Source organism: Trichosurus vulpecula, chromosome 4, assembly GCF_011100635.1.
Source record: "Trichosurus vulpecula isolate mTriVul1 chromosome 4, mTriVul1.pri, whole genome shotgun sequence".
Classification (NCBI taxonomy): Eukaryota; Metazoa; Chordata; class Mammalia; order Diprotodontia; family Phalangeridae; genus Trichosurus; species Trichosurus vulpecula.
This window is the reverse complement of record NC_050576.1, coordinates 208280633-208568990: the sequence shown is the minus strand read 5'-3', so window position 1 is coordinate 208568990 and position 288358 is coordinate 208280633. Positions and strand designations below refer to the sequence as shown.

The following is a 288358-nucleotide window of genomic DNA, read 5'->3' as shown; positions in this document are numbered from 1 at the left end:
CTTCAAATTCTAATTTTAATGATAATTTTTTCTGTAAGGTTTTGGATCTCTTTTTCCAAATGATTGACTTTCTTTTCATAATTTTATTGATTTTCTTGCATTAATCTTATTTTTTCCCTAATGTTTCCTCAACTTCTCTTATTTGATTTTTAAAGTCCTTTTTAAGCTTTTCTATGAATTCTTTTGAGCTTGTGACCATTTTACATTTTTCTTTGAAGTAGAAGTAGCTGTTTTGATTTTACTGTCTTCTTCTAAGTTTGAACCCAAATCTTCTCAATCACCATTGTAACTATCTATGGTAAGATTCTTTCTCTTTTTGCTTATTCATTTTTAGTGGTTTATTTCTTAGCTGTTAATTTTATGTTAGAGCTGGTCTCTAGCCCTGAGGTGTAGGGGATAATATCACAGGCTCCAGATTTTTCACATTGTTTTTTTCTGAGCTTTGTCTGGGAGCCTGACCTCAGGTACTACCTCAGCCCCTGAGTTGTGACCAGGACCCCCAGCAATTCTGCCATCTCAAATACTTAAACTCCCTGTAGTTCTTCTTACATCTGCAAGCTTCAGCTTACCCCTCTGCCCTGGAATCAAAAACAGGGACTCTGCTATCCTGTGAGTGACTACAGCTATCAGAGACCCACCCTTTTGCAACCACACTTATCAGCATATGCTTACTTCTCCATGTCCATAGCTACAACCTGGGATCACATCTGGTCATGCACCTGGGTCCTTTTTCCAGCACCAGTCAGCAGGAAGTCCTACAATCTTCCCGTAATCATCTATCGTACCTCAACACTGTCTCTGACATAAAAGTTCCTGAAGCTGAGTGCGCTACTACACAACTACCCCCAGGACTTGTTGTTTGTTGATTCATTGGTATCTGCTCCAGGTATTTGTACTTCAATTAAGCCGGATGACCACCCCAGGAGGTGTCAGGTCTTTCCTAAGGTCATCTCAACTTGTCTTAGGCTGCACAACTGCTTTACCCTAACTTTTAATTATTTACTTTAAGGCATTATTTTAAATTGTTTGTGGGGGAATTTGGGAGAGTCAAGTAATTTACTGCCTTGTTCTGCCATCTTCCCACAATTCTCAGTTTTAGAAATCTTGTGGTTATTATAAGAATGTCCTTCAGGGACTTCTGGGAGCCAAGATGGCAGAGCAAGCAGTAAATCACTTTAGCTCTTCCATATTCACCTCTAAACAACCATAAAATAGTGCCCCAGGACAAATCCTGGAATATTAGGGACAGCAGAAAGACAAAGAGCCAGTGGAAATACAATATGGAGTGGCCTTTTAGCTCAGGAGACTCAGAGGATTGGCAAGACAAGCCTGTCTCACTAGGGCAAAAGGGGAGAACTGTCCAGGACAGGAAGTATTCCAGCAAGCCAGCAACAAGCCCTACCTCAGCAAGCTATCAAAAGATCCTGAGCCCCAGTGTGATGGAACAGGCGAATGCCAACACCAGGACCTCCAACATGCCTTAGCACAGCTGGTGAGCAGCTATGACTCCAGCAGACTCCAGCTTCAAGAATCACCATGTACTTCAGCACAGCCCAGGGTGGACAAGTGTCCTCTAGCACAGGACGTCTGTGTGCTTCAGCAAAGCTCTGGGCAAAAGCATAGGCCAGGGAAAACAGGGATCCTCCAGGGACCAGAGCTCCATGTGGTCAGTGTATCCCCAGGGAAACACAGAAAAACACCACCGGGCCTTACCACATGCCAAACACCATCACTAGGATCCAGTACCTGATAAGCTTCCAGACCCCTACAGCCCCTAGCAGTACATCACCTCCTACCACATCCCCTCAACACAGAATCAAGCACAAGGGAATTACCCCATGGGCATCAGGGTAAAATCGGTATAGCACTAGGTAAACAGCCAAGACCTATAGACACTGGCACAAAAAGCCTGAGACAGAACCCCTTCCACCCTTGGAGCAGAGATCAAATTTAAAAGAAAGGGACAAAGTAAAAAAAGGATGAGAAAACACAACAAAAGGAATCTAATCATAATAAAGTTATTATGGTGACAGAGAAGACCAAGACAAACTCAGAAAAGGACAACAATGTCAAAACACCTATGGGCAAAACCCCAAAGAAAAATTAAAAGTGGTCTTCAGCCCAGAAAGAATTTATGGAAGAGAACAAAAAGGAGCTAAAACTCATACAAGAGATGGCGAAGAAAAATTGGGAAAAGAAATGAGAGTGACACAAGAGAATTATGAGAAAAGAATTAGCAGCTTGGAAAATTGCTTCAAAATTAGAATTGGCCAAATGGAGGAAAAGGAGGTACAAAACTCCACTGAAGAAAATGACTCCTTAAAGAGTACAATTGGCAAATAGGAAATAAAGTACAAAAGCTAATTGAAGAAAACACCTTAAAAGTTAGAAATGGGCAAGTGGAAGCTAATGACTCTATAAGACATAATGAATGAATCAAACAAAATCAGAAGAACGAAAAAATGGAAGAAAATGTAAAATACCTCCTTTGGAAAACAACTGACCTGGAAAATAGATCCAGGAAAGCCATAATCAAAGGGAGGACCTTGACAGCATCTTTCAAGATATTATCAAGGAAAAGTGCTCTGATGTCCTGGAACTAGAGGGCAAAATAGGCATTGAAAGAATCCACCAATCACTTCAGGAAAGAGATCCTAAAATAAAAACTCCAAGGAATATTATAGCCAAATTTCAGAACTATATGTCAAGGAAAAAATACTACAAGTGGCCAGAGAGAAGCAATTCAAATATCAGGGAGTCACAATGAGGATTACACAGGACTTGGCTGCTGCAACATTAAAGCATTGGAGATCATGGAACATGATATTCTGGAAGACAAAGGAGCTAGGAATACAACCAAGAATCACTTACCCGGCAAAATTAAGCATACTATATCAAGGAAAAAATGGCCGTTCAATGAAAAAGAGGGATTTCAAGCTTTCATAAGAAGAAGATCAGAATGAAGCCAAAAATTTGACCTCTAATATCAAGACCCAAGAGAAGCATAAACAGGTAAAAAGGGAAAAGAAAACATAAGGGATTCAATAGAGCTAAACTGTTTACATCCCTGCATGGGAAGATGATACTTTCAATTTTTAAAAATTGTATCACTAGTAGTATAGCTAGAAGGAATATACATAGACAGAAGGTATGGCTATAAGATGAATTTGAATGAATGACATTTAAACAATTTAAGGGTGAGAAAGAGGAGTACAATGGGTACAGAAAGAAGGGAGAGGTAGAATGTGGTAGATTATTTCATATGAAGAGGTATTAAAGACCTATTACAGTAGAAAGGAAGATGGGAGACTGGGTAATAAGCATTGCTTGAACCTTACTCTCATCAGTATTGGCTCAAAGAGGGAATAATATACACAATCAGTTGAATATAGAAATCTATCTTGCTTGCCAGGGAAGTAGGAGGGGAGGAGATCAAATAAAGGGGTGTGGAGACTGACAGGAGGGAGGGCAGATCAAAGGCAGGTGGTAGATAGAAGCAAAACACTGGTGAGGAGGGGAAGGGTGAAAGGAGAGAAAGGAAGAACAGGAAGAAGAACAGGATGGAGGGAAATACATAGTTAGTAATAATAACTATAAACATGAATGGTATGATTTCTCCCATAAAATGGAACCAGATAGCAGAGTGGACCAAAAAACAACACAAATCCTACAATATGTTCTTTACAAGAAATACACTTGAAGCAGAGAGACACACACAGAGTGAAGGTAAGGTACTAGAGCAGGATCTATTATGCTTCAGGTCAAGTAAAAAAAAAAGCAGAGGTAGTCATCTTCGTCTCAGACAAAGTAAAAGCAAAAATAGACTTAATTAAAAGAGATAAGAAAGAAAACTACATCTTGCTAAAAGGTACCATAGACAATGAAGTAATACCAATACTAAACTTATTTGCAACAAATGGGATAGCATCCAAATCCTGTGAGTCACAGGAAAAAATAGACAGCAAAACTATACTAATGGGGGACCTTAATTGTCCCCTCTCAGAACTCGATAAATCAAACCAAAAAGCAAACAATAAAGAAACTAAGGAGGGAAATAGAGTATTAGAAAAGTTAGATATGACAGACCTTTGGAGAAAACTGAATGGGAACAGAAAGGAATATACCTTTTTTCTCAGCAGCACATGGCATCTACATGAAAACTGACCGTGGAATAGGGCATAAAAACTTCAAAATCAAATGCAAAAAGGCAGAAATAGTAAATGTATTCTTTTGGATCATAATGCAATAAAAATTACATTCTACAAAGGGCAGTGGAAAGATAGATTAAAAATTAATTGGAAACTAAATAATCTAATCCTAAGAATGAATGGGTCAAAGAACAAATCATAGAAACAATAATTTCATTAAAGAGAATGACAACAATGAGACAACCTACCAAAATTTATGGGATGCAGCTAAAGCAGTACTTATGGGAAAATTTATTTCTCTAAATTCTTATATCCATCAACAGAGTGGAAACAAACCAGATCGATGAAATGGGCATGCAACTAATAAAACTAGAAAAAGAACACACTAACTATCCCCAATTGAGCTTCAAATTGGAAATCCTGAAAATTAAAAGTGAGAAAATAAGATTGAAAATAAATTTAAAAAACCACTGTTGAGTTATTAAATAAATTTGGGAGCTGGTTTTATGAAAAGACTATTAAGATAGTTAAGCCATTGGTTGATTTGATTTTAAAAATGTAGTAGAAAACCAAATACCCGGTATCAAAAATAAAATGGGTGAAATCACCACCAATGAAGAAGAAAGTAAAGCAATTATTAGGAAATATTTTGCCCAATTATAGGCCAATAAATCTGACAATCTGAGCAAAATTGATGAATGTTTATGGAAATGTAAATTACCTAGTTTAACAAATAAGGAAATAAAATACCTAAACAACACCATCTTAGAAAAAGAAATTGATCCAGCCATTAATGAACTCCCCAGGAAAAAATCCCCAGGGCCAGATGGGTTCACAAGTGAATTCTACCAAACACTTAAAGAACAATTAATTCTGATACTATATAAACTATTTGGAAAAAAAGATGAAGGAGTCCTACCAAACTCTTTTTATGACAAATATGGTGTTGATACGTAAGTCAGGAAGAGCTCAAACAGAGAAAGATATAGGCCAATTTTCCTAATGAATATCAATGAAAAAAATGTTGAACAAAATACTATCACAAGGATTATACACTATGACCAAGTGGGATTTATACCAAGAATGCAGGGTTGGTTCAATATTAGGAAAAGTATAAACATAATTGACCATATCAATAACAAAACCAACAGAAATCATATGATTATTTCAATACAAGCTGAAAAAGCATCCATTCCTATTAAAAACACTAGCAAGCTTAGGAATAAAGGGAGTGTTCCTTAATATGATAAGCAGTATCGATCTAAAACTGTCCGCAGGCATTATCTGTAATGGTGATAAGCTAGAAGCCTTTCCAACAAGATCAGGGGTGAAATAAGGATGCCCATTATCACTGCTTTTATTCAATACAGTACTGGAAATGTTAGCTATAACAATAAGAAAAAGAAATTAAAGGTATTAGAATGGGCAATGAGGAAACAAAACTATCACTATTTGCAGATGACATGATGATATACTTAAAGAACCTAGAGCATCAACTAAAAAATTATTTGAAATCATTAACAACTTTAGCAGGTTGCAGGATATAAAATAAACCCACATAGCATTTCTTCATACGACCAATAAAGCCTAGCAGTAAGAGATAAAAAGAGAAATTACATTTAAAATAACTGCAAACAATACAAAACACTAAGAAATCTGCCTTCCAAGACAAACCCAGGAACTATATGAATGCGATTACAAAATTTTAAACACAAATTAAGTCAGAGCTAAACAATTGGAAAAACATCAATTGCTTATAGGTATGCCAAGCCAACATAATAAAAATGACAGTTCTGCCCAAACTGGTTTACCTGTTCAGTGCCATACCAATCAAACTACCAAAAATTATTTATAGAGCTAGAAAAAATAACAACAAATTCATCTGGAAGAACAAAAGATCAAGAATATCAAGGTTATTAATGAAAAAAAAGATTCAAAGGAAGGTGGGCCTAGCAATCCCAGACCTCAAGCTATATTATAAAGCAGTAATCAAAACTGTCTGGTACTGGCTAAGAAATAGAGTGGTAGACTGGTGGAATAGATTAGGGACACAAGACATAGTAGTCAATGACCATAGTAACTTGGTGTTTGATAAACCCAAAGACCCCAGCTTTTGGGATAAGAACTCACTATTTGACAAAAGCTGCTGGGAAAACTGGGAAACAGGAGTACACAAACTAGGTATACATCAACATCTTATACTGTGTACCAAAATAAGGTCAAAATGGGTACATGATTTAGACATAAAGGGTGACACCATGTAACAACAATGTTGCTGGCAGCTGCTGTGGGGGTGTAAGACCCAATAAGACCAGCAACAAGAACACACAGAAGGGTTGACAACACAGGTTCTTTGATCTGCTTTTCTAAGGAAAGCAACTTTAAGGGGTTTACAATCTCACTTTAATCAAACGTGCATATAACATTCACTTAGTTCAGGAGGAAAAGTCAGCACCCTGAATTTCAGAGCAAATACAAATAGAAATTACCAACAGAAAATATTACAGATCAAATAACACAAACCAGTAGACAAGCTTCTAGCTTTCTGTCCAACATCTCAGTACAGAGTTACCAGGGAAGCATCAACATCTGGGTTTTCAAGCTGGGGAGCCCTTAACAACAGCTGCCCAGAGTTTTGTCTAGTCAAATCACAAGACACTCTTCCAGTGAGTGAGAGCCGCAAACCAAATGCTAACCTCTGAGTTTCTATTCCCTTCTTAGGGCCTGAAGCTTCACACCTAATCAGCAAAAGGGTGTGAGTCTGCAGCTTAGAACCTAGCAAGACTTAATCAAAGGCACTTGATTACTTTAGCATTCTAAAAGAGAAAACAATGAAAAAAAAGTTGCACCCTAATTACTGTTACACACCATAAGCAAATTAGAGGAGCAAGAAATAGTCCACCTGTTGGATCTACGAGGAGAGGAAGAGTTCATGACCAAACAAGAGATAGAGAGCATTACAAAATGTAAGATATTTAATTTTGTTTATATTAAATTAAAAAGCTTTTGTGCAAACAAAACCAATGCAATCAAGATTAGAAGGAAAGCAGAAAGCTGGGAAACAATCTTTGCAACAAACGTCTCTGATAAAGTTATCATTTTTCAAATATACAGAGAACTGAGTCAAATTTATAAGAATACAAGCCATTACCCAATTGATAAATGGTCAAAGGATATGAGTAGGCCGTTTTTAGATGAAGAAATCAAAGTTATCTATAGGCATATGAAGGAGTGCTCTAAATCACATTTGATTAGAGAAATGCAAATTAAAACAGCCCTGAGATATCACCTCACAACTATGAGATTGGCTAATGTGACAAAAAAATTAAAATGATAAATGTTAAAGAGGATGTGGGAAAATTGGGTCACTAATGCATTGCTGGTGGAGTTGTGAGTTGATCTAATCATTTTGGAGAGCAATTTGGAACTATACCAAACTGTCATCCAGCAATACCTTTGATCCAGCAATACCACTACTAGGTCTGTATCCCAAAGAGATCATAAAAATGGGAAAGAACCTACATGTGCAAAAACATGTATAGTAGCCCTTTTTGTGGTGGCAAAATATTGGAAATTGGGGAGATGTCCATCATTTGGGGAATGGCTGAACAAGTTGTGGTATATGAATGTTATGGAATACTATTGTGCTTTAAGAAATGATGAGCAGGCAGATTTCAGACAATCCTGGAAAGATTTGTACTAAATGAGCAGAACCAGAAAACATTGTACACAGTATCAGCAACATTGTGTGACGGTCAATTATGAATGAGTCAGCTCTTCTCAGCAGCATGGTGATCCAAAACAAGTACAAAGGAAAATGCTATCCATATACAAATCTGAATGCAGATCAAAACATTTTTTCACTTACTTTGTTCTTTCATGTGTTTTTAAATCTGTTTCTTTTTTCACAACTGTGACTAATAAGGAAATATTTTTACATGATAGCACATGTATAAACTATATGAAACTGCCCACCATTTTCAGAAGGGGGGAGAGGAGGGAGAGAGGGAGAAAATTTGCAACTCAAAATCTTATAAAAATGAATGCTAAAATATTTCTTGACATGTAACTGGGGAAAAATAAAATACCATTAAAAAAGAATGTCCTGGAACTTTCTGTAGTTATCACAGAAACATCTTATAACATCCTGGAACATTCTGTAGTGATTACAAGAACAGACAACAAGAAATATGGGACATTTTGGTCCTCCCCCATTACCTCAATTTCTCACAATTTTCTTAACATCTTAATTTCCCCATAATAATTTGATTTACAGCAAAGCAAGGCCCAGCTCATAAAATGAAGGATAATCACAAAATGAATAGAACCAAATAAAATGGAATTAATCTTGACATTTTTTTATTTGATTTGCATTTTGGTTTTTGAACTTATTGTCCAGCTGTAATTGCTGTCTTCAAAGTGGCAGTATTCCCTTCACTTACAAACCTAAGTCTTTTCTCACTCATCATTCTTCTTACCTAACAAGTAACTGGATCCAGAGGACTTTGGAGGAGAAAGTGAAGCTGGTGACCTTGCACAGCCCTCTCTCACACAAATCCAAGTTGACTGTAAGTCATGTCATCATTTCCCTGATGTCATGGTCCTCTTCGAAAACGAAGGACAAACACAACAACAACAATCTTCTTACCCTCTCTATAACATTTGACACTGTTGACCATTTTCTTCTGTGTACCTTTTCCTCTGGGGAAGCTAGGTAGCACAATAGATAGAGTATTGGGCCTGCTGTTGGGAAGATTCATCTTCGTGAGTTCAAATCTGTTTTCAGATACTAGTTCTGTGACCCAGAGCAAGTCACTGAACCCTGTTTGCCTTAGTTTTCAATCTGTAAAATGAGCTGGATAAGGAAATGGCAAACCACTCCAATATCTTTGCCTGGAAAATCACAAATGGGGTCATAAAGAGTTGACCACAACTGAAAAACAACTGAGCAGCAAGACTCTCTCCTTTCTGGATTTTCACGATACTGTTTCTTTTCATTTGCCTTCTATTTGTCTTACAGCTACTTCACCATTTCTTCTGCTAGAGCTTCATTTATGTCACCCAGGGGGCTATTACAGGTTCTCTTCTTAGTTTTCTCTATACTTTCACAATTTGTGATCTTATCAGCTCCAATAACTTCAGTTATAGTCTCTAGACAGATGATTCCAGATACATTTATCCAGGTCTAGGTTCTCTTCAATGCCAGTTTTATCACCAAATGCCATGTGGACATCTCAAAGTATATATCCTGTAGACATCACTAATTTAACATACACAAAATAGGACTCACTATATTTTTTAAATTAACTCCTTTTCTAGACCTATTGCTGTCTAAAATACCACCATCCTTCCAGTCACTGAGGTTTTTCACCTCACATCATCCTGATCCCTCTCTCACTCTCCCATGCCAAATTAGCTGTCAACTCTCATATATTCATTTCTTTTTCAAAATCTCCCAGATATATTACCCTCTTATCACTGACATAGCCACCACTATAATTCAGTCCCTCCTTGCCTCTTGGGAATTCTCTCCCCAATCTCACCTTTCCTACACAGACATGAAAAGGTGATTTTCCTAAAATGTAGGTTTGGCAATATCACTTCCTAATTAAATAAAAAGAACTTGACTATAAAAAAATTATTATGATGGCAGGGAAGATCAAGAGAGGAACTCAGAAGAAAACAGCATTGTGAAAAGTGCTACAAGCAAAGCCTCAAAGAAAAATGCTAATTAGACTCAAGGCCAACACGAATTCCTGGAAGCATTAAAGAAAGATAGAAGTGATAGAGGAAAAACTGGGGAAAGGATGAGAGTGATGCAAAAAAATTACAAAAAGAGAATTAACAGTTTGGTAAAAGAGACACAAAAAATACCTTAAAAAACACAATTGATGTAGGCTCATCTATAAACTCTTTTACTTATTACTTAAAGCAAGCACTTCTCAAGCCTATCTTTTCAGAATTTTGCCTCAGTTTTGTTGTTTGCCTCAGTTTCCTCCTGTGTAAAGCGGGGAGAATAATAGCACTTACCTCCCAGGGTTGTTGCAAAAATCAAATGAGAAAATAAAGCACTTAGCACAGTATCTGGCACATAGTATGCACTTAATAAAAGTTTATTGACTGACATACATAAAGTGCTTTTCAAACGCTAAAGCACTATGCAAATGCTATCTATCTGCCTGTCTCTTTATCTATCTACGTATTGTCTCTATCATTAGTATTTTCATCTTTTCAAGAAGGCCTTTTACTGTCCCTTGAGCTGTTAATTCCTTTTCCTATATAAATATCTTCCATATATTATGTATTTATTTTCCATGGTGCTACATACATGTGTATGTATGTACATATACATACGCACATACATACACACATGCACACACACACATATATGAGAGAGAGAGTGAGAGATAGAGAGAGACAGAGAGACACACACACACACACACACACACACACACACACAGAGAGAAAGAGAGAGAGAGAGAGAGAGAGTCTGCCCCATTATATAAAAGCTTCTTGAGGGCATGGACGATTTTTACTTATTATTATATAACCAGGGCTTAGCACAATGTCTACTATACAGTTAGTGATTATTAATGAATTTTAAAACTTTTTTGATATGTTGGTTGGTTTTGCTAAATTTCTTTTTCTTATTTAATGTAAAGGATGACTTTTTGGGAAGGTATGGAGGTGGAGAGATATGACATAAAATGTAGCTGATATAAAAAAAGATATCAATAAAAACTTTTAACAGTATTTGTTAAGCACCTACCATGATATTTCTCTATGAAAATAAAAAAGCAGTCTTTGCTTCAGTGAGCTGAGTATTTAGTATTACTGAGTATTCATCATATAAGCTTCTTTTTCCCAGGAAATATGGTGATACTTTGTTTCTTCTTCCCAAGACACTTCAATATTCTACATCGCAGTATGTACCCTATTGTTACATTGTATTTTCAATGATCCTAAGAACCTAGTTGATTTTCTATTCTTCTTTAGTTTTTCCTTGATGAATTCTTTCTCTCTTCTAGCTACCTTTTCCTTCATCTTTTGGGTGGTACAAGCTCTTAAAGGTTGGGTTCCATTTGGATGGGGAGGGTTGTCACCTCCCACGTTGGCCTCCTAGGAAATCTCAGAATTGGCTTCTGGAAACAGCCATTTTATTCCTTTCTTTTCTCTCAGGGGAACTGAACTGCCTAGGTCCTATTATATGATTATTTCTCATGGCTCAAACTGTACTATATAGAAATATATGAAATATACATGGAAAGACATGAAATACATGAAAATATGTAAAAATGTATGAAATATATGAAAAACTTCAACTGAAAAATTAAGAAATAAGTATTTCTTTGTCTAAAGTCCCTTCTAAACTTATGCCTTTAGCAAAGTATGCAAAGGGAATGTGGCCTTTTCCTTTTTCAAGATTATAAATGTTACTTCAAATTTTCTTAAGGTTGAGGAATGACTAGACTATGCCAGTTTGGACACTTCTGTCTCTAAGCTGGAAATACTTGGATTTAAAATAATATTAAATTAATTTTAATTTTAAAATTCTGGCATCCTTGTGCCTAAAATGCAGAGTAAAGTACTCACCTTTTTTCCTTTGGCACACCATAAAGCAAGAAAAACTGATGAGAGGATTAAATGTACTTTTGCCACCACCAGAAAAAAAAGACTCCCCTTACCTTTCTTGCCTTGCTGCTGTTGGAAAAAGCTTCAGAATCTCTTCATGGAGATGTCTCACTTGTCCAGGTTCTTTCACTTTTATTTCCAGTAAATAATCTTTGCCAAACTTGCTTTTCAAATGTTGAATGGAACCAATGCATCTGGAGTAGGGGAAATTGGAGAAGATGTGTGTATGAGACACACACACACACATACATACATAAAGACAGAGAGAGAGAGAGAGAGAGAGAGAGAGAGAGAGAGAGAGAGAGAGAGAGAGAGAGAGAGGGAGAGAGAGAGAGAGAGAGAGAGAGAGAGAGAGAGAGAGAGAGAGACAGACAGAGACAGAGAGGACAGAGAGACAGAGACAGAGACAGAAGGAAAGACACACACACAGAGACAGAGAGAAGCAGAAAGAGAGACAGAAAGATTCAGAAAGACACACAGACAAGAGACAGAGAGAAAGACAGAGAGACAAGAAGAAACAAACAGAGACAGAGAGACAGATACAGAGGGACCAAAAGAGAGAGAGAGAGAGAGAGAGAGAGAGAGAGAGAGAGAGAGAGAGAGAGAGAGAGAGGGAGAAGCTTAAGAAAATAGTATATTTGCTATCTAACCTATGGCTGTTATTCTTTGTTCTGTGAATGGTGGAGATGAGTCTGCATTGTTATACCAGGGAAATAGATGTGCTCATCACGAGATGAGCAAAGTGGCAGAAGACTCTTATTTTGTTATACCTTTGTTTATAAAATTAGGACCCACATTCACCCACCGTAGCTGTCCTGATACCATGATAGCCACTCGGTCACACACAGCTTCAGCTTCTGCCATGTAATGTGTAGTCAGGATAGCACCACTATCCTTCTTCTTAAAGACTGCTCGAATAGCCCGCCTATAGTGAAGTCAAGAAAATGCATGCAATTAGAAGAAGCACACTAATGTTTCCATAAAACTTGACAAAAGAAATTGGAATGGTCACAGGGAAAATATGTATTTAGACAATTCAGGTCTGATAAAGGGAAGAATATTGCTGGAGAGGAGAAATGGTCGGATAGCAAGGAGCCAAGAAGGATATATATGCATGAATTGAAGGAGTTGGATGGAACAAAAAAAATAGTGAATGAGGGTATTTTCTCTGGGAAGAAGGCAGAAATTGAGGTTAAAAAAGAAATATTGAATTAATAAAAAATAAACTTATAAGATGGAAGACTGGGCAAAAAGCCCACAACAAAATCTTTGGAAATTTATTGGGGCCTTGGACAGATTATTTATTGGACTATTTATTTTTGAATGATACCTAGGTCAGAAATGTCAGGGAAACCTTTGGTGCTAAATATGTTTCCATAGAGCAGGCCAATTAGAATGAACTAGGAAACAGAGCTTTTTTAATGCTTAATTTTCATAGGGTCAACCAGAAGTTTAAATTCTAAACAGGCTTTGTTTGGCATTGAGTTTTCTTATAATTCTCACCATATCTGTTGCTGCCCTTCTGGATCCATTCCAGTTGATGGTTCATCCAGAAGTATGACAGTTGGATTTTCCAGGATACTCAGAGCAAAGCACAACTAACATGCAGAGAAACATAATTAGTCACTATCCTCACCATGACAGTGCTTAAAAGAATGCCAAGCACATTAAATACCTTTCGAGTTATGCCTGTTGGTAAATCCTTGACTGGAACCTTCATGTATTCTTGAAGTTTGAGAGCATCCTTTAATCTAATAGAAAATACATTGATTGGAGAAATGCCAATTGAAGCAACTCCGAGGTTCTACCTCACACCCCTCAGATTAGCCAGGAAGACAAAAAGTGAAAATTTGTCCCGAAGCAATATCTACCTAAGTGAACCTAAGACAAGGATATAAAGTCATACTTTCCTATACTTAATAGTAATTTCTATTTTTTTGAAAAAAGAGAAGTTTTGTGCTACTTAATTTTGCATACCCAAGGAAAGTCCCTCTCTTGTTACAACTCTATCCCAGGAGTGGGGAACCTGTGGCCTCGAGGCCACCTCTACTCTCGGTCCCTTTGGGTCCACACTTGAGGACCTAGAGGACCACACGAGGCCTCAAGGCGGCAGCCTCTCCAACTCTGCTCTAGCCTGTCTCCTCCTCCTCTGGAAAATTGGTGCAGTTTCCCTTCTTACTATACCGTGAAATGGTGACCACAGCATCTTCTTTCTTTAGCCCCTTCACTGCAGCATAGACCTCCAGATGTTCTCTCACTGTAAGGTTTGGCCATACTGAATTCTCCTGAGCACAGTACCCAAGGATATTTATCATTTCATCTCTTTGTTGACTCGTTGTTTTGCTTCCCTTCAGAACCACCTACACAAAATATCCACATTCAAATTCAGCATGCAGTTTTAAAGCACATATATTTCAACAATATTCCATTATCAGCTTGGGGACAGTTCATATGCCTGTTGTCCCAGGATCACTCTAGGTAAGTTCAGAGACACTCATCACTAGTCCAGCCACAGAAGTTGAATTTTCTGCCATAATAATTCTCTCATGTGTTCTATTAAATTGTAGTGATCTTGAGATCTGTATCAATGGAGAGAATGCCTATCCCAGAGACATTATAGATCGTTAAAGTACTGAAGTATTTCATAATGTATTAAAAATAACCAATATGCTAACTGCAAAAAGGAATTCTGAAATAACTTAGCTATAAAGAATAGCTAACTGGATGAACACACGAATACTGGTTTCTGCAAAGAGTAAACTTATAAAAAGTTTGTTCTCTCTCAGTGCCACCCCCAAGTCAAGGTGGGGGATCCCCAGGCTTGTCTTCAGTCCTTTCATATGAACTTTTTGGCCCAGTCTCCAAGTAATTAGATTAATGCCCCTTAGCATCTCAATATTCAGCTATTTGCAACATCTCTAATGGTTGGAATAACTTTTCTTCCTTAGGTAAACATTTTGTCATGAAACTCCTCAAAAATCTCTAATTGCCTTCTGATTAAAATCCATTCTCCTCTAATTGCTCATCAAGGCGTTCCCATGGTATCACTTTCTCCCTTTTTCTGACTTTCTCCAAGCCCAACATTATTCTTCTTCCTGTATTCCATTCAAAAGTAAAAACTGGTTTATCCTGGTCCCTTATTAGCTCTCATGCTTTGTTGTCCTTGCTTGTTCTGTCCCTTAGGCTTGGAAGGACTTTCTTTCCCTTCCTTATCTGTTGACTTCCTAACAAACTTTCTAAATCTAATATCTTCTCCATGGAGTCTCCATTTTTACCCTCTGTTGATAATGACCTTGACTTTTCAGAACTCCTGTAGCACATTTGGGGGTAGGGGTGGGTAACTAATCCTTTTATCACTGTAATATTGTGGATTACAATTGTCTGCATTTGTACTTACCTCCCTTGGAGACTCTAAATTCCATTAAAGTAGGGATCAACTTATTGATTTAAACTTCATATATGTCCCAGTGCTTTGCAAATAGTAAGTTTTATATATATATATATATATATATATATATATGTGTGTGTGTGTGTGTGTGTGTGTGTGTGTGCATGTATACATATATGTATATGTATATATATATATGTATATATATATATATATTTATTATTGTTGAAATGCCTGGCCTCTGACCCCTAAATGTCCTGAATCTCCACGTCTGGGCAACCCTGCTGGCTTTCAATATCATATACCAAAACATTTCATTTTGGAGGTTATTGCAATAGCTTCCTAATTAGTCTCCCTGTCTCTACCCTTTCCAGTTCAACCTACACACCACTTTTAATTTGGTATTCCTAAAGTGAGGGTATGATTATGTCACTCTACTCTTCAAGAAACTTCTGCGGTTCCCTATTTTCTCTAAGATAAAAATGCAACCTCCTCTTTTTGGCATTTAAAGCCCTTTGCATTCTGATTCTGATCTTTTCTTCAAGCTGAGTTCGCATTGCTCCTCCTTAGGCACCTTGTATTCCAGTCAAATAGGCTTGTTAGTGGTTCCTTACATAAATCTCTTGGAATCCCTAGTTCTTTTGTCACTTCCTACATGAGGCCTTCCCTTCCTTGTTCCCTTAGTTGTTAATGCTTTTCTCTTAAACCATCCCACCACCCATGGCCTTTACTTATTTAAAATATGTATATATGAGATATATTTTACATTTACTTATCAGTGTACGTGTAGTTTTGTCTCTGTGGAATATAAGCTCCTTGAGGGCAGGGACTGTCTCATTTTTGTCCTACCATCCCCATCGTATATGGCTTGCACATAACACAGTAGATGAATGATAAATTCTTGTTGGATTAAACTTAGAAACTGACACTTATCTCATGTTGTTGTTCAGTCAGTTCAGGGGTGTCTGACTCTTTGTGACCTCATTTGGGGTTTTCTTGGCAAAGATACTGGAGTGGTTTGCCATTTCTTTTTCCAGCTCATTTTATAGATGAGGAAACTGAGGCAAACAGGGTGAAGTGACTTGTCCTGGGTCACACAGCTAGTAAATGTCTGAGACCAGATCTGAATTCAGGAAGATAGATCTTCCTGACTCTAGGCCTGGCACTCTCTCCACTGTACTACCCAGCTGCTCCAGCATATCTCAGTAACATGTTTTTAATTATAACTTGTGTCAAAAGTAAATGTGAAGAGGACCTGAGTTCAAATCTGGCCTCAGACACTTGACACACTACTAGCTGTGTGACTTTGGGCAAGTCACTTAATCCCAAATACCCTGCCTTCCCCCCTCCAAAAAAAAGGAAATGTAAAAAAGTAGATCTGAGAGGGGAGAAAGGATGACAGAACAAATTTATGAGGATTGATATGAACAAAGGCAGAAAATAAACATACAGAGAAATGCTTCTCACAACATCACTTTTCTCGTACTCTTTCTTCTGTCCCTTTTCCTTAGTGAATGTTCTGAACTTTTGCCTCCAATATTCTGGTACTTGGCTTCTGATACAAGCTGTTCCATTTCATTGTTTGAGTCAGTGACTCCTACTGCTGAAACTCCGTGACTCTGTTGGACTTGCCTTTGATGACTGATTTTTGGATCTCCTGCCCTCTCTGCCCCCAGAACCCCCAGTATCACCTATCCTGTCTCTACCTGAATTGGTATCTTGAATCTCAGACTCGAGCTAGACCTTAGCTAATGGGAAAGGGTCTCATATCCTGTCCCCTCGTACTGACTCTCCTCTAGTATGGACTAGTCCCATCTGAGCCTTGGTTCTGACAACTAGATTCACTCAGGCAGAAGGCCGCCAATCCCCTATATGTATTGACTTAATATAAGTTTTTTTTGAAAGGCAAAGACTATCTCACTTTTATATTTATCATGCTGGGCATAGTCCCTTGCATAAAGCAAGAGCTTAATTAATTCTTTTTCATTAGTTCATTCTAACCTCTAGGAAGGCCATGACCTGCCAAGATCACACATGTGAGGCCTAGGACTCAAGTTCTCTGCCTCCAAATTCATTGTTCTTTCTGTTGCATCATCCTTTTTTTCTTTCTTTTTTTAAAACTATCACTACTACTTTTATATAGCGCTAATTATGTGCTGGTTGTTGTTATTGCTTCTCAGTTGTGTCCGACTCTCTGTGACCCCATTAGGACTTTTCTTGGCAAAGATACTGCAGTGGTTTGCCATTTCCTTCTCCAGCTCATTTTGCAGGTGAGGAAACTGAGGCTAACAGGGTGAAGTGACTTGACCAGGGTCACCGAGCTAGTAAGTGTCTGAGGCCAGATTTGAAGTTGTAAAAATGAGTTTTCTTGAGTCCAGGCCCTGTGCTAAATGCTTTACAATTGTAATCTCATTTGATCCGCATAACTACCTCGGGACACAGGTGCTATTGCTAGCCCTATTTTGCAGGTGAGGCAAATGAAGATTCAGTAATTTGACCAGGGTCACACGGCTAAGTGTTTGAGGCTAGATTTAAACTCGGTTCTTTCTGACTCCAGGCACAGAGATCTATCAGTGGATAGCTCCCACCTTCCCTGAAGGTTCACTCCCCTCTTTTCTGAAAATATTTGATACTCTTCTTGTCTTATGCCATTTTGTATCATCAGCCCCTAAGACAGTGTTATGCACACATCAGGCATTTAATTGTGTTCTATGGTGATATTATTGGGGGCAATTCACATTTCCTTTTACTGAGTATGTCTTCATGGCTACTAATGCAGATGTATGCCCATCTTTCTCTTCCTCCACTAAAGAAGTTTGTGAAAAAGTGTCACAACCACTTATTATAAACTGAAGTTTGAACTAGTAAAGAACCTAAAGATTGCCATTACTACTTTATTTCTGGTGTCTTCAACCAAAAGATTTCCCTTCTTTTTCTCTCACCTTCCCTGCAGTTGGTCTTGTCTCTCCAGTTATCATCCTAATACATGTACTTTTGCCAGCACCATTGTGTCCTAGCAGTCCCAGAATCTCACCTGGAAGAAAAAGTGAATGATAATCAGTGAAGGTACTTCCTGACTTTCTGTACCCTATATTCTTATGTGAGGATGGCACCTTTACTCTTGTGAATAAAATCCCAAGATAACTTGTTTTGCAGCTTGGTGTTTGATAGAAGGCCAGAAGCAGGTATGTACTGAGTACAGGGAGTGTCCATATCAACACCAGGGCATTAAATAGGCTATGGGGCTATGGGGATTTTAGCTCAGAAACTCTTTGACTACTGAACCAACAGAGTAGGGGGCTGGGTTTGCCATGGTCCCAGATTAATCATGGTGATATGTTGGCTCCTGGGTTATTGCAATCAAGTGTCCAGAAGCTTAGGTGGAAATCCTGCCTCTGTCACTGAAAAGTGAAATTCCTCCTGATCTAACAGTCATTTGTCTAAAAGCCTTTTTGAAAAAGTGACACAAGCCTAGTCAATTCTCCATGAATAAGGTACCTGGGTCATAAGAATTTCCATGCTGCTTGGAAGTCCTATATTAGGTCCCTCTATAGAAAGTTTATGGGCTTGTAGTTAAGTTGGAGAATGACCAAAAAGATGGCAGGTTAGTCATTTCTCCAGATCACTTTAACCCTTTGAATCCACACTCCAAAAAAAGGAACTATGCATAAGCTTTAGAACAATTACAGTTGAATCTACAGAACAAAGAAGAATGTGAATGGAGACCTTTTTTAACGCAGAAAGAGATGTTTCTTGTAGCCAGTTTCTTCTTTCTCTTTGAAAAACAACTTTTCTTCTTGCCTTCATATTCTTTTCGCAGACAGCTGACAATAATAACGGATTTCTGGAAAAGAAACTAGAACTTGATTTTCCTCATAGTGCCTTAGTTGGATGCTGTGTTCTCTCTGGCTCTCAACTCTATCCTTGTCCCAAGCCATTGAACAAATTAGGTCACATTGAGGGCAATGCTTAACTGACATAATTGAGGGTACTGTTCCAGCTTGTGTTCATAGATGGAAAATTCATTTTTTCCATGCATGAATGTACAATGGAATTAAAGAATGTTTTCTATGATTTTGCTTTTCTCTACACAGAATAAAGAATTTGGTTAAAGGAGGCCTTATGGCAGCTAATGTTAAAAAGAGGCCAAATCTGCAGACCTAACACCTGTTCAACATTCCTTACAACATCCAAGGCCTTTGACTCACCAGGGCTTTTAGGGATTTTTAAAATCATTTCTCTGCTGAAAGAAAATTTTCCTCAAGTTGAAAAATAAAACACTGTATTCTTCTTATTTAGCTTCATAGTTCAAGAATAAATTAAAGATTGTTTACTTGAGAGTTGACTCAATCTTTTAAGCATTTGAGTAAACATCTATACATAAAGTTTCACCTCATCCAGGTTAGAAGCAGTCAGTGCTCTTGCAGCTCTAGTTCTTTCTGCCTGAACATCTTCATCTTCCTCTTCTGGTTCTTCAGGGTTGGGACCGCCATCGCAATTTGTTGGGGAAATTCTACAAATGACAAAAATAATGCCTTAAATATTGATTTCCAAATACAATTGATGCCAAAAATTGGTATTCTCTACTAATTTTTACTTTTGTTACTAAGGAGATTGGACTATCTTCCCTTCTGTCTGCCTTAGGTCTTCAACTGTAATATGACGATAATAACTACACCTTCCAAGGTTGTCTTGAGGATACAATTAGATAGATTTGTAAAGTGCTTAACAAAGTATAATAAACACTTAATAAATGCTTGTTCCCTTTCTCCCACTATGTTTTTTTCCTCTTTGGAGTCAGCTTTGACTATTCTCTCTCATATCCCCGTAGTAGAAATTTAGATTTGAAGATCTTTCCAACCCATTAACAGGCCATGTGACCTGCTCACAGGAAGTCTAAGTCACATGTGGTGGGAGGAAACTCTGACAGGAAAAGGAAGTTATGTCACAGGAAATGCTGAGAGAGAGAGAGAGAGAGAGAGAGAGAGAGAGAGAGAGAGAGAGAGAAAGAAAGAGAGAGAGAAATCACTTATTGCAGCTGATGGCTGCTAATGGCTGCCATCGTGATGGTTAGAACTGAACAGACTGACTTAGCTGTACTGTGGGTTTGTTTTGGGGAAGATCCCAGCAGTGGGTCAGAGAGGTTTTGGGATGGCAAGGCTCCGTGTTGTGATATTGTGTATTGAATGTTTTACTGCTCTGATAGATTGGATAAATGGCTTGTGGGATATGGTTCTCTGGTGTCTGAATGAATGGTTTACTTCTTCTATCTTCTATGTGGAGAGTCTCATATACTTTGTGATACAGAACCACATGGGCATTTTGACAATTATCATCTACATTGTTATTTTGCCTTACTGATACAGTCCCCTAGATCTAATCTATCACTGAATGTTTTCATTTCTTTCTCTCAAATATCTCTCAGATTTTTCTATTTCAATTTCACCGCCATTATGACCTCATGCACAGTCATGCAACAGACTTCTACTTGGTCTCCTTTACATCCATTCATTTATTCCCCATTCCATTCTACCACCTTGAAAACCACCAACACTCTAATCTTATCAAAATTTAACTTGCTTAAAAACTAAGGATCACACTTCACAATCTACTATGTTCATATTTATTTTTGTTTCTTTGTTTTTGGCAGGGCAATTGGGGTTAAGTGACTTGCCTAAGGTCACACAGCTAGTACATGTGTCAAGTGTCTGAGGTTGGATTTGAACTCAGGTCCTTCTGACTCCAGGGCCTGTGCTCTACTCACTGCACCACCTAGCTGCCCCCCAACTATCTATTCCCTGAATGCAACCTCATTCTCCACTATTCCATTAACACAGATCTCTATTCCAATCAGATTGGTCTTGTTACTATCATGTGCATATCATTTCTATTTCTTTGCCTTTGCTAGTGTTGTGTCCTCCTACAAACTGACTTTCCTCATTTCTTCATATTGAAATCCTACACATTCTTCAAAGCCTAGCTAAAATCCTTACCTCAGTCATTCAATTCAATGAGAATTTATTAAATGCCTGCTATGTGCCAGGCATTATGCTAAGTCTTAGGGGTAAAAAGACAGAAATGGAATGATTGCTGTCTTCAAGGAGGTTACTTTTTCCTGGAGGGACAAAGCATGGACATGTGTAAATACATAAACACAATGGATATTGAGCTCCTTGAGAAGAGGGACTGTCTTTCACTTTTCCTTCTATCTACAGTGCTTGGCATAGTACTTGGCACACTGAGTGCTTACTAAATGTGCATTGACTGATTGTTTTAAGGGAAACTAGGGATTCTATTAAGTAGAGGTGAGGAGGGAATGCATTCCAGATATAAGGGCCCCTATATTCAAAAGCCCAGAGGCCAGAAATGGGGACATGTTAAACAAGAAGCAGAGAGTTAACTGGTTTAACTAGAATGGAGATTGTAGGTAAGATGAAATAAGAAGGAAAAGGCATGTGGGAGCCAGATTGTGGGTGGTTTAAATGCCAAGCTGAAGGTTTTGTATCAACTTAGAGGAAGTAGGGAGTGATTAAATATTTTTGAAAAGGGGAGTCATACAGACAGATTTGTGTTTTTAGAAATATGTGTTTGGCAGCTTTTATGGAGGATGAATTGCAGAGTGGAGTGACTGGGAGTAGGAAGACCATTCAGGAGGCTATTTCAGTAGTATAGATGAGAAGTAGGTAGAATGTGAATTAGGATAGACATTGTATGAGTAGAGAAAATGGGAGAGATGTAAGAGATGTTGTGGAAGTAAAATTAACAAGATGGCAATTGATTAGATATGTATAAGAAGGAGAGGGAAGAGTTAATGATAATGCCAGGATTGTAAATGTGAATGAAAAGGAAGATGGCATTGATACCAAGGGGAGCACTTAATATTTTCTAATTCCTTCAAATGTATGAGATTTGTTTTCCTAACCACAATACAGCCTCCCTGAGAGCAGAGATGCTACTTTATATTTTTTCGTATCACTTTATTAACAAATAAATTTCTTACGAATTTTCTCTTGTCCAGGGGCAGCGAGGTGGCACAGCGAATAGAGCACCGGCTCTGGACTCAGGAGGACCTGAGGTCAAGTCCAGCCTCGGACACTTGACACACTTACTAGTTGTGTGACCTTGGGCAAGTCACTTAACCCCAATTGCCCTACCTTCCCCCCTCCAAAAAACCAAAAACCAAATTTTCTCTTGTCCAATAGACCTGTTTGAAAAAGTAATACGAGCTTAGTCAGTTCTCTTTGAATAAGGAATAAGAAATAAGAAAACCTCACTGACCAGTGACAATTATTATTGTTGTTCAGTCCATTTAGTTGTGTCTGACTTTTTGACCCTATTTGGGGTTTTCTTGGCAAAGAGACCGGAAAGGTTTGTCATTTCCTTCTCCAGCCCATTTTACAGATCAAGAAACTGAAGCAAACATAGTTAAGTGATTTTCTCAGGTTTGCATAGCTAGTGAGTGTCTGAGGCTGGATTGAACTTAGGTCTTCCTGACTCCAGGCCCAGCTCTCTGTCTACTGTGCAACCTAGATGTATCCTTAAACATTTAGTAGGGAGTCACCTACTACAGTCCTTTAGGTAATATGGTAGACCAGATGCGTTGCAACTATCCACTGGGTGCATTGCCATCTGACCTATCATTACACTCTAAGAATTGCTGGACTTTACTGTCTGATCTTTCATTGCACCCTAAGGTGCAATAGACCTTCCTATACCCCCTGCAGATGAACTTACTTTTATGTGTTGCTTCCCTTAATTATAACGTAAGCTCCTTGAAAGCAGGGACTGTTTCTCTTTTGTAATTTTATTCTCAGGGCTGAGCACAATGCTTGAGAAATTTAATAAGTGTTTTTCCATTACATTCAAATCTGTTCCATTGAATTTATAAATTAAATACTAAATTCTGTTTTCCCCCTTGCTAACCTGAACAGAGGATCCTTTCTCACGGATTGCTTTCCATATTTCATTTCCAGACATCGTAGAACAAAAAGCAAAATGATACAATGAAGGTAAGGCTAAGGAGAAAGACAAACACAGTAACAATATAGTAGAAATTACTTCCATATTTACCTTAACACAATTACTGTTATTCCTTTACTGAGACAAAATAGAAAAAAAACAACCTTCTAATAAATTTGGGTGGCAATACGTGCAATACAAAATTCAGCCCAGATGTTCTATTTAAAAGACTAGTGAGAACAGGAGGATAAAGTTGATAACTATTACCTCATTTTTCTCAACAGCTGCACAATTCTCAAAGATTTGGATTCCAATTTAGAGCTATGAAATCTTTACAAAAAATTGTTCCAGGTTTTATAATTATCATATCGGATTAATATCACCAAGGAACAATCACCAATCAGTGGCACCAGAAGAAAAGACAAATATCATAGCAGATCAAAGACTTCTGAAGATTTTCTTCTAAAATAATTCTAATTTCATCATTCAAGACTTACAAATGGAGTGACATATATGCAAATACCCACATTCCCAAACATGAATCCATGTGCACCAAGGCTAAAATTATGCCTTTGTAAAACTTTATAGATCAGGTCAGTTAAAATGAGACCAAATGTATAATATAGCAAATGTTGCCACCCTTAATACACACGTATCCAAATGGAAAAGTCTTCTTACTATGAGAATCACGAAGAGTATGTTTTCATTGATTTCATATATTCCATTCTCCATATTAGACTTTTGGAAATACATATAGTTGACCTGCCAAAGGAAAGCCATGGTTAAATTTATTTGTCTACATCATGAATTTTATGTAAATAAATGCATAATGCAAACAATGAACATCACAGTTCAGTTCCCTCCTTATGTGTCATGGTGTAGATGTTCCTTGAGCATAGAGAGAAAAAAACTATTATAGACTTTACTCCTATTTTCACAGCTTATACTTGACTCTCAGGAACCCTGCTTTTTATTGTGGTTTTGACTGTCAGAGATTCACAAAATTGCAAAGGAAGGTAGGTTTGTTGTTAGCATGCCCAAATACCCCTCTCGGTTCCCATTTCCTTCCTTGGTGCCACCCTCCTTTTTCCAGACAGGCAGAAATCCATCCTTCTCTTCCCTATCTATACTTGAGCAGAAGAAAGAACCTAACTTCTTTCCACTAGGGTTATGAATGTCAAATAAATCCATGAATAATTGTGAATAAATTAAGGGCTAATTGAAATACGTCTCTTCCAAAGACACCTGCATATTAAGAAAAATCATAAGTCTCAATATAAATAAATATATTTCATTTTGTTGAATTTCATACATAAATAAATAAACTAGTAGGAGAGGATATATTTCTGGGCAGGGGATACTTCCTGGTGTCATTAAAATCACACCAGATACTTAGTTAGCTACTTACTCTGCCCAGGAACTTGCATTCCCTATCCATGACCCTTTTTTGTGTCATTTCATGTCACCCCTTTGGCAGTCTGGGGAAACCTATGGACCCTTTCTTCTCAGAAAGTATTTAAATGTATAAAATAAAATATATAAGATTATAAAAGAAAACAATATTATTCACATACAGTCATTGAAATAAATTTTTTAAAACAGTTTACAGACTCCAAGTTAAGAGCCATTACCTTAGAGAGTCTGTTATTGGTGTAATTCTATATACCTGCTCTACCAGTGCAGCAATGCAGTGTAATTCTTTCCCCCAACCAGAAAAAAGCAATGGAATCCTTCCTTCTATTGGTTTATGAACTTAATCTCTTGAAATAAAGTAAAAGAATTGGGCTCTGACCCTAGTCAGTTAGTCAAAAACCATTTGTTAATCTCTTACCATGTACCAGGCACTGTGCTAAGCACTGGACTCTCCTAATTTCACCTGATTTTAAAATCCAGTCAGAGCTGAGCAGCACTAGTCTGAGGTTACATTTTGCAGTGCTTTTCACTGAGGCACAAAGCTTTTATTCAAATAGCCACATGTGCAGTGACACTGTGTGATGTAACCACTGCTTACCTCCGAAATCAACATTGTACATCCAAACAAGGTGAAGAAGGGGATGAATGCAGTACAGTAAAGCATGGCATATAGTCCCGAGTTACTTGTTTGAATGAAGACAAACATGAACATGGAAGTCTGTAGGAAAAGTTCACAGAGATGTGAGCAGAACAGTCACTTTCGATATTTTAATTTTCCTACTTTAAGTATTTCTTCTTCATATGGTCCAATTTTTAGTTCACATACCATGTTGTGCTGAGTATTGCCTCAGTTTGGAAGGTTTTTAATACCTTCCAACATCTAGCTCCCACCGGTCCAGATTTATTTCACTAATATATAATGCTGAGCTTGGGGTACAAAAAGTAGGCTAGTGTAACTGCATTATATATTAAACCTCCTTGCCTTCATGCAGGCTCTACCTTCTCTCTACGGTCTCTATATTCTTACAGTAATGGGAGGTTAAATGACGAAGCCCGAATATTCATGGCTTTAGGACAGCTCTATAAAGTATTCTATGCTGCCTCTCAAAATATTTATAGCAGAGTAGGGCACTGGCCCTGAAGTCAGGAGGACCTGAGTTCAAATCTGACCTCAGACACTTGACACATTACTAGCTGTGTGACCTTGGGCAAGTCACTCAACCCCAATTGCCCTGCCAAAAAAAATATTTATAGCAGAACTCTTTTTGGTACCAAAGGGCTGTAAATTATATATATGTGTATATATATATATATATATATATATATACATACATATATATATATATATATATGTACACACACACACACACACATATATATATAAATTGCAAAATGATCAGGCAAATTTTGGCACACAAATGTAATATTCTATTATATTACGGTGCTGTAAGAAGCAGTGACCAGCACAGAACAGAGAAGCACAGAAAGACCTGTTAAGGGGAATTTTTTATTCCTTTCTATTAATATTATTATTCAGGGCTCTGGGCCATTCTTCCCACAACTTTTGGTTAACTAAAAGCCTGTATTCTGTTAATATTAACCTGATCTGACCAAAATCTGACTCTTGGAATGATAATGAAGGGAAGACTGACATTCCTTTGGTAAAAGTTAAAGAAGAGGCTCGGATTCCATCTAGCTCAGTAGATTGAATTCGGCGCACTTGTGAAAACAGGCATCAAAAGGGTGGGATTTCTTAAGACAGCCCATTATGGTGAATCCCTAATAAACTTTGTCTTTTCCCTTGGCTAAGAAGGCTTGAGTCAAATTCTTTCAGCAGGACCCGGCGTGTCAGTATTTTGGGGTCATGAGCACCCCTAGAAACCTATGGTTCCCTACCATATTCATTTTGATTAAACCTTTTCATTTTTGGTTCCCTGACCGGGAATACTGCTAATCTCAAGTTCTTCTCCAGCAAAGACTGAAGGTATGTGGGCCTCCCCCTCTCCCAATCCCCTTCTCATTCTCCAAGCATTTTGGAGGTGCTTTTCGGGCCTGACCTCAGCAGGTCCCAGTAGGTCAGACAGCTAGGAGGCTATCTTGTTGTACTCAACCTGACACTCTCAGGTGGTTCTCGGTCCAGTGGCTATATTGGAAGCCATGGACCTAGGCACGGCTTCTGAAGCGTGGAGGACATGGACAGATGCCCCATCCAGAAGCATATGCCAGATTATTTCAATTCACTTCGCTGGAAGCTCCAGCAGGTACGTTCTTATGGGGTTTATTGTCTTGTTTTATTTTGTTTGTCTCTCTACACTTACTCCTAACTTCTCCTTTACTATGGAGGAAGAGACTTCCAGCCCAAATGCCTGAAATGGCTCAATCCTTTTTAATTCCCAAAAGTTCGCTTTTAAAAGGTTATAGGATGTTTGTAGCTAGAGCTGCCCCACAAAGGGGCAATGGGGGTGAACAGGACATTTTGGATGACCCCCTTCTTATGGCCCACAGGGCTTCGGCCCCTCCCCCCTTGGCGACCCCTGCTCAGGTCCCAGCCAAGGGTCTTGTTGAGATGCCTCCCTCTGTGGCCCCTTTCCCTGAAAGGACCCCTACTCAGGTTTTGGCCTCATGGTCCGCCTCTACTGCAGGCCCTGAAATATCTATCACCATGCGCCCTACCCCCAAGGCAATCCCTACTCAGGTTCCAGCCTCGGGCCCTGCCCTGATGGCAATATCTCCTCCCCTAGCCCCTGTCTTTGAGGTGGCACCCACTTGGGTCTCTGGGGTATCTTCCCCTCTGACCTCTACCCCTCCTCAGGTATCAACTGATTTTCTCCCTTGTCAGCCTGATCCCCTGGCCTTGCAGTCTAATCTAGTTCAACCAGCACTGCCCAGCCCCTCCCTCACAAGAAGTGGGACTTCCTATATCCCTCCCTGAGCCTCCGTCTCCACAGCTCCTTCAAGGCTTTTTCCCCTGAGGGAAATGCCTGCCTCCTCTACAGGGACAATCAAGGTACATGTTCCAGTCTCCATTTCAGAGATCATTCAGGTTAAAGAGAAGCTGGAGAGATACTCAGAAGACTCCACTAAGTTTACTGAGGGTTTTAGGGATCTGTCCCTACAATTTGAGTTTTCTTGGGGTGAATTGCACATCCCCTTCTCTATCTGTTGTACCACTGAGGAGAAGAGGAAGATCTGGGAAGAAGCCCAAAAATTTGGGGATTGTTTGGCTAGCAATAACCCCATAAAATACCCCCCAGGAACAACTGATGTTCCCACCAGTGACCCAGGATGGAATTATCAAAAGAGTGAGGATAGAGAAAAGAGAGACCATATGGTAGTTTGCCTATTAGAAGGCCTAAGAACAGCATTTCAAAAGTAGATAAATTTTCAAAAAATTAGGGAAATTACTCAGGGAGAAAAGGAAAACCCTGCCCTTTTCCAAAACCGGCTAGTAGAAGCTATTAAGAAATATACAAATTTGGATCCTGATTCCGTTGAAGGGGCAGCAATCCTTAGCATGTATTTCATTAATCAGTCTGCCCCAGATATTAGAAGGAAACTACAGAAATTGGCAATGAGACCCTAAACACCTCAGGCCCAATTACTGGACTTGGCCTTTGGAGCATATAACAATGGAGACCTGGTTGCAGCAGAGGAAAGAAAATGCAGGGAAAGGGCTAGAGAGAGAGAACATACCCTATTCTTGGCTGCTGCCATGGCCAGGAAAAGACCCAAGGAGTGCCCTTCCAGGGGAATCCCTTGGAGGAAGTCCGGTAGTGTGGGCTGTGGGGAAACCTGCTTTCGATGCCACAAGGAGGGTCACTGGTCCAAAGAGTGCCCCTCTAGGGTGCCCCCCTGGAGGAAGCCTACAGGATCCACACCTCCAGGACAGTGTCCAGCATGTAACCAGGAGGGACATTGGAGGAAGGATTGTCCCTGAGGTTGAAAAAGTGGTAGAGCCTCCTCTCAGTACCCTCTCCTCCAGTATTTTCAAGACTCAAAAGGAGGGGAAAGCCTGGGGCTTGGCAGTGCTCCCACTTTCTCTACTTCTCTTGCAGAGCCCTAGGTGAAATCGAGGCTGAAGGTAAGGTTACCCCCTTTATCTCAGCTATGTTCTCTTGTTTTAACTAATTGCTCTGGCCCTACATGCCCCTCGACCCATCGGGTCATAGGCATTAAGGATCTGTTGTTTGAACACTCCTTCCGTACACTCTCCTCAGGCCGTCCCCCCTTGTTGGGAAGGGACCTGATGGTGAAATTGGGGAGCCAATTTTCTCTAGTTAAACCTCCCAACTCCCTTTTCCCTCTGTTTACCAGACCTCCCCATGTTTCCTCAGAGGTGTGGGAGAGGGTTGAGCCAATTGTTTGGGATCAGGGAATTCCTGGGCAAGCTACTTCTGCCACCCCAGTCATAGTTCCCCTCCATCGCCTTCAATATCCAGTTAAGCCCAAGGCTTGGGCGGGACTGCAACCATTAATTGCCACACAAGGTCCTGACTCACTCTCTCTAGAGTGGGGCCCCTACCAAGCAAAAGCTTTTGAGATTTTGAAAACTAAAGTCCCACCACTCCAGCATTAGCTTTACCTAATTTAGAAAAACCTTTCACTCAGTATGTTGATGAAAGGAGAGGACAGGCTTTGGGAATCCTAATCCAGTCCTTAGGACCTGACCCCAAGCCACTTGCCCTTTTTCCTAGAACAATTAGATTCTCTGGCTGCTACAGCCATTCCAATTGAGGAAGCTTCTAAAACCTCTAGCAGACCAGCCCTTAGAAGCTCTGACTCCCCAGAGCATCCTAGAAGCAGATGGCCACCAGTGCCTAGCTAACCACAGGCTCACCAAATATCAAACCTTGCTCTTAGATACCCCCGACCTAATTTGGATGTGCTACACACTCATGAACCCCGAAGCAGTGTGGTACACAGAACAAGTGATTAGGGGATCTAGGTACGAAATAGTCATCTTTAATAACCTCCAGGGATATTGTCCTTTCTCTATACTCCTATACTGTCTGTTTGGTTGTTTGCTTAACCTCTTTGCCAGATTTGTCTCCTGCAGGCTCCAAGCCATCAAGTTCCAGATGATTATTCAGACTATGTCCCCCTCGAACTGGACCCATCCAGACAGGGACAGCTCTACACTGCTTCCCAGCAGGAAGCAATTTCAGAAGCTGAGACCTTCATTCCTGACCCCAAAAGAATTTGGGTCCCATTTGTTTGAGGCGGGAATGATGAGGGCACAGTCTCTGGGAACCCCCTTGAACCTGGAGTACAGTCTCTGGGAGCCCCCTTGAAATCTCCTTGAGTCTTCCAACTGGATCTGGCCTTCTCCTAAGGCCATGGGCTTTGCATTATCATTGGGCCCAAGTCTCTGCCTAGCCTAGACCTCTATTGTCCAGCTGTTTCCCCACACTGAATCCTGATCAAAATATCTATACCCTAGCTCTGCTCCCCTAGCCATCTATTATCTGTCATCTCCATGTAGCCTTCAGCTATTTCCCACCGTGGAGTCTGACCCCATCTCAGTCCCATCAAGCTCCTCCTCAGATTCTTCCTCAAGTCCCTCCCTAAACCCCTCCTCTAGTCACCCCAGACCACCCCTCAATCCCTCCCACAATCTTTGTGTATGTAATCTCCATCTTGCCTCCATGAAGGTGCTCAGATTCAATCTAGCTCAGTATGAATCTGGCTTGCTTGTGAAAACAGGTGTCACAAAGGGTGGGATTTCTTAAGACAACCCATTATGGTGAATCCCTAATAAACTTTGTCTTTTCCCTTGACTGAGAAAAAAAAAGTTAAAGGAGAGTTTGAGCTCCTCAAAATGATTTAGTTATTTGTTAGCTCCCTAGCTAACTATATAAGGAAGGTTGTCCTTGGTGCTGCTGTTCATAGTTTTCTTGGGGACATGTAAATCCCTTCCCTCAATCAGCCTACTTGTGAACCCTCTAAATGAAGTTTAATCTGTAACCTGACTTAATTTACCTATAAAGTCTGCTTAACTTACATAAACTATGTTTATGTAAGAGATTATGACTGTTTAACTTAGGTTGTTCAACTTTTGTGACATTGAAGGAGCATGGGATTATAAATCTGTCTTTTTTAAACTTTTATGGCCTATAAGGAAGGTACAAGATTGCAATATGTAGAAGAATTATTTCTCTGTCACTCTGATGTAATTTTATGTATAAGAAGCCTAATCAACTGTCATCATTACTAAGGTAGTTTGAAAGAAAGTTTGGGGCTGAGTTGTGTACAATGAGGAGATTCTAAAAAATAAAATTGGGTAGGAAAAGGTAAAAAGGGAGTAATTATATTATAAAAATGAGGCATGAAAGGAAGATCTAATACAGAGGAATCAGGTGGGGTGGAGGACTGGCATTGTTGGAAACTTACTCTCATCTGTGTTGAAATAACGCGTGCATCTGGAAGGATGTAGAAGTCTTCTGAACATGTAGAGAAGTGAGAAAACTGGGGGACAGGGTTAGAGAAGGGACTTTTAGAGGGATGTGTAGGTTGAAATTAGGGAGTGGGGTGGGAGGATGGAGAGAGAAGATAAGATAACAGGGATAGGGTAAAAAGAGAGACTGAGAAAGAAAATAGTAAAATAAGATGGAGGGAAATTCACAAATAGTAATTATAACTTTGAATATGAATGGGATGTTTATAGCAGCTCTCTTTGTGATGGCAAAGAATTGGAAATTGCAAGGATCCCCATGAATTGGGAAATGGCCAAACAAGTTGTGGTGTATGATTGTGATGGAACACTGCTGTGCTCCATGATCTTAGATGATGAGCTCAATGGTCTCAGAAAGACATGGAAAGACTTGCACGAAATTATGAAGAGCAAAGTGAGCAGAACCAAGAGAATATTATATACAGTAACAGCAATATTATTTTAAAGATGACTTTGAGCAATTAAGCCATTTTGACTGTTATAAATACACAAATTAAAAATAAAGGACATATGAAGATGCACGCTATCTGCATCCAGAGAAAGAATTGATAAATAGAAGCATGTATAGAACAATTTTACATACTCTATGTGTGTGTATTTGTGTGTGTGTGTGTGTGTGTGTGTGTAATTGTAGCCATCTCTAGGGCAGGGGGAGGGGAGGGAAGAATAAAAAGAAAAAAATCTGTTTGGGGGGAATAGCAAGTTGTAAATGGTAGATTTGTAGTTTTATGTGGAATTAACTTTTTTTTAAATTGTACTGTCTTGTTTTGTTCTGTGAATTGAAAATAAAGAAGAAACATATGGGACCAGAAAAGTTATATATACAATGACTAAAACAATGTAAATGGAATCAACCAGATAAGAGAAACTGGATGCTTTGAAATTAAACCGGCCAAACTTGTTCCCAAAGATGTAACATGAGAAGACACTTCCCTCTGCTTCTTTTCAGAGGTAGGAGATCATGAGTGTGAACATTGCATATAATGTCAGACTTGCTTTCACATGCTAGTTAGTTTTATGAATATTTTTACTTCCTCTTTTAAAACTTTTATTATGAGAAATTAATCTCTTGGAAAGGAAGAGGAAGAATACAGTGGGCAATTTAGGTGACATAAAAACAAAAGATATTAATAAAATTTATTTTTGAAAAAAATTGATAATGTTAGGGAGAGTACTTACATTTAAGTGATATGATCAGAAGCCAAATTACAAAATTATATGTGAGAGAGATGAGAAGTTGGAGCAAGGAGAGTAGGCAGTATTTTAGGGAGTTTAACAGTGAAACAGAGGGAGATTTAGGAAGAGGACTTGAGTGGATGTTTAAGGTTGTGATTTTTTTTAAGGATAGGCAAATGTAGGCCTCTATGTATAGAAAGCAGGGAAGGAGTCACTAGATTATCTTGGTTGGAAAGTCTAATCTAGATTAAAAATCACTTAATTAGTAATTAATAATTTTATTTCATAAAATTGAACACTACTGATACTTTTGATATTTGACAATATTTTTAGAACACAAATATTCACTATACATATATACTTACAATAAAGAAGAAAGTAGACCAGATGCCACTATTTTTTCTTCCTTTCTTAGAAAAGAATGAAATCACATATGTGAGGAAAACACTTGAGCCTGCATAACCAATGATACAGATGATCTGAAAGCAAGGGAAATTGCCATTGGATTCAGATACTTTCGAAGAAACCATCAAATTTTCACAATTTCAGTTATAAAATATAATAAATATATAATTTATATAAATTTATTTATGAACATATAGATTATATATTATATAAATATAATAAATAAATTAAAAATATAATAAAAATTCACAAATTCACTTATGCATAAGAATTTTTGGATGTTCTTTGACTTATGAAACTGTTACAGAATAATATAAAAATACTATTTCTCTTCAATTCTGGTTAAGTCAGCAAACATTCATTGAGCATACTATGTCCCAGTCCCTGAATATAAACAGGATACAAGCAGAAAGAGAGAGAGAGACAGTCTCTGCCCTTAAGGAGCTTATATTCTGATGGGAGAAGACAATCCACACACGCAAACGGAGCTGAAAAGTAGGAAGGGGAAGCAATGGGAGAGAAGAAGATAGCCTTCATGGGACATCGCAGAGGAAAGTACAGTCAAGAGTGGAGCCTGGAGAGGAATGAAGACGTCCCTCACCTGGGCTGTTTCCTTAAAATGGAGGTAAAATTCCATACTTTCTAATACAATTCTCTTAAGTTCCTTCTTTTTAACTCACCTGAATAAATAGGATTCCAGTGTCCACTGTATGGATGCCAGAGTTTAGAATGTATACAATTGAATATATTACAAGAAGAATCATGAAGTTTAAAGGAATATCTACTAGCGCCTGCCCGCACCAGTATGCTGAAGGGGAAAGGCCTGAAATCCTTAGCAGGGCTTGAGCTTTTATCTAATTAAAAGAAAAATAAAAATAAAAGAGGGATAAAGTAAAGTTGAAATTCAAGATTTTTTTAATGAAGCAACAAAGAAAGCTGAGAATGCATACACTTTACAAATATCACAAAGAATAAGGTAAATTATCAAGTTCAAATCAAGGAAAGTAAAATTGTCCTGACAGGTACTATCACTAGGATTTAATAGGATGGAACTCACATTAGGAATATTTCTTTGGAAGGATATTTCCTGTTCAAAGGGGACAGAAAAAAACCAAAAAAGATAGAGAAGCATTATATATGCACAATGATGCTGAGGGAGAAGTGAAAAAATTGTGGATTTTGAAGTTGTTTTTTTCAATCATGACCCTATTTGGGGATTTTTGTGGCAAAGATACTGGAGTAGTTTGCTAGTTTCTTCTCCAGTCCATTTTACAGATGAGGAAACTGAGGCAAACAGGGTTAAGTGATTTGCTCACGGTCATACAACTAGTAAGTGTCTGAAGCCAGATTTGAACTCTGGATTGAGTATTCTTGACCCCAAGCCTGATACTCTATCCACTGTGGTGCCACCTGGCAGCCTGGGATTAATCAAACTTAAGTTCGAAATCCAATCCAAACCAGATGTATGACCCTGAGCAAGTCACTTAACCTCTATATGCCTCAGTTTCCTTTACAAAATGAGGAGATTAGACTCAATGGCCTATCAAGTCCCTTTCAGTTCTAAATCTATGATACTATGCCCCTGACAATTTCCAAAAAGGAGCAATTGGTTGTTGAAGTTAAAATCATGAAAATCTTGTGGAAACTGACCACTCTACCTTTAAACTAATTAAGATAAAGGGTAAGCTGAGGTAGTTTGATGTAAATCTTAGATTTTAGAAGAGCATATTTCAAAGGACTCAGAGAAAGCACAGGGAGAATCTTGAGACTTAAAATTTTGCAAGCAAAGTTGTCTTTAAAGGGATAAAAAGTTTTTAAGAATGAAATCTTGATGATACAAATGTAAGCTATTCCTATGGAGGAGAGTTGTTTAAAGAGATTAATGTACATCGATGGTTTATTCATTGCCCGACTAAGATTTTTAAAAATCTTGAACCATGGAAGCAAGTGACAAAGAGTGAATTAAAAAGAATTGTATGGTATGGTAAATAGTGTTAGGATTAAAAGCCAAAAAGGACCTCAGAAGTCATGTAGTCCCCCTTCCTTTTTTAAATAGAAAACTGAGACCTAAAATGGTTAAATGGCTTTACCCTAACTCATACAAGGGGAGAATGGCAGAACTAGGATTCAAAACCAGGTGCTTCTGACTTCAGATGTATGTCATTCCCTGCTTGTGTGACTTGGACCATCCCAGGTTCTAAAACTAAAAATGAAATACTGCTGTCAGTGAAAGCTAAGAAGAACATGAACAGACAGCACTCATATTATATGTACATAAGATGGTAGGCATATGGGTCAGTTGTGAGTGTTGGTTTCTTTTACTGACCCCAAGCTGCCCATGAGAGCAAAGGCTTGCCTTTTCAATCCTAGTATTCTCTTAGTGTTGCCGTATAGCAACAAGACATCAAACACAACTACCTTTGAGGAACTAAAAATAATTATGACACAAAAGGTAATAGGGTGGTCAATGTTAAATCTGAGTTGGTTGCAATGTATAAATAAGGAAGAACTCTGAAGAATGCAAGTAAAAAACATCACCAAGCAAATGTATGGTAGAGAATCTGGGGTGATCACGTGGCAAGAATGGATGACAAGAGGACAGCCAGAGTGCTCCACTGGTATACAAGCAATGTCAGGAGAAAGTAAGGAAGACCATTAGCAAGTTGGGTGGACTCCTTATGGTAAGCTTTGGGGAAGATTTGGACAAGAGTCACATCAAATGGGCTGGCATAAGTTGTAATATATATCACTGGAGAGAATTCTTGAACCAATAGGTGGATAGAACACTGTCCCTGAAGTGAGGAAGACCTCAAATCTGACCTCCGATACTTATTAGCTGCATGATACTGGGCAAGTCATAACCCTGTCTGCCTCAGTTTCCTCATCTGTAAAATGAATTGGAGAAGGAAATACAAACAACTTCTGTATCTTTGCCAAGAAAATCCCAAATGGGGTCATGAAGAGTCATATACAACTGAAAATAAAATATATAATTCATGAACTCATAAAATCAGTGATATGAATTTTTAAAAACCACACATAATTATATATGTATATATAGTTTGAATATATTATTGTTCTTATCAAAACTGAAATAATTAAATTTTCTAAACTGACAAAATTCAACCAAATTTATTTCAGGTAAACAACAAAAAATGTAGATAAAGAAAAGATATTCCCTTTAAGTATGTTTCATATTTTTCATATCTTTGTGAATGTGTTTTATGTATAGATATCTATAAACTCAACTGTGTCTCTGGTCCTTAAGACTTAAAAATGAGGAGAATTCATCCATCTTTGTATTTATGACTCCAGTTAAGTTTCCGTAAATTTCGTCATATCTGATTTAATTCTTCAATAAAATTTTTGGGCTTTGAAAACAGTGTAGTGGAAAGAGCAGTGGACCTAGAGTCCAGACTCTGGGTTTGAATGCCAGTTTGGCACTAGCTAGCTATGTGACCTGGGGCAAACCATCTCCTAACGTATAAAGTGTAAATAATAATGCCTGTGTTTCCTACCTTCTGAGGTTGCTCCTTTGTGATACTGAATAGTGCCAGAGTCTTTTTAATGACAATAGTTGACTAAGCTCAGTATTTTTTCCCAATTCATGCCAATTTTTTCATTAGCATCTCTTCATCTTTATCAGTTTTTGACATTGTCCTGTCAATAATAATGCATTTACTTGAAGGATTATCTGATTTTTTTGGATCGTGCTTAAGGTAGGAATTTTTTTTTCCTTTATCCTACTAAGTTTTTCCACTCCTTGGCCTTCTCATTAGTGAATTTGTTCACTTAGAAGTTGTCTGTTAATATATGTATTACTTTGGTACCTGTCTGGCTGTCATCTCCCTCCAGACTGATATCTATCATGATTAATTACTTTGCATCTCTCTTCTGCATCAAAACAACATGATGCACAACGAACTCTCTCACTTGTTTCAAGCAATATTAAGCACCTACTAGGGAAGAAATATACATAGGAACCTAATTAAATGATATTGATGGAAACATTTAAACACTATTCAAGGGGAAATCATATATCTGTATATATCTGTATATATGTATATATATATATGTATATATATATATTCCACCTTCAATTACTAAAGTAAATTAATTTCAGTGACTTTTTCTTACTTTGTAATCAATGATGCTGTTCATTGCAAAATAAGGAGAAAGACTGGTTGTTGCCAATATCAAGAATACATGTGCCTCTGCATTACTCATTGAGATGGGCTCAACTTCCTGAAAGAAAAAAGAGTAAATGCTGTCAGCCAAAGCAGTATAAAAAGTAAAATAGAAAATTATGAACAGAGATAATGCAAAGTTTCTGCAGTTTGTGAAGTACTGAAGCTAAAAGTGTTAATGGGATCTTTCATCTTTCAAGCTCTGGCAGGTCCAACTAAGCTGGAAAGTCTTTGCATGTAGGGTCACACATTGTTTGGACCTAGTTTCAAAGAGATTCACTAATAGGTTGCCTGAAAGGTGATAAACTTTTCAGGCATAGCTCCTTTTTAAGACTTGTTACTAGTTACAGGGAGGTTATAATCTGGGTTATTAGAGAGCATAACCACTACACACCACACATGCTGTTTCAGTTGTGTCTGACTGTGACCTCATTTGGGGTTTTCTTGGCAAAGATACTGGAGTGGCTTGCCATTTCCTTCTCCAGGTCATTTTACAGATGAAGAAACTGAGGCAAGCAGGGTGAAGTGATCACACAACTAGTAAGTGTCTGAAGCCAGATTTGAACTCACAAAGATGAGTCTTCCTGACTCCAAACCCGGTGCTCAACAACTGATTCTTAGAGTATTGAAATATTCTGGATTAGTGGGAGCATAGGAATGAGATCAGGAGGTTACACCTAAAGCTGGAAGAGACCTTAGGCATTAGTTCAAATCTTGCCTCAGACACTTGCTTTGTGACCCTGGCCAAGTTACTTAACCCTGTTTGCCTCAGTTTCTTCATCTGTAAAATGAGCTGGAGAAGGGAATGGCAAACCACTCCAGTATCTTCGCCAAGGAAATCCCGGATAAGGTTATGAAGAGTTATACATGACTGAAAATGACAAGAATTCCCATCCCCTCATTTTACAGTTAAGGAAACCGAGGTTTATCAAGGTTAAGTCATTTGCCCAGCCTTATGCAGTAACAAATGGCAGAGCTGAGATTTGAACCGAGTTCCCACAACTCCAAGTCGTCCTATTTCTTTGAGAAGATAAATGATGTAGTGGAAAATACAATTGCAAGCAACATGTTTCAGGGGAAAGAGTACCATCTCTGGAGTCAGAAAACATGGGTTCTAATATCATCTCTGATGCTTAAACTCTGTGTGATCTTGGACAAATCATTTAACTTCCCTGAGTTTTACTTTCATTATTTGTGATAGCTTCTGAGGTTCCTTCTAACTCTGGATCCAGTGGAGAAGCAAAGGTAAAATAACTTGTTGATTATGTTTTGGGGGAGATTCCTGTTCAGGTAACTGTTGGATTGCATAACCTCTGAGATTGCTTCCACCTCAAAAATTCTGTGATTCTGTGACATTGGATTGTTTGTGAATTTAAGCAACTCATTAAAGATCTCTGTGCCTCAGTTCCCTTAAAGTAAAATGAGATGAATAAACTAGATGATCTCTGAAGTTCTTTCTACTTATAAATCATCTGCTCTTAGGGTTCTTAGTCAGTGAACGTCAGTTTCTTACTTGTGAATTGAGGCAAGACCAGATGGTCTCTATGTGGTCTCTAGGGTTAAAATTCTTCAGTGAAGAATATATATTATAAGTCATTAATAGAAGATTTCATATAACATATTCAGTATGCTTTATTTAATGAGGTAGAAAAGTAAAACATCTTTCAGAAAACTTTCCATTAATAAAAATAATAAAAATGATTTTGGCATAAAAAGTGGCATGGTTCAGTTTTCTGGGAAACTTACTCACTCAAAGTATTCATTCACTAACTTAATGATAATTGAGATATTGTCATACTTACAAAAGGAAATATACTTTTCTCAGTGTAAATTTGCTTGGAGGAGTTCAACATTATAAGTAGTCCATTACTAACAATATTCATGAGGACAGGAAAGCAGTTCAGTCTCTTGGTGTTACATACAAGAGAAAACCTATAATCCTTAAAAACAAAACAAGTGTGAGCTCAGTCATCAAGAAGTCAATATGTGTTCAAATGTAAAATATGAAAAAGTGCTTAAATTATTAAGAATAAGGTCTAAACTGTAAGGTATGTCTAATTTTAGCATTTGCCACATTTTGTGATTTTTATCTAGTAAATGCAAGAAATCAGAATTTTGGAATAAAGAGTCAATATTGCTACTAGCCATTTAACTGAATTTTGGCTGTGGCTGTATATATTTGTCACTTAAATGGACTTTAGTGTCAACGTCTCCTAGAAAACAACAGAACTGAAGTTTTTCTCATGAAAAATGAACCTAAGATTCAAAAGAAAGCAAAATTGGGCCTCAAAATGAGATAATACCACCTTTTATCCCAATTTCCAAAGGATAGAAAATAGTTTTATTTTTTCTGGGTAGAAAATGAAAAAGTAAATCAATATTTGCCAATTCCTTTATTTTCAAGGTAAGATTTTTTGGTAACAAATTCTCATGAATAATTATCTCTTATTTTCTTGTTTAGAGGTTTAAACATTTTGACCTTAAATACAACATAATCAGCAAAATAAGCCCATGGGGTTGAAGAGTAAACACAAAGTTCTCATTTTTTTGTGTCAACAAATCATAAATATCTCCTCTCATGATAAAATTTCATTAATTTCAATGATACTGTGATATTGTCATTTTCCTTGAGAACAAATTATAGTGGTAGGTATGGAAATAGCTTGAATACATAATTTGACTTTTCTTTTCCTGTTAGAATGGACATTTGGTTTGAAGTGTTCTATAATTAGAGACTTTCTATGGGAAGCTATAAAATATAAATCATTTTGGCTCTTGAGAGATCTAATTTACATATATCACATTTTAAAAATATTGATAGGATGTTCTAAGCCAGAGTTGAGCGAACTCTACTTAGCAGGCCAAATCTGGGCAGTGAGTTCAAAATGTTTTTTTTTTCTCATTTTTAAAATAGGCTCATATAATTAAAAATATGAAAACCATTTTTATCTTATAAACCAGTACAAAAATAGATAGTGGGTTGAATTGATCTTTGGATTGTAGTGTGTCAACCCATTTTAGAAAATTAGTTTTTGAAAATTGAGTGAGAATAAGGTTCTTAAGTTCTATTAAGTCAGAAGTAATGCCTCTCCTAGTGTAAACTTGATTTATCTTACTATTACGTATTTTTCATTTTTGAGAAATCATGGTTTTAATCTAGTTTTACTCAAAAAGATTGGGGGGGGGGTTGAGGGAGCAGCAGGTAATTCTTATACCTCACTCTCATCAGAACTGATTCAAAGAGAAAAGAATATATCTATATCCATACACATATACACACACATAGCTTGGCATGGAAATCTATTTTACCCCACGAAGAAATAGGAAGGGAAGGGAATAGGAGAAAGGGAGGAGGTGAAAGTGATGAAAAAAGGGAAGGTGGACTAAGTAAGGCAATGATCAGAAGCAATATCCTGTATGTAATCCAAAAGAGAGACACAGCCCAGCTCTGTCTCATACATAGTATTTTATTTATTCGCCATTATTATGAGTTGATCTTGGGAGGTGATTAATTTTCACAAAAGGAGTTTTGGAATTTAGCCAAAAGAAATACATATTTTGTAGTGTTCTAGTATTTTCCCTCATGGATATTTCTTTTTTATTCAAGGAGAAAGAGTTTAACCATTAAAAATGGAGCGTGTGGTTTATTACACAGACTGTCCCATGATTTACATTAGACAATGTAGAGGCATTTATTCACATCGTATATCAAAAGTGAATTTTGAAGTTTTCTAATGAATGCTATGATTTTCAGATGTCAAGGATTTATAATCTTGCTATTATGGAATCTCTCTCTCTCAATTAAGGTGGATCACAAACTGTCTACGACAGTGGGTAAGTCTCAGAGAGTTCCATGAGACTTAGGTTTACTTTTGTATCTACGTAATTAAAAAGTGTCAGAGGCAGGATTTGAATCCATTTCTTCCTAGCCCTCCTTACATTACATTTTATTGTCATTCATGATTTCATCTCATTAGAATGAGGGCAGGGATTATTTTTAATCACTAGCATTTAGCACAATACCTGGCACACAGTAATGCTTAATGATAATAGTACATATTTATAGATCTCCAGGTGGAGCAGTGGATGGGTTCTGGGACTGTGTCTAGAGTCAGAAAGACCTGAGTTTAAATATGGCCTCAGATATTTAGTAGCTATGTGACCTTGGAAAAGTCACTTAACCCTATTTGCCTCAGTTTCCTCATCTGTAAAATGAGCCGGAGAAGGAAATAGCAAACCACTGAAATATCTTTCACAGAAAACCCCTAAATGATGTCATAAAGAGTCATACATGACTGAAAGGACTGAACAGCAAGGAATTTATGTAGCACTTTGATGTCTGCAAAGCATTTTGCAAATATTGTCTCATTTGAGTCTCACAACAACCCTGGGAGACAGCTACTATTATTATCCTTATTTTACAGATTAAGAAACTGAGGCAGGCAGTGATTAAATGACTTGCTCAGGGTCATATAGCTAATAAGTGTTTGAGGTAAGTTTTGAACTCAGTCAAATCTTCCTGACTCTAAGTCTGTCAACTATCTGCCTCATTAGTAAATGCTTGTTGATTGACTTTCATGTTCATATATAACACTAATACCAAAACTATAAGAGCATCATCTTTCATTTTGTTAGGAGTTTGGATAATGAAGTTTTCCCATAAAATTTTAAAAAGTATTTAATTTAGGGGAAATTTGATATATTTGTCCGCAGAGTCCAGATTGTGAAGAATTTTATAATTGACTCCAAAACAAGATAGTAGATCTTTCTAACTACAAGCACAAGTAAACTAGTGAGAATAACATTTTCTCTATCTTATTAGACAGAATAATATAAACAACACTTTGGTAAAAAGCTGGGAATAGAGACCAACCTACCTCCTTTTTGCCTGATACGATTATAGCTCCATTGTAGGCAAGGTCAGATGTTCCATTTCTTTTTTCAAAGTCATCTACTTCCGAAGCTATATTCTGGTGCTTCAGAGAATTTATAAAATCTTCAATGTTTGATCCTAATAAACATTTAAGAAGAAGACACCAAGAAATCATTAAAGTGTTGGGTTTTTTAAACTCTCAAATTTAGACATCCTATATTGTATTACGTTCCATTTATATTTATGATAGCAAAAACGACAGTGCAAATCTGCAAAAAGATTTGGCTAAAATGGCATGAGGTAGGTTTCTTGAATCAGGCAATTTTTTTAATTCAAGTTTTGGTGACATGAAAAATAATTTATTATCAACATTGCAGGCTTCTTTATTATGATTTTTTTCTGCTTAATAGTATTTTATTTTTTCCAACTACATGTAAAGATAGTTTTCAACTTCCTTTTTTTATAAATTTTAAGTTCCAAATTTTTCTCCCTTCTTCCCTTCCTCCCTCCCCAAGACAGCAAGCAATATGATATAGGTTATACATATATAGTCATGTTAAACATATTTCCACATTAGTCATGTTGTGAAAGAAGAAGCAGAATAAAAGGGAAAATCCATGAGAAAGAAAAAACAAAAACGTTAAAATAGTATGCTTTGATCTTCATTCAGACTCTATAGTTCTTTTTCAGCATATGTCTTTTGACATCATGAGTCTTTTGGAATTTTCTTAGATCATTATATATTATTATTTTTAAAAGAGATTTTCTATCCAAGTAATTCATGGAATTAAAATTATATATTAAAAAACCCTTGTGATCCACTCACTTTTCTAGTAGTGAAACTCAAACTTTCAGTTGTCTACCTATCTGCTCTTTCTTCCCAACTTGCAATTTCAGCATTTAGTATCTGTCAAAATTATCTTTTCCATTTATTTTTATAATATGAGATCATTTAACATATGTTCTGTTCTGTGGAAGCTTTGTTGAACACTTTAATCCTTTGTAATCCTTTTAATTAATTAATTAATCCTTTTAATCCTTGTCATCCTCTGCTTGGGACATATCCTCTCAGAAATCACCACAGAGACATCATTCCTTATACCCTCCTCCAACAAGGTGCTTTTTAGGTTTCTGACAAAGGTTACGGCTTGTTTTCTAGGGACCATTGATAGGCTCTCAGGGGCCCAATTATTCCATTTGAGAATTTTAGGAAAGCCATAGCATGTTGGGCCCATGATAGCAAATTTGTAGAGACATGGATGAGAATCAAGCAACGTGGACAATCATGTATGGTTTATGATCTGCATTATAGGAGGGAAAACTCATGTAAATTAGGTAAGTGGTGTCCAGAGTAGATTCCCTGTATAAGATAATCCACATGGGCATGGGAAGAAAATATTAGACTTCATATATTTATTTTTTAAAATTTAAAATAGGAAGAAATTAGACTTTATGACTAGGAGCAAAGTGGATGTCCACCAAATGGGAAATAACTAAATAAATTGTAGCATATGAACGTCATGTCATATTTCCGTGCTGTTAATAAACATTTGTTAAACACCTACTATGTGTCAGGCCCTGTGCTAAGCACTGCAGATACAAAAAAAATGCAAAAGACGGTCCCTGTTTTCAAGAAGCTCACAGTCTAAAGGGGGAGACAATATGCAAATGCTATATACAAACAAATTATTTATAGAACAAATTGGAAATCAATAGAAGTCAAGGCAGTGAAATTAAGGGAGATTGGGAAAAGCTTCTTGGAGAAGATGGGATTTTATTTTGGAACTTGAAAGAAGCCAGGGATGTCAGGAGGTGGGAATGAGGAGGGAGGACATTCCAGGCATGGGGGACAGTCAGTGAAAACAGAAATGATGAATACAGAAAAGCACAAGGCGACGTGATCTGATTCAAAATGAAGTAAGCAGAACCAGGAAAAAAACACATACCATATACAATGCAAACAATAACAACAAGGCCAATGGAAAGAAAAACAACCACAATAAAAGAATCAAAATTGAACGTTGTGGAATTATAACGACCAAGCTTGGCCCCAAAGCAGATATGATAAATCACTTCTTTGCGGTGGTAGACTATGGTTCTGGAATACTGCATATAATGTTAGAACTTTTTTATGTTTGGCTGGTTTTTATGAACTTTTTTCTCTCTTTTTTATTCTTTATTATAAAGGATAACTCTCTGGGAAGGGAGGAGGTGTGGGATATATGGGAAATGTAGGTGATATAAAAATCAATAAAATTTTAGAAAGAGATATTAAGGTTTATAGATGTTTGGTATGCAGGTTAACACCAGTACACTTACTAAATCTGAATGTAAGATGGTTGGTCATGTGTCTACATGGATATGTTGACAATGATTATCTCATTTATTCATTTGCAATGTATCATGAAATATTTACATTTATGTCTGCACAGTGAAATGGCTTCATAGATTTTATTGTCTAATGTTAAATAAACTAATTCTCACAAAGTCAATGAGAGACTTCGAAAGTTTCCTGCAAAGAAACTATGGGTCAAAGATAATGCTAATTGTGGGAGTATAAGCAAACAAGAAGATAGTAGGACTGGCATTTCTCCCACTCCCAGTATGAGCTCTTTGCCAGTCACATTACGAGATAAATACAGTGATTTGACCAAAAAAAATTGAAATCATCAAGATTAGTTGAAAAATGGATTGACATCTCTATCACTAATAATGAACCGCTCCCTCCAGTGTACATTGTACCTTGAGATAATAGCAAATGATAGCAGGAAGTTATGTTTAGTGAGACATTTAAAAACCCAGTTTTTAAGGCCAAAGTATTTTGTGTCTCCTACAGAAACTTTCGTACCTGTTCATTAACATTTGGAAACTAAATTCTCAAACTTGTTTTAAAAATGTTCTGTATGAAAAGGTTATGTGGGTTTTGAACCTGTTGTTAAATATATAACATATATGTATGTGTATTATGTATGTGTATATAACAGTTAGGTGGCACAATGGATAGAATGCTGGACTTGGAGCCAGAAATACCCGAATTCAAATCCTGCCTCATACTTACAGGGTCACTTGGTGTGACCCTGGGCAAATCACATAACCTCTATAAGCCTTGGTTTCCTCATCTGGAAAATGAGGGTAATAATAACACCTACCTCATAGGATTGTTATTCTGAGTTCACATCAGATAACACATAAAAAGTGCTTTGCAAGCTTTACTGTACTATATAAATGATAACTATTAGTACTACTACCACTACTATTACCACCAGTACAATTTGTTCTATTTCTGCTCCTGCAGCTGCTACTACTACTACTATTACTACTACTTCTTCTACTACTATTACTACTACTACTTCCATTACTACTACTACCGCTACTTCTACTACTACTACTGTTACTACTACTTCTACTACTACTATTACTACTACTTCTACTACTACCATTACTACTACTACTTCTATTGCTACTGCTACTTCTACTACTACTACTTCTTCTACTACTGCTATTACCACTACTTCTACTACTACTATTACTACTACTACTTCCATTACTACTACTACTACTACTACTTCTACTACTACTACTTCTACTACTACTACTTCTACTACTACTATTACTACTACTTTTACTACTACTATTACTACTACTACTACTATTACTTCTACTACTTCTATTGCTACTACTACTTCTACTACTACTACTTCTTCTACTACTACTATTACTACTAGTACTTCTACTAGTACTACTATTCCTACTACTACTACTTCTACTACTATTGTGGATAGTTCACAAAAACAAATGATTGATATCAGGGAAGATTAAAAAATTGCAAGCTAAATGTCAATTTAGCTTTTGAATATTTGGTGAATGAGATTGGGATATGAGTATTATGATTAATAAGTTCAACTCAGCAGTGTATATCTTCCATTTGGACTTAAGTCTCTTTGTAAGGTGACTTTTTTAGTGATGACAACCAAATTGATTGACAAACACTCCCTATGTGCCCTGAACTATGCTGAGCAGTAGGTATAAAATGAAAAAGTAAAAACAATTCTTGCTTTGAAGGAGTGTGCATTCTAAAAGAGGCACATGTATACATAAACCAGTATAAACAAGATAAATATGGGTTAAATGGAAGATAGCTTAAAAAAGAAGCTGTGGGAATTGAGAAAGACCTCCTGGAGGAGATGATGCTTGAGCTGAGTTTTAAAAGAAGCCAGTATTTATAAAGGGAGATGGCAGGAGGGAGACCATCCTAGGCCTTGCATTCAACCAGTGGACAAGCACAGAATCAGAAAATGAAGTGTCATATGTATGGAACAGCAAGTAACAGAAGAGTTTATATTGGGCCCTAGATTTTTTTTTCTATTACAAAGAGCCATTGGAGTTTATCGAGTTGAGATGGATAGGGAGTAACATGATCAAATCTGCACTCTTTGGAAAATTACATTAGCGACTATGGTGAAGAGAGATTGGACGGGGAAGACACAAGGCTAGGAGTCCAATTAGGAGGTTAAAGCAATAGTTCAGGGATGGATGACAAACCAGGTGAAGAAATGAATTGAAGTTAGAGCTAGACCTTTCACTGGCTATATCACAAAGTGTTAACCTACGATTAAAAAAGAATAAAGCATATTCAATAACACTATCACTACATATCACCTTATTTCACTAATCATTGATCAAGACTTTTATACCACTAATAAAAATTTTAAAATCAAAATATTATTTAGTTCCCATTTTTATCCTATTTAATTTATGTTTTGGGTATTTATAACGCAGGTATTTGTATAACAGTGTATGTGTATAGTTCAAATAAGTGTATATAATTAATATATGAATAAAGTAGTATTAATTTTTAATTTGCACAAATATATTGGCATGTTAGTACAGTAGTATATGGGTACATAATAATAATAATAACATTTATATAGAGCCTACTGTGTGCCTGACCCTGTGCCAAGCACTTGACAATTACCATCTCATTTAGTCCTCACAACAACCCAGGTATGTAGGTGCTATTATTATTCTCATTTTACAGATGAGGAAACTGAGGCAGACAGAGTGACTTGCCCAGGGTCACATATACAGACTTTATCTATATTTCACAAATTTAGTGTTATACTAATATTTTATGTATATTCTAAAGCACAAAAGAGGGGGAACAGTATGACATGAAGGTGAAATAAATCATGTTAATTTTTAAATTTTGTATATTAACAGTATAAAAAGCTTTCTCAATTAAATGTAACTATAGGGGAAACACCATGGTGTAGTAGATAGAGAGATGGCTTCCAAGACAGAGAGATTTGGGGTCAAGTCTCACCTCTGACATATACTGACTTTATGATCTTGGATGAATTACTTAACTTCTTGGTGCTCTGAGGTTACAAATCAAAGAAAAGGTGCACACTTTCATGAGTAGAGGAAATTTTCTCATCAGGAGTTCCTGATGCCAGTGAAATCAAATGTCCTATTTCCATACCCTGGGGGTATAGGAATTTTTAAGTGTGTATAACTACATGCATTTGATTGAAATGGCATGTAATTAACAGCATTTAGACACCATTAGATTAGATAATAAATCTACTGGAATACTGGGGAATTGGAAAAAATGTTTCTAAAACTAAAAATGATTCACTTAAAATGTTAATGTAAGTTCTTCACCTGTGTTGTTGATAATTAACAGGCTGCTGAGAGGACTTTGTGGTTGCTGTCCAGGAGAGAGGAAATACATTTGAGGAGAAAATCTCCAAGGAACAGGATGATAAAATGTTTGAATCAGTATATTCTCAAGAACAATGGGTATCAAAGTAACCGCCAATAACAAAAATCTAGAAAGAAGAAAACATCACACATGAGTATAAATTCAGTTTTGCTTTGTCCCTGTAAAGAAAAAAAATGTGTCAAGGGCAGTCTATGCCTGAATACTACAGCACATTTCTCCAAAGAATTATTAAATGCTTGACAAAGTGTTTTAACAGTCTGTCCACAAGGCAGGCTTGGGATTTTATCTGAATAACACAGATTATTTATCTGCATAACTTAGACTCACTCAAATAATTTAGTACTTTAAGGATATCGAGCTAAGTCAAAATTTGGTCATGGGGACACACACACACACACACACACACGCACACACACATGCACGCACAATTAACATTATCCAAAGAAAATAATGATAGGAATGACAAAAAATCTTTGGACTAATTTGAAGTTATTTACACACAGTGGGTGCCAAATTAATTGAGAGTATAAAAGCCTACTTGAAATCATAATACATATGAATTGAAACACTTTTTTGCTTCCAGATATATGTCAAATGTAGAGATGCGGGAGAAATTAGGAATTAAAAGAATCTTAGGGGCAGGGGACATATATTCATTTAGAATACCCCAAAATGGTCTTGGGTTAGTTACAACCAACATAGTGTCGTTTGTAAACAGACACATTTGGAAAGGACTTCATCATGACTAAGGAAATCCTCAGATTGGACCTTGAATTGGGCCTTATCATTTCTTGATTTATCATTCTTACAATTTCTGAACTTCTTGATCTTCTGGAAAAAAATTGGCACATATAAGCTGTAATTATTTTCATAATAACACATTGGGGAGCAATTGATTATCATTAGTACTACAATACGGGATGATCATGTCCCACGGCATGTTGTTCCTTGTTGCCATTAAACTCAATAAAACCAAATCCTTCAGCTCCTTTATTTGTTTCTTTACAAAGGAGAACCTTTGAGCCACTTTTCCTTTAATTGAAACTTCTTCCTGTCTTCTGTTTTTGTTTATAGAGAGATATCAAGATTATGCAACTTAGTTCTTCTGGTGGTATGTTTATTAATTGGTCTCTGGACAAGGATTTCATAATTGTTGGTACCAAGAACAGCTAAATTCGGGTTTGTAAGTAGTCTAAAGATTGTGATTTTTGGCACCAACTATCTCCTTTCCTACCATTTTGCGACTGTCACCACAGAAGAGAGAGGGAGCTCTATAGGACTGAGACATTTTTTTCTTTTTTTCATGGCAGAAGTATTGGTCACCATTCAACTAGCCTACTGCTGAGGAGCATATCTGTGCTTTGCTAGCTGATCCTCAGAAAGCAGAGATAATCTGTTGCCAGGACCAGACTTGAAGCCTTTTTAAACACGGCAAAAGCTGCTAGAGTTTATGCTGAGCTGGTATAGACTTCAAGAATCCAGGGTCACCATGATGAGGCTTCAGAGTAGGACTTAATGGAGAAAAAAAATTTTAGAGAGCAAAAATATATATTTGTGTCTTAAATAAATCAGAAGGATTCTGATACTCACAATGACAGAACAGCTTTCCCATCATGCTTTAATTTTAAGAAGCGAACCCTTCCAATTGCACAAATTTGTTGTCTCCAGAGAGCCATGCCACCGACAGTCTCCATCTTCTCTCCAGGAAGAGAAGGGAAAGTTTGATCTGGTTCAACAAAGTTTTCAAAATGTCTGGTGACTTCTGTTTGCTCTCGCCCAGGACTGCCAACATCTGCAGGTATGTTGAGAAAAGGACAACAAAAAATAAATTCCTTATAAATAAAATAGGATTCAAAATGTAACAGTTTCCTTTTTAGGGATATCTGAAAAAGAGTCCTCAGATATTCTACTTGTGGTGTCAACTCAAATCACAAAAGAAACAAATTAAGACAATGATTATTTTAATTAAATACAATAATCATACTTAACTATTTTCAAAGTATGGACTTAGGTAGGGAAGAAACAAAAAAAAAGATAAATACAGTCTCTGTCTTCAGGGAGTTTATACTCTAGTAGAGAAGTTGAGATGTACATAAAAGCTTACAATGCCTTTAAAATATTTTTATTATTTCACAAATTATATATGGGTATGAATTACAAGGGCAGCTAGGTGGCACAGTGAATAGAGCACCAGCCTTGGAGTCAGGAAGACCTGAGTTCAAATCCAGCCTCAAACACTTACTTAGCTGTATGACCCTGGGCAAGTCACTTAACCCTCTTTGCTTCAATTTTCTCATCTGTAAAATGAGTTTCTCCAGTTTCTTTCCCAAGAAAACTCCAAATAGGGTCATAAAGAGTTAGTACTGAAGTGTCTAAAACAATAAATTACAAATGAAGATATTGAATCCCCTTAGCAGAATGTAATCATCTTGAGGGAAGTGGCTGGTTTGTTTCTGTCTGTGTAATATTGGTCATAGAAAGTATACTCAGATATTCTCTTTCTGCTTCCAGGTAACTGTTATAAGTGACAGTATTTTAGCATGCTGGAACGAACTGACTTTTTCAATTATGTGGCTAATTCTAAAGGTTCCGTTGTTATCCCTACCCTGTGAAAGTGGCAGAGGAACAGAGTGCTGGTTTTGCTAAAATAAAGGACAATTTCATATTACTGAAACTTCCAGTGAGGGATGGAAGCTATACTGGCCCTTCCCTATCTGGCATCATGGCAACTACTCTCTCATGAAAATTTTCTATCAGAAGTTTTACCAGGACCATCATTCTCCACCCAGAATAAGGGGATCATCTGAAATCTCATCATCCTGCTGATTGAGTTAGTTTTTATATTCAACACCTTCTCAACTTCCTCAGCCTCTTCTCCCCTCTGATTGAAGAGCTAAAGAGTGGTGCACTAAACTCCAGCCAAAGCCTTCTTTTATGTCCTTCAGTCATTTTTCAGTCATGTCCAACTCTACAAGACCCCATTTGGGGTTTTCTTGGCAAAGATATTAGAGAGGTTTGTCATTTACTTCTCCAGCTCATTTTGCATTAGAGGAAACAGAGGTATCGTAACAATTTAGATCTGAAGATCTTTCCAACCCATTAATAGGCCATGTCACCTACTTATATCACAGGAAGACTGAGTCACATATGGTGGAAGGAGCTTCCTGACAGGGAAAAGAAGTTATATCACAGGAAATGGAGAGAGAGAGAGAGAGAGAGAGAGAGAGAGAGAGAGAGAGAGAGAGGGAGAGAGAGAGAGAGAGGGAGAGAGAGAGAGAGAGAGGGAGAGAGAGAGAGACAGAGAGAGAGACAGAGAGAGAGACAGAGAGAGAGAGAGAGACCAGTTATTGCTGCTCATGGCTGCTCATGGCTGCCATCGTGATGGTTAGAACTGAACAGACTGACTTAGCTGTACTGTGAGTTTGTTTTGGGGAAGACTGAGCAGGGGGTCAGAGAGGTTTTGCGATGGCGAGGCTCCATGTTGTGATATTATGTATGGAATGTTTTACTGCTCTGATGGCTTGTGGGATATGGTTCTCTGGTGTCTGAATAAATGGTTTACTTTTTCTACCTTCTATGTGGAGAGTCTTGTATACTTTGAGATACAGAACCACAGAGGCATTTTGACAATTATCATCTAACTTGTTATTATAACCTTACTGATACAAGAGGTAAACAGGGTTAAGTGACTTGCCCAGGGTCACACAGCTAAGTGTTTGAGGTGAGGTTTGAAGCCCAACACTCTATCCACTGAGCCACCCAGATTTCTATACAGAATACTGAAATCTGAATTTTCAGGTAATTTTCAACATTTCATCAATAGCTCTTGCTTGCTTTTGATTCCATGGAACATCATGCCCCTGTGCCAAGTAACTCTGCCCATTCCCTGCCCCACTAACTTGTGTGTCGACTTCCTTTATTAGATTTTAAGTGACTTGAGGGCAGAAACTTTCTTTTTCTTATTTGTATCACCAGTGTTTGGCATAGTGCTTGGCATGTGGTAGGTGCTTCATGTAATTTAAATACTTAATAAATACTTGAATTGAGTGCTTCTAGGACAAATGGAAGGAGGCAGCTAGGTGGCACCGTCGATAGAGCGCTAGGACTGGAGTCCAGAAGATTGATCTTCCTGAGTTTGAATCTGGCCTCAGACACTAGCTGTGTGACCCTGGTTAAATCACTTAACCCTGTTTGCCTCAGTTGACTCATCTATAAAATGAGCTGGAGAAATGAATGGCAAATCACTCTAGTATCTTTGCCAAGAAAACTCCAAATGAGGTCACAAAGAGTTGGACAGGACTGGAAAATGACTGAACAACACCAAAAGATCGGGAAGAGTCTGTATTTAACTTAGAAGAATCAGTTTCTTGAACATTTCATATTTACCTTTGTATATTATGTGGCTCCTTGCATAATGCCTTAGTACACAGTACTTGCATAATAAAGAGTCATCAAGAAAGAAAGTCGTGTATGTTTGTTGTCTCCACTGCCTTCCCCCTTACTCACACCTCCAATGTTTATAACACTTCTTATTTCAACACTCAGTTGAAAAACTGTTCTTTCCAAGGCCACCATTGATTTCTTATTTGCTAACTGCAATGTCCTTTTCTCAGTTTTCATCTTTCTTGATTTCTCTGAATAATTTTATACTGTTGACCATCTCTTCATCCTATATACTCTTTCTTCCTCCTTTTCTAAAACCATGAAATTACCCTTTCTTGCTTCTCCTCTGACTTGACTGGACATTCCTTGGATTCCTTTTTTGGGCCATTACCCATGTCCCAGGCCTTTCCTATTGGTTACCTTAGCTTCTGTCCTAGACTCTCTTTTTTCCGTCTCTAAAATTTTGATCTTGGTGATCTCATCAGCTCCCATGGGTTCAACTATTACCTCTATGTGGACGATTCCTAGTATTTTTCCTAAACTCCAATCATACATCACCAGCTGATTACTGGACATTTCTACCTGGATCTCTCATGGACATATCAAACTGAACATGTCCAAAATAGAACTCATATTTTCCTCAAAACTCATCCCTCTTCCCAACCTCCTTATTTCTGTCAGGATCACCACCAACCTTTCAGTGATCTGTATTCAATTCCAGAGTTATCCTTGACTTTTTACATCCCTTTCCTCTACATATCTAGTTGACAAGCCTTGGTTCTGCTTCCTTAACTTGTGTCACATCCAGTCCTTTCTCTTGGTTTCCATATCACCATTTTAATTTAGTTCCTTATCATCTCTTACCTAGACTATTGCAATAAGCCCCCTATTAGTCTTCTTGCCTCCAGTCCCAGTCTCTAGCCCATCTTCCATACAGCTGTTAAATTGAAATTTCTAAAGGGCAGTTCTGGCCAGGTCAGTTTCCTTTTCAGGAACCTGTTTGGTATTTAGCACATTTCACAATATGGGTCCTGTCTTAATTCAAGACTTCTTGAATAATAGTCCCATTCATTCACTATACGTTCTAAGCAAACTGCCCTCCTTTCTGTTTCTCATACATGACTTACTAACGCCTGCCTCCATGCTTTTTTCACAAGCTATTTCCCATGCCTGATATGCATACCTTCCCCATCTTCATCTCTTAGAATACTTAGTTTCCTTTAACATTTAGTTTATGAACCGTCTCCTATGAGAAGTCTTTCTTGAGCCCCACAGTTAGTACAACACTGGTGCAGTTAGTACAACACTAGTTAGTATAATTCTAGTCAGCTAGGTGGCATATTGGACTTGGAGTCAGAAAGATCAGAGTTCAGATATTTCCTCAGACACTATTTGTGTGTCCCTGGGCAAGACACAACTATTTCTACCTGATTTCCTCATCTGTAAAATGGGGATGACAATAGCATCGATCTCACAGGGTGCTATGAGGATCAACTGAGATACCATACATAAAATGCTTTGCAAACCTTAAAGCCCTATGTAAATGCTAGTTACTTTATAGGTGCTTTGTATATATTTTGAATTTACTTATCTGTATACATGTCGGTCTGTAATGGGATGTAAACTCCTTTAGAGTATGAACTGCTTTGTCTTTTTTAAAATTTTATTCATTTTATTTTAAACTCAAGAAATAAAACAAGCATTTCCATAACAGTAGAATAGAAAAAGATGATTGTACATAAAACTACAAATCCATTATGTATAACTTGCTATTCCTTTTAAATATATAATAAAGTTATCATGTAACTTCCTTTTCCCCCCTTTTCACCCTCCCCACCTTTGCCCTAGAGATGGCTACCATTACACGTACACACACACACACACACTCATGTGTATGTGTATGTATATATATATATATATATGTATATATATATGTGCATATACCATTCTATACTTTTAATTAGTTCTTTCTCTGGATGCAGATAGTGTCTGACTTCATATGTCCTTTGTAGTTAATTTGGGTATTTGTAATAGTCAAAATGACTTAGTCACTCAAAGCTGTTCTTAAAACACTATTGGTGTTACTACATACAATGTTGTCTTGGTTCTGCTCATTTTGCTCTTCATTATTTCATGCAAATCTATCCATGTTTTTCTAAGTCTTTTCATCCACATAACCTAGCATAGGGTTTGACTGTTAAATGATCAAATGATAAATTGAATAGGTTAGCACTGAGTGAGGATGCAGAATTTTATATACATATATATACACATATACATACATACATATACATATGTATATATACATATGTGTATATACATATATCCCCAAGTAGGTCCCCTGTTGGTCTGCCCTGGCAGTGACAACTAAAATGACAGTATGAGAGTCATCCTTTTGGGCTATAATGTTGTCTACTATTAAAAATATAAGTACTTTATGGAAAAACACAGTAACAGATATTGAATGAATAAAGAAATGTTAAGCATTTTTTGACCACTTACCACGTGCCAGTCACTACACTAAGTATCGGGGATGCAAATGTGAGAAAGTAATACAGTTCCTGCTCTCAAGAAACTTTCATTCTAAAGGGTGAAGACATACGTGAAAGGGGGATTATGAGGAGGGAGCACGCAGAGCGACAGTTTGGAGATGGTCAAGAAATCAAGAAGCCTAGTTCCAGGCAAAAATAAAGAGAAAGCTCACTTATTGAGTACAATTCACTTTTTGGACTACTTTCTGGTGGGAGGGAGATGAGGAATATGGCTAGATTGTAGGTGACATTGTTTTAAAACAGCCAGGAAATGACATGGAGGCCTGGAACTGGGCAAGATAAGGCAAAAGCTCGCCTCTCAGAGCTGTCAGGGGCAGAGTGTAGGTTCCAGTAGGAGGTGAATGGCTGGAGGACAGGCAATATGGTTGCAAAATGGCCAGGAAGTATTAACTATTAATGCCTTAGTTTGAATCAGATAAATATGTTCTCTGAATATTATAATTGGCTAGATAAAATGTTATTGGGCAGGGGAAAGGTGGCCAGGTGAAGCATGGGGAAGTAGATACATAGCTTTGGGTCTTGGATTGGAACCCTTGAAAGTCAGGGCAACTGAATATACTTTTACAAACATCATGTGATAGATAGTTCCCCTATTAATTTTCAATGCTTGTGACATTTTTTACCTGCTTCATCAGTTGCTGTTTTTCCTTCTAGTTTCAAGAATACCTCAGTCAGAGTTGTCATGGAAACACCATAATTCATAATGCCTTGGTCAGTACAATTATCGAGATCATTGTAAAGGTCTAAAGAATGGCCAAAAACATGTTAAAACCATAAAAACTTTTGTGAATCTGGGAGTAAATATATTTATCAATAAAAATAGGCATTTTGGATGAATATTTTTGCATAGAAAAAACTCCCCCCAAATAATGCATTAGATCTAAAATATTTTTATATATTCAAAGTATACAAAACACTAATTGAAAGCATTTTACAAGAGATTCTTTAATAAGAAATAGAAAACCTTTAAATATATTACTTCCAAATATTAATAGCATCTCAACAGTTAATTTTTTCTGCTGCTTTTGGCCTACATTCTCTCATTGGTTCAGGGCAACCTTCGAAGAATCTCAGACTTGCAAAGGGTCTCAGAGGTTACATGCTTCAAACCAGCAAGAATTCATTTTATGGTACAATCTCCAATTCAAGTCTGCTTGGAGTAAGGAACTCACTACCTTTTAAGGCTATGCAGCCTACTTTTGGAGTGCTCTCATAATTAGCAAGTTTTTCCATGCATGAAACCAAAAATCTGTATTTCTGAAACTTTTACTCATTACTTATAGTTTTCACCCTCTAGAAATTTTCACAAGTTCAATCCTTCTTTCTCATAATAGTGCTTCAAATTCCTTAGTATGCTTATCACATACCTCCTTCTGAGTGTTCTCTTCTCCAAAGTAAAAAATCTTTAGTTTCTTCAATTTATCCTTATATACTTAACAGTTTTAAGTCCCCTAACCATTATGATTACCTTTCTCAAGGCATACTTAAAGCTGCCAATGTCTTTTCAAATAGTAATCTTTCCTCCTTATTCAAACCAATTGGCCCCAAAATTTATTTTCTCATTTTGGTATTATTTCTAGATTCTGCTTTTAATTACCCCTATTATGTTACCTGGAAATAAAGCTGTTCTTTCCAAGGGTAATGTGTATACAAGTTTTGATTCACTTTCAGCAGTTAATTTGGCATCAGGAATGTGATGTTTAATGAGTGACGTTATTCTCTCTATGTCACAAGATTCATTTCTGTGCAAACTGAAATATGATAAAGAAAAAATGAGTATAACTTATTTGTTATTGTCTCTATCACCACCACTATCACCTTAGAAAAATGTAAATGTTTATTGTGTTCATGACATTTTACCAGGCTTTTTAGAAGATTAAAATTGTAAACAAAATGAAATCCCAGGCTTTGAGAAATGTATCATTTGGGGTAGGGGGGAAGGAGACTAGGCATGATCATGTGGAAGAACTAGAGTAATAATTTATAGGTTTCATTATATAACTGTCATCCAATAAGTTTTTATATAATTGTAGAATCCTAATACTGGAAGGGACATCCAGGTCATCTTTTCCAATCCCTATCACCTTAATAATAGTTTTCTTTTTCCTTTTGTCATCCTGAATTTCTGTCCCTTTGTCCTGACAAAATTATTTATCCAGTGTTCCAAACCTGACCTTAGAATTTCTAAAGAAATATAAGGCTACTGTTTGTGGATAGCTATGAATTTCTTCTAAGTAACTCCAATTACAATAAATTCCTACACATCCTTTAAAGCCCATCTCAATGGCTATTTCTCCCAATCAGACTCCTCTGGAGCCCCTTTCTGTAATAGAACATTGTCAATTTTTGTAGTGTATAGAGATTCAGAGGTGGCCCAGTGTATAGAGCGGAAGCCCTGGAGGCAATAGGATATAACTAAAAATCCAGCTTCGGACATTTATTAACTGTGTAATTCTGATCAAGTCACTTAACTTATTTTTGCCTCAGTTTCCTCAAGTGTAAAATGGTGGTATAATAACACCTATTCCCGTGGTTGTTGTAAGGATCAAATGAAATAATATTTGTGATATACTTAGCGTGTTTGGCACATAGTAGATACTTTAAAATACTTATTTTCTCCCTTCCTCCCTCCCTCCATCCATTCCTTCCTTCCTTCCCTCTGTCCCTCCCTCCCTCCTTCCTTCCTTCCTTCCTTCCTTCCCTCCTTATGTGCCATAAATGCAACTTAGACAATGACTTCATGAGAGTACTGATTGGAATCCCTATGGTCCTTATTTCTCCAGGCTAGTGCAGTGGTCTGAGCACAGGAGGCACCCAATAAATATTCGTTGAACATAATGAATTCATGAAAATGTGTGTGTGTGTGTGGGAGGAAAGTTCTTGTTTCATTCAACAGGCTTCTAAGCAAGTGACAAGCAGAAATGATTCTATGGTACCCACATATCGTTGGCCCATTTTAACTTCCTGTATGTAAATAGCCCAGTTAACCATTAATTATTCATGGAACATACTACTTCTTCAAATGAAGGTAAGATGGGGCTTCCTCACTTGAGTGGCAGGTTAATTTTCCTAAAAGAACACTGAGATTCTACATTCAGCTATGTAATCCTGAGCAAATCATTTAACTTCCCTTAACCTTAGTCTCTTCGTCTATGACATGGGGTAAATGATAACATCTACTTCACAAAGTTGTCATGAGGAACAAATGAGATTTTATATACATATATATATATATACACATATTTATGCATATGTATGTATATATATATAAATGTAAAATGTTCTTTACAAACCTTAAAGCAGTATATAAATGAGAGCAACTATTGTTATTGTAGGGAAGGAATCCTCCACTTACTTAAAAATCAAAACAAAAGGCAAAAGTTGTTTTCAAGTTGAGAGTTTAGGGAAGAAAGAATTTTTCTAAACTGTTATATAGATGCCCTTGGACTATAAGGAAAGCTGAACACCACCGAATAGACACTTTCAAAGTGTGTTACAAGAGAAGACTTTTGAGAATCTCTTGGACAGCCAGGAGATCAAATCAATCAATACTTAAAGAAATTAATTCAGGCTATTTGCGGGAAGGTCAAATACTAAAGCGGAAGCTTAAATACTTGAGTCACATAGTTAGAAGATGGGACTCATTGGAAAAGACCCTGAAGTTGAGAAAGATTGAAAGCAAAAGGAAAATGGGACAGTAGAGGATGAGATGGGTAGATAGTGTCATAGAAATAATGAACATGAACTTAGACAAACTTCAAGAATTAATGGAGGATAGAAGGGCCTGCCATGCTGTGGTCCATGGGGCCACAAAGAGTTAGACACAGCTAAAGGACTGAACAACAACACAAATGTCTCTCTCTTGAATCTCTTCTAGTAGATTTACTATTCACTGATGATGGTCATCCCAGAATGTAATAGCATCAAAAATAATGGAACTTAATAAATACTTAACAGGAGAGAAATCATGACACAAATGACATGGAATACAAATAGTAAAGAGATTTTTGTAGAAGATTGCAACTATATATCGCCTATGCAACTTCGGATTAAACCATAAGTGATTATTTCATTAGCAGCAGGGGGCTGGTTCCAGGAAGTATAATGATTGGGAAGGTGGAGGTTGTGAAATAGCAGCATTTTTTCAGCAAGAAAAGGAATAGAAATTATTGTTCTGTGTGTCCTGGAAATGGTGGCTATAACAGCTGTTCATCCCTAAATAAGTTATTTCTGTATTATGTTGCAAAACCATCCTAAATATCTACACTAAATATCACAACTTGAGATTTCATGCCCCTTTTAGCAACTATGGCCCAAGAAACCTCTGCAGAACTTGGGAATCCAGAAATAAATGGGACCCATGGGAAGAGTGAACTTAAAGAGCACATTTTGGGGTGTGACATCAGAAAGGGACATTCTAAAATGCAAAAAATCTGTCTTATACCATTAGGTATTGGTGATGAAGTGGTTTTAAAAGGTTATAATCACAGATACGAAGAGATTGTCTAAGTTTCATATTCAGAATTTGACCATATTCTCAAACAGGTGATATTGAACAGGTATTGACTAGCATTTTGCTTGTTGTTCAGTCACATTTCATTCATATCAGAATCTTCATGACAACATTTGGGATTTTCTTGGCAAAGATATGGGAGTGCTTTACCATCTCCTCGTCCAGTCCATTTCACAGATGAGGAACTGAGGCAAACACATTAAGTGACTTGCTCAGGATCACACAACTAGTCTGAGGCTGGATTTTAACTCATGAAGAAGAATATTCCTGATCCCAGGACCAGCACTCTATTCACTGTGCCATGTAGCTGCCCAAGGTATAGGCACAGAGGTATGTTGGATTTCATAATAAAGGAATTGTTAATCCTACAAAAATGCTCAACCCAGAACTATTTTCACTTTTCTTAACAAAAAACAGGAGAATTTTTATGAGAAGGCAATGTTATAAAAGATACCACCTATGACCTTTTTTTTTAATAATTTATTTTTACTTATTTTATTTTAAATATTCTCTCCCTAACAGTCATGGCAAGAAATGTTTTGTGGGGACCAGAGTCCCTTCATAATGCTGACCTCAAATTGTTGGTAATGCCAGCTACTCTTTGCCTATTATGGATACATCCTTCAAGAATTCATCTAAAGCTTCCTTGTATCTTGTAGTAGGCTTAGTGTCCCTCTTGTTTACATAAGTAGGAATGAGGAAATACCTCTATGGCTGCAGCACAGATAGAAAAGAGACACATAATCTCTAGTCAAAAAATTGCATATTCTCACAGAAAGTCTCCTTTTTAATGAAAAACTAAAAATTGCATTGACGATTGATCCAGTGCCCCACAGAGTGCCATGTCATTTTCTATTGGGTGAGGCAAATAGGAGAAATTGTGAAGGAAGGTTTTTTTGCTCTTTTGACCTGACATGCTCTTTACCATTCTCATGGTCTGCTGCTATTGTGACCTAGGACCAAGAGGGATCCATCAGAGATAAAGAGACACCTGGGGAGCCATGTCTATTGACTCCACATTTGGCAATGACTGATATTAAATCTGGCTTCTCATCAGGGATCGTTAATTTCTAATACCTTCTTATCTCTTGATTACTATAGTAAAGCTTTAATTCTTGCTATTGTAGTTCAAGAATGGTCATTTGAGGTGAATACAGAATGTGAGTCCCCTCAGGACTAATTCAGACTTTATTTGGATTTTCTTATCAGTAATGAGTTCCATATGTGTGGTTTCTGCTGGGTAGAATTGTGAATATACTTTTTTTTCTTAAAATTATATGCTTCAAACTTCAAGGAGTATTCTCTATGTTAGTCACATTTCTTAAATACCTAAAAGTATTGAAACAACAAATCTTTAAACTTCCTCAAGTTGTAGTACCTTAAGTGATAGCCAATCCCCCATTTTTTCTTTAGAAACAAAGAAGAGCCTGCACACTTCAGTCTCCCACTGGATATAAAGACTTTCCAATCTGAGCAAAAAGAAGCAATGATAAAGTAGGTTACGAAGTTGTTTCTTCAGTTAGAAATGTTAAGTGTGAATGTAGGTAGGTTGAAGAACAAGGTGGACTTTATGAGACTGTCTATAAGTGGTTGCTCTGTGGTCTCATTGTATTGAATATACCACTTACAGTTAAAATGCAAGATTTAATCTGAAGCACAATAAATTTGATGCATTCTAAAGCTAGTCACAACTTCTAGGTTATTTTTGTGTTATCCAGAACTTTTTGGGGGGGAGATCCATATACAGGTGGAGGGCAAGGTATCAAACTGAATACTTTGGAAATAGCTGATTTTTCAATAGGATGTCATTGTTATATGACGTAGAGTTTTCAAATTGACTGCTCTGATAAAAAGAAAAAAATATAAAGCTTTTTTTTTTCTAATGTTGCTTGCCAAGAGAATTCACAATAAATGAACAAACCTTCAGATTAAATTCACTGATGTAGTCACCAGTATACCTTTGGAAATAAAAGTGCTACCATAATGCAGACACTTAACATATGGAAAAAAGGCTCTCATATCCTCTATCACTGTGTTTCCCAGTGTAGACATGGCCCTAGATAAGATCCGTGCTTCCCTGATTCCCCAAATTCTTGACGATAGTAAGGAGAAGAAACTGAGTGTCACCAGCAAGAAGATCAGCCTCATCCATAAACTGGGTACTGAAGAGGATCACACGGTTTTCTTTGTGCTCCTTTAAGAGGTGCCACACTTGATGCCTTGAAAAAGGATCCAATCCAGCAGTTGGTTCATCCAACAACAAAACCTACAGAGGATGAAAGCAAATAAAAAGACCTTCTGATTAAAAGTCAGGCTCTTTTGGAAAGCAGCATAAAAATCTTAAAATGTGAGTGTGTGTGTGTGTGTGTGTGTGTGTGTGTGTGTGTATGTGTTTGTATGTGTGTGAATATACACATAATAGGATTGGAGAAAAACTCTAAAAAGATTGCATTGCATTTACTAGTAGACTTCTTCCTACATTTTTCTAATCACAAAGGAAGAACATGAATTTGTTTCATCGATAGTTTAATTTTCTTTGGTCTGAAACCCTAAAATTCAATCCCACTTACCTGAGGATCACCTAAAATGGCAATACCAAAGGTCAGCTTCCTTTTCTGTCCACCGCTTAGGTTTGCAGCAAAAGTGTCTTGAATACCTTTCATTTCCAACTCCAGACAAACTCTTTGCACCTAACCAAGAGAGAAGAGCAAGTTCAAAAAACTGAAAATCCTTTAGATTAAACTCTTTCTTTTCACTATCCTTTAAATGCAGATAAATTTATTTCAGGTGCTCCCTGCCTAAAGTTTATCAGTTGACTCTGACATAGATAATTGAACAGAAATAGTTAGATTTTCGTGATGAATAATTTAAATTTTCTCTTTATCTATCCTAAAATGTTTACCTACCTCTTGTTCCACCAGTTTTGAAGGAACCCCTTTGATTTTAGCATATAGCCTGAGGTTCTCTCTCACAGTAAGGAAATCAATATGTACATTAAATTGTGGGCAAACACCAGTGATCCTCCTGATTTCTTCTAAGTCCCACGTTTCAGTGAGGTTGTTACTATAGATGCTAGCAAACCCTACAAAAGACATTTAAACAATTAAATTTGTAAGTATTGTGCTAACTTCTAGGTTTTGTACAGTTGGGAAAAAATTACTGTATTTATAAACACATAATAGGCATAACAGGCTTTATTTTATAGATAATGAATTACAAAACTTGTCAGTTGAGAGATCCACAATATTCTTAACATGGCACAAAAAGTCAGAACTAGAAGATCATCAGGTGCAGGGAACCTGCAGCTTCAAGGCCACATGTGGCCTTGATTGAAAAGGGTCCTTGGGTGAGACATTTTGACTGAGTCCAAGTTTTACAGAACAAATCCTTTTATTGAGGGGATGTGTTCTGTGAAGTTTGGATTCAGTCAAAGGGCCACACTTGAGGACTGTAATGGTAATGTAAATTTGAAGATCTTCCCATCCAATAATAGGCCTACGTGTCCTGCTTACATCCCAGGGAGCCTAAAATCACATGTAGTAGGAAGAGCTTGCTGAATGAGTAGAACAGGGAAGGGTGGAACAGGAAATGCTCAGAGCAGTTAGAGCAGAGGGAGTGAGCAGATGCAGGCAAGGAGTCAGCTAGGATTTGTAAGTGTTTGTGGGAAGGCCCCAGCAGGGGGAAAAGCTATGGAATGGAGCTGCTCTCTGTAGTGATAGTGTGTTTTAACTTCTTTTTTGCTTGGATGGATTGGTTTTGGGAATTGGTTGTCTGGTGTCTGAATAAATGTTTTGCTTCTTCTGTCTTCTATATGGAGAGTCTGTTATATTTTTTGATACAGAACCAAGTCAGCATATCCATAGCAACTGTTGTGAATATTGCCTTGGTGATACAAGAACCTAGAGGGCCACATGTGGCCTTGAGGCTGCAGGTTCCCCACCCCCGATTCTAGTTCAATTCCTTCATTTGAAATATGAAGTCTCTCTGAGAGGTTAAGTGACTTGCTTATTGTAACCTCCTCTTTCAATCATTCTCTCTGTCTATCTGTCTATCTGTCTTTCTCTCGCTCTTCTGTCTCTGTCTCTTGGTCCCTCCTTCCCCCTCTCTCTGTCTCTCTTTCTTCCTGTCTCTTTCTCTCTCCTTTCTCTACCCCCTTTCTTGTTCAATCTCTATTTATGAATTTCCCTCTCTATTTTTAAAAATATGCCTAGGTCTCCCCCCAAATTAGAATGCTTTCTTTTTCTGTTCTCTCTATGCTCTCTCAGTGCTATGATCTATTCCCATTAGTTTAATTCTCATGCCTAGGTAGATGGCTCTCATATCTCCTACCAACTTCCTGCTGCACATTTCCACTTAGAGGTCCCATTGTTATACCAAAACCAATATGTAAAGATCTTTCTCCCAAAGCCCTCGCCTCTTTCAAATTCCTTTATTCCTGTCAAGGTTACTGCCATCCTTTCAGTCACCCAGGTCCAAAACCAGAGTTTTCTGTGACTGTTCTCCCTTCCTTGCTCTCCATAGCAAATCAAATTGTCAACTGCCACAACATCTCTGACAATTGTTGCCTTCTCTCCGCTCATGCTGCAAGCACTCTACTTCAGGTCTTCCTCACTTCTCACTGAGACTATTGCAACCTGTTATTCCCCTACTTGCTCTCCTTCCTTGTAATCTCCACCTTCACTAAGCCATCTTTAGCAGAGGGATCAAAATAATCTTTCTAAGCCATATTTGACTATGTGAGTTCAGCAACAATGTTACTAGCAGCTTCCGTGGAGTTGTAAGGCCAATAACACCAGCACACAGGGCTACTAGCACAGGTTTTTTGATCTGCTTTTCTAAGGAAAGCAACTTTAAGGGGTTTACAATCTCACTTTAATTAAACATACATATATCATTTACTTAGTTCAGGGAGAAAAATTAGCACCCTGAACTTCAGAGAAAGCGCAAACAGAAATTACAAGGAGAAATTATATAAACAGAGCAAATAACACAAATCAGCAGACAGGGCTTCTGTCTGTCCATAGCAATACATACATAGTTATCAACATCTGGGTTTTCAAAGCCAGGGGGCTCCTTAACGGCTACCCAGAGTCTTGTCTGGCCAAATCATACTAATGCTCTTCCAATGAGTGAGCCCCCAAGCAAAATGTTAACCTCAGAGTATATATGCAGTTCTTCAGGGTCAGCCCACAGAAGGTGTCACAACTATGTGACTCAAACTCATGTGATTTAGGCTTTCTTGTGACTTAAGCAGATCATCAAAGACTCTTGAATCAATCAAAGACTCTTGATTCAAATGAAAGCAAGACTCAATCAAAGGCACTTGATTACCTGAGTGCTGAGAAGCACTCCAAAAAAAAAATAGTGAAAAGTCCCACTTTGCTTGCCATTGCAGTCAGTACTTGCTAAACACCTACTTATTCCTTTTATGATGAAATTCAAATTTTTCACCCTGGAAGTTAAAGCCCTCCACAATTTTATCTTCCTGACATTTCATATTGTGCCCCTTTGCCCACTTAAAGAAGTTCCAACTAAACTTACTAAGTTGTTATTCTTTGAATTGGGCTTTCCAGTTCCCACCGCCATACCTTTGCACAGGTGATCCCTCATATCTGGAATGCACTCATCTCTGCTTAATATTTTTAGCTTACTCCATGATTCAGCTCCACTTTCAATGTGAAGCCAATTCTAATAGTCAGATTTCAGGAAATCAAAGTTTCCTTCCAGCTCTAATTCTTTGATCTTATGAACTGTCTCAACTACACTTTCCACCAAATCACTGATGCTCTCTGCTCAGCCAAACCTCAGCTAACTACGGGGTATGAACTAGGCCGGAAATATTCCCTGTTGCAGTCTCTATGATACTTGAATGTTCAATTTGAATTAAATGCAATTTAATAGGATTTAGATACACAAAGGACTTTGATGATCATTTAGCCCAACATTCTCATTTTCCAAATAAGGAAACTGAAGCTCATATAGATTCAGTCTCTTGTCCAAGTTTACTTGGGCAACACACCTAGATGATGCCAGAGATGGGATGAGAATTCTGATGCCTTGACTCTTAGTCAAAGGCTCTTTCTACTCAATACTGCTTCTTTACATATTGGAAATTAATAATTTTTCCATGTCTCTTGATCTGTTTATCAATCATCTTGTGGTTCAGAAATTTATCACTCACCATCTGTTGGGGCAGATAATCCACTAAGAATATTTATTAGTGTTGATTTCCCAGCTCCACTGTGACCAAGTATTGCTGTGATCTGGCCCTCATAGATATCCAATTGCAAACCTAAGATCAAAATAAAAATTATTTTCTTTTAATAGCTAAAATTTACATAGTGTTTATTATATGCCAGGTACTGGCACTTAATATTTATTATTTCATTTAATTCTTACAGCAACCTTGGGAGGAAGGTGCTATTATTATGCCCGTATTTTCCAGATAGGAAAACTGAGGTAAACAGAGATTAAGTGTTAGCCCAGAGTCACTTAGTAAGTGTTTGAGACTGACTTTGAACTCATCTTCTTAATTCCAAGTGGAGCACTTTATCCACTGCATCACAAATTGGTAGACCAAAATGTTGACATAAGGATTATATCATATTGAGGCAGATGATTGAAAAAATTTGGAATGAGATGATTCCAGGTTGTTTGGTGCTCAGATCTAACAGTGTGTGATTCAATGATATTTTCATAGTTCTAGAACCATAGGTAAAAAGCATATATCAAAAAAATCTAATTTTCTTCTAATGTATTTCAAAAGAATGTCACACAAATCTTTTATGTTTGACATGCTAATGAGAAGTTATTTGTTGAAGAGAGTTACCTACTTCCACCACTTCTACCTAACACAGTTTTAGAAATGGTAGATGTGAGAACACAACTTAGAAAATAAATTAGTATCATAAAAGGCAAATCTGCATTTCCAGATGTGATGAAATCTGGAATATTTAAGAGGACTCGATCAAAAAACTGAAGTAGTCAATTACTTATATTTTTTAATAAATCAAAGTATAAAATTGACATCAATTACTTTAACTTACAATACAGCAAAGTAAAAGACTATAGTTTAAAACAGTAAGATGCTTTTTGATAAAGTAAAATGGTTTTAAAAGTAAATGATAAAGTATATAAAAGACAAAGTAAAAAATACTTGAAACTCCAAAGAAAAAACAAAAGAAATGCCAAATGAAACTCAGAAAAAGTTGATAAAATGAGAAATATCATTTGCAATCATTACTAAAAATATTACTTCTGTGCACATTAACCTATCAAAAACATATACAAAAGAACAAAATATTTTCAAAAGAATCAAAAGTTTTACTAATGGGAGAGATAGTCACTGTACAACAAGAGATCTATAGATGATCAAAAAATGTGAATAATCCCAAAATCAATTTATTAATTTAATACGGTAACAGTTTTTATTTATCAGAGCTCTCAATGAAGAATTAAAGTATATAAACACCAGGTTATAAAAATTAGGACACATGATGGAGAATGTCTGCAAAAAAGAAAGAGTCTCTGAAAGAAAGAATGATAAATTTCAAACTCAAATATACAGAAGTAGAAGACAATTTGGCAAGGGAAAAAAACCTGAAAAGAGCAAATGAATGCTCTTTTATAGGTTGAATATAGGTCAAATTGACTGACCTTGAAGACAGAAGAAAAAAGATAAATTAAAGATCACGGATCTCCCAGAAGAACAAGCTCAATTAAAAAACATAGTAGACTGTATTAATAACAAGGACAACAAAAAAAATCCCTAAGATGATATCAACAGATGCAGAAGAAGCCTTTGACAAGATGTAGCACCCATTCTTGTTTAAATCACACACACACATGCACACACACAAAAACACGAGGTGAGAATTATGTATAATAGGGGTAGACATATTAAGAGCAAGGGCTAATCAAAATTGTCCATATTGACAATCTTATTTAATATAGTTCTAGCAATGCTATCTATAGCAATAAGATTAAAAAAAAAAGAAACTGAGGGATTAAGAACAGATGAAGAGTGATATGGTGATTTATTTAGAGAATGAATTATCATAGTGTACTGACCAAAAATTAATTGAAATAATATCAGCCAAGTGGCAGGATGTAAAATAAGTCCACATAAGTCATCATTTCTTCACATTACTAACAAAGCCAGCAACAAGAGATAGAGAAATTCCATTTAAAGTGACTATGGACCAATTGATAAATGGTTAAAAGATATGAACAGCAGTTTTCCAAAGAAGAAATCAAAGCTATCAATAGTCATATGAAAAATGTTCTAAAATGATATTTTTCTTGCTTTTTTGTAACATTACTAATACAGAAATGTTTTGTGTTATTTCACACTTTACTTGGTATCACATTGCTTGCCTCTTCAATGGGTAGGGGAGGGGCTAGAGGGAAGAAGAGAATTAGGAATTTAATTTTTTTAATTGAATGCTAAAAACAAATTTAAAAAGTAAAATGTGGAATGTACAAAATACTTCAGAATATAACTACAAAGACACACTATATGAATACAGCAATAAAACACTTTTATATAAAGACAGACCTAAATAATTGGAGAAATATGAACTTCTCGTTTGCAAGAGGAGCCAGTGTAATAAAATGACAATGTTAACTAAATTGATATACTTATTCAGTGCTATATTAATCAAGTTACCAAAGGATTACTTTATAAAACTAGGAAAAAAATAATGAAATTCATCTGGAGGTGCAAAATGTCAAGAATCTCAAGGGGAACAATGAAAAATAAAGCAGGGGTAGAGAAGGGGGGGACCTACCAGTACCAGAACTAAAGCAGTATTCATGAAAATGATTTGGTACTGCTTAGAAAATAGAGGTCAATCAGTGGAACAGATTAGGTATGCAACATAACAGAAGAAAACAAAGTAGCCTAGTCTTTGAAAAACTCCAAAGATCCCAGCTAATTGCATAAGACCTCTCACTGTTTGAGGAAAAAACCATTGGTAAAATTTGAAAGTAATCTGGAAGAAACTAGAGTAGAGAATTTTGATTAGTCCAGTAACCAGACATGATTCCAAGGGACTGATGATGAAGAATGTTACCTACCTCTTGATGGAAAAGTGAGGGACAGAATATGCATGATGAGACATTGATTTTTGGACACTAATGTGGGAATTTGTTTTTGTTTTATTAGTCATATTTGTTATGAGTGTCTCTCTCCACCACAGGTGGGGGAGAAGGAGGGGAGGGAGAAGAGAGAGAAAAATAAATGCTTGTAATTTAAAAAAAATACAATAACAGAGGGAAACAAAAAGAACAGAGACTGATCATGATAAGAGCAGGGGGTCAGACTCTCCTCCTTGCTGGCAACACAGTGACTACAGCCAAATAACAATCCTTCCCACTGACACTTCTTCCTTCATGAATTTATATTTCTAAGAGTGAGGCAGAGCAGTATATAAAACGTGAGGACAATGTGAAATGAACAAATGGTGGACCAAAAAATGAATAGCAAATTTGTTACTTGTCCTTTGTTTTCAAGGAAGACCCAAATGACATCACTATGTTAGGGTCAAGGTATGGTGTCAGACCTATATGAGCTTGGAAGGCTCTACCACAGGTCAGGTACAAATAGTCCATATGAATATTTGGAGTGGAGAGTTCTCTAGATTTGTACATCTCACATTTCTTTTGAACTGTTCCAGTTCTGCTTTGCTCATAGAATATAGCGCCTTCTTTGATGTGGGCATGCGATTGTAGGTGGTCCTGTGCCAGTTTCTCCCATATCTCACAATCATTTCCAAAGTTCTTCAGAGAGACCTTACTACTGACCTTGTATCTCTTCTTCTTACCACCATGTGAACATCTGCCCTGTGTGAGATCCCCATAAAATAATTGCCTTTCAGGCAAATGTGCATTTGGAATTTGAACAACATAGCCAGCCCAACAGAGGTGTATTCTCCACTGTAGTGTTTGAATGCTTGGCAGTTCAGCTTGAGAAAGGACCTCAGTCTCTGGTACCTTTATCTTGCCAGGTGATCTTCAGAATATTCCTAAAACAGTTCAAGTGGACTCAGTTCCATTTTCTGGCATGGCACTGGTAGATTGTCCAGAGTTCACAGGCATACAACAATGAGGTCAGCACAATGGCTTTGTAGATCTTCAGTTTGATTAATTTATTTATTTTTAGTTTTAAACATCCATTTCCACAAGATTTTGAGTTACAAACTTTCTCCCCATCTCTCCCTTCCCCCCACCCCAAGATGGCATGTATTCTAATTGCCCCTGTGCCCAGTCTGCCCATCCTTCTATCACCCCATTCCTCCTGCAATCCCCTTTCCCTTTAGTTTTTTATAGGGCAAGATGGATTTCTATACCCCATTGCTTGTATGTCTTATTTCCCAGTTGCATGTAAAAACAGTTTTTAACATTTATTTTTGGAACTTTGAGTTCCAAATTCTCTACCTTCTTCCCTCCCCACCACCCCTCCTTGAGAAGGCAAGCAGTTCAATATAGGTTAGACATGTTTTATTATGAAAAACACTTCCATAATAGTCATAGTGTGAAAGACTAAATATATTTCCCTCCATCCCATCCCATCCCCCATTTGTTCAGTTTTCTCCTTTGACCCTGTACATTTTCAAAAGTATTTGCATCTGACTACCACATCCACCAATCTGTCCTCCCTTCTATCATTCCCCCCCTTATCCCCTTCCCCCCTACTTTCCTGTAGGGTAAGATGCCCAATTGAGTGTGTATATTATTCCCTCCTTAAGGCTAATCTGATGAGAGTAAGGTTCACTCATTCCTTTTCACCTACCCCCTCTTCCCTTCCATTATAACAGCTTTTTCTTGACTCTTTTATGTGAGACAATTTACCCCATTCTGTCTCTCCCTTTCTCCTTCTCCCAATATATTCCTCTCTCACCCCTTAATTTAATTTTTTAGATACCATCACTTCATATTCAACTCACCCTGTGCTCTCTCTCTATATATATGTATATTCCCTTCAACTACCTTAATACTAAGAAAGGTCTCATGAGTTACAAATATCATATTTCTGTGTAGGAAAGTAAACAGTTCAACTTTAATAAGTTCCTTATGATTTCTCTTTCCTGTTCACCTTTTCATGCTTCTCTTGATTCTTGTATCTGAAAGTCAAATTTTCTATTCAGCTCTGATCTTTTTCATCAAGAATGCTTGAAAGTCCTCTATTTCATTGAAAGTCCATTTTCCCCCAGAAGTATTTTAGTCAGTTTTTCTGGGTAGGTGATTATTAGTTTTAATTCTAGCTCCTTTGACTTCTGGAATATCATACTCCAAACCCTTCAATCCCTTAGCATAGAAGCTGCTAGATCTTGTTTAATCCTGATTGCGTTTCCACAATACTCAAATTGTTTCTTTCTGGCTGCTTGCAATATTTTTTCCTTGACCTGGGAACTCTGGAATTTGGCTACAATTCCTAGGAGTTTTCTTTTTGGGATCTTTTTCAAGAGGCAATTGGTAGATTCTTTCTATTTTATCCTCTGACTCTAGAATATCAGGGTAGTTTTCCCTAATAATTTCTTGAAATATGGTGTCTAGGCTCTTTTTTTGATCATGGCTTTCAGGTAGTCCTGGATCTATTTTCCAGGTCAGTGGTTTTTCCAATGAGATATTTCACATTGTCTTCTATTTTTTCATTCTTTTGGTTGTTTTATAACTTCCCTCAAATCCAGGACATGGCAATAGGGACTGAATAAAGATAGGCACACTAACATACCACTGGAGTGAATTGAGAATCAATTTATGAAAATATGAGATGAAGCAGGGATGACCAGTTTGAGTAGTCACTGGAAAAGATCATCATGGCAGTGGGGAGTGAGATTGCAATTATACTTTAATAAGGCACAGCAGGTGTAGGGGTAAACAGGCACACAAAGTAGAGAGGACAGAGGAGGACAGAGGCAGATGGTGTGGGGATAGGAGATTGGGTGGTGAAGGAAGGCAGGCAGCAATGGGGAAAAGATGGGGAGGGGGAAGAGGCACTAACAATAACCCATGGATTAGAGTCAGGAGCACTCAAGCAACACGGACCTTTAGGAAATGGAAGAGTGCTTGGAGGGTAGAGGTTTGAGGTCTCATTTTTATCCTTTTTTTTTGAGGAACAGACTCACTTATCTGTGCCACCTTGGGGTTAGTTTATTAATATATCCAAATCTTCTCAAAGTTATTGGTAAAACTTTAAAATTAACATGTGTACACCATCTCAAAATTATCAGCACCATTCGACATACTGCTGGTCTTCTGGAGCTTATCTGAGATTTACCTAATAGGACCAAACATCCCTGACAGCAGAGTCTAGATGGCTTTCCCTGATTCTGCACATATTGCCAGGATGTGATTTTTGTTTAATGTATGATACAGTTTGTAAATTATGTTACTTTGATCTTTGAGATAATTTGCATGTAACTTCTAGGTTCCCTTTTTCCAATCTTACTTTCTGCTGTTGTCACTTTGTACTGGTTACTTATAAATTTACTATACTGACTTAGAGGGAGGTGGGGAGGTGGTCAGAGTGACCAGAACAAGATATAACTTTAACATGTGGAGGAACTGAAAATTGGCCCAATTACTTTAAAAAGCAATTTTGGCAAAATGAATAATTTTGATTATGTTAAATTGAGAAGTTTTTGTACAAACAAAGCCAATGCAACCAAGATTAGGAGGGAAACAGAAAACTGGGAAAGAATTTTTACAACCAGTGTCTCTGATAAAGGCCTCTCTAAAATATACAGGGAAACTGAGTCAAATTTATAAGAATACAAGTCATTACCCAATTGATAAATGGTCAAAGGATGTATAAACAGGCAGTTTTCAGAGAAAGAAATTGAAAATATCTATAGTCACATAAAAAAATACTCTAAATCGCTATTGATTAGAGAAATGCAAATCAAAACAACTCTTAGATACCACGTCTCTCCTGTCAGATTGGCTAACATGACAGAATAGGCAAAAGATAAATGCTGGAGAAGATGTGGGAAAATAGGAACACTGTTACATCATTGGTTGAGTTCTGAACTGGCCCAGCCATTCTGGAGAGCAATTTGGAACTATGCCTAAAGGGCTATAAAAATGTGCATACACTTTAACCCAGAAATACCACTTCTAGGGCTATATCCCAAAGAGATCATACAAATGGGAAAAGGAACCCTATGTATAAAGATATTTATAGCATCCCTTTTTGTGGTGGCAAAGAATTGGAAATCAAGGGGATGCCCATCAATTGGGGAATGGCTAAAGAAGTTGTGGAATATAAATGTAATGGAATACTATTGTGCTATAAGAAATGAGGAGCAGACTGACTTCACAATAACCTGGAAAGATGAACATGATCTGATGCTGAGGGAGGGGAGCAGAAACAGGAGAACATTATGCACAATTACAAACACATGGTATCTGTGATGATTAACTCTGATAGACTTGGCTCCTCTCAGCAATGCAAGCTTCCAAGATAGCTCCAAAGGACTCATGATGGAAAGAGCTGCCCACATTCAGAGAAAGAACTATGGAGTCTAAGTGTAGATTGAGGCAAACTATTTGCTTTTTCTCTTTTTTTGGTTTTGTTTCTTCTTTCTCATGGTTCATTCCATTGGTTATAATTCTTCTTTACAACTTGACTATAATGAAAATAAGTTTAATGTGAAGGCATATGTAGAACCTATATCAGAATGCATGCCGTCTTGGGGTGGAGGGGGGGAAGAAAATTTTGAACCCCAAAACTTGCAGTTTTGTAAGTGTTGTAAACTAAAACTAAAAAAATAAATTAAAAAAATGAATTATGCTCTGAAACAGCCTAAAACAGCAATGCTTGGTTGTGAACTTGTAACTTCATTTGGAGTAGAGAATTTCTGGTACATGGTCATTGTCCACTGATGCACATTGGCATCTCATTTGTAACTTAAAGTCTAAGAGAGCTGCTTTGAGTGCTAAGAAGTGACTTGCCCAGGGTAACATAGTAAGTAGGTAGGAGGAACTTCAATCTAGGTTTGTCTGATATAAAGAGCTATATCATGTTGCCTCACTTAAACCCAGAGATCCCACTGCTTAGCACATACCCTAAGGAGATTAATGTCAAAAAGAAAGGTTCTACTGACACCAGAACATGTGTGAAAACATGTGTGTAAAGCACTTTCCAAATATTTCCTTATTTTGTCCTCAGAACAACACTGGAAGGTAGGTGTTATTATTATTTCCATCATTTTACAGATGGGGAAAAATGAAGCAGACACAAGTTAGGTGACTTGCCCAGGGGCCAGGCAGCTAGCTAGTTAAGTATTTGAAACAGGGTCTAAATTCAGATCTTCCTAACTTCCTAAAGTCCATTGTACTACCTAGCATCACTTCATATGGTAGCAAAAAACTGACAATGAATCAGATACCCATCGATTTGTCATTCAGTTGTTTTTCAGTCATATGTGACTCTTTGTAACCCCATTTGGTGTTTTCCTGGCAAAGACACTGGAATCGTTTGCCATTTCCTTGTCTAGCTCATTTTTATAGGTGACGAATTGAGGCAAACAGCGTTAAGTGATATGCCCAGAGTAACACAGCTAGCAAGTGTCTGAGGCCAGATTTGAACTCAGGTCTTCCTGACTCCAGGCCCAGTGCTCTATCCATTATACCACCTAGCTGCCCTACCCACTGATTACTGAGAGCTAAATAAACTGTGCTACATGAATGTAATGGAATATTATTACACCATAAGAACCTATTGTGAAAAAGACTCCAAGTTTTTTGTCCTTTAAGATTTTCAATATTCCTGATCTTATGTAGTTCTTTAAAAGCTATGGATTACATCTGACCTACTCTAATTGTTTTTGATTTATGTATATTCTTAATTGAACATAGGGGCTATGTGAGGGATAAATAGTGTTGGTGCTAATGTTGGTGTTGGTGCTACTACACAGAGAAAAAGGCAAAGAAAATGTGTCCTATCTAGATTGTCAGAGCAGTAAAGGGTGGATAGGGGAGAGGCTTCTCCCCATATCCCCCATGGGATGAGCTATATTAAAGATGCTTGAGCTACATTAAAGAGGTTCGTGTAAATTTTAATTTTATCAATTACTCTTATCCTCAAAAATAGAAGAAGGTTAAATTGAGTGAGGACCATTATTCTAGTCTAAAAGTAGAGGAAGGTTAAATTCAGTGACTTAGGACCATTATTCTAGTCTGTGGGAAAGTTGTGAATAAACAAGTTTAGGTAGTATAAGCATGTTTAATGAGGAAGAAGCAAGCATCTCAGACAAATTCACTGCCTCCTCCTCTATTTTCCAAGAGGTTGGTTTGTTCCTGGTGAAGGATAGAATGGAAGAAATGACAAAAGGAAAGTCACACACTCCCCTAGGACCAGCCAAGAGAAGAGTTGGGATAAAGTTAACTATGCTTGCATTCCAACAGTAGGTTCCATCCTGGAGGGCATAGTTCTTTGTATTTATAGTCAGCTGTGTCTGAGATCACTACCAAATCATCACAAATAACAGATTTTAAAAGTTAATACAAGAATTCACTTTTTCCTCTTACCTTTCAGAGCTTCTACTTTTTCAGGCTTCCCTTTATATTCCTTTTTTAGATTTCTGATTCTGAAAGGAGATTAAACAATCTTGAGATGATAACCTTTCCAGGTCATTTAACCAATGTAAACTGTCAGCTCAGAAGTATGAACAATACAGTTTGGGAGTGACCCTAGGCAAGGATCCTATACATGATGCAAAGAAGGGATGTGCTTGAGATTTGAACTGAAAAATCAAACTTACCTTTTTCTCAGGCAGGTGGGTTTTAAGTTTGCAATTTTGTTGGCATAGGGAATTTCTGATATGAAAGTGCTATATATTAATGCACCTTGATAACTCATCTGTGACTTAGAGTCTTAGAGAGTGACTCATAGTACTAAGAAGTGACTTGCCTCTGGTCACAAAGTGAGTAGGTGTTAGAGTGAGACTTGAACTTAGGTTGTCTGAGATACCGAGCCGCTGAATAGTGCTATCTCTCATATTTTTATCTTTTCCTAAATACTAACTTAAATTTATCTCTGCCCATTCCTCACCCCCTTAAAACAAGGTATAACTGCAACAGATCAACCAATGTTTTCTTTTTTGCTTCCCAGAGCATTCTGACTTTAGAACAATATCTTCAGGTATGTGTCAACAAAGATACCTAGATAATTCTTTTGAGATTGTAGTTGATTGATCATATAAATTTAGTTTTATTATTTACCCTCTAAATTAAATACTATTGCTTATATGCTACTCATATACCTCCACAGGATCTTGCAGTCTGTACTGGTCTGCTTCACACATCACTACCTATGAGAATTTAATGGCATCTTGAAAATTTTCCCCCAAAACACCTATTCTAGAATACTTTTAAAGTATTAAATCAGATAAGCTACCATTGGGGCAACCAAAGTTTGGGGGCTATTTACTCTTCAGCTGAGGATTTGGCCATTTTTATTCTTATCCTTTGTTCTTGTATGATCATAGAAATGTAGAATATTAGAACAACAAATGACCTTAGAGACCATTAATGCCAAATATCTCACTTTATAAACAGGACTATAAGAGGACTAAGGCCTAGAAAGCTAAAATGACTTTCCAAGGTTACTTAGTAATTAGAAGCTGAGCAAGGCATAGCACTCAATTAACTATCCACTGATCACATGCTGGATATTTTCTAGGTGTTTAGGCCTCTCCTAAATATTGTAGGGGATACAAGAGAAGTCTAATATATGAACCCGGCTCAACCTATGTAGGGTGATTATTCTAACATAATTATAACAGAGAAATCCAAAATAGTATAATGATTGTTTTGGTTTTGGGTTTTGAGTTTTTAAGTACTTAGTTATGTTTGTATGTAAATATCATGAGAATCAGGGAGGGAGAATTCAGTGAGAGCAAGAATAGTCCTAAAGGCTTCGTTCACAATAAATTTTCGTGTATGTTTAATACGATTGTACATGTATAGCTTATATCAGATTGTTTGCCATCTTGGGGAGGGGGAAGAAGAGGTAGGGAGGGAGAAAAATATTTGGAACTCAAAATCTTATAGGAGTGAATGTTGAAAGCTATCTTTACAAATAATTTGAAAAAGTTGCATGTTACTATCAAACGGAGAAAAATGAATTTTCATGATAAGCTTGTTTTCGAAGAATGTTTAGACTGTGAACAGGAGGAATGCAAATCATATTCATTGATACAGATCCTCTTCTATCTTTCACATTTTTTACAACACCAACCTCTCACATTTCCTCATTTCCCCAAATCAGTCTGGCAAATAGCAAAGTGAGATATAGTTAAAATGGAAGAACTTCTTATGCAATGGACAAAAAGTACTTTCAAAAAAGACATAACAATACGAATTGAATACCTGGTGGGATCCCCATGGGGGATGGCTTTTAGTCCTTCACCCCGATTGCTTTTATCTGTGTTTTAAAATTTTCTCAATTCATTATTTATTTACTTTTTAACATTCTTTAAAAATATTTTGAAATCTAAATTCTCTCCCTCTCTAATCCCCTTCTTCACAATCAACTATACATGTGAAATAATGAAAAAAATTTCCATATTAGTCATGTTGCAAAAAAATAAATGAAGCAAGAAAAAATAAAGTGAGAAGCATATGCTTCATTCTACACTCAGACTCCCATCAGTTCTCTCTTTGGAGGTAGATAGCATTTTTCATCATGAGTCCTTTGGAATTGTATTGATCAGAGTAGCTAAGTCTTTCTCAGCTGATCATCATCACAATGTTGCTGTTACTGTGTGCAATATTCTCCTGGTTCTGTTCATTTCACTTCGCATCTGTTCATATAAGTCCAGGTTTTTTTTTAAAGCATCCTGTTCTTATAGCACAATAGTATTCCATTGCAAACATTTATCACACCTTGTTCAGCCATTCCCCAATCAATAGACATCCCCTCAATTTACAGTTCTTTGCCACCACAAAAAGAGCTGCTATAAATATTTTCGTACACATGGGTCCTTTCATTTTTCTTTGATTTCTTTGGGAAACAGACCTAAAGTGGCATTGTTCGGTCAAAGGGTATGCACAATTTGATCACCCTCTGGTCATAGCTCCAAATTATTCTCCAGAATGGTTGAATGAGGTCACAACTCAACCAACAATGCATTTATATCCCCATTTCTCCACATCCCTTCCAGAATTTCTCATTTCTGAAAACTGCTGGTCATATACTTTGACCATTTATCGATTGGGGCCTTATGTATTTGAGAAATAAGGCCTTTATTAGATACACTTTCTTTAGATTCTCCACCCATGTCCCTGCCACTCCCACCCCAGTTTCCTGCTTTCCTTCTCATTTTGGTTACCCTGATTTGTTTGTGCCCTTAAGTATTCAGGTGCTCTGCCTTATTGTGCATATATATTTAGTATTCATATTGCTTTGTTGTTATTTAACCTTTTAGCAAAATGTCATTTCCCTGATGGTCTTTTAAATTAGGTCTATTTTAGCTTTTGCTTTTTTCTGAGATCATGATAGCTACCCTTGCCCTTTTCATATCAGCTGAAGCATAATAGATTCTGCTCCAGCCTCTTCTTTTAACTCTATGCATGTCCTTCTGTTTAAAGTATGTTTCTTGTAAACAACATATTGTTGTATTCTGGTTTCTAATCCATTCTTCTATCTGTTTCTGTTTTATGGATGATTTCATCCCCTTCACAGTTATGATTACTGTGTATTTTCTTTCATCTTACATTCTTCTGTTTATCAGTTTCTCTCTCATTTTACCCTGTTCTTCCTCAAAATTCAGTTTTGCTTCTGACCACTGCCTTCTTTAATCTGCCCTCCCTTTTATTACCCCTCCCACCCCACATACCCCTTTCTCTTAACACCTTTCCCGTCTAGTTCCCGGTTGGGTAAGATAGATTTCTTTACCCAACTTAGTGTGTGTGTGTGTGTGTGTGTGTGTGTGTGTGTGTGTGTGTGTGTATGTGTGTGTGTGTATGTGTATCTCTCTCACACACACCTACATAAAGTATGCATACAGATATATTTCCCTCTTTGAATTAATTCCAATGAGAGTGAGGTTTAAGTATTGCTTGCCAACCCTTCCATTTTCCCTTTCACTATAAAAGCTTTTCCTTGTGTAAGACTTTATGTGAGATAATTTTTGCCATTCTTCTTCTCCCTTCTGCCTTATCCTAATGTATCCCTCCTTCTCAAACCTTCAGTTTTTTTGAGATCATCCCAATATAATCAACTCACATCTATGCCCTCTTTTATGTAGACTAACTGCCCAAATAATGACAAAGTTCTTAAGAGTTACATTATCACCTTAAGAGTTATGTTATCATCTTTCCATATACTAATTCAAGCACTTTAACCTTATTAAGTCCTTTAACGTTTTTCTTTCGTGTTTACCTTTTTATGCTTCCCTTAAATCTTGTATTTGAATGTCAAATTTTCTATATACCTCAGGAATGCTTGAAAGTCCTCTATTTCATTAAATATCTATTTTCCTCCAAAGAATTGAACTCAGTTTTGCTGAGTAGGTTATTCTTGGTTGTAATCTTAACTCTTTTGCCTTCTGGCACAACATATTCTAAGCCCTCTGTTCTGTTAGCATAGAAGCCACTAAATTTTGTTTGATCTTAACTCTGACTTCACAATATTTGAATATTTTCTTTCTGGCTGCTTACAATCATTTATCTTTGACTTGGAAGCTCATAATTTGACTGTAATGTTCCTGGGAGTTTTCATTTTGAGATCTCTTTCAGGAAGTAATCAGTCAATTCTTTCAATTTCTTTTTAGCTGTGTGGATTTAGGATATTGAATCAGTTTTCCTTCATAGTTTATTGAAATATGATGCTTAGGATTTTTTTTGGATCACAGCTTCTAGGTAGTTGAATAATTCTTAAATTATGTCTCTTTTATCTACTTTTTAGTCAATTTTTTCCAATGAGATATTTCGCAGTTCCTTCCATTTTTTCATTTTTTAAAATTTTTTTATTTCATTTTAATTTATGAAATAAAACAAGCATTTCCATAACATAATAGAATAAAAAAGATAATTGTACATGAAAATTCAAATCTATCTCATACAACTTGCTATTCCTTTAAAATATATAATAAAGTTATCTTGTAAATAAAATTTCTTTCTTCCCTTTTTTCCTTCCTCCCCTGCCCCAAGGATGGTTACCATTAGGTACAAATATGTACATATGTGCAAAATCACTCTATACATATTTCTATTTATCAGTTCTTTCTCTAGGTGCAGATAGCATTTTTCTTCATATGTCTTTTATAGTTAATTTGTAGTTAATTCTTTTGACTTTGTTTTATTGTTTTCAGTCTCATGGAGTCATTAGCTTCTACTTGCCCAATTCTAATTTCATGAAATTATTGCCTTCAATGAGTTTTTAACTTCTTTTTCCATTTGGTCCATTCTACTTTTTAAGGAATTATTTTTGAGAGGATTCTGGGAAGACGGCAGAGTAGGTCAGAAAATTCCAAGCTCTCAAGATTTTCCCCCACAAAAGAATTAAAAATAGCATCTTAGGGCAAACAAAGTGTGGGTGGAAATAAAGAAGAATAGGCTTACGACTGGGATCTTCCTGGGACAATTTGAGAAGATCTGAAGAAAAATCCCCGGATGAGGTTTGATCCCTGGGAAGAGTAAACACCTCCAGGCTATGTTGCATTTTAACCACAAGCCCAAGCTGCTTAAATAACAAGCAGCAAGTCCTGAGGTTAGTTGGTTTGAAAGTATGCCTCAGCCCCAACCACAGGAACTTTCACCCCAGGATAGTGAGGGGAGTTGGGCATTTGAGTCCAGGTAGATTGAGGGAACCTCTGCTGACGAGGAACACCAGATCCAGCTGTTCTGCAAAGAGTGGCAGGGAGTGAGAAGGAACCAGCACACCCCCGGTGAGTGCAGAAGCAGTGGGGCAGAAAGCTCCCTGGCTGCAGGTACTCTCAGGAGGTTGGAGGTTTGGCTTTGGTTTCAGGTTAGAGGGGAGAATTGAAGATGGGTAGCAAGAGGCACCATTTCCCATACCTTACCCATTAGGGGTGGAATGTAATGGCAAGTAAAGTGGGACTTTTTGTTGTCTTTTGTTTTGAAGTGCTTCTCAGCACTAAGGCAATCAAGCACGCTCGATTGAATTTTGCCTTTGTTTGTAGGAAGGCCTATACCCTTTTGCTAGTTAGGTCAGGAGACCTGTGAAACCCTTGAGAAGTGTGAAGTGCTCTGACCCTAAAGACGTGTATATATACTCTGAGGTTAACATTTTGTTTGGGGCTCATTCATTGCAAGAGTATTGGTGTGAAGACTCTGGGTAGCCATTAAAGAGCCCTCTGGGCTTTAAAACCCAGATATCAGTGCCTCTTTCTCTGGTAACTATGTATATATGGCTTTGGTCAGATAGGTAGAAGCCTGTCTGTTGATTTGTGTCACTTGCTCTGTTAATATTTTCTCTGTTTGTAATTTCTGTTTGTATTTGCTCTGAAGTTCATGGTGCTGACTTTTTCCCCTGAACCAAGTGAATGATATATGTATGTTTGATTAAAGTGAGATTGTAAACCCCTAAACGTTGCTTTCCTTTGAAAAGCAGATTAAAGAACCTGTGCTAGCAGCCCTCCTGTGTGCTGGTGTTGTTGGTCTTACACCTCCACAGCAGCTGCTAGTAACATTGTTGTTACAGGTGATTACAAAAATCAAGCTATTACCACAAAAATGCACAGGCAAATGAGAAAGAATCCAACCATATAAAGCTATTATGGGAATAGAGATGACTGAGGTTCATCTTCAGAGGAGGATATTGAAGTAAAGAAACCCCCAAAGAGTAACATCAAATGGTCACCTGCCTAAAAAGAATTTATTGAAGATCTTTAAAAAGACTTTAAAAATCAAATGACAGAAATGGAGGAAAAAATAAAAAAATAAGAATAATCCAAGAAAAACAAGAAGGTTATGAAAGCAAAGTCAACCAACTAGAAAAGGAGGTCCAGAATCTTAAAGAAGAAAATGACACCTTGAAAATTAGAATTGGGCAAAGTGAAGCCAGTGAAATTATAAGAGATCAAGAAATAATTTAAAAAAATTATGAATAATAAGGGATTATTTTCTTCAATGAATTTTATTGCCTCTTTTACCATTTGACCAATTCTGTTTTTAAGGTATTATTTTCTTCAGTATTTTTGTGCCTTTTTTAAACAAGGTATTTTCTTTTTTATAATATTCTCCCATCACTCTTGTGATTTCTTGTCCAAAATTTTCTTATTTCTCCATCCTCTATTTTCCATTCTCATTGCTTTCTTTAGCTCTTCCTGGAATTGTTATTGGGCTTGTATCCAATTTGCATTTTTCTTTTTGGCTTTGCATATAGTTGTTTTCACATTGTTGTGTTCTCTGAATTTGTGTCTTGTGTCACATTGTCACCACAGTATCTTTTTATGGTTGAGTTCTTTTTTATTGTTTGCTCATTTTTTTCAGCCTATTTCTGAACTTTATGTTAAAATTGTGTTCTGCTCACATGGGCTGGTCCAACACTTTTAATCTTCAGCCTTTTTCTCACTGCTGTTTTTGGATTTTTTGCTGCTTCCAAGGTGGTAATATCTTTGAAGGAGTATAGTCACTGCTTTTCTGGTCTGTGCTGTGGCTCAGGAAGGGCTCTGCTCCCCTGCAGCTGCAAGCACTAGTGTTCTTTTCTGCCTTGGAACATCTCTGGGCTGAGTTCCTGAAGCTGCTGCTGATGTTGTCATGGCCTCCAAGGTCTGCTGGTGATATTGCTGCCAGGCACACTCCAGACTGGCCCTCACCCCCGCATCACAGACCTCTCCTGCCAATCCTCTAAATTCTCTTGGACTAGAAAAATGGCTCACTTCAACCTTTTGTTTTCTGTGCTGTTCCTGAATTTGCTTTAACACATTATTTTAAAGTTGTTTGAAGGGAAATGTTGGGAGAGTTTGGGTAGGTTGTAGCCTCTACTCTGCCATTTTGGCTCTGCCCTCATCACTATTGCTTTATCAAGTGGTTCTTTCATTTAAGTACTAAGTGTGGAAGAACAAGGAGATTTAGCAGAATGACATGGTCTATGGAGGATCAAGTTACTCCTTTCTCCCCACTCTCTTAAAACACAAGTAAACAAAGCATTCTGAAATATCTGCTTCAGTGAAATAAGAATAAAGATAGCCAAGGTACAGTGAATCTTGCTACATTTCCCCTCTCTCTTTTTCTCTCTCTCTGTGACTATGTTCCCTCCATCTCAGAAGAGAAAAATGGAAGGGGATGAAGAGGGAATAGAGAATGAGGTAGGGCTGTTAAAAAAAGAAGAAGCAAAGAGGTAGAACAACGGCATGAGGAGGTTCATGTTTGAAGATTCACCGCATACCTCGAGTAAAGGTAAATATTGAAAATCTTCCTATACATGAAATTTTTAATGGAAGTGTTCGTTTAAAGCAGGTGTGTGTGTGTGTGTGTGTGTGTGTGTGTGTGTGTGTGTGTGTGTGTGTATGTGTGTTTGGGGGTGACTGAAAGTGAGGTCTGGGGGTTGGCATAGAAAAGGAAAGACTCATGGTTTTATAAGCTTTACCTACTTTGCGCGAGTGATAATTTGAATCAGCCTACTTGTCTTTTTGTACACTAAGATAATTAATTACCTGATAGCTTCTTTCCCATGAAATTCTGGAGGCACTGGTTCAAAAGAGTCAGAGTAATATGTAGAGTTAGTCTCATTCTCCCATGTCTGATGACCAGCCCTGGGGTGAGATTTCCAAAATGAAGACCTCAGGAAAAACAAAGGAGAATGTTGGTGTCCATATTCACCTAAAGAAACAAAACACAATTAAATAAATATTGAATTTAACAAAAGATTATCAAGTTCCTGTTCTGTGCCAGGATACAGAAATAAATATGAAATAGCCCCTGCCTTCATAGAGTTTACATTCTAGGTGGGAGGAGGAGGGACTTGAAGAGTGAGATACAGCAGATACAGTAGACACGAATAAGTAGAGTGCAAGATAAATTGAGGAATGAGAGGTAATTTGAAATTCCAGGGTTCTGGGAAAGCTTCATGGAAGAGGAGAGAATCCTGAACTGAGACTTGAAGGAAGATAAAGATTTTGAGAGGTAGAGTTCAGGAAGGAAAACATTCTAGGCCTTTGTCTGAATGAATGTAGGAAGAAAATGGAGGATCATGTTTAGGAAACAGCTAATAATCCAGTTAGACGGGAATAGAGAGTACAGGAAGGGGCTCAGCATGAGAAAAGATTAGAAACTTGAGTTGGAGCTAGACTGTGGAAAATATTAGTTCCAGGCTAATGACCTTATGTTTTATTTTGGAGACAACAGAGAACAACTGAAAGTTTTTTGCTTATCTTTTTTAAAGTAAGGGAATGGAATGCCAGACCTGTGCCTTAGGAAGATTACTGTGTTTTCTATGGGAAGGATGCTTTAGAAAGGCAAATATTAGGCCTGTTACACAGTTTTGACTGAAGAATTTCAAAGAGGAGGGGCAGCTAGGTTGCACAGTGAGTAGAGCACCAGCCCTGGAGTCAGCAGGACCTGAGTTCAAATCCAGCCTCAGACACTTGACACACTTACTAGCTGTGTGATCTTGGGCAAGTCACTTAACCCCAATTGCCCTGCCTTCCCCCCTCCAAAAAAAAAAAGAATTTCAAAGGAGCTTATAAAGAGCTCTAGCAAAGTAGAATAGGCATAGATGCCCCCAAAGAATGAAGAAATGTGCAGTAATGGAATGGGTTGCTGTCATAAGCACACCTAGACATGTATCCTTGTTGACCTCAGAAGTAAAGTACCTTCCTTCTACCACATGCCCAATAGCTAAAGACAAGAAAGCCATGCTAACAAACTTATGCAAATGGACAGGGAATGAGGAGCCATTGTACAGGCTTCTCAGGCAGTTGCTTAGGACCAACTATTACCAATTTTTCCTAGAGTTAGGGAGATCTATTTAAAGTTCACCAGTTTAGAGTCAGAGCCCCTGCTGATGGTGATGAGAGGTTTAGAACCTGATTGGGTCACAACCTACAATATAAAATTAAAAGATAAGTATGAGATTTGGCAGTAGGAAGTCTATAACCTTTTCCTGTAGTCTGAGCTTAGTGTTTGATCAGATTCATTTAAAGAGCAGATATAATCCCTTAAAATCTTGCAGCATCAGACTCACAGAGAATGGTTTCTTTGGCAGGACCCTCTTGAAATGACGTGGCAAGAACCATATCCCATATCCCCTTCAGCAAGTTACATGGAATTTCTAGGCCCGAGAGAATGAGGCCTATGGTGGAAGGGCTACCAAATTGAAGTGGAAACAAAATAAAACAAAACCTATCTAAACCTGAAGGAACTAAGATATATTAGTTTTGACACCATGTACTGATTTATATCCCTTCTCCTATCAATCAATTATTAAACCTTTATTAATTACCTACTATGAGCTAGATTCCAGAAGATCAAAGACAAAAAATGAAACATTCCCTATCCTCAAATAGCTGGTACTCTATTGGGAGAGGCAATATGCACACATACTTATAAACACAAAATAAATATAAGATATTTTTCTAGGGATGCACCAACTTCTGGGAGATGAAAAAGGGTCTCATATGGGAGGTGGTATTTAAACTGAGCTTTGAATAAAAGAAGGGATTCTAAGAAGTAAAGATAAAAAGGAAGTACATTCCAAGCCAAGACCTGGAAAGTGGTGTTGTATCATTTCTTTTCTTGAGAAAGGAAGGTCATGTTTTGGGTCCTCACTGGTCAAATTTTAATGCTGATTAGAAGGTTACTGTGTAATAGACTTGTACTGGTACAGCCACTAGCTGGGTACATGATGAGCATTGGCTCATAGATTCTCGGTTGAGACAAAATAAACAGATTTTATAAAAACCAAATAGGATATCATTTGCATGACAACTGACAAGTTACCAATTAATGGCCAAAACACAGGAAGCAATCTAGTCAGTCTAATATATTTGAGCTGTGTGACTTGAAACATTGGCTACTCTAGGCTTTGGCATTTTGGATTGGACTGGATAAATATGAGTATTTAGTACCTCAAACTATGAAATCTTCCTGGATGTATAAAAAAAGAGAAGTAGGATAGATTTATAGTAGACAACTGATAGAGATAGTGACATATAAAGTGAACAACATTTCCTTTTCTGGTTCTGGACCTGTGATTTTATTGGCATAGGGAGCTCCCAAATCAGGAAATGTCCTCTACCAAGACAGAATAGCAATTGTCCTATAAATTAGAGTCTCAGAGATTTATGTGAGGCATTATGTCAATTCATTTCTTCCAATGCACAAGTGAAGAAGGCAACTTTCTCAACCCTACAGCTTATAAAGAAATAGTCAGAACTCTTTTTGAAAGGAATGCTGCCCCAATTTTACATTTATTTGACAAGGCTGCGACTATAGTTCAGATAGATTATGAAGGAAAAAGCAGCTGAAAGTTTCTAGAATTAGCGGAAAGGTTAAGTGACTTGCCCAGTGTCACACACCCAGCCTAAGTCTGGGACCAGGCTTGGGCCAGCATCTTTTTTATTCTGAGCCCAACATTTCCACCAGGGATGGGAGAGTTATACTTCAAGATGGAGGCAGCCAGACAAGATAATGGCAGTGGCCATGGCATCTTGCTGTTTCAGTACTGTTAAGTGCTTGGCCCTGTCTCAATCACTCATCTTCACACAGCAGAACATGACCAAACTCCATCTGTCAATCTACATGTCACTGCAAACTCACTGCATGAGTCTTGCACTCCATTCCCCCAAACCTATGTGAAGGCAGAGCTTCCTTATAACCTATAAAAACCTGTTCCTTTTTCTCCCTGGACACCACTGCTTCTCTCATATACTTACTGGTTTTTCATAGTAACATACTTTCCTTGGTTTCTGGAACCATGTTGCCTCTACGCAAGTATAAGAGTTTTCTTAATACTAAACCAAAACTTTAAGTGTCTCTCCTGTATCCACTTTCATATTGAAGTCACTGATCACTTCTTGTTAAATTCTTCATAAAATGTCTAGACTTCTTCCCCTGAAGTGGTTGTTGGCTCATAGACTGCAATTATTTTCATCGTGGTTTGCTTACTGTAAGTATTGCAAGTTAATACTACTGTTTCCCATGAAATTATGTTTCTTTTCCTTTAGGGATTATGATGCAACAAACTTTTTATTTGCTTTCCTATGAAATTCCTACAAACCAAACTTCCAGTTAGCTGAAATTTAATTTTGTCTCTTGTTTTTTATTCATAGTGAGGATGTCAATGTGGCTCTATTCCTTTAGCAATATGTCAACTAGCTGGTCATTGGATGAAGGTTACACATAGAAGTCAATGAGAGGAGAGAAAGCAAAATCAATATTATTGACAGCTTTTTCAAGGAGGTTGGCTAAGAAAGGGAGGAGAGATGCTTAAGGGGGTGGTAGGATATACTGAAGAATTTTCAGGATAAGGGAGAAGGTTTGTAGGCATCAGGAAAGGAAACAATTGAAAGGGAGAAACTGAAGATGTAGAGGGGTGATAGTGAGGCGATCTCTTAGAAAAGATAGGGTATATGTGGAGGGATTGGCCTTGACAAGAAAGACTATTTTTTCATCAAAGACTTAAATTAAGAAGTAGAGAATGGAGCATGATACCAATGGGTTGTGATGAAGAGCTGGGGAGATGAAACTCACAGTGAATGTCCTCTATTTCCTCAGTAAAGTACAAGGTATGGTTTTTAGTTGTGAAAGTGTGGAGGTAGAAGACATTACAGGAATTTTCAGGAGAGAAAAGATTTAGAACAACTCTGATAGGGAGTGGGATAGAGAATCGATTAGGAGAAGTGAAACTATTGCTTTACTACTGTGTGGGACCATCCCCAGAAACTACCGGCCAACCACCACCCGCAGAACAGGCTTGTCAATCTAGTAGAAGTAGCAAGGAATCTTGAAGGAGAAAAAGTAGGGAGCATGTGTCAGTTAAGTCAAATCACCCCACCACCTCATCTTCCCTCAGGCCCTGATGGAGACAGCCTAAGACCCTGTACCCATGATTCATGGGAAAAGCAATGCTTTTGTGACCTTAATCACCATCCTGGAAAATGACCCCTGTAGATATGCAGTCTGGCAGCTGCCCCCACAGATGCTACAGTCATAGGTACTGAAAACTTAGAAAATTCTTGCCACCTGAATCCTTGGCACTGACAACAGCAGCAAGGGATATGCTTTTATCTGTGAAAATGGCATTAAAGAAGAGGTATCCACTTTGCCATTGTACCCTAAGTACCACAAGACCATTCAATCTGACTTGTAGCTGAATTCCAGGGATGTTGTTTCTCTCATTAGAATGTTGGCTTCTTGAGAGCAGAACTGTTTTGTTTTCCCATTACTATTCCTAGCACCTTAGCACAGTGCTTTGCATGTAATATGTACTTAATTTTTTTTTCATTTATAACAAATTTGTAGCTGACATTGTCAGCATGATTATATGATTTCTCCAGCTCCATTCGGGAGCACATGAATAATAATAGGAAGTCAGGTGTTAAGACTAATTCAGATATGAACTTTTAGCAAGACATGAGTATTAATAGGACAGAGGACAGTAAAACATTGAACAGCTTAAAAGGGTGTAGACGGCAGGGAACAAAGTAAAAACAGAGAAAAGGTAAAAGCCAAGGAACGTACCAGTGAAAAATGGAATGAGAAGTTTATAGGAGGCCATTCCAAGAACGAAGAGCAGCTTTAGGAACAGCGAGGTGTAGAGAACAATGGCATGAAAGGAGATTATGTTTGGATAAAGGGATTTCAGAGGTCTTCCATCTGGGAGCAGAGTACCTCCAGGGTCATAGCGATCTAAAGACATAATCTTTGTAGTTGAGGTGGAGAGAAGGAATAGTATATTGGAGCTGAATAGATTGCCGAACTAGTAGGTGAGAGTGCTCGAGGGAACATAAATGGATACGCTGAAGGCCCTTAAAGAAGAGTAGAAGTTATGGTGAGGAAGACAATGAACCAGGTACAAGACTCTCTGTACCAGATAAGACTCTCTGTACCAGGTAAGAAGGTGTTAATCAATGTTTGCTGAATGTATTTATGGATAGCCTACATCTAAATTGCCTAATTATTAAAGAATATAACATGTGTAATTACTAAAGACTGAAAGAAATTGGACAATTTCTTCATATCTATTCGCTGGTTTGAAATGTTGACTTTTTTATGTTAATATGCCACTGTAGATCGCAACAAACCATTCTGTGATGGAGCAGCTAATGTCAGTTCATGGTATAAAAATGAAGGTGCTTCCTTTTTTTTCCCGATTTGGATTCACTAATGACCTCATCATTTTAGTCTACATAATTTCTTTCTCCCCAATGATCTATTTTGTATGCCTCAATGTTACAAGAGAGAGAAAAAAGATTAAGAAATATATGACAATAATGGGCCTCCAGGATTCAGCTTTCTGGTAAGTTATGTATTTGTTTTCAAATAATATGAATAAAGGAGGGAGGGAGGATGAATGACCTGTGGCTAGTAGATAACACTCACCTGGATCTGAAATTAAGTAATTTGCCCAAAGTCACACAGGTAAACATAATAAATAGGAGAGGTAAAATTTGAACCCAGGTCTTCTGATTCCAAATCCATTGTTCCTTCACTATGCCTGCTAGTCTCTCGGCCAATGATCTCACATTTAGTGTACCAACAGTCAAGTTAAAATTTATGATTTATAGGGCCTTTACCTCCACGTTGCCTCTGCCACTACCACTGTAGCAGCTGAGGAGGGCCATCTTGCATTTTCCCTTGTTTCGTGGGTTTCCACAGCCAAAGAATTCTTCACTAAAAGGCCACCCAGCCGTGTGATGAGCCTGTCTGTACTTTGTTACACTGTTGCCTCTCTTTCCTATCTTGGTATGTTGCTGCTGGGGAACATATGAAGATTTTCCAGTATGGTGTCCTGGAGGTCACTGGTGTACCTTCAAGAGCCACAAGGTACCTCCATACCACGATGACACACTGGAACAGAATCTTGTGGAGTTTCTCTCTCTTTTTCTCTCCTTTCTCGTACGAACACATGTACAAATATCCCCCATCTTCCATTTCTTACTACCACATATATACATATACATGCATGCACACATATAAATAAATGTATATTAAAACACATTGGCTATGTGAACCTGGAACACTATTTAATCTCTTAGTGCCCCTGGCAGCTTTCTAAGGCTCCAAGTTGTGGAGCAGGAGCCAGATGACTAACCGGAATTCCCTATACCCAGGCAATCACGGGCCCTGTCCCTTATAGTACCAGTCCATTAGAGAGTGAGCTCCTTGAGGTCAGGACTATCTTTTGCCTCTTACTGTATCTCCAATGCATAGCACTGTGTCTGGCACATAGTAAGTGCTTAAAAAATACTTATCGACAGTGCTGAGATTTGAATTTAGGTCTTCTGACTTCAGATACCGGGCTTTTTCTGTTCATTTTTCACATAATAAATGTTACTGCCAGAACTCAAGCTGGCTTGGTGCAAATGAGACTTGGCTCTAGAAAACTGAATTCAGGTACTACACTTCTTCATCATCCCCCCCACCCCCCAAACAACTAGGCTCAGCCTCAAAACCTCTCTTTTGTTGTTCATTCATTTTGGTCATGTCTGACTCTTGGTGACCCCATTTGGGGTTTTCTTGGCAAAGACATTGGACTGCTTTGCCTAAGGCAAACAGGGTTAAGTGACTTGCCCAGGGTCATGTAGCTAGTAAGTGCCTGAGGCTAGATTTGAACAAAGAAGGATGGGTCTTCCTGTTTCAGACCCAGCACTCTTGTGCACTATGGTGCCACCTAGCTGCCCCCAAAACTGCTCTGGGGCACACCCATGGTCCCAGTGCAATCACATCTCTCCTAGTGCCTGTCTCCCTCCTAACTCCCCAAGGGAGATGAGGGTCAGACTGCTGCCGTCCCAACCACTAATGTTGTAGCCCACGTGAAGAAATTCCTTGGTACTGACAAGGATCAAAACAGAACCATTCCGGAAACATGAATCCTTTGACTAGTTTAATATAAGCATTGTTCCAGTATTATCATGTAATATTCTCAACATACTCTTAGAAAAGCAAACATCCCAAACATATACCAGAAGGAAGCCACAGAGAAGGTGACTATGATGGAAAAATTTTTACATAAAAAGAATTGAGCCTAAGCAATCAAGTGCATTGGCCATTAAGCTAATTAAACCAATTGAGTCCAGAGGGGTTGGACTAGATGGCCTTTAAAAACTATGAGGTAGAAAATTAAATTTTCCTGCCTATGGTGCCAATTCTATTTGTCTTTGGCCTCTGTCAGAATGAAAAACTTTCCCTAATAAGGTGGTGAAAGACATTAAGAATAATGAAAGCACTGTTACTTACGTGGCAAGATTTTTTCGAAATACAAAGCAAGGGCCAAATAGAGAAGATTATCAAAAATCAACATGAAAACTATGGCTAACAATTGATGTGAGTCTCCAGAGGGGTCAGGGAAAGCAAAACCTCTCAAGTTGTAATCCATCCTCATAATCTGAAGGTTTAAAAAAATAGCAAGTTAAAAAGAAAAAATAGTGCATTTGTGAAAAAAAGAAATTTACTTTGCAGTAGGAATTGTAGTTTGTATATACAATACTCATCATCACTGGGATTAGTGACATTACTGTCTTGTAAAGTGGTTAGGAGTCATATGAAACACGATCAAGGAGAAAATGAACTCAGTGAAAGATAGAAGTATAATTTCCTAATCAAATTCTATTTTTCCTTAAGGTTCATGGCAGTTTTAAGACTTATCTCTTTTACATATCAATTAAGTGACCACAGGAATGATAGCTGAGCTTGTTGAGCCCCAGGCAACTATATAAGATGTATCAATGAAATTATTTGTGATCTGAATCAGAAGAGATGGTGAGATTCCACACTAATAAAATCATAGATCTTCAACCCCTTAAATTCTACGCAGGTAAGAAATTTTTGTAAAGCTAATAGTAAACTAGAAATAAATATTTCACCTTACCTGGATTATTCCGAAAATGAAGGCAAAGGGACTCAGGAGACTTAAAATCCATTCCAAAAATGCAGGTAATTGTTGATACAATAAAAGAAATCCCAAACCTCCCCAGTAAACAGTAAGGAGGAATGTGATCAAGCCGGTGAGTAGAGGTTTCTTAATCAACACACTCAGCAGGAAAGCTAATGCTACCTGAAGGAGGAAGAAGAACTTCAGATGACATCTGGACCTTTGAGGATCCTTAATGGACATCATGCAAGATGAGCCATTGTATTACAAAACTAATGTCTGTTAAGGTCTTATCTTTAAAGAATCTTTCTTGGGCAAATACAGAAAAAGAACAGACAAGGGATGACTATCGCAATGTCCGTAATTGACAACATTTGATCTTCATGAAAACTAAAGGAGGGAAAGAAACTTTACCTACTCACCAAAGAGAGACCATAGAGGAAAAACAGGCTGAATACCGTGAAGTAACCAGTCATGACTACAAGTTCAGAAGATTTTATGATAACAGTCAGCAGATGTGCCAAAATAAAAATGTAGACAGCATACATTAAACCCCAGGAAAGCCTATGGTAGAAACAGCATAATTTCAATATTACATAGTCAGGCAATTATTTCTGCCTTAGAGCAGTTAGGAACCAATCAGCAATATCTGTTTGAACCCATTCTTTTAGTGAACTGACTATGAAAAATAGATGACAATCATCCTCTTATTGAAGAGAAAGAAATTCCCCAACTACCTTTAATATAAAGATCCTAGCTCTAGAGATGGAATGCACCTCAGAGGCCATTTAGTCTAATCCTCCTCATTTTACAGAGGAGGAGACTGAGGCCCACAGAGGTTAAGTGACTTGCCCAGGGTCACAAGAATTTTAATCCACTTACTTTGACTGTATAGTCAGTGCTCTTTTCATTATATCTTTCCTATTTTAAAATGAGCCAGTTTTGTCTTGTTTAATTTCCTGTGGACCTAGACAAATTGCCCATAACATTCTCATTAAAACCCTTTGCGTGTGAGGTGTGCATAAACAGATAATGTAATGCTGTACAATTTTTAAAACTGATGGAATAGAACTGACATGTGGCAAATGTGTTTTGTCCTCCTATATGGTTACCTTTGGAAGCTATGCACATAATTCTTAGGGTGCTGACATTTCTCAAAACATTTATAGAACATCTTGTTTTAACAATTTGCCCTTGAAAATCAGCCCATTACTTTAGGGTAACATGTCCTTCTTGACCCCCAAATAATGTTATGTGGCTTGTTCATTCACCATGAAAATCAGTGAAAAACAAATTGTCTTCCCCTCAAAAGTCCAAGAATTTCCATTACTGAGGATATTTACAAGAATTTGGCACAGGTACTGAATGAACTTTTCAAAAGGGACTATTGGTCTACAAAGGGACCACAGTTCATGATATTATGGGACAGGTCAGGTAAAGAAACTTTATTGCTTTTGCAAGCATGGATGGTGAAATTAGAATTCCCAAAAGGAAAATCTCTGTCATGTAAGTGAGCTCAGCATCCAAATCATTTCCCACTAACACATCTAGAATAAAGTGTCCATTCAAGGAAAGGTAAGAAAGAGAACAGAATTCTTAAATCTGATTTTGCTACATCTTGTAAACTTGTCCATTGTAAGGACACTGCTGATGTTGCAAAGGAGACTTTTCTCCTTCACAACCATCATCTTTGGAGGGTCTAAACTTAGTCTGCTGTAATGAAAAGAACACTAGATTTAAAGTCAAAGGACTTGGATTCAAATCTATGTTCTGTAGCTTACTGCTAAACTAATTATTTAATCTCTCTGAGGCTGAATTTACTCATCTGTAAAATGGGAGGGCTAGAACAGGTGATCTCTAAGATTCCTTCTAGTTCCAGTTTCCATGAAAAATTCTAAGGTTCAGTTTCTTCATTTGTCAAATGGTAGTAATACTCATGCTACCCACCTGGGGGGAGAGGCAAGGGAGGTTGTTGTAAGGAAAGCACTTGATGGATTTTAATAAAGCACAATTAGAATATGAGTTATTATTACTATTTCGTTGCAAAAGTTCTGGCATTGCCAAAAACAGCAACAACACCCAATTGCATTGTTTTAAAGTCATATAACTTTTTGACTTCATGACTCTATTCACTATCCCTTTGACTTTCCAGTTGAAAATATCTTTCCTTGGTCACCACTATCTTTGATTGGTTATCTTCCTTTATTAGAACGTAAGCTCATTGAGGTCAGTAACTGTCTTTCTTCTGCTATTTGTACCCCTAACACTTAGCAATGCTTTTTTCATTAACTGATTTATTCATTGACTCATTCATTTAACACTCTCCTTAGCTTTACCGTGTTGAGGCTAAAAAGTCCCCATTCTACAGCCTAGCCTGATAGAACCCAATACATTTGAGGTCTTCCAATATATTTTCCATTCAGGATTTACCCAATACCCTGAAGTTCTTTCTCTAGGTGTTCTGATATCTCACAGATACAAGTGTGACATGGGGGTTTATATTTTATCTCCTTTTATGATTAACCCATCTCTTATTCCAGTCTAGTTTTTTTTCTAGCCCTAGTGATGATTTTTATGCCACATCTTACATTCAAGTCATTATTGGTAAGGAGGTATATGACCATTTCCCCACAATCTTTTTAAATTGTAGTAGGCCATAACCATACACAACACTCTAATGTGTAAGAGAATGCATACAGCAAAATGATTCCTGCTAGACCCTTATATCAGTATGTTCCAATCTTGTTTTTTTGTTTTCTTCCAAATGGCCAAATCTTACTGAGGATGTGCAAAAAAATATATCTGTTCTGGGAGAAAAATCAATCCTCTAAATGTCATAAGACCTCAATCCTATGCATATAGGTGGTCATGGATACTAATTAAATGGTAGGAACATATTTTTTTAAAGTTATCAATGTGTTAAATGTATGAAGTTTTAATCATAATCCTAGAAAACAAGAACTGTTGGTTTTTAGTTAGTGCCAGTCTTCTATTTATTCATATTATTTGAAAACAAATATATAACTTACCAGAAAGCTGAATCCTGGAGGCCCATTATTGTCATATATTTCTTAATCTTTTTTCTCTCTCTTGTAACATTGAGGCATACAAAATAGATCATTGGGGAGAAAGAAATTATGTAGACTAAAATGATGAGGTCATTAGTGAATCCAAATCGGGAAAAAAAAAGGAAGCACCTTCATTTTTATACCATGAACTGACATTAGCTGCTCCATCACAGAATGGTTTGTTGCGATCTACAGTGGCATATTAACATAAAAAAGTCAACATTTCAAACCAGCGAATAGATATGAAGAAATTGTCCAATTTCTTTCAGTCTTTAGTAATTACACATGTTATATTCTTTAATAATTAGGCAATTTAGATGTAGGCTATCCATAAATACATTCAGCAAACATTGATTAACACCTTCTTACCTATAGGGAACTGAGTATACAGAGATAAAACCCACATGATCCCTGCCTTTAAATTGTTTTCTACTGGGAGGTAGGGAGTGAAAAGGTTAAGGCAGGGATGGAGGGAGGGAGGAAGAGGGAGAGACAAATCAATTTAGGAATATTTTATTAAGGGAAAAATACTTTTATGGAAACAGAGAATGTCACATGGGAGAAGTGTTATCTGAGCTTAGCCTTGAGGGAAGAGAAGAATTTTGAAAGACAGAAGAGTGGGAAATGTATTCCAAGCATGGGAAAAAGCCTATGGGGGCAGGAAACTGCATATTGAATTTGTGGAACAGCTAGTACTTGAATTTCACTGGAACACAACATACATGAATAAACATGATATGTGGGTTGGAGTCAGATTATGAAAAGCCCGAAATGCCAGAATGAGGAATTAAGATTTCATCCTGGAAGCAACAGGAATTGATGAGCAAGAAAGTGGCACAGTCAGAGTATAATTTATATTTATTTTTATCATTAGGATTCTTAAAATTTGACACTTACTTCTATAATAGCAGAATTAATGGCAGCTTGAAAAGCAACAAAACCCTTTTTCCAATATCTTTCAAGTAAACAACTGATTTCTTCAGAATATTCTGAACAATGTGCTTTAAAGAGAAGCAAAAACATCATTATGGATTAGGATTACATCAGGAAGAGGCATTTGGCTCTGAATCTGGGGAGAGCCTTTTCCATATGAAGAAAGAAAGGGAATGAGCATTTGTATAGTGCTTTATATGCCAGGCACTGTGCTAAGCCCTCTTACAACATTTTTTCTCATCTGATGCTCACAATAACCATGCAAGGGAGTGCCATTATTATCCTCTTACAGTTGAGGAAACTGAGGCAAACAGAGGTTCAGTGACCTGTCCGGGGTCACACAGCCGGTAAAGGTCTGAAGTTGAATTTGAACTTAGATCTTGCTGACCCTACGTCCCATGGTCAATCCATTATGCCACCAGCTACTTCTGATTAAACTTATATGGTTTAAAGCAATTTTGTTATGTTCAGTGATGTTGCATGATAAAATACGTTAACATGGTCAAAAGCAAAATAGTTTGATTCCTTTTAGGGGTTTGATGGGGTGTGAATTCCTTTGAGGCACAGAGTTAGAAAATGCTGGAAGCTGAGACTATATTTAATGAATAAGTTTTACATTGTTTGTAGGGTAGCCTGAGTTTCATTATTAAAAGTTGGTGGAAGGATATTTTTATAAGAAGTAGGAAATCAAAAAGTATGCATATGATAGAAATTTCAAAATTTTAAAATAAATCCGTTCGGTAGAGTTTCTCTGCCTACAATATCCTCCCTACCCACTCAACAACCTCTTCCCCTTTGTCCAACTTGGTTAAGATTTTGTTTTAGTTCTGAATTTAAAATCTGAAAAACAGAGTATTTTCACATGCACAGCACAAGACATGCAAAAAAGGGCTTCTATACGAAACCATGCATCTCTCTTTTATACTATTTTCCTCTCTTAAAAAGGAATGTGATAAATTCCAATGTCACTTTCAGAATTGTTCCACCCAGCTGAACTTTCTTCTGAATATACTTCTCTTCAGCACATTAAAAAACTGTTTCAATGTTCCTCTTCTTTTTTTGGTATTACTGTCACTAACCCTGCCCTCCCCTCCACAACATTCCTCCCTCAACTAAAAACTTAGAAAAAGAAAGAAGGGAAAAATATCTCTTGTAACAAATAAAGAAAAATTATGCAATATAAATCATATTCATATTCAAAAATTCATGTCTCATTCTGCACCTGTGTCTATCACTTCTGTGATGAAACAGGCAACACTATTCATCATAAGGCCTTTAGAAACATGGCCTATTGATTTAAATCTTTCAAAATTGGTTTTCTTTACAATGCTATTTTCCTTTTTTACATTGTTCTCTTGTTCTGCTCACTTCGCTCTGTACCGGTTCATACTATTCATAATCCTCTAAAATAATCTATTTCGTTATTTCCCTTCCCTTCCCTTCCTTCTCCTCTCCCATCCTCTCCTCTCCCCTCCCCTCGCCTCTCCTCTTCTCCCCTCCTCTCTCCTCTCCTCCCTTCTCCTTCCCTTCCCTTCCCGTTCCTTTCCTTTTCCTTTATATTTTCTTTTTTTAGTATTTTATTTTCCCCTGTTATATGCAAAAACAATTTTTAACATTCATTTTAAAAACTTTGAGTTCCAAATTCTCTACCTTCCTCTCTCCCCACCCCACCCCCCACATTGAGAAGGTGAGCAATTGGATATAGGTTATACATGTGTAGTCATGCAAAATATGTTTATAATAGTCATGTTCTGAAAGAAAACATAGACAAGAAAAAACTCAAGAAATTTTTTTTAAAAAAAACTATGCTTCAATCTGTATTTAGACATCAGCAGTTCTTTCTCTGGGGATGGCCAGTATTTTTCATTATAAATCTTTCAGAGTTGTCTTGGACCATTGTATTGCTCAGACTAATGAAGCCATTCACAGCTGATCATCTTCCAATATTGCTGTTACTTTGTACATGGTACATTTCACTTTTCATCAGCTCATGTAAGTTTTTACAGGTTTTTCTTAGAGCATCCTGCTCTTCATGTCTTATAATATAATACTATTCCATAATAATCATATCCTACAACTTCTTCAGCCATGCCCCAATTGATGGTTATCCCCTCAACTTCTAATTCTTTACCCCCAAAAAAGAGCTGCTATGAATATTTTTGTACATATAGGTCCTTTTCCTTTTTATTTTTTATCTCTTTTGGGATACGGACCTAGTAGTGGTATTGCTAGGTCAAAGGGTATGCATATTTTTATAGCCCTTTGGCCATAGTTCCAAATTGTTCTATGGAATGGTTAAACCACTTCACAACTCCACCAACAATGCTTTAAAGTCTCATTTTTCTCCAACATTTGTCATTTACCTTTTCTGTCCTATTATCTGATCTAATCGGTATGAGGTACTACCCCAGAATTGTTTTAATGTGCATTTTTCTCTAATCAATATTGAGAGTATTTTTTCATATGACTATAGATAGCTTTGATTACTTCATCTGAAAACTGATCATGTCTTTTGATTGTTTATCAATTAAGGAATGCTCTTATTTTTTATAAATTTGACTCAGTTCTCTATATGTTTGAGAAATGAGGCCTTTATCAGAGAAACTTGCTCCAAATTTTTTTCACAGTTACTATTGCTAACTGCATTTCCCTCCATCCTTTCCCCCCTCATTTATTCTATTCTCTCTCTTTTCACCCTGTCCTTCCTCAAAAGTGTTTTGCTTCTCGACCACCCCTTCCCCGATTTGTCTTCCCTTCTATCACCCCCTCTTCTCTTATCCCCTCCCCCCAAGTAAGACAGATTTCTATACCCAATTGAATGTTATGTTATTCCCTCTTTGAGTCAATTCTGATGAGAGTTTGCTCACTTTCCCTCACCTGCCTCTTCCCCTATGCTGCAAAAGCTTTTCCTTGCCTCTTTTATGTGAGATAATTTACTCCATTCTACTTCACCCTTTCTATTTTTCCTAGTAGATTCCTCTCTCACCCCTTAATTTTATTTTTTTTAGATATCCCATCATATTCAACTCGCACCTGTGCCCTCAGCTCCTTCTACGTTGTCTTGGGCTGGAAGTTTGTTTCACTCCATATTTTCACTGTTTCTGCAGCTCTAGAATTTATTTAGAGTCATTTTAAAAAGGTATTTGGAGGGGTTGGGGGAGAGCTCAGGTGAGTCTTTACTTACTCTGCCATCTTGGCTCCACCTCCAAACTTCTTTATATTTTTCCTGTTGAGTTGGATGTATTTCTATACCAAACAGTGTACATGTATATATGTCTTCAACCCTCCTTTGTCTGTTTCAGGTAAGAGTGAGGTTCATACGGTGCCTGTACCCCCATTCCCCATATGTCTATACTATTCTCACTCACCCCAATTATGAGAATATTTATTAGCATTTATATAGCACTTAAAAGTTTGAAGAACACTTTATAAATATTATCTATTTTCATCCATACAACAATCCTGGAAGTGGGTGGTGTTGTCAATACTTTACAGTTGAAGAAACTGGGGCAGACAGAGCTAAATGACTTCTTCAGGGTCAATAACTAGTAAATGTCTAAGGAGCTAATGTCTGAACATGTCTTTCTTACTCTAGACCTAGGATTCTATATCCCATGCAACCTACTTGCCTTTATAGCAAGTTCTCCCCCCATATTCTTCTTTTCTACATTATTGTATTCCTTTTACCCTCCTTTCATTTTTTTCCTCTTCAAATGGTCAGAACAGAAGCAGTCTACTTCAAGGAACTCTGTTTTTCTTAATTAACTACTTTAATGCTCTTTGAAAACATTAAGGTTCCAAAGGGACACTTATTTCTTCTCCATTTATTAGAATGCTAGCACTATACCATCATCACAGCTCCTTCTGTAGTCTTTGTATTTCTAAGTTTCTAATCAGCTCTAGTATTTTTATCTGAAATTCTTTAATATTCTCTATTTCATGGTAGGTTCATTTTCCCTTATAAGATTATAAATCAGCTTCGCAAAGTGCTATTTTTGCCCAGATATTTTGCCTTTTGGAATATTGTATTCCAAGCTCTCCTCTCACTCATAGTAGAAGCTGCCAGTCCTTGGGTAATTCTGACTGTACTTTCTTGGTAAGTACACTATTTTTTCTGGTATTTATTCTTTATAGTGTTGTATTTTTTTGTTTGATATAGGAGCCCAGGATTTTGACTATAGCATTCCTGGGACTTTTTCTTTTGAGATTTCATTACAGAGATCACCCACTGATTCTTTTTATCTTCACTTTTCCTTCTAATTCTAATAGATCTGGATAATTTTCACTTAACATATCTTGAAATATAATGTTAAAGCCTCCACCCCACACAAATAATTCAGTGATTCTTAATTTATCTCTTATTGATCTTTTTTCTAGGTCAGTTGTTTTTAATATTCGATATGTTACTTTTTTATTTTTTCAATCTTTTGATTTTGTTCTAATATTTCTTGCTGTCTCATGGAGTCATTGGTTTCCAAATGGTCTTTTCTAGTTTTTAAGTATTTCATAATTTGGATGAGTTTATACTTTCTCTTCTAAGCTATTTATTCTCCTCCAAACTCCTTCCTTCAGAGATTTCATTTTTTATTGTTTCTTCTAGGTATTTATGTACTTTTTATGAAAAATTTATTTTTCCCTTTGAGTCTTTTCTTAAAGTTATATTGGAGTTACTCTCTTTTTGAGAGATCTCTAGATCTATGACCATTTTTTTGTACTGGTAGAGGACTACTTTGGTTTGTGCATCACTCAAGCTTTATAGAGCCAAGCACCTCCTCAGTGCTATACTTTCAAGAGAGCTGGTCCACCTTCTTTAGTCTTGATCTGGTACCCCTGGGTTCTTATGCTGACCTTCACTTCCTGGGGTTAATCCCCACCCCTCTCCCTGGATCTTTGAGGAATGATGGATGTTCAGGGCAATCTCTGTCATCTTAGAACAGAGGACTAGGCACTTCAGAGCCCATGGGCATGGGCTAATGTATTGCCATCTCTCTCAACTCACTGCCCATCCCTAAGGCTTTCTGAATACCCTGAGGATTGCTGGGAAAAATCATCTGCTCTTGCTACTTCAAGGAATGGAACCTTGTGTATGTGGCTGTAGCCTCTCTTTGATCATGCTGGTAAGTTGCTGGCTAATTTGTCTGTGTTGTTGGTACTGGCTTCACTGGCAGCCTCCTTTCCTATTATCTATTAATTTCTGGCTATTTGTTTACTTCAGGAATGGAAGAAGTCATTTACTGTAGAAATAATTGAATTTCTTGATTGTTATTTTGGAATTTCAGGTTTTTGCTGGAATAGGTAAATGAGTAGTCTGTCTTTTATTCAGGTAAACATCTTGTCTGGGAATTCAATACTTGGAATTATTTTCTTAATAGATTAGAATCAATTGTAGTAAGCTATGAAATAAAATTAACTTGGGCAAAAGGAAAGAAGAAAGTAGAAAAACAGTTCTTTCGTGTAGACATGAATCTCCTTGTACTGGTTGGATTTGACTGCAGAGGTATTGGCTAAGGTGTTGGAATAAACATCTAATTCAGAACTTAACAGTTAGATACATTATGGCTCTCATATACTGGTTTTACAGCCCAGTGAAGCTGAAACAGGTGAGGATAAGTGTGAAGCTATCTATGTGAATAGGTAAAAATTTTAGTAGCATTAAATTAGATAGCAAAAGAAACAATTCTGATAGAAAATACCATGTAATTCTCAAGTGGCTATTTAAAATACTGCATGAAAGTGAGTTCTTTTACTTATATAACAATTATAGAGGTTGAATTTACTATCTTTATAAACATGTTCTTTTGGTAATAAGAATATGATTATCTGCTTCTTGGGTAAATTAATGTTTTGAGAATTGGCTACTAAGTCTTTCTTATGGGTGGGAAATCTAGTTTTGAACCTTACACTTGGCATGATAATATTACCACTACCATTTTGTAGTAGCCATCTCAGTAATAGACATAATCCAAAATGAGAAACTTATTTCTTTCTAGGGGATATAAACATCTTACAGATTCAATCATGGAGAACTAAAGCAAATAACATCAAAAGTACAAATAAGAAAAAAGGCTGAAAACCCAAGACCACACAATCAAAAATAATTATTGTTGTGACAGTGAAAAATATTAAAATAACACATGAATAGAAAACCAAAGAATATTCTTATTAAGGTTAACCTGATTTTCTCAAATTAGGCCATTTATATAGGCTTATCAAGAGGATATAATAAAGTTGGGAAGGAAAATAAATACATTTTAATAGGAACTTGCTCACTGAGAGTTATATTTTTATAGGAAGATATTCTTTATTTTCATAGAGATGCATGCTATTTGAGTTTAGGAATGGAATGCATGTTACACATTTATGTTGTTGATATCATCGCTTTTATATACTTCATTTCCTCATAATTGGCCCTGATTTATGAGGAAAATAGCCACAAGATGAGAATAATTAGCCAAAAGGGAAGTCACCTGAATGTTCATGAAGTTCATTTAAATGTGGAACTCTGTATCCCCACGACTTCAACTCATATGAAAACATATCATGAAAAATGATTCCCATTGTGTCAAAGATTCCATGAACTGAAGCCATAGCTTTTTCATCTGTGGTCCCAGTGATATTTATTCCTGTCATGCATAAGGAAAAATAGACATTTGAGGTGATTAATTTGTGTCCAACTAGTTTAAGCAAAGTTCCTCAATATATGAAGTGACTCAGCTGTATAAAAGATTCAGATATAGTGGCATGGAAAAAAGATATTTTAATTATCTAGAAATTATAACATATGAGAAATGTATTTTTTCTCACTCTGAACTTTTAAACAAACCACCTTTGATCTTAAAATGTCATTTGAGACAGCTTAATAAAGTATATATCCAAAAGCATAGAGAGATAGTGTAAAGATGGGGCTTAACAGAACCAGTCAATCACCTTGACCCCACTTAGCACAGATACTTTTATCAGGTCAAAACAGTTTTGATTAAAGTTGAATGATTTATTTTCTTATGATAAATTGGGAATAAATAGTATTAATAGTGAATCTCCTTTCATTCCAGGTAGTGGTGGATCTACATATAGTTGGAAAAAATGATATATTCTTGTAGCATTTTCAGTAGTGAACATCCAAAATGTCTAAAGTGACTAAACTTTTTTTAGCTCTTGTTTCCCCACTTTTGTAGCTGTAACTCTTTTACTTACTTATCCCTCCCTTCCCTCCCCCTACCCCCAGAGACAAAGCAACTTGTGTCCCTCAAAGCCAACTTAACTTCTCATCATTGCAGGAACTTACATAATCCCAAATAACTCTCCCCAAATATCTGTCGCAAGCACCATCAGTTTATCCTCTGAATTCATCTCTGTTGACAATGGCAAGATCCAATTTCTTTTTCAAAAATGTAGCTTCTAGCTAATTCAGAATCATTATTTTTATGATTCTTAAGATTGTTCCTCCATTAATGGGAAGGGAAGAAAAACAGTGAACGTAGGATCATAGATTTGGAGTTGGAAAAGAGCATATAAAGTCTAACCTTTCTTTATATATTGAAGAGGAAACTAGAGCACTGGAAGATGAAGTGATTTGCCTAAGGTCACAGACCTGGTAATTTTGCCTTTCACTTCTTATCTTTCCTTAACCTGCTTCATGTTGAAGATGTTTGTACCTCCAAACCCTCAGAATTGCTGACCCTGATACCATTTCGTTACTAAACTGGTCCTAAATGCCTTAGAGACTCTTGGCCTATCCTAACCCTGTGGGGGAGAAAGCATAGCACTTCTTGGTTTTGCTTCTAATGGGAGGAGGAATCATTGAAGACCTGGAACCTCAGTATGTCAGCCTACTGGAAGTCAGCTGGGGTGGAGCACTATACATAGAGACTGCCTGCAGTGGGCCTGATGATTCCATAAACCTTTATAATAAACACGAGGTGTAGCAGTGCTAAAGTGACCAAGATTTCAAACCAGTTGCAGGGCTGATGATACCAAAGTAAGCTTCAGTAAGACTAGCTCAGTTTCAAGAACAGAAAGACTGGTGATGTATGTACCTGGTGAGCTCTGAGCATAGACGTAGCTGGGATGGGATGGGATGAACAGGACTGTGTCTCAGGCTGTCAAAATTTATAAAGGGTCCATGTTATGAAAATATCAGAACAAAATGGACGGAGGTATGTTAAGATGGGGGAGAAACTTCTTCATAAGGGTCTTTAGCATATAGGAAATTTTTAGTGTAACAAGAGAATTAGAATAAAAAACTCAGAGAGAGATGGGAGATGGGAGCTGCTTACTTTAGAATGAAGCAATATGCAGGATACGTAAGCACTAGACACTGTTTGTCTTTCCTGAGTATTTATTGGGAAACTTAATCTTGATATGTAATGATAACGAATTAGCTGGAAACTGCATTTCTCTAAACCCTGCAAGAAAAATTTCATCTGAGACAAAAAAGAATGGTGTACCAGGGGTGGGGAACCTGCAGCCTCGAGGACATATGTGGCCTTCTAGGTCCTTGTGTGTGGCCCTTTGACTGAGTTCAAGTTTTACAGAACAAATCCTTTTATTAAGGGGATTTGTTTTGTGAAGTTTGAATTCAGTCAAAGGGCTGCACTTGAAGACCTAGAGGGCCATGTGTGGTCTCTAGGCTTCAGGTTCCCTACCCCTGCTGTTTATACCATAGCTATGACTATTGGAATAAGGGGTGGGAGTGGGAGGGAGATCTAATAAACTTTTCTTGCTTGTTATGGAAAGATTTTCCATTTTCTCTAGAACTTTTCTTAGTTCAGTATACAGTATGTGATAGGCGATGTGACTTAGCCCTGACATCCTTTTGGTTAGGGAGGGTGGAAGTGACTATGATTTGATTCCTCTAGAGATTTCTCTGCATGGAAAATCTCTCCAATGATGTAGATCAATCAATCAATTAGGAATCAATTTATTAAGTACCTGTTACATGTTGGGCACTGTGCTAGGTGCTGGCAATACACATTTTAAAAAATGAGTTAGTCCCCCCCTCTTGTAGGATATGATATGTCTAAAAATTAGTAAATACAGGATAAATACAAAATAAATACACAATCAATTGAGCAGTTCTAAAATTTGGGGGTATCAGCTTAAGCTAAGCCTAGAAAGGAGCTAGGGGTCCCAAGAAGTGGAAGTGGAAGTGAGAAGTGAGAAGTGGAAGTGAGAAGTGAGAATGAAAGTACTCCAGACAGAGACAATGGAGGCAGGAGATAAAATATCATGTATGGAGAATAATAGGCAAGCCATTTTGGCTACAGAATAGAGTGTTTTAGGGAGACACCCTGGTGCCAGATTGCTTAACAATCAGCAACTCACAGTCTTAGAGAATTCATTGGGGCACTGAGAATTTAAGAGATTTGCCTGTCCATGGTCACACACGTAGTATATAAGAGACTTGAGACAGTTAAAAAATTTTAGCCTTCCTGTCCTCAAAGCTAGCAGTCTATCTACTATGCAACACCACTTCTCTACGTATCAGATACGTACTCAATCATTCAGGTGAGTAGCAAAGAGCTCTAATTCTAATTTTTGCAGAAGGCCTGTTGAAATCACCTTCACCTACTAGGAATGAGCCTTATATTTATTAATTTCAGAAAGAAATAGAGTCCATTTTCTAAATTAGGCCCTTTCCTGGATGAGATAGAGACATAAACCTCAAAGTATTTATTAAAATGGATACATCAAAAACCAGACTTTATCGAGAATGTTGAACTGTTTTGAAGATCTGAAACCTAAAGTCTACTGAACCCCTCCTGCCATTATTCTAGTTTTAGAAAAAGTGTAACTCTATGAAGTCTTGGACCTTCTGAAATCAGACACAAGAAAACTGAGAAAACAATTCATTTTAGCTTGTTCTAGCCTGGGAGGGGGGAACCTGTGGTCTTGAGCCCACATGTGGCCCTCTGGGTCCTCAAGTGTGGCTCTTATCTGCAGTCAAAGGGCCATAGTTGAGGACCTATAGTGCCACATGTGGCCTCGAGGCCATAGGTTCCCCATACCTGGTCTAACCTAAGTTTGTGTAACATAATGTTCAGAATACGAAAGAGTTAACTCATTCTATACATTTAATCTCAGATTAAACATTTTTATCTTTATAATAAAATAGGATAATAACACCAAATATTAGCACTGAGCTGGTAGAGAACATACCTTTCATAAAGGAAGTCAAAGCCATTTTGTCCATTATCTGTTGAGTTGTATTGGTGACTGGCATATATTTAATGAGAAAGTCAGAATCATTAAATTTATCTATGCGTCCTAGGTCTACTGGAGGGCCTTCAGAAACCTGAGAGTTTGAAATAAATAATCCAGACAGGAAGAGCTGCAGGCATAGAAGCAATGAAATAAGCCATTCCTATATAACACAAGAGAAAACTAAATTAGAATGTGGTCACTTTTTTGTTCCAGTAAGTTTATATTTCTAAGCAGATACACTTACAAGACAAGGCAGAGAAAGAAAAAAGGGCTAGGAAGACACAAAATAGTTTGCCTATCAAAAGCAAGACTAATGAACAATAATAAATATAATAAAATAATAATTTATATATCATTTTAAAGTTTATGAAGCACCCTCCTCTAACATTCAAAATTAATAGTATTTTTTTAGGTGTCTTGGGTCCTGTTCACCTATTCATTTTTTCTGCTTATTTCTAATTCCCAACATTCTTCCCTGTGGCCCTTTTAAAAGATGTGTTCCCTGAGGACTGAAATAATAGCCATAATTTCAATTAATTTAAGTAAGAGTGAGAGAGAAGATGTCTTCCTTGATTAAGTAATCAGTACTATATATCTTTGTGATGATGACCAGATTCCAGTATTTGGAAACTCAACAGAGTGCCACAGATCTCGGGATGAATGTGGTATTTTATCAGGGTAAAGAAACCCCCCAAAATGAGTTTTTCCATTTCTGCCAGCCAACACTGTCATAGTCATCTCAAACTAAACAGTGTCTTCATCATAATGCCCTTGAAAAGTGGTAGCACCAGAGGCTAGCTATATATTTGGCCATTTAAACATTAAGTTCTGGGTTGGGTACCATTTTGGTTATTGCAGGTCCAGAAACTCTGAGCCTGAGCTAAGCAGAATGGTTTTGTGTGAATTCTGTGAACTGATGATTTGGGACGGTGCTACTTCTATGGAGGGTGGGGAGGGAGGGGAGACAGAGAGAGGGGGAGAGATTGAGAGAGGGAGAGAGAGAGAGAGGGAGAGAGAGAGAGAGAGAGAGAGAGAGAGGGAGCAGGGGAGGGGGGAAGGGAGGGGAGAGAGAGAGAGAGAGAGAGAGAAAGAGAGGAAGAGAGAGACAGAGAGGGAGGGAGGGGGAGAGAGGGAGCAGGGGAGGGGGGAAGGGAGGGAGGGGGAGGAGGAAGAGAAGAAGGGGGAGGGAGGGAGAGAAAGACAGAGAGACAGAGGGAGGGAGCAAAGGAGGGAGGGAGAGAGAGAGCGAGAAAGGGAGAGAGAGAGGGAGAAAGGGAGAGAGAGAGGGAGAAAGGGAGAGAGAGAGGGAGAAAGAGCGACAGAGATTTTTAAAGACAGAGAGATACCTTTTTCAATGGCACTCAATTTGAAATTTTTCCTCATTCTAGAGTATTTGCAAGCATACACAATTTAAAATTAAACCAGCCTAGCTTTTCAATGTAAAATAAGCACATACATAGCAGTACAGAATGAAGAAATGCGTGTATGTTGCCTGGGAGGCACATCTTCTTTACCAAATAAATGTAAAGACATAGCTTTATTATTTTTTGTTTTGTTTTGCTATTAAAAACTAAATTTAATTATTTCAATGATCAAATATTTATTTTTCTCCCTCCCACCTCCCCTTTTCCACCCTATTTAAAAAACAGAAACAAAACACTTATAATAAATATATAGTTAAGCAAAAAAACCACCATAAAATTACGTGAATTTCTAATCATACCAATAAACTCTCTCTTTTCATCCTCCATTTTTTAATCATGTTCTTATGCAGAAGGGCCCGAGTTTGTTGACAAATGCTTATCTCTCTTTTAATCATTTTGACCTGTTTGTTACAAAAGGATAGAAAACATTGTAAATGTTGTAGCATATCTATATCTACATTGATATGAAGATATATGCATGTGTGTGTATACATATATATCTATATGGACATGCCATATATATAAGAGAGAGATATTGTTTTGTTTTTCAAATAGAAAAAAATGTTCAATTATCATCACTTTGGTATCCTTTCAAATGTATTCTTCTTGTGCATTCAAAGCAGAAATGTTGGAAATATAGCAGATAAGCTCCTGGAGAGCAGACATTATTTTGTTTTTGTCTTTCTATTTCTAGCCAAGTAGTAACTACTATGCTTGCCACACAGTCAGTGTTGAAGAAAGGTTTATTGATTTGATCAATAATTAACTCTTTTAGAGACAAGAGTTCATCGGCTTCACAAAGAGCAGTACTGATTTCCTGAAAGGAAAATTAATCCTAAAAGTTAGTATTTCACAAACTGACTTCAGGGGAGTATCACTGGAGCTTGACAGAAACACTGGTAGTAGCTGTCACCTCTCCTACATTATTCTCTTTTGTGAAATCAGTTGATAAAGCAGGAATACATGGGCTCTAGCCTCTGAAGATACTTTTTTTTACGACTTAGTAAGCTATTTAGAGTCATTCAGGTAGCTCAGTGGCTAGAACCTGAAGTCAGGGATACCCAAGTTCAAATCCCACCTCAGGCAATTATTAGCTATGTGAGCCTGGGCAAGTAAATCATTTAACAACTGTCTGCCTCAGTTTCCTCATGTGTAAAGTGGAGATAATAATAGCATCTACCTCATAGGGTTGTTATGAATGAGGATCAAATGAGATAATATTTGTAAAGCAATTAGCACAGTGACTAGCTATTAAACGGACTTAATAAATGCTTTTTCCCTCTCCCTCCTGCCATTTTGTTTTTAGAAATATGAGAGAAATGACAATGGAAAAAGTGCCTTCTTGGTCCCTGGGGAAAAAGAGTTCAGAAACCTCCCTTTTATCAGCTTTTGACCACCACCCCCACCTACTCACAGAATAAATGTCCTTTAACAAGAAAATCTTATCTTTTAATACTTTTGAGGAATTGTTTGGTAAAATTGCTTTTTGAGGCCCTTAATGTATCTTAGAAAGGACATTTCAACTGACTTAAGGAAAGAGAATAATGTCGGAGGAATGATATTTACTGCCAGTGTTTTTCTGAACACCTAGTGACATTCCCCTGGAAGTCAGCTAGCACTATTGGTGGAATGCTAACATTTAAGGCTTAACTTACCTTTCAGTAAATCATGTTACCATGAATGAAGTAAAGGAACTTTTTTGCTCTGAAAGAATTCATTATCAATCAAATAAAAAAAAATCTCTTAAACATTAACTATAGGCAGTTTTCAGAGGAAGAAATTAAAGCTATCTACAGGCATATGGAAAAATGCTCTGGATCGCTGCTGATTAGAGAAATGCAAATCAAAACAACTCTTAGATACCACATCTCTCCTGTCAGATTGGCTAAAATAACAAATCAGGAGAATGATAAATGCTGGAAAGGATGTGGGGAAATTGGAACATTGTTGCATTGCTGGTGGAGTTGTGAGCTGATCCAGCCATTTTGGAGAGCGGTGTGGAACTATGCCCAAAGGGCTATAGAAATGTTCATACCCTTTGACCCAGTAATACCACTTCTAGGGTTGTATCCCAAAGAAATCACGCAAGCGGGAAAAGGACCCATATGTACAAGAATATTTATAGCAGCTCTCTTTGTGGTAGCCAAGAATTGGAAAGCAAAGGGATGCCCATCAATTGGGGAATGGCTGAACAAGCTGTGGTATATGAAGGTGATGGAATACTATTGTGCCATAAGAAATGGGGTTGATGCAGACTTCATAACAACCTGGAAAAACCTACACGACATAATGCTGAGTGAGCGGAGCAGAGCCAGGAGAACGTTGTGCACAGCCACAGATATGTGGATTCCGTGAGGACCAACCCTGACATACTGCGCTTCTCTCAGCAACCTAAAGGGGCAAGGACAACTCCAGGGGACTCACGATGGAGAATGCTATCTTCATTCAGAGAAAGAACTGCGAAGTTTGAATACAGACTGAGGCACACTACATGCTCGCCTTTTCTGCTTCTCTTTTGTTTTTGTTTTTGGGGTTTTTTTTTTGTTTTTTTGTTTTGTTTTGTTTTGGTTCTGTTTCTTCTTTCTCATGATTCATTCCATTGGTCAAAATTCTTCTCCATGACTTGACTAGAGCATAAATTAATTCAATGCGAAGTTATACATGACAGTTATATGAGACTTCATGCCGTCTTGGGGAGGGAGGGGGGAGGGAGGGGAGAAAAACTGGAACTCAAAACTATGTAGAACCATGTGTGGTAAACTAAAAATAAATAAAGAAAAAAAAAAGAAGGAGACAACAACAACAACAAAAAAAAAACATTAACTATAGGGCAGGCACTGTGTAAGTTGGCTAGAGACAGGACAAAAACAAAATAATTCCTACTGTATTTCCCAACATGTGCCCAGTGAATGCAGAAGGGAAATATATTTAAACGGATACCAAAGTCATCCTCTGACCTTTTCCCTCCCCTATCACTGGCCTTCTCAAAAGCAACGTCAAAATGTCCCAAGGTCTCTGGCCCTCCCTGCCCCACCACTGTCACCCACTGTGACAGTGTCCTGGAGTTTCTTTCCTAAAGAGATCCAAAGTCTGAAGTCTCTCTTGAAGATTTCTTCCCCTACCCATGTGTACTTCTAGATTTCTAGGATGCTAAAGTCTTTAGGGATCTGGTTGATATGAATCAAACCAAGTATCAGGTTATTCCAATCACATGGCATAGTCTGCAAGAATGCTTGGGATTTAGACTGTATCTGCAGGAACAAAGCTTTAGAGGGATATTTTGATTTTTTTGAGCGGGATATCTTGCGTTCTCCCATTTAACAGTATTGGTTACTTTCCACGTCATGCATCATCCCTCCTTATTGATTTCCAGTCTTGCATCTCCAACCACCAATTGGACATCTCAAACTGGATGTCCCATAGACATTTTAAACGCAACATGTCCCAAACTGAAATCACTATTTCTCCCCTGCAACCCTCACCTCTATCTAACTTTCCTATTATGGTTAAGCATACCCCCATCCTTCCAATTAGCCAGGCTGGCAACCTAATCAGGTGTCATGCTCTACTCCTCACTCTTTCTTACCCCAATAATGATTCTGTTTCTGATTCTGTCCAATTTACCCTCTCAATATCTCTCAGATATGCCCCCTTCTCTCTTCTGACACTCACACCACCTTGGTGCAGGCCTTCATCACCTCATGCCTAGACTGTTGCAATAACTTGATGATTGATCTGCCTGCCACAAATCTCTTTCAGTTCTAGTCTGCCCTCCACTTTGTTGTCAAAGTGATTTTCCTAAAACATTTGATCATATCATTCCTATTCACCCCCACTCAATGAACTCTAGTGGCTTCCTATCACTTTTGAGTTGAAATAAAAAATCTTCTGTTGGTCGTTCAAAGATCTTCATAACCTATTTCTTCCTTTCCACACTTATACCTTATACCTCTAGCTAAAATCCTGTATTCTAAAGGAAGCCTTTCCTGATATCCTTTAATTCTAGTGCAGGGGTGGGGAACCTAAGGCTGGGAGGCCACACGTGGCCTTCTATGTCATTGGGTGTGGCCTTTTGACTGAGTCCAAGTTTCACAGAAAAAATCCTTTTTATTAAGACGATTTGTTCTATAAAGTTTGGATTCAGTCAAATGGCCTTCTAGATCATTGGGTGTGGCCTTTTGGCTGAGTCCGAGTTTCACAGAACAAATCCTTTTTATTAAGGTGATTTGTTCTATAAAGTTTGGATTCAGTCAAAGGGCCACACTTCAGGACCTAGAGGGCCATGAGTGCCCTTGAGACCACAGGTTCTCCTGTGTGCTTTCCTTCTGTTGATTATCTCTAATTTATGCTATACATAGCTTGTTTGTACATAGTTGTTTGTGTGGTGTCTCCACATTAGACAATGATCCAGGATCTGCCTTTTGCCTTTCTGTGTATCCCCTGATCTTAGCACACCTGACACATAGTACCTAAGAAATGCTTAGTAACTGACATTAGTTTGGAGCAATTGGAAAATCATTTTTGGTGGTAGAAAAGAGAAAAAAGGAAAATGACTGACTTTATTTTGAAATATTGAAATTTTTATGACATCATATTCAGTTTAAGACCTAATAGAAGTGTCTTTCTTCTTTAAAAGACAAAACAAAATAAATATATAAATTATTTAATGAATAAATAAATAAACAAATAGATAAATGAATTGATTAATAAATAAATAAAGCCTGGATCTGTGATTTCATCCATATAGAGACCTCCTGGTTTGTAAACCTTTTCTGCCCATGCATACAAACAAAATTGATCTATTACAATTCACAGCGCTAGAGTGCCTGGGAACAATGGGAGGTTAAGGGATTTGACACGTGGTCACACAACTAACATGTGTCAGAGGCAGAACAAAGCGCTGTCCACTATTCACTATGCCAGTGTGACCCTCCATAGAGTTTAGAACATTTCATGTATATATAGTATGTATACATATATATATTCTTTGTTCATAAGAATTCTATTTCTGGTTTACTTGATTTTTTAAAAAAAGCTTATTCATAAAGTAATTATAAATGATTCAATTTATTTTTAAATGTTTGAAATTTTCTTACTTATTTAGCTAAAAGATACTGAATGTAGAAGAGTTTCACCCCTCCTTGTTTGGGACCAGTTTATGAGAACCAGGCAAAAGATTGAGAACAAAACCTCATTGAGGGGTTGCATATGTATGTATGTATGCATGTAAATATGTATTGTATAAATAAGTAGGGTTCAGTATGAAGAATGATAGATCTGGAGACAGAGGACCTGACTCTCAGTATTGACTCTGACTTATGTGACCCTAGGTAAACCAAATCCTTTCACTGGTCGTTAGTTACTTCCTCTGTGAAATGAGGAAGATGGATTAGGTAATCACTGAAATCTACTTTCTAGTTCTTAATTTATGGTTCTATGATCCCTATTAACTTAATTAGTGCAATTGCAATAGATGACCTTTTTTTTTGTTTTTGTCTTCAGATGCAAATTCCTGAGCAAAAACCCCATAGTCCTCTGAATCATACTAACAACAAAAACAAACTATGAAACTTAAACTCTTACAAAGAGAAAATAATGTCTTCTGGAAATAATAAACCTGTAATAAAAAACAATTTGAATCATTTCCCTTTCAAAGTGGATTCCTCTTATCAAAAGAGTAATCCTACTCTGGTCCCTACAGCCTTGTAATTTGAGATTGAGAAACAGGCACAATAAAAATATTTATCTCCATTCTCTGGGTAGAAAAAGTCTCTTTTGAGAGCTCAGAAAAATGTTCTTAAAGTCACTTAGAAAATGAAAAGGGGGGGAAAGTAAATAAATAAATTATCCAAATGTTTGCAAATGTGTTGTCAATGAAATAGCATTTTTAAAGTAACTTCAGACTAAATTTACAGAATTGAGATACATTTTTCCTAGTCTATTTTATAGCATATTTCATTGGATCCTCAGTAGCCTACAAATTTATGTCTCCATATAAGTGACAAAAATCCCCAAATTCCATAATTTTTCCACATAGTTTGTTCTATATGATATCAAATACGCAGATACTTGGGAACATGAACCACTAATACATATAGTGTCCACCCATATTTCCTTGAACAGATCTAGTTGAATGCCATTCTTCATTTTGCAAGCATTTATGGCATGTCCACTACACTAAGAGGAGTTTATGCATTATATAAAACAAATAGGAGAAATAGAGATTAACTTACAGTCAGGAAAGCTGAAACAAGGAATCTAGAAGTATTATTAATTCATTGGTCTCTATGTCCAAGAGAACAGTTCAAATTGCTTCACAGTCCGTTTTACATGAAGTTTTCAATGTTTGCCTATTTCCAACAGTTCCTATTCAGATCAATTTTGAAGAGGGCTAAGGTCGGTCAGGCTGCTAAAATAAAATGAGTCACATGATGCCTTGTGTGCTGTTTTCCATTTCTTTTTCCTCTAGTCAGTGCAGGGAGACAACAGTGACAGATGGTTGGCTGTGCATGTTATTCTGGAAGGAATAATCTCATGAAGAGAAATCCTACATTTACTCCTCTGGCTCTCTGCTTCCTGGAATAAAGGAGAAGTGGCCAAGTTCAAATATTTCAAAGAAAAGAAAGAGACCTACCAAGAGGGATGACCACAATGCAATTTTTAAACAGGCAAAATGTAAACAGCCCAAAGAACAGATTGAAATGGGAGAAGGAAGAAAGGGAAGGGGGAGGGGAATTACAATGATAAGTAACCCCCAAAGTCAAGACAGATGGTGATTGATGTGAAGGAATTTCAGCTGAGGATTTTCGCTTCACTTCAGGCAAATATTATAAATCATAATATTACTAGATGGCCTTTATGGTGTTTTATGCTTTCTAAAGTTCTTTATAGATATTATCATGTTTAACTCTCACAATAATTCTAAAAGATATGGGAAAAATCATTATTTCATTTTGCAGATGGGGAAACAGACTCAGAAAGGTGAAACTTGCCCGAAGTCCAAAAACTAATAAATAAGAGAGGCAGGACTCCTGACTCCAGGGCTCATTCTGTTACTCCACAGCTGCCTTCTTACAATAAACTACCACCACCATCACTAACAAGAACAGCAACAACAGGCAAACAACAGGTATATCCCACTGATTATTTTTAGTACTTTAAAGTAAATGCTTGCCTCATAGTTGCGTTCCATCTTTGCTTTGCTTGGGATAATTGCTTCAACAGAGGGGTTAGGGAATTGTGAATTAACACTTTCTTCTCTATTGCAAATCTGTGGGAAATAAAAACTAGACTTAAAGTGAGGCATTTTTCCAACCCAGGACAGTTTAGAAAGACATAAAGAGAGGTTTACAGACACTGGGGTGTGGGGTGGCTGGGTCAGTGGCAAGAAAGAAACACCAGCTGTGAGCCTTGGGGTGAGGGGAGATTGGCAAAAGTAGTAGCAGCAATACCAGGAGCACTCCACACTCAAGGAGTATAGGGGGAATGAAGACCTAGTCAAAAAGAGATTACAGGGGATTGTTTGTTAGCCCTAGGTGTAGGACCAGGTACCATTTGACAATACCATTTCTGATTACCTAGCTCTGGGTCACAACTCCAGGTGGAGAGTAGCTCATTCAGCTGCAAAAAGAGTAGAGTACCTGCCAAAGTAAGGACCAGAGCACAGAAAATAAGCACAATGACCAGACCTATCCTCAGATAACACCAATTTGAATGCACCAAAGACTTATAGGACCTCAGGTCTAGCTGAGAAAGCAACAGGACATAAAAATCAGAAGACCAAGTCCAGCCCACATCCAAAGGTGAGCATAGCCCAATTCTAACATAAAGTCCAAAGCCAAGAAATAGGCTGGAAAAATTAGCAAAGAAAATCCTGATCATACAAACCTTCTAAGATGACAGAGATGCACAAGATAAAAATTCAGAAGATGATATCAACAAGCAAAGCTTCAAAATGAAATGCAGATTGAACACAAGACCAACAAGAATTCTAAGAAGAGCTAAAGAAAGAAATGAAAAAGAACCAAAAATCATTGAAAATCAAATAAAGTTAGTAGAGGAAAAATTGGGAAAAGAAATAAAAGCAATGTAAGAAAATTTTGAAAAGAGAATTAAAGCTTAGCAAAAGAGGCACAAAAATATTGAAGAAAATTACTCCTTAAAAAATCAGAATTGGCCAAATGGTAAAAGAGGTGCTGAAAAATTCTAAAGAAAGTAACTCCTTAAAAAATCGGAATTGGGCAAGTGGTAACAGAGACACAAAATTCCACTGAAGAAAATAATTCTTTAACAATTAAATATGGTCAGATGGAACTTAATGATCCCATGAAACATAAAGAAATAATAAAACAAAGTCAAGACTGAAAAAATAAAAGAAAATATGAAATGCCTCATCAGGAAAAACATTGGCCAAGAAAATAGATTGAAGGGAGATAATTTAAGAATTATCAGATTACATGAAAGCTGTGAACAAAAAAGGGCTCAGACATCATATCAAGAAATTATAAAGGAAAATTGTCCATATATCATAGAACCAGTGAACAAAGTAGAAATTGAAAGAATCCACCAGTCACCTCCTGAAACACATCCTAAAATGAAAACTCCTAGGAATATTGTAGCCAAATTCCAGAGCTACTAAGTCAAGGAGATATTACTGAAAGCAGCCAGAAAGAAACAATTCAAATACCAGGGAGTGACAGTCAAGATCACACAAGATTTAATAGTCACCAATATAAAGGAATGGAGGGCTTTAAATATGATATTTTGGATGGCAATGGAGCTAGGATCACAACCAAGAATAACCTTCCCAGGAAAACTAAATATAATCCCCCAGGAGAAAAAAAAATGAATACTTAATTAAATAAAGAACTTTCTAGTATTCCTGATGAAAAGACCAGAGCTGAATAGAAAATTTGACATGCAAATACAAGAATAAAGAAAAACATAAAAAAGTAAACATGAATGAGGAATCATAAGGCACTTAATAAGGTCAAGCTATTTACATTACTAAAATGGAAGATGATATATGTAACTCCTAAAAGCTTTATCATTAGGACAGTTAGAAAGAATCTGTTTAAAGTCTATTATGTTGGGATGATCTCAAAAGAAAAATGGAAGAGAGAAAAAGAGGGATACATTGGGAAAAGGGGGAAGGGAGAGGAATAATGGGGAAAATTATTTCACAGGAAGGGTTTTGCATGGGAGAGTTTTTACAATGGAGGAAAAAATGTGGTAGAACAGACAACTCTTGAACTTCACATTTATCTGAACTGATTCAAAGAGGGAAGAATATATTTACACAAATAGTTGAGTATAGAAATCCATCATACCCAACAGGGAAGCAGGAAGGGTGAGGGATAAGAAAAGGAAGGGTGTAAAAAGAGGGAGAATAGATTAAGGAAGGCAGTGGTCAGAAGCAAAGCAGACTTTTGAGGAAGGACATGGGGAAGGGGGAGAGAGAGACAGAGAGACAGACAGAGAGAGAGAGAGAGAGAGAGAGAGAGAGAGAGAGAGAGAGAGAAAGAGAGAGACAGAGAGACAGAGAGAGACAGAGACAGAGAGAGAGATGGAGAGAGACAGAGAAACACAGAGAGAGAGACAGAGAGACAGAGAGAGACAGAGAGAGACAGAGACAGAGACAGAGAGAGACAAAGAGAGAGAGACAGATCGACAGACAGACAGAGAGACACACACACAGAGAGAGATAGTTAAAATAAGCATTTGGAGCAGAATTTATTATGCTTCAACTGAAGTAAAGGTAGGAGTAACCATTATGATCTCAGACAAAAGGAAAAGCAAAATAGATCTAATTAAAGGAGTCAATCAGGGGAGCTACATTTTGCTAAAAGGTACCATAGACAATGAATTGGTATTAATACTGAATAAATATACATCAAATGGCATAATATCCAAATTCTTGGAAGAAAAGTGTTACAGGAGGAAGTAGTAAAGCTGTACTAATGGGGGACTTCAATTTACCCCCTCTCAAACCTAGATGAATCTAACCCAAAATTATCTAAGAAAGAAGTTAAGGAGATGAATATAAGTTTAGAAAATTTAGATGTGATATACATTTGAACAAAATTAAATGAGAATAAAAAGAAGTATAACTTTTTTCCAGCTATACATGACATCTTTACAAAAACTGACCATGCACTAGGGCATAAAACCTCACAGATAAATGCAGATAAGCATTGCTAGTAAATGCACCATTTTCAGACCATAATGCAATAGAAATTACATTCAGTAAAAGGTCTTCGAAGCATAGATTAAAATTAATCGGAAACTAAATAATGTAATCCTAAAGAATGAGTCAAAGAACAAATCATAAAAACAATAATTGCATTAATGAGAATGACAACAATGAGACAACATGCCAAAATATGTGGGATGCAATCAAAGCAGTACTTAAGGAAAACTTGTATCTCTGAAAGCTTACATCAATAAAAGAGAGAAAGAGTAGATCAATGAATTTGGTGTGCAACTAAAAAAATCAGAAAGAGAACAAATTTAAAATCCCCAATTAAATACCAAAAAAAGAAATTCTAAAAATCGAAAAAGATTAATAAAATGGATGTTAAAATACTGAGTTAATAAAACTAGTATATGGTCTTATAGGGAAAACAATAATATAGATAAACCATTGGTTGATTTGATTTTCTAAAACAAAAGAAGAAAACTGAATTATGATTATTAAAAATGAAAAGGATGAATGCACAACCAATGAAGACAAAATTTAAGCAATTATTAAGAAATAGTTTACCAAATTATATGCAATAAAACTGAAAATCTAAATGAAGAGTATATATGTATATATATATATGTGTGTATATATATATATATATATATATATATATATATATATATATATATTAAAATGAAAATTGCCCAGATAAACAGAAGAGGAAATAGAATGCCTAAGTAATGCCATCTTAGAAAAAGAAATCAAGTAAGTCATAAAGGGGCTGCCTAAAAATATTCCCTAGGCCAGGTGGATTAACAAGTGAATTTTACCAAACATTCAAAGAATAATTAATTCCACAGAAACTATATGAACTATTTGAAAAACATGTAAAGCAGTCCCACTGAATTCTTTCTATGACATAAATATGACTCTGATACCTAATCCAGGGAGAATAAAAACAGAGAAAGAAAACTATAGGCCAATTTCCCTAACAAATATTAATGCAACAATTTAATTTTTTTTAATTTATTTAATATATTTAGTTTTCAGCATTGATTTTCACAAGAGTTTGAATCACGAATTTTCTCCCCATTTCTACCCTGCCGCACACTCAAAGATGGCATGTATTTTGGTTACCCCGTTCCCCAGTCAGCCCTTCCTTCTGTCACCCCACTCCCCTCCCATCCCCTTTTCCCTTCCTTTCTTGTAGGGCAAGATAAATTTCTACATCCCATTGCCTGAGTATCTAATTTCCTAGTTGCACGCAAAAAAATTTTTTTTGTTTTTAAAACTTTGAGTTCCAAATTCTCTCCCCTCTTCCCTTCCCACACACCCTCCCCAATGAGGGAAGCAATTCAACATAGGCCACATGCATATCATTATGTAAAACCCTTCCACAATGCTCATGTTGTGAAAGACTAACTATATTTTGATCCATCCTAACCTATCCCCCTTTATTCAATTTTGTCCCTTAACCCGGTCCCTTTTCGAAAGTGTTTGTTTTTGATTTCCTCCTCCCCCCATCTGTCCTCCCTTCTATCATTCCCCCTTTTTTATCTTCTTCCTCCTTCTTTCCTGTGGGGTAAGATACCCAACTGAGTGTGTGTGATATTTCCTCCTCAGGTCAAATCCGATGAGAGCAAGATTCACTCATTCCCCCTCACCTGCCCCCTCTTCCCTCCCAACAGAACTGATTTTTCTTGCCACTTTTATGTGAGATAATTTACCCCATTCTATCTCTCCCTTTCTCCCTCTCTCAATATATTCTTCTCTCATCCCTTAATTTGATTTTATTTTTTTAGATATCATCCCTTCATATTCAACTTACCCTGTGTACTCTCTCCCTCTCTCTCTCTCTCTCTCTCTCTCTCTCTCTCTCTCTCTCTCTCTCTATATATATATATATATATATACACACACATACACACACATAAATATATACATACACACATACATATATATATACATACACACACATATGTACATATATATATGCATATTCCCTTCAGCTACCCTAATACTGAGGTCTCATGAATCATACACATCATCTTTCCATGTAGGAATGTAAACAAAACAGTTCAACTTTAGTAAGTCCCTTGTGATTTCATTTTCTTGTTTACCTTTTCATGCTACTCTTGATTCTTGTGTTTGAAAGTCAAATTTTCTATTCAGCTCTAGTCTTTTCACTGAGAAAGCTTGAAAGTCCTCTATTTTATTGAAAATCCATATTTTGCCTTGGAGCATGATACTCAGTTTTGCTGGGTAGGTGATTCTTGGTTTTAATCCTAGCTCCATTGACCTCCAGAATATCGTATTCCAGGCCCTTGGATCTCTTAATGTAGAAGCTGCTAGATCTTGGATTAATCTGATTGGGTTTCCACAATACTCAAATTGTTTCTTTCTGGCTGCTTGCAGTATTTTCTCCTTGATCTGGGAGCTCTGGAATTTGGTGACAATATTCCTAGGAGTTTTCTTTTTGGCATCTTTTTGAGGAGGCAATCGGTGGATTCTTTCAATTTGTATTTTACCCTCTGGCTCTAGAACATCAGGGCAGTTCTCCTTGATAATTTCTTGAAAGATGATATCTAGGCTCTTTTTTTGACCATGGCTTTCAGGTAGTCCAATAATTTCTAAATTATCTCTCCTGGATCTATTCTCCAGGTCACTGGTTTTCCCAATGAGATATTTCACATTGTCTTCCACTTTTTCATTCCTTTGGTTCTGTTTTATAATACCTTGATTTCTCATAAAGTCATTAGCTTCCACTTGCTCCAATCTAATTTTTAAGGTAGTATTTTCTTCAGTGGTCTTTTGGACCTCCTTTTCCATTTTGGTAATTCTACCTTTCAAGGCATTCTTCTTCTCATTGGCTTTTTGGAGCTCTTTTGACATTTGAGTTAGTCTATTTTTTAACGTGTTGTTTTCGTCAGTATTTTTGGGGTCTCCTTTAGCAACTCATTGACTTGTTTTTCATGATTTTTTTGCATCCTTCTCATTTCTCTTCCCAATTTTTCCTCTACTTCTCTAAGTTGCCTTTCCAAATCCTTTTTGAGCTCTTCTATGGCTTGAGACCAGTTCATGTTTTTCTTGGAGGCTTTTGATGTAGGCTCTTTGACTTTGTTGATTTCTTGTTGCTGTATGTTTCGGTCTTCTTTGTTCCCAAAGAAAGACTCCAAAGTGTGAGTCTGAATCTGAGTCCATTTTTGCCGCCTGGTCATGTTCCCAACCAACTACTTGACTCTTGAGTTTTTTTGTCAGGGTATGACTGCTTGTAGAGAATACTTTGTTCCAAGTTTGAGGGGTTGTGCTGTTGTTTCCAGAGTTATATCTACACAGCAAGTTCTGCCACACCAGTGCTCCTCCTCCCCCAAGAACCGCCAACCCGGAACAGACTCAGACCTTAAGCAGGCTCTGCACTACTGCTAGGATCACCACTTAATTCTTCCCACCAGGTGCCCTGCTTCCCTCTGCTATTTTGTGGGTTCTTCAGTTCTTCTCTGTTGTCTTTGGTGTTTGTGGGTTGAAAAGTGTGGTGACTGCCACAGCTCACTGATTCAGGGCGCTAGGGCCTGTTCCGCCCGGCTCCTGGTCTGGTTGGTCTGCGCGGACCAGGCTGGGCTCCACTCCCCTCCACTGGGAGTGATAGACCTCACTCAGTGACCCTCCAGGCTGTCCTGGGCTGGGGCCCTGCTTCCCTCTGATATTTTGTGGGTTCTGCAGTTCTAGAACTTGTTCAGAGCAATTTTTATAGGTTTTTGGAGGGACTTGGTGGGGAGTTCACGGAAGTCTCTGCTTTCCAGTAGTCATCTTGGCTCTGCCCCCCAATGCAACAATTTTAAATAAAATACAACAATGAGATAATGATAATATATTTCAAAGATCATACATTTTGAGCAGGTTAGATTTATACCAGGAATTCAGGAGTGGTTGAATATTAGGACAACTTTAATTATAAGTGACCACATCAATAAGAAAAACAACAAAAATTATTTAATTATGTTTATAGATGCAGAAAGATCATTGACAAAATGCAACACCCATTCCTATTAAAAACCCTAGAAAACATAGGAATGAATGGGAACTTTTCTTAAAATGATGAATAGTACCTATCTAAAACCAATATCAACCACTGTCTATATGGGGATAAACTAGAATTCTTTCCAACAAGATCAGGGATGAAGCAAGGATGTCAGTCATCACCGTTATTATTCAATATTGTGCTAGAAAATGTTAGCTATAGTAGTAAGATATGAAAAAGAAACTGAAGGAATAAAAATGGACAATGAGGAAACAAAGCTATCACTTTGTACAAGTGATATATATATATATGTATATATATATATACATACATATATATATATACATACATACATATATATATATACATATATATATATATATATATATATATATATATATATATATAATGGTATACTTAGAGAAACCTAAAAAAACTAACCAAAAAACTAGCTGAAGGGGGTGGAGCCAAGATGGCAGCTGGAAAACAGGGACTAGCATGACCTCCCTGCTGAGTCCCTCTAAAAACCTATAAAAAATGGCTCTGAACCAATTCTAGAACGGCAGAACCCACAAAACAGCAGAGGGAAGCAGGGCTCCAGCCCAGGACAGCCTGGATGGTCTCTGGGTGAGGTCTATCCCACACGGAGCTGGGAGCTGGGAGCTGGGAGCTGGGAGCGGAGCAGAGCAGAGCCCAGCCTGAGCGGCGTGGACCAACCAGACCAGGAGCCAGGCGGAGCGGGCCCTAGCACCCTGAGTCAGTGAGCTGCGGCAAGTTACCAGACTTCTCAACCCACAAACACCAAAGACAGCGGAGAAGGTTAGTGGAAAAAGCTGCGGGAGTGGAAGGAGTTCGTGGTTCAGCTTCCTGCCCCGGGGGCAGTGGAGGTCGGGCAGCTACAGCTGTTGTTGCTTCCGGCCCCAGGCCCACCTGGTGGGAGAAATTAAGTGGCGGATCAGAGCAGGAGTGCATAGCCTGCTGAAGATCTAAGCCCAGTCCGGGTTGGGGGTTCTTGGGGAAGGAGCAGTGCTGGTGTGGCAGAGCTGGCACCTCCCCCCCCCCAAATGTGAAACATAGAACTCTTTAGTCTACAAGCAGTCATACCCCACTGAAAAACTCAAGGGTCAAGTTAGTTGGTTGGGAACATGGCCAGGCAGCGAAAACGCACCAAGATTCAGTCTCAGGCTTTGCATTCTTTCTTTGGTGACAAAGAAGACCAAAACATACAGACATAAGTTAACAAAGTCAAAGAGCCTACAACAGAAAACTCCAAGAAAAATATGAACTGGTCCCAGACCATGGAAGAGCTCAAAAAGGATTTGGAAAAGCAAGTTAGAGAAGTAGAGGAAAAATTGGGAAGAGAAATGAGCAGGATGAGAGAAAACCATGAAAAATAAGTCAATGACTTGCTAAAGGAGACCCAAAAAAATACTGAAAAAATATACTGAAGAAAACAACACCTTAAAAAACAGACTAACTCAAATAGCGAAAGAGCTCCAAAAAGCCAATGAGGAGAAGAATGCCTTGAAAGGTAGAATTACCCAAATGGAAAAGGAGATCCAAAAGACCACTGAAGAAAATACTACCTTAAAAATGAGATTGGAACAAGTGGAAGCTAGTGACTTGATGAGAAATCAAGATATTATAAAACAGAACCAAAGGAATGAAAAAATGGAAGACAATGCAAAATATCTCATTGGAAAAACCAGTGACCTGGAGAATAGATCCAGGAGAGATAATTTAAAAATTATTGGACTACCTGAAAGCCATGATCAAAAAAAGAGCCTAGATATCATCTTTCAAGAAATTATCAAGGAGAACTGCCCTGATATTCTAGAGCCACAGGGCAAAATAGAAATTGAAAGACTCCGTTGATCGCCTCCTCAAATAGATCCCAAAAAGAAACCTCCTAGGAATATTGTCGCCAAATTCCAGAGCTCCCCGATCAAGGAGAAAATACTGCAAGCAGCCAGAAAGAGACAATTTGAGTATTGTAGAAACCCAATCAGAATAACCCAAGCTCTACAGCTTCTACTTTAAGAGATCCAAGGGCTTGGAATACAATATTCCGGAGATCAATGGAGCTAGGATTAAAACCAAGAATCACTTACCCAGCAAAATATGAATTTTTAATAAAATAGAGGACTTTCAAGCTTTCTCAGTGAAAGGACCAGAACTGTATAGAAAATTTGACTTTCAAACACAAGAATCAAGAGAAGCATGAAAAGGTAATCAAGAAAAAGAACAAAAAAAAAAAAAGAAATCGCAAGGGACTTACTAAAGTTGAACTGTTTTGTTTATATTCCTACATGGAAAGATGACATGTATGATTCATGAGACCTCAGTATTAGGGTAGCTGAAGGGAATATGCATATATGTATATATGTTTATGTATATATATATATATATATATATATATATATATATATATATAAGTGAATGTGTATGTATGTATATATCTATGTGGAGAGAGAGAGAGAGAGAGAGAGAGAGAGAGGACACAGGGTGGGTTGAAGATGAAGGGAAGATATCTAAAAGAAATAAAATCAAATTAAGGGATGAAAGAGGAACATATTGGGAGAGGGAGATAGGGAGAGATGGAATGGGGTGGATTATCTCACATAAAGGTGGTAAGAGGAAGCAGTTCTGTGGGAGGAGGGGAGAGGGCAGGTGAGGTGGGAATGAGTGAATGTTGCTCTCATCAGATTTGGCCTGAGAAGGGAATACCTTACATACCCAATTGGGTATCTTACCCCACAGGAAAGAAGAGGGAAGAATATAAAAAAGGGGGGATGATGGAGGGGAGGGGATGGCAGATGGGGGTGGAGGTAATCAAAAACAAACACTTTCAAAAGGGGACAGGGTCAGGGGAGAAAATTCAATAAAGGGGGAGGGGTTGGGAGGGAGCAAAATATAGTTAGTCTTTCACAACATGAGTATTGTGGAAGGGTTATACATAATGATACACATGTGACCTATGTTGAATTGCTTGACTTCTTGGGGAGGGTGGGTGGGAAGGGAGGAGGGGGGAGAATTTGGAACTCAAAGTTTTTTTATAAAAACAGATGTTCAAAAACAAAAAAAAAAGTTTTTTGCACGCAAGTAGAAAATAAGATACACAGGCAATGGGGAGTAGAAATTTAGCTTCCCCTACAAAAAAGGAAGGGAAAGGGGGATGGGAGGGGAGTGGGGTGATAGAAGGGAGGGCTGACTGGGGAACAGGGCAACCAGAATATAAGCCATCTTGGAGTGGGGGGGTGGGAGGGTAGAAATGGGGAGAAAATTTGTAATTCAAACTCTTGTGAAAACCAATGCTGAAAACTAAATATGTTAAATAAATAAATTAAACTAAAAAAAATAAAAAAATTAAAAAAAACTAGCTGAAATAATTAACAACTTTAACAAAGTTGCAGGATACAGAATAAGCCAATCATGAGCATTTCTATTTATTACCAACAAAACTCAACAGGCAGAGATAGAAAGAGAAATTACATTTAAGATAACTGAAGATAGTATAAAATACCACAGCACACACAGAAACCTTGTGAAAAACAATTACAATATGCTTTTAATACAAATAAAGAGAGATCTAAACAACTGCAGAAATATTAGCTGCTTGTGGGCCAACATAAAAACTGCTGGACCAATATAATAAAAATGACCTAAATTAATTTACTTATTTAGTGCCATGGTACTCAAACTACTAAAGATTTTATAGAGCTAGAAAAAATAATAGCAAAATTCATCTGAAGGAACAAAAAGTCACGAATTTCGAGGGAATTCTAGTGAAAGGCCAGCTAGCTAGCACAGTGGGGTGAGTACCAGCCTCGCAGTCAGAAGGATCTGAGTTCAAATCCAGCCTCAGACACTAGCTGTGTGACCCTGAGCAAGTCACTTAACCCTCAGTTCCTTATGTGTAAAATGAGGTGGGGAAGGAAATGACAGAGTAGTCCAGGATCTTTGCCAAGAAAACCCTTAAAGGGTTCGTGAAAAATCAGCCATAACTGAAAAAAGAGTAAGCAACAAAAATTAAACATGGGAATAAAAGAGACAAGCAGGTGGCATAGTGAATAGGATATGGGACTTGGAGTCAGAAAGATCTGAATTAAAATTCCACCTCAGAAACTCATGGCTGCATGGAGTCACAGAGAGTGGAACACAACTGAAAGCAACTCAATGACCATAATAACAACAAAAGAGGAGAGGGAGGAGTGAAGGAAAATGTCCTGGAAGTAATCATTACTACATAAAAAATATTTTGACAGTCCTCTGACATAAGGAAGTCCCTCCTTGAAGAACACAGGATTTCTCTGTTGATTCTTGCTTTGTGCTACTGAGCTCACAATGCCATATTCCCCCAATGTACTCACAGCTACCAACAGGTTAAGTACTTGCCCAGGTACCCAATTTATATTTTAAAAAAGGCTTGTGGGCCAGCCAGAGATGTAGGAGGAAACAACCCTTTAATGAGTTTGGATGCTGAAAATAGCATTTAATACAACAGGTCTCAGTTCAATGCCAACCTTTATCAGCAAATAATGGGGAAAAGAGGAAAATTGAGAAATGGACCTGATAAATAATTCAGACAGAGATACTAACAGTATAACTCATGTAAACTCAGTGCTGTACTGGGGAGCACAGATATGAATCCATTCAGCTGGAAAGGACCCAAGATACGTCTATTCTGATTTTGGTGACCACCTGGAGCTGGACACTTTGCATGTCGAGGTTGGAAACACACAGGGAATTTTAGGGGTATACAGGTAGAGGGAGAAAAACAAACTTAACTATTGGGAAGATTATTTTTGGATACACAGTTGCACTAACCTTAACAAATATTATTGCCAGTATTTTTCCATGAATAGATTCTGTTTGTTACAGCCTCCCTTAAGGAGAGATTGCCAAGATGGTTTCAAGACTAAAATGACTAATCTTATAACAGAAACAGACTGGGTTGATTAATAGACTAGATTAGATACACCATACACAGAAGCAGACGACCAGCTGTCTGGTAGAAACTAGGCATAGAACAACAGCTTACACTGAATACTGAGTACATGAGTTAGACATAAGGGGTGATATAATAAGTAAATAAGGGGAGCATGGAAAAATTACCTGCTAGGTCTGTGGATAAGGGAAAAGGTCATGGCCAAACAAGAGACAGAGATCACAGGAGATAAAATAGATTAAATTTTAAAAGTTTTGTACAAACATGCACAATGTGGTCAAAATTATAAGGAAAGCAGGAAACTGTGGGAGTATTTTATAGCAAGCTTCTCTAATGAAGTACTCATTTCTTAAACATGTAGGGAACTGAGCCAAATTTATAAAAATAAGAGTGATTCCCCAATTGATAAATCATAAAAAGATGTAAAAACGCAGTTTTCAAAGGAAAAAAAAATCAGAGCTATTGTCGTGTAAAAAGGCTCCAAATCATTAAAAATTAGAGATAAACAAATTGAAACACTTCCAATTGGCAAATGAGACAGAAAAGGAAAATGACAAATGCTGGAGAGGATGTGGGAAAAATAGGGAAACTAATGCACTATTAGAGGAGCTGTGAATTGATCCAACCACTCTGGAGGAAAATTTGGGACTATGCCAAAAGGGCTATAAAACTATGAATGCCCTTTCATTTAACGATACTGCTACCGTCTGTACCCCAGAGATATTTTTTTATTTTTTAAATTTTTAGTAGTATTTTTTTCCCAATTACATGTCAAGGCAATTTTTAGCATTGATTTTTACAAGATTTTTAGTTTCACATTTTTCTCCCTTCCTCCTTTCTCCCTTCCTGAAATGGTGGGTGATTTGATATAGGTTATGTATGCACAATTATGTAAAACATATTTCCTCAATAGCCACAGTTATGAAAGAAGAAAAAGATTAAAAAACACAAAAAATAGAATAAGTGAAAAAGTATGCTTCAATTTGCATTCAGAGTCCATCAGCTCTTTGTCTGGATGTGGATACCATTTTCCATCATGAGTTCTTTGTACTTGTTTAAGATCATTGTGTTGCTGAGAAGGGCTAAATCATTCATAGTTGATCATCACACAGTAGTGATGATATTATGTACAATGTTTTCCTGGTTCTGCTTATTTCACTTTGCATCAGCTCATTCAAGTCTTTCCAGATTTTTTCTGAAATCTGCCTGTTCATCATTTCTTATAGCACAATAGTGTTTCATTACATTCATATACTACAACTTGTTCAGCCATTCCCCAATTAATGGACATCCTTTCAATTTCCAATATTTTTACACCATGGAAAGGACTACTATTAATATTTTTGCAAATGTGGGTCTCAATGACATTTTTTTAAAGGAAAGGGACCTATATGTACAAAAATATTTATAGTAGCTCTTCTTGTGGTGGCAAAGAACGAGGGGATGCCCATCAATTCATTAATGGCTGAACAAGTTGTGGTATATGGTTATGAAGGAATACCATTGTATTTTCATATAAGAAATGATGAAGAAGATGACTTCAGGAAAACCTTGGAAGCCATATTAAGTGATACAAAGTGAAATGAGCAGAATTAGAAGAACATTGCACACAGTCATAGCAATGTGGCAATCATGATCAACTCAGAAAGATTTAGCCACTCTGATCAATACAATGATCCATGACCATCCCGAGGGACTAAGGATGAAAAATGCTATCCACATCTGGAAAGAGAACTCATAATGCAGATTGAGGCATTTTTTCATTTTATTTTTCTTGCTTTTTTCTGGAACATGGGTTATAAAGAAATAAAGTTTATGTGACTTCATATGTATATATATTTGATATCATATATCTTGCCTTCTCAATAGATGGGGAGAAGTACAGGGAAGGAAGAATTTGGAACTAGAAATTTAAAAGAATAAAACAAAGTTTAGAACTTAAAAAGTATTTTTCAGAAGGTGAACATGCAAAATTGGGTATTAGCTATTTGAGAAAAGCGTGTGAACTGCAGAGAACATATGCAATTATCATTTGCAAAAAGAATGACTTATCTTTTACTGTAAACTGAATGTTTTCTGTCTCTAGATTGAGAAGAGAGTCTTTGATAATCTTTAATCAAGAGAATAGAAAAATAAGAATTGTATATTATGGTGATATTCTGATAATCAGGTAGGTGATGATGCAGATGTTGCTTTAAAAGTCCATTTTGCATGCAAGGATCAACTTTGGTAGACTTAGCTGTTCTCAGCAATGCAATGATCTAAGACTATTCCAAGGAACTCATGATGGAAAATGCCATCCACATCCAGAGAAAGAACTATGGAGTCTGAATGCAGATCGAAGCATATTATTCTCTCTCTCTCTCTCTCTCTCTCTCTCTCTCTCTCTCTCTCCCTCTCTCTCTCTCGATTTTCTCTTTGTCATGGTTTTTCCCTTTGGTTCTGATCCTTCTTTCACAACATGCCTAATGTTTAATATGATTGTACAAATATAGATTATATCAGATTGCATGCTGTCTTGGGGAGGGGAGAGGGAGGGAGAAAAAATTTGGAACTCAAAATCTTCGAAAAGTAAATGTTTAAAAATAAATTAAAAAAATAAAATAAAAGGTAATTGTCTTCTGAAAAAAGGTCCATTTTGCATTCCACGATACCAGCTAAGGATAGTATGGAAGGTGGAAAACCCATTACAAGTGGTGATGATAGGCCTAATCCTGGTTCTTTTTCACCAAAAAATGTTAGGCCTATCAGAGACAATAGTACACAGAGGCCCATAGGAAAGAAGAATGAGCTCTATAAGGACCTTTATAGTGGTTGCTAGCCTTCATATACATTATTACCCTCCATATACTCTACAGCCAACCATACTAGTCTACTTACTATCTTTCATTCATGGCATTCCATCTATCTGTGCCTTTGCCTTGGCTGTCCCCCCATGCCTAGAATTCTCTCCCTCAAGACGAAGCTCAAATGTTTTCTACAGGAGTCCTTTCCATGTTCCCCCAGCTGCTAGTGTTTTTTCCTGTAAGATTACTTTCCATATATTGTGTATCTTGTATATGACTAGTAATAGACATGTTATCTTCCCTATTAGAATGGAAGCTCCTTGAGGAAAGGAGCAGCTTTTACTTTTTTTTTCTTACCTTCCCTCCCATACTTATTACAGTGGCTTGCATATAGTAATCGCTTGTTAAATATTTTTAGAGTAGTTGATTTACGAGTTCTTTATATTCTGGAAAATAGTCATTTTTTTCAATTAGCATTAATCATGCTTCAGATAAACCTCATTGGTTATAATACTGCCACCGGGTAAAACTCATGTAATCAATTTTTGCAAAGATGTTGTACAATGTCGAAAAAATATATACATCCCTTTTAATTGGCATTCAATAATTTACAAACTTTGTAATTTTTCTAGTATTTACTTCAGAGTCATGACTTCTTTCTTATCTTTCTATTAGAAAGTGCCTGAGTTATTTCTGAGGGCTTCCTAGCTTTTGGGTTTGGTAACAATGATTCCTTGAGCAATAATTTAGAAGTACCCCTTTCATTGTTAGTATAGAAAGATTCAGGTGCATAATCATTAAAGGATACAGCAAGTTGGCAGCTAAGCTGAATGTAGCTTCCCATTGCCTCCATAATCCTCACAGAGGAGTACCCAGTGTCCATGACAAAGAGCTAACTTGGAAGTAAAATTCCTGTCACATAAGAAAAGCCCACAACCCTCTTCATTTCAACTGCTTTGAGAGGCTTCCACTTTGGGGCCATCCAGGCAACTGTTAAAATCACTGAACTGAGCATAGAGCTATTTCTGCCAGGGCTATGTGTTAGTGTTATATAGCTCTGGACTTCTCCCTCTACCATATAGTTCAATGGTTATTCTGCTGCTGTCCTCAGTGTATTTCCTTAAATAAGCTCCTGCTGCTGCCTAGCCACAGCCCACTACAATCCACCCCACAGTTCTGGCCATGATTAGTCATCGACTATTTAAGTCAGTTCCCAGTTATAATACTGTATCCTTGCCTTAATGCACTGGATGTGTTCACAGTAGCTAAAATTCCTGTAATTAATAACAAATCTTGAAGGATAAATTTCCCTGTGGGTCTTCCTGTAGTCCAAAGGAAGGTGCTTAAAACTCCCGTTTAGGCTACTGATGCAATGTCCTAGGGGCTAAGGCCTTTAGATAAGTGGATAAGGACTTTGGCCTTTGGACTGCTGGTGATATTATCATAAAGTCAAGTGAAGTGAACCAGTCCCCAGGTCATTTAGGTCTGATATTGGAATGAAATGAGACACTCAGAAGTTACTCAATACTTAATAAAAGTAGGTTTACTTAGCTATAACATAGAAAGGATACTGAACAAGGAAATAACACTTAGCTTGTGTAGATACAGTCTGCCTCATCTTCTTATGGAAACATGACTGGTCAGCAGGGTAGACTATGGTTATTTGAGAAGTGTTGGAACAGCCAACTTTGAAAAGTTCTTATTTCAAGTGGGCCTTTTTATGCCATAAGGTGACCAGGAAGCCTTGTCAATATGTTCTGAGGCCACCAGGAAGCTGAATTAATGGTTAGGCTTCTTAAGTCTTAGTCCCCTGAGTCAATAAAGTCATGGGGAGAGTTCCTTTGACTTTTAAGTAAGGAACTAACCTAACATATATGACAGGGGATAGGGAAGGAATTGGGTATATATTGTTCCTTTCACATCCCAATCTTTAGTGGTAAGCTCCTGACAATCTTCTAGAGAACTTCTACAATTTAAATGGTTTTAGAGTCATTTCTGGACAACCCAAAACTTGGGATTGAGAAAGGCAGTCTGGCAGAGCTGTACTGGAATGAAAAAGAAGTGGGCAGAAGCTAAATGAAAAATATAAAATATAAACACAAACAAGCAAAATGTAATGATACTACTTTGAAAGAGTGACCAAATGTGGAAGAAAAAGATCAATAATCTTCACTTCTCCAATTTGATAGACAACGTCCAAGATTTTGATCATCTGATCAACATTGTGGGTATTGCTAAATCATTATAGTTCATAGCACATCTCCTAATAGAAGAAGTGATAATGAGTAGGATTGTCACCAACAGCATCAGGGCTACACCTCTGGCACAGTCACCTCTTCTTCATCATGAGTTGGGGTCATCTGTAGTAAGAAATCTAAGAGGTCATTGACTTCTTGCATGCACACTGGCCCAATGCTAGTGTTGATACCAAGACTTGCCTTTTACCACTCCATCCTTAGTGTTTTCCAGGGGAACAATTAAAATATCTCTCTCCTTGGGAGCTTCAATGGGAAATTGGTTCCAGATGTCTGTCCCTTTAGAGGTTTCTGTTGAGGGGCTGCTCCCTTCTTTCATAGGGAATGGATAAAGATATTGCTTTCATCTTGAGATTCAGGATTATCACTAAGGCAGCCAGAGGTCCTCCTTTTTCCAAGTAAATTTTCCATAGTTATGGTGTAGCAAAAGCTTCTCCTCCCCAAACCTTGGTCACCCCTTGGAGTTGACTGAACCATCCCAAAAGAAAGGAGATCTGCCATTTGAGAGGGACCTGAGCTATTTTCTCAAAGTGCATAGAGCCCCCTAAGGGGGAAAGGGAACTTAAGGCATAAGTGATGCTATGCCAGGGAAGGAATAAAAAAAGAGCAAGCTAGGACTACCTCCAAAAGCACTGCATCCTTTTTTGGTAAATCTTCCTAGAGACTGGAAGAAATCCCTGGACCACTTCTCTCTATAGCAGCATAGATTCATCACAGATATGACTTCTAGGAGGAAAGACACACTACTTTGGAAATGAGCAATATAACGAGGAAGCTATTGATTTATAGGGACAAAACTTTTGACCCTAAAATGGAATAAGAAGGCCAATTTTCCAGTTGGGGAAAGGGCGAATTCTATGTGGATTATGTGCACACTCCAGTTGTCATGAGGAGTCAAGGTCGGCAAGAGTAGATGTCTTGTCCTTCGTTACACCCACTAGGTGCTCTACACCTAGCAAGTTGTCCTGGTTCCCATAAGCAGACTGGTAATTGACATGCCCCGACTTTTGCTCTCCTCTCCTCAAAACAGCTTCGGTTTGGATTAGTTCAGCAAATATCTGTGGTGAATGCTAACATGTCCCACAAACTGTATGCAGTAAGAAACATCTGAAAAATTCCTCCACTTGTTCTGACCCCAAAGGGGAGAGCCTCTGATTGCCTAGTTCTCTTCTCTCCAGGCCCCAGATTATTTGGCCAATCATCATGAAAATCATAAGAACATTGCGTTCCTTTTACATGGATAGATATTTCATATATGCCCAATATTCTAGTTTGTCACTTTTGCAGATGATCACTCCATTTTCAGGAAGATGTTCTCTTACAGAGAGGATATCATGTTCACAAACATAGATCATGGTTGCAAGGATATGCTCAGGCCATCTGCTGTGATCAAACATTGGACCTTGAGGATGATAAAAATGAAGACTAAGGAAAAGCTAACAGACAAAGCTTAACTCTTGTTACTTAGTAAGGTATCATATGCTCCTTGCCTGAAGTTTATCTCTTGGCTTTTGGTTACAGATTCATCATCTCTTATTACCTCCATATTACTCTTAACTGAATATGTGTGGGTAGCAACAAACTATAAACCCAATATTTCCCAGCCCCTTGTTCTTTCCTGGTTATAGCTTTGATATTGTCTACTCCTTGATCTTCACCCAGGGGCTTAGAAAGAGTATCAGTTGAGTTAGTATATCTCCTTCCTCTTCATTCCCCACCACTACTATATACTCCAGCCATGTAGCAACATAACATATATTTTCACTTTCTTTGTATATTCTGGTTCTAGTATTCCCTTCACCACAACCATCATTTGTCTTTAGGTGTTAACCCTAACATGGCCTGGATTTGTCCAATCCATCTAAGTGGGAATTAAAATTTAAAATAAAGTGGTATTTTCTGTGTTGCTTATTGGAGAATAATTCTATCCCAGAAGGCCACTATGTCCAGTCCAACTATCCCCAAAGTAGAAGGCCCTTGAAAGAAAAATGGATATATAGTATTTATTGTTATCATGTCCCTGAGAAGACTCCCCTCTTCATTTTGCATTTCACTGTTCAAAAATATTGGTGCAAGTTTACCACCAACCTTGAAGAACTGATGATAATTTAGGCTAACAACGATTTGAGTGAGAAAGTCAGTCCATTTCTGGAGTATAGGAGTAGATAAAGTAAAAGAAACTGTTCTTTAAGGAAGTATTCCATTTTTTGACCTCTTTACACATTAGAGATAATGTAGGTATTATTTCTAGGTTATGTGAAAATACTTTGCCCAATTTTGCGCATCTTTGGTGATGAGGTGTGTCCTTTGATCCAAGGATATTGTTGTCCTCTCTTCATTGTTTAAAATAAATATTTTTTATTTTTAGTTTACAACATTCAGTTCCACAAGTTTTTGGGTTCCAAATTTTCTCTCCCTCACTCTCCTTTCCCCTACTCCCAAGACAGCATGTAATCCAATTTATGTTCTACATGTACCTTCACATTGCACTTATTTACATAATAGTCTAGTTGTAAAGAATTTTAACCAATGGAATGAATCATGAGAAAGGAGAAATGAAACCAAAAAAGAAGGAAAAAAAAGAGAGAAAATAGTTTGCTTCAATCTGCATTCAGACTCCATAATTCTTTCTTTGGATGTGCATAGCTTTTTCCAACATGAGTCTTTTGGAGCTATCTTTGAACCTTGTACTGATGAGAGGAGTCAAGTCTATCAAAGTTAGTACTTTCAGAGATTGTGTGTCTTATAATTGTGTACAATGATCTCCTGGTTCTGCTCCCCTCACTCAACATCAGTTCATATAAGTCTTTCCAGGTTATAATGAAATCCGTCTGTTCCTCATTTCCTATAGCACAATAATATTCTATTACATTCCTATACCACAATTTGTTTAGCCATTCCCCAATCGATGGCCATATCTTTGATTTCCAATTCTTTGCCACCACAAAAAGAGCTGCTATAAATATTTTTGTACATACGGGTCCCTTTCCCACCTGTGTGATCTCTTTGGGATACAGCCCTAGAAGTGGTATTGCTGGGTCAAAAGGTATGAACATTTTTATAGCTCTTTGGGCATAGTTCCAAATTGATCTCCAGAATGGCTGAATCAATTCACAACTCCACCAACAATGTAACAGTGTTCCAATTTTCCCACATCCTCTCCAGCATTTATCATTTTCCTGTTTTGTCATGTTAGCCAATCTGACAGGAGAGATGTGGTGCCTAAGAGTCATTTTGATTTGCATTTCTCTAATTAATAATGATTTAGAGAATTTTTTTCATATGACTATAGATATCTTTAATTTCTTCTTCTGAAAATTGCCTTTCCATATCCTTTGACCATTTTTCAATTGGGGAATGACTTGTATTCCTTTAAATTTGGTTCAGTTCCTTGTATATTTTAGATATGAGTCCTTTATGAGAGATACTGGTTGTAAAGATTTTCTCCCAATTTTCTGCTTCTCTCCTAATCTTTGTTGCATTGGCTTTGTTTATACAAAAATTTTTCAGTTTAACATAATCAAAATTACCATTTTGCATTTTGTAATGCTCTCTATCTCTTGTTGGGTCATGAATTCTTCCCTTTCCCATAAATCTGACCGGTAAACTATTCCTTGCTCTCCCAAATTGCTTGTAGTAACAGCCTTTATTCCTAAATCATGAACCATTTTGACTTTATTTTGCTATGCAGTGTAAGATATTGGTCTATGCCTAGTTTCTGTCGTACAATTTTCCAATTTTCCCAGCAGTTTTTGTGAAATAGTGAATTCTTAACCCAGTCTTTCTTCATTTTTCAAGATGACCAATGACATCACAATGTTGGAATCAGGGTACAGTGTGTTTGGCTGTGGCTAATCAGAGCAGTACGAGTTTGGAAGGCACTACCACAGATTGGGCGCAAGTGGTCATTTAGAACATTTAGAGTGAAAATGGCTCTTGATTTGTGCAGTTTATATTTCCTTTGTGTTTCTACAATTCTGTTTTGCTCATGGAGCACAGTGCCTTCTTCGATATGGACATGCCCTGCTGTGCCAGCATTTCCCACAACTCACGGTTAATACTGAAGTTCTTTAGAGATACCTTAAGAGTATCCTTATACCGCTTCTGGCTACCATGTGAGTGCTTAACCTGTGGGAGTTCTCTGTAAAACAGTGTTTGGGGTAAGCATGCATTTGGTATTCAAACTACATGGCCATTCCTTCAGAATTGTGCTCTCTCCAATAGAGTTTAAATGTTTGGCTGTTCAACTCTAGAGAAGACCTCAGTGTCTTATACCTTATCTTGCCAGAAAATCTTCAGGATCTTACTGAGACAATTCAAGTGCAAGTGGTTCAGTTTTCTGGCATGGCATGGACAGACTGTCCAGGTTTCATAGACATCCACAGTGTTTTCAGCATTACAATTCTGTAGACTTTCAGTTTGGTATGCAGCCTAATACCTCCTCTCTCCCACACTTTCTCCCAGTCTCCCAAATGCTGAGCCAACTCTGGTAGTACATGCATCAATTTCATCATCTGTGTTCTACAATGCTCTTATGTTTTCCCAGTGACCTATGGGGTGAAATAGGGTTGTGTGCTTTCCTCCCATACTCTTCAGAATGATGTTTTCTGTAATGTTGTCAGATGCTTTCAACAAGGATAAAAATGGCATCAAGATAAGCTTCTATACTGATGGTAAACTATTTAACTTGAAAAGGTTACAAGCCAAGACCAAAGTGGAAAGGGAGTTGATTGTGATGTGTGAGGGGAGTTGATGATAGTGCACTCAATGCAGCCTCTGAGGCTGAGATGATTCTCTGCCACCTGTACTAATTTTGTCCTGACAATCAACACCAAGAAAACAAGTTCTCCACCAGCCAGCACCAAACCATCCTTACGTGGAACCACTGGTCACAATAAATGGAGAAATTTTGAATGCTGTGGATGAGTTCACTTACTTTGATGGTACTCTTTCCAGGGCTGTCCAAGGATATTAATTTCATGTGGAAGAAGACATGATTGGTGGGGACAATGATGGTGATGGGCCCCATAGCCATCTTACTTGGTACTGAAATTCCCTAATTTGAGGTATCCATAACTGTTAGAGTATATCACTTTCCATTGCTCATGGGAAGAGGACCAATGTAGTCTGCTAGACAATCTTTGCAAACTTGAAATTCTCTGGGTATATGATTTTATTGTTTTTTAAATCAATCAATAGCATTTATTAAGCACCTACTTTATTCCAGGCACTGTGCTAAGCACTGCAGATACAAATAATGACAAAATAAAATCCCTGCTCTCAAAGACTTCAAAAGAGAGAAAATACATAAATAATTATGGGCAAACAAGATGCATATAGAATAAATTGGAGATAATCAACAGAAGAAAGGAACTGTAATTAAGGAGAATAAGGAAGGACTTTTTGTAGAACGTAAGAATTTGATTGGGACTAGAAAGAATACAGGTGTGTTGGCAACCAAAAATGGGCTCCTTAGCACTTAGTCAACAAGTGGCCTTGACTAGTTTGGCTTTTTCCCCTGAACTGAATGCTGTTTGTATCTTGGACTGGAGTAAGCTTGTTGGCCCCTTCACCTTGCTTCCCTTGCTTAAGCTGATGGAAAGAACCTGTGCTTTCCTGGTCAACCCCTTCACCTTGCTTAAGCAGATTGAAAGAACCTGTGCTTTCCCCGGCGTACCTTACACCCCCGCAGAAGCTGGATGGTTAAAAGCAGCTCCCGTTGGAGCCAGAGGCTGCTACAGCCACAGCCACAGCTGAAGCAGGAGCTGCCAGTAGCAGAGCTGACCTACGGGAGGAAGCTGAACAAAGACATCAGGCCAGTGGGTAATCTTTTTACCATAGAGGGGGAAGCATGATTTTGCTTTACACAATCATGCTTCTCTGTAGCCTCCTGGTTACTCTTTCCAGGCATACTTATTGGGCCTGGAAGCTTTTGATCAATATATCAAAATGGGGTTGCTGGTTCATGGGTTGGTTACTGTGGAGCCTAAATATGTGCTTTGATTCTTCTGCCTTCTACTTTGAGAGTTTCTTATATCCGGCGGTTCCGAACCTTTCAGACATGTTTATGATCCTCTTTGAGATTATAAACTCTGCCCTCCTAATACAACAGGAAGCAGAGATTAGGAGGGAGATAATTTAAGGCAGGTGGGACAATCAATGTAAATGCATGGAATCAGAATATAGAAGGTTTTGTTTGAGGTTTATCAAGAAAACCAGTATCACTTGAATGCAGAGATTGTGAAGATGAGTAAGGGGGAAGAAGAAAGGAAAAGTAGGAAGGGGATTTGTTATGAAGGGGGTTGAACATAAAATGGGTTTTATATTTTATCCTGGAAGTGATAAGGAGGCACCAGAGTGTTTTGAATGTGTGTGTGACATGATCAGACATGGGCATTAGAAAGATCATTTTGCACCTTAGTGGAGGGGAGGAGATACTTGATACATGGAGGTTCACCTACGTTACAATGTGATTACGATAGCTTAGACATAAGGTGATGGGGGCCTGTATCAGGCTGGCAGTGAGGTGATTAGGCAATTAGGTCAGAAGTGGCTAATTGTGGGAACTAAGTGAACCATACTGATTCCATCTGGTGATTCAATTATGAAGCTAGCTTAGTTTCTATTCAGTCACGGGTCTAGTCCAAATTCTGTCTTGTGAGAATTGTGGGAATTGGGAGAAAACTTTATTGCATTGTTTGAACCTAGTCCTGCATGACTGGGAAACTGGACCACCTCTCACTGCTATTTAGAGATCTTTAGCTAAGGACCTAAGTTATACTGACCAGAAACTCAATCAGATTCAAAGATTGATGCAAGGAGTTTTCTCACAATTGTGTATCTCAAACAACCCACATGTCTTGCCTGAAAACTGGCCCCATAGTGATCAATAGGTTATTGTTTCCATGTTACTTTGTTTACAGATACTTGGGGAATAGGACACCTTCTTTTCTGAATTCACTGAATTGCACCTGTTCACTCTCCCCCTCCCAACTTGGAAAGTCCATAATATTTCATCCAATTAGAAATCAAATTACCTAATGTTGTATTGTTTCCCTTTAATTAATTAACCTTATTTGATTGTTTTTAATGTATAAAAGTCTGTCTCTCCCCATATTTAAGGTCTAGGCCCAAGCTGAGGAGGTCTGGCCCTGGTTTGTTGGGCAATTGACATGCATTGCTTAATAAATCAATAAGCTCAAAAGATGGAGTCTTTGTTTCCTCAGTCATTAATCTTTCATCCGTGCACAGACAGAAGAGAATATATATGAGAAATATTGTGAAATTAGGAATGACAAGATTTAGCAACAGATTGGATGCGTGGGGTGAGTTTGAGTGAGGAATTTAAGATGACACTGAGGGCAGGTAAGTGGCACAGTGGATGCAGCACATCTCTGGAGTCAGGAGGACCTGAGTTCAAATCTAGCCTCAGACACTTGACACTTACTACCTATGTGACCCTGGGCCAGTCACTTAACCCTTATTGTCTCACCAAAAATAAACCAAAAAACCTGACACTGAAACTATGAGTTTGAGTAATAAGGAGATTTGTAATATGCCCAAATGTAATAAAATTCAGAAGAGAGGAAGATTTGAAGAAAAAGATTATTATTTTTGTTTTGGACATGTTGAATTTGAGATTTCAATGGGACATCCAATTTGAGATGTTTAAGAGACAGTTGCTAATGTAAGACTGGAGGTTAGGAAAGAGATAAGGGCCAGATAAGTAGATCTGAGAATCATTGGCATAGAGAAAAACATTGAACTTATGGGAGCTGATGGCACTAATCAAGAGAGTAGAGGGAGAAGAAGGCTAACAATAGACCTTTTGGCACCATCTGCATTTGACCATCTTTGGGACCATCTCCATTTGGGAGGTATGACCCAGAGGAAGATCCAACAAATGAGAGTGAGGAATGGTCAGACAGACAGGAGGAGAACCATAGTACAGCAGTGTCATGAAAATCTAGAGAGATTATCCAGAGTCAAAGGCTGCAGAGGTCAAGAAGGATGAGGATTAAGAAAAAGCCATTAGATTTGACAGTTAAAAATCATTGGTAAGTTTGAAAAGAATAGTTTCAGTTGAATGATGTGATCAGACCATGAAAGAAGAAGATGTAGGGAAACCCAAGGTAGATGGCTTTCTCAAGGAGTGATCCATGAAGGAGAGGATAGCTAGCTAGCAAGGATATTCAGATCAAGTCAGAGTTTTGTTTTTTGTTTATTAAGGACTAGAAGAGTTATGGGTCTCTTTGTAGGCAGCAGAGAAAGCAGTCAGTACTGAAAAGCATTGATCAATGAGACAGTGGGCATGAGACAGAAGGGTGATCTGTGGAAGAAGATGGGATGAAATTCCATTTCTTTATGCAATTCATTGGGAACTCTCATATTAGAGGCTATATGTGGTGGTCCCACTGTCATTAATAATGAAAAGAGCCATAAAAATCTAACAAAGAGAAAGGGAACAGCCATTTACGTAGTGCCTACTATGTTCCAGGCATTTTGCTAACCACTTTACAAATATTATCTCATTTGATACTCACAAACAACCCTGTGATGTAGGTGCTGTTATTATCACCATTTTACTCTTGAGGAAACTGAGGCGAGTAGAGGTTAAGTGACCTGCCCAGGATCTCAGATCATAAGTGTCTGAGGCCAAATTTGAATTCAAGTCTTCTGACTCCAGGCCATCTCTCCATCTACTGTGCCACTTAGCTGCATCTAGGAGACTCAACCTTCTCTTTCCAAAATAAATACATTTCTAAGTTCATAGTTGTGTTAATTTTAAAAAAGAAATATCTGATGTATTTAAAATCTATATAAGATAATTTGTGGCATATCAGATGCCAAGAAGCATATCTATTAAAAACCAATCCCATCATATCTATAGTTTATTGATTTCATAGAATGCAGAAAATGTACTTAGAAGGGCATGCAAATGCAGAGGAAATCCCTGAACATCTAGCTGAACCCAGTCATGAGCCAGTGCTATTTATTGCTTTCATCCCAGTCCTCTCATGTTCTTTCACTAATTTAAATGTAATTAGTTACTGAGTAAAAATATATGCTTTAAAAAGATTTCACTAACTTATTTCTGTAACAAAATATAACACCAATAAGACAAATTAACAGGATTATAAATGACTCCATTGAGATTAAAGGGAACTGGGGAGGTTTGGCCCTTTAAGGTTCTTCCTGAGGAAGGAGTTTCCATTTTACTGTTGTATCGAGTTCTTCTTCAAAATCTCCCAGCTCCTGATCCTTTGACAATTCTAGGAAGACCTGAAAAATGAGGAGGAGAGGAAGGAGGTAAAATGGGGGGGCAGAGAAAAAAGAAAGGCAAGTTGATTCCTGTACTCCCAAATGAATGGAAAGAGAACATAAAGCATATTAAAGTTGCCTGGAAGTATAACATACCTGTTCCAAAGTGGACTGAGAGAGGCTGTATTCCTCCAGGTTGAAGGCACATTTAGCTGCATGAGAATAAATGTTATATTAGACTATTATCACATATAGTTCATTCATTATTTAGAAGTCATAGTACAACACAAATGGCAAAGAGAAATCATTCAAGCATCTGGTGGCCAAAGCTTCAGGAGTCAAATATTTAGCCAGTGGCCCTGTTTTCCTGGAAAATGGAAGGCTAGAGCAAAAAGGGACCTAAACTGCTATTACCTTAATCAGGGAAACCCCCGTGCATCTGGAGGAAGCACCGTGTAAAAAACACATGCTGTAGACACCAAGGTTCTAAATCCTATTTTAGGCTAAGGACAGTGTAATTCTGCAAATTCATCACAAGAAGTTGAGCTGAGGAAGTAGGCACAACAGTTTGCCTCCTATTTTAATGATTTCTCAGTCCTAGCTCTCCCAGCCTAAAGCACCAGTGTCATGCACATACTCCCTCCTCCTAAATCTTCACCCTTATATTTCTGCCCAATCAGATTCCAAGTGATTCACCTATCAAGTAGCCCATACCACTATACTATTTGGAATACCTCACTACTGATGATAAACTCCCCTACATTCTTGAACTTTTCAAACAACATTTTTTTCTATCTTTTCATTAAAAAATGCTCAGAAAATAGACCCAATTATACAAAGGCTTATAGGTTGAGGACACCAAAAAACAATGAAGATGCTCTGGGGAAAGGAAGTAGAGTAGGACTGGAAAGGGAAGGAACATAGCTGGGTGGCTGATAGGTTAGGGAGAGTGCTAATTTCTCATTTTATCTAACTTTTTGTACTAACTAAGCACAACTCTCAGTTTTCTCTGCCTACTGAAGAAATACAAAGGATATCAGTGTTATTTGAATTTAGGTGTATTTGGGCAAAGTTCTTATTTGCCCATTGTTATGGCTCCATCTTTTAAAAAAATATTTATACAGTGCTTACTATGTACAAAGCATTATACTGAGAACTTTACAATTTTATATTATCTGATCCTCACAACAACCTTGTGAGATAGGTTCTATTATTATCTCCATTTTACAGATGAGGAAACCAAGGCAAATAGAGGTTAATTGACTTGCACAAGGTAATACGGCTAGTAAGGGTCTGAGACTGGATTTGAACTTAGATCTTCCTAACTCTAGGCCCAGCAGTCTATCTATTCCACCAACTTGCTGCTGTACGTCTCAGTCCTGTTAAGATCATTCTATTACTTTTTTCATGCAAATTTAGAGAATCCACTCCAAATGTTTACATGGATTGTCTGACCTGTGGTAGAAAATTCCTAGCTCATATTGCTCTAATCAGCCACAGTGGGCCACATTGTAACTTGACTAACATAGTGATGTCATTTTGGTCCTTTTCGAGAACAAAGGACAACAACCAACCAACTTTTTCCATGAGTTGGTACCTGGTTCATGGTCTCTCTCTATACTGATCCAGACAAATCTTTTGGCAACCTGATATTTCAATTTTTCTGTATTCTCAACTTTAATAACCACTTCCACCCCACTAAAACCATGTCTGACGTAGCTACATCTTAGAATTCACCATCTGTCTATATTGTACACCTCCAAGAACAAGATCTGAAAAATTGTTCTTCAGTCATAGACTTCTTATCTTTTTGATTATTCTACTTTGAATGAATTATTCCCATTTATCATAACCTTTGGTGTCTTGAATTATTCCCATTTCCCTAATTAATCTCCTTCATTTTTTTTTTTTACTGAGAACAAACCTTGACTATCCATTTCCTCTTTTGCTCCCCATAGTTAACATATCACTGGCATCTGCAATGGAATCCTTTGGACCTCTTCCTTTCTGCTGCTGTTAGACAAGGAACCTTCATCTCCAAAGCAGAGCTAATGAAACTTCTTAGAGAAAACCCTTAACAATAAGGCTTTAGCTCCCACCTCCCTAAAAATTGGTCTCTCTAAGGTAGGCATTCTTAACTTGGCGCCCATGAACTTAGTCTTTTTTAATGGAATAACTGTATTTTAATATAATTTATTTTCTTTGTAATCCTATGCATTTTATATATTCAAAAACATTCTGAGAAGAGGTCATAGTCTTCATCGGGCAAAGCAGTCCATGGTGAAAAAAGCTTAAAAGCTATTGTTCTAGGGGGCCTAGTAATCTCCTAATTACTAAATACAGTGGCTTCTTTCAGGTTTGTCTTCCTTGAGCTTTCTGTCTAATTTAACACTCTTGGCTCCTGCTAGATACTGGATACTTTTTTTCTTCAAAGGCTACTGAGATAGTACATTCTTCAGGTTCTGGGGTCTTTAATCAATCCTTTCTCTATCTTGGATCCTTAATTTCTTTTCATCAACTTAATGCAGGAAATCCTCTTGGGGTCTATTGGGAGTCCCTTCAGTTCTCTCTGTCTTCTTTCTCCTCTATCTCATTCACTCTACTAGGAATAAATATCACACTACGGTGCAAGCCAACAAATATTTACAAAGCACCTACTATGTGCCAAGCACAACACTAAGTGCTACAGATGCCAAGAAAGACTGCTTCTGAGGAGTCCACAGTCTAATTAAGAAGATAGTTTTCAAACAGCTATGTACAAATAAGATTCGTACAAGATAAATTGGAGGCAATCTCCAAGGAAATGGACTATCATTAAACTAGCATTTTACAGCTGAGATTTAAAGGAATCCCAGGGGAAAGAGAAGAAGAAAGAGAGGGATGAAGAGAGAGAGAATTCCAGGAATGGTGGATAAAATGCCCAGTATGGAGAAAGTGTCTTTTTCAGGTGTATTGTAAAAAGGTCCGTTTTACTGAATTGAACAGAGAGCATGGAGGCGGAGTAAGGTATAAGAAGCCTAGAAAAGTACACAGGAACCAGCTTATGAAGGGCTTAAAAAGCAAAATGGGGATTTTGTATTTGATTGTGGGGGAACAGGGAGTCACTGGAGTTTATTTAATAGGGGAGAGGTGTGTGTGTGTGTGTGTGTGTGTGTGTGTGTGTGTTTATTTGTTTGTGAGAGAGACAGAGAGACCAAGAAAGGAACCAAGAGACTGAGAGACAGAGAGACAGAGACAGAGAGAGAGACAGACAGAAAAAGAGAAAGAGACAGAGATAGAGACAGACACAGAGAGACCGAGAGAGACAGAGAGACAGAGATGACAGAGACAGAAGCAGAGGAGAGACAGAGACAGACAGAGAGAGAGAGAGAGAGAGAGAGAGAGAGAGAGAGATGTTAGACCTGTGCTTTAGGAAGACCACTCTGATAAATGAGAGAAGGATAGCCTGGAGTTAGGAGAGACTTAAAGGAGGGGACCACAAGCAGGTTATCATCCTAGCAAAGGAGCGAAGTGATGAGGATTTACACCAGTGTGGCTGCAGTATCATAGCAGTGAAGGGGGCATTTAAAAGATTTCCAGCACTTTCTGTAAGTTTCCTCCTTTTATCCTTACAACAACTCTGTGTTTTGTTATCTCTGTTTTGCAAATGTGGAAACAGGTTGAGAGATTTTAAGAAACTTGCCCAGGTTGAGCAGTCTGTCCCACCTTGCCGGAGAGCTGTTATATATGCCGATATTCAAGATGATGGGTTTTATTTCTGGCTTTCTTCTTGGACATTGTTTCCTGAGAAAACTCTTCTTTCTGCTACTGTTCTTCCTATGCTGTACTTGCTGTTCTCTATATCAGCTTTAGTAGATCTATGGATTATTTTCTCACTCCCTCTCTCTTTTCAACTTAAAGCCCTTTTGATCATATTTGCAAGAATTGGGATAACAAATTTTTACTAGCTTTTGTTGGTGCATTCTATCACTGGTTAAGACTCCATCATTGCTAAGAAGTAGCAGTGGTGGTAGTAGTAGTGGTAGTAGCAGCAACAGCAGCAGCAGTACTACCTACACTTAGGTACCAAAAATCAACTTCATGAATACAAGAATAAGAAGGCATGTCTAATAGAAGCCCAGATGAAAAAAAATCTGATTTTGATGATTTGACATGTGAGTCAAGAGCATGATCTGGAAACCAAGAAAGCTTATGTGATCTTAGGCTACATTAAGGGAGGCTTTGTCAAGGAATATTAATCATCCTGTTATGCTCTGACATTGTCCATCTTCATTAAGAATAGACTTCATTCCTGCATCCCACATTTTTGGAATAATATTGATGTGATGGAAAATGTATATTGGAAGACAACCAGAATGTTGAAGGGACATAAATTCATGTCATATGAGGATTGATTAAAGGAAAGGAGAATTTTTAGCCTTGAGAATAGAATAGCCTAGGGAATGCTTGACATGGAAAAAAGTCTAAACTTGTTCTTATTGGTCCTAGAAGGGTGAACAAAGAGCAATGGGGAGCAATTGCAAAGAGGAAGATTTAATCATGATATAAAGTAAAGTAAACTTACTAACAACTTGAACTATCCAAAAGTAGAAAGTACCAAGGGAAATTGGGCGTTCTTCTTCATGGAGATCTTCTACCATAAGCTAGATGATCACTTTTGGTTATGTTGTAGAAGGAATTATTTCTAAGGTATTGGTTGGAGAATGTTGCCACTGAGATACCTTCTAACTCTGAAACTTCAAAATTGTAGGGATAGCTGCCTAGGACATAACACTGGTTTATGGAAGAGGATTTAGGGATAGGAAATGTAAAAAGTGCTAGAAGGAATAATCTTATTATCAATTAATATAAATTTAAATAGAATTTATTGCCAGAAAATTCTTCTTTTCATTGGGATACAGGTGATATCTGTGATAAGTTGAGTCACATGTTACAGAAAGAAGTAGAACAAAGCCTCTGTGTACACAAGGGAAATGAAATATTTAAGCTTTATCTAGGGCACATGTCTAGGCTCAAAGGTCTTGAGAAAATATGCCACTTTATAGAGAGTCATTTCTTATCTTAAACTTGTAAACATATTCACATAGTTAATTCAAGTCATGGTTATGTTCCAACCTAAAATTCTGCAACTCTCTTAGTTCCAGTGTCCTAAAATTAGTCAACTACAGAAATGGATATTTCTTTTACAATTAATTTTCCAGTTGTTTATTATGTTATTTTTTCACAATGACTGCAACATTGATTGCTTTCTAGTTCTGACACTTTCTGCAATATGACTTGAGAAGTTTTTTTATTTTTATTTTTATGTTACCATGACCTTGACAAACAGCAACAAAAATGAACTTTTTCCCCTACACAAAGGAAAAACAGGAAGATTGGACTGCAAAGGAAAATACAAATCTCTGCCATAATCTGTAAAAATATTTTAATATCCTTTGACTACCTATTAGAAAGTGTTGTGTGTTATTACATAATCACATTAATTCCCTATATATTTTTATATCAGTACTTAATCAGAGAAATTTGCTGCAAATATTCTCCCCCAGTCAACTATTTCCTTTCTGACTGTGTATATGATTTTGGATGAATCCCTTAACCACTCCATCTCAGTTTTATCAGCATTGAAAGGGTGATAACAATGCATGTGCCTACTTCACAGGACACTTGTGAGGAAAATACTTTTTAAAATCTTAATGTGTAGGATATGAATAGTTTTTAAAAGAACAAAAGGCAATCTATATACAGCTAAATAAAAATGATGCTCCAAATCATTAATAAGTAGATAGATCCAAATTAAAACTACTTTAAAATTCCACCTCACACCTGTCAGATCAGCAAAATTGACCAAAAAAAGGAAAATGAAAAATGCTGTAGGATCTACAAAAAAAAACAGGTATATCAATGCCCAGTTGGTGGATCTTTGAAGGAGATCTATATTCTGGAAAACAATTTGGAGTTTTATCCAGAAAGTCACTAAATGGCACATACCTTTTGACCCAACAATACTACTACTGGGTACATACCCCAAAGTGATCAATGGAAGAACAAAAATTCCATATTCACAAAAACATTTGTCACAACAATTTTTGTTATAGCACAGAGCTAGAAATAAAGTGGGCATCCATTAACTGGAGAAGGGCTAAACAAGTTATTACATATGAATGTAATAGAATATCACTGTGTAGTAAGGAATTGTGAAAGGGAAGGTTTTCGAGAAACCTAAGAGAACTTGCGTGAGCTGATAGAGCATAGTAAGCAGAACCAAGAGAATAATTTATATGGTGATTGTATTATAAAGGAAAACAACTATGAAAAGACCAGATTTATGATCAGTCCAATGACTAGTCAGAATTCTAGAAGACTGACAATGAGTCATGCTTTCCATCTCTTGGCAGAGAGATGATGGACTATATGTACAGAATGGGACATACTTTCAGGACAGCAAGTGGATTCATTTTGTGTGACTACTGCCTACTTGTCACATGGAAGAGCTTTTATTGTAGGGGTTAGAGGTAAGAGTTAGAGAGGGACGTGATAGTAAGACTAAGAAAAAAGAGAAGAAAGAAAGGGGGAAAGAAAGAACGAAAGAAAAGAGGAGAGGAAGGAAGGAAGGAAGGGAGTGCTGAAAAATCATCACAAAACTAAATAGAAGAGAGCAGAAAGAAGTTCAAAAGGGAGCATCCACAAGAGGACTCCTGAAATTTAGTGTGGAACTACAACATTAAATTTCAAATATACAAAAAAGTATTCATTTTGGGCGGAAAAAGACGTTAAAGTGTTTTAGGAATTTTGATTTATTATTGTTATATCACCCTATTTTTTTTTACTTTTGTCATCATCTGCTGTGTAGAATGTCATTTTCAAAGTTGTCTTTGAAATCTTACCTGCCTCTAATTTGGAAAAGGCTTGAGAGAGAGGTTGAACATCTTCCACAGGCAACTTATAAGCCATCGAAGAGGAATACCTTAAACAGCGGAAAATGAAAACTTCTGCCTTAGTCTTAAAATTGCAAATTACCATTTTCTTTCAAATAAGCAGCACTACTAGAAATAGTTTTACATTTTCAATAAAACAAGTTTTGGTCTTATATACTAACTGTTGTTCAGTTCTGTCAAATTTTTCACAACCCCATTTGGGGTTTTCTTGGCAAAGATATTAGAATGATTGGCCATTTCCTTCTCCAGTTCATTTTGCAGATGAGGAAACTGAGGCAACAGGGTTAAGTAGCTTGCCAAGGGTCACACAGCTAGTAAGTGTCTGAGGCCAGATTAAAACTCAAGAAGATGAGTCTTTCTGACTCCAGTCCAGGCACTCTATCCATTGTGCCACCTAAGTGTTCATATACTAACTCCAAAGTATAAATCTAAAACCATTCATTCACATTTAGAATTTCATAGGCACTGGGTCTCTCCTTCTGTTCTTTCTAAGACATCTTCCTTACCTTTCCTCCCAACCTGGAGTTCACTTCCCTAGACTTCTCTAGACCTCTAAGATTGGCACTCTACCTAGGTCTCCCTCCCAGTAAATAACCTGGGAAATTGTCCCACGCTCCAAAACTACCACAACCTACTCTCTTTCTGCCTACAGCCTCCTTTTCCTCCACTCACCCACCCCCCACAAAACCCCACAACTTTCAGAAGACAATGCAAATGTAACAGAACTCCAATTAAGCTACAATAAGCCTTTGATGGACTAAAATAGTAAGTTGCAGAAGAGTGTAGTAGAAAGAACATTGTAGTCAAGAGAAGTAAGTAGGACCACAATTCCCCACAGAACGGTTATAAGAGAACTTGAGGTGTTGATTCAGGGTGCAGGGGGGCGTGCAACATGAAATTGACAAACTATGAATTTGGTGAGCTGGCTTTTATAGGTGCCATTATATGTAATGAAGAAAGCCAGCTCTACATATTGAAACATGAGTTGGTGTGACTATTTCTGGCCAACAAACTACATATTAAAGAAATGGACTTTTGGTTGCCTTCTGAGCCAAAACCCGGCATGTTTTCAAAAGGCACCAAATGAATCTCTCTCTCTCTCTCTCTCTCTCTCTCTCTCTCTCTCCCTCTCCCTCTCCTTCCCTCCCTCCCTCTCTCTCTCTTCCTTCTGGAATCATAAGAATAAAGAAGCAAGGATGAGTCTAAGCTTCCTAGTGGGAGAAAGAGAGAACTAGTTAGCACCAGTGGCCCATTATATCCACCCAAGTTTACATAAAGTCATGAGTATGGGATTCTGCTGTTCTTTCTGACTTCAATACGTCTATTTTTCCTGCCTTAGGTTCAGGAGTATTAGGCGTAGAATAGACAGAGCTGAGACCCTATGAGCTTTGAAAGGTTGGAAGAATGAGTCGCCAGAGTCTACTGAGAGAGGCAATACCAGATGTTTAGGGCAGCTGAGCCTGGGAAGGAGCTAAGTCCTGAATACCCCAGCTGGCCTAGCAGTAGAGCAAAGGCAGATGACAGGGGAACACCTCATCTATGCCATATTCGGAAGTGAGCTTGGTGAAGGCAAATGCTTTTTAGTAAATCCTCTAAATGCCAGTCCACTCTCCCTAGGGATTGGGGTAGAATAGAAGAAAGGAAGTACCTAGTGATGGGGGAAATGTCTGTCTTCTGTTCTTGCTGTATCTTTACAGTAAACATCCCTTTGTAAAAGTGAATTGATATTACTTGGTTAAATGATGCTGAGGCACTAATCCTCAGAAATTTATGTTAAAGAGGTACACAGAAGAATGGGGATTGAACCAATGGCATTAGCCAGACATCCCAAACGACTTTGGGTTACTCCCTAGAACCTCGAAGTGGAAAGATGCTCAGGGACCAGACTCATCCATGCTCAGTCTTTAGAGGTTAGGTTAGTTACACAGGGGCGGAGCACCTGCTGCTTTAAGGCCACACATGACCCTCTAGGTCCTCAAGTGCAGCCCTTTGATTGAATCCAAACTTCATAGAACAAATCCCCTTAATAAAAGGATTTATTCTGTAGAACTTCAACTCAGTCAAAAGGACCTTGGAGTCCCCCAAGGACCCCGAAAAACAACATGTGGCCTTGAGGCAGCAGGTTCTCTACCCATGGTAATATTTCAAAATGGGTTGTTCAGGTAACAAAATTGTCTTAGTTTATTTCTTTTTAATTTTGTTTGACCATTTTAACTTTTCCTCACTGTCAATCAATCAGTAATAATTCATGTGCCTGCTATATGCTAGGCATTTAGCTAAGTGTTAGAAACATAAAAAAGAAGCAAAAGACAGTCTTTGCCCTCAAGGAGCTTACAATCTATATTCTTCCTTTCAATCAGTCGATAAAAAAGCAATTATTAAGTAACTATGTGAAAAGCACTAACCATTCTAAGAGCTGGGAATACAGATATAAAACACATAGAATTACCCTCAAGGAGCTTCTATTCTACTTCTCCATTTTTCCAGGTGTTAAAGTCACTAACGGTGTGTTTTGCTTAGTAGTCAGTCTTCTCAAAAGCAAGACTTGTCTGTAACTTTTGCCCTCAGTAGTCCCATAATCACCTTCTAGAAATAGCAATTTATTTTTTCTTTATTCCCAGGTGACCTAAACATTCCAGGTCCTATTATCTGTCTCTTCCTCAGGAGTCAAACTGCACTAAAATTTATAGTAAAGCAATAGAAGCTAATGACACAGTAAAGCTAACTTTTGCCAGCACAGGAAAAAGTTTCCTTACCTTTCTTGCCGAACTGCTCTTGGAAAAAGTTTCAGAATCTCAGCATGTAGGGGCATTACTTGCCCAGGTTCCTTCACTTGTATTTCTAGTAAATAATCCTTGCCAAATTTGCTTTTCAGATGTTCAATAGAACCAATACACCTAGGACCCAAAAAACAGGGACATAAAGAAAGGAGGGAGGGATGGAGGGAGGGAGGGAGGGAGGGAGAGAGAGAGAGAGAGAGAGAGAGAGAGAGAGAGAGAGAGAGAATTGAAAATAATATATTTGCTACTTAATCTATTGCTATAGATTGCTATTATTCTTTGATCTTTGAATGGTGAGTGTTGAGGGAGTGCGAAAGAAGGGAAGCAATACCTAATAATTAAATCCGACCAGCAGATCCAGCAGCTCATGAAATTGAGTAGGGTAGCGGAAGCCCCCCTCCACAAGAAATACTCTTTTCCCTGCACTGTTAAGTCTTTACTCGCGAAGTTGTAATGGACATTCACCCACCGTAGTTGTCCTGACACCATGATGGCCACCCTGTCACACACAGCCTCAGCTTCTGCCATGTAATGTGTAGTCAGGATAGCACCGTTCTCTTTGTTCTTAACGGTTGCTCGGATAGCCTGCCTGGAATGAAGCCAAGAAAATGCTTGTGATTACTGGAAACACGTTGATGTTTCTGTAAAACTTGGCAAAAGAAAAATAAATTTGTCTGGGGAATTCAGAACAGATAAAAGGGAAAATGATTCTATAGAGCAAAATGGCAGGGTAACGAGGGACCAAGGAAACTGTACTTCCTGTCTCTAACTGGATGCAGGAATTGAAGGGAAGAAAACTATGAGCGAGTGATTCTGAGATCAGGCAGAATTTGGGATTAAAAGAGAGAAGCATTGAATTAATCAATAAATAATAAAAATTAAAATAAATTTATAAGACAGAAGACCTGTGGGATGTAATAAAATCCTTGGAGGATTTGCTGGAACTTTAGGTGGGTTATTTAACCTCAAATGAGAACTTGGTAGGAAATGACAAGGAAACTTTTGGTGCTAAATATTGATTTTCCTAGAGTTGATCAGTTGAAGTGAATGAGGAAATAAAACTTTCATGGCTTAGTTTTAATAGGACCAACTAAGGGATAAAAATCCAATCAGATCTCTTGCTACTAGGGCTAAAGCTCATTATAATTCTTCGCACCATATTTGCTGCTGTCCTTCTGGGTCCATTCCAGTCGATGGTTCATCCAGAAGCAAGACGGCAGGATTTCCCAGGATACTCAGTGCAAAACATAGCTGAAATGAAGACAATCACTGTTTGTGATTGACCTTACCATGGTGGTACTTAAAAGAACATCAAACACAATACATACCTTTTGGTTTATGCCTGGTGACAATTGATTGACTGGAAAGTTCATGTGTTCCTGAAGTGCTAGAGCATCTGCTAATCTGATAGAAAATACACTGAATGTATTATCAAGCTCTGTGCCCGTGGTGGACATTAGGAGAAGGTGCCCACAAAGGAGAGTACAGTTATCCCTTCCACATCACAAGGGTTAGTGGCACGGAGCCCCCCACAATCTGCAAATGCTGCATAAATTTTTTTAGTGCTCCCCTCATACCAGGGGAGAAATCTGAATTATTATGGTATTAAAAGATAAAATATATGAATATTATACATATATTTTACATACTTCTGAGCTTCTAAACTTGTTCTGTGTCATCTGTCTGTGGCTTTCACAAAACTCCCCCCAAATTCCCATATAATTTCTTATGCCTATTTGTGATTTATCAAAACCGAGATAGCGAATGTTGTGATGTGGGAGGCGTAACTGTTAACTAGAATTGGTCATGGTTATTCTGAAAATCCCAGTTCTAGATAACAGAAAATAGGCCCATTTGGGCACAAGACAGTTCTGATGCCTCCTAGAAACCTTGTAACAACAACAGGCCAAGCTTGGCCTAGTTTTTGTATGGCCCCTTAGCTAAGGATGGCTTCTACATTTTTAAATAAAGCTTTATTGTATTTAAAAATGTAACAGCCATTCTTAGCTCGTGGGAAGACAAGTCAGACATGGCCCTGAGACTGTAATTTGTTGACCTTTGAAAAAGGGTTTTGGCTTTGAAATTTACTACTCATATAGTTTTCAATTATTTCATTTCGATTTGCTTTGTTTGCCAATTTCATGTGTCCATATTTATTTCTTATTAGGCTGCATTGTACAAATAAGCACTGAATTGAGAGGTAGGAAAGTAGATAACTATCCAGGGGTGGGCTGATAAATGTTAAACTGGCTCTCTGGGAGGGAAAATATATTGCCTAACAAACTCTGCATTATTGCCATTTTCTCCATCAGTTTCTTAAGTCTATACAATTAACCAAGGCTTGATTTGTGGCATTTGCTCATGTTGAAGGTATAAATACTCACACTGAAAATTTAACGATCAGCTTTTTAGCTGGCCCCAGTACACTTTTGGTTCTATCCCAGTTCCAGCACTAACGATCCATGATTTGTGGGGAATATCATTACAAATTTCCATACCTGGCTCAGATTCAATCTGGCCCACTTGTCAGACAAACATCATAAATGGTGAGATTTCTTAAGGCTCTACCCAATATGATGAATCTTTAATAAACTCTAAGAAAAAAAATCTCCATACCTGATTGTATGTAAAAGAATAACCACCTTTTTTCCCAGAGAGAACTGCTATGGGATCTCTCTGTTCCATACCGTGAAATCATAACTGTGGCATCTTCTTTATCCATCCCTTTCACAGCAGCATACATCTCTAGGTGTTCTCTCACTGTAATGTTTTTCCACAGTGAGTTTTCCTGAGCACAGTAGCCAAGGAACGGGAGTATGTCATGTCCGTGTTGATTCATGGGGCTACCGCTCCTTTTCAGCACCACCTACACAACAGAGCCCTTTTTCATATCATCCATGTAGAATATATAAACACCCACTTTTCAGCAATATATTCTGTATGATCTGCATCTGAATAAAGAATAAATCTCCAATAATTTATCTATGAAGAAAATCTGAGAGAGAATAATTACATGAATACTAGTGTATGTAAAGGCACAGAAAGTATCTACAGGAAAATGCCTCTTCTCCTACCATTCCTCACTTCGCCATGATGAATGTCCTTTAGATTTCTTTTCTTGAAGGGAAGGGAAAGAGAAAGGAGTAAGCATTTACATAGTATCCACTATATGCCAGGAACTGTGCTAAGTATTTTAAAACAAATATTGTCTCATTTGATACTCTATCTAGCTGCCTTCTTGAAATTCAGACTTCCACGATTCTATCATTTCGTGACTGAGTTCATGGTTCTCAATCTCATCATCTCCTGCCCTAGTTACCTCAACTTTGTCCGCCTTGTTTTCAAATAGCTAGAATCTGATCTTTTTAACACTTACTGTTAATATCCTTGGACAGCCAACCCCCACCCCACCCCCAGAAAAAAAAACAGCACTGGTGTGCTCTGCCTCTTCAGGGATTGTTATCCTCAATCCTGGACACTTAACAAACAGACCTTCCTTTGTGGTACTCATAGACATTCTCCCTGCCCTTTTCCCTCAGATTGACTCCCCTCTCTGGCTTGCCCAGCCACCAACTGAAGCCTGGTTCTGACAACTGGGGGCGTATGTCCAGAAGACAGGCCATTGTTACAATATATATATTTGCAAAAAGTTGGAGATAGAGAAAAGGATCTTCCTCTCCTTCATAAGTCTTCATCAGCATCAACACCGAACAGTTAATGAACCCATCATTTGTAGAGGTTGAGAATGATAGGAAACGGGTTTATAAAGAGGCATGAAGCACTTGCTCTTGAAGTACACACAATAAAATCAGGAAGTTAGAATACAATGATAAATAACACTACAAGATAATACATGCTAAATGCCAAATGAGTGAAATGGGCCATGAATACTGTATCAGTCTGAATATGAGCTTCACTTGTCCCCATCATCTGGATTATATAAAACCTAAATGTGGGCTATAATTGATACCCTTCTTGTAGTAATATATGTATGTATATGGATAGCTAGGTGGTGCAGTGGATAGGGTGCCAGACCTGAAGTCAAGAACACTCATCTTCCTGAGTTCAGATCTGACTGGGCAAGTCACTTAACCCTGTTTGCTTCTGTTTTCTCATCAGTCAAATGAGCTAGAGAAGGAAATGGCAAACCACTCCAGTATCTTTGCCAAGAAAACACCAAATGGGGTCACAAAGAGTCAGACGTAAGTGAAAAATGACTGAATGTACATATGCATAAGCATATGTATGTACATATATATGTATACATATGCATGTTGCTAGGAAAAAAGCACCGACATATTGTATAACTTTATATACACATGTGTGTATGTTTATGGTATCGTCAAGGAGGTATGGATGTTATAGGAGGGAACTTGTTGGTCAAGGCAGAAATCATCCAATGACTCTGTGATTCTATCCCCAGCTCCCCAGAAGAGTTCCACTGACCTTGGGGCCAGTAGGGTCTAGACTTTTACAAGCTAGCCTCTACCATTCTAATGGGTGGTGAGGCACATGAGAGGGGCAGCTCAGAAACAAGTGTGATGGCAGTGGCATGAATACATGGGGATCAGAATGGTACATGCAGAGGTAGCTGCCACAACCAAGAACAATGCTGGGGTTTTGGAGAGAAACTTATGGCACCAGCCATAAGCTCCACAGAGCTCCGAGTCTTGAAGTGGAACCATGTGGACAAATAAAGCAGGGGGTAGATACAACAGGAGGGAACTTTCCTTGTCCTACACACTAAGTCAGTGATTTCTGCAATTTTTCTTCTCTCCTTTCCCTTTTCCCCACCCCTAGGAAAGCATATGTCTATTGCCCAAATATCCATTTTAAAGATTATATTTGTCTTTCTCTTTACCCTGTCTTTTAAGTATGAAAAATGTGGTTAATTACTACAGTACTAATCAGTATGTATCCTTGCTTAAACACAGCAGAGTGAGGTCATGATGGAGTCCCCAGGAGGGAGATTTACAACTGTAGTATTTTGCTAGAGTAAATTTTCTCTGGCTGGGTGCTTGAGCTATGTAAATAAAATCATTCATTTTTACAACTTCCTCCAACAGGCAGACAAATTTGGACCTAGATCCTTCTAGACAAATGAATAAAAATTCGACTGAGCGAGACTATGATCAGCCAACTGGAACTGGGAAGCATTGTACTATCCTAACCACTTCCTTTTACAATATTTCCTGTACCTCAGTTTGAAAGGAAAACAATTCTTCTAAAAGAGAGGAGCAATACCACTCATACAACCATAGAGCTAAGCCAAGTCACAGCTCTGCTTATCCAGAACAATATAGAGTTGTCCCAGCTCGTCTCCATGTGCATATGTGTGCATGTGTGTGTATAATAGCAAAATTACAGAAAAAAAGACACATCCTTTTCCTTGCCTGTCAAAGTGATTCTCTTTCTTCAAGATTTAGGTCAGGTTTATAAATATCTTCAGTTCTCTGATTCTCAAGCTCAGAGTTCTCCTTCCTCAATTTTTTTCTGCAGCATCAGTTTGCATTTCTCTTCTGCTCCCATCATGTTCGACTTTATGTTATTCTTGTCTTTATGTGTGTTGTACCCCCTTTTTGAAGATAAGGCCTTTGCCTTTTTCTTCTTTGTAGCTCTAACATATAGCACCTTATCTTGTAATGAGTAGGGGCTTAGTAAATGTTTATTGAATTGCATGGTGATCTCATATATTCTCATGGCTACAACTAGCACCTCTATCTCTAAGTATCTATTTCGGACCTGATTTCTGCTGAAATATAAGCTGACTACCTGATGGATATTCCCACTTGGATATACTGTTATAACCTCATTTTCCATCTATCTAAAATCAAACTAATTATCTTTTACTTGAAGTTAACTCCCCTTAATTATTTTGTCATTTTTATCAGTGATACTTTCATTTCCCCCAAATACCCACAATCAAGATCTTGGAGTCAATCTTGATTTTTTCTCCTCTATCACCATCCCCTCCAACCCTCCTCTCTCACCATCCCTCCAACCCTCCCAGTCACTGGTCATTTTGATTTCTTCTTTGTAACTTCTATACAGCCCATTTGCTTGTTTCTGTTTTCTAGTGGCCAGTCCTAACCCTCATCACCTCTCAGCTTTGACTATCACAATAGTTTATCAACTGATTTCCCTGCCTACCATTTCTTCCTCCTTCTAGTCAAATCTACACATTGCCAAATAATATTTCTAAAATGTTATTTTACATTACCCTCATCATGGGCAAAACTCACCAGTGGCCCTCTGCCTTCTACTAAATGAAATCTAAAGGTCCTTGTCTGGCATTCAAGGCCCTCCAATCTGGTCCTTGCCAATTCTACAACATCTTTTCCTACTTCCTACTTAAATACTGTCTTGCAACCAGATTAATCTAATACTCTATTTCCACATAGGCTCCGACTTAAAACATATAGTCTCCTTTCTTACTCCTTCCTATTTTTCGAAGTCTTACCCATTCTCCACTCAAGTCCCATACATTCTCTGAAGCTCTGCCCACCAGCTGAGTCCTCTGTGACTCATCTCTTTTTCAACTCCTGTAGGAAGATATTGTTTCATGTAAACAACACCTATAAGCCCCCTCATACTAGTTAAACCTATATGGAGGCAGATTAAGTGGCAAAGTAGATAGAGTGCTGGGTTTGGAGTCAGGAAGACCTGAATCCAAATCTGTCCCAAGGTACTTCCTAGCTATGTGACACTGGGTAAGTCACTTAACATCTGTCTCCCTCAGTTTCCTCTACTGTAAAAAGGGGATAATAAGAGTACCTACCTCACAGACCTGCTGTGAGGGTCAAATGAAATATTTTAAAAGTGCTTAGCATATAGTAGGTACATAATAGATGCTTATTCCCTTTCTCAAACCTTTAGTCTTTTAAAGCAGAAAGGAATTAGCAGGACATTTTAAATGATAATATAACAGCAATGTTGCTAGCAGCTGCTGTGGAGGTGAAAGGCCAACAACAGGAGCGCACAGAAGGGTTGCTAGTATAGGTCCTTTGATCTGCTTTTCTAAGGAAAGCAACTTTAAGGGGTTAGCAATCTCACTTTATTTAAACATACATATACCATTCACTTAGTTCAGGGGGAAAAGCCAGCACCCTGAACTTCAGAGCAAATGCAAACAGAAATTACCAACAGATTAACAGACAGGCTTTTATCTATCTGACCAAATCACAATACCATAGATGGTTACCAGAGAGAAGCACCAACATCTGGGTTTTCAAAGCTGGGGTGGCTTCAATAGCTACCCAGAGTCTCATCTGGCCAAATCACTAACACTCTTCCAATGAGTGTACCCCCCAAATGAAAAATGCTAACCTCTGAGTTTATATACTTCAGGATCAAAGGGCATCACAACCATGGGACTCAAACCCATGTGAACTAGGCCTTCCCTTTACATAAGCAGGTCATCGAAGACTAGAGATTCAATCAAAGATTCCTTAGTGCTGAGGAGCACTCCAAAACAAAGATAACAAAAGTCCACTTTGTTTGCCATTACATTTAAAAGGCAAAATTTATCAAAGGTACTTGATTACCTGAGCATTCCAAAAGAGAAAACAGTAAAAAAAAAGTCCTACCCTAATTACCGTAACAGATAAGAATAATATAAGCAACTATGCAAAACATACAGCATGTTGGGAAATAGATTTATTTGGTTGCAATAAAAAACTTGCATCAGAGTAAGAAAGGGTAAGGTTATAGTAAACAAAGGCCAGCTAAGTGGTGCAGTGGATAGAGTGCTGGGCCTAGAGTCAAGAAGACTCCTCTTCCTGAGTTCAAATCTGGTCTCAGACACTTACTAGCTGTGTGACCCTGAGCAAGTCACTTGCCACTATTTGCCTCTGATTCCTCACCTGTAAAATGAGCTGGAGAAGAAAATGACCAAACACTTTAGCATCTTTGCCAAGGAAACCTCAAATGAGATCATAAAGGGTCAAACATATCTAAAACGACTGAACAACAAGAAAAATAAATACCAGATAAAGGAGGACCTTGAATGCCCCGGAGTTCCACCAATGGTTTTTGCACATTGTAAGTAAAATGGGTAAAGCAGTATTTTAGGATGAACACATGACAGCAGTATATAGGTTGGATTGAAAGGAGGAAGAGATGATAAGCATAGTAAATAAATAGTAAACTATAAAGATAGCCAGAGACCTAGACTAGCCACTGAGATTGAAATAGAGGATGGATTCAATAGACATTCCAAAACTCAAATCAAACTGACTAGGTAACTAATCATTGGGGGGAGGGGCATGGAATGAAGAGAAGTCAAGGATACCTACAAGATTTTGAACCTGGGAAACTAGAAGATTGATACTATAGAAATAGAGAAGTTAGGAAAAAGAGTTAGTTTTAAGGAGAGATCCAGTTAAAAAAAAAACAAAAAAGATGGCTTAGATGATCACTTAGTAATCAGATGGAAGGAGATGAAATATTGAGGAAAACTGAGAAGGTAGAGGAAGTCAGACAGATTATAGGCTAACGAGGAGAACAATTCCATAAAAACCAAGAGAGAAGCCGGGGGAGCCAAGAGGACAAGATAGTATTGAATGTTTCAGAAAAGTCAAGTAGGATAAGGACTTATAAAAGGATTCAATAATGAAGAATCCATGGTGCATTTTGAGAGTTCAGTTTCAATAGGATGAATCTAGAGAAGGAATTCTTAACCGCTTTTTTATTTGTTGCAGACTCCCTTGGAAGTCTGATAAAATCTATGGACCCCCTTCTTAGGATAATGTTTTTAAAAAAACATAAAATAAAATGGAATATTATAAAAGAAACCAGTTTTATTGTAATATAAGTTGTCTATACCAATATCATCTATATATTTCAGGTTCACAGATCTCAAATTGAGAATTCATTTCAAAAGGAGATTATGAGGGTGTTAGCATTAATTGGGTGGTAAGGAGGTGGATTGGCAAGTATCAACTATTCTTAGGACTTTAACAATGAGAAGCAAAAGACATGTAAGGATTGTTTTGGGTGGGTGTCAGCATCTGAGTATATTTGGAGTTAATGGTGGAAAGAACAAGTACATGAGAGAAGGGAAATTGAGAGAAGTAATTGTGTAGGCTCCCAAAAGAGAATGGAGGGGGTGATATAAAAGATACAAGTGCAAAGGCAGGCTTTGATGAACACAATGGTTGTCTCATTCTCCATGATCAAAAAAAAAAAGAATGATAATGTAAAGAAGGTGTGAGCTGTGCTAGAAAAGGGTGATCTTATGATGGATGATCTTGATCTTCCTAGGCAAGTAGGAGACCCAGGTCATCTGCTGAAAGGATAGAGATTGAGGCTTGAAGTAAGAGAAGGGTTGGATTTAATGCGGTATAATGTGGGAGATGTTAGTTTATGCCTACTTTCTGCCACACTACTTTCCAGCTTAGATCAGGAGTTCTTAACCTGGCATTCATAGACCCCCAAGGGGTCCATGGAGAAATTTCAGGGTATCCATGAATCTGGATACAACAAAATACATTTTCCCCTAGCCTTTAACTGCAATTTAGCATTTTCCTTTAGCAAATCATTCTTATATGTGAGTAATGATAGTAGTATTAGCCACTTGCCAAAGAGGTTCCTGACATGAAAAAGGTTAAGAAGAATTGGCTTGAATAATTCCATTTGAGAACTATCCTTTTTGTGAAGATTTAAATGAGGAAACATGTATTCCAGTTTCCCTTCCCCCTCCATACTTACATAACCATAATATGAACCATCTTATGTCCAAGAAGATGGTGTCCAGTTGCTGAAGTTGGCTTAATCTGAGTGATCCTTAAGCAACCTTTAAGTTCATGCCTTTGTTTCAGTAATAACTATCTACATTTTTTACCTTTGCAGGATGTCTCAATTTAGATGGTCTGCACCTAAAAATGTTTTGTCTTCTGTCATATGTTATTTTATTCTTATTAAGGGATGAATATAAAACACTTCAATTCTTTAATGGCTAGAGACAGCAGTTTTTCCCCAGGTAGACTAGGTTCATTTTATTGTTTAACAAAAGTCTGGGGTATGATATTTATTCCATAGTAGTATTTGTTTGGAAAATCATCTACTCATTTACTGTGTGTTATGTTTTGAACTACTAAGTCCATCAGTCAATATGCATTTATTGAGCACCTAATGTGTGCCAGGCACTGTGCTAAGCACTAAGCATACAAAGAAAGGCAAAACACAGTCTCTGCTTTCAAGAGGCTCACATTCTAATGGAGAAGACAATATGAAAACAACTATGTAGAAACAAGATATTTACAGGATAAATTGGTGATGATCAATAGAGGGAAGAAACTAGAGTTGAGGGGAATCAAGAAAGGCTTCCTCTAGAAGGTGGTGTTTTAGCTGGGACATGAAGGAAGTCAGGAAGACCAGAAGGTAGCAATGAGGTCCAGACATGAAGGACAGCCAAGGAAAGTACCCAAAGTCTGAATATGGAGTATCTTGTTAGAGAAACATCAAGGAAGCCAATGTTACTGGATTGTAGAGTATGTTAGTTGGGTACAACATGTAAGAATACAGGAAAGGTAAAGGAGGGCAGGTTATGAGGATCTGAATGCCAGAACAGTTTATATTTGATCCTTGAAGTGATAGAGAGAAACTGGAGTTTACTGAATAGGAAGGGAGGTGGTGTGGTCAGAACTGCACATAGGATGATCACTTTGACAGCTGAATAGAAGGGGGATTGGATTAAGGAAACACTTGAGGCTGGGAGACTAACCATTAGACTATTGCAATAATTCAGACATGAGGTGATAAAGGTCTCCATCAGGGCAGCATCAGGGTTAGAGGAGAAAAGAGGAAGTTTGGGAGTGATGTTACAAAGGTGGAAATGACAGGACTTGGCCACTGACTGGATATGAAGACTGAAAGAGAATGAGGATTCACACATGACATCTAGGTTCTGAGATTGGGTAACTAGGAGGAGGATGGATTGCCCTTGACTGTAATAGGGAAGTTTGGAAAGGGGCAGGTTTGGGGCTAAAGATAATGAGTTTGGCTTTTCATATGTTGAGATGTCTATAGGACATCTAGTTTGAGATATCTAGTGGACAGTCAGAACTGTGAGTCTGGAATTCAGGAGAAAGTATAGAGTTGTAAAAGGAGATCTGAGAATCATTAGCATAGAGAAGATAAGTGACATCATGGGAGGGAATAGGATCACTAAATGAAATAGTATAGAAGAAGAAGAGGAGAGGGCCTTCTAGGACATCCAGGGTTAGTGGGCATGAACTAGATGAAGATCCAGCAAAGGAGCTATCAGACAGGCAGGACAAGGACCAGGAGAAAACCAAAAAAGAAGAGCATAACAAGAAGAGGGGCAGAGAGAACAAGATGCAAAAATTTAAAAAATGAATATCAGCAATTAAGAAATTTATCTTCTAGGCATCAGCCTTCAAAACAATTTCCTCTGTTCTTCCTACCTTTCCTGCAGTTGGTCTGATGTGTCCACTTATCATCTTAATTGCTGTGCTTTTGCCAGCTCCATTGTGTCCTAGCAGTCCCAGGATCTCACCTGAAAGGAACAGTGACTGAAAGTCAGTTTATGCTCAGATTAATTTACCAACATCCTATACAAATGTTCCCTAGAGACTAAGAGAGCAAGAAATGTTCTTGGAGTTACTGCATTGATTTTTCACTATATGTCACTGTAGCAGTTGTTTCAGTGGAATGGAAATGAGGGACTCTGTTTCCATTTCCCTTGTATCCCTTACAATACAAGAATTAGGTGGATATGGGAAACCTTTCTGGGGCCTTGACTTTACAACTTGTAATTGAAATATCATTAAATTTAATGGAGAAATATTCTGAAAACTTCTGAGAAAGTGGCACAGGACTAGTCAGTTTTTAAATCATAAAAATCTCTGCTGCTTAGAGTTCATTATCATGTACCTCAACAGGAAGCCTATGGCTTTAATGGACATATAATTATTTTCCTATCCTGGGAAATGCTGTTCTTTTGATCAAAACTGTTTTACATTAATAGTACAGACACATTTGCCCTGCTTACATATTGGGCACATTTATATTTACTAGTAGTCTCCAATATTGCCAAAGAATCAGGACCCTCAAAGATCCTAAGCCTAGAAAATGTGGGGGGACTCCGCTAAAGGATTTATTGTTTCAAACCTTTTTTAACACAAAAAGAGATGTTTCTTATTGCCAGTTTCTTCTTTTTCTTTGCAAAGCAACTTTTCTTCTTGCTTTCATATTCCTTGCGTAGACAGCTAGCAATAATGACGGGTTTCTGAAAAAGATAATTTTTATTTTCCACATCGTTCTTAGTTGAATGCTGCATTCTCCCTGACTCAACCCCATTCTCTGTCTCAAACTATGAACCAAAGTAGGTTGTATGGGGGCAGCACCTGTATGATGTAGTTAAGAGAACTGTCCCACCATGTGTTCATGTCTAGGAGAAGATGCTCTTTATTCATGCATGAATGGACACTGGAATTATGGCATATGTTTTTTGTGATGGCAAGATGCTGAAGGTTGCAAAAACCAATTTTCATGATATCAGTATCTTCATGACCTATGGGTTTGAATCATGGAACATCACAATCTCCAAAGACTAAAAATTGTGGATGACTCATAAAACAATGGAAATATACAAGGTGGGTAAGTAGGCTAACAATAATGACTTACATTTTAGAAGTGACATAAAATGACATTATCAAAGTTATGCATGACTAGAAAAAAAAGTGGGTAGTCATGTAGTGAGAATAAGGGACCACAAATGGATACCAAGAGGCAAACAAAGTAGGTTTATTTTTTTTATTATAACAAAGGAAGCCTTCCAATATGTTGGATAAATCCTTTGTATAGAATTTATGTTCAGACATTGATTAGAATTGCACCAGATAAGACAGCATCCAGAGTTTTAATTTTACACTAGTAGTACAGTATCACAGATCCAGGAGAGGTAGGATAGTGTGCTGGGATAGGAGTCACATAACCTGGGCTCAAATTCTGCTCTGCCACTCAATGGCTCTCTGACCCTGGATGAACTAACTCTTCCATGCTTCAGTTTCCTCGTTTGTAAAATTAGGAGGGTTAGATGTTGTATTGAATTGTCAAAGTATAAGTTATCATTATCGAGGTATAAGTTTAATGTGAGTTAATATTTTCTGTAAATGGATTAAAGTCAGGCTCATCAATGCATAACTCTGACTTCAATGTGCACAGAGACTATGAAAACTCTCACTCTATCTTTAAAAGTCAATGGAATCTTGAAGTGTTAACTATTTGGCCATCATCTTGGGGAGTCGGTGAAGAGTCTGAGAATTTAACTGTGATCCCAGAAAATTTTCGGCTTTAGCTAGAGAGAGACTGAGTAGAGTACAGAAAGAAAGAGTTAAGAAAAAATACTTAAAATCAAAGCAATTTATAGTTATATAAAGTGCTCTAAATCTATATTGATTAGAGAAATTCAGATGAAAAAACCTTGAGATATCATTTTATACCTACCAGATTTGCTAAAATGTTAGAAGGGAAAAGTGACAAATGGAGAGGATGTGGAAAATTTTGGACACTAATTCAGAGTTGGGGGAATTATAAAATGATCCAACCATTTTGGAGAGCAATCTGGAATTATGCCGAAACTACCTATTCCCTTTCACTCAGCAATACCCACTACTTGGTCTATTTCCAAAGATGATTAGGGTAAAAGAAAAAGAACCTATATGTTCTAAAATGTTTATAGCTGCTCTCTTTGTGGTGGCAAATTACTGGAAATTGCAGGGATTCCTATCAACTGGGAAATGGCTGAATAAGTTGTGGTATATGATTGTGATGGAATGCTAACTACTATACTGTAAGAAATGATGAGTTCAATGATTTTAGAAAAACCTGGAAAGACTTATGTGAAATAATGGAGAGAAGAAGATGGCGGCCGGAAAGCTGGGACTTGCACGAGCTCCCTACCAGGTTCCTCCAAAAACCTATGAAAAATGGCTCTGAACAAATTTTAGAACTGCAGAACCCACATAATAGCAGAGGGAGGCAGGGCTCCAGCTCAGGACAACCTGGATGGTCACTGGGTGAGGTCTATCGTGCATGGAGCTGGGAGCAGAGGGGAGCACAGCTCAGCATGGGCTGTGGCAAGATCAACCACACCAGGAACCAGGCTGAACAAGGCCTAGCGCCCTGAATCAGTGAGCTGTGGCAGTTACCAGACTTCTCAATGCACAAACACCAAAGACAACAGAGGAGGTTAGTGGGAAAAGCTGCGGGGACAGAGTGGAAGGAGTTCGTGGTTCAGCCACTGCCCCGTGGGTAGCGGGGGTGGTGCAGCTAAAGAACTGCACCTGCAGTTGCTTCTAGCCCCAGGCCCACCTGGTGGGAGGAATGAAGTGGCAGATCAGAGCAGGAGTGTACAGCCTGCTTAAGATTTTCTTCAGGTCCAGGTTGGGTTCTTGGGGAAGGAGGAGTGCTGGTGTGGCAGAGCTGGCTGTATAGAAGTAGCTCTGAAAACAACAATGCATCCCCTCAAGTTTGGAACAAAGTACTCTCTACTCTTCAAGCAGTCATACCTGATGAAAAACTCAAGAGTCAAGTAAGTTGGCTGAGAACATGGCCAGGCAGTGAAAACACGTTCATATTCATTCTCAGACTTTGGAATCTTTCTTTGGTGGCAAAGAAGACCAAAACACACAGACAGAAGAAGTCAACAAAGTCAAAGAGCCTACATCAAAACCCTCCAAGAAAAACATGAACTGTTCTCAGGCCATGGAAGAGCTCAAAAAGGATTTGGAAAAGCAAGTTAGAGAAGTAGAGGAAAAATTGGGATGAGAAATGAGAATGATGTCAGAAAACAATGAAAAACAAGTCAATGACTTACTAAAGGAGAACCAAAAAAATACTGAAGAAAACAACAACTTAAAAAATAGAATAACTCAAATGGCAAAAGAGCTCCAAAAAGCCAATGAGAGAAGAATGCCTTGAAAGGCAGAATTAGCCAAATGGAAAAGGAGGTCCAAAAGACCACTGAAGAAAATACTACCTTAAAAATGAGATTAGGACATGACAGTTATATGAGATTCCATGCCGTCTTAGGGAGGGAGGGGGAGGGAGGGGAGAAAAATTGGAACTCAAAACCATGTAGAACCGTGTGTGGTAAACTAAAAATAAATAAAGAAATTAAAAAAAATGAGATTGGAGCAATTGGAAGCTAGTGACTTGATGAGAAATTATGATATTATAAAACAGAACCAAAGGAATGAAAAAGTGGAAGACAATGTGGAATATCTCATTGGAAAAACCACTGACCTGGAAAATAGATCCAGGAGAGATAATTTAAAAATTATTGGACTACCTGAAAGCCATGATTAAAAAAGGAGACTAGATATCATCTTTCGAGAAATTATCAAGGAGAACTGCCCGGATATTCTAGATCCGGAGGGTCAAATAGAAATTGAAAGAATCCACAGATCACCTCCTCAAAAAGATCCCAAGAAGAAAACTCCTAGGAATATTGTTGCCAAATTCCAGAGCTCCCAGATCAAGGAGAAAATATTGCAAGCAGCCAGAAAGAAACAATTTGAGTATTGTGGAAACACAATCAGAATAACCCAAGATCTAGCAGCTTCTATATTAAGGGATCGAAGGACTTGGAATACAATATTCCATAGGTCAATGGAGCTAGGATTAAAACCAAGAATCACCTACCCAGCAAAGCTGAGTATCATGCTCCAAGGCAAAATATGGATTTTCAACAAAATAGAGGACTTTCAAGTTTTCTCAGTGAAAAGACCAGAGCTGAATAGAAAATTTGACTTTGAAGCACAAGAATCAAGAGAAGCATGAAAAGGTAAACAAGAAAGGGAAATCCCAAGGGACTTACTAAAATTGAACTGTTTTGTTTACATTCCTACATGGAAAGATGATGTGTATGATTCATGAGACCTCAGTATTAGGGTAGCTGAAGGGAATATGCATATATCTATATATATATATATATATATATATATATATATATACATGTGTGTGTATGTATATATATGTATATGTGTGTGTATGTATATATGTATGTGTATATATATATAGGTATGTATATATATGTGTGTGTGTATCCATGTGTATATCTATATCTATATCTATCTATCTATATCTATACATATATAGACAGAGGGCACAGGGTGAGTTGAATATGAAGGGATGATATCTAAAAAAATAAAATAAAATTGAGGGATGAGAGAGGAATATACTGAGAGAGGGAGAAAGGGAGAGATAGAATGGGGTAAATTATCTCACATAAAAGTGGCAAGAAAAAGCAGTTCTGTAGGAAGGGAAGAGGGGGCAGGTGAGGGGGAATGAGTGAATCTTGCTCTCATTGGATTTGACCTGAGGAGGGAATATCATACACACTCAATTGGGTATCTTACCCCACAGGAAAGAAAGAGGAAGAAGATAAAAAAGGGGGGATGATAGAAGGGAGGGCAGATAAGGGGAGGAGGTAATCAAAAACAAACACTTTTGAAAAGGGACAGGGTCAAGGGAGAAAATTCAATAAAGGGGGATAGGTTAGGAAGGAGCAATAATAGTTAGTCTTTCACAACATGAGTATCGTGGAAGGGTTTTACATAATGATACACATGTGGCCTATGCTGAGTTGCTTGCGTACTTAGGGAGGATAGGTGGGAAGGGAAGAAGGGAGAGAATTTGGAACTCAAAGTTTTAAAAACAGATGTTCAAAAACAAACAAATAAAAGTTTTTGCATGCAACTAGGAAATAAGATACACAGGCAATGGGGCGTAGAAATTTATCTTGCCCTACAAGAAAGGAAGGGAAAAGGGGATTTGAGGGGAGTAGGGTGACAGAAGGGAGGGCTGACTGGGGAAAGGGGCAACCAGAATATACACCACCTTGGAGTGGGCGGGAGGGTAGAAACGGGGAGAAAATTTGTAATTCAAACTCTTGTGAAAATCAATGCTTAAAACTAAATATATTAAATATATTTTAAAAAACTGGAATTAATAATGGAGAGAAAAATGAACAGAACCAAGAGAATGTTGTATATGGTAACAGCAATATTGTTTTAAGAAGAACTTTGAGTGATTGAGTTATTTTGTATAATATAAATATTCAATTTAACTCTAAAGGACATAGAAAGAAAGATGCTATCTGTATCCAGAGAAATAATTCATAAATTGATAAATAGAAAAGTGTATAAAATAATTTACATATATGTGTGTATGTGTATATTATATAACTATATGTATATATTTGTATCTAACATATATGTATGTACATATACATATATACATATATATACATACATACATATACATATATATATGTATATATATATTCGTAACTAATACTAACCTTTCCTAGGGCAGGGGAGTTGGGAAGGAAGAAAAATAGATAAATGTACATGATAATCTTTTTGTATATTTGAAAGGAATAGCAGGTTGTGGATGGTAGATTTGCAATTTAATGTAAAATCATCTTTTTATTGTTCTATGTTATGGAAATGTTTGTTTTATTCCATAAATTAAAAATAATTTTAAAAAAAGAAAGGAAAAAACCCTTGCCTGAAAGACTAAATTTGATTCTTACCTTGTAAAGAAATACCATGCCAAGAATTCTTGAGAGACTTTGGCTGCCATTGTAAGAGTATTGAATGGTGGAATTTTGTTTAGAGAATTGACAAGTCACTTGTAGAGGTAGTTATAGGTGACTCTGTCTGTCATCTTTCTCATAATTGAAACTTATTACTGTTCTTTCCATGTTTTATTGTTTGTTCTATTTTTAATAAATTGTATAGCCAATGACTTTGATGGTTATTGAATTCTACGAGATGAGGGGTTTAACACGGATAAATATAAGCAAAATATTATGAAAAAGAAATTTTTCCTGTTTATTTTAAAAGTAACATTTAATTAAATTGGAGGCGTGGTCCAGAGAAAACTAATTAATTAATGAGATGTATTGCAATTTTACTTATTGATGAGGAAATACAAAAACATGCTCCTTAATTACTTTGGAACCTGGGATGAGAAAATTAGTAAGGTAACAAATCAAGCAGACAGCAAAAGGAGTTAAAAAGTTTCTTGTGAATATCAACTACTGCAGTTCACCATAGAGCCCCCAACCCCATGTACCCTATTCATCAAGGAAGTCAACTCAAATCTCCCTACACATACTTTACAACATCTAAATTTAACAAAAGGTCAGACACTCAATATCTATCCACCATAACTTCCAATCATTCCAATCCAAGTTCTTTGATTCAGAAGGCCTTTTTTAGGATGTCCAAATATTACAAATTTAACAAAATCTTTTTTCCTCAAAAAGGAAAAAGATCTGTACATATATCTATATATCTACATATATAAGCATATGGATATATTTACTCTGCTCCTTTCATTTTAGAGTTCCTGAATAACCTTGAAGTATTCAAAATATAACAAAAAGGCAAACTGAGGCAGTTCTCCTAGCAAGATAACATTTATTAACAAAGGAATGCTTCCTGTCAATAAATGGGTCAATAGATTGCCTCCATTTATGCCAATGACCCTGAGGAAAAGGACAGTTCCCTTTTTATAGTTTTTGGAGAGTACAGAATAAAGAATAGAAGAGGCTGGGATTAAGGACAACATGATTGGTTACAGAATTGAGGCACAGGGAACGACATGATTGGTTGGAAGTTTGGTGATAGGGGCTAGAAACTACCTCCCTTCTTCTCTCATGAGACTAAGAAATACTCATTGTTTAAGTCCAGGTACAAAATAGTAGCCCAGACTTTTGGACATCTTGGTGGTACAAAGATACTAGACCCAATTCCCTTGTGTTCACATGCATCTCCCAAGGTTCAGTTAAATTTCTCGAGTCAAGAATAGATCAGTGATTATCAGGAGAGCCAGACTTTTAAACTTAACCTACTACAAACCAGCTGAATCTCTGAACTAAGTTCAGAAACAAAGAGCTATGACTTACGAAGTTGCAGGACAAAAAGCAATTAATTATAAAGAGGATCAGTGAGAAAAATGATACAGGACCAATTCACTCTTCTCAACCTCAAACATAATCGTGCACTATGTCCCCTTAAAGTTCTCTTCTTTCACATGGAGCAGGTTGGTACTGAAAGGAGAAGAACACTTTCATATAAAAAAATAATTAAATCAACCAGTAAAATATGTAGGGTATTGCCACTTTCATAGGTGAACAGTTTGGTGACTGAGAGATGTAGGAGAAGAACTTTGAGAAAATAAAAATTTCTAAAATCGTTTTGTTAAGAAACAATTTTCTGATGGATTATGAGCATTTTGGTTGAAAGGGGAGCCAAAAAATAGCTGTGGCATAAATTTAAAAGATCTAATCACTTTGTGAAAGATTTAGGGTCATGCCTTGGCATAAAAACACCTTTCATTTATTAAAAATTGACAAAAATGTTTGTATCCGTGTGGTAGTGGACCATCTCTGATAAACTAAATCTGTGAGTTTGTATTTTTTCTTTTTATTAATTACTTTATTTTTAGTGTTAAACATTCACTTCCACAAGATTTTGAGTTCCAAATGTTCTCCATATCTCTCCCCTTACCCCCTTACCCCAAGACAGTGTGGATTCTGATTACCCCTCCCCGCTAATCTGCCCTCCCTTCTCTCACCCACCTCACTTCTTTTATGCCTTTCTCTTCTATTTTCCTGTAGGGCAAGATAGATTTCTAACCCCATTTCCTCTATATCTTATTTACCAGTTGCATGTAAAAACAATTTTTAACATTGTTTTTAAAACTTAGAGTTCCACATTCTCTCCCTTCCTCCCACCCCACCTACCCTCATTGAGAAGGTAAGCAATTTGATATAGATTATACATGTGTAGTCATGCATAACACTTCCAAAGCAATCATGTTGTGAAAGACTAACTCTATTTCCCTCCATCCTATCCCACCCTCCATTTATTCTATTTTCTCCTTTGACCCTGTCCGTCTTCAAAAGTGTATGCTTCTGATTACCCCCTCCTCCCATTTGCCCTCCCTTCTATCATCCACCCTCTCTTATCCCCTTCCCTTGTACTTTCCTGTATGGTTAGATAGATTTCCATACCCAATTGAGTGTGTATGTCATTGCCTCCTTAAGCCAAGCCTGAAGAGAGTAAGGTTCACTCATTCCCTCTAACCTCCCTTCCTTCCCCTCCATTGTAAAAGCTTTTTCTTGCCCCTTTTATGTGAGATAATTTACCCCATTCTACCTCTCTCTATCTCCTCCCAAGACATTCTTCTCTCACCCCTTAATTTTATTCTTTAGATATCATCCCTTTATATTGAACTCACCCTGTGCCCTCTCTCTCTCTCTCTCTGTTTTTCCAATGAGATATTTTACATTGTCTTCTACTTTTTTCATTCTTTTGGTTTTGTTTTATAATTTCTTGATTTCTCATAGTCATTAGCTTCCATTTGCTCCATTCTAATTTTAAGGAATTAGTTACTTTGGTGAGCTTTTGGACCTCCTTTTCCATTTGGCCATTTCTGCTTTTTTTGAGAGAGAAGACAGAGCAATTGGGGTTAAGTGACTTGCCCAAGGTCACTCACACCTAGTAAGTGTGTCAAGTGTCTGAGGCTGGATTTGAACTCAGGTCCTCCTGACTTCAGGGACTGTGCTCAACTCACTGCACCATCTAGCTGCCTGGCATTTTTTCTTTTTAAGGCATTTTTCTCCTCATAGGATTTTTGGACCTCTTCTGCCATTTGGGTTATTCTATTTTTAAGGTGTAATTTTCTTCAGCATTTTTGGGTCTCTTTTAGCAAGCTGTTGACTCATTTTTCATGATTTTCTTGTATCACTCATTTCTCTCCCCAATTCTTCCTCCACTTCTCTTACTTGATTTTCAAAATGCTTTTTGAGCTCATCGATGGCCTACAACCAATTCATATTTTTCTTGGAGGCTTTGGGTGTAGGACCTTTGACTCTGTTGTCTTCTGGTTGTATGTTTTGATCTTCCTCGTCATCAGAGTAAGATTCTATAGTTCGATTTTTTTCTGCCACTTGCTCATTTTCCCAGCCAATTACTTGACATTTTACCTCTTTGTTATAGTAGGTCTCTGCTTCCAGTGTGAAAGATGTACTGTCCCAAGCTTCAGGGGTTTTGTGCAACTGTTTTCAGAGATATTTCTAGGGACCTGTAAATTTTCAGTTCTTCCAAGGTTGTATGATCAAAGGAGAAGTGTTTACTCTTCTCCTGGCCTGTGCTCTGGTTCATGAGTGACCACAAGCACTCTTTTCTGCCTTGGAACTGTGAGGAGGATTCTCTTTCCTCCACCATCACCAGCTCTGCAACAGGCTCCTCCTTGCCCCATCCAGGATTGTAACCCATATCAAAACATGGAAAAAGCAAGAGAATCCTGCCTCAGTGCCAGCAAAGAAATCCCTGCAATCCCTCTGTGATCAGCTGTTCCGCACAGTCTGTGGGCCAAGAGCTCCAGAATAAGCCTCTGCCACTGCTGCTGCCACTGCTGCCAACTCTGCCTCCACTGGCCTGGGGCTGGTGCCAAACTGTGCTCCCCTCTCACCCAGGTCCAACAGACCTTTCCTATTGACCTTCTAAGTTGTCTTTGGTGTTTGTTGAGAAGTCTGGAAACTGCCACAGCTGCCAGTGATTCAGTACCCTAAGGCCTGCTCTAGCACCATCTACGCTGGCACAGCCCATACTGGACTGCACTCGTCTCTCAGACTGGTGTGACAGATCTTTCCTGTCAACTTTCTTGGGCTCTGTGATTTCGTGGGTTCTACTGCCCTAGAATTTGTTTAGAGTAAGTTTTTACAGGTATTTTGAGGGATTTGGGGAAGAGCTCAAGCAACTCCCTGCTTTTATTTTGCCATCTTGGCTCCACCAATTGGCAAGTTTGAAACCTGATTAGGCTGAACTCAGAGATACCCCATGTATCAGCTATGATGTATTATTGTAGATGCCATCTTACACATTCATTAAATATGGATTAGAGAAATGGAATAACCTTTAAATTGTAGAGAGCATATTATTTACTTGATAATTGGTCTAACTAAACATCTAAGTATTTCAGTAAATAATAGTTTTTATTTATTTGTTTGTTTATTTTACCTCATCAAAATTTGAAGCAGTCAATGCACTTGCTGTTCTTTCTCTTTCTTCCTGAACATCCTCATAGTCAGTTTCTGGTTCCTCAGGGTTGGGACCTCCATCTTTATTTGATGTAAAAATTCTAAAGAGAATAAAGGAATGTTATGAAAATGCATGACATAAGGATAATACCTACTCCTACTCCTACTCTGACCCCTCCACCCACACCCCTGCCATAGCAATTTCTACAAGTTGCTATCATTGGCTTGATTAGATTATCTTCTCCTCCAAAATAGCATCTCTTCTATATCAGTACAGTTCTTACTGTCTTCTAAGCTACACACCTCCTTCTAGATCATTGACTTCTCATGGCAGGGGAGCTTGCATAGATCAATGAAACTATTTGTTATATCATGCAGGGTTACCCAAGAAGAACAGGTCATAGTGGAGAGTTCTAACAAAAGGTGATCTACTGGAGAAAGAAATGGCAAACCCCTCCAGTATCTTTGCCAAGAAGATAAACAGTATTCCTGACAGTATTCCATGAACAGTATTCCTGACATTCTATGGTCTACAGGGTCTTGAAGAATTGGACATAACTGAGTGACTTACAACAACAGACTATACACATTGATAAAATTAACTCTTCCCTCTTCTTTGTCCCCTAAATCCAGTCTATTACCAAATCCTATTACTTCCTCTCACATTTTCTCTTTAGTTACCTTCACTGCTATCAATGCATTCTAGGTCATTATGCCTATATTATTATAGTCAGAGGCATTACTGACCTCCTTGTATCTGTTTCATCCTGATTCCAGTGTATCCTTTGTCTTCCTGTCAAAATAATTTTTCCTAACATTGCTTTATTATGTCACTCACTCTCTTAAGAGCCAACAGTAGCTCATTAATGCTTATTCTTTCAAATTCAAACTCCTCTTCTGGTTTTCACATTACTCCACAATCTGTTCTCATGAATCTAACTTCAATATATTCTACTAACCAACACAAATAGTTCATTTCTATCACATGATATTTAGTATTTCCTGGAAACTCACAATCACTGCTATTTTTAATTATGCCTTTCAGGTTTTAATATTATGGAAACTTTCCAACATCTCTTCCCTCTACCCAAATCCAGAATCCCTAGTTATCATGAAGCAAAACAGTTAAGCTAAACTAACCAAAAAAACAAACAAATGCATCAGTTAGAGCCCATACTCCTCTACCATTCTAAAAAGAGAAAGATTTGTTGCATCTTCTGTCCTTTGGAACCAATGTTGGTCATTGCTGTTAATCTAAGTTCAACTACCTTTTATTGTTCTTTTAATTAACATTACTGCATGGCCTTTCTATGTTTCTCTCAATTCATCCAGTTTATGATTTCTCACAGTGTAATAATATATCATTGCATTCAAATATCACTTGCATATGCCATTCATCAATTGACGGGCACATAGTTTCTTTCTAGGAAGTTTTGCTACGGATATTTTGGACATATGGATATATATATATATATATATATATAGATATCTATATATATATAGATATATATATAAGACCTTTATTTTTGTTTTTTTTTACTTTTCTGATACATTTTTTTGTATCAGATACATATTTTTGTCTTTTGATTTTCTGCTAAGAGAGGTAGTGTGACATAATAGGATGATTGCTGGACTTGGAGCAAAAAAGACCTCTGTTCAACTTCCAGCTCTAACACTTACTATCTCTGGGACCACAGGCAAGTCACTTAATCTTAACATCTGTCTTCTCCCATCAAGATCATGATAATAATATCTATGGCATTGACCTCATTAGGCTGATGTGCAGCTCAAATGAGATAATCTATGCAAAGTGCTTTGCAAAATTTAAAGAGCTATATGTCAACTATCGTGATTATAACTAATGGGAAAGCTGGGTGTGAACAGTTGAGAGATTTTTCTTACATAATTCCATTTCTCCCCAGAATTGTTGGCCAAATTAATAACTCTAGCAATGATGTATTAAGATGCCTGTCTTCCCAGAGTTCCTCCTGTATCAACTATTTCCTTCATTTATCATCTTTGTCTATTTTCTGAGTGCCATGGAACCTCAGTACTATTTTGTTTGCATTTCTCTTATATTGAATCATCTATAACATTTTTAATGCAACTATTTGATTTTCAAAATTCTTTGTTCATATCCTTTCAATGTTTATCTATAGAGGAATGACTGCTAGACATATACTTATGTTGGAAATCTTGGGATTTATGTCAATAAATGTATTACATTTTTATCTGAGCCACTTGGTTCAAGGTTATTGTTTTCCCTCTCCTATCTTGACTTTTTCTTATTCTAGTAGGATTGATTTTGTTTTTGGAAAAGTATTCTGTTTACCCAATAAAGACTATTAATTTTGTTTTTAATCATATCCTCTATCCTTTGCCTGTGAATTCCCCCTCTTCCACTAGGATAGCTATGAAAAGTACTCCTTCACATTCTCCTGATTCTTTGTTTTATGATGTGACATTTTATATTAGATCATTTGTCCATTTAGAGTTTAGTGTGATTTGCAAGATCCTGGTCTAGATTTACTTTTTGACAAACGATTTTCCAATTTTCCCCTGACTCTATATTGAATAGGATGTTCTTTTACCAGTGGCTTGGTTGTTTTGTTGTTTTGTTTTTAGGGTTATTGAACACTGGGATTTCCTCCTAGCTATTGTTTGTCTATTTTGTTTTATTGACACATTTAAAAATTTTAACTATTACCAAATTTTTGATAGCTATTACTTTTAAAAATAGTTTAATATTTGATAATAGTGGACCTCCTTTGTTCTTGAGTTTTTCTATATTTTCTTTGAACTTCTTGACCATCAGTTCCTCCAAATTAATAATCATTTAATTTTGTTCCATTCTATAAAATAATCCCATAGTGGTTTGGTTGCTATAGAAACAAAACTGGCAATGTTTTTGGTCAGTACTATCATTCATATTATATTGGTATAGCCTACCCACAATGACTAACTTTCATGTTTTTGTATTTTGTTTTTATGTTTATAATTTTGACTTCTCTTTTCCTCAGTTTATTGTTTTGTTATTTGGATGGTATTAGCAGGATAGCTAACATTTCTAGTACTATTCTAAATAATAGTAGATATAACAGGCAACTTTGCTTAACTTCTGATGTTACTAAGAAAGCTTCTGGTGTTTCATGTTAGTTCTTCATTACTGATAAGCAATTTTGACTATATTTATAATCTTATGCTTTTGTTAAAAAAATTAAATCATGAATTATCATATTTTTCAAAGGATTTATTTGTGATTAAATCATGTAATTAGTATTTTGTTATTAATATAGCCTCTTTATACTTACTATTCATGATTTGTCTATCCTGTTTGTCAAAAAACAATTTAGCATTTTAATTAATTTTTTTTGTTTTCAACTTTTTTTTATTTTCAGAATTTTTACTTCACTGATTACTTGTACCTCTATACTTTGTCTTTTGCTGTTACTAAAATCTGAAATGCCTTCCTTCTTCTTGTTTTACTGAAATCCTACCCATCTTTCAGAGCTCTTCCACTTCATCATGGTCTTTTCCGATTATACTCACTGATTTCTCCCACTCTATTTCAACAACAATTAATCACTAATTACCACATGGATGATAGCTTTTTTCCCCAAGTAAAATGCAATCTCCTTAATTACAGAGATCATAAGTGATATATTTTTTTTCAACCTGACCCACCCACTTCCAACAATAGTAAAATGCTACAGTGCTTGACCCAGGACTACTATCCAATACATCTTTTTTAAACTGTTTAACATGGTAGCTTTAATTTTACTGCTGAAACTGAATACCAAATTCCATTTTTTTTCTGCAAACCTGAATACAGGGTCCATTCCTACTAATTTTTTTCCATACTTCATTCTTTCCAGATACCGTAGAACAAAAACAAAAATGATACATTGAAGATAAGGCTGGAAGTGGGAAGGAAGAGAAAGAAAACTACAGTTATTAACAATATAGCAAAGATAATGTCCATATTTGAATTAAACAGAGAATGTTTCATCTTGTATCAAGGTAAATATGTAAAAACATTTTGTAAATTTGAGAGATAATATTCGTATTCTAAAGATTCTCCTTAGAGGATCTCCCATTTTAATAAACAGTAAGAATAAGAGAGAGAAAAATTAGATATTCATAACCTAGATTTTTCCCAAAACTAGGCAAAGTTCAAAATTTTAAACTTAAGTCAGAGTCATTTGATAGTCACAATTGTCATTCCAATTTTTAGAGTCATCATAACTATATAAACTCTGAATGTCTAAATTAATTCTTTTTTTAATTAAGCACTATTAAAATTAATGCTATAATAAGAATAATGGTACAACATACATCAATGGCATAATATAACAATGACATAATCAGTGGTATGATATAACAAATCAATGGTATAACATAAGAAATATTGTCACCTTTAATGTGTTAGAAAATGAAAAACTTCTTACTATGAGAATTATGAAGAAAATATTTTTACCAGATCCATCATTATTAGCTTCTTTGTAGTAGGACTGCCAAAGGGAAATAATAGGTAAGTGGAAATTAATCAATTTAATAAATAAATAAATAAATTAGAATGCAGATGTTTAACTTTCTTGCTAATTACTTGTCTGGGAGCAGCCATAAACTGGATACAGTAGAAGAAGCCTTGCATATTTTGTTCCCGTATTTACAGCCTAAATCTTCCTCCAGTTCAGTTCAATCCAGGTTCCCTAGGGGTATTTTGCCTACTGCTGCTTAGGTGTGATTTCGAATTGGTAGAGAGAATGATGATTTTTTTAAATGCCCAAGTGAGGAATGGAGTTGGTATGAGAGTTTTGGAGAGAGACATTATTCATTCCAGCCTCAAGAGAACACACCCATGGTCCTAGACTCTCTTTGTGGAGAGAAATAAAGAGACAAAAAAGAGACTTTGAAAGCAACAGACCTGTAGAGGAGCTGGTGCCTCAAATAGTCCCTAATTTCAAGCTTGCCTCCATAGAAATTTGGGGCAACTGCCTCTTGACTGAGATTAGAGACACCTTTTTTTGGTTGAGTTGAACTACCTTTGTTCCAGTCAAAGAATTTATTCAAAGTATGTTTTTTAAAAATATTTTTCTGGAACATCCCAATCCATATAATTTCTCTGATTTTTGTTTACTATATGCTTGGATAAATGGATTTACCTGCTGTATATTATCTATAATTATATTTCATATAGCTAGCATTTGGTAGGAAGAAGTCAAGCCTGCTGGTGTAAACTTGGGGTACCTTCCCTTTTGTGAGAGATAAACCAGGAAAGCATCCTGAACATTAAAATACGTGTGTATAGATGTGTGTGAGTGTGTGCCTATACATGTATATGTGCATATATGTATGTACATATATGTGTGTTATGGGAAAAACATATCCTCTTTAAATTCATGTGATAGGAAACTGCTGCTGAAATAAATCTATCACAATACAGAAGCCCATTTTGCTTGCATTTTTTCTTTCTCTTCATAAGGATCAGATTTTCTTTTGAAGTTTAGATAATTTTTTCTTTCTAGTTGCATTCTAAAATTATTTCCTATGTGCTTGTTATGTTTTATTTTAATTTTTTCTTGAAGTTACAATGAATTTGTTCAAAGTAAATTGCCTTGATTATTATCTGATATTAGCATGAAAATATTGTTAGGGGAATGATGAATTTATTAATATGCTATATTTCTTAAAGCATAAAATGCTGCTGTATGTCTGACTTATTGCTACATGTCAATACATGATAAATTCACTGGTATTCTTTTCATGATTTGAATTCATGTCTATTCCTATGATAGCACATTAATCCAATAGAGCATTGCTGCTATAGTACTGCACAATTATTGTTTGCATCAATACAGTATTTATTTGTGTTATCAGTATACATGGAACAATCTTTTAAAAAGATGCAAACTCATGCAATTGAGAGTCATTTTCTTACAATATATGAAAAGCATAGAGATCTCTTAAGTAGACCAAGACTTTAAGAATGAGGACATTTTAAGAATATTGGACAGAAAAGTGAAAGGCTTGGAAGAGTAATCAATTAAGGCCACTAATGTTAAGTCAGACAATATAATTCAGAGGTCTTTCTAGTGGTACTTGGGAAATTTGACCATGGAGATATGCCTTGGAATTGACAGTAGAGAGTCGTTCTTGGAAGTTTCATAGAGGAGAAATTCTGTAGAGAAATTCTCTGAGGCGAAAGAATTACTTAAAGAGCCAGAAACCCTCCTAATCAAATAAGGTATTCCACAGAGAAAGTGAATACTCTAAAAAAAATCCAGACATACAATTTCATCTGTGAGTAAGGCTGAAGTCATATTTCCTATGGTAGATAGATATCATAGACACCATACTGACATTTCTCTAGACATGAGCCATGTCTCCAACCAGAACAACACTGGTAGACTTGCATTGAACAGGCAAATGTTGGCCTGAGACATAGAGAGAGCCCTGAGTCAGATAAAGTGATGAAAATGACACTCCTAGGGCTATATCCCACAGAGATCACACAAGTGGGAAAGGGACCTGTATGTACAAAAATATTTATAACTGCTCTTTTTGTGGTGGCAAAGAATTGGAAATCAAGGTGATGCCCATCAATTGGGTAATGGCTGAACAAGTTGTGGTATATGAATGTAATGGAATATTATTGTGCTATAAAAAATGGGGAAGATACAGACTTCATAATTACCTGGAAAGACCTACATGATCTGATGCTGAGAGGAGCAGAACCAGGAGAACATTATACACAACCACAGGCATATTGATTCTGTGATGACTAACTTTGATAGACTTGGCTCTCCTCAGCGATACAAGGCTCAAAGACAGCTCCAAAGGACTCATGATGGAAAAAGCAAGCTACATCCAGAGAAAGAACTGTAGAGTCTGAATGCAGGTTGAGGCAAACTATTTGCTGTCTTTTTTTTCCTCTTTTTTTTGGTTTTGTTTCTTCTCTCTCATGATTCATTCTATTGGTCATAATTCTTCTTTGCAACTTGACTATTGTGTAAATAAGTTTAATGTGAAGGTTTATGTAGAATCTATATTAGACTGCATGCCATCTTAGGGAAGGAGGGGAGGTGAGGGAGGGGAAGAAAATTTGAAACTCAAGAACATGTAAAACTAAGCGTTGTAAACTAAAAATAAAAAAAAAAATCTAATTTAAAAAAGATATTTTTCTGTCCAAAGTTGGCTGCAGATGTTACCAAGAAACTTGTGCTAAATGTGTAAAAGGAAATTATTACCAACTTGCGCTACAAAGTAGAAAGCCTTAGGAATTTGGCTATATGGATTTTTATATCTAGATGGAGATAGTAAAACTATGAATCATATTTTAGTGATAACTTACCATTTCACCAGATATGCATAAGCATACCCAACCACAAACCAGAAAGCATCTACTATTACCAAACAGTTGTGGGGAAAATTAAGCTTTTTTTTGTTTTGAGTGTATATATTCCAATAGAATGTACTCTGACTAAGGTAGAGAACTTGAGAGCAAGCTATTCAAAGAAATGTTAACTTAGGCAGGTATCAAAAAGTATAGACTTACTCAAGACCACAGTTTAAATATTTTATTTGCATACTATTGAACATGTTGGGAACATGGACATCTAAATGGTGATTTATTTTGTGTGACAAAGCTTTCTCCCAAAAATTCACATGATCTGGGAAATCATTAAAGTTGCTTACCTCGACAAGAAGATCACAAATTCCCAACAATGTAAAAGAGGGTACTAATATTATGCAGAGAAGCATATAATAGGGAAAACTGTAGAAATACTGAAGACTGTCTATCAATAGTATTGAAACCTGAAAGAAAGTATTAAAAGGGAATCATGATAATGTCAGAGTCAAGTTCAGTACTCTAGAATTTGATGTTTTCTTAATATAAGTTGTTTTCCAAGTTTTAAAAATACTAATAGCTTTAATATGACTTACAAAATGCTTTTATCAAAACAACCTTGAAAGCTAGATAATGCAAGGAATTTTATCACATTCTTATGGATGAGGAAACTGAGACTCAGAGAGACCTTGCCATATGACTTGCCTGTGTTCTCATAGCTAGTAAGTGTTGGAGTCAGGATTAGAACTCAGATATGCTGATTGCAAGTCTGGCAATTAATCCATTTTGATGCTGCCTCTCATAACATTAATAATAACAATTCACATTTATATAAAGTTTTATGATTTATAAAACATTTTATATACATGATCACATTTGTTTCTCAGAGCAACACTCTAAGGTAAGTCATGTTACCATATCTATACATGTGAGAAGCCTGAGGCTCAGGTTAAGTGATTTCTAAGGCCATCGAGGGTGCAGCTAGGTGTCATAATGGTTAGAACACCAGGCCTGGAATCAGGAAGACTCATCTTCCTGAGTTAAAACAAATGTAGCTCAGGCGTAAAGGAGTAAAACAATTGCCCTCCTAAGATAACTTGAAAGGACAAGCTGAGTTTTGGCTTGAGTGAAATGCAAGTACCTAAAGGCTAAACTCAGTTGAATCAACAAACAACAAGCCATGGGGGCTTCTGGATTGTAAAAGCAGCCTGAACTCAAGAACTTTCACCTCACAAACTTTCATCTCAGGAGTTTTCATGTAATAAACGACTAAGTAGGGAAAGACAGTACCTTGTGCTGTCTCCAGATGCCAGGCCTAACTGTGCTGACCAGATGTGATGTTGGGCTGTAACTGTGGGCAAGGAGGAGCAAGCCCATACTGGGTGAGTGTGGTACTGGTAACACAGAGAGCAAGAGATATTGGAAGACAGAATGGCTGGGAGCCCTAGACATGTCTTAGGCAAGGAGAGGAGTGCCCAAGATTGGGATCCTGAATAAAATTCAGAAAATAACAGTAAGAAGGACCTGAGGCCTGGGGCAACATTACCTACCACTCTAGATTAAAATTTGATTACAATAATAAGCATCTAAAAATAAAACAAAATAAAAATGAGTAAGCAAAGGAGAAAGAACCCAACCACAGATAGCTACTATGGTGTAAAAGAAGATCGGGGTTCATATTCAAAAGGACACAGGGGAGCTTAAAAAAAGCTACTCCTACCCCAAAGAGTAATGTCAAATGGTCACAAGCCCAAAAAGAGTTCTTGGAAGAACTTAAAAAGAAATTCAAAAATCAAATAAGTGAGATCAAGGAAGAATTAGGGAAAAAATAAAAGCAAACCAAGAAAATCATGAAAAGAAAGTCAACCAATTGGAAAAAAGATCCAAAATCTTAAGGAGGATAATAACTCCTTGAAAACCAGAATTGAGCAAAGGGAAGTGAATGATATTATAAAACACCAAGAAATAATAAATAACAAAATCAAAAGAAAGAAAAAAATTGAAGAGAATACAAAGTATCTCATCTGAAAAGCAACTCGTCTGTGGAAAAGATCAAGGTGAGACAATATAAGAATCATTGAACTACCTGAAAGTTATGATCAGAAAAAGAGATTTTTATACAATATTACAAGAAATTATTAAGGAAAATTTCCCTGAAGTTCTAGACAAGAAGGTAAATTAGAAATAGAAAAATCTACCATTCCCCACCTGAAAAAGATGCCAGGAGGAAAATTTATAGCAATATCATAGCCAAGTTTCAAAGCTCCCTAGTTAAGGAGAAAATGTTACAAGCCACAACAACAACAAAAAAACTAATTTAAATACTGCAGAGCTATTTTTGTGTCTAAAAATAACTTAAGTTGCCCCGCAAAGTTAAGTATAATCCTGAATGAAAAAAAAAGGATATTTGATGAACTGAAACACTTTCAGGTACTCATGACAAAAAGACCAGAACTCAATGGAAAAAATGATATCTAAAATCCAGACAAAAATATAAGAAAAACGTCAAAGACCAACAATAAGGGACTCAATAAGGTCAAGGTATTTACTTTTTTAATGTGAAAATGTCATCAGTATTCTTAAGACTGTCCTCATTACTTGGCTTGTTTGAAAGAAAGGTTGGGGCTGAGCAAGTATGATGGAGTGATTCTAAAAAACAAAATTGTGTAGGAAAAGGTAGAAAACAATTATCTCATAAAAATGAGGTGTGAAAAGAAGAACTGATAAAGAGGAAGCAAGTGTGAGTGCAGACCTGTTATGGAACCTTACTCTCATCTTATCTGAGTTAACCTGGGAATAACAACATCTAAAAGAATATAAAAGTCTTCTCGACTTATAAAGAAATTAGAGGACTAGAGGACAGGATAAGTGAGGGACTTTTAGAAGGGTGTGTAGATTCAGATTTAGGAGGGAGAGTCAAGAGGATGAGGGAGGAACTCTTACAGGGGTTGGTAGATTAAGGAATATATGAGTAAGGGGAGAGGATAAGGAAAGGATTCTTCAAAAGGGTATAGATTAGGGAGGTGGTGGTTACAAGTAAAGGATTTGTGAAGAAGGATAAGGTAAAAAGAGAGGTTGAGAAGGACAATAGTGAGGAAAAATAGAATGGAGGGGGAAATACACAAATAGTAATTATAATTTTGAATATTAATGGGACGAACTCACCTATACTGGATAGCAGAACGAATTAAAAATATTATTGTTTACAAGAAACACATTGAAAAATGAAAGACATAGGCAGTTAAATAGAGGGTTGGAGTAGAATTTATTATGCTTCAGCTGATGCATAAAAGCAGGGGTAGCAGTCATGATCTCAGACAAAGTTAAAATTAAAATAGATTTAATTAAAAGAGATAAGCAGAGTAACTACATTTTGATAAAAGGAATTACAAGTGGAAATAGCAGTAGTACTATAATAGTGGGGACTTTAATCTTCCCCTCTCAGAACTAGATAACTCTAACCAAAAAATAAATAAGAAGTCAAGGAAATGAATAGAAATTTAAATAAGCTAGATATGCTAAATATCTGGAGAGATGGCAATAGAAAGAAGTATGCCTTTTTCTCAGTTGTTCATGGTACCTTTACAAAGATTGGCCATATACTAGGGCATAATTTTTTTATAGTTAAAACCAGAAAAGCAGAAATATTGAAAGCATCTTTTTCAGATCACAATACAATAAAAATTATATTTAATAAGGGATCATGGAAGCATAGATTAAAAACTAATTGCAGACTAAATAACCTAAGCTTAAAAAGAGTAGATTAAAGAACAAATGATAGAAACAATCAGTAATTTCATCAAAGAGAATGACAATAATAAGACAACATATCAAAACCTGTGGGATACAGCAAAAGTAGTAATCTAAGGAAATTTTATCTCTCCAAATGCTTATACCAAAATAGAGAAAAACAGACCAATGAATTGGGTATGCAATTTAAAAAACTAGAAAAAGAACAAACTAAAAATCCTCAATTCAGCACTAAATTGGCAGTCTTAAAAGTTAAGGATGAGATTAATAAAATTGAATGTAAAAAAGCATTGAATTAATAAATAAAGCTAAAAGTTGGTTTTATGAAAAAGATAACAAAATAGACAAAACTGGTTAATTTGATTTTTAAAAAGGGAGAAGAAAACCAAATTACTAATATTAAAAATGAAAAGGATGAATATACCACTAACAAAGATGAAATTAATTATATATATTATAATTAATTATAAGGAGTTATTTTGCCAAATTATATGCCAATAAATTTAACAATTTATGTGAAATGGAGGAATATTTACAAAAAAATACAAACTGCCTAGATTGCAGAAAAGTAAATAGAATATCTAAATAAACCTAATTTAGAAAAAGAAATTGTACAGGCCATGAGTTAACTTTCTAAGAAAAAAGCAGCAGGACCAGATGGATTTACAAATGAATTCTATCAAACGTTTAAAGACCCACCAATTCTAATATTAAATAAATTATTTGAAATAGTAGGCAAAGAAAGGGTCCTACCAAACTCCTTTTATAAAAGAAATATGAGAGTGACACCTAAACCAGGAAGAGTAAAAACAGAGAAAGAAAATTGTAGACCAATTTCATTAATGAATGTGGATGTAAAAATCCTAAATAAAATACTAGCTAAAAGATTACAACAGTATATTATAAAGATTATTTATTATGACCAAGTGGGATTTATGCCAGGAATGCAGGGATGGTTTAACATAGGAAAAACTATTAACACAATTGATCATATCAATAATAAAAGTAGTAAAAATTGCATAATCATATCAATAGATGCAGAAAAAGCTTTGAATAAAGTACAACCCTCATTTCTGTTAAAAACATGTGAAAGTATAGGTATAAATGGATTTTTCCTTAAATTGATAAAAAGCATTTACCTAAAACCATCAGCAAGCATTATTTATAATGGGGATAAGTTAGAAGTCTTCCCAGTAAAATCAAGTGTGAAACAAGGATGCCCACTGGCACTAATATTATTCAATATTGCATTGGAAATCCTAGCTGTAGCAATAACAGGGGAGGGAAGAAATAGAGGGAATTGGAATAGGAAATGAGGTAATAAAACTCTCTCTTTTGCAGACAATAGGATGATATACTTAGAAAATCTCAAAGGCTCAACTAGAAAGTTAGTTGAAATAATTAATAATTTTAGCAAAGTAGCAGGATATAAAGTAAATCCACATAAGGCATCACCATTCCTATAAATCACCAACAAACCTTACAAAAAGATACCCCCATTTAAAATAACTCTAGACAGTATAAAATACCTAGGAGTTCACTTGCCAAGAGAAAACCAGGAGCTATATGAACAAAATTACAACCAAAAAATAAAACTTTTTATACAAATAAAATCAGATTTAAATAATTGGAGAAATATTAATTGTAAATGGGTAGGCAGAGCCAATATAAAAAGTGACAATTTTAGTTAAATTAATTTGTATATTCAATTCCATCCCATTTAAATTACCAAAAAAACTACTTTACGGAGTTAGAAAAAATAACAAAATTCATTTGGAAGAACAAATGGTAAAGAATATTAAAGGAACTAATAAAACAAAAGTAAAAGGAGGAGGTTTAGCAGTACTAGATCTTATATTATAAGGCAGTAATTATCAAAACTATCTGATACTAGCTAAGAAATAGAAAGCTAAATCAGTAGAACAGAGAGTAGACATAATTTATAGCAGCAAATGACTACAATAACTTTGTGTTTGACCAGTGTAAAGATTTAAGTTTTGGAGATGAGAATTCATTATTTGTTGGGAATTCAAATTGTTGAGAAAACTGGAAAGCAATCTGGCAGAAACTGGGCATAGACCAACATCATACACCATTTCCCAAGATAAGGTCAAAATGGATACGTGACCTAGATATAAAGAGAGATATCACAAGAAAATTTGAAGAATATGGAACATATTACCAATCAGGCTTAGGGATGGGTAAACAATTTATGAACGAACAATAGATAGAGAGCAATGTGAGGTATAAAATGGAAAATTTCAATTACATTAAATTAAAAAGGTTTTGTGCAAATAAAACATGTAGCCAAGATCAGAAGCAAAGCAGAAAATTGGGGGAAATTTTTATAGACAATTTCTTAGATAAAGGTCTCATATCTCAAATACATAAAGAATTCTGTCAAAACTATAAGAACATGAGTCATTCCCCAATTCATAAATGGCCAAAGGATGTGAATAGGCAGTTTTCCAATGAACAAATCAAAACAATTTATAGTCATGTGAACAAACGCTCTACCCTTTGACCCAGCAATACCACCACTAGGTCTGTTTCCAAAGATAATTAGGGAAAAGGGAAAAAAAACTGTATATTCTAAAATATTTAAAACAGCTCTCTTTGGGTGGCAAAGAACTATAAATTGTGGGGATAACCATCAACTGGGGAATGACTGAACAAGTTGATATGATTGAGATGGAATACTACAATGCTATGAGAAGCGGTAAGCTTGATTTTCTCAGAAAACAGATTTGCATGAAATAATGAAGAACAAAATTAGCAGAACCAAGAGAACATTGTATACAACAACAGCTATACTGTTTTAAGTACAAGTTTGAGCTACTAAATCATTTTAACTATTATAAATACCGAAATTAGCTACAAAGGAAGATGCTACATGCATCCAGAGAAAGAACTGACAAAATATGTATAGAATGATTTTACATATATATATATAAATAATATATGTATGTATTATGTGTATATATATACATATACATACATATATATATATATATATATATATATATATATATATATATATATATATATACATGTCTAATGGTAGCCATCTCTAGGGCAGGGGCTGTGAGGGAAGACAAAAAGGAGGAAAAAGAAAGTTACATGATAACTTTATTATATATTTAAAAGGAATAGCAAATTGTACAGAATAGATTTGCACTTTCTTGCACAATTTTTGTTCTCATCCTACTATGTTATGGAAATGCTTGTTTTATTTCTTAAGTTCAGAATAAAATAAACATTTTTTTTAAAAAACATGATTATACAAATAGAAGCATAAAAACTTCTGGTGCAATTATAGTACCCCTTTATGTTAAAAACATTAAAAAGCACCAGACTAAATATATTATTTTTAATATAGTAAATTTTTAAAGTCTTTGTCTAAAACCATTAACATTATCTGTAACTGAGCAATGACAGAGGTCTTTTTATGAGGTCACAGATAATACAAAGATGTCCCATTGTTATCATTATCATGTGATATAGATTTAGAAATGCTATAGCTTTTGATATAGACCTAGAAATAACTATAGTATTAAGATATGAAAAAATGAAAGAATAATCTTAGGCAAAGAAAAATTATTGCCTTTTGCAGATTATTTAACGGTTTATAGAACCTTAGATATCAAATTAAAAATAAATTAAGAAATTAATAACCTCAGTAAATAGGAAGATCTGACATAAATCTACATAAAGCATCATCCATATATTTGGATATTAATAAGAAAACAGCAGGAAGAAAAAGAATTCCATTCAAAATCATGACAAATACCTTGGGTTCCAGCTTCTAAGACACACAGGAACTAAATAAGTAGGACTACAAGACACTCATTATATAAATAAATATAGATCTAAATAATTATAGAAATATTAATTCCTCATTGTTGGACTGTGCCAAAATAGTTAAAACTTCATTACTATCTAAATCAATGTACAGATTTAATACTATAACAATCACTCTACCAAAGTACCACTTTGTAGTACTAGACAAAATGATAAAATTCTTCAGGAGGATCAAAAGGTCAAGACACTCAAGGAAAATAATTAAAAGAAATGAAAGATAATATTACAAGAACCCAAACTAAATAATGAAAATGATCATTAAAACTATTTGGTGCTGGTTAAAAAAAATAGAAAAATTGATCAGGGGGACCAATGAGGTACATGAGACCCGTAAGCAATGAAATATAATGGCACTGGCAAACGTGATTCGCAATGCTGGGGATAGAGACTTGTGCCTGAAGACATGAAGTCCTGAGTTTAAATATGCCCTTAGACATTTACTAAATGTGTGACCCTATGTAAGTCACTTAACCTCTGTTTGCCTTAGCTTTCTCAACTGTAAAATGGAGATAGCATCTACCTTAGCAAGATATTATGAGGATCAAATGAGATATATTTGTAAAAGTACTTAACACAGTGCCTGACACAGAGTATAAATGTTCATTCTGCTTCTCTTTCTTTCTCATTGTGCAAAAAAAGACTACAAGGATAAGGACTTGCTATTTGACAAAATTGATAGAAAAGATAGAAAACAGTCTGTCAAAAATTAAGTTTAAACTAACTTATATCATAAGCTACATGATCTCCAAATGCATGGATACATAACCTAGATATAAAAGGTTGTATGAGCAAATTTGAGGAGAAAGGAAGCAGATATCTTAGCAACTATGGATAGCAACAAATTCTTGACCAAACAGGAAATAGAGAGGACCAGAGCAGATGAAACGGATAATTTAGATTACCTCAAATTGAAAAGTTTTTTGAACAAATAAAATAAATGCAGTCAGAGGTAGAAGATTAAATCATCAACTGGGAAACTATCTCTGCAGAAAATTTCCTTTTTAAGGACTGTTATCCAAACATTCTGGAATAATTTTGAAACTTATACACCAAATGTCAATAAATTATACCTCCAAGTCATTAAACTATGCATATTGACCCAGCAATACCATCACTAGATATACGTATCTACCAAAGAGATCAAAGAAAGAGGGGAAGGATCCAAAAGCACACACAAAAGATTATCATTGCATTTTTTGTTGTATCAAAATATTAGTAACAAGTGTGTATCCATCAATTGGATAATGGCTGGACATATAGTATATCCTTAATATCCAGATATGATGACCTTTTCTCAATTCTCATCTTTCTTGACTTCTGTGCAGTCTCTGATACTGTTTATCACCCTCTCTTCCTGAGTACTTTCTTCCCTCTGATTTCATAACATTGCCCCCTCTGCATTCTTCTCCTACATGCCTAACCTCTCCTTAGTCTCTTTTGTTAGATTTTCATTTAGGTCACTAACTATATGTGTCTGTCAAGGCTCTGTTGTGGGCCTTCTTATCTTCTCTCTTTATACCATCTTGCTTGATGGGTTCAGCAATTCCTGTGGATTCAATCATCATGTCTTTGCAGATGGTTCCTAGACCTATATATCCAGCCCTAAGATCTCTTCTGAGCTCTAGCCCAATGTCACCGATTGCATATTAGGCATCTCAAATGGAATGTCCTATAGTCCTAAACTCAACATGTCCAAAACAAAGCTAATTATCTTTTTCCCCCAAACCCTCCTTTCTCTCCTACTATTACTATTAAAGGCACCACCATCCAGGCTCACAGCCTCAGTGTCATCATCAATGCCTCAGTTTTGCTCATTCTATATGTCTAATATGTTGTCAGATCTTGTTATATTCACATATGTCATATATCTGCCTTTTTATAGAATCATCTAGCCACACCCTTCTATAGGCTCTCATCAATTCTCACATGATTTATTGAAATAGATTTTAAATTGGTCTCCCTGTCTCAGACCTCTGCCCATTCCTCTGCCCATCCTCCAGTAAGTTGCTAAATCACTGATCTGACCAAGTCATCTGCCTACTCAATAAACTCTAATGTTTCCCTATGGCTTTCAGGATTAAATATAAAATCTTCTATTGGGAATTTAAAGTCCTTTACAATGTACCTCCTTACCTTTGCAGTCTTTACAATTTACTCCCCAGCACTATCCAGCAACATTGTCCCACTTGCTGCTTCTCTCGCATGACACTTTATCTCCTAATTCAGACACTTTTCATGGATATTTTTGGTGCCTAAAATGATCTCCTTCTTTATTCTCATTCCTAACTTTCCTGGCTTCCTTCAAAGCTCAAATCTACCTTCTGCAAGAGGCCTCTCTCACCATCCCTTTCCCCCCGGTAGTCCCTTCTTATAAAATTATCTTACATTTACACTGTATATATGTAATATCCAGTCACAATAATTAGTTTAAGACTGAAGGGAGGGAGAGGGGAGAGAGAATGCATACAATCCATGTGGCTATCTCTTCTAATTCTTCAGGAAGTTTAGTTTGGCAAAAAGTTATAAATTCAATAAAAATTGCTTCAAGTCCCCAGTTAGGAAAATTCTAAACATTTAGACAGAGGTTGGACTCTGCTTTAATTTTTAATTGTAGGTCTCTGTAGTTAACCTCAGACTTCAATGTGGTTAAGGCAAATTTTTGGTTATTTGAAATGCTTCTGTAAAGCATTTCCAGGCTAGATCTTCTCCTCTAAGGTGCCTTACTTGTTATGTCCCTTACAGAAGAGTCTATGCAGCTGGCCTCATAAATGTCCTTTGACCTTCAGGGCCTGAAATTCTAGAGAATGATGAGAGAGGACCTTCCTGGGATTAGCTCATTCTCTCTTTCCTGAGATCTTATCTCACCACCAGATGAAGGGCTAATTGGCTTTTGTGTATACTATCTGTAGGACTTCTCCAATTTCCATTTGCTGTTCTACTATTTGTTATTTTTAATGGTCTTCTTTGTAAGTTGGTGTTATTTGTTCTTTTTCAAAGAGGACCAATAACATCACAGGGTGATATCTTGACTTGTTCATGAATGAGATTTAAGTGAGGCAGTTGCACAAAATTGATAGCCTCACTCTCTCTTCCAGAGTCATCCCAAGTCCAGTGGCATGACAAAAGTCAGTATGACTGCTAATGTCTTGCAACACATTGATGTCTTCAATATCTGATCAAGCTCTAAGCACTCTGTCTTCTTGGCTGTTGGAACAAATTGTTCTCATTCACCCATTCTTCTGGGAGAAGTCTCTGTATGCTTGGGGTAGACATCCCCTTAACTCACCAATGAGTTGGAGGCCTGTTGGTTACCCTCAACCTGATTCAGTCCATCTGCTAGGATGGTTTTACCCAGGTCTGGCCTATACACCTGCTACAGCTTCTTGGGGCCAAAGGTGGAAGAACAGCCCTGAAAAGGGCTCAGCAAGCCCTCGCACCATAGGTGCTAGTCCTCCCTGAACACCCCATACACCCCTGTGTATGTATTATCTGGTGCGGAATATATGACCAGGGTTTCCCTCTCTCTCAAAAGGGTTCAAGCAAGCAGCTTTTGTTCTGATCCCAGACCACAGATACTTGAGGAAAAGGAAATAAACATTTATATGGTACCTACTGTGTGCCACGCACTGTGCTAAGTACTTTACCAGTATTAGCTCATTTGATCCTCACAACAACCCTGTGAAGTAGGTGCTTATTATTATCCCCATTTTACATTGAGGAAACTGAGACAAACAGGTTAAGTGACTTGTCCAAAAATAACACAAGCTAGTCACATCTGAACACTCGTCTTCTTGGCTACAGGCCCAGTGCTCTAGCCAATGTGCCACTTAAAAATCTAGCCTAAAACCCTGGAGGAGATATTGTCTAACTTTTCTGGTCATGGACTTTGTCTGACCCTCTTCCCCAGCTATTATTCTGGCTTCGCAGGCACAGCCCTCCTCCAGCTTTCTAAGGAGTAGGACAGACCTCCCTCAGATCAAATCTAACCAGGTCTCTCCAATTGAGCCATCTCTACCCCTCCCACCCATTCTCCCACTCCACAATACACAGTACATAATCTTATTTGTTAATTATGGGAGGCTCCGAGAGGCTTGTAATAATTGGAGCCAGGATCCTGTGAAAGGATTAGTCTTACATTCTTTTGTTCTCTTTCTTTGATAGAATTAAAGTGAGATTCATAGGAATGTTCTTTGGGGATTTATGGCTCTCTGAGGAACTTAAGTCATTTGAAAGTCATCATGCAAACGAAATCTACTCTTTCTATGCTTCTGTGCAAAGATCTAACAACAATACAATGTATTTCTACCATAACATCATTTTACTCTACAGGTTATTCTGAAGATAAAAGTGACTGTACAGGTTTATATAAAGTCCTTATAAAATGAATGCATTATTTATATGTACTTACAGTGAAGAAGCAAAGGGACCAAAAGTTACTGTTTTTCTTCCCCTTGCGAAAGATGAATGAAATCACATACAAAAAGGAGATATTAGATGCTGTATAACCAATGCCTGAGAAGATCTGAAATTGGTAGAAACTTAAAGTAAGCACAGATAAGACAAATTTTCTTCAGGAAAATATGTCAGCTTGTAAAGTTTTCCAAAGTAAATTTGATATCATGAGCATTTTATAGTTTTCATCTATGTAATATTTAAACTGTGAAATATTATTTCACATATTTTTGTTTGAATTATTATTGAATTATTCATATTAATTCATATTGTTATTTTGTTTCAGTTATAGACATTGTCTTTGTTCTATTTTTAATACTTACCTTAGCAAACATGAATACAGGATCATACAAAGAGTCTGGTAATGTTTGAGCCTTACAAACATACATAAATGTCAGTGTTAAAAGGAGTATCAATAAGTACAGGGGAATATCCACCAGGGCCTGCCCACACCAGTATGCAGAAGGGTAGAGGCCTGAAATCCTTAGCTGGGCTTGAGCTTTTATCTAATTAAAAAAAGAAGAAGAGGCACAAAGTGGTTTTGAAGTCTGAAGCTTAATAAATGTAGATAAAAATGTGTATTTATAGTAATGCTCTAACAATGTTCAAAGACCCTGGTAGATATAGTGCACTTACACAAACACTAGACTTCTCAAGGAATAACTAGGCATCTACTTAACAGGTAGAAATCAGGATCTTGTTTTAAACAATTACACACTGGGACATGCAGAAGAGAACTGAACTGGGTGCCATGCATAGAACATTTATTTATTTTTTAAGAAGAAAACTGATGTATGTAAAAAAATCTATCCTCTCAGAATAAAATTAGTTGGTGTTTAAGTAACTTTTTCTTACTTTGTAATCATAGATGCTGCTCATTGCGATGTAAGGAGAAATGCTGGTGGCAACTGATAGCCATAAAATATTGCTGTTCAAAAAATTAAGCCAAAGTTCCATTGAATTCTGTAAGGATGAAGAATACCGTTAGCTATTTAATATAAGAAGTAAAACATAAAATTATAAATAAGGATGGTGTCAGTTTTCCAGGGATGGAAAATTTTTGAGGAAATGAAAAATAGAAGTGTAACACTGAATCTCCATGATAAAGTTAAGAGGATTTTTATATTGAGGGAAGATATATATATATTCTTAACATAGGGAAGCCACATTGATTATCAAGGAGCAATAGAAATGAACTCTTGGATTTGTATTTGAAATTAGGAGATTATTTAATGTTTCAGACCTGGATTATTACGCTAGCCTACTAGTTGTTCTGTCTGCCACAAGTTTGTCTCCGTTCCAGTCCATTTCCATTCAGCTGTCAAATTAATCTTCCTAAAGTACAGATCTGATCATGTCACATGACTCCATGTCAATCCCTACTCAATAAACTCCACTGATTCCTTATCACCTCCAGGATGAAATATAAAATAATTCGTTTGGCTCTCAAGGTACTTGATCTAATGGAGAAAACAAGGGGAAAAAAACCAACTATGTACAAACAAGATAAAGACCAGATAAATTTGAAATAATCAATGCAGAGAAGATAGTAGAATTAAAAGGAAACTTGTTTGGCATTCAAAGCCTTTCAAACCTGCCCCCCCTTCCACCTTTCCAGTCTTCTTACACTTTACCCCACTGTCCCCACACCTTCTTATTCAGTGACACTGTCCTGGCTCTTCCTAGGGCAAGACACTCCATCTCCTGACTGAGCATTTTAACTGTCTGTCTCTCAGGCCTGAAATACTCTCACTTCTCATCTACTCCTTTCTTAGCTGCCTTCCTTCAAGTTCTAGCTAAGATCCACTTTTTATAGGAAGACTTTCTGGCTTCCTTTTAATTCTGCTATCTTCTCCCCATTGATTATTTCGAATGTACCTGGTCTCTATCTTGTTTGTACATAGTTGGTTTTTTTCCCCTTGTTTTATCCATTAGATCAAGTACCTTGAGAGCAAAGACTGTCTTTCGGCTTTCTTTTTGTCTCCCCAGAGCTTGGGGCAGTCCCTGGCACATAGGAGGAATTTAGTAAATGTGGACTGACTAAACACAACTTTTCTTTGATAGCAAATTATGTTTTGAAGCATTAAGTTTCCTCACAGATCAGAAGAATGAATAGGGGTTTCCATATTTTCTTTTAATAAATTTATTTTTAAACATTCTTTTTTTGTAAAATATTGAGTTCTAAATTCTCTCCCTCCCTCCAGCACCTCCCCTACCTCTAGGAAGGCAAGCCATCTGGTATCAATGACTCATGTGAAATCATTCAAAACATATTTCCATATTAGCCATGTCATAAAAAAAGAAAAATAAAGTCAAAAATTATACTTCAATTTGTACTCAGAGTTTATCAGTTCACTATATGGAGGAGGATAGCATTTCTTCAACATGAGTTCTTTGGAATTTTCTTGGATCATTATGTTGATAAGAGGAGTTAAGTCTTTCATAGTTGATCATCATTGCAATATTGCTGTTGCTATGTACAATATTCTTCTGGCTCTGCTCATTTCACTTTGCATCAGTTCAGATAGATCTTCCCAGGTTTTCTGAAACCATCTCCCTTTTCATTTCTTATAGCACAATAGTACTCCATCATAATCATATGCTACATGTTGTTCAGCTGTTCCCCAATTGATAAGCATCTGCTCAATTTTCAATTCTTTACCACCATATGAGGAATTGCTATAAATATTTTTGTACAATTAAGTCTTTTTCCTTTTATCTCTCTGGGGTATAAACATAGAAGAGGTATTGCTGGATCAAAAGGGTCTGCACAGTTTTATTGCCATTTGGGTAGAGTTCCAAATTATTCTCTAAAATGATTGAACTAGTTTATAACTCCACCAACATTTATCAATGTACTTATTTTCTCATATCCCCTCCAGCATTTGTCACTTCTGAAAAGTATGAGATGGTGGTTCAGAGTTGTATTAATTTGCATTTCTCTAATCATTAGTGATTTAGAGCATTTTTTGCATGACTATAGATAGATTTAATTTCTTCTTCTGAAAACTGTTCATATCCCTTGACCGTTTTAAATTGGGGAAAAGATCTTATTTTTTTAGAAATTTGACTCAGTTCCCTATGTATTTGAAACATGAGGCCTTTGTCAGAGAAACATGTTATAAAAAAATTTGATATTACATCCTCGTCTATGATACCTTTTAGCAAAATGTAGTTTCCTGACTGCTGTTGCCGTTGTTCAGTTTTTTCATTCCTGTCTGACTCTTTGTGTTCCCATTTAGGGTTTTCTTGGCAAAGATAGTGGAGTGGCTTGCCATTTCCCTCATTTTACAAATGAGGAAACTAAGGCAAACAGGGTTAAGTGTCTTGCACAAGATCACACATTACTATGTATTTCCCTCCATCTCATTTTCTTCTGTTTATTCTTCTCTTTTTCTTTTTATCCTATCCCTCTTCAAAAATCTGTTTTAATTCTGGCCACTGCCTCCTTTAATCTGCACTTCCTTTCATGACAAACCAACCCCCCCCCCCACTTCAGTAATCATCTACCTCTTCTATTTCCCTATGGGGTAAGATTGATTTCTATACACAACTGAATGTGTATACATATTCTTCCCTCTTTGAGCCAATTCTGAAGAAAATGAGGTTCAAGCATTAAAACCTCTTCCTTATATACTTCTTTTTATAAGAGAAAATTTTCCCCACTGTACCTTTCCCTTCCTCATTCTTCCAGGGCATTCTCCTGTTTCACCCCTTCATTTTTTTGGAGATCATTCCAACATAATCAACTCACACCCATGCACTCTGCATATATACACTCCTTTAGCTGCCCTAATAGTGAGGAGTTACATTTATCATCTTCCTATATAGGAATGTAAACAGTATAACCTTTTTGAGTCCCTTATGATTTTTCTTTCACTTTTACCTTTTTACGCTTCTCTTGAGTCCTCTTTTTAAATGTCATGTTTTCTAAACAGCTCTGGTCTTTTCATCAGGAACGGAAGTCTTCTATTTCATTAAATATCCATTTTTCCTCAGAAGAATTATACACAGTTTTTCTGGGTATGTTACTCTTAGTTTAATCCTAGCTCCTTTGCTTTGCAGAATATTATAATCCAAGCCTTTTACTCCTTTAATGTGGAACCATCTAGAAATTGTGTGATCCTATAGTAGCAATTTAGATTTGAAGATCTTTCCCACCTATTAATAGGCCATGTGACCTGCGACCCCAGCAGGGGGTCAGAGAGGTTTTGGGATGGTGAGGCTCCAGGTTGTAATATTGTGTGTGGAATATTTTACTTCTGTGATAGACTGGATAAATGGCTTGTGGGATACAGTTCTCTGGTGTCCGAATAAATGGTTTACTTCTTCTGCCTTCTATGTGGAGAGTCTTGTATACTTCGCATTACAGAACTACATAGACACTTTGACAATTATCATCTACATTGTTATTATTGCCTTTCTGTTACACCATGATATTTGATTTGTTTCTTTCTGGATGCTTGCAAAATTTTCTCCGTGACCTGAGAGCTCTTGAACTTGGCTATAGTATTCCTGGGAATTTTCATTTTGGGATCTCTTTTGGGAGGTGATTGTGGATTTTTTTTCAATTTCTATTTTACCCTCTGGAACTAACATATCAGGGCAGTTTTCCTTTATAATTTCTTGAAATATGATGTCTAGTCTCTTTTTTTATCATGGCTTTCCATGTCCAATAATTCTTAAATTATCTCTCCTTAATCTGTTTTCCAACTCAGTTGTTTTTCTGATGAGACATTTCAAATTTTCTTCATTTTTTCATTCTTTTGACTTTATTTGATTGTTTATCAGTGTCTCATGAAGTTATTAATCTCTACTTGCCCAATTCTAATTTTTAAAGAATGGTTTTCTCCAGTGAGCTTTTGTACCTCTTTTTCCATTTGGCCAATTATTCATTTTAATGATACTTTTCTTCAGTGAATTTTTGTAACTCCTTTTTCATATAAACAATTCTGTATTTTAAGGTGGTATTTTCTTCAACCGTTTTATGCCTCTTTTACCAAACTATTGATCCTCTTTTCATAATTTTCTTACATCACCATAATTTCTTTCTCCAATTTTTCCTCTACCACTCTTATGTCTTTCTTTAATTCTTATTTGGTTTGGGTCGAATTAGCAATTTTTTTCTTTGAGGCTTTTTTTATAGCTGTTTTCACACTGTTGTCTTCTTCTGAATGTATGTCTTGGTCTTCCTGCCATCAGAGTAGGTTTTTATGGTCAAATTATTTTTGTTATTTGCTTGTTTTTTTCCAGCCTATTTCTTGACTTTGAACTTTATGTTACAGTTGAGCTATGCTCACCTTGGGGTGGGGAAGCAGTGTCTCAAGCATCAGGCTTTTTTGAACCTTTGTTTTCAGAGCAAGTTCTGGGAGTCTTCAAGTTTTCAGTGGTTCCAAGGTGATGTGATCTGGGGAGAGGTATGGTCACTGCTCTCCTGGTCTGTGCTCTGGTTGTTACCCAGGATAGGCCTCTGCTCCCTCACAGCCTCAAGAGCTATTACTCCTCTTGACCCTGGAACTGTGACCAGGTCCTCTGCTCTCCTGTGGACACAAGTGCTAATGCTCCTCTATGCTTTGGAACTGCAACCAAGGCCCCTGCTCCCTTGTGACCAAACATGTGTACTCCTCTCAGTCCTGGAACTTCAACCCAGAACTGCCTATGGGCAATAGAACTGCCAATCAGCATCAGCTGTACCCAGTGCCAGCAAAATGTTCCCTGTAATCTCTTTCTGACCAGTTGTCTAACCTCTTTACCAACTCTGGGCTGAGAATTCCTGAAACTGCTGCTACCACTACCATAGTCACAGCTGTCTCCAAGGCCTATGGCTGGTGCTGCTGATGTATTTGCTCTAAGCTGGCCCCTACCCTGGTGTCATAGACATCTCCTACTGATCTCCTAAGTTGTTTTAGGCTGGAAAAACATCTCATCTTGACCTCTTGTTGGTTCTGCTGCTCCAAAATTTCATTTGAGGCATTATTTTAAAGTTCTTTGGAGGGGAATATTGGGAGAGTTCAACTGAGTTGCTGCCTCTTCTCCACCATCTTGGCTCTGCCCCAGAAGAATGAGTAATTAGAACTGGTCATTGCTTCCAGCCCAAACCACTCCAAATATTGGTTGCTTCAAGACTAGCACACTAAAATATGTGATTATCTACATTTGAGAGACTCCAAAGGTTAACCATGACAGTGTACCCTAAGCACATAAACCAAACAGATGAGGAGGAGGAGAAGGATGACAGTAGTAGCAGTGGTAGTTGTGGTGGTGGTGGTGGTGGGAACTGGTACTAAAAATCTTTCCTATATCAGTAGCAACAATGACAGTGGCATCAAGCCTCAGCAGCTCCTGTGCTAAAAACAAAATCCTCTCTAGTTAAGCTTTTCCAGCAGGAAGCTGAGTGAAAATGTTTACAGCAAGTTTCTCTGATAAGGGCCTCATTTCTCAAATATACAGAGTAATGAGTCAAATTTGTAAAAATATTAGTCATTCTGCAATTGATAGGCAGCTCTCAGAAGAAGTCAAAACTCTCTATATTATATAAAAATGCTCTAAATCACTGTTGATTAGAAAAATCCAAATTAAAATAATAAAATAATAAATATAATATATATAATATATACAATATATATGTATTTTATATGTATATATGTATACATGTAAATTATATGTATATATCATATACAATATAATATATACTATGTATAATATATGATATAATAAATATAATATGTAAATACAAAAATAATAAAATAAGTGCCACCTCATACTTATCAGATTGCCTAATATGACAAAAAAAGAAAATGACAAATATTGGAAGGAAGAATAGGGAACTAATGCACTGTGAATTGATCCAACCATCCTGGAGAGTAATTTGGAACTATGCCCAAAGGGCTATCAAACTGTGTATATAAAAACCATAATTCTACAATACATTGTTTACAAGAAACACATATGAAACAGGGGGATACACACAGGATAAAGGTAAAAGGCTGGAGTAGAATATACTGTGCTTCAGCTAAAGTAAAAAAAAAAAGCAGGGGTAGTAATCCTAATCTCAGACAAAGCAAAAGCAAAGATAGATCTAATTAAAAGATATAAGGAAGGACACTATATCCTGCTAAAAGGCACCATAGACAATGAAGCAATATCATTATTTAACATATATGCACCAAGTGGTACAGCATGCAAATTCTTAGAGAAGTTAAGGGAGTTACAGGAAGAAATAGACAGCAAAACTATACTAGTGGGAGACCTCAGCCTCCACCTCTTTGAACTTGATGAATCTAACCTCAAAATAAACAAGAAAGAAGTTAAGGAGGTGAATAGAATTTTAGAAAAGCAGATAAAAGAACCTATGCTAGTAGCCCTCCTGTGTTCTGGTGTTATTGGTCTTATACAGCCACAGTAGTGGCAAGTAACATTGTTATTACAGCCCCCTAGGGTGAGATGTCAGTGGCAGGTTGGGAAGTCTGGTTGTTACGGCACAATTCCATCTTGCAATTAGAGAGGAAGGGCACCAGGCAAGCGCAGTGGTATTATGGGAGAAAAGTGGAACCCTCATGATACATTTGCCCTAGGGCAGAAGAAGAAGCATGAAAGTCCTAAGGGAGAGAGAATCTTGATGGTGAAGTTATACTGGTCAACTCCATTGAGGAAGCAAAAGGGAGAGAGATAGAATGTTGAGGAATGCACAAAGAACAGTTTGTCCCAGTGGTATTTAATTGCACTGATACCTCACAGCATAAGGCTCATGAAGCATAGTGATGACAGTCTGGGGAGGAAGACTATCACAAAATCATAAAATCATAAGATTATAGATTTTAGGTTATTTAGAGAATGTTTGAATTCTGGGGAAAATCACCAATCATCTTGCCTTAGTTATAATCCATCTTGTTTGTCTTGGAATGTCTTTAAAAAATATTACTAGCATGGATAATTCATTAACCTAGTAACGACTTAATTTAATGACTAAGTTGCATAACAGTTGTAACAACACTGTGGCTAGCACCTGCTGTGGGGCATAAGGCCAATAACAGCAGCGCACAGAAGGGCTGCCAGCACAGTTTCTTTGATCTGTTTTTCTAAGGAAAGCAACTTTAAGTGGTTAACAATCTCACTTTAATCAAACATAAATATATAATTCACTTAGTTCAGGGGGAAAAGCCAGCACCCTGAACTTTGAAGCAAATACAAACAGAAATTACAAACATACGTTATATAAACAGAGCAAATAACACAAACCAGTCTATCCATAGCAATACATAGTTACCAGAGAAGCACCAACATTTGGGTTTTTTCAAAGCTGGGGGGCTCCTTAACAGTTACCCAGAGTCTCCACACCAACACTCTTCCAGTGAGTGAGCCCCAAACAAAACTCTAACCTCTGAGTTAATATACCCTGTTCAGGGTCAAAAGGCGTCACAACCATGTGACTCAAACCTATGTGAACTAGGCTTTCTTGTTTCTTAAGCAGCTCGTCAAAGACTCCAGGATTTAATGAAAGAAACAAAGGTACTTGATTACTTCGGTGCTCTAACAGGGAAAGCAGTAAAAAAAACCCCAAAAGTCCTACCTTAATTACCAATACACAGTTCACCTAGAAAGGTCTCAAAGAAAAGAGATAAAACAGGAAAGTTCTAATGTAAGGATAAGGGTGAAGAGAAATAAAAGGACTAGGGAATGGACTGCTGCTAGTTAGGCTAGACTTTAATACTCTATGAATGGGATCCTACATAGCCAGGAGGAAACAAAAAAAGGCACTGAGGATCTGGAGAGAGAGGAAGGAATCTAGTCATTCTTCTACCTTGTCCTGATTCTTCTTCCTCTTCCATTTCCTAAAATTGTATCTTTCTCTTCATCCCTGATATTCTACACTTCTTCATCTTTTTCAAGAGTTTATACACTCTCATGGTATCCATTATAACTTCCATAAATATGATTCCTCAACTTGGGTCTATTTATCTCTCCCCTGCATTCCAGTCACACATGTATCAGTGCTTCTCCACATACATAACCTACATTTCTTCAAACACAGCATACCCCAGAGAGAACACATAATTTTCTTCATCTGGCCCCTTCCCAGCAAAAGTCTAGAAGTCATCTGAGACTCTTTATTCTCCTTATCCTCTATCCCACACACACACACACACACACACACATACACCCCACATACCCATATCCATTATATCAGGGCTGTCCAAAACACAGACCGTGTGCACCCATGCAGCCTGCCTGTGTCCACTACAAGCACAGAAATTGACACAAATGATTTAGTTAAAGCATTTATGTCAATTTCCATGCCTGTAGTAAACACAGGTGGGCTGCATAAAATTGCACTGCGGGCCGCATTTTGGACAACCCTGCATTACATCATCAAATTCTAACATTTCCTCCTGTAGAATATCTCTGAATTTCATTTATTCCCATTTGTCACCATTATAGTCCGGAATTTCATTGTTATTATACTGGTTCTACAAATGGTACGAGAGCAGAGGAAAGAGGCAGAAAGTTAAACTTGGAAAAGCCTCAGGGCATATGTGAGGTCTAGAAACACTAGGCCGGACATCAGTTCCTCTGGGAATACTGAGGACTCAGCTGTGAGGCTGAGTTTAGAAAGATTCTTCCAGCTTGGCTAGGGGCAGAGCCAAAATGGCGGCTGAAAAGCAGGGAATAGAGTGAGCTCCCTGCCGAGTGCCTCCAAAAACCTATAAAAAATGGCTCTGAACCAATTCTAGAACTGCAGAACCCACAAAACAACAGAGGGAAGCAAGGCTCCAGCCCAGGACAGCCTGGATGGTCTCTGGGTGAGGTCTATCCTTCATGGAGCTGGGAGCAGAGGGGAGCGGAGCAGAGCAGAGCCCAGCGTGAGTGGTGTGGACCAACCAGACCAGGAGCTGGGCGGAGCACGCCCTAGGACCCAGAATCAGTGAGCTGCAGCAGTTACCAGACTTCTCAACCCACAAACACCAAAGACAACAGAGAAGGTTAGTGGGAAAAGCTGCAGGAGTGGAAGGAGTTTGTGGTTTGGATACTGCCCCTGGGGCAGCAGAGGTGGGGCAGCTACAGAACTACAGCTGCAGTTGCTTTCTGCCCCAGGACCACCTGGTGGGAGGAATTAAGTGGCAGATCAGAGCAGGAATGCAGAGCCTGCTGAAGATCTAAGTCCAGTCCGGGTTGGGGGCTCTTGGGGAAGGAGGAGTGCTGGTGTGGCAGAGATGGCACATCCCCCCAAACTTGCAACATAGAACTCTTTAGTCTACAAGCAGTCATACCCCACTGAAAAACTCAAGGGTCAAGTTAGTTGACTGGGAATACGGTCAGGCAGCGAAAACACACCCAGATTCAGTCTCAGACTTTGGAATCTTACTTTGTTGACACAGAAGACCAAAACATACAGCCAGAGGAAGTCAACAAAGTCAAAGAGCCTACAACAAAAGCCTCCAAGAAAAACATGAACTGGTCTCAGGCCATGGAAGAGCTCAAAAAGGATTTGGAAAAGCAAGTTAGAGAAGTAGAGGAAAAATTGGGAAGAGAAATGAGAAGGATGTGAGAAAACCATGAAAAACAAGTCAATGACTTGCTAAAGGAAAACCAAAAAAATGCTGAAAAAAATACTGAAGAAAACAACACCTTAAAAAAAAGACTAACTCAAACGGCAAAAGAGCTCCAAAAAGCCAATGAGGAGAAGAATGCCTTGAAAGGCAGAATTAGCTAAATGGAAAAGGAAGTCCAAAAGACCACTGAAGAAAATACTACCTTAAAAATGAGATTGGAGCAAGTGGAAGCTAGTGACTTTATGAGAAATCAAGATATTATAAAACAGAACCAAAGGAATGAGAAAATGGAAGACAATGTAAAATATCTCTTTGGAAAAACCACTGACCTAGAAAATAGATCCAGGAGAGATAATTTAAAAATTATTGGACTACCTGAAAGCCATGATCAAAAAAAGAGCCTAGATATCATCTTTCAAGAAATTATCAAGGAGAACTGCCCTGATATTCTAGAGCCCCAGGGCAAAATAGAAATTGAAAGAATCTACCGATCGCCTCCTCAAATAGATCCCAAAAAGAAATCTCCTAGGAATATTGTCGCCAAATTCCAGAGCTTCCAGATCAAGGAGAAAATACTGCAAGCAGCCAGAAAGAAACAATTTAAGTATTGTGGAAACACAATCAGAATAATCTGAGATCTAGCAGCTTCTACGTTAAGGGATCAAAGGGCTTGGAATATGATATTCCGGATGTCAATGGAGCTAGGATTAAAACCTAGAATCACCTACCCAGCAAAACTGAGTATCATGCTCCAAGGCAAAATATGGATTTTCAATAAAATAGAGGACTTTCCAGCTTTCTCAGTGAAAAGAACAGAGCTGAATAGAAAATTTGACTTTCAAACACAAGAATCAAGAGAAGCATGAAAAGGTAGTCAAGAAAAGGAAATTTCAAGGGACTTGCTAAAGTTGAACTGTTTTGTTTACATTCCTACATGGAAAGATGATGTGTATGATTCATGAGACCTCAGTATTAGGGTAGCTGAAGGGAATATTCATATATATATATATATATATATACATACATATATATATGTTTATGTATATATATGTATATGCGAGTGTGTATGTATGTATATATGTGTATATATGTATATATATATATATATATATATGTGGAGAGAGAGAGAGCGGGCACAGGGTGAGTTGAAGATGAAGGGAAGATATCTAAAAGAAATAAAATCAAATTAAGGGATGAGAGAGGAATATATTGAGAGAGGGAGATAGGGAGAGATAGAATGGGGCAAATTATCTCACATAAAAGTGGCAAGAAAAAGCAGTTCCGTAGGAAGGGAAGAGAAGTCAGGTGAGAGAGAATGAGTGAATCTTGCTCTCATCGGATTTGACCTGAGGAGGGAATACCATACACACTCAATTGGGTAACTTACCCCACAGGAAAAAAGGAGGAAGAAGAAGATAAAAAGGGGGGATGATAGAATGGAGGGCAGATGGGGGTGGAGGTAATCAAAAACAAACACTTTTGAAAGGGGACAGGGTCAAGGGAGAAAATTCAATAAAGGGGGATAGGTTAGGAAGGAGCAAAATATAGTGAGTCTTTCACAACGAGAGTATTGTGGAAGGGTTATACATAATGATACGTATGTGGCCTATGTTGAATTGCTTGACTTCTTAGGGAGGGTGGGTGGGAAGGGAAGAGGGGAGAGAATTTGGAACTCAAAGTTTTAAAAACAGATATTCAAAAACAAAAAAAAAGTTTTTGCATGCAACTAGAAAATAAGATACACAGGCAGTGGGGCATAGAAATTTATCTTGCCCTACAAGAAAGAAAGGGAAAAGGGGATGAGAGGGGAGTGGGGTGACAGAAGGGAGGGCTGAATGGGGAACAGGGCAACCAGAATATACGCCATCTTGGAGTGGGGGGGAGGGTAGAAATGGGGAGAAAATTTGTAATTCAAACTCTTGTGAAAATCAATGCTGAAAACTAAATATATTAAATAAAAAAAATTTCTTAAAAAAAAAAGAATGGTTCTTCCATTTGGCCCTGAACAACTGCATTCAGAGTACAGAAGGAGCAGGATAAAGAAGGGCCTGTCCTCTGGACAAAAAAAAAAAAAATATGTGAGAGGGGATGGAAAACTGCTGCTAACATAAAGCCTAAAGCCAGTGGTTAAAGAGATTACTAAGATAAGAAGACAATGAACACAGTGAAGAAGTATTTGGGGTTAAAAGAAGCCCAAGAGATTAAGCCAGAAGAAAAGAATAATTCACATCCAGAGTAGGCTTGGCTACAAGAATAGCTAGAAGGGGAAAGGGAATGGAATAGCATTTATTAAGTGCTTACTATCTGTCGGGCACTGTGTGAAATACTTTATACATATACCATTTGATCTTAACAACAACCCTAGGAGGTAGGTGCTATTATTATCAACATCTTACAGCTGAGGAAACTGAGGCAAACAATAGTTTGGTGATTTGACTTGGGTCTTATAGCAAATAAGTGTCTGAGGCTCAGATCTCCCTAATTCCAGGCCCAGCACTCTATCCACTACACCTTAAGGCTAAAATTGATATGTGAAAGGTAGTAGAGGGGCTTGTCTGGAAAAATAGAAACCACAATTATTTTGCAATATCTTACAGCAGAAGACTCGCAAGGGGAAGAACAAAAAAGCTACAACACAACAATCATCACAACTATTTGTGTTGGTTAAACAAATAGAAAAGTTGATCAGTGGAACATATTAGATATATAAGACTCAGAAGCAATTAATTACAGGAGCATAGTGTTTGATAAACCCAAAGACACCAACTACAAGCATAGAGATTCTCTATTTTAACAGAAACCACTGGGTAAACTGGAAAATAGATTGTCAGAAATTAGAGTTAGACTAAAATCATATCATATTCCACAATAAACTTCAAACTGATATATGACCAGATATTTAAGACTATATCATAAATTTAAAAAGAGAAAGACATAACTTTCATGGTTATGAATAGGGAAAAAATTCTTGACCAAAAGATTGAGATGATCACACAAGATAAAATGGATAATTTTGATTACATAAAATTAAAATCTTTGCTCAAATAAGATCACAGCAGTTATAAATAAAAGGAAGAAAATAGTAAACTAGTAAAAATAAATAAATATTTTCATTAAATTCTCTGATAAAGGCCTAATATCAAAGATATAACATATTTTTATACACCTTTGTATGTAGGTATAACATTGATTCAACTACATAAGAACAAGAGTGATCCCCAGTAGATAAGAAACCTACTGATAATCACCTCCCCTCTCTCCCCCAAAAAAGCACTCTACTCACTGAAAATAAGAGAAATGCTGATTAAGCAACTACTAATTTCCACCGCATGCCCAACAGATTAGCAAAGATGACTAAAAAAGGTAAATAACAATTGTTGGAGGGATAACAACACTGACTCACTGTCATGAGAGCTATGCAATGGTTCAACCACTGTGGAAAGAAATTTGGAACGAGGCTCCAAAACTCACTTAACTTTTTGGTAATCTTGTTTCTCTGGACAATCCTCATTTCTGAGTTGGTAGGATATGAGATTGGAAATGAAGTCATCATTAAGAGGTTAAATGGTGTTCAAACATCATCCATTTTTAATAATAAAGAAGAAAAGCCACTAGGAAGAGTTCTTTAAAAAAAAAAGTTGGTGTAAAAATATTTTGGTTCTTAAAGGGTTAAGTTTCTATTAGCTGGAAAATTCTCTTCTGCAGTTTCATTTCTTAGCAATGATGACTAAACAAGTTCTTACTGTTATACTTACATAAGAAAATATGCTTCTTTCAGTTTGAATCTGCTTTGAGGAATTAAACATTTTAAGTAGTCCATTACTTATGATGTCCACAAGCACAGGAAAGCAATTCAATCTCTTGGTGTTACATACAACTGAAAACTCATAATCCTTAGGGAAAATAAATGAAAGGTCAATATCATTGGAAAGAAAATGCAATCAGTCAGTGGCTGATGAGTAAAAATAATGCTGCTTTTTTATCATTCTTCACTTGAGTGAAAAATCAAGTTCAGATCAAGTCTGGAATGTTAAGTAAATTTATAATTAATGTCTGGGATAGGTTTAATAAATTAGCAGTTTGCAACAATATATTTAACTAATGCTGATTACTGCCATGTGGATAATTTATGCCTATGGTTACAGCCATAAAGTACATCATAAAAGTCAAAAGGCTGGAGAATGCCTATTGTCAAAAGTATGCCATGCATCGGGATGACTACTTGTCAGGTATATTAAAGTCAGTTTCATTTGTCATTTCCTTCTCTAGATCATTTTTCAGATGAAGAAACTGAGGCAAAGAGGATTAAGTGAATTACCCAAGGTCACACAGCTAGCAAGTGTCTGAGGCCACATTTAAACTCAGGAAGAGTTTCCCTGACTTTAAGCCCAGCACTTTATCCACTGTGCCACCTAGCTGCCCGGTTTATGAAGGTCAGCTTATGAAGGGCTTTAAATGCCAAGAAGAAATTTTATTGATCTTTGAGATAATAAGACATTGGAGTTTTGTCTTTTTTTTTAATTTGGCAGTGGTGGGAGAGTGAGGTGATATGGGCAGCCTTGTGCTTTAGAAAATCACTTTGGGGGCAGCTAGATGGCACAGTGAGTAGAGCACTGGTTCTAGAGTCAGGAGGATCTGAGTTCAAATCCAGCCTCAGACACTTGACACACTTACTAGTTTTGCAACCTTGGGCAAGTCACTTAATCCCAATTGCCTTGCCTTCCCCTCTCCAAAAAAAAAATCACTTTGGCAATAGTGTGGAAGAGGGGCTGAAATGGACACAGGCTTGAGGCAGAGAGATTAGGAAAGGAATGAAATAGTTCAAGTGAGATGTGATAAGGGCACTTACTAGAGTGGGAGAAGAGGATATATGTGAAAAAATGTTGTGGAGGTAGAAACAACATTTAACAGATTTGTGGGGCTAGTGCAACTGAGGCATTGAGAATGATATCAAACTGGGCAGAGGATTAAAAAAATCTGATCTTGTGCCCTTGAAGCTTTCTCTTTAGTAGCAAACTAGTATCCTGAGATCTCTGTCTCCCCTTCCCCACCTCCCAACTGTGGGTTCTGTTTGTCCCAAGAGCAATCAATCAATGGTGCCTCCCCTATTTTTAAAAAATTCTGTTTCCCTCTTTGGATAACACTAACTCATTGACAACTAGTAAACTGGAGACTGACATACCTTTTTTGTACCTGATACAATGATGGCTCCATTGTATGATGGATCATCTGTGTCATTTTTATTTTCAAAATCCCTTACTTCCAGAAGCAGATTGTGGTACTTCAAAGAATCTATAAAATCTTCAATGTTTGACCCTAATAAATTATAAATAAAAGGAAATCAACATGAAAATGTCAAAATAAGAATTTGAAAATTTTATCTTTATACCCACCTCATGCTCTATTTTGCTTTATCAGATGTTTTATACTTATGTCAACGAGAATGACATTAAAGAATGCAAGAGGCTCTTTACAATTGTGAAAACCAAGCTAGTTTATTTAAAATATTTGTGCCCCTTAAACTTTACTTGTGCAAATAACTCAGTGCATATTAGTACGACAAACATTGTAGAAGTGAAACATGATTTTTCCCTACATAAGTGTATCCAGAACCCTCTGATTTAGGACATTTGGATACTGAGTGTGAAAACCCTCTCATGATCTAGTTTTTGAGTGATGAAGCTCAATTTTAGATGATTCTTTAGCAAGGAATTTTTCTTTTTACTTTTAAATCATCTCTACCTTGTGCTTACAATTAGTTGCAAGGATTAAGTGATTTGTCAAAATGTCTTTCCTAAACAAATCGCTCTTGCAATTATAATTTCACATAATTTATCTTCTTGTGTTTCATAGCCTTCCTTCTTCCATGGGCTCATTTGCTCAGGGAAAAAAATAATACAGAGTGTTTGTGTGTGCATATGTGTGTGTATATGGTTTTAGGATAGTATATATATACGTATACAGACATAAGTCTATACTATATAGAAAGTATCTTTGTGTATATGTGTGTATAGGCCTTTTCTAAGTTTCTGGGCATACTTAGAACATGCTTAGTTCACGCTCTTAACAATAATAAATAAATAATGAAATAAGTAAATGAACAAATAGATAGATGAATAAATAGATAGATAGATAAATAGATGAATAACTTTAAAAATTAACACTAAATTTTAGCCCAATTTCTTTACCTGTGTTGTTGATGATCAATAGGCTGGTGAGTGGACTTTGTGGATTTTGTCCAGGAGAGAGGAAATATGCTTTAGGTGAAAGTCCCCAAGCAGTCTCCTGATGAAATATTTTATTTATTATGACTTCTAAAAGGTAAGGTATCGAAGCCATTCCAAACACCAGTAATCTAAATAGGAGGAAAAGTAACAAGGGGGAACATAGGCAGTTTTTTTCTTCTTCTAGAAAAATATATGTGTACTATATCAATCCTGCTATAAATCTATATGCAGGCACAAGCACAGCATCTTCCCTACCCCCAAGTAGATTATTAGATATGTGACAAATTGATTTACCAATTTTCCTATGATATGGGGAGGGAGAGAAGTATAGCTTCCTTGGCTTACTCATTCACAATATAAGGCTAAATTAAAATTTGAATATGTACTCAGAGAAAAGAAGAAGGCACCATTGAATGGTGCAAAGCAACCTAGATGTGCAGGCAGACACCAAAGGTTTACATCTTGGCTCCACTATTTGTTGACTCTATGGTCATAAGCAAATCATTTAACTTCCCCATAACTGTGTTTACTTAAGTCAAAGATAAGAGTTGGACTAGATGGTCTCTAAGGTCCCTTCCAGCTCTAAGAGTATATTCCTTTCAAATCCTCATATTCCAAATATACAAATGTAAGAAAAGGACCAGTTCACACTTATAAGCTCAATGGGCAAGAGAAGTTTACAAAGCTGTCAGTTTCCAGGAGTCCTGCAGCAAGAATGACTTTTCACTGCTTCTCATACTCTCCAGAGAATCTGATAAGCTCCTGGTGAACTTTCGTTTTTTCTGGATTGTCATACAACTAATTGACTAAGCAAGGAGAAGTGTCTTGTCATAGTGAACAGAGCTTTGGAATTGGAGTCAGAAAGTCCTGAATGTTGAATTCTGATACTTACTGTGCAACCCTAAGCAAGTCACTTGTTACTGTATAATGCATCAAGTGCTATATAAATGTCAATTGTTATTATTATTAGCCATTAATTGGCTTATTCGTCTTGGTATTTCTCATTCATGGCCTCTTCCCATACCTTTGCAAGAGTGGACAAGCCAACAAGGGTATTTTAAGGGTAGGAGACAAGGAAATGCTCATGAACATTCCTAATAGTACCCGATCATACTTCAGAGAGTTTCTTTTCCTTCACCACAAAAGCAGGCAATTTGTTTCTTAAGTATATCACTCAGAGCTCCCTTTACACATAGTCTCCTATCCCAGGTTTGACTCATGCTGTGGGTGATTATTATACCAGACAAATAGCTCGTAAGCCCCCACTGATATCTGCCTCCGTTGTGAATCTGGCTTCCACAGGAGAAGATTGTACGGGAAGGACTGAGAGAAGGATAAGGGATTTGAGCCAGATAAAAAGGAAGAAACTGTGTGTGTGACTTCAAGAAGTTTGGAATACTGAAGAAGGCAATATATTTAATATCAGAACAAAAATTTGGGGAAGATGGAGGAAAATTTTGAAGAAAACAATCTTTATGTCCAGATAAAAGCATAGAATCTTTAAGGTTCTCTGGAAGAAGATTGAATAAAGGGAAGGATCTAGGAAAACAAAGGAAGATAGAAAATAATTAAGGAATATTAAGAAGGATCAAGGAGGACTTGAAGAGGAAAGCAAGAAGAAAAGAAATTAGCTGACGAGAGTAGACAAGGCAGAAAGAAAAGTTTAAGTTGCACAATTGGAAAGTTAAGCAAATTGTTGGAGTGAATGGGGCAAGTAGGTGGGGCAAGTGGGTAAAAAAGACAGAAAAGGGTGTTTTCAGGTTATTAAGTGGAGCTAACTGGGTATTGGCAGCTAGGTAGCACAGTGTATATGGTGCCAGGGCTGGTTAGGAAGACTCCTCTTTGTGAGTTCAAATCTGACCTCAGATACTTACTAGATGTTTGAACCTGGGCAAGTCACTTAACCTTGCCTGCCTCGGTTTCCTCATCTATAAAATGAGCTGGAGAAAGAAACAGCATCTTTGCCGAGTATCTTTGCCAAGAAAATCCCCAAATGGGGTCACAAAGAGTTGGACATAACTTAAATGATTGAATGACAAAAATTGGCTTTTAACATTTTAACTAAGTGCTTAGAGAAGTGCAAACACTCACAAGTAGTTGAAACAGATAAACAAATAAAAATGGCCTCAAAACTTAACCTTGGAGGGGCAGAGCCAAGATGGCAGATGGAAAGCAGGGACTTGCTTAAGCTCTCCCTCAGGTCCCTCCAAATACCTATTAAAAATGACTCTGAACAAATTCTAGAGCTGTAGAACCCATGAAATAGCAGAGAGAAGCAGGTCTCCAGCCCAAGAGAGCCTGGATGGTCTCTGGCAAGGATCTACGCTGGGAGCGGAGCACAGCCCAGTGTGCACCACACCAGGACCAACCAGACTGGGAGGCAAGTGGGGCAGGCCTTAGGGCCATCAATCACTGAGCTGTGGCAGTTACCAGACTTCTCAACCCACAAACACCAAAGACAACAGAGCAGATTAGTGGGAAAACTGCTAGATCAGGGAGAGAGAAGTGCATAGTTCAGCCCCAGGCCTGGGAATGGTGGAGGTGGTGAGGCGCTGGCAGTGGAAGCCATAGGAAGCTCCTGCAGCTGCTTGCAAACCTCCAGCATCAGCTGCTTCCTGAGTCCCTGGCCCACTTGGTAGGAGGAATCAAGCGGCAGATCAGAGCAGAGCTGCAGGGAGTGCTTTGCTGGTGCAGATGTGTGGTTCTCTTGCTTTATCCTGCTTGGATATGGGTCACAGTCCTGGTCAGCAATTCTTGGGGGAGGAAGAGTGCTTGCGGTGACTGGTTACTGAAGCTTGGGACAAAGTACTCTCTACTCTACAAGCAGTAATACCCTGACAAAAAGCTCAAGGGTCAAGTAGTTGGCTGGGAACATGACCAGGCAGCACAAAAGGACTCAGACTCAGACTCAGACTATAGAATCTTTTTTTGGTGACAAAGAAGATCAAAAAATACAGCCAGAAGAAGTCAATAAAGTCAAAGAGCTTATATCAAAAGCCTCCAAGAAAAATATAAATTGGTCTCAGGCCATGGAAGAGCTCAAAAAAGATTTGGAAAAGCAAGTAGGAGAAGAAGAGGAAAAATTGGGATGAGAAATGAGAGTGATTGTTTTCTTCAAAATTTTCCTCTATCTTCCCCAAAATTTTTGTTCTGAAATTAAATATCTTGCCTTCTTCAGTAGCCCAAACTCCTCTAAGTCACACACATAGTTTCTTCCTTTTTATCTGGCTCAAATCCTTTATTTGACTCATGATGCAAAATGCTATTCATAACCAGAGAAAGAAATATGGAATCTGAATGCAGATTGAAGCATACCATTTTCTCTTTTCTCTTCGTTTTTTTTTTCTTTCTCATGGGTTTTCTATTTGGTTCTAATTCTTTACAATATGACTAATGTGGAAATATGTTTAAAATGATTGCACACGTATAGACTATATTAGATTGCATGCCATCTTGGGGAGATGGAGGGGAAGGAAGGGAGAAAATTTTAAACTCAAAATCTTATAAAAGTGAATGTTGAGAACTAAAACCAACAAACATTTTAAAAAAAGAAATGAGAGCTGTGATTAAAAAAAAAAGGTGTGGAAAGAGAATTAACAGTTTGAAAAACAAAAAGTACAATACCTTATCAAAGAAATTAACTCCTTTAAAATTAGCAATGACTAAATGGAAGCCAATGACTCATGAAACATCAACAAATAATAAAAACAAAATCAAAAGACTGAAAAAAAATAAAAGAAAAGGTAAGGTATCTCATAAAAAAACTTTTAGCCACTCCTTTTTTCCCTCAGAAATACCTCATCAAAGGTGAAAAAAAGACTCCAAATGAAGAAAAAAAATTTAATAAAACAAAAAAGAAATGCTACTAAGATATTTGGTGTCAAAATACATTAAAATCAACTAGGAAATAGGTTGTTGTTGTTTGTCCTTCATTCTCGTAATTGGCCAACAATACCCAAGCACCACTTAATGGTTACTGTTTGGGCCCAGATGGCTCAAAGTCAATGTAAATAGTAAATGTTTCTCTTTTGGCCACAAACCCATAGGGCCTTTCCTTCCCAGTTTGAATTTTTTTATTAAAGGGCCAAAGGATGGCTCATATCATATCTTTAACACCTCTAATTACTGAATGGGAATTGCCTCAGTTAAAGTGAGAAATCAGAAAGACCTTAGCTTAAAAAGCCAAGGTCTTCCACTACATCCTGGGACATCTCCAGTTGTCCTCATCTAAATCATGACATCACCTCCCTAATATCTTGGTCTTCTTTGAGAAGAAAGAACAGACCACACATACAACCATGCCATGAGTTGCAAGGGAATTGGATTTAAGTGAAGGAATGCTGTGCAAAGACACCAGCCCCACTTTCTTCTCCGGAACCATCTGGGCCCAGTGGCTCAGTAAATAGCAACTGTTTCTGTTTTGGCCAGAAACCCTGAGGGTCTTCCCCTATCAGACTGATTTTTTTTGACTAGGTAAAAGAGAACATTATTTGCCTCATTTCTTACCTAGCCTTAATCACTGAATGGACATTACTTCAGTCAAACTGAGACCTGGGAAAGATCTTAACTAAAAAAAGGCCAAGATCACCCCTGCATCCAGGACCATCTCTGGTCATCCTGATCTATATCTTGCCACTGGGCCCAGATGGCTTTGGAGAATATAGGAAGAAACAGGGAAAGGGGGATCTAAGAAGAAGGTATTGTTAGTGAATGAATGATCACAAACACAAATTTCAACTTTGAAGCACTGATTTTAAAGGAGAGATTAAAAAGATTTTAGAATAAGAGATATGGATATGTGCTAGGTAAAAAAGAGGAAGGGCAAAGAAGTAGAATCTGGACAATCCAAATATTAGATTACTGATCTCCCTAGTTGCTGATCTCTCTCTTTTTCTTTATAAAGAAATTTTGTCTTTGTTTCATGATTACTATAAAATATAAGTAGATATTGCTTGGGCCAGGGAAAATTTCCAATTAAAAGAAAACTTTGCCTGTTTGAATCTTTCTCCAAGAAGAAATACATGTACATTAACAATATTATTAATTAATTGTTTCTGGCAGACATTGGCCAAAAACATGAGGTACAGAATTCACCTTCCACAATGTTACTATCTATTCATGTAATTTTCTAAATATGTTGGACATCAGATTTTTATAAGGGAGATATGATATAAAATTTTCCCCCAATCAGTAGTTTCAGTCATTATCCTAGCAGTATTGATTCTGTCTGTGCAAAAACTTTTAAAGCCAGCTTGTCATCCTGATCTATATCTTGCCACTAGACTCAGTTGGCTCCGGAGAAGAGAGTGAGTCTGGTGTCTTTGCACAGCCCTGCCTGACTTAAATCCAATTCACTTTCAAGCCAAGACATCACCTTCCTGGTGGCATTGATCCTTTTCAAAAACAAAGGACAAATAAGAACAACAAACAGCAGAAATTGACTATTTTCCTTTTTACAATCACTTCTGTTCTTGTTTGACTAGTTTTGGTTAGGAATGTTGCCTATAAATAGACAAGAAAGGAGTCTCATTCAATTTTCCTTTAATTTTGCTGTGATGAGGTGACCTAGTGTCACAGAATGGAGAACTTAGCTTAGAGATTTTTAAATATAATTTCCTCATTTTGCAGATGAAGGAACTGAGTCCCAGAACACTGAGGTAACTGGCCTAATACCACATAGGTAGCAAGAGTGCTAGATTAGGAGAGAGAAAAAAAAACTAGATTTGAGTTCTATCTTTGTTTCTTACTATGCTGGGTAGTAGAAGAGGGACTGTATGTTCTTCCTTGTGATTCACCAATTTTATACAAGGATCACAACCTCCCTTGACCGTGGCTCTTCTATTGAACCTGACTCCAAGGAATGATGGGAAATGCCAGAGCAAAAGTGTTCCCCCCTTTCCTCTATTAGAGTTCTGACAACATATTTAAAGAGAAAAAAGAGGTGGGATTTTTATACTCACAGGGTCAGAAAAGTTTTTCTATCGTGTTTTAGTTTTAAGAATCGAAGCCTTGCTATTGCCCAGACTTGTCGTCTCCACAGAGCCATGCGACTGAGTGTCACCTTCCTCCTTCCAGGTAGTGAAGAGAGAGGCTGGTCAAGTTCAACAAAGCCTTCAGAGTTTCTTGTCCCTTCTGTTTGAGCCTGTACCCAATTGCCAAAATCTATAGGCAAATTGAGAAAGAGAGAAAACAAAATAAACTAATTGCAAGATGCTTTCTAAATCTACCAGTTTTCTCTTTGATAATATTTAAAATATCATCATCTAGAATATTCATGGTCATGACATAAACCTCAGAATAAATTAATTATGCCACTAAAGCAGCTAGGTGGCACATTGGAAAGAATGGTGAACTTAGAGTCAAGAAAACCTAAGTTCGAATACTACCTCATACTTTTACTAACCATGTGACTTCGGGACAGGTCATTTAACATCCCTTAACCTTAGTATTCCTATCTATAAAATGGCCTCATAGGATTATTGTAAGGACTAAATGAGAACACAAATAAGGTATTCTACATACCTTAAGTAACTATCTAAATGCTAGCTGATTTAATGCGCAAACATTTACTACCTTAAAAAACAAATCCAAGAGAGAGTGTGAGACACAGAGGAAGCTAAAAAACATAAATGAGACAAATCCCCTGCCCTGAAGGGGCTTACTTTTTAGGAAGGAAAAATAAGATGTGCACAGACACTACAGTTTTTTGTAATTTTTTAAATTCCGTAAACTATATATGGTCCTTAAATCCAAGCACTGAGCAAAACTAAATTAGATTACTCCTATAGAATAAGGATAACTGTTTGGGAGTTTGTCTTTGAGAAATGCTTTTATACTTTCAAGTCATTTGAAAATGTATTTATCTAAAGCAAGAGTTTTTAATCTTTTTGGTTTCATTGGCTGCTTTGGCAGCGTGGTGAAGTCTACAGACCCTTTCTCAGTACATTTTTAAATTCATAAAATAAGAGCATAATATTATAAAGGAAACCAAATATATTGAAATAAAGTCAACAAAATATTAAAAACAAACAAAGAAAATTAAGTTCATAGATGCAAGTTTAAGTATCTATTACCGAAAGAGTATGTGTTTTTGGTTTGGGGTTTTTGTTTGTTTTTGTTCTTGAGTACAGATCTATAACTAGGAATGCTTTTGCTTATAGGATATCTTTCAAATGTGTATTGGAGTGGGGTGTTGCCAATTGTACAAAGGGACAGTGGAATGGATGGGAGATGGCAGTGGCAAAGAGGGTAGTTAAATAGGCAGAGAATAGTAATAATACAAATGACAATCTGAACAGGGATACAGGGAGGGAGAAGAAAGCCAGTCTCCCAGAGAATTTTGCCCACTTTTATGATTGTATGGGAAGACAGACCTGGAGAAAGGGACACAGAAGCACTGGAACACTGAAAGTGTTAGCTTGGGAGATTGGGAAAGAGATTGCCTGCATTTCAGTTGGACCAGTGAAGGACCATGAAATGAGGTAGGATGCTATGGTATGGTTGTTGTAGGAGATGAAGCAGGCACTATGTCAAAGACATTAGCTATTAATAGTTTAATCTTATTCATTTATTATTATCATTATTTATTGTTAACGTCCAGGTCCTCAAGCACAGCGCTTTGGCATATAGTAAAGGTTCAATGATTATTAGCTGATTTAATCTAAGCAAACATTAAAAAGCAGTATAGACAACTTCTTATATGGTATTATTAAAAGGACTCAAAAATTGTATCTCTCACAAAAAATATCTCTGGGCATACATTTGCTATAATTCATGAAATTACACCATTAGAAAGTTATTCCTTTGGGAAAAATCTTTACATTCTATTAAAATCAAAATACAATTGATAAAAAACTATAAATAATTTATAACCATTAATATACATATTAATATAAGAATTAGATAATGATTCTGAAAGTGTATGTAGCTATAAACATTTCACTTTTAAATAGACTAACAAAGAAAAACTAAGTTCACAGAAGGAACATAGAACCTGGGGCTGTGGGGCCATGATCATCCATGACATAATTATTGGCTTATATATTTCAATATTTCATTATTAATCTCCAGCATAAGTTTTTTTACCTGCTTCATCAGTTGCTGTTTTCCCTTCTAGTTTTAGGAATACTTCATTCAGGGTTGCCATAGAAACACCATAATGCACAATGCCTTGGCCATTATAACTATCAATATCTCTGTAAAGGTCTGAAGAACACATCATAATATTAAAATTTTAAGAATTATTACTTAGATTGATAGTAAATGTATTGCTTGAGAGACAAACAGACAGAAAGAACAATCTCAGAATTATCTTCAACTCCTCTTTCTTTCTTCCCCCACATATGCCCGATTTCACTATTTCTATCTCCACAATATCTCTCCCATCTGACCCTTCTTTTTATTCATGTAGCCATTATCTTAATTCAAACAATCCTCTCTTCTCACCAGGACTATCGCTATTATACTCTAGTGCTTTGCCTTAATTTTCTCCCCATTCCAATCTTCAACACAGGTGCCAAAATAAACCTCCAATGATTTCCTGTGGCTCGTAGGATAAATTATAAACTCCTCTGCTTGACTTTTAAAGCCCTTCACAAGCTGTCCCCAAATTATCTTTCTCTCTTCATTACACATTACTCCACTTCTTACACCTTGTGATCCAACCAGACTGGCCTTCTCTCTGTTCCTCAGACTGTATTCCTTTTTCTTATCTTGTACCTTGCACCAGCATGACTAGAACACATTTCCTCCTTACCTCATAAAATTTCTCCCTTTCTTCAAGATGCAACCCATCCATCATCTTTTACATGAAGTCTTCCCTGATCATCTCAACTGCTAGTATTCTCCCTACCTCCTATTTCAATAACTTGTATTTATTCTGTTTAGACTTACATATGCATAGACTTCCCTGAAAGCAAGGTTTGTACCCAAGGTGCAGTAAGAGACTGGGCAGACCAGTGCCAAGAAACCTCAGTTCCCTGGCCTCAGATATCACAGCATCCAAGCAGCCCATGCTCAACCCATAGCAGGAGCCACAACAAGAGAAAAGGTTGGGGTAAAAGCTAGAAAACAAAGCATATGGGTACCTTCTATCAGCACAATAAACAATATCAGAATGGGTCCCAATAGGCTTCTAAGCAAGCAATGGAACCAACTTCTGGTTCAAAACTGTTTAAGGAGAAAGCAGAGAAAGAGCCAAAACCAAAATCTCCGTTGAGCCACTTCGACATTAAGGCAAACCACGTGAATTTCTGCAGAAGATGAGGCCTAGTCTAAGCCACTCCATTCAGGACCAAGCAGACCCCGCTCACATTACCCAAGAGTATAATGGGAGTAAGTCTGATCCAAATGCAAAGCCACAATGCAGAAAGTCAGCTTAAAGATACAAGTGTAAAGAGGAGAATGGTCAAATGCTATGAAGAAATTCAAAGGAATGAGATAAACTCAAGGAGTAAACTCCATAATAGATACAAATAGAAAAGACTAACTCCACAATAAGCTCAAGGAGAGATTCAGAGAAAAGAATGTCTTGGCCACAAAAACTGTAGGAGAACTGGAATAAATTAAATATATAAAAAGAATGCTAAAGGAATTGACAGCCACAGAGGAAGATTGATACTTTAGAACAAACAGTAACAAAAAAAAGACTTACATGTGAATTGAACTCCTTGATAACTAGAATAAGCCAAACAGAAAACAATGATTCCATGAGACAAGAATTGGTAGGGGAAAAAGCCCAAATGTGGAAAAATAGAAGAAAATATAAAATATTTGCTATAAAAAACTCACCAGGAAAAGAGTCCAAAGAAATAATCTAATAATAATCAGACCATCAGAAATTAGTGTCCTTTAAAAAAAGGCCTGGATATCATATTTCAATACATCATTAGTGAAAACTGTTCAAAGCTATTAGAACCAGAGGGCAAAGTAAAACTAGAAAGAATCCAGCAGTCACCACTTGAAAGAAATATCAAAATGAAAACTCTCAGTAATGTCATAGCCAAAGCCAGAACATCCAGGCCCAACAAACAAATGCTCTAAGTTGTCAAAATGAAAAAGCTCCAGTACCAAGGAACCACAGTCTTGATTACATAAACCTCAGCAGCTATCATGATAAAGAAGAGGAGAATTTGAGACATAATATTCCAAAAAGCAAAAGGAAGACCTTATAACCAAACTATCTGGCAAAACTGGATATAAAAGTACAGAGGAAATAAAGAGATTTAATGAAAACAGTGGGCTTTTCAAACCTTCTTGATAAAAAGGCCAGAAATGAATAGAAACAGAAGTGGAACTTAAATCTCTCTGTCCATATGGAATTTACAATTCTAAATCATATAACTTTCTGACAATGTACTACAATTCAATCTCAGATATAGGAAGTTTGAAAGACAAATTAAATATCTACAGTCTTTAATTAAATGATGATATATTCCAAAAGAGTTTGGCCCTTAGAAGCTGACTCTTTAAATTGAAATTTTCCTTTCCTTATGAAGAAAAAAAAAAGCTTTTCCCTAGTCTGATGAAATAAAACTAAAAGATGGAAGAGCCCATTCTTCCTCTTAAGAGCAAGTGGTACCGCTTCAATGGAGGACTCCAGTTGAAGCCCCAACAAGAGGTGAGAGAGGGAGTCCAGACATAATACTCAGGTTCCAGATTAGTGTAGACCAAGCCAGGAAAAGCAGGAAAATTACACCACTGGAAGACATTCTACATAATAAGTTACCTGGAAATTTATCTGTCCTTTCAAAGGGCAAAGTATACACAAGCTTTTCTTCACTTTCTTCTCTTAATTTGGCATCAGGGATATGATGTTTAACAAGAGATGTTATTGTCTCTGAGTCACAGTGTTCATTCTTGTGCAAACTGATGGTTTTGTTTAAAAAAAAGAAGGCCATATGTTTATATTGTGTACTTACCATCACAACCTTGAAAAAAAATTAATGTCCATCTGTATATATCATTTTACTAGACTTTATAAAAGATACAAATAAACTGTCCTCATCACTAACTTTGAGAAATCTATACCTTATTTTTCAGATGTATTGGCATATAGTTGGGCAAAATAGCTTCTAATTATTGCTTTAATTTCCTCTTCCTTGGTGGTGAGTTTACCCTTTTCATTTTTGATACTGGTAATTTGGTTTTCTTCTTTCTTTTTTTAAATTAAAGGAACTAAAGATTTATCCATTTTTTCATAAAATCAGCTCTTAGTTTTATTTATTAGTTCAATAACTTTCTTACTTTCAATTTTATTAATCTCTCCTTTGATTTTCAGAATTTTTTAATTTGGCATTTAATTGGGGATTTTTAATTTGTTCTTTTTCTAGTTTTTTAGTTGCATGCTGTTTTAACAATCGGCTAGAAGCTTCTGTGGGGGCATAAGATGCACCCAGGAGGCTGCCGGCACGCCGGGAAAGCACAGGTTCTTTTTATCTGCTTAAACAAGGAAAGCACGGTGAAGGGGTTGACCAGCTTACTTTAATTCAGCATTCAGTTAGTTCAGGGGAGCATACAGGCAACATTCATTTAGTTTGGGGGAAAAAACCAGCACCCCGAACTTCAGAACTAAATACAAACAAATTACAAATATCAACAGACAGACCCAATACAATTCATACATATCAAAAACATCTGGGCTCAGCCTGAGAGCAAGGGCTGGCCCAGAGTCACGCTCACCACTGATCCCATGCCAACCGGAAAAGGAAAGAGGAATCTTCAAGCCGTCTTCTCCCATCTTATAGAGTTTTTGACATCATCAAGCACCGCCTGAATGACCAGGGCCGATTGGTTCTTGAGTTGGCCCCTTCCCCTAGGTTAACACCCAATAGGGCATGGCTCTGGAGTCAACACCTCCCCTCAGCCAGCCCCATGACTCATCACACAGGAAGTTCTCTGCTCCAAGGCATGGTCTGTGGGCTTCCTGCCCCGGAAGAGGTCACACAGGAAGTTCTCTGCTCACAGGCATGGGTCTCTGGGCTTCCTGCCCTGGAAGAGGAGCAGCAAGCCCGGCACCCAGCAAGGCCCAATGAGATAAACTGAGCCACCCAAAGAAAACAAAGGCCATTCTGGTCACACATGCCCAATTCATCAATCTCCTCTTTCTCTATTTTATTCATGTAAGCATTTAGAGATATAAACTTTCTCATAAGTCCTGCTTTGGCTATATCCTATAAATTTTGATATACTGTCTCATTATTGTCATTCTCTTTGATGAAATTATTGATTGTTTCAATGATTTGTTGTTTGACCTGCTCATTCTTTAGGATTAGATTATTTAGTTTCCAATTAATTTTTAATCTATTTTTCTATGGCCCTTTATTACATGTAATTTTTATTGCATCATGATCTGAAAATTTTCATGTAAGTGTCATGTGCCACTGAGAAAAAGATATATTCCTTTCTATCCTCCTTCAATTTTTTCTATTGTATCTATTTTTTCTAAAATTTTATCCATCTCCTTAGCTTCCTTCTTGTTTATTTTGTGGTTAGACTTATCTAGTTCTGAGAGGGGGCGATTGAGGTCCCCCATTAGTGTAGTTTTGCTGTCTATTCCTTCCTGCAACTTATTTAACTTCTCCTCTAAGAATTTGGCTGATATACCACTTGGTGCATCTATGTTTAGTATTAATATTACTTCATCATATCTTTTAGCAAGATGTAGTTTCCTTCCTTATCTCATTTAATTAGATTTGTTTTTGCTTTTCCTTCATCTGAGATCAGGATTGCTACAGTTGCTTTTTTACTTCAGCTGAAGCATAATATATTCTGTTCCAGCCTTTTACCCTTACTCTGTCTATATCTCTCTGTTTCAAATGTGTATCTTATATACAACATATTGTAAGATTCTTGATTTTATAGTGGATTTTTAATCCACTCTGTGATCCACTTCCATTGTATGGGAGAGTTCAACTCATCCACGTTCACAGTTATGATCACTAACTGTGTATTTCCCTCCATCCTATTTTCCCTCTCTCTCCTTTCACCCTGTCCCTCTTCACCAGTGTTTTGCTTCTGATGACCACCTCCCTCAATTTGCCCTCCTTTCCATCAGACCCCGCCTCTCTTTTCTTTCCCCTTTCCCTTCCTACTTCCCTATAGCATAAGATAAATTTCTATACACAACTGAATGTGTACATTATTCCTTCTTAGAGCCAAATCTGATGAAAGTAATATTCAAACAATGCTCACTCCCTCCCTTCTTTCCCTTTATTGTAATAGATGTTTTGTGCCTCTTCCTGTGATGTACTTTACACTATTCTGCCTCCCCCTTTCTGCTTCTCCCAGTACAATCCTTTTTTTCACCCCTTAATTTTTTATATCATCACATCAAAGTCAACTTATACCCACACCCTCTATCTGTATATACACCCCTTCTAACTGCTCCAATAGAGATACAGTACTCAAGTGTTACAAGTATCAACTTCCTATATAGGGATGTAAACAGTTTAATCTTATTGAATAACATTATAACCTATTTTTCAAAGTCAAATCACGGCCATGTGACATAATCCCAGTATTGGAAAGGGCTTTAGAGATCATTCACTTCAACCTTATTCCCCACCCCAAACTTTGTTACGCTTACAGGATCCTACTTAGTATTATTATCCTTTTAGAGCCAAATCTTTGATCAACTGACTCTATGATCCTATGATCTTGCATAGGCGTTTATTAAGTATTCTATAAAACATGGATGTTGCCTGATAATTTTTGGGAAGACACAGTGCTAATGGGTAAAATGTAATGTCCTTTTTTCTCTTCCCTGTGTACCATTTGAATTCCTTTTTAATCTTTTAAAATCCAATTGAAATGCTACTTCCTTCAAAAGCCTTCTTGAGTTGCATCTATTTGGAGCAGACTCTATTGTCATTCACATAACCATTTATTTTGTATTTTTATAATGCAATTATGTTTTTTAAAATGGAAAAATTTTGCTTCAATTTATTGCGTAAATTACAAACATATTCCCACTTGAGTTTTCACAAAGATACAATCCCTGAAAACAATTAAGTCTAACAACATAAAAGAGTAATTGTGAAATCTTGTAAGAGAGCTGAGAGGCAGCATGTGTGTCCAAATATCCCCTGCTAGAATTAGACAGGAAATACACCAAAGAAACTTAAAAGAAAAACTCCAAGAACTAAAAGTGAAAAAAAGGAAAGAAGTTCTCTGAATGAATCAAGAAAGTCCCCAGGAGGGGAGAGGCAAGGAGTGCAGAGAGACTGAGGAAATGCATAAGCAAATAAAAATTCATAATATAATTAAGTAACCCATAATATGACAAAAAAAGGATTATGAGGTAAGAGAATTCCAGGATAAAATAATTGGATAATGGTATGAGGAGTGTAATTAGAGCTGTGAATGGAAAAATATCTAAAGAAGAATAGACAGCATAGAGCAGAAGGGAAACCTAGAAAGCAGTAGATACCTTGGCAGGGGGTGGGGGTGGGGTGGAAGAAATGGATAAGATAGAACCCAAAATTCCATGATATAAGAAGAAGCAGAGTAAAATGAATAGAGGGAAATTGGAAGAATGTAGGAGACATCTACCATCAAAAATGACTGACCTGGAAAACAAATTATGGAAAGACAACCTAAGAACTTTTTATTTACCAAGGAAATATGATAAAACAAGGAATTTGAATACCCTATTGAGGAAATGCTAAAATAAAAATGCTGGGCCATATTGAATCCAAAGGGCAAAATGGTACACAGTCACCACCAGAAAGGAATCCCAGGTATATCTCATCAAAAAATATGGTTATCAAGTTCCAGAATCACCAGAATGAATACAAAATATTGCAAATGAGTAAGAGACAAGTCATATACCAAGGGACTCCAGTCAGATACAAAGAGGACTGTCTACTGGCTACCTCCCTACTGACTAGAGGCAGGCCTACAGACATGCCATGTTTTCTTCATACTCAAAAAACTCTCACTTGATCCAACCATCTCTGCTAATTGTTACTTTATATCTCTCTTCAATTTTGTGACTAAACTCTTGGAGCGAACTGTCTAAAACAGTTGGCTCCATTCATCCCCTTTCATTCCATTTCATTTTAATTCTTTGCAGTCTGGCTTATGACTTCATCATTCAACTGAAAGTGATCTCTCCACAGTGACTAATGATCTTTAATTGACCTCTTCTCAATTTTCATCCATCTTGACCTTTCCACAGTGTTTGACATTATCAATTACCCTATTCTTGATACACTCTTATCTCCAGATTTTCATGACACTTCTCTCTCCTGGTTTTCCTCTGAACTATCTGACCACTCCTCTGTCTCCTTTGCTGGATTTTCATCCACGTCAAGCCCATCAACTAAAGGAATCCCCCAAAGCTCTTTTCTAGGTTCTCTTCTCTTCTCCCTCTACATTATTTTACTTGATGATCTCATCAGCCCCCATAGTTTCAATAATTACCTTTATGCAGATGATTCTCAGATCGTCTTGCCCAGCTCTAACTTCTCTGTTGACATTTAGCCTCACATCTTCAACTGCCTATTAGACATCTCAAACTGGATGTTTCATAGACATCTTAAACCCAAGATGTCTGAAAATGAACTCTTTTTCTTTCCCCCCAAACCCTCCCTTCTAATTTCCTTTTAACTGTTGAAAGTACTACCATCCTCCCATTCCCCCAGGCTCACAACCTAGAAATCATCCTCACCTCCTCCCTCCTCCTCCCATATCCAATCAAATGTCAAGTCTAGTCATTTCAACCTTCACAAAATCACTTGCATATGCTCCCTTCTCTCCTCTGACATTGCAACCAACCTGATGCCGGCCCTCATACCTGGCATGTTATAATAACCTACTGATTGGTCTCTTTGCTTCAAGTCTCTTCATCCTCAAATCCATCCTCCATTCCACTGTCAAAGTGATCTTCCTGAAGCATCGGGCTTAATATATCATTGCCTCCCTCTCCCTTCTCCTTGCACACCCAATTCAATAAACTCCAATGGCTCCTTATTACCTCCAGGGTCAAATGAAGAATTTTCTCTCTGGCTCTGAAACTCTATCATAATATGCCTCCTTCCTACCTTTCCAGTCTTTTTACACCCTATTCCCCTCCAGTCTTCTTGCTGTTCCTCTCACTTGACATCGCAGCATCTCTTAATTGAATATTTTCACTTATTATCCTTCATGCCTGCAATGCTCACCTTTCTTATCTCTGCTTTCTGGCTTCCCTGGCTCCCTTCCAATCACAGCTGAAATCTTACTGTGAGAAGCCTTTCCTGGTTTTTCTTAATCTTAGAGCCTCCTCTCTGAGATTACCCTTAATTTATCCTAAATATATATTGCTTACTCCTTAATTGTATTCAATTCCATTTTACATCTTTTAAGTTTCACTTACTTGGCCAATTTGCATGTCAGATTTCCTGCTCAGTTCTGAAATCTTATCATAAAAAAGCAAGAGTTTGTGACCTTGTGGAAAGGTAGCTAATAATACAGGGAAAATTCTCATTATTTTGCAAAAAAATCACATTCTAGCTTTTTTTCATTTGTTTTCCTGATTGAATAGTCTCAAGTAATTTAAAATAGTCTGTGTCAGTGTGCTCTTTTTTTCTTGGATGATTTTAAAAAATCTCTCCCTTAGCACAATGCGCCAGAAATTGGCAACTACATTTCTTAGTCTGTTAAAGTTAGGGTAATTTGGAGCCAAGATGGCGGCTGGAAAGCAGGGACTTGCATGAGCTCCCTGCCAGGTCCCTCCAAAAACCTATAAAAAATGGCTCTGAACAAATTCAAGAACTGCAGAACTCACAAAATAGCAGAGGGAAGCAGGGATCCAGCACAGGACAGCCCAGATGGTCACTGGATGAGGTCTATGCGCACGGAGCGGAGGGGAGCAGAGCCTGGAGGGGAGCAGAGCTCAGCTTGGGCCCCGCAGACCAACCAGATCAGGAGCTGGGTGGAACAGTCCCTAGTGCCCTGAATCAGTGAGCTGTGGCAGTTGCCAGACTTCTCAACCCACAAACACCAAAGACAACAGAGAAGAACTGCAGAACCCATGAAATAGCAGAGGGAGGCGGGGCTCCGGCCCAGAACAGCCTGGATGGTCTCTGGGTGAGGTCTATCTTGCATGGAGCTGGGAGCGGAGCAGAGCAGAGCCCAGTGTGGGCAGTGGCAGGACCAACAAGACCAGGAGCCAGGAGAAGCAGGCCCTAGCACCGTGAATCAGTGAGCTGTGGCAGTTACCAGACTTCTCAACCCACAAACACCAAAGACAACAGAGAAGGTTAGTAGGAAAAGCTGCTGGGACAGAGTGAAAAGAGTTTCCTGGTTAGGCCATTGCCCCGGGGCAGTGGGGGTGGTGCAGCTAAAGAACTACACCTGCAGTTGCTTCTGGCCCCAGGCCCACATGGTGGGAGGAATTAAGTGGCAGATCAGAGCAGGAGTGCACAGCCTGCTTAAGATTTTCTTCAGGTCCTGGTTGGTGGTTCTTGGGGAAGAAAGAGCGCTGGTGTGGCAGAGCTGGCTGTATAGAAATAGCTCTGAAATCAACAGCGTATCCTCTCAAGCTTGGAACAAAGTACTCTTTACTCCAAAAGCAGTCATACCCTGCTGAAAAACTCAAGGGTCGAGTAAGTTGGCTGGGAACATGGCCAGGCAGTGAAAATGAACTCAGATTCAGTCTCAGACTTTAGAGTCTTTCTTTGGTGACAAAGAAGACCAAAACATACAGCCAGAAGAAGTAAACAAAGTCAAAGAGCCTACATCAAAACCCTCCAAGAAAAACATGAACTGGTCTCAGGCCATGGAAGAGCTCAAAAAGGATTTGGAAAAGCAAGTTAGACAAGTAGAGGAAAAATTGGGATGAGAAATGAGAAGGATGCAAGAAAACCATGAAAAACAAGTCAATGACTTGGTAAAGGAGACCCCAAAAAATACTGAAAAAAATATTGAAGAAAACAACACCTTAAAAAATAGACTAACTCAAATGGCAAAAGAGCTCCAAAAAGCCAATGAGGAGAAGAATACCTTGAAAGGCAGAATTAGCCAAATGGAAAAGGAAGTCCAAAAGACCACTGAAGAAAATACTACCTTAAAAATGAGATTGGAGCAAGTGGAAGCTAGTGACTTGATGAGAAATCAAGATATTATAAAACAAAACCAAAGGAATGAAAAAGTGGAAGACAATGTAAAATATCTCATAGGAAAAACCACTGACCTGGAAAATAGATCCAGGAGAGATAATTTAAAAATTATTGGACTACCTGAAAGCCATGATCAAAAAAAGAGCCTAGATATCATCTTTCAAGAAATTATCAAGGAGAACTGCCCTGATATCCTAGAGCCACAGGGCAAAATAAAAATTGAAAGAATCCACAGATCGCCTCCTTAAAAAGATCCCAAAAAGAAATCTCCTAGGAATATTGTCACCAAATTCCAGAGCTCCCAGAAAATACTGCAAGCAGCCAGAAAGAAACAATTTGAGTATTGTGGAAAAACAATCAGGATAACACAGGATGTAGCAGCTTTCACATTAAGGGATTGAAGGGCTTGGAATACAATATTCTGGAGGCCTATGGAGCTAGGATTAAAACCTAGAATCACCTATGCAGCAAAACTGAGTATCATGATTCAAGGCAAAATATGGATTTTCAATAAAATAGATGACTTTCAAGCTTTCTCAGTGAAAAGACCAGAGCTAAATTGAAAATTTGACTTTCAAACACAAGAATCAAGAGAAGCATGAAAAGGTAAACAAGAAAGAGAAATTGGAAGGGACTTACTAAAGTTGAACTGTTTTGTTTACATTCCTATGTGGAAAGATGATGTGTATGATTCATGAGACCTCAGTATCATAGTAGCTGAAAGGAATATGCATATATATGTGTATGTATGTGTGTGTGTGTGTGTGTGTCTAGGTATGTATATATGTTGGTATATATGTATGTATGTGTATATATATATATATGTATATATATATATACACACACAGATATACATATATATATGTATATAGACAGAGGGCACAGGGTGAGTTGAATATGAAGGGATGATATCTAAAATAATAAAATCAAATTAATGGATTAGAGTGGAATATATTGAGAGAGGGAGAAAGGGAGAGATAGAATGGAGTAAATTATCTTGCATAAAAGTGCCAAGAAAAAGTGGTTCTGTAGGAAGAGAAGAGGGGGCAGGTGAGGAAGAATGAGTAAATCTTGTTCTCATCGGATTTGACCTGAGGAGGGAATACCATACACACTCAGTTGGGTATCTTACCCACAGGAAAGAAGGAGGAAGAAGATAAAAAAGGGGGGACGATAGAAGGGAGGGCAGACAGGGGGAGGAGGTAATCAAAAACAAACACTTTGAGAAGGGACAGGGTCAAGGGAGAAAATTCAACATGGGGGATAGGTTAGGAAGGAGCAAAACATAGTTAATCTTTCACAACATGAGTATTGTGGAAGGGTTTTACATAATGATACGCATGTGGCCTATGATGAATTGCTTGCCTTCTTAGGGGGGGTGGGTGGGGAGGGAAGAGGGGAGAGAATTTGGAACTCAAAGTTTTAAAAACAGACATTCAAAAACAACAAAAAAAAGTTTTTCCATGCAACTAGGAAATAAGATACACAGTACACAGGCAATGGGGTGTAGAAATTTATCTTGCCCTACAAGAGAAGAAGGGAAATGGGATGGGAAGGGAGTGGGGTGACAAAAGGGAGGGCTGAGTGGGGAATGGGGCAACCAGAATATACGCCATCTTGGAGTGGGCGGGAGGGTAGAAATGGGGAGAAATTTCATAATTCAAACTCTTGTGAAAATCAATGCTGAAAACTAAATATATTAACTAGATTAAATAAAACAATTTTTAAAAAATAAAAATTTTTTTAAAAAGTTAGGGTAATTTTAGTGCTGTCTGAATTCTATATCTGAACTTTGTCCTTTGTTTCCAACATGTTTAAGCAATTTTCTTATACGATTTCCTAAAACATGGCATTCAGATTCTTTGTTTCTTCACATTCTTTTTCTTGGAGATTAGTAATATTTAGATTGTCTTGTCAAACTTTGGCTTATAGAAATATGAGAGTTTTTGATTTGGGGGCTTTTTAAACCAGTTTTTCATGTTCTGATTTGCTCTGTTGTTTCTTCATGTCAATATGGTTTTGTGCATGAGCCATTTTACTCCTCGGAGAATCCATTGCTTCTTTGAGCTTTTTCATCATATTTTCTTTGTCAATGCTTAAGTGTGTGATCTTGAATTCTTCCTTCAAATATCTTATTTCTGTTCTTTTTTTTTCTCTTAGGTTTTTTTTTTGGCAAGATTTTTCCAATGAGGATCTCTTTTCTTTGTTTTTCTTTGTATTTTTCATATATGTATATGTGTGTGCGTGTACACCTAAGTAATGTTTTTACACATTTATCGTTGTCCTCATGTGATGTGGATCTAGTATTTACTCAAAGACTTTCTCTCTTTCACCTGACTAATTGTTTCTAACTCATTCCACATCATTCTGTAAACACATCTATGCCACCCCACCCCCACTCCAACTAGGTTCAAAGTTCCATGTCAGCAAGGTATCTTATCTAAGTTTTATGTCTTATGTAAAGCTAAATCAGTACTCTACAGACAGTAGGTACTGAAAGAATGTCCCTTATTTAGAATTCACTGGCTTATACTATTTTGTTATAACAGAATGGCCAGTATATAACCCCACAGATTTTTCCAAAATGCTATACCTTAAGCGATATCCAATCCCCCATTTCCTCTTCAGAAACAGAGAAGAACCTGCACACTTCAATTGACCATTGGACATAAATACTTTCCTATCTGAGCAGAAAGAAATGAATGAGAAAATAAGTTAGGGTCTCTTCCATTGACTTTAAAGAAATAACAGTGAGAAAAGTAATTCAATTGCATGCTGATAAATAATGGACTATGTGATTTAGCTATGTTCAATGTAAAAATTAAAATTTAAAATTCAGGATTTAAACAGGAGCTCATTGAAATCAATTTATTCAATAATTTGGTTATGACTTTTAGGATGTTTCTATGTTTTTATAACCTTTTTTTGTTGTTTCATCAAAATTGTGTCAGGTATAAGACCTTAAACTTAGCAAAGAACTTAATTTTTCAAATGAATAAACATCAATGTATCCTAGATTTTTCAATATCTCAAAGACAAAGTCTGACAGCTCTGAAGCAGGGGTGGGGGGAGGGAAACATTTCCATCTAGTGTAGCCTGTTAAGAATATTTAAAATAAATTATTTGCCTTGTTACAGTGGGGGTAGTATTCACTGAGATCCAAAGTGCTATCATAAAGTAGATACACAATGTATAGAAATAAATGTAACTCCGAGCATGTCTCCTAAACCCTGCCAATCCCAGATTCTTTTGATGTCTTTCATTTTGCTTCTCAATGTAAGAATAACCTTAGATGAGACTAACTGCTCACACAAATTCTGAAGTATGAGAACAATGGAAAACCAAAACTCACCAGCCAGTATATCAGCCTCATCCATGAACTGTGTACTCAAGAGAATGCCTTTATCTGATTTGTGTTCTTTTAGGAGGTTCCATACTTGATGCCTTGAAAAAGGATCCAATCCAACAGTTGGTTCATCCAACAACAAAACCTATAGAGGATGAAAGCATAAAAAGGACCTTCCCATTCCAAGAGAAATTCTCTAAGAAAGAGACATAGAAATTATAAGACATGTTTTTCAACTGGGCTTTTAACTTTAATATGTTGCATTGTATTTTCATATAGTTTCCACCTTATCTCTATTTAATAATAAGAGAATGAACTTGTACCAATAACATTACATTCTTCTATGAATCACCTCTAATTACAGCTTTTCTTACTTGAGGATCTCCTAAAATGGCTATTGCAAAAGTCAGCTTCCTTTTTTGTCCACCACTTAGGTTTTCTGCAATGGTATCTTGAATGTTTTTCATTTCCAATTCTGTAATGACTCTTTGTATCTAATAAAGAGAGTAGATCAAATTCAAAAACCAGAGACTCTTTGGCTTAAGTTGCTTTCTTTTTACTCTTCATTAAACATGGAAAAACTATTTCTTGGACTTTCTTGCCCAAATTTATAATAATTTAATTGCAGGTGGATATTGGAATAGAAATAGTATCATTCTGTCTCCATTACACCAAGTCTAACCTACCTCTTGTTCTACCTTCTGTGGCTGAATCCCTTTAATTTCAGCAAATACCCTGAGGTTTTCTTTCATGGTGAGGAAGTCAAATTGTACATTGAATTGTGGACAAACACCAATTATCTTTCTTATTTTTTCCAAATCAGCCTTGTCAGAGAGTTTGTTGTTATAGATGGTAGCTGAGCCTACAAGTAGAAATTTAAACAGAGATAAGGGGAGGGAGGCAGGGAAGGAAATAAGCATTTAAACAACACCTAGTATGCACCAGGCACTGTACTAAGTGTTTTTTACAAATGTTATCTCATTGGATAACATAAAAATACTTTGTTAGCCTAGCTTTTGTTGAATGGGGAGGGGGGCACATCTCTTACTATTTGTATTCTATGAAGAGGAGATGCAATATTTTAAAAATAGCATAAGAAAGCTATTCTGTGTTTCCGTCAAAGAGAACCTGGATTTATGAGTTGAGCAATCTTATAACGGGTATGTGATTTTTTTTCTTGGCCATCCTTTTTTGGCTATAACAATTTTTTTCTCCCCCATTCCCCCCAAAAATCTTTCTTCTTTTAGATAACTTGAAAACTCATGCCACAGAGCCTTTGGTTTTTGTTCTTGTTGCCAGCAGCATGGATTTATTTTCATGTAATTATTCTGACTTAAATCTGCTTGTCAACTTCATCTTAAATATAAAGCTGGCCAGATTCTTCCTGATTAAGCCTTAAATGGCCTGACAGTAGAATTAATGCAGTGTAGTCATTAGAGTTCTGGGTTTGGGGTAAGGATGACCTGGGTTCAAATCTTGTCACTGTCACTTACTAATCAGATGACTCTGAACACTTTCCCAAAGATTTAAACTCCATGCACCTCAAGCAGCTTCCTAAGATTTATCTACTATGTTACAGATAGGCTGTGGTTTATTGACAAAGTCACATTTGTATGACATATAAGAATGCCAATGTCTTAATAACAATTGATTGCTTTATTAAGAATTCCCTTGAGGGGCTTCATCTCCTGAATCTGGCTCAGAGTCAACACTCTCAGACTACAATAGTTTTATTGAGAATCATCAAAAGATATAGGAACCAATAATTCTTTATGAAGCCTTTTGTGATTGTCAAAAAATATGAGGTCTCCTCTATGAATTCCTTGTATTTCAGTCTTAATGCCATCCCACCACCCAACTTGGTCCACTTCCATCTTAGTCCCCAGCTAAGCCATGTATAGCCCCCATGATTTTCTTGATATGGAACTTTCTGTGCTTCAGATGCTTTGTGAAGGGCTATTTCTACCAAGCTATACAACCTCTTCACATTGACATTTTGGATGCATAACAACCTTCTCTATCCTTTGCCTTGGGGAAATTGATCTCTCACCTCCTGTTGGAACAATCAGTCCGCTAAGGATATTTAGCAGTGTTGATTTTCCTGCTCCGCTGTGACCAAGTATTGCAGTGATCTGGCCTTCATAGATGTCCAATTGCAAACCTAGCAGGAAAATGAAAATGCCCTATTTTTAGGCTGAAATGCTAACACTAGACATATCATTATATTCTGGGGAAAAATTCAAAATGAGAATATAAATTTATTCAGTGCCCAGCTCTAATAATCGATGATTTTGTGGTGTTTTCATAATCACTGAGAGTTAAAGGAGGACATAGCTTGGATAACATCAAGTATTTCTTCTAAGTTTGAAACATATTGCTTCAAGGGGATGCAACAAATATTTTTACTCACTGATAAATTGATGAGAAATTGCTGCAGGAGGATGAATGACCATTTGAACCACTATGTTTGACCTCATGCTAAAGACATCATGCTAAAAAGCATGGGAGTGAGCACACAGCCCTACTTCACTCCATTGGTGACTGAGAAAGCATGACAGCATGGTCCATCATCCAAAAGCAATGCAAACTGGTGTACAATACTGATGAACTTCTCTGGGCAACCAAATTTGTCGTGATCTTATACAAGCCCTCATGACTGACAGTATCAAAGGCCTCTATCAGATTGATGAACATTACGTACAGACCGCTGTTCTAGCATTTCTCCTAGAGTTGTCAGGCAGCAAACACCATATTGACTATTCCTTAACCCTTTCTGAAGCCACACTGGGGCTCAGGTAGATGACCATCTTCCAAGTGACAGATCAGCCTATTAAGGAGGACTCTGGCAAGAATCTTGCCAGCAATGACCAAGAGACTCCCCTTTGATTGTCACAGAACAACATATTTCCATTTCCTTTATAGATGGATAATGGAGACATCCTTGAACTCCTAGGGGATAACCTTCTCTTGCCATTTATGGCTATATATGTTATATGTTATATGTTATAACACAGAAGATTTCAGTCAGCTTTCATATGAACAGAGGACCCTTTGCCTTATAAATCTTTGATGGAATACAATCAGAACCAGACACTTTGCCACATGAAAGGATCCTAACGACATTCAAAACCTCTTCTTCAGGTGAAAGTTCAGCTAGAGAGGGATTGACTTCAACCTGAGTATACGATCAATGATTTCAGCCTTGGTTGATGATGGTCTATTGAGAACACTGTAGAAGTGTTCAGCCCGTCTTCTCCAGGATCATGTCCTTATCATTGATCAGTGTGGCTTTATCAGTGCTGAGTGAGATGTACCAGAGATCTTTGGCACATAAATAGTCTTGAGGGCATTATAGAAGTGCTCTGGATTGCTGCTAACAGCATAAAACTGAATTTCATCTGTCTTTTTAGTGAACCAAGAATCCTGCATCACTCTAAGCTTTGCTTGTACTTTACTTTTGATGGAGAAGTTGAAAGGAAATAAAACAAATGAAGAGCCAGTGATTGGGATCTAGGAAAGGGAAGAATGAAGTGACAGTGGAGTGAAAACAGATCACTTCACTTACAGATCACTTTCTATCTCTTTTGCCACCTTTTTCTTTGTAAAGAGAGGAGTAAGGGCCAGGAGGAAGGGAGGAAAATATACAAAAGAATATGACATAAGGAAATGTACAGTTAATAATCATAACAATTAATATGAATGTTATAAACTTGTCCATGAAATAGAAGATAGCACAATGGATTAAAAAGCAGAATCCAAAGTATATTGTTTTCAAGAAATACACTAGAAACAAATATATACACAATTAAAATGAAGGGATGAAGTAGAATTCAAGTAAACTGATAAAAGCCAGGGTAACAATATCTCAAACAAGAAACAATAAAACCATATGTAGGCTAAAGAGATAATGGGGCAATTATATTACACTTAAAGGCATCACAGACAATGGAATAATATAATTATTAACATATATTAATCAAATTGTATAGTACCTAAAATAAAACAATCAAATTATAAGAAGAAAAAGGGCATAAAACTATAATAATTGGGGACTTCAATGTCCCTCCTTTCATACTTGGGTAAATCCAACCAAAAAATAAAAAAGAAATAAATTAAGGCCCTAAATGGGACTTTAGAAAAATTGGACATGATGGATCTCAGCAGAGGAGAAGCCAGAAAATAGGGAGAGACTGAAATGATAAAGAGTAGGATAAAAGGGAAAAGACCCTAGACCAGAAGGAAGAGAATGAGATCCAGGGCACAAATAAGATGCAATAGAATACAATTTCCTTGGAAAAAAAAAAAAAACAAAAAACTACTTTTACTTTAAAAACTGGATCAGAGTAGGAGAGACTCAGTGAAAATGTGGGGAAGAAGTAATAAAAATGGAGGACAGAAGAAAAGATGGCCTCAGTTTTCTTAGTAAATATTGAAAATGTTACATGCTATGATACAAGGAGTGGGGTAATGGTGTGTTGGTAAATATTTAACCACCAGCTCTCCAAAAATATATATAATCGTAACATATACTTTTTAATTCTATCTCCCTTAATGACATTTTCATCATTTTCTTAAATATAGACAATCAAAAAACAAAACAAAATCAAACCTTGATTTGTAATACTTGCCCATTTCTGAGGTATAAATGTTAATAGTAAAGATTTAACAATCAGCTCTCATTAGGCCCTACTAGTTGGTTCTAGCATATCACTGGGTAGAGGTAACATTGAGGGACTGAGGAGAGAGGAATAAGTTTGGAAGCTCCATTGTTGAAACACAATTGAGAAGCAAGAATAAAAGAACTACCATGAAGCTGTGAGACTCAGTTGAAATTAGATAATGTGAATCTGTAATGAGCACAGAGTAGTTGTGTTATTTCCTCCAAGACCCTTCAGTCCCATTCAGAGTAGGAACTGAGAGGGCAGATGATGAGAATGACTGATAGATTCGATTTATCAGAGCAAGAACTATAGAAGGACCAGAAGGCAATGAATTCAAGGGTGGAGGACAGTTTATAAACTAACTGGTTAGTTATAGAATTGAGATTGTGAATATCTAAATGTCCATTGACTCTGAATTCCTAAATAAAAATTCAAGTACATAGGAAAAAATTTAAAGATTCAAGGGAAATAATATGTTTAATTTTCTTTTAAAATGTAAATATTTCTGATCATATGATTTTATTTTTTTTCCATTTGCTCAGATTGATTTTAGTTTGTAAAAAAGATACTTTTTAAGAAGAAATTGTTTAGTAGCTAACAATCTTTCAAGTGAAATTTTGTCAAATAAGAAAGCCAAACCAAATTCATTTATGGGAATATTGGAATAAGTTAATGACATAGAATCTTGGAATGTGAGAGGTAGAAGAGACCTTCCATATAAAGTATTAGAATTCTCTAACTTAATATATGAGGAAACAGATTGAATAGTGAAGTGATTTGCCATAGATCTAGATAATAGAAAAATCAGGATGAACAACTGTGTGTCTTTATATAACACTTATATAACATGTTAACAAAAGCACTTTAACAAAGCACTTTTCTCATAATTCTGTAAGTGGTAAAAAATAATAATAATAATTTCTATTTTACAGATGTAGATAATAAGTCTCAGAGAGGTGAAACGACTTGTTTGCGGTCACTCAAATGCCAAGGACTAGAGCCAGGCCTTTAACCCAGGTCTTCTGATTCATTAATCGACGGATAGGGAATTTTGTTCCAGTCTCAGTGCTTCCAGTAACTAGCTATACAACCTTGGACAGCTCCCAAGAAATAAGCTAGTTGCTAATGGAGTACAGCTTGCTGGCAGTTCTAGGGAGCTGACATTAAGAAAGTAAAGCAATTTATCAAGATCTGATCCAGTAAAGTAAAGACATAAGCTCTTCCTTTTTTTACCTTTTTACTTATTTCAAATACAGGTGGTCCTAAATCATACTTAAAAGTTTGTAAGTGTAACATATTGACACTTTATTAGAAAGGAACAAAAAGAGCTAATAAGAGAAGAAATCTAGAAATAAATATTTGTAATTTGATTGAATTCAATAAGCTTTTATTAAGTGCTTTTCACACGCCAAGGGCTATGGTAGATATTAGAAGTGCAAAAGCAAACACAACACGGTTCCTTCCCTCAGTAAGCTTCCTTTCTACCAAAAGGAAATGAAATAGACCCAAATAGGTATTTGAAAAATAAATATACAATATATGCATAGCAATATTTTTTCCTTGTTGTGGGTAGAATCAGTACAGGGCTCTGGTGGGAAGCAGCTCTTGAGTTAAGCCTTGAAGGGAGTAGAATTTCCAAGAGATAGAGGTGACACAGGAGAACATTGCAGGAATGAGACACAGTTTATAGAAAGGTAGCAAGATGGGACATGGAATGTCATATATGGAGAGCAGCAAGTTGATTATTTTGGTTGGAAGGAAAAGTATATGAAAAAGAGTTTGTATTTTATCTTACACAAACAAGGGGAGCCACTGAAGTTTCTTAAGTAGGAAATGACATGGTCAAACCCATGATTTAAGAATATCACTTTGACAACTGTATAGAGGATGGATTAGAGAGACGAGAGTTAGAATGCAACAAAACCAATTAGGAGGTTATTGCAAGAGTTCCGGAAGAAGCCTAAATTAGAAGAGTGGGTGTTCGAGGGAGGTCAGTGAATGATATGGGGTGTGGGAGGATGAGGAGATATGAGTATGCTTGTAGACAATGGGGAAGGAACTAGAGACAAAGAGGGAGTGATCAAAGGGAGAGGAGATAAAAGGGATCAGATTAAGAAACTAATGGAGAGCTTGACTTCAGATGTGTGAGAGAAATTGTGGAGGAAGAGTTGAAATGATGTACCAAGTTATAACAGAGGGAGTAATAATTGGATTTGGGGAGAAAGCAGTGCATGAGGGAGAACAGTTCAGAAGTTCTTAGGGTATGAACGTGCAGGACTAGAAAGATAATGGTGCTCTTGACAGAAACAGGAAAGTGAAGAGAAGTGGGGTGGGGTTCTGGTGGGGAAAAATGAGTTCCATTCTTGGCTATGCTGTGTTTGAGATTCCTGTGGGGTATCCAGGTGGAGACATGCAGTAAACAAAGATACAGGGCTGAAGAATGAGACATTGAGGGCTGGAATTGAACCTATGACAACTAATTAGATGAGAAAAAGACAGACACAAAGATGGAGAAAGATAGAGACAGACAGACAGAAAGGAAGAGAGAGAGCCCAAATGGGAGGAAACAGGATATAGATGATAATTCTGCAAAGGAGAGAGAAGGAGGGACCAGATAAGTAGGAAAACCAATAGTATCATTAAAATGCCAGGGAGGAGAGGAGAGGCTGGATGAAGGGGAAATCACTGCAGAGAGGTCAAAATGAGGGGGTCTAAGAATGAAAATACCACTGATGACCTTAATGAGCATGATTTCCATCAAGTTGTGGAGTTGGAAGACAAAATGCAGAAAGCTGAGAAGTAAATGGAAGGTAAGAATGTAGAGATAATGGGAATATACAGCTTTTTCTAGTATTAGGCTATGAGAGTGAAAAGAGCCATAGAATGATAGTTTGAGGGAGGTTAGTGAAAGATGTGAGGTGAGGGAAGATGAGGAGATATGATAGAGAGAAAGAGGGAGTGATCAAAGGGAGAGCTAAAAGGGAGTGGATCAAGAAACTAATGGAGAGATTGACTTTGGAAAAGATAAGGGCTTTCTTTCTCTTCCTCTGAGGCTAGATTGAAGGAGGAGGGAATGGGTGGTGATGCTGAAGGGATTTAAAGTGAGGAGAAGTTAGAGACTGGGACAAATGGCCTCAATGTTTTTCTCAGTAAAACATGGAATGAGATCTTCCACAGAGAGGGAGAGGGGACATGTGGTGTAAGCAATTTGAGGAAATAAGCTAAGATTTGGAATAGATACTGTCTGAAGGGGTAGGATAGAGAGTCAATCAGGGAAAAGTGGGAGGACTGATTTATAGCCGTTACTGTTATAACATTTTAATTAAATGTCAATAAAACAATAATGTTTTTCTCCTTACCTTTCAAAGCTTTCACTTTCTCAGTCTTCCCTTTATATTCTTTTCTGATGTTTCTGATTCTGAAAGAATAATAAAGTAAACATGTAGTGACAGTCATTCCCATTATTAGAGCTGGTAATGTCAGCTCTGAAGTCCAAAAGATAGATGTTGAAATGCCTAAAACCTATCCATTTCATGATGTCTAAGATGTAGTTGGTGATGTGGGACCAAAGCACAGGAGATTAACACTAGATATATAGATTTGGGAATCATCTGCTGATAGTTGAACCCATGGGAACTGATGAGATCACCAAGCAAGACATTATAAAGATAGAAAAGGGCCCAGGATAGACCCTTGTGGGCCACCACAGTTAGTGAGTATAATACGGATGAAGACACAGCAAAGGACACTAAGACCGTGCAGTCAGACAAACAGGAGGAGAACCAAGAGAAAGCAGTTACACAAAAGCCTAGGAAGACAGGATATCTAGGAGGAGGGACATTATCCATATGATAATATCAAGGATTTCAGAGATTCAAGAAGGATGCAGATTGAAAAGAGGCATAATTGATGGTTAAGTGATAACTGGTAACTTATTAGAGAGCAGTTTCAGTTGAATAATGAGGTCAAAAGATAGATTAAAGAGGGTTTAAAACTGAAAGAATAGAAAGCAGTAGAACCTGCTCGTAGACAGCTTTCTCAAGGAGTTTAACCAAGGAGAGAAGAAATACAGGTCAGTTGCTAGCAGGGATGGATGAATCAAATGAGAGTTGTTTTTTTTTTAAATAGTGGAGATATGGGTATGTTTATAGGCAGCAAAGAAAAAGTCTATAGATTGGGAGAGACTGAAGATAAAAGAGAATGATAATGGAGGTAATCTATTGAAGAAGATGGGAGGGGATGAGATCAAGAGTACCTGTGGAACTTTGCTTTGACATAGACAAGAGCCACCTCTACATCAGAGACAGGATTGAAGGAGGAGACAGTGAGGGAAGACACCTGAGTGATGTAAGAAGAGAAGGGAAGAAAGAGCTCACAGTGAATGGACTCATTGTTTTCAGAGGCTGAGTTGAGGGTAAGGAGAGGGAGTGCCATAGGAATTTAGAGGAGGGATGAAATTTCCATTTCAAAAGGTCTGGAATAGCTGCTGGTGCGAGTGGGATAGAAAATCAATTAAGGAGTATAAAAAGATTGCCTTGCTCTAGTAAAGGCTGATTTGACATTATGTTGCATACATTTGAAGTGGATCGAGTCAGCATGGATGTCATGATTTTTTCCACATCCATTCAGCAATGCATAAATATGAATGAAGGAGGTATATTGTGGGAGTAATCCAGGGTTACAACTTGACAAGGTATGATTAGCAATAGAATGAGGGGCAAGGAATTCTAATATAGTGGATAGTGTTGAGTTGAACTGGTTCATGAAGTAGTCAAGATAGGAAAAAGAAGAGGGTGTAGTGAGCCTAAGGATAACGGCCTGGGAAAGAACTGAGGGATGAAGAAAATGGAGGTCGTGATGAGCATAAAGAACAGGGTTGGAGTTATCAGGAAAAGAGAAAGATAAAATAGTAAGAGATAGGATAGGTACACAAGTAGGTGAAATCAACAAGTTTAGCAATCTACTCTTTGATAAACCCAAAGAAGCCAGTTTCTGGGCTAATAATTCACTATTTCACAAAAACTGTTGGGAAAATTGGAAAATGGTAGGGCAAAAACTGGGCATAGACCAATATCTTACACCATATACCAAAATAAAGTCAAAATGGGTTCATGATTTAGGAGTAAAAGTTGATACTCTAAGTAATTTGGGAAAGCAAGGAATAGTTTACTTATCAGATTTGTGGAAAAGTAAAGAATTCATGACCCAACAAGAGATAGAGAGCATTACAAAATGCAAAATGGATAATTTTGATTATGTCAAATTGAAATGTTTTTGTACAAAAAAAGCCAATGCAACAAGAATTAGGAGGGAAGCAGAAAATTGGGAGAAAATCTTTGCAACTAGTATCTCTGATAAAGGCCTCATTTCTAAAATATACAGGGAGCTAAGCCAAATATATAGGAATACAAGCCATTCCCCAATTGAGAAATGGTCAAAGGATATGAACAGGCAGTTTTCAGAGGAAGAAATTAAAGCTATCTACAGGCATATGGAAAAATGCTCTGGATCGCTGCTGATTAGAGAAATGCAAATCAAAACAACTCTTAGATACCACATCTCTCCTGTCAGATTGGCTAAAATAACAAATCAGGAGAATGATAAATGCTGGAAAGGATGTGGGGAAATTGGAACATTGTTGCATTGCTGGTGGAGTTGCGAGCTGATCCAGCCATTTTGGAGGGCGGTGTGGAACTATGCCCAAAGGGCTATAGAAATGTTCATACCCTTTGACCCAGTAATACCACTTCTAGGGTTGTATCCCAAAGAAATCACGCAAGCGGGAAAAGGACCCATATGTACAAGAATATTTATAGCAGCTCTCTTTGTGGTAGCCAAGAATTGGAAAGCAAAGGGATGCCCATCAATTGGGGAATGGCTGAACAAGCTGTGGTATATGAAGGTGATGGAATACTATTGTGCCATAAGAAATGGGGATGATGCAGACTTCATAACAACCTGGAAAAACCTACACGACATAATGCTGAGTGAGCGGAGCAGAGCCAGGAGAACGTTGTGCACAGCCACAGATATGTGGATTCCGTGAGGACCAACCCTGACATACTGCGCTTCTCTCAGCAACCTAAAGGGGCAAGGACAACTCCAGGGGACTCACGATGGAGAATACTATCTTCATTCAGAGAAAGAACTGCGAAGTTTGAATACAGACTGAGGCACACTACATGCTCGCCTTTTCTGCTTCTCTTTTGTGTTTGGTTTTGGGTTTTTTTTTTTTGTTTTTTGTTTTTTTTTTTTTTTTTGGTTCTGTTTCTTCTTTCTCATGATTCATTCCATTGGTCAAAATTCTTCTCCACGACTTGACTAGAGCATAAATTAATTCAATGCGAAGTTATACATGACAGTTATATGAGACTTCATGCCGTCTTGGGGAGGGAGGGGGGAGGGAGGGGAGAAAAACTGGAACTCAAAACTATGTAGAACCGTGTGTGGTAAACTAAAAATAAATAAAGGAAAAAAAAAAAAGAATTTAGAGAAATAAATTTTTCCCCACATTAAAAAAAAAAAAAAGAATTTAACTTCTGCGTAAGTCTAGTCCTGGTGTAACTGATAATATCTATTAAATTTCCATTAATCTTTTTCTATACTCACATAATTCATTACCTGATGGCTTCTTTCCCATGGAATTCTGAAGATATTGGTTCAAAAGAGTCAGAGTCATATTCAGGGCTGGTTTCATTTTCTACGACTTGGTGCTGTTGATGTCGGAACTTTAGAAAAAACAGGGGAGAACGCCGGTATCCATATTCATCTAATTTAACAAGAGGATATTATATATTGGGTCATATCACTTTGGCTAAAGGGTATTAAAGAGTTTATCAAGTGAGCCTTGCAAAGCACAGGGGAATAAATGTAGGCACAGATTGAAGGGATGGCTGCCAAGTGAAGGGGACTCAGGGGTGGAATGACAACTGCTTAAATTCAGTAGCAGAAGCTATAACTTACCCCCTGACCCAAATAGCCAAGCCATAACACTTATACAATATGACAGAATATCAGTAGCAGGATACTAAGGATCTTTTCCACATTGTGGGGGAACGCAGAAGTGACTAACTTTAGGTATTTTTTGCAAAGACATTTGAGGTCATGGATTTCATCATTAGTTCATTTTCTTGGATTTTATGTCAATTTCTTCTTCATCCCAACAGCTATTCTCTGTACATTGTAACTGTTCTGTAGCTAGCTTGTGAATACATACATAACACATAATGTTATATATTATATTATGCTATATCATAGATATTTCGTATTATGGCATATTTTCCATACCATATCACATATTATATGTTAAATTTACATGTTACATGTTACTAGGTATTATACATTACTGAATTCATATGTCATGTATATGTATATATTACATAGACACATATATGTAGGCAGATTTCTTCCTCCCCATCCCTTTCTTTTTAAGGTTATTTTTATCAGATTTACAGGACTTCATAGAAATACATTCCTATCAGTCTTTGTTTTGTGCACTCTATCTCTGGCAAAGGTTCTGTCTTTACTATATTTTAAGCTATGGACCAGAAATCCAAATCTCATTCACAGATATTATCTTATTAACTATCTGTTTACCTCTCAAATTAGGTTATCTCTTTGCCTTTGAGGGGAACTCATATGGTGTTCATGTTTTCACCTGAGGCTCCTTATTCTTTGGTAATGCTTTCTCAGTTCTGTCTGCCAATATCATCTGTGCTCGCATGAATCACCAGAAATGGGAATAGTGATCTATTTCGACAAGTCTTTGGAGGTTCTTTATTATGTTTTTGATATATGCCCCAGGAAGACAACAGACTTCTCTATTATTTAAAAATTTCCATTCCTGCTAAAACTAGATTCTTTCCCCTCCCCAAACCCCCACCCAACCCACAACCATTGAGCCATCACTTATAGCAAAAACTTTTAAAAAACCCAACCTTTGCTATTGTTATTTAAGGAACAATTAGCCGCTTTCATTCTTTTTGCATAGAGTTAACAACTATCGGCATGTGTATGTGTATATATACATACATATTTATACCTACAGATGGATAAGTAAATACAGATACAAATACACATATATGTTTGCTATGTGCGCATACGCATATTTATTTTTAAATATAAAGCAGCTTTTTCCTTCTCAGAGCATTCATCTCTTCCCCTTTCACAAAGAGATTCAAATATATCTCTTATATGTGACTATACAGTGGTCCTTCTTCTTTTCCCTCTCTATATAGTAGTCTTACACCCTCAAAGCTTCTAAAACAGGTTGGAAATCCCTTCTGATTCTTTAGAGCCTCTTTCTCCTCTCCCATACCAGAAGCCATCTTCCACTGCCTCAGAAAATCTGGAGAGTAAAGAAGCACATTTCAGCACCTTTACCTTGTCTTCTAAGAAAGATCAGCCCACACATTGACTGCAGATGCTTTTGATTGCACCAAGACTCAAAATACTCCCATGGCCTCATTACTGAAATCCACAATTACTCATAAGAGTTTGAGCTAACAATTGACGCACAGAAAAGAAGAAATGAAGAGTGCTTTTCTTTTCTCAATAATGACATGTAGTTGGATGAGCAGCCCACTGAGTTATTCCAATAGAACATACTTCTTGAGCATTCATGATAGATGGACCCTAAATTGAACAAGACTAGATTGTACTTGTGAAATGAATAGTCTTCTAATTCCATTGTATGATTATGAACCATGAAATGCTGCAGATCTCAAAAGGGAATTATTATTGCAGGGAATTCAAAGGATAATGGGGAGATATCTATGTATAAACATATGTAATACATCACAAGAAATGACTTGCACACAAGAAATGGAATAAAAACAAGTCATTGACATATGGAAGTGAGTCATTATCATCCAGTTAATGTCTATTCAAAAACAAAGACTAGACATGAAGTAAGATAAAATAGATAAAAGACATTAAAGAGTTAACTATTTAAAAGCTTAATGCTCATTACTACATGGTGAAGAAAAGCCTCTTAAACACTAGAAGGACTAGGCACATATGTCAATTGCATCAAATGACACAATTTTTAAAATTTAAAAATCTTTAAATTATTTTACTATAATATACTATAATTTCTCCCATTATAATTTCCCTATTTATGCAAATATACTTTAAATTTAAATATAAAATTTATTTAAATATAAAAATTACTAGTAGATATTATAATTTTATGAGTCTATGTGTAGGGAGGAAAAAATGGCAAGCCACTCCAGTGTCTGCCAAGAAACTGGGTTCACAAAGAGTTGAACACAACTGAACAGAGATGCTGTAGAGGTTCTCAAGGAATGGCAAAAGCCTCCAGAATAATGGGCAGACATTTTACAGAGAATTTATGTGCATGTGCACAGGAGTAACACAGAATGAGAAAGTGAAAATAAGTTGCTACCTGCACAGTTGGATATTGTGTACGTATAGAAGAGAACAGACTTCCAGTTAAGTAATAAAAGGGAGGTCAATATCCTCCATGAAAATCCTATTCTAATGTCTTGCCATAGTCAAGGAGATGAATCTATGTTCATGATAGCGATGTCCATGGAGCAGAAGTCTTACCATACTAGTGTCATGGAGGTTGGACCAATGGGGCCAAAGTTCTCAGAGAATGTACGGCAGGCCAACCCACACTAGGGGTGGTGACACTGCCTCTGGAAGTGCATAATGACTTGTCATGGGTTTCTACCCTATTTCAGAGACTGTTTAGATGTTCTGGGCCTTTCTCTTGTCTAATTACTGCATGGTAAAGAAATACTTCTTAACACTAGAAGGACCAGGCACATCAATTTCATCATATGACAAATTTTTATTATTTAAAAATTTTAAAATAATTTTACTATAATTTCTCCTATCTATGCAAATGTATTTTAAACAAAAATAATTACAAGCAGGTATTATTTTACTTTGCTATAAAATTTTTCATCCTCCTAGCTCTATTTTCTTTGCCTTTTGGGGAAAAAAGTATCATTTGATACAGCTCAGTTCTTTGAAGTAGGCTTACATTCTAGCCCTTCTAGTTTAGCAAATGCTGAGCCAGAACATATGCATGCATACAAAATGCCAGAAGTTTCTATTTCTCTTCTGCTGATGATTGAGGCAAGAACTGTGGAAAGCCCTAGGAAGTTAGGGGACAAAAAGGAGAGGCAGCACCAACAATCTGTTCTCCCCATCTGACCTGATTCATGGCACATTGTACCTCTTCTCATCTATTCTCTGCTGGTCTAAGGTGAATGAAGATTAGGTTAGGCTAAAACCATGTGAGCTTTGAAAAGTTAGAAGAGCTATATGAGGACCACAAACTAGAATCCAACTGGAGCTTGCCAACAACTGACTGTACTGAGCCAGCACAGCCCTTGAAGGATGATCTTTGTGAACCAGTCCAGCGGTGAATCAACTCAATAGCCAACATATCATATCCTGAAAGCAAAGGAGTGTTTCATCCACAGATACGCTTTACCCAGAAGTGAACTTGATGAGATGACAAACTACTTTCGAGTTCAATTTCCCACTGTATTTATATTTCTGTTCTTACTATACCTTCTCAATAAATGTCTTTTTATAAAAGAAAATTGATGCCAATTGCTAATTGATGATATCAAGGAGATATCACCAGATGAACTAATACTGGGTCAGTTATCACTGGTGGCTAATATTAAGGAGAAATCATGCAGTTTGATGATATTAAAGAAATACTATGTGGTCACATGATGTTAGGTAGAACACACCAGAAAGAAGATTCAAACTAATTCCAGTAGAAGAATTACTGTAGTTACTTTATGTGACTCCTAAAACCCTAATGAAGAGGTGTAGCATTTTAACACTATTAAAAGAATAATAACAAAGATCTATTGGTTCCCAGTGACTGGGCTGTCTCCAAAATGACCTGATTGCTTGCAGCTCTTGGGAGAATGAACTCTTATGGGAGGAGCCATTCCTTTGTGCTAGCAGCTAAGTTTGGGTCCCACCTTTGACTGAGTTCAAGTTTTACCTAACAAATCCTTTTATTATAGGGATTTGTTCTGTGAAGTGTGGATTCAGTCAAAGGGCTGAACTTGAGGACCTAGAGGGCCATATGTGGCCTCAAGGCTGCAGGTTCCCCACCCCTGTGCTAATCTATAAAAATTAGCCAGCCAACAGGAACAGCCCTTTATAATCATTTTCCTCATTTAAAGAATAGAATACAGGTCATAGAGCAGATATAGATTCAAAGTTTGTATAGAGTCTTCTCCTTATAGGAATCATTAAGGGCAGAAGTAATCTGGATAGATGGGGAATTGAAAATACCATTTAGAAAGCTAATACAATAATCTAGGTAAGAGATGATGAAGGCAGGATCTAGCACAGTAACAGTGTGAGTGGGAAGGAAATAGATGTGAGAAATGTGTATCATCACATGGGTGTGTCGTCAAAAGAACTTTAAAAAAAGTTTTAAATGATTTATAAAAGCACTATTACTTACTTGGCAAGATTTTGTCGAAATACAATGTCAGTGCCAAATAGAGGATAGTATCAAAAATCAGCATAAAAATTGTTGCTATCAACGCATGTGATCTCCCTGTGGGGTCATGGAGAGAAACACCTCTCACGTTGTAATCCATCCATACCATCTGAAAGCACAACAAATAAATGCAAAAGCAAAAATGGTGTGTGTGTGGAGGAGGCTTGGAGCTGGGGGGGGCAGTTTAAAAAGGAATAACTCTTGATGGGAATTGCAGCTTGCACTTAAAATGGCTGCCATCAAGTGCCCTATAAATATTGAAGTCAGCAAGGTATAGTGGTTAGAGCACTAGACCTGGAGTCAGGAAGACCTGAGTTCAAAACTGTCTCAGTTACTCACTTAATACAACAAGGAGCTTGGACTCAATGGCTTCTAAAGTCACTTCAAACCATTCTATCCTCTTATAATAATTACTAGGATTGATGATATGGCTATTTGCTAAAAAAATAAATAAATTTGGTGTCACATATGAAAAATATAGAGGAAACGGAAACACTGAAGAGAAATTTAATTAACTAGTTAAATCTTGTGTTACTCTTTTAAGAATCATCAAATACTTTAGGAAAAGTGAAATCAATTTTGATTTACTGCACCATATCAATATTTATTATTATAAAGTTTTTGCTGTTATTGTATCATTTCAGTCTCATCTGACGCTTTGTGAATCAATTTTGGGTTTTCTTAGCAAATATACTGGAGTGGTTTGCCTTTTCCTTCTCCAGCCCGTTTTACAGATGAGGAAACTGAAGCAAAAAGGGTGAAGTGATTTGACCAGGGTCACACAGCCAGTACATTTCTGAGGCCAGATTTGAAATCATGAAAATGAGTTTGCTTGATTCCAACACCACTGTATCCACTGTAGATAGATAGATAGATAGATTAGATTAGATAGATAGATATAGATATATATTATTTATAAAGAATTTTTAAAACATGTGTCTGCTCTTTTGAGTCATGAGGTATCTCATCTTGGCTGAAAGAAATCTCAGGTCATTTTAAAAAAAATCTATCATGGCAACCGAAAGCAGACAAGCACAGATTGGGAAACTTGAGTGCTTGAAACTTTGAAAAATCAGAAAAATGATCTAGTAGAAAAGTCTTCAAGGGAAAACATGTTTTATCACCCCTATTACAAATATAATAAATGAATGAAATCACCAAACTGACTTACCTGGATCATTCCATGAGTAAAGGCAAAGGGACTCAGGAGACATAAAATCCATTCCAAAGACACAGGAAGTTGTCTATGCAATGAAGTAAATCCCAAAGTTCCCCAAAAAACAATAAGGAGGAGTATGATTGAGCCAGAAAGTACAGGTCTCTTTATCAAAACACTCACCAAGAAAGCAAAAGCTACCTGAAGTAGGAGAAGAACCCCTGTTAGCAACTGGATATTTGGGAAGTCTTAAAAACTGCAATGAAATAAGGATATTGGTTTTATAAACTTATCAGTTCTCCCATGGAGAATGTCTCACATGAATACAGAAAACAGAACAGAATGGGAGTGACTGCCGTGACACTTATTTTGTTCTATGTCTTTAAGCCTGAGTAGAGAAATAATATTCAGATCACCAACTCACCAAGGAAAGACCATAGATGAAGAACAGAGTGAATATCACAAAGTAGCCAGGGATGATTATAAGTTGCAAATATGTTACGATAAGTGCCATACAAGTGGCCATAATAAAGATGAATCCAGCATACAGCACACCCCAGGAAAGCCTATGGTGAAAGCAGAACGTTATTTCAATATTTTATATGCAGTTGAACCTTGAGGAAGAAGCAGGGAGAGACATCAATATCACTGTATGTAAAACATTTATTTCACCTTCAATAGTAGAAAATGTTTCCTTATGGACAACTAAAATCTCATCCCCTTCATATGAATCTATTCCTTTCATTCAGTTTCTTGCAGACATTTTAGAAGATATATGCATCCTCCTCAGCAAAACCCTTCATATGTGACTTATAACTATAAAGTAACGTAAATGGATTTGGTAAACCAACGAGTCATAATTTATTGGATTTGGATACGAAACTGATTTGAGTTTTACCCATCAAAGTCTTCAGTTTGGTAGGTCATGTACCCAATTTTGTGATTCTTTTATTAATTAAAACATTTCACTTATTAACAAACCACAAAAAGTCATCGCCATAACTTTATGGTTATATCTCTTGTTTGACAGCAAATAGTAAGATATGTTATTCCTACCCCAACCCGCACCTTACTCAATAAATTCCTATCATCTTCAGGATCAAATATGAAATCATCTGGCATTCAAAGTCCTTCATAACCTGCCCTCCCCAACCTTGTGAGTCTTCTTGTATTTTATGCCATCCATGCCCTGCCCTGCCTTAAGTCCTATCTCATTATGAGGAGTAGTCTCCTCATATCCAGTAACACCAGTTTCCTTACTCTTCCTCTCATAAGACACTCCAACTACCAACTACAGATGTTTCTCAGGCTATCCCCCATGTTTGAAATGCTCTCTCTCATCTCTGCTTCTTGGCTTCCCTGGCTTCCTTTAAGTCATAGCTAAAAATCTCACCTTTTACAGGAAACCTTCCCTGAGCTCCCTTAAATCTAATACTTTCCCTCTGTTGATTATTTCCTATTTATCCTCTACATAGTTGTTCTACGTGTACATGCACATGTTGTCTCCCTCATTAGACTTTGAGCTCTTTGAGAGCAGGGACTATCTTTTATCTTTTTTTACATCCCCAGTGCTTAGCACAGGGCACATAGCAGGCACTTAATCAATGTTTATTGACTGACTAATTACCCACCTTATTCATAAGATTTTCTGCTAAAAGACTTTTAATGTTTTAAAACCTCAAAATCTCCCTTTAAGAAAACTGGCTTCACTGAGGATGTCAAAAAAATGACACTAGTTCTGAAGCCATTTCCCAAAAAGTCAATTCAAAAATGCTTTGAACAAAGGCCACATCACGGAATCTCTTTAATGTTTAAATTCTCAGGGACAATTTCTATTTCATAATTTTTGTCATGTTTGTTAAAAAGCAGTCTCATTACTTTGCCATCACACCACAAATACACACACACACACACATACACGCATACATACACACACACATACATTCTTCTCTCAGCTAGGCGAACCAATTCCAATTCCTTAACCTATATTCATAAGCCCTGCTTTCTATGATCCTGTTCATTTTCATCCATTCCCTTGGAAATCTTTTTAGTTTTCCTACATTCTTTAAAAACTTATAGTGACCAGCACTGTGACAACTGGAGATGACAGTACAAGTAGAGATTGCTTAGTTGTTTAAAAACAACTGGTCAGTCTCATGACAACTGGAAGCCCTTTGGTTGTTTCATACCTTCTTCAATTTAGGCAACTATGGCTCTCTAACTGGCTGCTATCCCTGTTCATTTATTTGTTTGTTAGAATTTCTATAAGGCAGTAAAATAATTACTTGATTTACCAGAATGCTGAATCTTGGAGACCCATCATTTTCATCCATTCCTTAGCTTTTTTCCTCTCTTTTGCAACATTGAGTGAAGCAAAGTATATCAAAGGGGTGAATGAAATTATGTAGAAGAAAATAATGACCTCGTTAGCAATTTCCCCTTTAGATATAAAAGGTAGCGTCTTCATTTTTATTCCAGTGACTGCCATCATCTTATCCATCACTGAATGGTTTGTTGTGATCTAAAGTATAACATTAATAGACAAAACCATCATCTCAAATTAGGAACAGACAGGAAGAAATAACGAAAATGTTTTGATTTATTGTTTTTAATTTTTTAGTCTTCTACATTCACAAGCATGCTACACTATTAAAGCACCTGTGTCAATATCCCAATGCACCTCACATTATTAATTTGCCTTAATTCTTAGAATCTTTCAATTATACACTTACTTCTATAATAGCAGCATTCATGGCAGCTTGAAAGGCAACAAAACCAGAAATCCAATAATTTTCAAGTACACATCTGAAGTTTCTGGGGTCTTGATAATGACGATAACAATGAACTTTAAACAAGATGAAAAGCACAAACTATGATGACATAGGATACATATAATGCTATTGAGAACAGAAGCATTTGGATCTATTGGAATGGGTGAAAATTACTATATTATGCTTTTTTTCTTGCCATCTTTAGCTACATCTCTTCTCTCCACCTAGAGTGGCATTTAATATATGTATACATATATACATACACATATGTGTGTACAAGCATCCATATACATATATATGCATATATACTGCATGTGTACAGATACTGTATATATATATATACATATATATATATATTCCTGCATATGCACATACCACATATAATATATATCTATCAGTTACCCATAGAGAGAGAAAAATTAAACACATAGGAGTTGATGAGGTAATCAAGAGAGTTGATATACAAAGAGAAAAGAATAAAGCCTAAGACTAACCTTGGGGAACATCCATAGCCAGGGTATGATATGGATAATGAGCCAGCAAAGAAAACTGAGAAGATATTAGATAGCTGGAAAATCAGGAGAAAGTAGTGTCATGAAAAGCCCTAAAGGAGAAAGGATACAGAAGGAGAAGGTGTTCAACAATTTTAAATACAGCAGATCGGTCAAGAGGGATGAGAACTGAGAAAAAATCATCAGATTTGTTGATTAGGGATCATCAATCAACTGTAGAGATCCGTTTCATTTGAACGATGAGGTCAGATTACAAAGAGTTAATGAGAAAGAGAGAAAATGGAGGCTAAGTATAGAAAGGTTTTTCTAGGAGTTTAGCTGAGAAAAGGAGGAGAAATATAGGATAACAGCTTAAGGGGATGATAGGAACAAGTGAATGCTTTTTGAGCAAGATAGAGTCTTGGAAATGTTTGAAGGTATATGGAAGGACCTCACAGATAGGGAGAAGTTTAAGATTAGAGGAAGGGATGGCTGAAGTTGGAATCTATTGTAGAAGACAGAGGTGGATGGGAGCAAGAAGTTCACGTGGAGTAGGAAAAGGACCATCTCATTTTCAGAGACTAGAAGGAAGAAGGAGCAAGTTAGGGCTGTTAGCAATACCTCCTGGGAAACTTCAATGTCTACACTTCCCAGCAGGGAAGACCAGCATTTAAGATGTTTGCTACCCCTACTTCTTTCTCCTCATCTTCCTCAGAAGCCTTTTTCAAAGCATCCTGCCTCTGAAACAAATGGTTTGTCCATGTAAAGCCTCCAAACAGTACTTTTTTCCTCAAATGACTGAGTCTCCTTGGTTCCCAAGTATTGTGTGACAACGGTGGGCCTCCTGTGAGCAGCCCCTTATGATAACATTAGATTAAGCTATGTAGCAATAGATAATAATGATTATCATTTTTGTTCAGCCAATTTGAGTCGTATCTGACACTTCATGACCTCATCTGGGGTTTTCTTGGGAAAGATATTGAAGTGGTTTGCAATTTCCTTCTCTAATTCAGTTTACAGATTAGGAAACTAAGGCAAAAAGGGTTAAGCGACTTGCCCAGGGTCACACAATAGTAAGTGTCTGAAGCCAAATCTGAACTCAGAAAGATGAGTCTTCCTTGCTCCAGGCCCAGCACTCTATCCACTGTGCCACCTAGATGCCCCTAATAATGTTTATCCTGATAGTTAAACATCACATATTTCCCATGTATGGTTCTAAATTCTTTGAAATATAGCTTCTAAATTGTACTACAGTTATAAAGATTATATTTACATAGTTACTTTGATAAAGAATTTATTCTGATAAAATAAATGTGGGGTGAGAGTAAGCAAGGAATTCAGGACAATGCTAAGATCATGAATCTGAGAGATCGGAAGAATAGCAGAGCATAAAATTAGCTCCTTTAATGGGCTCAAAATTCAGAATCCATTGAAAAAACTGAACGAAGCCTCACCATTGAGCAGAAGTTTATGCTACATTTAGCAAAGCCATCGCAGGCATAATTCAAAAGAAGAAAATAATCATTTTCAAAAACAATAGTCTCTAATGTTTTTGCTCACGCAACCATATAAGTAAAAATATTTGAGCATGCACCTCCAGAATATATATATTTTCTTATTTATAAATTATATATATATATATATGTTCTATGGTACTAATAATTGTATACTCTGTATAAGTAACACAAAATAGAATTTTTTTAAAAGAAGAGAAAAAGATAAAATGATATTTGATTTTAGAGTCAATATAGGGGGTCACCAGAGTTTATTGAGTGAGTGATATGATAATTAGATCTGTGCTTTAGGAAAATCAATTGGACAGATGTGAATGATGGATTGGAGTGCAGAAAGACTTAGGAAAAACAATTAAAGAGCTATTGTAATAGCCCATGCAAGACAAGATGGGAGCCTGAAAGATGGTTGAAAAGGGGGGTATTTACGAGAGATATTTCAGAGGTAGAATCAGCTAGACTTGCCAATTGATTGTGTGGCATGAGAGAAAATAAGGAGTCGTATGACACCAAGATTGTGAAGTTGGGTGGCTGAAGGGATGACAGTGCCCTAAACAGAAACAGGAAAGTTCAGAACCGGGGGAGGCGGGGTGGGAGGGAAGAGGAGATTTATGCAGATGACGTTGGAGGGCAGATGATGGAATCAAATCTGGGATACAAATTATAGACCATCCATCTAAATATGTGTGTGTATGTGTGTGTGAAAGAGAGAAGGACAGACAAACACACAGAGAACGATGGACAGACCAACAGACAGGGAGGTAGCATGAAACAATGGAGCTTGCCTTAAAACTAGGAAAACCTGGGTTCAATTCCTACTTATGATAAATCTTGGTTATGTGATTCTGAGCAAGTTGAATTCTCAGTGCTCTAAGATTCTAAGTTGCAGAGAAGATTTTGACCTGCGTTGATAGAATTTCCTTGACAGTGAATTCTCTATACAAAGAAACCACACATTCAGTCCCTATTCATAGTCTATCCATATAAAGAGAAAGTAAAGAAGCTGGGAGGGTGAAAATACACGCACGCACACACACACACACACACACACACAAAACCACTCCATTAACGACTTGTTTGTTGAGAGTTACCCAGTAAAAAGAAGCCATTCTTTCTTTTATAAAAACTTATCTGAAATGGGATATACATCATGCCCTCTCTATCCTATGTTGCCTTCTTCCAATCACCCATCTATAGCGTTCCATAGCTTACTTTTTTTTTCAAGCATGGGAAAATTACCTCCATGGTCTTCATGTTCCTCAAAAGGTGGAATTCTGTGTCCCCAAAAAAATTTCAATTCATATGAGAAAGTATCATGAAAGATGATACCCACAATTTCAGTCCTGTTTTGTCCAATTATTACCTCTATGGCTTCTTGATCTAGGACTCCAAATACTTTTATTCCTGCCATACAGAAGGGAAAAAAACTGCAGATGATTATTAGGTGACTTTTTGAACATCTATCTCTTCACAAGTCTCTCACTATGAAATAAAGCTAGTACAGGGAGTTCAAGTTTGCAGACAAAAGCAGAGAGCCTTTCCCTATCATGAAAGCGTTATAGGAAAAAATTGCTGATGTATTTTACCCTGCCAGAATTACAAACCAGTTATGAGCACATAAACATTCCATAGCATTTGACTCAGTTGTAACAAATTCATTCAAATAGAATATGGTGGATCTGAAATTTGGAACATTTTTAAATTTCCATCTATGAGTCAATAAACATGAATTAAAACCCAGGCACTGTGCCAAGCATTGTCAGATAGGTATAGGTTTTTATAAGACCAGAAAAACTATGTATTCTCATAGCATTTCTACATGACACAAAACACAAATCTAAGCACCCAAAGAGAGAAGGAAATGGGCCAACTGGCTAATTGGCTATGACATGTTTTTGTTTTCTTTAGAATTTTTGTTAGCCCACTACGGACAGTGAGATAAGGATGGTTATAGCCCCCATTGAAGTGCTCTGTCATTTAGAAATTAATATGTGGAATACGATTTGAAATCTTCCTCTGACATTTCTCTTTTAAAAGAAAAAAAAGGAATATAGCCACTTATTCAAATTAGAACTTTTCCTGCAACAGGTAGGGATTGTAAATGTTGTGTTTTTATTAAATCTATACCTATGATTGAGCAAGAATGCCAAACCCAAATTCAAAGATGTGAAACTGTAGGTCTATTAGTCCTCCTTTGCCATAAATCTAAGTTTAGAAAATCAGAAGAGAGAATTTTTTGAAATACTGAACTCCCTAAATTGGACTGTACTTAATTAGTTGGGATTTGAGGCAAGATGTGCACCAATTTTTGTTGGGTACAAATATAACCTGATTTTGCAAATAATAAAACACCTATGAAATTATATAAATAATGTATTTTATATTGAACCCTACATTAAACATTTGTGTCTTTTGTAATAACCAAAATAATGTCAGGTATTCCCATGAGGCTGGTAGAGAACATACCTTTCATAAAGGAAGTGGATGCTATTTTATTTATTATCTGTTGAGTTGTTTTGGAGATGGGTGTATATGCAACCACAAAGTCAGAATCATTAAATGCATCTATGCGTCCAAGGTCTGTAGAAGGCAGTTCAGGAATCTGAACAACATCAAAAATCGATGAAACTAAGTACAAATAAAGAACTATAAAAAAAGAGTTGAGCCACTCCTATATGACAAAAGAGAAAAGAGAAATCAATTAGAATGTTTGTTGAATTAAATAAATATAGCCACAAAGAGGTCAGTGATTATAAAGCACCTATTTTATTCCCCCTGTGCCCTTACTTCCAAATCAAGTATTTTTAGGCAAAAATCAGTTGAAAACTAGAAAAGATTCGTGTCATCATGGGGTTAACATTCCAAGACAAACACATTGACAGACACAGATGTAGTACAGAACAATAACAAAGGCCAGGCAGCATTGTGTAGCAGAAAGAACATGGATTTGGAGTCAGAGGATCTAGGTTCAAATATTAGCTCCATTACCTTACTACCTGTAGGAAATTGGGCAAATAACTTCATTTTGCTCTATGTCAATTTCCTTCTCTCTAAAAAGAGAGTTTGCACTAGAAGTGCTCTGGGGGCCCTTGCAAGTCTAAATACATGTCATCTACAAGTCTGAAAACACAATATGATTCAAGGCTAATCTTCAGACTCAGGACATATAATCCCTATGACTAAGAATTCACAAATAAACATGTTCTTTCGTAAAGCAATAAAGATAAAGACTCAATATACAATACTTTATGGTTTATAAAAATGCTTTTACTTCATCTTCAAAATAAGTGGTTTTCAAGCATTTTGACTTTTGCTTTGCCCTTTATATTTCCTGTCCATTCCCAATTTGCATTATCCTTCACAGAGAAGTTTAGTGTTTTTAAACCTGGACACAGTACTCCAGAAGTTATTTGACATGGAGAATGAGAATTAGTAGTTCTTTACACCAGTTCTAAAATTCTTAAATTGTATCATAGATCAAGAGCTTGAAGGGACCTTAGAATTACAAAGTCCAACTTCCTCATTTTGCATATGAAGAAACTGAGACCTATAAAGGTTAAATGACTTGCCTAAGATCACCCAGATGATGGTAGTATCACCCAGATGGTGATAAGAGCTGGGATTCGAATTTGAGTCCCACAACTGAGCTCAGTGTGTTTTCATCATACTTCTGATTGACATCTGCTTAGGCATTCCAAATCATAATGCTGTGGACCCAGTCTTCCCTATCTCCATGACAGTTGTCTTCAAGTATTTGAGGAGGAGGAATTATGTTTATTCTACTTGACCTCAAAGAGCAGAAGAAGGAGCAGTGGGTGGACGTTCCAGAGATTTAAAACATTGGTTTTTATTTTGGATTAATCAAATAAAACTTTTCTAAAAATTAGAGTGGTCGAGGAGCAGAATGGGGCAGCTAGGCAGCACAGTGGATAGAGTGTCAGGCCTGGAGTCAGGAAAACTCATCTTTTGAGTTCAAATCTGTCCTTAGACACCAACTAGCTGTGTGAACCTGGGCAAGTCACTTAACCCTGTCTGCCTTAGTTACTCATCTGAAAAATGAGCTGGAGAAGGAAATGGAAAACCACTCTAGTATCTCTGCCAAGAAAACTCCAAATGGGATCACAGAGAGTCATACACACAACTGAAAAAAAACGATTTCACAGCACAAAAGAACAGAACAAGCTGATTCATAGCAGTGAGTTTGCCATCACTGGAGGCCTTCAAGTAGAGAGATTCTATGGGCAAGAGTTTTTAACCTGGGATCCACAGATCACCAAGGAAACTGTAGGATTGTAAGGCCAATGAATTTGTTTTTTTTTAAAAAAACTTAATATCTGTATTCAATATAATTGGCTCCATGTGTGATGTTATATATGTTGTTTTTATGCATTTAAAAACATTCTTCTAAGATGGGAGTCCATAAGCTTTACCAGAGTGCCAAAGGGGTCTATGCCACACAAGAAAGATTGAGCCCTCATTCTACACACCACTTCCTAAGAATGTTTAGAGGACTTCCTGTTTGGGTAATGATTTTTAAATACAGGGCTTCTGGGTTCTCTTTCTAGCTCTGATATTCTATCAGTTATCTGCAGGGCTCAAAAGACAGAACTAGGGCCAACAGGTAGTGGTGATAGAGGAACAGATTTAGGCTTGATGAAGAAGAACTATTCAAAAGTGAAATGGAAAGCCTTGAGTGGTAGAGTCTCCCCATTACAAAAGCCATTTCATGAAAGGCTAGATGACCATGTGTCCAATATGTAGTAGAAGATTCTTGTTCAGATATGGATTGGACTCTTTGGCCTCTGAAGTGCCTTCTGATGCAGAATATTGGTGATTTCATGATTTGTGTCCATTACTCACAAGTAACTGGACTATTGCATTTTTCTTTTTTTTTTTTTACTATAGCCTTTCTGTGATGAGATGTAGACACAGACATAATATAATACAGAAACTGGTACTATAGGAGATATAGATGACAGAAAAAGAAAGATAGAAATAGAGACAGATACACAATATGCATACATATATGGACATATGTACGTACATATATGTGTATGTATACACACACTCATGCCCATATACCTATTTACAAATATCTATAGTTGCTTGTCACAGGGACCAAACCCTAGGATTCTAAACTTAACATGGTAATAAGGGCATCAGGATCAATGAATATGCTAACAATTCTATTTTGTCATCATTTACAGCATACATCAATACATAAATGAATCTGTAATCTTATTAATGTAGATATTCTCTCCATCAATATAAATAATAGCTAGCATTTTTAAATTTCCAAAGCATTTTATAAATGTTCTCTCAATTTATCTTTACAACAACCCTTGGGGATAGGTTTATATAATAATATTAAAACCAAAGACATATAAAGCTTTTAAGGTTTTCAAAATGTTTTAAAAATTATAATAATAGCTAAAATTTACATAGCACTTTCTATATGCAAGGGACTGTGATAAGTGCTTTAGAATTATTATCTCATTTGACCTTCACAACAGCCCTGAGAGATAGGTGCTATTATTATCCCTATTTTACAGAAGAGGAAACTGAGGTAGAAAGAGATTAAGTGAATTTCTTGGGCAGGGTCACAGCTAATGTGTCTGAGGTCAATTTAAACCCAAATCTTCTTGACTCTAAGTCCATTACTCTATGTACTGCCTTCACACTCATTTGCATAATATTAGAAAAGAAATACATTATGCTTTCAAAATGTGTGATCACTATAAAAACAAACAAAAAAACCCAACCATTGGGGCAGTTAGGTGGTGCAGTGAGTAGAGCACTGGCCCTGGAGTCAGGAGGACCTGAGTTCAAATCTATCCTCAGACACTTGACACATTTACTAGCTGTGTGACCTTGGGCAAGTCACTTAACCCCAATTGCCCTGCCTCCCCCTGCGCAAAAAAAAAACAACCAACCCTGACCCCTCTGTTCCTTTAGTCTCAGCTGTTCAGCCTTTTTCAATAGATCATCCCTCCTATAATTGTCTTAATCATAATGTATTTGAGTGGGAGCAACAGAGCCTACATCTACCTTTTCTCAATTATAAAATATTGATTTTAAACAAAGATTAAATTTCAGTTTGATTATAATTTGGTTGTTGTGGTGGATGTTGTGGTTGCTGTTGCAGGCCCTGAAGTTCTGGGCTTATGCATTATGGAATAATTTGATGAGATACGCAAAGATTAATCATTCAGAGAAAGATAGTAAAGTATAGAAGGTAGAGCCTTGAAGATCTGGGTTCACATAAATACCAGGCCCATGACTGGAAGCTATAGATAAATTAATACCCAGTGTATCTCTTAATTCCCTCCAGGGAGCGATCTCATTGGTCCCTGGAAGCTTATGGAAGGAGGAACTACATATGCATTAGTGTAGGAATTTCCATGCATGTTGAAAGTAATGAATATACTGAAGAAAATCACACCTCTACTTACACACACATCAAAATGGGGAGAACTTCTATCCTACTTTATGGCCAATTTATTTTTCAGTGATTCAATATCCTTTATTTGTGATATTTTAAATTATGACTAGGGCCTTGTTCGGCAGCATGTGGAAATAATGGCATAATCTAGGATGCTCATTATAAAGTGAGTTAATGGACAACTGTAAAGAATTCAGACTATCTGGAGAGGTATAATTTCCCATGCCAAATATGAGGACATAGATTTTGAACCATACCCATGAGCTTTCTCTTTTCATCCTCCATTTTTTAAGGACATTCTTATACAGAAGGGCCCGAGTTTGCTGACATATACTTATCTCTCTTTTACTCATTTTTTACCTGTTTGGGACAAAAAAAGAAGAAACAAATTTAGTGAGAAATAAGTTCAGTGGTGGCAGGGGTGTAGAAGTTCATGAAAAAGAAAAAATTGAGTCATATTTATACTAAAATAAAGTTGTTTACTCATCAACTTTTCTAAGACATTTCAGTACCTCAAATAGAGGGATTTCGCCAAACAGTTCCTTGAAAGCATTAATGAATTTGACATTTCCTCTAAAAATTTTATTTTTACCATAGGACATTTTATGTAAGATAAATTTAGATGGAGCACAAAGAATGGGAACAACAGCGATTTCCTTTTCCTCACTGTCAAAGAAGTCAATATTCACTAACTAGTCTGTCTCTCTCTCTCTTTCTCTCTCTCTCTCTCTCTCTCTCTCTCTCTCTCTCTCTCTCTCTCTGTCTCTGCCTGTTTCTGTCTGTCTCTGTCTCTATCTCTGTCTCTGTCTCTATCTCTGTCTCTCTCTCTCTGTCTCTCTCTGACTCTCTCTCTCTCTGTCTCTCTCTTTCTCTCTGTCTCTCTGTCTCTCCTTTACTTCTGATAGCTGTTGACTAAAGTTAAGCTTGAGTTAAGAAAAAAAATATTCTAACAATGTGGAAATTTACCTCAAAGTGGAATGGACTAGCTAGCTCAAAGGGGTTTCCTTTCACTGGAGGGCTTCAAAAAAAAAGCTGGATGACTACTTATCAGATAGGTTGTACAAGAGATTCCTCTGAAGGACTGAGTTGGACTAGATGGACACCCAAGTCTCTACCACTTCTGAGATTCAGTTCTGCTCAGCCCTAGAAGAAGGAAGTCATCCCACTATGGCAATTAAGTCATTTGCTCTCAACTGGGACCTGGCAAATTCTGGTGGTTCCCTTTCAACTGGGCCCTCAATGGTGAACAGAAGAAATGTTACTCTTCTTTGACTATCTCACCCTCTTCAGCAGTTGTTCTGAACCTTCTCCTTCTTTCCTCAGGCCCCTAGAGCCTCCTCCCATCCAGGCTTCTTTATCAAGCAGATGCCCTGGACTCCTTTTCTGAAAAAGGATCCATCCTTTCTCCCCTGCTCCATACCTCAAAATCTATCTTCACCCATTCCCTCCTCCTTCACTTCTAGCTCTAGAGAAGAAACTGACATTCCCCCTTCCATGGCTTACCTATGTCCTCCATCCTCTCCCCTCCTCTTTCCTCCAGGACCTTCCCCAACAAATAAATGTGTCTTTAAAACATTGTATATTATATATGTATGTATATATATTATATATGTATTGTATATATAATATGTATGTACATATGTGTGAGCCAATAGAAATATACATGCTATGATATATTTGTGTGCAAAATCTTCATTCTACTGGCTGCCAACAAACACCTGCTTGTCTGCTCAGATGTTGTTGTTCAGTCATGTTCAGTTGTGTCCAACTCTTTGTGACTCCATTTGGAATTTTCTTGGCAAAGATACTAGAGTGGTTTGCCATTTCCTTCTCCAGCTCATTTTGCAGATGAAGAAACTGAGGCAAACAGGGCTAAGGACTTGCCCAGAGTCACACAGTTACTAAGTGTCTGAGGCTGGATTTGAACTCAGGATGACTCATCTTCCTGACGCCAGGCCAAGGGCTCTATCCACTGCTCCACCTAGCTGCCCCTTGCTCAGGTGTACTGTACTCCATCCTTAAGAAATCTTCACTTGCCCCTCACAGTGCGCTCAAGCTATCATCCTCTATCCCTCCTCCTTTTGATTGCCAAACTCCTAGAAAGAAGCATCTACGCTACTGGCTAGCTCAACTTCTTCACTACCCACTCACTTTTCAGTCACTTGCAATCTGGCTCCTAGCCACACTACTCAACCGAAACTGCTTTCTCCAAAGTTACCAACGATCTCCTGACTGCTAAATGTAGTGGCTTTTTCTCAAGCCTCTTCTTCTTTGACCTCTCTGCAGCTTTTGATATCGTGGGGCACCACTCTTCTTCTGGACACCTTCTCCCCCTTTGGCTTCCTGACATCGTTCTCTCCTGGTTCTCCTACCCATCTGACTGTTCCTCAGTCTCCTCTGCTTGATCATCCTCTATCTCCTGTCCCATTAATGGGGGTGTTTTCTAGGCCTCTGTCCTAGGCTCTTTTCTCTCTCCTCTCTACATGGATTTTCTTGGATATCTCATCTGTTCCCATGAGTTCAAGGATCATATCCTCACAGATGACTCCCCATCAATATATCTAGCCCCAATCTCTCTTCCCCCCATCTCTCTCTCTTCTGTCTCTCTCTCTCATCTCTCTCTCTCATACCTCTCTCTCTCTCTCTCTCTCTCTCTCTCTCTCTCTCTGTGTGTGTCTCTCTCTCTGTCTCTCCCTGTTTCTGTCTGTCTCTGTCTCTGTCTCTATCTCTGTCTGTCTCTGTCTCTATCTCTGTCTCTCTCTCTCTTTCTCTCTCTCTCTGTCTCTCTGTCTCTGTCTCTGTCTGTCTGTCTCTCTCTCTCTCTCTCTCTCTCTCTCTCTCTCTCTTTCTCTCTCTCTCTTTCTCTCTGTCTCTCTATCTCTCCTTTACTTCTGATAGCTGTTGACTAAAGGAAAGAGAATAGTGAAATTCAAGTGGAATTTACTCAGTACCCTTCTGAATGTCCAGTAAGATCAAAGTACTCTGGGCTTTGTCAATTATTTCATAATTTAGTGTTGCAATGAATGAGGCAGAACTTGTGCTCTGAAAGAGCTAATTATCCTCCACAAGTATGTGTTCAAAGTTCCCAACATTTCCTCTGGGAACACATCAGGAGAACACATTTGCGTGAAAGCCAAAATAATGAATTCAGGTCATTTTACTTTAGAAGGTGGTTTCTATTTTAATGAGCTCCTATTCAGAGATTTTTTTATGTCTTTAGGTAGATATTCCTGAGCTGGACCTTACAGTCCTCTAAATTACATTAGCAATGACAAATCAGTTACCAGCTGAAGAGATAATAATGTCTGCTAGAAATAAAAACTCTATGACAAAAATTCTAAAAATTTCTCCTTTAGATTAAATGGATACTGCATATTCAAGGAATAATGATGGTCTACTCTCTAAATTTTTGTAGCATGATAATGAGAACCAGACATAGAAAAATTTCTACTTTTCTATCAATTTATCTATCTGTTATCTATCTATGTCTCTGTATAGACATCTATAGATAAACATCTGTCATCTGTCTCCCTATATATCCATCTGTCTGCCTGTGTCTATCATCTATCTATCTATTTCCCTAAATGTTCTGTGTAGAAAAAGTCTCTTTGGACCTCAGCAAACTCTCCTCCCAGTATCTTTAAATTCATGAGGAAGAAGCAACTTGGCCAAAAGTTTGCAAATCCTCCTTTTTTCGAATAGAAAGGTTAAAAAGACAAGATGAAAAGTAACCAGGAATAATGTCAAATTAGCTCAAATTTGAATTAATGTGCTTTGAACATAATCCTCTAAGGCTATTCATTAGCAAATCTCATCTTATCCCCATATTCTTCACACTCTTTGTCTGCATATGTTAAAATAAGAAGATAGAAATCAAAAAACTTTAGCTATTACATATATGTATATTATATGCCACATATTATATAAAATCCATATATTTTTGTCTACATGATAAAAAATTTCAAACCACTTAAAATTATAAACAATTTATTTTTACATTTTGTATTCAGAGATCTTATAATGAGTGGACTTAGGCTGAGAGCATTCATTCACTTAGTTGATTCCCTTTGTAGTACCTACTACCCCAAAACCAAGCATTACAGGCACTTTTATAAAATAAACAAAAGAAATGGAGATTAACTTACAGTCAGGAAAGCCAGAGTAAGGAATCCTGAAATACTTTTAATCCACCAGTCTCTTTAGATCTTGGAAGTTTCAAAGTCCTTTCCTTCACAAAATATTTTCATGTTTGCCCATATTGAATACTTCCTATTCTGATTGGATTTTGAAAGAGGTTAATATCTGATTTCAATCAAGCAGCCAAAGTGACGTAATTTGGGCTATGACTTTTGGACTGTGGTCCATTTTTTCTCCTCCTGTCATTTGCAGAGAGATAGCATTTACAGATGGTTGGCTGGACATAATATTCCACAAGAAAGACAAATACCACATTTGTTCTTTTGGCTCTCTAGTTTCTGAATAAGGGATAAATAGCCAAGTTAAGTACAGGAGGAAAAAATCAGAAGGTGGTGACCTCAATCTTAAAAAAAAAGTAAACATATAAGAGCAAATTTAAGTGGAAGCAAGATGAATAAGAAGGAAAATAAAGCAGTGATTTTAAAAATTCCATAAATCAAGGTAAAGAGTAATATATAAGAAGGCTCCATCTACAGGATCAGCTGCATCTGAAACAAATACTGCAAACCATAATAATAATAATAGGAGATTAAATGGCTTTAACTTTTCATATTTGCTTTACCTAATCTGTTTCTATGAGTTGCAACAATAAACCTGTGAATGGGCAGTGTTACTAACTAATAATTCACATTATTGCCATTTTATAGATGACAGGTGAATCTAAAGTGGCAAGGTGACTTACTCAAATTCATACACCAAAATTTGAACACCTATTCTTTCAACTGAAAAATCTAGAGCTCTTTTTATTATACTACTATTCAACTCTATATCCCACTTGCCACTTTACCACTTTCTGTTAAAGTGAATGAAGAGAAAATGTAAGAATTTCACACAGCTTGGTGTCGTTGTATGAAGTGGGAGGATTAACCCCTATGCTCCTTACTGCTCAATTTAACAGGAAATGTTAGCCTTCAGAGCATTAACATTTGATTTAAATAGAATGAATAGGGCTTCCAGTTATGGCAACATGAAAGATCTTAGCCAACCAAGGCCACCAAAAAAAAGTCTCAGCAAAAATATAGGACATCAGAGGAAATCAAGAAAACCAAAGAAAAGGAAAAATACCAATCAGTTCCTCCATCAGGTCCCAAAGATGAAAGGAAACTCTGAATAGGAATGTGAGGATTGGGGGCATCCAGTAAACTGATCCTGAAACCAGTGGGATTTTAGCTGAAGTCACAATAGAGGCAAGCCATAATGTGTTGTTGTATAGAGAGATGGCGGAAGGGCAGTTTGTTCATGACCACTTTCAGAGATCTGAAGCCAGTCCTCTTGTGTGGGCCACAGCTGGAGAAGTTAGCCAGTTCTTGGTCTTATTCCAAGAGATGGCTATTTGGATAGGGAAAGAAAAGGGATATATTTGGAAACAAATGTGACCTATTAACCAAAAAGATAAAAAATTTTAAAATATATTTAATATGGCTAAATAGTAAGACATAATTAGATAATTTGAAAAAGATGTGGATTTTTTTTTAGTTGACTCAATGAGTTGAGTCAAGCAGACTGACTTGACAGTCAAAACAAACCAATAAGAACGTGGATGGCATGAAAAGAGTAATAGTTTCCAGGGATGAGAAGGTGATAGTTACAAACCAGGGGTTGGATTTCTCTTTTTCAGAGTTCTTAGCCACAGCAGTGGTGGCACGCATGACTCAGGTATAGCCCTCGTTGTGAGCTTCCGGGCTGAACCTAGATGTTGATAACTATGAATTGTATTTGGTCCGTCTGTCGATGTTTGTAATTTGTTTGTATTTACTCCAAAGTTCAGGGTGCTGGCTTTTTCCCCTGAACTGAGTGGTATTTGTATGCTGAATTAAAGTAAACTTGTCAACCCCTTAACATTGCTTTTCCTGAGTAAAGCAGATGAAAAGAACCTCTTGCACCCCTGAATTTCATTTTTTAGATATCATCCCTTCATGTTCAACTTACCCTGTGATGTCTATGTATATGTGTGGACATCTGTCTGTCTCTGTGTCTGTGTATTCACTCCAACTACCTTAAAACTGAGAAGGGTCTCATGAGTTACAAATATCATCTTTCCATGTAGGAATGTAAAGAGTTCAACTTTAAGAAGTCCCTTATGATTTCTCTTTCCTGTTTACCTTTCCATGCTTCTCTTGATTCTTGTATTTGGAAGGCAAATTTTCTATTCAGCTCTGGTCATTTCATCAAGAATGCTTGAAAGTCCTCTATTTCATTGAATGTCTATTTTTCCCCCAAAAGATTATGTTCAGTTTTGCTAGACAGGTGATTCTTGGTTTTAATCCTAACTCCTTTGACCACTGGAATATCATATTTATTCAAAGCCTTTTGATCCCTTAAGGTAGAGGCTGCTAGACCTTGCCCTATCCTGATTGTGGTTCCACAGTACTCCAATTGTTTCTTTTTGGCTGCTTACAATATTTTCCCTCCTTGACCTGGGAACTCTGAAATTTGGCTACAATATTCCTAGGAATTTTCCTTTTGGGATCTTTTTCGAGAGGTGATTGGTGGATTTTTTCCACTTCTATTTTACCCTCTGGTTCTAGAATATCAGGTAGTTTTGCTTGATAATTTCTTGAAAGATGATATCTAGGCTCTTTTTTTGATCATGGCTTTTAGAGAGTCTAATAATTTAAAAATTATCTCTTCTGGATCTATTTGTCAGGTCAGCAATTTTTCCGATGAAATATTTCACATTGTCTTCTATTTTTTCATTATTTTGGTTCTGTTTTATAATTTCTTGATTTCTCATTAAGTCATTAGCTTCCATTTGCTTCATTCTAATTTTTACGAAATTATTTTCTTCAGTGAGGCTTTGGACCTCCTTTTCTATTTGACCAATTCTGCTTTTTAAGGCATTCTTTTCCTCATTGGCTTTTTGGACCTCTTTTGCCATTTGGGTTAGTCTGTTTTTAAGGTGTTATTTTCTGCAGTATTTTGGGGGTCTCCTTTATCAAGCTGTTGACTCATTTTTTAAATTGTAACTTTATCTTTTATTTTTATTTTACAATAGTCAGTTCCACAAGTTTTGGGGTTCCAAATTTTCTCTCCCTCCTTTTCCTTCCCCCCAAGATGGTATGTAATCCAATGTAGGCTCTACATATACCTTCACATTGAACTTATTTACATAATAGTCCAGTTGTAAAGAAGAATTATAACCAATGGAATGAATCACAAGAAAGAAGAAATGAAACCAAAAAAGAAGAAAAAAAAGAGAGCAAATAGATTGCCTCAATCTGCATTCAGACTCCATTATTTGTTCTCTGGATGTGCATAGCTTTTTCCATCATGAGTCTTTTGCAGCTGTCTTTGAACTTTGCATTGATGAGAGGAGCCAAGTCTATCAAAGTTTGTCCTTACAGATACCATGTGGCTGTAAATGTGTATAATGATATCCTGGTTCTGCTCCCCTCACTCAGCATCAGTTCATATATGTCTTTCCACGTTACAATGAAGTCCATCTGCTCCTCATTTCTTATAGCACAGTAGTATTCCACTACATTCATATGCCACAATTTGTTTAGCCATTCCCCAATTGATGGGTATCCCCTTGATTCCAATTCTTTGCCACCACAAAAAGAGCTGCTATAAATACTTTTGTACATATTGGTATGACTCATTTTTTATGATTTTCTTGCATCACTCTCATTTCTCTTCCCAATTTTTCCTCTGCTTCTCTTACTTGATTTTCAAAATCCTTTTTGAGTTCTACCATGGCCTGCAACCAATTCATATTTTTTCTTGGAAGCTTTGGATGTAGGAGCTTTGACTTTGTTGTCTTCTTCTGGTTGTATGTTTTGATCTTCTTTATCACCAAATTAAGATTCTATAGTCTGGATTATTTACACTGTTTGCTCATTTTCCCAACCACTTACTTGACTTTTGAGTTCTTTGTCAAGGTAGGACTCTGCTTCCAGTGTGGAAAATGCACTGTTCCAAGCTTCAAGAGGAACCGCACAGCTGTTTTCAGAGATACTTCTAAGCACCCTTAAATTTTCAGTTCTCCTAAAGTGGTATGACCAAAGGAAAGATGTTTCCTCCTCTCCTAGCCTGTGCTCTGGCCTGTGAGTGACCACAAGCACTCTTTTCTGCCTTGGAACTGTGAGGAGGATTCCCTCTCCACAGCCACCACAAGCTCTGCCACACCAGTGTTCCCCCTCACCCCAGGGCCACCACCTAGGATTGCAACCCAGATCCAAGCAGGTCAAAGCAAGAGAATCCTGCCTCAGTGCCAGCCCTGCAACTCCCCTCTGATTAGCTGCTAGATCCCCCCACTGTCTATGGGTCTGGACCTCTGGAAGCTACTGCTGCTGCTTCTGCTGCTACTATTACTGCCACCATAGCTGCCACCTCCACCTCCCCAGCTAGAGGCTGGAGCCAGACTGTGCTCACCTCTCACCCAGGACAGACAGAGTTTTCCCACTTACCTTCTACATTGTCTTTGGCCTTTGTGAGTTGAGAAATCTGGAAACTCCCACAGCTGCCACTGATTCACTCTCCTGAGGACTGCTCCAGCCTCATCTGTCCCAGCAGGGCCCATGCTGGACCGTGCTCTACTCCCAGCCAAGTGTGATAGACCTTTCCTGTCAACCTTCCAGGTTGTCTTGGGCTGGAGATTTGTTTCACTCTGTCATTTTGTGGGTTCTATGGCTCTAGAATTTATTTAGAGTCTTTTTTTACAGGTATTTGGGCTTAAGTAAGTCCCTGCCTTTACTCTGCTGTTTTGACTCTGCCCCTCTTTCCTTTTTCTTTTCCCTAATCTATCCTTTTTTCTATCCCTTTTCTTTCTTATTTAATATCATCAAAACATAATTAAACCATTAAACCATTCCTGGATTTAAGACAAGGGTGTCTTATTTGATTCCTTCCACGATGCCTCATGTTAGGATTCAGAGAGGACCATTATACCATCTCTCCCTAATAGAATGTAAACACTCATTGTTTCATCCCACAGCTAGGTCATACAATGGAGAGTGCTGAGTCTAAAGTCAGGATGACCTGGTTCTAAATCTAGAACTCAGGTACCAACTAGCTATGTGACCTTAAGCAAGTCACTTAACCTTTTCTCCCTCAATTTTCTTATCTATATAATAGGGATAATAATAATACCTACCTCCCAGGGTTGTTGTGAGAAGAAAATGAGTTAATATTTACTAACCACTTGAAAACTTTGAAGGTCAATATAAATGCTGGTTATTACTATTACTATTAATATCATTTCACCCCTTATGATTGCTCTATCATATTTACCTTTTTTATTTTGCTTTGCTCATGTATTATTATTTCACTGGTCTTTTCATCAAGATTGCTTGGACATCTTCCATTTCATTAAAGATGCATTTTCTCCCCTGTTGGATTGCATTCAATTTTTCTGGGCAAGTTATTATTAGTTGTAAGATATTTTGCCTTTTGAACTCTGCTCTCTGCTAAATGTTGTGCGATCCTGACTGGTCCTCCTCATTTCTTGAATTCTTTCTTTCTAGCTATTTTTAATATTTGTTCTTTATCCCAGAAGCTCTGGATTTGGGCTGTAATGTTCTTGGATCCCTTATTTTGGAAATTCTTTCTAGGCATGATTAAAGGATTCTTCCTATTTTAATTTCCTGTTCTGACTTGAAGAAATCTGGACAGTTATTTTTGGAAAATTATTTTTGAAACATAAATAGTAGGCTTTCTTTGTTGTTGTCCTTAGGGCTTTCAGGTAGTCCAATAATGCTAAGATTATCCCTCATTAATCTAACGTTCAGGTCAGTAAATTTTTATGTGAGATTTTTGTCATTCAGTCATTTTCCAGTTGTGTCCTACTCTTTGTGACCCCAATTGGGTTTTTTTCTTTTTAGTAAAGCTACTGGAGTGGTTTGCCATTTCCTTCTCCAGCTCATTTTACATATGATAAAACTGAGGCAAACAGGGTTAAGTGATTTGTGCAAGGTCACAGCTAGTGAGTGTATGAGGCCAGATTTGAACTCATGAAGATGAGTCTTCTCATCTCCTACACTGGTACTCATTCCACTACATCACCTATATTTTGTATTTTATTTTTCATACAATATTTACCTCTTTTGTTTTTATAATACCAAAATTTCTTTTAGTATTCCTCCATTATTATCTAAAAAAATAAAATCAAATTAATGGATAAGAGAGGAATATATTGAGAGAGGGAGAAAGTGAGAGATAGAATGGGGTAAATTATCTTGCTTAAAAGTGGCAAGAAAAAGCAGTTCTGTAGGAAGGGAAGAGGGGGCAGGTGAGGGGTAATGAGTGAATCTTGCTCTCATTGGATTTGATCTGAGGAGGGAATACCATACACACTCAATTGGGTATCTTACCCCACAGAAAAGAAAGAGGGAGGAGATAAAAAAGGGGGGATGACAGAAGGGAGGGCAGATGGGGGAGGAAGTAATCAAAAGCAAACACTTTCAAAAAGGGACAGGGTCAAGGGAGAAAACTGAATAAAGGGGGATAGGATAGGAAGGAGCAAAATATAGTTAGTCTTTCACAACATGAGTATCATGGAAGAGTTTTACATAATGATACACATGCGGCCTATGTTGAATTGCTTGCCTTCTTAGACAGGGTAGGTGGGGAGGGAAGAGGGGAGAGAATTTGGAACCCAAAATTTTAAAAGCAGATGTTCAACAGAAAAGTTTTTGCATGCAACTAGGAAATAAGATACACAGGCAAGGGGGCATAGAAATCTATCTTGCCCTACAAGAAAGTAAGGGGAAAAGATGATGGGATGGAGTGGGGTGACAGAAGGGAGGGCTGACTGGGGAATGGGGCAATCAAAATATATGCCATCTTGGAGTGGAGAGGAAGGTAGAAATGGGGAGAAAATTTGTAATTCAAACTCTTGTGAAAATCAATGCTGAAAGCTAAAAATATTAAATAAATATAAAAAAGAAAGAAAAGAAAGGAAGGAAGGAAGGAAGAGAAAGAAAGAAAGAAATAGAGATACACTTCCCTCTTTGAACCACTTCAAAGTGAGGTTCAAGTGTTGCCCACTCTCCACCCACCCAAACCCATTTTCCCCTCCATTGTAATAACTTTTTTGCATGCTTCATTTACATGAGATAATTTTCCTCATTCTTTCTCTCCCTTCCTCCTCTCCCAGTGCATCTCTCTCTCACCTTTCCATTTTTTTAGATGATCTTAATATAATAGACTAACACCAATGCCCTCTATGTATACTCTTTCTAACTTCCCTAATAATGATAAAATTCTTAGGAGTTACATGTATCAGTTTCCCACATAGGGAGTCCCTAATGATTTCTCTTCCATGTCTACCTTTCAGTGCTTCTCTTGAGACTTACATTTGAGTGCCAATTTTTTCATTCAGCTCTCATCTTTTCATCATGAATGTTTAAAAATCCTCTATTTCATTAAATATCAATTTTCCATTGTAGATTTATACTCAGTTTTGTTGGGTGGTAGTTTTTGGTTTTAAATCCTCACTCTTTTGTCTTCTTTAATATCATACTCCAAGCCCTCCACTCCTTTAATGTGGTAGCTGCTAAATCTTCTGTGATCTTGACTGTGGCTCCATAGTATTTCTATGGTTTCTTCCTCACTGCTTGCAATATTTTCTCCTTGACCTGGGAGCTCTAGAATTTGGTTATAATATTCTTGGGAGTTTACATTTTGAGAATTCTTTTAGGAGATGACTGGTAGACTCTTTCCATTTCTATTTGACTCCCAGATTCTAAGCAATTAGAGCATTTTTCCTTGATAATTGCTTGAAAGATGATGCCTTGGCTATTCTTTTTATCATACTTTCAGGTAGTCTAATCAATTTTAAATCATCTCTCCTTGACCTATTTTCCAGGTCAGTTCGTTTTCTAGTGAGATGTTTGCATTTTCTTCTATTTTTTCAGTCTTTTGATTTGATTTGATTTTTTTCTTGACATCTCATTGTATCAATAGCTTCCACTTGACCAATTCTAATTTTTAGGGGTTTATTTTTCTTCAGTGATGTTTTACACCATTTCCCCAAGCTATTAATTCTCATTTCATAATTTTCTTGCAATGCTCTCATTTCTTTACCCAATTGTTCTTCTACCACTCTTGTTTGATTTTTAAAGTCATTTTTGCTCTTTGTAGGCTCTCTTTAGCTTTTCTAATAATTCTTGTTGAGCTCAAGTTCAATCTGAAATTTTCTTTGAGGTTTTGCTTGTAGATGTTTTCAACTCATTATCTTTCTGAGTTTGTGTCTTGAGCTTCCCTATCACCACAGAAACTTTTTATATTCAGATTCTTTTTTGTTGTTTGCTCATTTTCCAGCCTATAGCTTGACTTCGGACTTTTTGTTAGACTTAGGTTCTGCTCACCCCTTGGGATGCAGGGGGCAAGAATGGCTAGCCTGAACTTCTGTGGCTAGATGTGTAGGCATGTAGGTTTTTTACGTTTCTCAGGATGTATGATCTGGGGAGCATTCTGGTCACTATCCTCCTGGTCTGTGCTCTGGTCCTTATCCAAGTAGGCCCTCTGTTGCCTTGCAACCACAGATCATAATTGTTCCACTTCACCCTGGAACTGCAACCAATAACTGGGTATTTGGAAAAAGAGCTGCCAAATGGCAGCCAATCCTGTGCCAGCAGAAGGATCTCCTGTAATATCTTTCTGATTAGACATTTAGTCCCCTTACCATCCTTAAGTGTCAAGCTCTCATGATGCTACCACTGCCACTGGCTGCCAAGGCTATTGCTGCTGTCATCACCTACAGACCCTACAGCAAGTCCATGTTCCCAGGCAACCTTCATTATTCTCTTTCTTTTCTCTGACGCTGTCCTGAAATGGAAAAATGAGCTACCATGACATTTTTTGTTCTGTTCCTCAGACTTTGGTGTGACATGTTTTTTAAAAGTTATTTAAAGGATTGGGTTTGGAGAGCTCAGCAGAAATGCTCCATTCACTCCTCTATCTTGGCACCACCTCTGGAGTAGTACATTCTAAAAGTAAGAAACTTAAGATGCAATCCATGATTTTTATTGATTACTTTTGTTTTCACATACCTTGGCTTTTCCTCAGTATCTCTCACCTGCTCTCTACCAGGGAACCATCCCTTATAATAAATAATTTTTAATGAAAAGAAAAAAAAGAGAAGAAAAAAATTCTGCAAAACCAACTAATATATTTAAAATCTGACAATATATGCAATGTTACACAATTGTGTGATACTCCCTTCTAAACACACACATATACAGACACACATACACCTTTGCAGAAGAATGTAAAGCAAAAGAAATTAAACTAAAAAATAGTCAAATAGAAGATTAAGTTATTCCTATTTGCTGATGATATGATCGTTTACTTAGAGAGCCCCAAGGAATCAGCAGAGATACTTACTGAGACAATAGCCTTAGCGAAGTTGCAGGCTGCAAAACAATACCACAAAAATCAAGAGTTTTTCTATATGAATATCACAAAATCCAAGAGACAGAAATAGAAAAAGAAATCTTTTTAAAAACCACAAAGTTAAAAAAATAACAACCAAACAATATATATGGGACTGTTATACCAAAGAGCACAAAATAGTTATATCCATTCAATTATAAAATGTTCCCTAAAAGGAAAAAATAGTAATAATTTAAATAGCTGTAGGAATAGTCAGTGCTCATGCCTAGTCCATTTCATCATAAAAAATGACTTTACTACCTAAATTAATTTACAGTTTTATTGCTAAACTAATCAAGCTAACAAAGAATCAAAGAGATACTATATAGACAATGATTTTAAAATATAGAAAAAAAAATCATTTGGAAAAACAAAAGATGTAGAATATCAAAGAAAATAATGAAAAAGCATATGAAAGGCACTTCCAGACCTTAAACTATATTAGAAAGCAATAATTATCAAAACAATTTGGTAAGTAGCTCAATGGCACAGCTCAATGGCACATAAGAGAGAACTAGAGACAACTGAACTCAATAACCCAGTATCAAAATCAAAATAACTTAGGAAAGAACTTCCTATTTGATAATAAGTCATGAGAATTGTTAAAAATAAAAACATCCAAAGCTACATAATTATCTCAACAGATACAGGGAGGTGTGTGTGGGGAAGCCCTTGGCATGGTATAATGCTTAATTTAATAGAAACACTACACAAATTTGGTAAAAATCCTTTCCCTATAGGCATAGAGGGGCAGTCTTTAAAAGTATATCATAAAAGTTGTCTATCTAAAGCCAAAAGCAAACCTCATATGCAATAGGGATACACTAGAACCTTTTTCAAATAATCAAAATAAAGTAAGGATGTTCTCTCTCTCTCTCTCTCTCTCTCTCTCTCTAGATAGATAGATAGATAGATATAGATATGTAATCCTAGAAATGTTAATAATAGCAATCAGATAAGAGAAAGAAATTTAAAAGTTATACAGATAGATTAAACAGTGTTAAAATTAGTACCTTATTGATATGATAGTCAACTTGGAAAATGCTAGGAAGTCAGAGAGTAATTGAGTCAATGGCTTCAGCAAAGATGCATACATAAACCTTGAAAAACCAACAATATTTTAGAGTTAATGAACATGGAAATTGAACACTTGTGGATGATAGCAAAATGAAAGTTATGATCATCTCTACATGTACTGAAGAGAATGGAGGAAACAGTAATGGGAAATTAGTAGACTGAAGAACCTGGAAGTTAGGAGAGTCGAGGAAATATTACGTAGGTTGATATCCTCTAGAATAATTGCAGGAGTTGTGAAGAGAAAAACTTGAGGTCAGACATTAAAGACATTGAAAAAGGAAGGAAGACTTATGAGTGAATAGATTAGAGATACCAGGATCTAATGCTGTGATTGAATTGGGCAGCATAATCCTCAAAGGAGATGTTTGTTGTTATGCCTGTGGTAGAAGGAGAGTAAGTAAGAGCAAAGGAAGCAATGAATATTGTAATTCTCTCAGTCAGAGGAATGAGTGAAAGTCAAATCAGTATTAGAAAGAAATCCAGTGTCATTAAGACGGAGCCAGGTTTCAATGAGTGCCAGAGGATGAAAGAAGTGAGATAGGAAAAGAATTCAGAGAAGTATCGGAAGACATATAAAATGATTAGAAGTGAAGTAAGCAGCAATCACCAAAACTACTTGGTACTGGCTAAGAAATAGAGTGGTGGATCAGTGGAATAGGTTAGGTACTATAACAACAATGTAGTTGCAGCTGCTGTGGAGGTATAAGACCAACAACACCAGCACACAAGAGGGCTACTAGCACAGGTCCTTTGATCTGCTTTTCTAAGGAAAGCAACTTTAAAGGGTTTACAATATCACTTTAATTAAACATACATATATCATTCACTTAGTTCAGAGGAAAAACTCAGCACCTTGAACTTCAGGGAAAACACAAACAGAAATTACAAGCAGAAATTATATGAACATAGCAAATAACACAAATCGGCAGACAGGGCGTCTGTCTGTCCATAGCAATAAATACGTAGTTACCAGAGAGAGAAGCACCAACACAGCTAGGTTTTCACAGCTAGGGGACTCCTTAACGGCTACCCAGAGTCTCATCTGGTAAAATCACAGGAATATCTTTCCAAAGAATGAACCCCCAAAGCAAAATGCTCACTTCAGAGTTATGCTGCTTCAGGGTCAGAGATCGTCACAACCATGTGTTTCAAATTCAGGTGATCAAAGACTCTTGATTGAAACAAAGGCAAGACTCAGCCAAAGGTACTTGATTGCCTTAGTGCTGAGAAGCATTCCAAAATAAAAAAACAGTGAAAAGTCCCACCTTGCTTGCCATTACACAAGACACAGTAGTTAATGACTAATCTACTGTTTGAAAAACCCAAAGAGTCCAGCTTCTGGGATAAGAACTTAGTATTTCACAAAAACTGCTAGAAAAACTGGAAAATAGTATGGCAGAAACTGGGCATAGACCAATATCTTACACCATATACCAAAATAAGGTCAAAATGGGTTCATAATTTAGATATAAAGGCTGATGCTATAAGCCATCTGGGAGAGCAAGGAACAGTTTGCCTATCAGATTTATGTAGAATAGAAAAATGTATGACCAAACAAGAGATAGAGAACATTACAAAAGGCAAAATGGATAAGTTTGATTACGTTAAATTGAAAAGTTTTGTACAAACAAAGCCAATGCAACTAAGATTAGGAGGGAAGCAGAAAACTGGGAAAGAATTTTTGCATCCAATGTCTCTGACAAAGGCCTCGTTTCTAAAATATAGAGAACTGAGTCAAATTTATAAGAATACAAGTCATTTCCCAATTAACAAATGGTCAAAGGATATGAACAGGCAATTTTCAAAGAAGAAATTAAAGATATCTATAGTCATATGAAAAATGTTCTAAATCACTATTGATTAGAGAAATGCAAATCAAAACAACTCTTAGGTACCACATCACACCTGTAAGATTGGCTAACATGACAAAACAGGAAAATTATAAATGCTGGAGAAGTGTGGGAAAATTGGAACACTAATGCATTATTGGTGGAGTTGTGAACTGATCCAAGCACTCTGGAGAGCAATTTGGAACTCTGCCCAAAGGGCTATAAAAATGTACATACCTTTTGACCCAGCAATACCAATTCTAGGGCTGTATCCCAAAGAGATCATACAAATGGGAGAAAGACCCACATGTGTAAAAATATTTGTAGCAGCTCTTTTTGTGATGGCAAAGAATTGGAAATTGAGTGGATGCCTATCAACTGGGGAATGGCTGGACAAGTTGTGGTATATGAATGTAATGGAATACTATTGTGCTATAAGCAATGATGAGCTGGGAGACTTCAGAAAAACCTGGAAAGACATATATGGACTGATGCTCAGTGAGGGGCACGAAACCAAGAGAACATTGTACACAGTCACAGCCACATTGTGTGATGGTTAACTTTGATAGACTTGGCTCTTCTGAGCAATGCAAGGTTCTAAGACAACTCCAAAAGACTCATGATGGAAAATGCTATCCATATCCGGAGAAAGAACTGTGGAGTCTAAATGCAGACTGAAGCAAACTATTTGCTCTCTCTTTTTTGTTTTGTTTCTTCTTTCTCATGGTTCATTCCTTTGTTTATAATTCTTCTTTGCAACATGACGAATGTGAAAATATGTTTAATGTGAATGTATATGTAGAGCTTATATCAGATTGCACACTATCTTGGGGAATGGGGGAGGGGGAAGAGAGGTAAGGGGAGAAAAATTGGAACTCAATTGGAACTCAAAAGCTTGTGGAATTGAATGTTGTAACCAAAATAATTAATTAATTAATTTAAAAGGAAATTAAAAAAAAAAGTGAAGTAACCAGAGTGAGGAAAACAGACGACTACGGTAATCTAAGCCAAAAGAACATGAATGAGAAACAGAACATTTGAATTATAATGAACAAGTTTAACCATAAAGAATAGATGAGAAAAAGCATCCCCCTCACTTCATTGAAGAAATTAGGGCTTACAGATGTGAAATACTACGTACACTGTCAGACATAGCTAATGTGCTGGTTGCTTTGTAGAAATACCTTTTCATTCTTTTTGAAAAAAAATGTTTGTTAAAAAGGCTATCTTGCTGACTAGCAGATTTGGCAAGGATATATCTAGAGATTTATGTATTATAATAACAGAGCATTGATAATGTTAAAAATAATAACAAAGTTCCATTTTCAAACCTTGTCTATTAAGACTTCAGCTCATATGACTTAAATGAATTTCTCCAAATACATCAATTGACTAATTTCAATTTATTGTTTATCTTTATCCATGTCCACAAACCTTACAGGAAATTCAAAAATTCAGTTATTCATGCAGAAATTTTTGTCCATCAAATATCTTGATATTTATTGTCATCAGAATGATTTGTTTTTAGTTTTCCCTTAGTTACTTCATCTGAGTGGACATGACCCAATTTCATGTATTTATTTAACAATCATTTGTGCAAGTTCCCACTATAGAAAAGGCAAAGTGAGAGGAGTCATAATTAAATTATGCAAACAGGAGAAAAAGAAGTTATGAAAGAATCAGGGAAGCTGGAGCATGAAATCTAGAAACAATATGAATTCATTCATTTTTCTTTGAATTATCCAAGAAAACAGCTGGAATTTCTTTAGTTTTCTCTACATGATGTTTTCAATGTTTACATCCTTTGAACAATTCCTACCAAGAATGATTTTTGAAAAGGATTAAAGTCCTAGTTTAGTTAGGCTGCCAAGATCATGCAATTCACATAATTAGTTTGGGGTTCTTTCCCCTTTCATTCTCCATTGGTCAGTGAAGAGGGAGTAATTATTCATGGTTGGCTGTGTGTGTCATTCTCTAAGGAATAATCTTGCAAAGACAAATACCACATTTGTCCCTTTGGCACCCTACTTCCTACAATAAGAGGGAAGTGGCCAAATTTTAAAACCACAGAAAATTATTACCACAGCCCATTTTTTAAACAACAACAAAAGCAGCCAAGCTAAACATTAGCAGATTTAAACAAAAGAAAGATGAACAAAAAGAGAGAGAAAACAATTAATAAATCTATAATTCAATGAAAAGATAATTTATAAGGGAGTCATTTAAGGGTTTGACTTCAACTCAGATAAGTGTTATAAATAAAATGATGAATGGAAATAATCATTTATTAAGTTTTTACTATGTGCCAGGCACTGCGTTAAACATGCAAAGGATATTATCTCATTTGATCCACACAATAATAGGTTATATTAGTATTTGTATTTTGCAGTTGAAGAAACTGAAGCAGACAGCAATTGAGAGATTCATTCAGAGTCATGCAGCTAGTAAGTGTCTGAGGCTGGATGTGACCTCAGATCTTTCTGACTCCAGGACAGTATTCTATCTGCAACACCACTTTTATAATGCTTTAGGATTTGCAGAGTGCTTAAGTTATCATATTTGATTTCCACAATTAAGCAAAGAGTCAATTACTCCTTCCCTAATCTCCAAAGATGGCAAATGTGGAAAGAAGTAATTTTCCACAAAGAAACACATGAAAACCCAGTCATCAATGCTCCTCTCAATATCAAAACTAAATGGCAGGCTAGCCATAGCTAATTCTCTTTCTAAATATTCACAAAGTACATTTAGCCACATTAGCCATTATAATTGCAAATTAGCCATTATAATTATTTGATTAAGGCATAGATTTTGAAACATGTAGTGACTTCTAAATTAACATAATAAGCAGTGAAAAAATAATTCAAATCTAAGACAATGCTATGTAGAAAAAGCATTGAGTCTGAGCATACTCTCCCCAGAGATTGAGGTGGTAAAGGGGATAGTGTGCCCACCAAGTCTCAGGGAGCAAATGGTTCTCCTTTTCTTCTTATGACATCTTTGAAATAAATATCCTTTTGCAAAATCTAGTTGATGTTAGTTGGTTAAATGGAATTGGGTTGCTAGATGCTGGTAGTTAATAGTGGGAAAAAACATATCCACAGTGAAGACAGAGATCAATAACATTAGGTTAGATCAACCACTCAGAATTACCTCTAGAACTCTCAAAGGAGATAAAGCCAGCCAAGCTCTAGGATAGTGAGACCAGAAATACTCAGCACAATGAATGAAGTATGTCCTTTAGCAACTAACAAGGGATGATAAAGAGAAATGATATATTTGGACTAATAGAAGTAGAACAAGAAGACTGCAGCCATTTTGCATGGACCAGTACAGGGAGTTTCCATTGACTGAACCTTAAATAGTCATTCAAAAGGGAAGAAAGGGATAATAGAAGGATGGAAGAAAGTAAAAAAAATATTTTGCTAATTTCTCAAGATGCATAAGGGTATACACTGTGCTATTCCTAAAGAGTTCCCTGTTCTCCTTTCTTCCCTATCTCCTATCATTCAGAAGCCTTCTGCCATTATATCATTCTTCACTCCTATCTCACATAATAAAGTGACCTTACTCCCTACCAAGGCTTAATTGCTTGAACAATTCTATTCTATCCCAACTCCTCCAATGGATTGCCACCATTATCATCCCCTCTCTATCATTTATTTTCAATCTCTCTGTGTCTATTGTCTCCTTCTCTATTGCCTACAAACATGCCCATGTCTCTCCCATCCTCAAAATACCTCACTTGATCTTTTCACCCCTGTTAATCAGCATCCTAAATCTTTTCTGCGTTTTGCAACCAAATTCTTTGAAACGATCACCTGCAATAGGTTCTTCCACTTTTTCTGCTCTCATTCTTTTCTTAATCCCTCACAATCTGGCTTCTGACTTCATCATTCCCGCAAAACTTCTCTCTACAAAGTTAGCAATGATCTCTTTGTTCCCAAATCTAATTTCTCAATTCTAATTCTTCTTGACTGCAACTTTTCACATTGTCAGTCATCTCCTTCTCCTTGATACTCTTTTTCTTCTAGGTTTTTGGTATACCACCCTCTCCTGGTTCTCCTCCTACCTATTTGACTACTCCCTCTCAGTCTTCTTTGCTAGATCCTCATTCAGATCATGCCATCTAACTTTGAGTGTCCTATAGAGTTCTTTCCCAGTGTCTTCTTCTCTTCTCCTTCTGTACTACTTCACTTGGTGATTTCATCAGCTCTCACAGATTTAATTGCCATCTCTATGCAGATGATTCTCTGATCTATCTATCCTTCCCTAACCTCTCTGCTGACCCTCCAATCTCATGTCTCCAACTGCCTTTAAGACATGATGTCCAATAGATATCTTAAATTCAACATGTCCAAACCCCAAATCATTATCTTTTCCCCCAAACCTGTCCTCTTCCTACCCTTCTGATTATTGTAGAGGACAATACCATCATCCCAGTCCTTCAGGTTCCCAACATAGATGCCATACTCAGCTCTCTTTACACTATCATATCCAATCTGTTGCCAAGAAAATTTGACATCATTTTTGCGACATCTTTCAAATTCACTCTCTCCTCTGACATTACCATCACCTCATGCCGGGAGGATTAAAATAGTTTGATAGTGAGTCTGCCTTCCTCAAGTCTCTCCTCTCTCCAATTCATCCTCTATTCAGCCACAAAAGTGATTTTCCTGAAGAACAGTTCTAACTATGGTACGTTCCTTTTCTATAAACTCTAGTAGCAAGGGCAGAGCCAAGATGGCAGAGTAAAACCTGGGACTTCCTTGAGCTCTCACCCAAGACCCTCCAAATCCCTGTAAAAAATGACTCTAAACAAGTTCTAGAGCTACAAAATGACAGAGTGAAACAAATCTCCAGCCAGGAAGAGTCTATCACACTAGGCTAGGAGTGGAGAGCAGTCCAACATGGGCCACACTGGCACAGATGGGGCTGGAGCAGGCCTCAGGGGATTGAATCACTGGCAGCTGTGGCAATTTCCAGACTTCTCAACCCACAAGTGCCAAAGACAAAGTAGAAGGTCAGTGGGGAAACTCCTCTCAGACCTGGGTAAGAGAAGAGTGTAGTATGGCCCGAGCTCCAGGGCACCAGAGGTGGTAGCAGCAGCAGAGGTGCTAGTGGCAGCAGCAGAGATGGTAGCAGCAGCAGCAGCAGTAGCAATGGCTCCTTCCAAAGCTCCAGGCCCACAAATGGTGGGGGGATCAAGCAGCTGACCAGAGGGGCATTGAAGGGATCTCTTTGCTGGCAGTAAAGCAGGATTCTCTTGCTTTGCCCTCTTTGCAGTCCTGGGTAGCAGTCCTGGGATGAGGAGGAGCACTGGCATTGCAGAGCTTGTGGCAACTGTGGAGAGGGAATCCTCCTCACAGTTGTAAGGCAGAAAAGAGTGCTTGTGTTCACTTACAGACCAGAGCACAGGCTAGGAGAAGAGTAAACACCTCTCCTTTGATCATATCACCTTAGAAGAACTGAAAATTTACAGGTGCCTAGAAGTGTCTCTGACAACAGCTGCACAAAACCCCTGCACTTGGGACAGAGCACACTCTACTCTGGATGCAGAGTCCTACCTTCACAAATAATTCAAAAGTCAAGTATTAGGCTGGGAAAATAAGCAAACAGTGTAAAAAAATCAGACTATAGAATCTTGCTTTGGTGACAAGAAAGATCAAAACATACAACCAGAAGAATATAACAAAGTCAAAGCTCTGACATCCAAAACTTCCAAGAAAAACATGAATTTGTCTCAGGCCATGGAAGAGCTCAAAAAAGATTTTGAAAATCAAGTAGGAGAAGTAGAGGAATAAATGGGAAGAGAAATAAGAGGGATACCAGAAAATCATGAAAAATGAGTCAACGGCTTGCTAAAGGAGACCACCCCAAAATACTGAAGAAAATAGCACCTTAAAAAGCAGACTAACCCAAACAGCAAAAGAGGACCAAAAAGCCAATAAGGAGAAGAATGCCAAATGGAAAAGGAGGTCCAAAAGCTCACTGAAGAAAATAATTCCTTAAAAATTAGAATGGAGCAAGTGGAAGCTAATGACTTAATGAGAAATCAAGAAAGTATAAAACAGTACCAAAAGAATGAAAAAATAGAAGACTATGTGAAATATCTCATTGGAAAAACAACTGACCTGCAAAATAGATGTAGGAGAGATAATTTTAAAATTATTGGACTACCTGAAAGCCATAGTCAAAAAAGAGCCTAGACATCATCTTTCAAGAAATTATCAAAGAAAACTGCCTGATATTCTAGAACCAGAGGGTAAAATAGAATTGGACAGAATCTACCAATTGCCTCTTAAAAAAGATCTCAAAAAGAAAACTCCTAGGAATATTGTAGCCAAATTCCAGAGTTCCCGGGTCAAGGAGAAAATATCGTAAGCAGCCAGAAAGAAACAATTGTAGTATAGTGGTAATACAATCAGGATAATACAAGATCTAGAAGGTTCTACATTAAGGGATTGAAGGATCATATCCCAGAGGTCAAAGGAGCTAGGATTAAAACCAAGAATCACCTACCCAGCAAAACTGAGTATAATACTTCAGGGAAAAAATGGATATTTGATGAAATAGATGACTTTCAAGCATTCTTGATGAAAAGAACCAGAGCTGAACAGAAAATTTGCCTTTCAAATACAAGAATCAAGAGAAGCATGAAAAGGTAAACAAGAAAAAGAAAACATAAGGGACTTCTTAAAGTTAAGGTGTTTACATTCCTACCTGGAAAGATGATATTTGTAATGGAAGAGGCTTTTCTTAGTATTAGGGTAGTTGAAGGGAATATATATGTATGTGTATATATATATACACACACACACACACACACACACACACGCATGTACACATAAGTGTGTATGTATGTATGTATGTGTGTATGTATATATGTATGTATGTATATACAGACAGAGGGCACAGGGTGAGTTGAATGTGAAGGGATGATTTCTAAAAACTAAAATTAAGGGGCAAGAGAGGAATATATTGGGAGAAGGAGAAAGGGAAAGATAGAATAGGCTAAATTATCCTACATAAAGAGGCAAGAAAAAGCTGTTACAATGGAGGGGAAGAGGGGGGAGGTGAAAGGGAATGAGTCAACCTTACTCTCATCCTATTTGGCTTTAGGAGGGAATAGCATACATGCTCATTGGGTATCTTACCCTACAGGCATTAATCTCTGATAGCAGAAATTAGATCAGTATAACTGAGCAAACATCAAACACCTAAAAAGATGAGGTGGCTTGGTATATAGGAGTGCCTTGAGTGCTTAGGGAAAAAAAATTCATAAAATTACTCAAAAGTGAGTTCATGTAACCCAACCTAATTCTCCCAGAATTACTTGCAGAATATCCAGAACAAGTAAACATTTAAACCTCTGCTCAAAAACCTTCATTGGTAGGAACCCGGCAAACTTTTTAGATACCTGTAGTGTTAATGTGATCAAAGATCTTCCCCACTAGTTCAGTAGGCCTCAGGTGGGGTAGGTGGGAAAGCTTGATTGTATCTTTGTTTGTACGTAGGCCTAAAGCCTCTACTTACCAGCTACTAAGCTGATTTGGGGATTTGGGCCTGAAGCCCTCAGGGCCCTAAGGGGAGTTGCTTAGACTACAGCCAGTGGTAGGTGCACTGACTTCCAGTCAATCATGAATTCAGCCATTCAGAGACCTGAGTTCTAGCCAATCAGATGCCAGCTAGGACTGTATATAAAGAGAGCCCAGAATGTGAGGAAACCAGAATTGAAGAGGGAAGAGCTGAGAACAGCAGAACTGAGAAGACATTAAGGCAGCAGACATCAAGAGGGTGCTGAAGAGCAGATGTTGAAAGAGCCAGCATTGACAGAGCTGCAGAAGAGAGTGCTGAGCTGAGAGTTAGGATTCCTGAGTGATTGTTCACAGGACCGTCCTAGCAGGGGGAAGTTTACAGGATGACATGGTTCCTTGCTGTAATACTGTGTTATAATTTCCTTGTTGCTACATTGAGGTGGGCTTACTGGTTTTGGAATATAATTACTGCTATATCGAATTGGGGTTATTGGCCTTGGGATTAGATACTCTGGTGTCTAAATAAATGTTATACTTCCTCTGCCTTCTACACAGAGAGTTTTTCATACCTTGTGATTCCAAACCATTCAGGCAGGTCATGAATCTTGCCTTAGTGATACAACACCTCCTTCATATAACATGACTTTGTGTCTTATTACCATCCCAGTCACCTTACTCTGAAGATGATCTGGCTTGTTAATGTTCAGAATTGAAAATAATGCCTCATTATTTGACCAGAGCATAGCACAGCTCCCTTGTTCTGGAAACCATACTTTTCTTATCCCAGCAAAAATGAATCAGCATTTTTTCTTGGCCATGTTACTCTAATTGACTCATATTGAGCTTGCACATCACATTCACATTCAGAGTTGTAATTTCTTGTATATTTCCCTCCATCCTATTTTTCCTCACTATTCTTTTCACCCTATTTACCCTATCCCTCCTCCTTCATCTAATTTACTTCTATCTGCTACCTTGCCCTCTTATTCCTTGATCTGCCCTTTCTTCTAATTGTCCTTCCCTTATCCTCTCCAGTACCCTCCATCTTTATCTATCTTTATTTAGTTTCTCCCTTATTCCCTCCCCCTCCTAATTCTTATTCTATACATTTTTCTAAAAGTCCCTCCTTTATTCTATCCCCTTACCTTCTTATTTTTTCTAAATTTAGAAGACTTTATACCCTTTTAGATGTATTTGTTCCCTCTTTAATCCAGATCCTATGAGAGTAAGATTCTAGCACTACCAGCCCTCCAAACCAACTTGCTTCTTCTGTATCAGTTCTTCCTTTCATTTGTGCCTCATTTGTGTTAGATAATTATTCTTTTTATTTCTCCCTACTCAGTTTTGTTTTTTAGAACCATCCCATCATACATAGCTGAACCCAAGCCTTTCTTTCAAACTATCCATAAAATGATGACAATCCTAAGAGTACTGATAACATTTTCACATATAAGAAGTAAACAGTTTGGTGTGGCCTATGTTGAATTGCTTGCCTTCTTAGGGAGGGTGGATGGGAAGAGAAGAGGGGAGAGAATCTGGAACTCAAAGTTTTAAAAGCAGATGCTCAAAAAAAAAGTTGTTTTTGCATACAACTGAGAAATAAGATATATAGGAAATGGGGCATAGAAATCTATCCTGCTGTACAAGAAAGTAAGGGGAAAAGGGACGGCGGAGGAGTGGGGTGACAGTAGAGAGGGCTGACTGGGGAACGGGGCAATCGGAATATATGCCATCTTGGAGTGAGGGGGGGAGGGTAGAAATGGGGAGAAAATTTGTAACTGAAAATCTTGTGGAAATCAATGTTGAAAACTAAAATATTAAATAATAAAATAATTGTTAAGAGAAAAAAAAAGAAGTAAACAGTTTAAACTTATTGAGTCCCTTATAATTTGTCTTTAATGTTTACCTTATATTCCTCCTGGGTCTTTTTCTTGTTGCTTGCAATATTTTTTCATTAACTTGGGAGCTTTGAAATTTGGCTATGATATTTCTGTAAATTTTCCTCCTGGGATTTCTTTCAGGTGATGATCAATGGATTTTTTTTCTACTTCTGCTTTACTTTCTTGTTCTAGAACTTCAGGCATATTTTCCTTAATAATTTATTGTATTATTGTAACAAGATTCTTTTTTCAATCATAACTTTCAGGTAGTCCAACAATTCGTATAATATCTCTCCTTGATCTGTTCAGATCAGTTGTTTTGCAGATGAGATATTTCACATTTTCTTCTGCCTTTTTGTTATTTTGATTTTGTTTTATTATTTCTTGGCATCTTTATAACATCATTAACTTCACTTTGCCAATTCTAGTTTTTAAGGAATTACTTTCTTCCTTAAATTTTTGATTCTCTTTTTCCATTTGGTTGGCTTTCTTTTCATAATTTTCTTGGATTGCTCTTATTTTTTCTACTAATTTTTCCTTGATCTCTCTTATTTCATTTGTAAAGTCCTTTTAAACTTCTTTGAAGAACTCCTTTGGAACTTGTAACCATTTGACATTTCTAATTGAAAAAGGAGCAGTTGTTTTTTTTTTTTTTTTAGCTTCACTATCTTCCTCTGAATACTAATCCAGATCTCTATCCCTGTAGTACTGACCAATGGCTGGGTTATTTCTCCTTTGCTGACTCATTTTCATTTTTGTTTTGTTTTAGCAGCTTAATATTGTAACCAAATTTTAATCCTGAGTGTGGATAATTCTGCCCTGGGCCTCAGGTTCCTCTTACTGTTATTTTCTGAGCTCTGTCCTGTGACCCAGCCTTGGGCCCGCTCCTCTCCATGCTCCCAGCCATGTTGTTCCACAAATGCTCTTGTTACTTTCTTTGTTACCTTACTCCTTCTGGTGGCTACAAACTTCAACTGTCCTCAATGACCTGAAACCGAAACCAGGAACTCTGCTCTCCTATGAGTGCCCACAGTCAACAGGGTCCCCACCCCTCTGCTACCACACTCACCAGGCATGTGCTCACTCTTTTTTGCCCACAGCTGCAGACCATCATGTCTGGTCAGCACAGCTATGTTTGCCATTCATTCCTTTACAATGAAAATTACTTCAATCTTCTACTCAGCAGTCTCAACCCCCATACTATCTTTGAAGTGAAAGTTCCTAAAGCTGTGGCTACCTCTGAACCTAGATGCCCCCAGGGCTTGTTGTTGATTCTGTGGAATTGGCTTGGAGCTGTTTGTACTTCACTCAGACCAAACCTCCACCCCTAGTCTTTCCTAGGGTCCTCCCAAGTTGTTTTAGGACAACTGCTTTACCCAGACTTTTGTTTACTTCTGCTTCTCTACATTTTCTTTGAGGTGATGTTCTGTCTTTTTTTTGTGGAGGAAATTTGGAGAGCCTGAAGTTTTCTGACTTACTCCACTGTCTTCTCAGAATCCAGAAGGACCATTTTAAACTTTTTAAATACTTAGGCATATCTATTGTTTCATTTCAAGGTAAAGATGTAGGTAATTTGAATTGTCAACTTGTATAGGCTTTAAAAAATTATTGATATCTTTTGTTTTTATATCACCTACATTTCCAAATATGTTCCTCCTCTACCCCCTTGTAGAAAGCCCTTCTGTGTAACAAAGAATTTTTTAAAAAGAAAAGGGGGGGGGGGAGGGGAAGGTAAGCAAAATTAGCCCATGCATCAACCAAAACTGAAATTATATGTAATATTCTATACCTATATCCACATCCTTCTGTCTTTTCTTTGGGGCCAAGGTTGATCATTATAATTTCAATGATTCTGTTTCAATTGTTTTATTGTTGAACCTTAAGTTTACATGGTTAGAGTTATTGTATACATTTTTTCCTGGTTCTGCTTATTCAGCTCATATCTTTTCTATATTCATCATATCTTTCAGAAGAGTAACATCACATTCATGAACCAAGTTTTGTTTATCTAACTGCTGGTCATCTACTTTGTCTTCAATTCTTTGTTCCTACAAAAAAGGCTGCTATAATCATTTTGGCACTTATAAAACCTTTGTTTCTGTTATAAGAAAGATGTCTTATACTGGTACTGTGATAATTAATGAGAGATATGAATTAAATGGGAACAATACCTTGAATTTCTCTTGAATCAATTAATCAAAGACATTTTGACTAGTTGTGAAAAAGTCCTTCATCAATTTGAATGAAGTGAAGGCCGTTAGATGAAGTGAGGAGATGCAACACAGGAAATGTACTGAGATGGGCTGAAGAGACTCAATCACACAGTGTAGCTCATATAAAACAGAAAACTAGTTGAGACTCCAGTGTTTCACTGGTGAACCAGGAGAGAGCACTTCCAGTCAAGCTCCTGAGAAGGAATCACTTAGGAGCTGGGAAAGAAGAGCCTCTGTAGCCTCCTCCCTACACTTGATCAAAGGAAGACATTACAAACTTCTAAGGGCTGAATGGTTTGGACTTCTTATTGGTCTCTTAGCTGTGTCCCTGGATTAGCAGTGACTACTGGTACTATCTGCTTTGGTAGCCAAGGATGAACTGAGGGAAGACAGCTTAAGGAATCCATATGGACCCCAATAGAAAGCTACACTATACTCATGGAGTACTTCTGGAGCAATCTCTCATATGGCTGTTAATATTTAACAGTTCTCCTTTTTAGAACTGTTTGTTTAAATCTTTTGACCATTTATCTCTTGGCTTTCAATCTGGTTACGCTACAAATTAAATTCTTGCCATCCTATCTCAATCAGGCTCTCACTATAGTAAGACAATTCTTGGATTCTTCCCTAACTGATTGTATAACTCCCTTTCCCACCACACACTGAAATACACACACACACACACACTCATTTGCACATGCATGCACCCATATATACACTCACATAAATATACCATATGTACATATGCACACAAATTTGTATATACATATATACATATGTATGTATGTGCAAATTTGTATACATACAGTGATCACTCAGACCATACTCAGGTTTCATATGAATCAGTTTTATGTAGAAAATTCAGCCTATATTTGTACTAAATTAATAGGCCAAGTTGAAGCCCAATGAGTTAACTAAATTTGAAGACCACCTAAAAGAGGGAATATGGGCTGTCTCACAACTTTCAATTGACCATCTCTTCCTAAAGCCAATATTTTATCTGTCTGTGTTTAAACTAAATTTTAAAAGGAAACAGTTAATATATTTGAAATACATTGAAAAACCAGTTCCAAGACATATGCTATGCCTATGTGTATATATATACATACTTAGAACTCACTTCTTTAAGCCTTCATATATATAGTTGTGCATATATATAATGCACATTTTTGTTGTTCAGTCATTCAGTCATGTCTGACCCTCCAGGATCCCATTACTAAGCTAATTAGGCACTGAGTCAGGCAGGTTGTGATGCCTTCTGGCTCTGAGCCTATTAGCCAAATATATATATGTATATTCTGAGGTGAGATTTTTGCTTTAGGGGGTTCACTCATGAGAAGGACCTGTTGATTCCTTGTCTGGGACTCTGAGTAGCCATTTTGTTAAGAACTTCCCCACCCCCACCTCACCCTCCCTGACCTTCACCCTGACACTCAGATGTCTGTGCTCTCCTGATCTGGTGGTGTTTGTAGGTGGCCATGTTACTTTGTTCAGACAGTTGGAGCCCTGTCTGTTGATCTTTGTGTTAATTTCTCTGCTTGTATTTTCTCCACATTCAGGGTGCTACCTTTCCCCTGAACTAGTGAATTAAAATAAGATTATCGACCACCTTAAAGTTGTCTTTCCTTTAAGAAAAGCAGATCAAAGAACCTGTGCTAGCAGGCCATCCTGGGTGTGCCAAGGTTCTTGCTGTTACACATGTGTGCATATTTTTGTTGTTGCACAGTCATTTCAGTTCTGACTCTTTGTGATCCCATTCGGGGTTTTCTTGGCAAAGATATTGTAGTGATTTGTCATTTCCTCCTCCAGCTCCTTTTGTAGATAAGGAAACTGAGGCAAGCATGGTTAAGTGGCTTGTCCAGGGTCACACAACTAGTAAGTGTCTGAGGCCAGATTTGAACTCAGGCTTCCTGACTCCAGTTCCAGTACTCTATCCACTTTGCCACCTAGTTTCCCCTATAGATATACACACATATACATATATATCTCAGAAAACTGAACATTAACACATATATAGTTCCACATTAAGGATGGCCGAGAAGATGGAGTGGATCCTGAAGATCAGGAAAAAAAAATCCTAGCATGCTTTGACCCAACACTAAAGGGACTAGAACTGACTGAAAAAACCTCTTTGCTTCCTTCCTTTCCTCCCTCCCCTCTCTCCCTCCCTCCTCTCATAGTTCTCTCTCCCTCCCTCTCTCTCTCTCTCTCTCTCTCTCTCTCCCCCCCCCCTTAAGAAAGTGATGAGAGCTGAAACCTCAAAGGAGGTAGGAAGCAAGAAATGCATGAAGGGAAAGATGTCAGATCATCAAGTGTATGACCATGGGTGCTAAAGAGAAAGAGGCTAGAGTAGCTTGTTACCACCCCTCTGCATCCTCT

At 37.2% G+C, this 288358-nt stretch overlaps 2 protein-coding genes across 5 annotated transcripts in view; both read right to left on the bottom strand.

Moving 5' to 3' along the window:
- The window catches only part of LOC118848114 (ATP-binding cassette sub-family A member 10-like), a 118251-nt gene extending 5410 nt beyond the window's left edge, over positions 1 to 112841 (bottom strand). The window contains 37 exon segments of the mRNA XM_036756868.1: positions 11834 to 11974; positions 12586 to 12705; positions 13284 to 13378; positions 13456 to 13531; positions 13965 to 14140; positions 18111 to 18202; positions 18895 to 19012; positions 19561 to 19681; positions 23092 to 23183; positions 23806 to 23889; positions 25139 to 25258; positions 32533 to 32646; positions 33253 to 33426; positions 36710 to 36817; positions 38562 to 38699; positions 41637 to 41770; positions 47297 to 47463; positions 48948 to 49149; positions 54916 to 55035; positions 55904 to 56043; positions 60184 to 60274; positions 60933 to 61071; positions 61376 to 61495; positions 61712 to 61887; positions 64987 to 65097; positions 74340 to 74398; positions 82436 to 82601; positions 90180 to 90327; positions 90811 to 90996; positions 91236 to 91377; positions 93843 to 94000; positions 94002 to 94070; positions 94779 to 94882; positions 101282 to 101437; positions 104973 to 105177; positions 106741 to 106842; positions 112675 to 112841. Of these exon segments, the coding sequence (XP_036612763.1) occupies positions 11834 to 11974; positions 12586 to 12705; positions 13284 to 13378; positions 13456 to 13531; positions 13965 to 14140; positions 18111 to 18202; positions 18895 to 19012; positions 19561 to 19681; positions 23092 to 23183; positions 23806 to 23889; positions 25139 to 25258; positions 32533 to 32646; positions 33253 to 33426; positions 36710 to 36817; positions 38562 to 38699; positions 41637 to 41770; positions 47297 to 47463; positions 48948 to 49149; positions 54916 to 55035; positions 55904 to 56043; positions 60184 to 60274; positions 60933 to 61071; positions 61376 to 61495; positions 61712 to 61887; positions 64987 to 65097; positions 74340 to 74398; positions 82436 to 82601; positions 90180 to 90327; positions 90811 to 90996; positions 91236 to 91377; positions 93843 to 94000; positions 94002 to 94070; positions 94779 to 94882; positions 101282 to 101437; positions 104973 to 105177; positions 106741 to 106836 (4658 nt within the window). The 5' untranslated portion in view covers positions 106837 to 106842; positions 112675 to 112841.
- Positions 112842 to 139504: 26663 nt separating this feature from the next.
- Positions 139505 to 262146, bottom strand: LOC118847715 (ATP-binding cassette sub-family A member 9-like). Of its 4 annotated transcripts, none has more exons than XM_036756316.1 (39): positions 262016 to 262146; positions 258128 to 258230; positions 253895 to 254099; positions 252668 to 252832; positions 249388 to 249500; positions 248950 to 249176; positions 247080 to 247221; positions 246671 to 246856; positions 245461 to 245608; positions 240612 to 240759; positions 237350 to 237408; positions 231380 to 231490; positions 230016 to 230191; positions 229704 to 229823; positions 229336 to 229474; positions 228577 to 228667; positions 218609 to 218748; positions 215968 to 216087; positions 213843 to 214044; positions 207844 to 208010; positions 206838 to 206971; positions 205411 to 205548; positions 191961 to 192068; positions 191429 to 191611; positions 191062 to 191175; positions 179390 to 179509; positions 176140 to 176202; positions 175514 to 175608; positions 171672 to 171792; positions 161740 to 161857; positions 161034 to 161125; positions 152295 to 152473; positions 150936 to 151011; positions 150764 to 150858; positions 150077 to 150196; positions 149584 to 149724; positions 146777 to 146856; positions 140049 to 140104; positions 139505 to 139913 (listed from the first exon to the last, which is right to left on the bottom strand). In XM_036756316.1, the coding sequence occupies exons 2-39, from the start codon at positions 258221 to 258223 to the stop codon at positions 139815 to 139817; spliced, it is 4887 nt and encodes a 1628-aa protein (XP_036612211.1). In that variant the 5' UTR covers positions 258224 to 258230; positions 262016 to 262146; the 3' UTR covers positions 139505 to 139814. The 4 variants fall into 4 exon arrangements, with proteins under 4 accessions (XP_036612211.1, XP_036612209.1, XP_036612210.1 ...); XM_036756314.1 differs by having other exon boundaries at positions 152250 to 152473; positions 262016 to 262121; XM_036756315.1 differs by having other exon boundaries at positions 152250 to 152473; positions 253895 to 254096; positions 262016 to 262121.
- Positions 262147 to 288358: the final 26212 nt, after the last annotated feature.

Bases quoted from the DNA above. Each gene is read 5' to 3' on its own strand.
- LOC118847715 (XM_036756314.1), bottom strand. From the start codon at position 258,223: ATGAGTAAAAGAGAGATAAGTATATGTCAGCAAACTCGGGCCCTTCTG. The intron at 247,222-248,949 runs GTAAATCAAGTA...CTTTCACCATAG, and splicing joins CTCCAAGATTCAGCATTCTG to GCTTTCCTGGGGTGTGCTGT. The intron at 150,859-150,935 runs GTATGTATTGTG...TCTTCATTTCAG, and splicing joins CACCAGGCATAAACCAAAAG to CTATGTTTTGCACTGAGTAT.